The sequence below is a fragment of the Perna viridis genome, chromosome 12 (genome assembly GCF_037379345.1).
Source record: "Perna viridis isolate PV_CMFRI_1.1 ecotype Kerala chromosome 12, ASM3737934v1, whole genome shotgun sequence".
NCBI classification, from domain to species: Eukaryota; Metazoa; Mollusca; class Bivalvia; order Mytilida; family Mytilidae; genus Perna; species Perna viridis.
The window spans coordinates 24,719,015-24,950,347 of NC_142456.1; the positions used below are offsets into that span (position 1 = coordinate 24,719,015).

At 32.3% G+C, this 231,333-nt stretch overlaps 7 protein-coding genes and 2 long non-coding RNA genes across 19 annotated transcripts; 3 read left to right on the forward strand and 6 right to left on the reverse strand.

Annotated features, from left to right (window-relative positions):
* The first annotated feature begins 6,359 nt into the window (after nucleotides 1-6,359).
* Nucleotides 6,360-27,168, forward strand: LOC148601781 (uncharacterized). The gene is made up of 16 exons (XM_088556714.1): nucleotides 6,360-6,500; nucleotides 8,427-8,639; nucleotides 9,322-9,465; nucleotides 10,734-10,888; nucleotides 11,966-12,059; nucleotides 12,553-12,696; nucleotides 14,339-14,415; nucleotides 15,303-15,392; nucleotides 16,799-16,898; nucleotides 17,912-18,081; nucleotides 19,082-19,209; nucleotides 19,817-19,926; nucleotides 21,851-21,955; nucleotides 23,159-23,289; nucleotides 24,558-24,649; nucleotides 25,391-27,168. Exons 1-16 carry the CDS (start codon nucleotides 6,468-6,470, stop codon nucleotides 25,543-25,545), a joined length of 1,941 nt encoding a protein of 646 aa, XP_088412840.1. The 5' UTR covers nucleotides 6,360-6,467; the 3' UTR covers nucleotides 25,546-27,168.
* A 2,600-nt stretch (nucleotides 27,169-29,768) lies between these two features.
* LOC148601782 (protein-S-isoprenylcysteine O-methyltransferase-like) lies at nucleotides 29,769-51,747 on the reverse strand. Of its 4 annotated transcripts, XM_088556715.1 has the most exons (9): nucleotides 51,621-51,746; nucleotides 49,776-49,880; nucleotides 49,289-49,309; nucleotides 45,291-45,317; nucleotides 45,043-45,081; nucleotides 41,939-44,104; nucleotides 35,247-35,502; nucleotides 33,563-33,780; nucleotides 29,769-31,215 (listed from the first exon to the last, which is right to left on the reverse strand). In XM_088556715.1, exons 6-9 carry the CDS (start codon nucleotides 42,137-42,139, stop codon nucleotides 31,030-31,032), a joined length of 861 nt encoding a protein of 286 aa, XP_088412841.1. In that variant the 5' UTR covers nucleotides 42,140-44,104; nucleotides 45,043-45,081; nucleotides 45,291-45,317; nucleotides 49,289-49,309; nucleotides 49,776-49,880; nucleotides 51,621-51,746; the 3' UTR covers nucleotides 29,769-31,029. The 4 variants fall into 4 exon arrangements, with proteins under 4 accessions (XP_088412841.1, XP_088412843.1, XP_088412842.1 ...); XM_088556717.1 differs by lacking the exon at nucleotides 41,939-44,104 and having other exon boundaries at nucleotides 51,621-51,747; XM_088556716.1 differs by lacking the exons at nucleotides 49,776-49,880; nucleotides 51,621-51,746 and adding an exon at nucleotides 50,227-50,744.
* Nucleotides 37,636-40,307, forward strand: LOC148601783 (uncharacterized). Of its 4 annotated transcripts, none has more exons than XR_015917361.1 (4): nucleotides 37,636-38,383; nucleotides 39,505-39,543; nucleotides 39,755-39,876; nucleotides 40,218-40,307. It is a non-coding gene; the product is annotated as an uncharacterized LOC148601783 (long non-coding RNA). The 4 variants fall into 4 exon arrangements; XR_015917360.1 differs by having other exon boundaries at nucleotides 39,755-39,810; XR_015917359.1 differs by lacking the exon at nucleotides 39,505-39,543.
* A 1,379-nt stretch (nucleotides 51,748-53,126) lies between the features above and the next one.
* Nucleotides 53,127-58,550, reverse strand: LOC148601784 (uncharacterized). The gene is made up of 5 exons (XM_088556720.1): nucleotides 58,452-58,550; nucleotides 56,987-57,091; nucleotides 56,695-56,709; nucleotides 54,725-54,826; nucleotides 53,127-53,883 (listed from the first exon to the last, which is right to left on the reverse strand). Exons 1-5 carry the CDS (start codon nucleotides 58,527-58,529, stop codon nucleotides 53,878-53,880), a joined length of 306 nt encoding a protein of 101 aa, XP_088412846.1. The 5' UTR covers nucleotides 58,530-58,550; the 3' UTR covers nucleotides 53,127-53,877.
* A 3,953-nt stretch (nucleotides 58,551-62,503) lies between these two features.
* On the reverse strand, nucleotides 62,504-66,004 carry LOC148601785 (uncharacterized). The gene is made up of 5 exons (XM_088554432.1): nucleotides 65,924-66,004; nucleotides 65,124-65,193; nucleotides 64,536-64,565; nucleotides 63,903-63,998; nucleotides 62,504-62,637 (listed from the first exon to the last, which is right to left on the reverse strand). The coding sequence occupies exons 2-5, from the start codon at nucleotides 65,188-65,190 to the stop codon at nucleotides 62,504-62,506; spliced, it is 327 nt and encodes a 108-aa protein (XP_088410558.1). The 5' UTR covers nucleotides 65,191-65,193; nucleotides 65,924-66,004.
* LOC148601786 (alpha-N-acetylgalactosaminidase-like) lies at nucleotides 64,927-83,768 on the reverse strand. Its single transcript, XM_088555205.1, has 8 exons — nucleotides 83,672-83,768; nucleotides 79,103-79,263; nucleotides 77,631-77,805; nucleotides 76,430-76,604; nucleotides 74,067-74,161; nucleotides 73,742-73,903; nucleotides 72,514-72,711; nucleotides 64,927-70,895 (listed from the first exon to the last, which is right to left on the reverse strand). Exons 1-8 carry the CDS (start codon nucleotides 83,681-83,683, stop codon nucleotides 70,638-70,640), a joined length of 1,236 nt encoding a protein of 411 aa, XP_088411331.1. The 5' UTR covers nucleotides 83,684-83,768; the 3' UTR covers nucleotides 64,927-70,637.
* Nucleotides 83,769-88,677: 4,909 nt separating this feature from the next.
* On the forward strand, nucleotides 88,678-92,030 carry LOC148601787 (uncharacterized). The gene is made up of 3 exons (XR_015917165.1): nucleotides 88,678-88,860; nucleotides 89,382-89,454; nucleotides 90,467-92,030. It is a non-coding gene; the product is annotated as an uncharacterized LOC148601787 (long non-coding RNA).
* A 711-nt stretch (nucleotides 92,031-92,741) lies between these two features.
* LOC148601788 (carbohydrate sulfotransferase 3-like) lies at nucleotides 92,742-98,038 on the reverse strand. Of its 5 annotated transcripts, none has more exons than XM_088555560.1 (5): nucleotides 97,903-98,038; nucleotides 97,172-97,281; nucleotides 96,134-96,277; nucleotides 94,558-94,732; nucleotides 92,742-93,716 (listed from the first exon to the last, which is right to left on the reverse strand). In XM_088555560.1, exons 2-5 carry the CDS (start codon nucleotides 97,248-97,250, stop codon nucleotides 92,861-92,863), a joined length of 1,254 nt encoding a protein of 417 aa, XP_088411686.1. In that variant the 5' UTR covers nucleotides 97,251-97,281; nucleotides 97,903-98,038; the 3' UTR covers nucleotides 92,742-92,860. The 5 variants fall into 5 exon arrangements, with proteins under 5 accessions (XP_088411686.1, XP_088411685.1, XP_088411689.1 ...); XM_088555559.1 differs by having other exon boundaries at nucleotides 97,783-98,006; XM_088555564.1 differs by having other exon boundaries at nucleotides 93,516-93,716; nucleotides 94,566-94,732; nucleotides 97,783-98,006.
* An 8,057-nt stretch (nucleotides 98,039-106,095) lies between these two features.
* LOC148601789 (ski oncogene-like) lies at nucleotides 106,096-149,479 on the reverse strand. Its single transcript, XM_088554254.1, has 7 exons — nucleotides 148,017-149,479; nucleotides 140,572-140,768; nucleotides 138,210-138,299; nucleotides 130,791-130,993; nucleotides 128,896-129,089; nucleotides 125,223-125,408; nucleotides 106,096-108,119 (listed from the first exon to the last, which is right to left on the reverse strand). Exons 1-7 carry the CDS (start codon nucleotides 148,893-148,895, stop codon nucleotides 107,877-107,879), a joined length of 1,992 nt encoding a protein of 663 aa, XP_088410380.1. The 5' UTR covers nucleotides 148,896-149,479; the 3' UTR covers nucleotides 106,096-107,876.
* Between the last annotated feature and the right edge of the window lie 81,854 nt (nucleotides 149,480-231,333).

Genomic DNA, 231,333 nt, shown 5'->3' on the forward strand with positions numbered 1-231,333 from the left:
GAGAAAGTACCAATTACGCAGTAATGCAGCAATTAAAATGTTCCTTTCAAATAGAGAAGATTTCTTTGAATGAAACTATATTGTCAGATCGTCGAGTTTTTTACTTTCATGTTTCAAACTTTTCCCATTTTGTCCGACTTTCTCAAAGACTATTCTTCATTATATGCATCTTTTAAATTATTATTTTTGTTAGGTACATGTAGTTATTTGGGGAAGAGTATATTGTGCCCTTTTCATATGAAAGTATTGTATTTAGTATTACGGTATAAGTGTAGTCGGCCGGTTGTTCGTCCGTTAACAGGGATTCCAGAGGTTTTACGGAAATTTATCTTGATAAACGTTAACTACCATTCTTGCTTTCGACTTTTTTTGCCTTACCAATTGGATTTGAAAAACCGAAAACGGGAGACAGATAGCTGAGGCATTTTCGTAGCATTAATTTTTTCTTATTTAAAAAAAATATCATTTCTCTCGAAAAAGTCATTAATTTAAGTTTACCTTTTTATGTTTAAATCAAATGTAAAATGATAAATTTTATTCGGTTATTTTTTTTTTCTTGCATTTCAGTCCAGCACGCTAGTCGGTAGAAAAATGCCTCGGCTACATGCAATAGACGCCCAAGTAACGAAAAATCCTATGTAAACGGTTTTCTTCCGACCAACAGCTGCAACGGACATACATATACACGACCATGTACGGTCAAAATGGACTATTGATCTTGAAATCGGAAGTCATCGATATCACTACGAAGCAAGCGGAGTGCGCAGCTAAACGTCAGTTCGCGATCGTGATAAACAAACTGGCGAAAGGACTAGCGGAAACCCAACTTAGATTCGCAGAGATGCATTCTGAAGTCAACTTTAATGAAATACTGAACTTTTTCGTTAGTTCTTTTTGGACTAATGGTAATTAGTGGCGTACTGATAAATCGAACAACGGCTTACACTTTCTAAAAACTACTCAGTTTCTTGAATGTTTTGTCTATTGTTTGTCCACCGTTGATTCGTAAAAAAGAATCCACTGTTAAAACAATACGTTGACGTCGCAACAATGGTTTAACTCAAGTGAACATATGCAGGTATTGGCGGGTATCAATTTTCGGTTTCAAAAATGTGTCAAGTATTATATAGTTTAAAAACTAATTTCGCGGATACTGTTTTTGGCGATTTTCTGTCCACCGTAAAAATAGCAAAAAATAACTATAATACCGCTACATTAGTACGTTTACAGTCTCCAAAATGTTCGCATGACTCGGCGACCTTTGATATCAACATATCAATGTTGAAAAACTCTGGAGGTTTGCAGGACAATTAAGAGAAAATTCAGACTAAAAGTCAATGGGTTATTATTAATTTGCGAAATTATCAAACTCCAAGGATCCTGAAAAAATGGTACAATTGCTGTGTATTGTGTTAAGTCATCACATCAGCGTTATTAATTACTCCTACGACAAAACAGGTTGGAATTCGTGCTTTTTGTTCTGTTACAGATATTGAAAACAGAGATAAAAATCTTCCTGATTTTGACGACAGAGAAAGAGAGGTCATCTATGATATAATTTTCGAACTAGATGTTATTAACGTGTTATCAAATTTAAATCCTAACAAAGCAGTTGGCCCAGATTCTATAAGCAACAGAATGCTTATTGCTGTTAAAAATGAAATAGCAAGACCCCTATGCATGCTCTTCAACAAATCATTAAACTTTCATACGTTTCCATCATATTGGAAATTAGCACATGTTATTGCCCTGTATAAAAGGGAGACAAATCAAAGGTATCAAATTATAGACCAGTCGCTTTGTTGAGTTGCACAAGTAAAATTTTAGAAAAGATAGTTTATAAACCTATTTTTAACCATTTATTTTTCAATAATCTTATCTATAAATTTCAGTCGGGATTCTTACCTGGTTTTTCTACAGTACATCAATTGATTGAACTTTATCATGAAATTTTGGTGTCTTTAGATTCTGGTAAAAAAACTTGCATTACGTTTTGCGATGTTAGCAAGGCTTTTGACCGTGTTTGGATTAAGGGATTGATTTTTAAATTAGAACGATATGGTATCAAGGGTAATTTATTATAGTGGCTTTATACTTATTTAGAATCTAGAAGACAAAGGGTTGTTCTCATGGATGGAAAATCAACCATAGGCTCATTGTATGCTGGTGTACCACAAGGATCTGTATTAGGACCTCTTCTTTTTATTGTATATGTCAATGACATATCTGATAGTATGATGGGGCTTTGTAGATTATTTGCAGATGACACTTCTATTGGTCATGTAGCCAATGATGAGGAGACACTTGTCAATATGACTAATATGGACTTAGAAATATGGACTTAGAAAATATTTCTATTTGGTCTAGTGAATGGCTGGTAAAGCTAAATCCGGATAAAACTGACATTATGGTATAACCTGACAATAACCGAAATTATAGCGTCCTTCCAACTAGACTTTCATTGTACCAACAGTCATTTTTGCCAGCTACATTGAGCCTATGGAACAATTTGGATATCTCCTTACGAGAATCACCTTCTTCTGATATATTTAAATTACGTTTAAAATTAAAATATCGTAATAACAATGCTATTAATAGGCCACCACCGTTTGACCTCTTTGGTAAACGATTCATGAATTTGACTCATGCACGAATTAGAAATAAGTATAGTTCTTTGAAAAACAACTTATTTAGAGCACATATTATTTTTGATAAAATCTGTTCTTGTGGAGCTTTGACAGAAGACGCAGAACATTTTTTTCTCGTCTGTCCAAATTTTACTGTGCAACGAAACATGCTTTTTCAAAATTTGACTGGTCTAGGAACAAATATTTGTCTCAACACTCTGCTTTTTGGAGATGATAATTTGTTTGTTTGTTTGCTGGGGTTTAACGTCCGAGCAGCAATATTTCAGCTATATTCAGACGATGAACATGAAATTGAGTATAAAATGAACATGAAAATATGATGAAATGAAAAAGGGATGGGACACAAAGACAATGGGGTCGACAAATTTTGATTGCCACTGGAAATAGGGAGAGGTGGGAAGGGTCGGGCAATTTAGCCTCCCGTGGCGGAGCCCTATGATTCCTACTCCGAGAGAATACCACAGTAGGGTTCTTTAACGTGCGAGGAACATGGCATCTTTCCCAACACGGTGCACCACTATGGTTTGCGGTCAGGTTTTCCGTATTATAGCCTGACAACCCCAGCATGTAACAAGCCAGGGGTACCCCATTCAACCACCTGGGGCACACATCCCAGTTACTCTGTGGGCAGAGCGCCCTAACCCCCGGCTAGGGTTCTGAGCACTATTTAGTCGCCTTTTACGACAAGCTTAGCGCTGCTGCAGGCCTATTCTTTTAACACCCGGACCTGCACGGGTGGAGATGATAATTTGAGTTACAAGTTTAACTCATTGATTCTTAGTTATGTTCAAACGTTCGTTGAAGCTACTAGGCGGTTTTTACGTGAGTAATATAATGTCGTTACATTCAGCTCGTAAGGTATATCGTGAACACTACTTGTGTTTATTTTTATCATGTTTCACTGCAACATTGATGCATGTGTGTCTTGAAAAAATCAATTTTTAACATATTTAAACATAATACAAACAATTTGAGTAAATATTTTTCGATATCCCTGTCTAATTTTATTCATGCTTAATCCCCAGTGCATGCATCTATGTTTATGGGTCACTACATATTTGTTTGTCTCTATAGTAACTTCGTAAATAATACTATTTATTGTAAATGTCATCATAAGTGTATCATTCAAATGTATATATTAGGAGAAGGCATCGATAAGTTGTACAACTTGTGTCTAATCCCATTGTCTTTGACAATAAAATATGTTTAAATTTAAATAAAAAAATTCGTGCTTCCATACTCAAGCGGCACCGAGTCATAACTGACCACCCTGTCGGGTATCGCACGTACGGTCATCCAAGTCAGGAAACAGCTTAAGGTAGAATATGTATACCTATGACAATGCTGGAATAATTAATTTAGTGTAGAAGGTGGGACTAAGGGTGACTAGTATACTTCCAAACTAGAGTTCTATTTTTATTACCAGATGTTAATAAATCTGTAACAACAAATAATACAATTTAGTGAATTATGATCTAACTTCAAATTACAAACATGCGAAGTCAATATCAAATAACATCACAATCTACGCATACATGTTATTTATAATACGAAATATTTCACTAGAGTTTAATAGTACAGCTACATTTTGATCAATTAAATCTAAAAAACAACGCTTCCTTTTAACTTAAAAGTTACAATTTCAACACAGTGTAAATATGCAGTTGGAATATAAAAATAACAGTATTGCAGATATACATTTTATATATATCTGTTTGAAAATAGTCCGTAATATACTTATCTAGTTTCATGTGCTATGTACTCATGACCATATACGTGAATAAATAACGGAGATAACTCCATTATGAAATTTTATATGCGATAATCTATAAACAATATGAAAGAACCTACCAATTGTGTCGAAGGTCAGTGTTTACTGAGAATACACGGAAAACAAAATTACTTAAACTCATGAATACAAAATCAACCGCCAAAAGTATGAACTCACTCATGAACCAATCAAACACTACCAAAACTCTGTGACCCTATAATACATATGCAAATTTACAAGTAAATGTACAAGAATAAAGGAATGAATCCTTTTCACCAAAATTTACGCTACAGGGGAATGTTAATATTTTAATTTTATTTTATGTCAATACATATTTATTTCATAAAACAATACATGTTTATTTAACATTAACAAATAAACACTCTGCTACATTAGTATGACCAAACAATTAAATTTCATTACTAAAATTTCGACGCTTGTTCATTTAACATCATTCAATTATATAAATAAATCATATATACAGATGATTTCAAATAATAATGGGTCAGTTCCTTACAAAACATTGCGTCATCAGTCCGAATATAGAAAATGTTTGTCACCTCCGATGTATCTGTTTCTTCCATAACGATACTACTTTTATAATTCCATGATATTAGTGGAAGGATGTGAACGGAACTGCTGCTACTTTGAAGTTAGATCCAATAGGAACATATAGCAGTCCGTCTTTCTACACAAAATCTAGTGAGGAGGTATCAAGCTCCGAACTAACGTTGTGTAACGTAATAGTCAGCCGAGAACTAGCTTAGCACCGAACTACGTCTGACATTCGAGGTTCAGTCTAGACGCCGCAGACAACCTTAATTCGTGGAAAATGGGAGAAATTTGAAAAAGTGAATGATTTTACTCGATGTAATCCGATTACCAGACTACGTTTTATTTCAATAATGTTTGTGATTTCCTAAAGGCCTGTCTGAACAGGGGGTTACAATTATAGTAAGGGAGGAAAGAGTAATCAAGGGAACAAAAATTCAAGCAAAAACCAGAAGAATATAATCTAAGTACAATAACTAGACACAGAAAATAGAGACACACAATTAACATGAATTAACCAAAATTACACGTAAATAGTAAATGACCAACTCGGACTCCCTGAAAACTGGGAACATAGACCGGGTGCACCGGAAGGCACAGTAAACGTTCTCTGCTTTTTCTAGAAATAAGTACCAACAGAGTTGCTCATAAAATTCAAATCCGGGGTAAATAAAAGAGGAAACTCTTACGCAGCGAACAAATCGGTTCTCATGGGAAACAAAGTATGTCGCTATTTGATGTATGAGTGCGTCAATCGCTATATGTTGCTTGATAAGAACGCAGCATTTTACGTTGATTTGTCTGCGTTTATACTTCCGGAATTAATCTTACACACACACACACACACACACACACCCACACACACACACACATATATATATATATATATATATATATATATATATATATATATATATATATATATATATATATATATATATATATACCGAACTCTTGTTAGTAAACAGTGAACAGTCGATCGCAATTTGTTCTTTAAATTAAATTTATAATTTAATTAGTTTGCACTCAGTGTTCACCGAAAACAGGAGTTTTGAATAGTTATGAAATATGGAAATTTATGGGAAGTTGTTGCAATTATGCATATATAATAAGGTATTCCATTAATATCCAAAATCTTTAATATTTATATAAATGAAGGCAAGAAGTACCACGGTCGTTTCACGCTACTGTCATCTCTCGCCCAACCTCTTCGTGCCCATAAGGTACTCCCACCAAAATGTTTGCCTGACTTCGCTTGGCATTTGGTTATGTTCAAGCCCAAACTTTAAATCACAGAACTGCCTCGGCTGAGAATATAGTATGAACTTGAGACCTTATCCCGAAAATGCATTATTCGTTCCACACGCCATTCTGTTTTTTCTTTTAACGATCGTTTCACCTGCAATTCATAATTTCGTTTGATAACTTCCGCTTCCGATATCCAAGGGCACTTGTAAACAATCTCGACAGATCTGAATTTATGAAATGAAGGAAACATGATTATTTATGTGGAAAATAAGGCATTTCCAGTGAGTATAACCTCTTTATTCATTAATTATTTCCTGTCAAACAAGACAATAGTGGTGCCAAAAATTTAATTTTTGGCTTCATTCCAAACAATCCCAACGCTATACTCCATATATATCGCTTTCATGAGATATGTTTGATTTGGATTAAAATTTCCTTAGAACCCTGAATAATATTTAATTTCATCATCATAATGTGTATCCAAAGTCAAATCGGCTGTGATTCTGTTGTCAAAAAGATTTTCAGTCGTTGATCATTTGAACTAAGCAATAATTTACAGCTTAATCTCAAATTCAAAAATTGTATTGAAAGTTATCATTCCTACAAAATATTAAATATATTTTCAAGTTCTTGAGAAGTTGCATTTTTGTGAACTACATTAGGAAAGAGGCCCTAAAACAATAAAAAAATCATGTTTCAAATTTTGTGAATGAAATCCTTTTTAATTTAATATATATGTGGAATAATTATTCAAATTCTTTCCCTTGAATAAGGAGCAGCTTTATCATCCATTTTATTCAAAAATTTGTACACAGTATTTTTAAAATTGAATTAAAAATGTGTATGGGTAACAGTATTCACAGATAATTGATAGAAAGAAATGATTCTTATTTGTCGTAGAAAATACTCAAAGAATAAATATGAATATTGGCCCACCGGTTGGGACACCAAACATTCATTTTTAGCTTTTATATCACATATATTAGATGCAAAAAAACAAAAAAAAATTGTGGATTTTTAATTAATGCATTTTCTTTGAACTGAAATATCTACAGCTAATTGCAATAAAGTAATATTTTATTTAATTACATAATCATACAATAGATATTTTAAAAAACCTAAAAGCTATAATAAAAAAACAATGAAAAAATTTTCTATTAAAATATTCTCATTTGTCTGTAAATGATCCATCAAGATTTACCCCTCCCCCAAACAAATAATTTGTTTACTCTCAGTACACAGGTCCATACTGTACAGATAAGTATTAATTTACCTGATCATGGTCATTTTGTTAATTGCAACTTCATGCCTGACTGACCAGATATTTGTGTTCAGATCATAAACCTGATCATCGGCCCATGATTTATGACCCGTAATAAAACATCCACAATGAATGCTGAGCCTTCACATTTCTGTATTTCTGATAGAGAACTCTTGTTTTTTAGAGCTAAAATGAATATACATCATAAGTGGATTAGATTTGAGGCTCTTGTGCTTTAATCTAGAATATTGCAATATTTCACAGATTAAATTAAGGAATACAAGCTGGTAGCCCAGACCATATTTTTATTTGATATTTAGTAGCCGAGTATAGTGGCCATGCTAATTTTTATTCCTGTTATTTAATATATTTCTATAACATGAAGAGTAGTAGCAAAATTAAAGAACTAACAAAATCCAGGAAATATTTCAAAGGAAAATCTGTATACTTTAACAAATGGCAATATTAGGGTAAAACTAGGGAAGTTAGAAACCATTACAATGATCCTCTTTTGGTACTTTTTTGTGACATCATTTTGTGGTTTCTGATATAAATCTGCTTTCGCACAGTTTTAAATTAGTGATAGTTCATCAAATTATACTGTAATTTTCTTCGAAGAAAATAATCGTGACAGTTTAATTTTCATGTTACTGATCTTGGCATGAAAATAGCGACCTGCCACCTGCCCTATGGTGTGAGGGTTTTCTCGTCATTCATTGAAGATCAACGGGTGATCTTGGGCTGACATTTTCATCCCGGTGGGGTTGTTGTCTATTACCGTACCTATTTTCTTTATAATATTAAAGCCTTATGTTATCAATATACATGTACCATGATACCAGTATCAGTACTGTACTATTTAAATTTATGGCAGATCATTCCTTTTGATTTCATTGAAACATGTTAAGAATTTAATCTTAGTTCTAATGTGTATTTGTTTGTACAGTGCCGTACCTTTGTTACCTTAGTAGAACCAAATGATAAAATAGCCAGGGTACGAGCCCATCTACTTCATGCTCTCCATGAGATTGGAAGAGAGGACCATCAGTTCAGACTTCGATTCAAAGGACAGTATCTCAGAGATGCTTTCTATCTGGAGGATTACGACATCCATGAAAATGCTGTTGTCAAGATGGTGCCCATGTCAAAAAGGAGTGATGTAAGAAAATACAAATTTTATACTGCTGGCTGTATTTTATACATTCTCACGTTAAGTAGCACTCCAGATAAGAATCATGCAAAATGTGATTCAGGGTTGGAAATCCTACATATTTTCGTTTTTTTTATATTTTGTTTAAAATATTAAAGTAAATAGAGATTTACTTGTAGCTTTTCATATAACCCCTGTTCTGAGGAAATAAAAATTATATATAATGTACTGTAGAATTCATAATTAAGGGAGATAACTCTGTAAGTGACAGTAGAATACAATGGAAACTGTAGGATTTTCAATGTGGATTATCTGCTAAGAGTAGACAGATTGGAATGAACAATTACACATTTCATGATATAGTTCTATTAAGCAACTTAGTAACAAGAATAAAAATATGTACATGTATCTTTTTTGAGGTCTATCACATTTTACAGAATTTGCATGATTCTTACAAAGACTGCTATTTAATACATCTTCATGTTTAAACAAGGTTTTGCTGAACATGAAAGTAATACATGAAGGTGTTTGAAATTTCTTTGCTTGCTATTTGGCCAGTGATTGATTCTTTTTGTGAATTCTGAAATCATTTTGTGTTAGTAAGCCAACACAGAACTTCTGCTTGTAGGAATTGAACCTGGAATTCACAATAATTCATGACTTATATAATTTATTTATGATTTGATTTTAGTCAGTATGTGATATAAAGTCTTTAACAAGTTCAACCACATTAAATCTTGACCTTGGACCAGGTCAGACTGATGATGTCAAGTCAGCACTTTACAAGGAGCTCAAAGTTTTCTGTCTTCGGGAAAAGCTGATCAATGACTTCACGGTAAGAGACTATTCTATTATAATTAGATTCATTGCTTTCGCTAGGGTAAGGAGAATTGTCAAAAACTGTGATTTATGAGTATAACCAAGCTCAGTGGCAAATTAAAAAAAAAGTAGCATCTTTGGACAAGAGCTCGGCAATGAAATGCTGACAAAAATTTTAAACTGCATACACTTAATTAAGACTAAAAATGAAGCAAGAACTCAAATTCTCAATACTGCAAGCTTTATTGGAAATTAACAGTTGGGCATACATTTGTAACTGATAGGTCTTATGTTTTGATATTCATATATATATATAATGTGCATATGCTCAAATCCACAAATGTTACATAAGGTGTAACATTCTTATTTTTTCATGATCATGTAATTCAAAGGATATTCAATGTACATTGTACGTACCTGAAACCTTGTTTCTATTTTTAAGCATATTGACACTATGTTACTATTTATATACATATTGATGCTATACTGCTAAATACAGATCTAGATATTAGTCATTACGATTTCAAATTTCAATTTCAACATTAATGTTCAAAAGTGGCTGTATGAAGAAGGATGTCGAAATATATTAGTTCCATATGAATTCTTATTTGATCAAAACAGAAAATATCCAACATATGTGACTGTGAAAGTGTTTAATTCATGGATACCAATTTTCAAGGATAAGGGAAGAATCACAAATTCATGGAAATTCTTGAATTTTTGGTTTTGAGGTTTTCAGTATACAGATCAATGGAAATCTTTTTGTTGGGAACCCAAATTTCGTTGTTTGACCTACTCACAAAAACCATGAAAATTGGTATCCCACAAACAATAGTACTTTAATAGTATGTTTTTTTACAATAAAACATGTTATTGATTTATCCTTCTTTTCAACGGCATTATTGCCGCATGTAGCAATCTTGCGACATACAAATTTAAATGCCATTCGCATACATAATACACTATTTACATATGTAATATATGAATTAAGGACTTTCACTCATTCAATACATGATATATGGACGTGTTAGATTATATTGACCACTGACTTAGTCCTTGGTCAGTATAATCCGAACAGGTCCATATATCAAGTATTAACTTCATTAAAAATCCATCATTAATAAAATTATAACTGTATTGTCTTTTTACAAGGTCGTCTGAATATAGCTGAAGTATTGCTGCTCGGATGTTAAACCCCAACAATCAATCAATCATTTTCTAAGGAGCTCTAACTTCCCACTTTTTCCATTTTATTAAATTTTAATTCTTGTTTCAATTTTTCAGGGTTTGATGTACATGCACTTCCTGGCGATGTGTTTGACCTTATTGACCTCTTACTGGTACTCATTCATTTGGACCTGTGTATTGTTCATCATTGCTATCATCTTTTGTCCACAGTTTACTAGAATTGGGGGATATGTTGGCAATTATACACACCTGTAAGTTTATTATTGATTTGGTGGAGATTTAAAAGGAATGACATGCTGATGGATAAAATACATTTTGTACTTTTATTCATGGGTCCCAATTTTCATGGTTTAGGGAAAAATTGTCAGTTCATAGATTTTTGTAGTTCTGGATTTGACAACTATATTATACAAATGAATGTGACATTTTATTTTCTTAGGGAACCAAATTTTGTGGTTTACCAAACCCACTAAATGATAAAAATTGGTACCAAATTAACAATAATATTTTCACAGTATTTCTTTGGTTTCAAGATTTTTAGACTGGAATACATTGCTTCTCCTTTGAAAGTTGCATTGTTTCAACCATAACTTATTAGCATTTTGGAGATTGAAATAAAAACAAAATGTAAAATATTGCAACTGAAAACACTCTTTAGCTTAAAATCCCAATTGTCCTTATTTTATCATGTTTATCACAATGTGTATGTAGTGGAAACTTGTGTTAAACAAATCCTGAAAAAAAATAAACCAAACCAAAAACCTGTAGAAACCAGACAGTTATTGAATTCCCTTTCTATCAGATTCAATGCATTTTAAACTTGAATGAAACTTTCCTAAACTGAGTAAAACTTTCAGTCTGAAAATAGGTAGGGGGTGGACACATTTTAATGAAACACGGATATAACTCTTAAACTTTCTGATATTGGGTCTATGACCAATTTTTTTAACATAAATGGATGATTTTGAATAATGAAATGGGCCAATAATATAAATAATTTATTATTTTAACACAAAAAAATGGGCCTTTGGCCCAAACATCTCTCTTTTAGAGTCATTTTGGCATAATTAGGGCCAGTTGCCCATGACCCCCTCCCAAAGTTGTTTCTGAATGTATATGCAGAAGATATGTATTTCTGAAGACTGGCACAATCTCTTCCCCCTTATATTTTCTTGTCTTTTTTCACTTGGCCTATCATTCTATTTATGCCTCCTATTCTGAAAACCTAAATCTTCCATGTATTCTAAAAAAAGAAAAGTATTTGGTAAATTCTACAATGCTGAAGCAGTTGTTATATAATGTGGATATTTCTGTATTTATATTTGTAGGAGATATTTATTTTGTGTAGTGTATGGCGCTGGAGCGTTAGCTATAATGGGAGTGGCTCTCTACTTCACATCTATTAAATGGATGAGTGTTGTGGTAGGAATATTAGAATTTATATAATGACAGTTTTTAATTAAGAAAATATAGCAGAAATCTATCAAATTTTCCTAGAGTAGTGTGAAAATTTTTTTTTTTGTTCTTGTCCATAGACTTAGCTGCATCTAAATGTCGTAATACTGATTTTTTATGATGCAAGTGAAATTTGATATCACTGATGGTCTTAAATATCAATCTAACAAAAAAATCAGATATTTGTTGTAAATTTGAAAATAAATTGCATTTGGCTTTCAATATTGTCTTGATCACAGTTTGTGTTTGTCCATTGTTAAGCTATCAAATGCCAGCGTGATGTATTTGTATTAACTGTGATGAAATCACTGTCAAAAACAATATGAGATTCATTCTTTTTGTTGATAATTTGTCTATGATATGTGCAATAATTTTTTTTGTTTCAAAGTACTGCTATTGCTAATATACTTAGATAAAACAAAAACAAAAAACATAAAACAGTATATCTTATTTCATACAGAACCATGGTTGCAAGGATTGGGAGTTTGTTGATGCCTGTTCCCACAGAGAAGTTTTCACAGCTATATTCTTCAGTTTCCATGCCTTACTTTTGCTTGGAGCAGCAATAATTGTAGCAGTCCTCTTCTTTAACTTTAGGCTAGAGGTTTGTAAAATCTGGAGTTATTTATTTAGTCATAGTTTTGAACATATTTCATTTTATTGGTAATCTGTACTTTTTCCTTTGACCAAATTGACAGATAATTTTCATTTCTTGGACAAGACAAAATATTTGAAAGTATCTGTTGTAACATTTGAAGTGGTTGTTGTGTCATAAGAGTCTTAAGAGTTGAATGGCGTCATATGCACCAACAGTTTGTAGTCACACTACACATACATTAAAATGATCAAAAATACAATTTTGGGATTATTGATAAACAGAATAATAATTACTTTTGATTTTGATACTGACAGTATCATGTAGAGATATTGTCAGCATCAAAACGAAAGTAACTATTATTCTTTAATTACATGTGGTTTATGGCTGTTCCATTTAATTTGAATTTACATGGGGAGGGGGTAGCAACTTGTAAAAGATCACCAATATAAAAAAAAATGTTGCCAACTCCCACCCGCCAACATATTATAGATTCTTTAAATACCCCCAATCACCAGAAAAAAACAAAATAAAAAAAAATGATCAACCTGCTGAAAAACGCACATGTAGTACTAAATTTTGGGAAATCAGAGCATCAAATTCTCTCAACCCCAGATGTATTGAAATTTAGAGATGCAATTTCATCCCTACCAACATAATTCAATTTATCAAACATATCCCTACCATTATATATTAAAAAAAAATTTTTTATCCCCCACCAAGAGAAAAGTAAAAAATCGGCATCCCCTCTTCCCATGTAGATTTAAATGGAAACTTATGGCTCTTTGAATTTAATGTTTGCATTGAAGCCAAATATTATCATGATTATATACATGTAAGTCATATCATATCATAAAACTTGATGCGGTATTTCAGTACAATAGAGATTTACTGCATCTGTGCTAAATGCATGTACTTACAAATCAGGGTTTTTTTTAAAAGATATGTTGATCAAGATAATTTAATTTGATTACTTCGTATTTATTTCTCATCTGTGCAAGATCAGTTATTTTCCATAAACTAACTTAGTACTTTGAAGTCATCGACGTTGATGATCGGTCTGCATTGTGCAATTCAAATAATTCCAAACTATATAAGGCTTTGATGAAGTGATAAATCTTACTTTTGACTTTAATCAATTAGAAATTAATTTATAATGATTGATTTTAATTTTGACTATTAAAGCCATGCTTGCATAACCAATTTTGGGGCAGTTAATGCTTCATAAACCCTGAAGTCGTTTATACTGTATAATCTGGTAAAAAATGGGGATTTCAGCATGTAGGTTCATCGAGAAAACACATTCAAAATTTAAAACATAAACTGACAGGGACAAACATCAGGAAGACAAAAACGAAGAGCTGAGCAGCACAAACCCCACAAAAAAAAGGGCTGTGTTCTTGGATTCCGCTATCCCTTCACCTGGGGCAATTTTGGGGTGGAAAAGTAGTTTATTGTACTCAACTTTTCCTTTTGAAAAGTAGAGAGCATGAATTTTTGATAGGATTGATTAAGTTTGGAAAGTGAACTGCAAGTGTAGAAAAGTTTATTTTCAGAGTTTTCCTGTGGAAACCTATAATTTTGATAAAATTCTAGACCTCTGTAGATGCACAAATCATTATGTATGCTTGTCTGTTCTGAATTTTTACAGACAGGAGACTACATAGAGAAGTTTCTGGTACAAGAAAGGGATATAGAAGATGTAATGAAAGCTGCAAGACATGGGAAGTATGTATTGATTCTAACAAGTTCACAGCTGAAAATTGGTTCAAGGCTCAGAGTATTTGTCAGGTTTAGTGATATACCATCAAATACCGTTTAAAGAGAAGTCCTTGTAGAATCAAGGCAGATCCTATGACATTTGTAGCACAGAGTAAATCTTATCTGACATTTTTTTCCCATTTCAATGTATATTGTTAAACTCATCATGATGTCAGGAAGAACAGGGATTTTTTGTATCAAAAATGGATGACTCAGACTGAGTCAGAGTACATGATCAATGTTCCCTTACAACATGTACAAATCAGTTATATTATAAACAGATCAAAGAGTTAATTCCCTTTCTTTAAGAAAAAAATTGTAGTGCTTTCAATGTTAATTATTTCATTTTTACAATTTTAACTAAATTACATACCAATACTATGGTTTTAGAATAGAAAACATGAGTTGTGATTTCTAATGGATGAATTTTTTTAAATAAAATTTGGCATGTGCCACCTACTGTCTTGGGCTTTCATGAAAGGTACATGCCAATGTAAGAATTGATAAGTGATGATGCACATAAAATCAGAAAATATTACTGCTGAAATTCAACAACCTAGAAAACACTCATACATTATACGTAAAAAAATACTGTTGCGATAGTGTGGTGAAGCTAGATCATTATTGATTGGAATTGGTGGTAAAATTTTGCAGTGCATTTTAACCAATTTACAGATGATAAAAATCTTTATTCACAATGGTAAATCTTCACTATGATACATGAACATGTATATACACAGTTGGTTTTAAGGTAAATTGACATTAACACAACTGAAGTATCTGCTAATCATTTTAATGTATCTGACTTACTACAGGACTTGCCAAAGTCTTACATGGATCTTTTTTTTTCTCAGATTGAAGGAGAAGAGGACAGCAGCCTATGAGCTAGCAGCAATGGCAGCCTCTGGTGATGACAATAAATTTAGGATTGTGGCTGAAGATGGGTATGATAAAAGTATTAGTCTTTATAAAAAAATAGTCAGGAGGTGATTCATGCATGTCAAACACCCACCAAATTCAGTTTTATTTCTTCTTCAGAAACAGTTATACATCACATAACTAGTCTTAGTTTTTCATTTGGTTGTAGCACTTCTAAGAATTACCCAGTATATAAATTGTGTATGAAATTGGCACTTTGCAAGAGTTATCTTGATTTGGTTTGATTTGGTTAATATGGATGTAAGGTTTTCTCAAAAATACAGATCTGAATACAGAAAGGACTATCAATATTTAAATATAGAATATGCAGGGTTCGTCACTAACAGTAGTCCGGTAGTCCTGTGCCACGCTAATTTGAGAGAGGACTACCTTCAAATTTTAATTGGTAGCCCTTTGGGCTACCTAAATTTATTCTTCCAATCTTACTATACCTAAAGATAGGGCTGCAAGATAATTTTAAGGACTACCTAATTTGTTGATTAGAAAGTCCCTTGGGCTACCTAGCTAGAAAAGTGTCGAACCCTGGTATATAGATAAAAAAAGAGCATCATTTATTTGGTTGGTTTTCTTACACATTGAGTCACCTCTACCATTGGAAGTGCCTGCATTTTATATGGACTGGTACATAATAGTTTACCAATCCATTTTCATTGATATATTTTGGTATTCAATTTTTGATTTGCAGTGACTTTATACACTTAGTTTTGCTTTTTAAATAATTTTTTGAAGTGTTGATAAATTTTATTTTGTATAATGTATAATGATGTAAAATTTCAAAATTCAAGAAAGTAAAAAGTGAAATTTAAAAAAAAAATATAAGTTTGCATATAGATCAGAAATGTAAATATCAATATTCCAATACTTTTCAAAAATGTTGAGAGATTTCTTAACACATGGTTTTCATTCTTTTGAAAATAAGTTCTGCTTTACTAAAGCTTTTTGCAGTCTTAACCAAATATATGTACTACAAAAACTCAGTAATGACCCTGTCAAATAAAACCTCATTTGCATCCTATATAAACCAACCAGTTAAATCATTTAAATGATTCAACCTTTACTTTTCCATGGAACAAACAGTAAACCTGTCTAAAGCGAACTATGAAATAAAAACAGAAAACTTGTCTAAACCAGAAAACCTGTCTAAACCAAACCCTGAAATAAAACAGAAAACCTAAATCAAACCTGTCTAAAGTGAACCATGAAATAAAAACAGAAAACTTTTCTAAACCAGAAAACCTGTCTAAATCAAACCCTGAAGTAAAAATAGAGAACCTGTCTATTAAAACAAGACACTTTTTAATGACTTTGTGTCAGTTTAAATGTATTTGAACCTTAGTTAACGTAACACCTATCTAAACATAATGAATTCTACAGAACAAAAGGGCTTTGGTTTTATTGTGTATTTTTATAGCCTTGAAGTATTGCTGTCGTTGGCTTTGAGTTCTGATGAATCTACACAGGAACATGCTGTTGAAGCGATAGAGGAGCTTTTGGTCATTCCCTCTATTCAGGTTTAGTATTCTTAAGTGTCAGTCTCTGTAAGAAGTAAGAATCAGGCAGTGGGTGAAACATGGTATGAAAAAAAAATCCATTTTGAAAGTTTAATTTGACTATTTGTACCATCTGAATCAAGAAAAACACCCAAGATTTTCCATATCAGTTTGGTAAATTGTGTTGTATTTTCATTGAAATGCGCTAAACAATGAACATTTCAAAAGCAATTGACTCAGGCAAAAAAAAAAACCTCATTTTTCTGAGTTATGTTGCTACAAGATTAAAGTCACCACTACAGAAGTTTAATGGTTGGCATCATGAACTCGTGGATCATTATGGTGTATCCATGTGCACCATGAAAACTGGTTTATTCAATGGTTTGTAGTTTTCCTTTCCTCGTTTGTCTACCCCGGACTTGACTTTTTATGAGCAACTCGGCGGATGTTTCTGGAAAAGCAGAGGAAGCTTACCCTACCGGTGCACCTGGTCCATGCTCCCAGTTTTTAGTGGAGTCCGAGTTGCTCATATGCTTTTGTTACTTTGTATGTATGATTTTAGTTACTTTATGTTCTTTGTTGTGTATGTCTGTTTTCTATGTCTGGTCTTTGTCCCTGGATTACATTCTTTTGATTACCGCTATGAACCCTTGTTCTCTTGATTACTCTTTCTAACATTTTATTAAAAATTTTCTGAGCAAATCTATAATGCAAAAGTCAAATAATGGTCTTTTCAAATATAGAATCTATCCTTGAGTGAAATTATATTGTCAATGGTTTTTTGACATGCATATTTCTGATTTTTACAAAAACTTACACTTTTTGAAGTGGATTAATATTGGAATTTATCAAGCAGAGAAATTGTAACTCATGTATTCACTGCATTATTTTCTAATTGTTCTCAATAATGCTATTGTGATTTTTTTCATCCGACTTATACATGCATTGACCAATGATACAAGAAAATGCACCTTATCTTGAGTCCCAATTTAATTACATGAAGCAGTGAAACAATTTTTATAATGTCTTTTTAGGACAACTTTGTAGAAATGGGAGGAGTGAAGACATTGACTGCTTTGTTGAGGTCTGAAAATTCTAAAGTAATGCAGGAAGCAGCTAGTGCTATATATACTATAGTATCTGAGTCTGACGAACATAATGAGCATAAAAGTTCAAATCAAAGTGCTGTTGTTGCTGATCATGGGTATGTTTAATTAGAATTATATATCATCATGATCATATCACCCTGCTAATTGTTTTTAAAAAATATTGAATTTGTTATAATTCTCAATTTGTAGAAGCATTCTTGAGGCTTTGTTTTACAATACACATTCAGCCAGGAAATCGTATAGAAATCATGTAACTTCAAAGTAATGTAAAAAGCTTTGCAACTTGTAGCATGAAGCTTAATTTAACAAATTTTTTTAGACTTACATTACTCATTCAACATTATTTTGTTATGAAATAAAGGGACTAGAATTGTTCTTTACTGTCAATGAGATTTCATATTTGAATTAGGTCTGTTATAGTACATGTATTTTGAAGCTGACTTCAAATGTTTATTGTAGAAAATATATATTGTGCCTGTTACTTTTGATTTGGTTTTTGCAGCCTTCTATTTTAAGTTTAAAAATGACTAAGAATGTCTGTATCTCATTGAATTCAAAGCCATGATACCCCTGTTGCAATAACCGTGTCTGTTCCTCAGTCAGTTTGTCCACTACATTTTTTCTGCTACAGATTTCTCAAATTGTATTGAAGGGAATGCTTAGATATTTGGTATATTGCTTTTACATGATGTCATGTAAAGTGTTCTCTTCTCAAGTTCATTACTTATCACTTCCTGTTTAACATACAACTCAATTTGTCAGAAATGGTTTAGTGAGGTGTTCTAAGCACACTATAGCATGCAACATCTTTTTCATGTAGCTGCTGGCTTGTAATACCTTTCTAAATTTTATAATATAATGAGAATAAGTATGGTGTATATGTCAAAGAGAATCGACGACAATGAACGACTAGGAAACACTCATACCACATGGTAGGCTGCAACTAGCCCAAAGACATCATTATACACAGGTACAGTGAAATAATTACTCCTATATACTCAAGTAACATAAAAATTTCAACTAAAGTTAAAGTCTATATCTGTGATATCAATGGTAGTTACATAATTAAATGTTTGTAATATTTTTATCTTTAAGAATTGATGACCTAGCCTATGCTTCACATCAAGGTACCATCTATTGCCAGAGAACGGTTGCTAGCATATTCTTGGAGTTGGCATTCAACAGGGACATAAGAGCCCAGTTGGCTTCTAGAAATATACCAGGTAGGGCCTAAAAGGAATAGGGACTTGTAAATGCACGTTTCGTCTATGAGCATACTTTATATATTTACAGACCTGATTCTTTGACTTAGATGGGGAATTCTTTTTTTTTAACCTATGTTTACTTCTGATTTCTGCAATTTCCGCTTTTTGGTTGGCTCTTTAAAATCGCATCTGTATTTAGCCTTGTCTGTTTTTGCTTGGTAAATTTTGTCTTGAAATTGACCATTAAATCTTCTCCATATTTATTTGTTTGTATAACATACTTAAACAGACAGTGAAATACCCCTGTAGACTATTTTTATAACCGAGAATGGATAAACTGTTTTTACCCCACCACTCCCCCTTTCTTTTAGTTACAATATTCTCTGCATTGACTTATCACAGCCACTTTATTTTTTGACAAAGTTGATGGTAATAAGCTATAAATAGATATAATATTTCATGTTCTTTGATAAGACAATAAAATGTTATAAAATTAGTATCACGTGGACAGTAATTTTTCCTTAGTAAAAAGTATCACCTATACTTTAACATTATTAGTTTTGTACAGAGCTTAATTTGCAAAATATTAATTGAACTGTAACTTACACATTTTTAATGTTTACAGCACAAGCCATGACCAACTTATGTCGAAGTAATGATCCAGATACACAGAGATATGCCCTTCAGACTCTTGAACTGCTGGCTATTGAAAGCTCTGACATGATTTGTGCCCAGGTAAATACACTCCTTGAGACGTTTAGGTTTTCCAGCACACAAGATAAATCAATGCTTCTATCCTGCATTTAAACATTTAGTGTGTGTTTAAATGCATGATACACAAACGTTCATAGTGTGCATTTAAGCGCACGGTAGATGTACGATGAAAAATATTAACAAATTTTAATAAAGAAAGTAAAAATCAAAAATAGAGTAAATGATATACAAAAATAATAGCAGAAAATATAAAAATAACATTTGAATAAAGAAAATAATAAATGTTAAAAAATAAACGAATGTTTCTATCGTGCGTTTAAAAGCACTGTAAACAAACGCTCTTAGCATTCGTTTAAATCCATGATAGACAAATGATGAAAAAATATTAACAAATATTAATAAAGAAAGTTTAATTCGAAAACAGAATTAATGATATAGAAAAATAATAGCAAACAAAAAATAACAGTTGAATAAAGGAAATAACGAATGTACAAAATAAATGAACACTTCTATCATGCGTTTAAATGAACTCTTCCAGTGTGCATTTAAACAAACGCTGCTGTTGTGCTTTTAAACAAACACTCCAATCATATGTTTAAAGGAATGCATCTATCATGCATTTAAAAAAACACAAAACAATGTGAAAACAAACAATAAACGATACATGAACCCTAAAATGGGAAATGTGAATGTTTCAAGGAGTGTCTCACTGACTTTATACTCGTGTTTAGAAAACTGACTTCGGATGTGTTTAGAAAACTTAGATCAGAAGTGCTTAGATAACTGACATCAAAATTGTTTAGAAAACTGATGTCAAGGTGTTTAGTAAACTGACGTCAGAAGTGTTCAGAAAACTTACACTAGAAGTGTTTACCTTTACCTGTTCCCTGTCTCTGTAGTTTCTATGAGTTTTGACTGTAAATTATGCTCTATGTTCTGTGATACTCTCCATAATGACTATTTTAAAAATCAAAAAATTTAGCATTTTACAGATCATTTCTTAAAATTTGCCCAAAAAACTATAGTCATAAAGTAGCATTTGCAGGTCTTATATACAGACATGATTTTTTTTCTGCTTTTTAGCGGAATTCCGCTGTTTCAAATCCGGATTTTAAGTTCCAATTCTTTTTTTACTGTATATTTACTTTTGATTTTGCCAGATTCAGCTTCGTTTGTAGACATCATAAAATCAACTCTGTATATACTCCAAAAGGAAGTTGACAATTTTTTATAAGATTAAAACACTGTTTTCCCAGAATTGATTAATGTATAAAATCAGTCCATTCACTCACAAAACTAATAATTAATGTCAGGTTGGTGGATGAATGGTTAGATTTTACACATCCATAAATTCTGGAAATATGGTGTTTATAAATTCTTTATAATTCCAAACCCAAACTATTTGAAACATATTTATTTATTTTTTTATTTTTTTTTTCATACAAATTTTCATTAATTGAAATTGACTCCTTAAATTGACATTGTAATTGGTTGCATTGAACAAACAAGATGAAATTGTTGTCAATTTCAACATTCCAAGTACACAGGGGCTACTGATAACCATACTCTTTCAAAATTGTTGTTTTGGAAATATGATGCCCAAAATGAATGGAATAAAGCAGATAATTCACACCTTTAATCTTCTCTATCTTTTGTTTAAATGATGATAACCATGTCTGTTTATGATATGTACTGGTTGTATATGGAATTTTAACAAACAGTTATAAAAACTATCATTGACGTGGTCATAAAAGGTGAACAACCAATCATTATGCATGAAAAAAGGCAAACCAATTAGATATGAATTGTTAGTAAATATTTCAAGGGTTAACTAAATTTTGACAAAACATGAATTATGATTTTTCTGAATGCTTTGCTTTTTATATATACTACATAGTATTGTATTTTATAAGATATTCATTTTGATATCCATGTCTTTCTGTAGGAGGAATTACTTGACATTTTGTTAGAATTACCACTGAAAACAATGGACGAGAAACTTTATTTGATAGCTGGCAAGATTATGCTGTACTATGCCGAAAATCCTGTGGTATGTATCATCTGTGTAGTCATGTCAAAATTTTACTTTTATAGGGGTGTAATTCGAACAGCACTTAAAACATTGACAAGGCTGCAATCACGACAGCATCAAATGTACATTACTTTTAGTTAGTATTACTACATATAGATTAAGCTACTTTATATAAAACATGTTGAATATTGCATTCTTTTAAAACTAATATTTTTTATTCTTGTGTTTTATGTCAACTCAAAACTACTGTTATATAACTATCAAATTTCACATGTTACAAAATTTGTGGTCATATATTGGTCAGGGGCTGTTGTGTCAGTCATCTGTTAACACTTGGTTTTCATGTGATAATTTGAGTATTAGTTGGTTAATCTTAATGAAATTTTTTAACAAGGTTCCAAACCGCCAAAGAAAGATTGGTATTAATTTTGGGGTTATGGCCCCAACCGTTCTAGAATTAAGGGCCAAAAAGGGGCCTAAAACAAGCATTTTATAGAAATTAACTGTATAAATCCAGTAAAAGCATAGGAATGTCTATGATATTGTAATATAATATTCTGTACCTCAGTAGTCAGACTTGGATTTATTTTTTGGGTAATGGATTGAACATTTCAGAAATTAGGGATTATAAAGGAGGCCCAGAAACATACATTTACCTGATGTCCGCACTATCTTGACTTGACTATCGATGAATGAACTCTTTGAAATTGTATTACAAGGTGCTATACTACCAAAGGAAGACTGACTGAGATTGATTTCAGGGATCAAGACTTGAACCTTGTAGGAAGTAGGGGCTGAAAAGGGGCCTGAAACAAGCATTTTCTTTATGTCTCTATAATAACTTGAGTAAAAGTGAATGGAACTCATATCAATTTTTCTACAAAGTGCTATACCACAAAAAGAAGACTGGGATTGATTTTTGGAGTTGTAACTTGAGCCAAGTAAAAATTAGGGGTCACAAAGGGGCCAGAAACAAGAAGATATATATATTTTTTATTTTATCTGGATGATTACTTGAGAGAAAGGGTATGGATTGCTTTGAAATTGTATCACATGGTGTGATATCTCCACAGGAATTTCATGATTGATTTTTCTAAATCGCATCCATACATGTACATGTATATTTTCTTTAGTTCAACTCTGCACACTATTAATATTGTCTTTATATATCTCAGAAGAACTACAAAAATCATAAAATCCTTTTGTTTGTTTTTATTTAAGACTTGTGGACAGTTGGTTACCAACCCTAGTTTGAAGGAATCCCTTCAAATGTTTGCCCGTACCCAGAATGCAGTTCTCCAGAAGGTTGTTGCCAAGGTTATTTTCTGCACCACTGAACATAAAAATAACAGGTAAGTTGAATAGGTATATACTGTGATGAACTTATTTTTCTACCCTATTTATGAAATCTTGCAGTATTCCAAATTTATAAATACGTAAAACACTGAGGCTTCATTCCTTGCATTTCATATGGTACAACCTCTCCGTGATGGATTTGCCTTCCTCTTTCAACATTTTTGGTTTTGAATACTTCTTGTAAACAACTTATATTTTGATTATGCTATTCCTACATATTTAATTTTAATGCTGCTGATGAGAGGTTACTCCTTGAAACGTGTACAGCATATCGAAATTTACAGTATATAAAACTGGTATTTTTTTTTTTGATAAGAAGATAAATATATTCTTAGCCATCTGAAACTTCCATATCCAGTCACATTTGATTCTAAGAAGTCTAATTTGATGCACACATGATTTAAGATCTATGGGGTTACAAATATAAGTATAACCAAAACAGTGACAGGCAGGCTGATTTGAATTGGAGTCTTTATCCAAGAAAAGTTTTAATACTAAGGAAAAGAATCAGACACCATCAGAAAACCCAGAGTTTTGTTACAGCATGAAATCTTACCTGTGAATGTTTCGATATTTCCTTTGTCATGCATGTTGTTTTTTTAAACAGCAAGCTTTCAAGCTTTGATACTGAGAAATCAAATTTAGATATTTTTAACACAATTTGAGTAGACCATTGTCAACTATAACTTTGCAAAACCACTAATTTCGGTTGCATGGTTTGTCATTTAATATGCACTGGCCATTTTTATACTGAAGGGGCCTGGGATTATTTTGAAAAAAAAAATTATTCCAAATTTTAGCAAATTTTTCTTTACTCAGCCATGGACATGAAAAAAAACATTGATTCAATATTTCACCAATTACTTAACAATGTAGATTTTCAAATAAATTTTTGTTAACTGGCGCTACTGCAGAAAAGAATTTATGATTTTTGTGCTCGCTTGAAAAATTTTTTCTAACTAGGCATAAAATCCCAGTCTCAAGAAGAAAACGATCTGTGCCTTATGAGATCTCACCCATGAAAGAGATATATTGTTTTTGTCTATTTTTGCTGTTTCTGTGCATCATTTCTTTACTCATCCTTATACCTCAAATGTTTTTTATTGAATATGAAAAAGATGTGATTCAGTTTTCCTGTGCAAGACATACATTGATTTTTATTGTTAATTTGATTTTCTAAGTTTCCCCTGGGGAAAACACTAGCATGACTTGAAATGTTTTACAAAACAGAACAGTTTACAAGACATAACTACAACCATTTCAGAACCAAGGCTAAGCAAGCAAGATTAGATAAAGTCCTGACTCACATCAGAGACAATGCTGCTGATCGTGAAGCCTGGGATATGGCTGATCAAGGTAGGTTCCTCCTTATAATCATATATGGACATTGTGTTTACCACTTGTCATAATGAAATTCTAGGCAGATTTTGCCATGTTTCTGGCTACATGTCGTACTATGTGAGCTTAATTTAAAACTGATTAGAGTATTTGTACCATCTTAATTATTTGATATTCTTTCTACTCAGAATTATCTTTGGTCATACAGAACTAAAACATTCGATTGAAAGGGCCTATGATTGGTTAATATTCCTATTCTTACAAAACTTTTAAAAAAGTTACTATGTAAAAAGTTAGTGGGATCTGTAAAGGTATTGATTAACCAATAAGGTTATATGGTACCTACACTCATCATGCTCAATGTGTAGGTGGTATATTGGAACTTTTTGTCCATCTGTCCAAATTTCGTTGCTAAAATCTTGGCTCCCAATGGATGGATTTAAAGTTTTGTGTGTGGCATTATACAGATTTGGGCATACTTTGTAAACAATTTTTGTTGCTGTCTGATATCAACTTTCAGTTTCATGAGACTTTTCCGTTTTTCACTGTGTGGAATGATACCTGTAAGTAAAATTTTCATCACAAAAATATTGGCTTTGAATGATGGATTTGTTTTAAACTTGTATGTGGCTTAAGTAAGATGGGGCATATGTTGTAAAGATATTGGTTGCTTTCCGATATAAAATTCATGTACGAGTAGGGGTATGCCTAGCGCGACAACACATGCAATTTAAGTCATATTTATGCTTCCTAATGCAGGACTTCAGGCTATTAACTGTGAAGACGACAATTTATCAACCCTGCCAACTCTTAGTACTCTGGAGAAACTAAATAAGATGGGAGCCAAAAACCAGTTTGGATCCAAGACGTCCCTTGGGTCTGACACCAAACCATCAGGAAGCTCTTCGGACTAATACAATGTATTATTGGGAGAAACATAACTTACTTAACATTTTATTTTTTTGTATTGTTAGATTTTTGTATATCATTTAATTTTTACTTTAATTTTAATGATAGTGAAATTTCCAATCCTTGAACATTTCCTTTGCTTTCCAATTTTGTTATTTAGAATTTAAGGTTCAGTGTTTCTTTGTAAAACCATCAGGAAAAGTTATGTAATGCACTGGGAAATCAAAAGAAGATATTTTCAATTTTGTTTTTTTTAAGGAATCATTTTGTAATTTTTGTAAGGTAAAATTCATTATTTTCTTTGATGAAATGGATAACAAACTAATATTTTCTACTTCATAGTCGAACAAGGTATTAATTGAATTTAGAATTATTTTTGATTTAAGAAAATAAGTGAAAAAAAATATATAAAAGGGGTTCAGTCATGCCATTATGACTACAAGGGGTTAGTTTTTGATATCCAACTAACCATATCCCTTAGTCATGCCGGCATGACTTCTCTCATAGTAGGGGTTAGTTTTACAAATTATGATTGTGTTGTCATTTTATTAATTCCAAAATTCAAATAATACCCTGTTTATTATTAGATTTTATCAATAGGAGTTACGTCAATGTATTTTTTTGTAATTACTGTATTAACTATGAATCCGTCCCTATATTGATAACTGTGAAAAAAATCTAGTATCGCTTTAATCTATGAATCTTAAATATATGCATATTCCCATTCCGCTGTTTTTCACTTTTTTTTTTATCTTTTACGATGGTGTGCAATTATGTTTCTAATATTTATATTTTACTGCTTTCAAGAAAACATTCCTTTATTTTAAAATGTTCATTGTTTTGCAAGTGACTGTTGATCAGTACCTTACTCTATTGATTATTGCAGGCAAATAGTAATTGGTTTGTTATTGATAACATTTCAATATCAATCTCATGCTTCACAGGTAAATTCTCTACATTTTCAAGTGTAAAGCCATATAAAATTTCTTTCTTTCAATAGATCACAATATTCTTTTATTATTATATTAAGGTAGATCATACATAATATTCTAGCACAAATATTTTTGTAATTTTGAACAAAAACTAAAATTCCCATTTACATTTTTATAGAACATTTTCCCACCTAATTATCTCCCCTTGAAAATTATGTTTGTAAATTAACCATACAAATTTTAATGTCAAAAATTCATTTAAAAATACCTTAAACACATACTTTTGCAAGTTGACAAAAGAATGCTGTATGATAGGTATTTGTTTAAAAAAAATGTTTTTATTAAAAAGATCATTGATATTATTCATGAAAATTATTATGAAGAAAATTATATTATTTGGCATGTAGATTGTATTTACATGTATATATATATATATATATTACAATTCCCATCTTTTGGAGATCAGTTTGCATTTTACAAGTTAGAGAGTTATTTTCTTTCGTATTGGAAACTTGCCAAATGAATGAGTCAGTTTTGTTTGGCTTTCCCTGAAATTTCATGTATTTTCATATAAATATATATATATATATAAGTTACTTAACCATTGCAATTGTTAACATAGTTTTTTTTATACACTTTTTAAGACTATTGGATGGCTGGACCTCCAGATTTTGTTAAATAAATCAAAATATTTCATTTGAATTTTTTATCCTTCCATGTACACTTACATAATAAAAAAACAAGATGGTGCATGCTACATGTAGATTGTGTAAAGAAAACCCCATTAAACCATTTACGTCAAACCTGGAAAAGGAAAACACTATACATGTTTTTATGCAAAAGCAATATACCAAATATCTAAGTATTCCCTCCAATAGAGGCTGAGAAATCTGTTATTAAGGAGGTAGACCTAGGGTAAGGGACATAACTCATGAAGTCAGTGATATTGTTGTATCATATTCAATTTCACCAAAGGCTGTCAAGCTTTCATTTGACACAGAATGAAATGAATATAAGTTACTTTGATGCTTACATGACATTGATGTAAAATGCTGAATACAAACATTCCAATGATTTGTAAGGATTGTGTCCCTTACCATAGGTCTACCTCTTTAAGTCGCTGAACACTAAGTGTCGAGGACCTATTGTTTTTGTAGTTTTTTTTTTTACCGGCGAACTTGTCCACACATTTTCTCAGAAACTAAAGGAGGGAATGGAACAAAACTTTCTCAGAAATTGGACCTCACCCAACAGATGTGCATGCCACAAAAAAAAAAAATGAAAGAAGGAATACTTTGGTGGAAAAGGGGGATAGGTCATAATTTAGGACATTGCCATAGCTCGGAAATCTAGGTGACCAGAAATTTTAGAACTAGTGTGGTGGTAGAGTTTGATGAGCTCTACAATATTATACCAAAAAAAAATGAATCAATATTTTTTTGCCTTGCCATGGTAACAAAAAAAAAAAAATTCGCCATTTTTTTTGTGATTTTTCAGATGTCTTTTTCTGCATGTAAGAAAAATGACTTGAGATGTCTTCACCAAATTTAATAGAGATTTTGGATTATTGTAGATAGTCACCATTTTAAAATGGCAACTATCTAAAATAAGGTGCCTCCTTCAAAAATAGTGTAAATGTCATCAGAATTTTATGAAACTTGATATTTAGGCTAAGAATTGTATGCTAAATTCAAAATTAAAGGAATGTTAAACCATAGATAATCACTCCACTAACTAATTATGAAAGGAGGGATTGAAAAGGGGTATAGGTCATAATATAAGACACTGTGATATCTAGTAAATCTTAGTCATCAACTTGAAAATTGGTGTGGCGGTAGTTTGATGATCTCTTTAATACGAAAAAAAAAGCAAATCAATATTTCACGTGTTGCCATGGTAACGATAAAAATGAAAAATGTTGGTCATTTTTTGTGATTTTTCAGATGTTTTTTACTTTATGTAGGAAAAATGACCTGAGATATCTACACCAAACTTAATGGATATATAAAACCATCCAAGTGTAAATTAGATTCACATTTTGGATTATTGTAGATGGCTGCCATCCAAAATAAGGTGCCCTCTTGGAAAACAGTGTAATTGATATCATCAAAACTTGGTATTTAGGCTTAAAATTGTATGCTAATTCAAAACTTCGGGTTCTGTGATCATATGGGGAACATGAGGGACTTGTGTGACTTGCCTGCAAGCACAAGTGAAAAGTTGTTATATTTGTCATTATGCATCACCTAATACAATTATTTTTAAATAACAATCCATATAAAATGCAGGCACTGCCTATAGTAAGCTGATTCATGGTGTAGAAAAACCCACGGAACAAGTGATGCTTCTTTGGTCTACATTGCTATGTTTTTATTTGGCAATGGTCTTTTCTTTATTTAGATCTCTACTTATGAGAAAATCACACTTAAACCTCCCACTTAAATCAACCAAATCAAGAACAATAACTCTTGAAAGGTGCTAATTTCATGTACCATCTACATAAATTTTATTTCAAAAGTGCAACAACCAAACAAAAAACTAAGACTGTGGAACTGATTCTGAATAAGAAATATAAGTAAATTCTATTGGTTTTTTACATGCATCAAATCCTACCTGATTTTTGTAAAGACTGCTATTTAAGAAAGACTGATTGACAAGGTAAATGCATGCAACAGAATGTGATGTAGAAAATTTTTGGTTGTGACAGAGTATTTTTCTATATCCCCACTTAATTATACTTTTAAAGATTTTGTGATATTTAAATGACTAGAAATACTTGAGCTTGCTCACAAAAAGAAAACCCACATCACTTTTGTAAGACTGTTCATGTAAGTAAGGCCAAAATAAAATATACCCTAGATTCTCACACCCCTCCTTACCCAATTTTTCACCCTACACCGAAAAATTTTATTTTGATTTTTTCCCCCGATTTAGGTCGATTTCTTTCAAATTGACAGCAGATTTCACTTAAATTCACAAAAAATCAAAAATGAAACTTGACCACCTGCCCCTAATTTCGAAAAAATTTTGGATGAGAATCTAGGAATTTTTTTATGATGACCTAAAGCTCTCATTAGTGATCCCTCAAAACATTATCCTGCTTGAAGCAGAGTAAATAGACAAAATCATATGCAATATAACAAGAATGGATATAGTAAATATGTAAAAGAGACAAAAACCCCACTAGGATGAAAAGTGGCAGCCCAGCACCACCTATTGGTCTTCAATGAATGACAAGGAAACCCCAGTAACACAGAACAAGCTGCAGCTGGCCCCAAAACATCATTAAACAAAGGTAAAAATACTAAAATGTATTTTATTCTACAACCACCATCACATAGACACATTTACCAAACACAATAACAAATAATTCCTACAAGGAATGACATAAATAAATAAAAATGAACATATCCATACAAATACATGTACATTGTATTTTTGGCATTGAAAACAACAGACAAAATACTGTATGTTAAAAAATTATAAGTGTGCCTTTATCCCTGCAAATTTCAACAAAGGAACCAACCATTTGATTTTTTAGGGGAGATCTAGGATCAAATTTGACATAAAAAGGCAAGATGAAGATGTATGGTTAAAAAAATTCAGGGAGAACAATTGAGTAAAATTAATAGGCAGGAAGCAAGTTGTAGAAAATGTATGTCTAAGTTTACATTGTTCTTGGCAGGTAACTTTGTACCAAGTTGATATAAGTTAACAAAAAAAAAAAAACAAGAAAAATCATTCCAGGACAGACTAGAGAAAAAAGTAAAAAGTCAGGTCAAAATTGATACTGCAAAAAAAAAATCAGGACACAAAATTGCATCCTACCCCACCTTAAAATCAAATGTTTGCTCCCGAATAAGAGAGCAGGAAAAACTACATGTTTATCATTAAAGAAAATCATACATTTGTCCATCAATGATGGAAAAAGCTTCACTTAAAGATTATGTATTGTAAAATTAACAACTAGTTTTGGTGTAAATCATGATAAAAATATCACATTAGTTTCTAAATCCAAAAAATTTCAAGAAAATAATCCCACTTTAAACATATGCAAAAATATATTTGTAATTACCATTATTCAATATTTAAAATGCCATTAAAAACATTCAACCCAGATGAACTGCCAATGATTTTCCATCTGTTTTGGGGAAGGGGTCTAAGGCCCATGCAATTACAGCAAAAGGGTGTGAAAATTGTGAAATAATCTACATACAAAAGGGCAAGAATTATTTTTGCAGTATTTTAAAAATAAGTTCTAATTAAAATCCTTGGTGCCGACCATAAGAGTTTCCATTGTGTTGAAGTCTACGAGGTGACCCCCTGGAAGACCAATTGCATACAGTAGTTCTGTACATCTTACAAATATCTATTTTAATCATGTACAAATTTTGAGACAATGTACATTTTATATATCATGCACAATTTGGAATTTTACTCCTGAAATTGTGAAATTTGGAGCATTTTTCTCTTTGGGAATAGGGTCCAAAATACTGGGTTGGAAAATCATTGGACATCTCATGTTGAATACTGACCATACATACATGTATACGATTTCTAAGCAAATTGACCTTGGTACCCTTTTATAAATGGCAGTCCAGAGCCAACACGTTTTTTGTAGTCTACATAATCTTCCCCAAAAAAGTTCAAAAGATAAACTTCTTCTTCCTGAATTCTTTCATTAAAAAACTTCCATGAGACAAGTGCATAAGCTATCAAACATACTGGATTACACAACACAAGCTGAAAATGTCAAGGAAATTAATTTATTCATTTTGCCAGTAAATATGGTTTAGTGTTTGATATAAGTAAGTAAGTCTAACCCACCTCTAGAAAATGTGTCATTATACATGTATTTGTCAACATTGAACATCACTATTTTTTTTTAAAGTTACAGTTAGATGCAATGTGGTTACATGAAAAAGATTTACTGATTATGATTTAATGCCCTATGGTACGTACTTGATGCATTTTAGGCCAAGAATAATTGAAAAATGAAAGAGACCCTGATTTATACTACATTTGTAGTTGGACACACTGAGCTGGATCTTTAACATGTTTATTGTGCTAGCTCACAGCAGCAAGAATTTACAAGAAGGCATGCCACCCAACTCCATCACATTATTTATCTTTATCATATTTATTGTGCTAGCTCACAGAAGCAACAATCCATAGGTAGGCATGCAACCCACTTGGACACATTATTGATCTTTACCATATTTATTGTGCTAGCTCACAGAAACAACAATCTACAGGTAGGCATGTAACCCCACTTGGACACATTATTCAAACTAAGAGCCAACCAGTCGTTACTCTATCCCCTTAAATACTGCATGCTTTGCGAAGCAGCAGGGACTACCAAATCTTAACATATTCTGTGTAACTTGGGCCTGGCATTAAACCCATGACCTTCCACACACAAGGCAAGCACATATTGCTCAGACCACCATAACAGTTATTACATGTACACATATATAAAGTTAATGCCTTAATACTACTATTTGTACACATTTGTTTAAGCTAGGGTAAGGGACATAACTCATTAAGTCAGTGATATGTTTGTATCATATTCAATTTCACCAAAGCCTATCAAGCTTTCATTTGACACAGAATAAATTCAGTCTAAGTCACTTTGATGCTTACATGACAGTGATGTAAAATCCTGAATACAAAGAGTTGTGTTCCTTACCCTAGGTCTACCTCCTTAAAGCCAATAGCCTGAACAATTGATTTCAAAAACATATTTCATGTAACATGGAAAAGCCTGAATAAAAATGTTCATGTACATGTACTTAACTTTGGCATAAGGCTAGTAACCTCACAGATTAAACTGTTTTTAAAGACATTTTACATGCTTTTATTGATATTTTTGTTTAAGTAAACTAGGTGCACAAAATGTACTTATCAGTTGCTTTGGATTTTGAATTAGCTTAAAGAAACAGTGAGTACACTTTCGAGGTAGGTACAGGTTATTGTTTTTCGTTCCGATTTGTTTGAATTCTATATCGATCGCAAGATTTTTAAATTTGACAGATTTGATAGTTTGTTTTATTGTTATATTTTACCACCACTGGCCCAGATTAGGGAAGGGTTGAGCACTCACAAACATGTTTAATCCTGTCACATTCTTTATATGTATGAGCCTGTCCCGTGCCAGGAACATGCAGTCCAGTGGTTGTAATTTTTTCGTATCAGAGATGATTTTATGAGGTAAAAATATTAGCAAAATTGGACAGACCCATCGAAATTTTTTTAAGCACATCTGACATTCGGTCAGACACAAGGTGATGACTTGTCTGACCGAAAAAACTCTGAACAATTTATCGACACGCTAACATTTTTGATGGAGGATGAGAATCTCCAAGTACATTTTATTATCAAGCTGATTTTAAAACTACTGGGTATGGGCTCTTGAATTTGTTAATTTGTCACCATTATTCATTTTGGCTAGAGTGTATCTGATGAGTCTTCATAAATGAGACAACGGAAGGGACGATATATCAAAGGATGAAATGACGTGTAGCGAATGAACCGGAAGTTACATATTATTGTTTACAATCAAATTGATTGACTATCTCGCTAGACTGTAGACTAATTCACGTAATTATTAAAACGTTCTAGTTTTATTATTCACAAAAACCACTTCAGTTTTGAGAAAATCTTCTTTAACGTAAGAAAAAAACATCGGACACCCGGGCCGACAAGCAACGTGTATTTACCGGACCCGGGACAATTTTAACGGACAGGTCCGACGGTCCGGCAGGTTTTGATGGGTCTGTTGGAAGTAAATAAACAGTAAAAAAAGAATCGTAACGATTAAATTCGAATTTGCAATAGCATAATTCCACTAAAAAGCATAAAAAAATCATGTCTATTGTATTCAATGTTATTTGTTTCACATTTTTTGAATAGTTGCACATCATTTATTTTGGGGGCTTCTGATTTTTGCTTTACAGTATGGGTTTTGCCCATCATTGAAGACAATATGGGAACCTGTAGAAATTTAATTGCTTGTTGCTTGGCATTTGATGGATGACTATCGCATCAGCAATTATACCACATCTCGTATTTTTATATTGTTTATACTAACCTGAGTACCAATACTCCAATAAAACCAGCCTACATAAGAGGGATGTCTGCACCACGAGTACACTCCATGAGTTACTAACTCGTGCCCTGCTTTTTTGACATACTGCACATAATGATTAAAGTTTGTTCTTGCAGTAAACATACTTCCTTTTCTAACAACTTCACCAAAAATGACTAATAAGAGACCTACTGTACTGATTAAATGGAATTGCTTCATACCTGTGTGAAAACAGAAAAATAAAATATAAACTACATGAAGAAATACTGTGAGTAAGCTTACCAATACGCATGAAAGAAAATATACTTTAAACCATTAAGTTCACTTATTTCCCTTTGGAGTCCATGAACAAAAACATAGTTCTGCATTCACATCTAATTGTTCATTTAATGACTGACATTCCTACAAATTTTCAAAGAGTCCTTAAAACACAGTGTTCTAGAATTTTTCAAAAATTGAGGTTTCCTCAGGAAAAATCCATTTAAAATCAACTTTCCCACAGTCAATGACTGCTTTCCTAACAAAACAAATCCTTACAGCATATGAAGTTTTGAACTTGCCAAAGGAAAGTGTGACTAAGTACTTAACTTTCCCTGACCCAAATTTCACTTGCTCCAGGTAACGGGAAATAGGAATCCTAGACCACTGTAACAGTATTTAATGTGAAATAGTTGTAGTTCGGAAGCACAAAGAGTCTGATTTCAGTGTGACAGGAAGTCACATCTTCTACAACTTCCCATACAAAGTTTGGTATTTTCGTATCTTCATCATTAAACAGTGTTTATGATATGGTTGTCAGTAATAATTTGAATTTAGATACTTTTTCGTTTTTTACATGCTACATTAGAGTAGGTCTTCCTGACTTTAGCCAGAAAGTCCGAAGTAAAAGCACTTAGCAATACCGGCCTCATTAATTACTAGTAGCAACAACAAAAATATCAAGAAATGTCTAGAAGTGACAAGAACCACCAAAATGTCTAGAAAAAGCCAGAAGAGGGGGAAAATAGTGATAAGATTTCAAATTAATTTATATACTTAATTTCGTCCTCTTACAGATTATACCTGCCTCATATTAAAAATGCTTCAGGTGGTCAAGGAGGGGATGTGCTTACGCCCCCCCCCCCCCAAAAAAAAGAAAAAAGAAAAAAAAAAACTTAGTTTGGGTGTATAATTACATGAAGTTGTACAAATGCAATATCTTTTAAGCAGAATGGCAGAATGGAGCTGGAAAAACACTAAGCATGGTATGTACTGTATATATCAAAATATAGCGTCTCATATCCGAACTTTCAATAGATGTTTATATTACATGTACATGTACACATGCAAATCTGTGTGAAATTGACTGCAGTATTTTAAGTTGAGCACTTCTTAACAAGTAATCCAAAATATTGGCCTACATTGTGTTGTAAAGGCCAGAAGAAATATGTCTGTTCCCCGCTACCCTACCTACATATATCCCAAACATCTGATGGTGTTTTAGCTCAAGCAGCATAGAAGTCTAGATTATTTTCCTTTTACCTCAAAGTAAAATGTTTTTGAAAAATAAAACAATTTTCATACATGTGCCAACTGCCTTGTTTTTCTTGTAGGTAACAGGAAACAATTTTTTTTTCATTTGGCCCAAGCAGATCAATCAATTTTTGTAACTTGACATGCATGACAATTTATAACTATCAACACTTACCAGGAAATATTAGAATTTCTATAAAATATTCTATCCAGCTGGCAACTGCTGCCATTGTATATTCACGGCTGTGATCCAGTAAAAAGGAAGCTAAAGTCAAGGAACTTGGATTTGTAACTGCTGTTGTGAAGTACTCAGAAAAATGGAAAAATGATAATGCCATAAAATAGTATCCAAAATAAGAAACTGATCCAACAGCAGATACATGGAAACCCAGCCCAAAAGCCAAACCAAGGCATCCACCTCTGATAGCAACCTGAAAATACAAACTGTACCAATAAATATAAGCATACCCGTAGTTCAAAAATGAAATAAATTGAAAAGTATACAAGTAACTTATATTTAAAATCAGGTTAATATGAAAATAAAATATATAACAAATAACATACATTGTCAGCTCTCAGGAGAAATAAATAACAAATATTTTTTTCAACAATAATCTTAGAGTGAAAAATACACTTTCAAATTTTCAAGATTTTTAGGAATTTAAATACAACAATGTACAAGTGTCTTGACTGTTATACATTTGTAAGCCATTCTGGCCAGTGGACATTTTGGACTGGGACAAAACAGCCAGGAAATTTTGAAAAGATGGACATTTTGGCCAAAGTATATTTACTTCCAATGTAATTGGAAAGAATCTACATGTACTAGATTATGAAAAAGTTGTAGAGTGGTTACTTGCATTTATGTAAAAAATTGTTTTTATATGTTTTAATTGAAAAGTTGTATCTGACAGGTTGAAATTGTTAGTGTATTTGTTAGCTATATCAAATGGAGAAGAGTATTTATCTTATGTTTTAATTATTTGACTACTTATAGTTATTTTTGTTTCTTTATAATGATATGCTGTTTTTGTCATACATGTATCTTTATTTTTTTTTTTAAATTTTTGTGATTTCTTTTCTTTGCTTTTTCTGGCAGTTTTACTTGTTTTATTTGAAGAAATTAATATTTTATCTATTTTTTTTTATCAATCATTAAACTGCATAAGAAACAGTTCTTAAACAAATTGTGCAGTTTTTCAGAATGATTTATGATATAAATTTGCTTTGTTCAATAATCTTCATTTTTCAAATTCTCTATTATCTTATCTGCAAAGAATAGCTAGCCTAATGGACATTAAATTCAGTGTGGGGAAACCATTTTTTCTCCAACTTGCCATACTGGCTAGTGCAATATGGATCTTGCTAGCCAAATATAAATTCAACTAGCCACATATTTTGGGTTTTTTTTCTGTACTATTATCTGTTTTCTCTTGGATTTGACTGTCTTCTGCCTTTCTTTTTCCTTCTTCAACTATCTTTTCATTTGTTTCTAAATTTATCAAAAACTTTTCCATATGAATGTTGAATGTTGAATTTTTTCAAGTACTTCAAGTACTCCATTTCTGAACTCATATTTTAAAAATAAAATTATATTTCAACAAATTAATCATTATGAAACAAGAAAATGTTTATCATTTACTTCTTGTTCATTTTTATTTTAACAATAAATAACTAATTTGCAAGGTAATATTTCATAAACTACCTAGATTATTTTATTTGACTACTAATATGAGATTGGGACCGTCGTGTATGTTTTGGTACATCCCGTTTACCGGAAATTAAAATGGCAAATCGTAAACAATGCTTTACAAGTCAATAAAATTGTGCAAAATTCACTTGACTAAACTTCTTAATATGTAGGGAACATATTTTTAATGTATGATGTTAAGGGATGTTTAACTAAATAAGATGTTGGCTGGTTAGCTTTCCTTGGAACTTGCCAATCAAATGACGGTCGCCAAATTGACGAGTGTAAGCTAATGAGAACTCGCCAAATTACACATCTACTTGTATTTGGTGAGCTGGCGAGTGGTGGTTTCCCACATTGTAAATTTATATATTTTCAGCTTAAATGTCCTAATCAGAAACGTCCACTGGATCAAGGACTTATATATATTTAACTCATTGTATGGCTTGAATCTTTTTAAGACAGAAGTCAACAACCCATTTAAATCAATGTACAAAATGTATCTGCAGTTTTCTTTTAAAAATAATGAACTTTTTTCATCCCTCGGAAGTTTTCAAATACTTTTCAATCATTTTTTCAGTACATTACTTGAAATGTTATTTGGCTTTAAGAATCATTTGATATTATACATGTCTAGTGTACGGATATGACGGCAAGGAGTTAACTATACTGTATACATTTTTTTTCACTCACACCCTCTCCCCTGTGGAGATGGAGAATGGTCAGTTGGTGGAAAAATTAAAATTTGTGTTGACAGGGGTGTTAATGCAGGATGTCACCCAACTTAAGCCTTATAAGCTGTGATAAGTGAGGACATACATGTATCTGTTGATAGGGTAGTCCAAATAATTATGCCATCCTTGGAATAGGGAGGTCGGTAGTGCGTTTATCTATATTCTTGCGAGAGCAAAATTCTCAATTTTGAGTCAACTTTAACACGTTAGAAAATGGTTAAAAATCCATTGCATGACAATAAAAAATATATGTAATTGAAGATGAGACATTTCTCTTTCTAAATATACAACTTTCATTGTTATTGGAGTTATTGGTCATTTGGTACAAACGTTTGAAGTGACGATACTTTGAGAAAAATGGCCGCCTGAAAAACTATGTGTCAAAGATCATACCTATTTCAAAATTCATTCCGCAAGCTATTACTGGACCGATTTTCTTCATTTATGGCTTAAATTTTTGGAAATATCTTCAATTTTGATAATCCGGTTGTCAGGCTAATTTTTTGGTTACAAAACATATTTTTTACGTAATTTTAAGGAAAAACATGTTGAAAAAAAATAGTTTTTGCGTACCCGGAATGCACTGACAGTCGGATTCCGAAAATTTAATCCTTTCTGCGTCCATCCGTAACCCTGGTTTCAGAAGAAAAACAATAATAGCTTGCGGAATCGATTGGATATTAGGGTGGTCAGGGCGTGGTTTTCACAAAAATTAAAGCGGGACCGGTTATCGTTCTTGCTAACCGGATGTTACTGATCCGCCATAGCTTCTGTTAAGATTTTCGAACACTCGTGGATAAATGCCTTTTACCGACTGTTTTCTGGACGGATTTTTGACTGGTGGTGCAGACAACGATGGACCTAGGCCATGGAGGCCAATCACTTACGGTAAGTACCTAAATCATGTCTAATATAAGCCTAATCGCCCTGTTTCCGTAAGGTCAAATTCTAGAATGACCTTTTATCATCTGCAAGCTTAAAAACTATATTCACCTTCTTGGAAGGTCTGATTTTCGTTTGATTCTGCATGAGCTGATTCAAAAAAGATTACTCTCATTTAGCATTAGTTGGAATATGTTTCCATAACATTTTTATTAAACGATGAATATGTAATGAGGTAAATTCTCCCAACGTTTGATTGCAATCCATTCAAAATCTTTCGGACTTTATCGACTTTCCTATATTATCGGAAGTCTCTGTATTTTACCTAGCTTTTTTTCTATTGGTTGGGAGAATTTGCACATATTGCATTTAATTTCCTTGATAATTCAATTTTAATTTATATGTAGTGCCCAATTTATATGAAACTCACATGTTTAAACATAAACCTTCTTTATATTTATTTTAACTGTTTTATTTATTCAAAATTATCATATGTAGAAAAAAAAATCAACCTTAAATTGCTTCTTCAAATGATACACAACTTTTTTTTCTGGTTTTCATTTTATCAGTTAATATATATTAATTATGACTTTTATTAGAACAATTATCTGGTAGCCCTGCTTGTACTTTACTTGATAAATAGAACTTATTTGATGAGATGTATATATGTGGCAATTGCATATTTTACATACGACCTGCATCTTCTTAAGTTTACTTTATATATTCATACTGTACAATTTTTAACAGCTAACTTACATATTCATTTTTTAGAGGATTGTAGATGCTCTACTTATTTAATATTCATATACATGTACAATTGCTTGGAAAAGGTTTAAAATCCTAGTAATATACATTATTTATCATTAAATTTTAACTAATTATGGTTTAATATTTTTTTGGCCTTTTTAGGATCACATTGATTGACTCATAATACCAATCTTTTGTTGTATGTATATGAAACATACTTGTACTATGTTTTTTCTTCTAATTATTGATTTATTTCAGAAGAAAGTATTAGTAAACAGGCTGCCTAAATATTTATTTTATTTTGTCATATAAAAAGTAAACACTGATGTAAATTTTATTATGATTTAGTTTTATTTTCTGTTTGTTTTTCATCATTTTAGTTTCATTTTGTTGAGTTCTGGAGATGTTTCGAATTCATGGTAAGTTAGTTTTTATACTTTGATTTAGTTTAGTAGCTTTATTTATTTTAATAATAAAACTTTTGAGTCTTTTAATTATGGTAACAAATAAGCATTTACATTTGAATCATATATTACTTACAAGAACTGTCGATTAGTTTTGTGTTTAGACTCTGCTTTAAAACTGCCTCACAGTACATATTCATTGAATTCCACTACTTGTTTATTTCAGATGGCCTGAGCAGCATAGTGGGCTATGCTATGAGACGAATATGGACCGAGTCTGAGGTAGGACCATGTGGGGTACAGTAAGTAGGGTAGTTCCAGACACACCTGAACCCGATAACCTGATTGGTAAGAGTTCAACACTTGATAGAAGAACCAGACGGATCACGCAGCGAAATTATTCATATTAAGTTATTTAACATAACATTAATATAATCTTATAAAACAATCTTCTTGTTTTGAAATGAAGATAATTATTCTGGAAAAGGAAGTTTGGTGTTTTTAACTCCTCGCCACATCTTTTGTCAACCGCTTTGTGAGCAACCAACATCAAATAAAGTTTTACATTTTTTCAGATTGTTAGCAAACCAGATTATGATTTAATAGAAAGTAAACTAACTGTAAGTAAATTGATAAGGTAAATGATGTTAATAGGTGTAATGTCCTTATGTACATAATCTCTTTTGTAGATTTGGCAGACATAGTAGATCCTGGTGAAGAAACCCTTCTGGCCTGAAATGGAAACTTCGAAAAGTTCATTAAACTTAATCAAATGATGATATTTTGTTTATTATCATTTAATGTACATAATAGTACACATGAGGAAACAGCTAGGGCTTCAAAGTTCCATAGTGAAAGTATGCGCATTGGTTCAAGTCAATGTATTCATAAAAATTTTCTCAATTTCTTGGGAAAACAGCATTTGTTTTTGAAATTTTATTCAATTTTAACATAATAATGAGATTATTATTATATTAAAAGACCCTATTTAAACAAGAAAACATTACAAGACTAATTAGGAATCTTAGAATTGACCAGACCTTGATATAATATTATTTTGCCACTTTTTGTGGCAAAAATGTATGTTTATTTTGATTATCGTCTGGCTTCATTTAAGGTATAGGCCTAACAAATTTTCATCCACATTAAACATTTTATAGCAAAATAAGATGAAAGTATCTTCATGTGATAGCTTAGATTCTAAGCTTTAAAATGGTACCACATAAGTATATGGTAGGTTGATATTTTGATAAATATAAGCATAAATATGCGTTTTTTTTTTTAAATCTGAAATTTTCAAAAATGTTCGATTTACCCCCATTTTTCAACATTTGCTTGTTGGTTTTTAAATATAATTCAATTATTTCTTGATAAAAATGTGTTTTTACATATTTAATCACAATAACAATAACTGTCATGTGCTAAAAACTGCTTTTAAATTCAAAATGTCTTTTTTTGTCTGACCTTTCGCCATTTTTTCCACTGAAAATAGCTCTAAAATTTACCCTAAAATTTAAATTTTCGACCTCAAAAAATTTTTTTGAGCTGAAAAACATGATTTTTCAAGTCAAGCAACTTTATTGCCACACAAAACAAGTGACAGAAAAAATTAAATATTTTTTTTGAATTCTTAGTAAGCAAAAATGTATTTTTTTGTTGAAAAAACGCATTTAAAAAAAAGGGGGTCTGCCGCAGTGTTTCTGATTCCAATGAAAAACAAATCAGAGGTTTTGACATAATATTTGTTTATTTATTTCTGTTTAATGGATTACTCTTGAAAGAACAGCAAAGTATCAGATTTCTACTACCTTCCAATTTCCAAATATGAATATCCAAAAATGGCACTTTAATTCACGATGCTGTTGACACATAGCAAAAAAAAAACTAAGTCCAAAGTGTTTTTTTGCCAATTTTAAAAAAGTGTAATTTTCTTTGTATCTAAGATACAAGTTTCCTGAATGGCTTAAATCAAAGTATGAAATGGCTTTATTTAAATGATTAAGACACAATTTATGAATTTCTTTACCTGTTTGACTTATGTGGGCCACAGAAGTGCCCAAAATGTGACATTTTTGCCCTCGCAAGAAAAATGACCAAAATTTTGAACTTTAAATTGTAATAACTTTTGAACCCCTAGACCGATTTTAAAAATTTTTGCACCAGTAAGTTACATTTCTTGGGCTCTTTCAAACTAATATAAACTTGTACATTTTCTATATACTTCATATTTTGACTGACCTCCCTACTTGGAAGCATTTTTTTTTTACAATGCTTGGTCACCTCTGTTAGCGAAGCATAAATGTCAGATAAAAAATGTGCCAAGTATATGTCATTATTAAAGATTTACTTTCTTGGCTAAAATGCCACACACTGATATGTGCCCGTTCTACCATTGCTAGTATTTTGGTACCTGAAAATCTTTCTCGTTTTTGTATTTTATGAAGATAACGGCGAACAGAACACATACGACAAAGCACGAAATCATCAACCAGAAGAAGAAAGATGTGTAGGAGGTTCCAAAAACGAGATAACTAAAGCATCTCAGAGGTACAGGGCTAGAACCGAGTAAAAATGTTGCTAAGCTAATTGTGGCATTTCTATTCAGCGCCATTTTGCGCTTTCTAATAAAAGAAAGACTGCAGGGTAGAAATAAATTCCGGAAATATAGGGTGTCATGAGAATGTCGTACATTACTATATAAAATAGAAATATTACAAAAACAGTAATTCACTGGGGTGGGGGCTTCATTGGGAATATACCATTTCTTCTAGATCCAATTAATCTGATCAGACTAACAAAGTTTGAAGCTGCAAAACGACATTTGATGTTGATCCTACTCCAGCAGTGCTAGATGTTGTATGACAAGCTTGGTGTTTGGGTATGGACGTACGGAATTCCGACCTCTTACGTACGTTGTAGGAGTATACATCTATTAATTGTTCCGTTAAACAGTTTTTTACCGACAAATGTGTGTGTTTTTTTGCTGTCTTTATTGTGAGCCTTCGACGGGTCTTCAAAACTGTGTTTCGTTTTCTCTATTTTTGGGAAACAAAATTGTTTCATGAAAGACAACAGAACTTTGGTATCTTTCGGATTTTTTAGGCTTATTAAGCCAAAGATTTGATTTTTGTCTTTTTCTGTACATAAGAAGAAAAAGTAAGACTCTTTTAAATATACTAAGAAAAAGCAACAATTTAGATAGGATCTAAAAACTCCGTTGCCCCGAAAAGTCAAGAAGTCGTTCTTTGCCGGAAAACGTATATAGTCGTTGAACACTGTCCACAATGACAACGATCATGGTACAACATGGATACCATTCACCCTACAGTTCACTTCAGTTCAGGTAATTTCCTCCGTTTTCGGAGCACTCCAATTGGATTAAAAGATTTGCCTTGCACACATAACACCTTTGGCATGATAAAAACACGTCGTTTGGCAAACAAATATTTGAGTTCATCAGTTTTTACAAGCTGTTCACATCTTCATTGTGTTGAAAAGTCTGTTTCGTGTTACGAGATATAAGCATTTATATTGGCACATTAGCATAAAAGTCATTTAATTGTTGTGCAGTGCTAGAGGTTGTCTGGCAAGCTACTTTCTTACTTGGTGCCATTGGGTTATGGAGGAGCGGAATTTCAAGCTCTTAACACGTTAGGAGTACATTCACCAGTGCGACCATGAAACCATATCTAAGATCGATGTATATGTAGGATGTTTTTTATGCTAATTATGAATAGTTTCAAGTATTGTTTCAAATTGATATTATTATTTATGCCTTTTTTCATAGCAATTTGCTGATACATTTTTTTGCGTTTACCGACTAATAAAAATAACGAAAGATTCGAGAATTTTAAGCTTTTGTGTCCATTTTCAAGGATTACAAGAGCAATCCTACAACTTCGACCCAAAAGAGACTTTTGAAGGCCTTACCTAAAGGACAATTTTTTTATCAATTGTGGCTAGCTTTCAAGGTATGGAGTGAAAACGGCAAACTAAGGAACAATTAATCAACTAACATAAAAGGACAATAACCCCAAAATGACATAAAACTCACATGAAAAAAAAATTATTTCAGCTAGTTATCTCATCATCCTAAACACTTTTCCACTCTGTCAGAATTAATTTTGCTAAATCTAACGGTTTAATCGGAGAAATATGCATGCGAACAAAACCTTAGAACTGTCTTACCCCCGTATGTTATATTTTTAGTAACGGCGGCCATTATTTTCGACGGATAAAAAATCCCCACTTCAGTTCTATGCAAAATACCATAATGAAAATTCATAGCAAGTTTGGTTCTAATTGATTAAGTAGTGTCAGTGGAGAAGAGTTTTTTTTTAAGAAATTGTTAAAGACGGCGAAGCATGACGACGAGGGACACCAAGTGATACATTTTTGTAGCAATAGCTCATCATACTTGTACATGTGTATCGTTATCATTGAATATACCTATGAAATTTAAATTTCACAAAGTTTTAATGACAAAATCAAACAGTTAATTTTTACTCGTAGGAATCGTATTATGTACAGAGCTCGTGTGTGCTAAGGAAGAACTATCATATGTCAGTGCTATTGTCTGAAAATAAAATAGAAAAGTTCATCGATACATCAAATATATATTCTACAAGGGCAACTATTTACTATTTAGCTGTACCGCTGTATAATGTTTTTTTTTTTGTTTTTGTTTTTGTTTTTGTTTTTTTTTTTTTTGGGGGGGGGGCAGCTGCAACCTGCCCATTGATGCGAGGGTTTCCATGTCGTTCATTGAAGACCCATAATTAGTGGCCGTGAGCTGACATTTTTCATACAGGTGGCGTTAATGTCTCTTTAACATATTTACCATATATTGTAGTATATGTTAATAAATATGTGGTTTCATATTGGCCCTGGTATAGGTTTGAGGTCTGTCATATTGGTCCAGGCGGTCGTATTTATCCCGAGGCATCGCGGAGGGCCAATACGACTGTCGAGGCCAATATGATCGACCGAAACCTATAACAGGGCCAATATGAAATTACATATTTATTGACAATTTTATTAACCAACTCAACTAGATGATTTGTAGAACAGTTGTTTTCGTGTTTTACCAAGAACATGTAGGTTTATTTGCATTAACCAGTCTTAAAAATCCCTTTTGTATAAAATGAAAGATTTTTTGTGTTTCTGCACTTTTAGTCCTGGTGATCAAAGTTCATGAAATCAATTCTAACTCAAAATGGCGATGTCAAACGACCGGAAGTAATGATGCCGTATTGGTCCTGGTTTAATCCATATTGGCCCCGTATAGATGCTGGTTTGAATTCATATCAATTGGTCAGGTTTTGACATAGTTTAACATTTTTTTGGGTAGTTGGTTAATAACAATTTATATAAACCCAGAATATTTAAATGAAGGCTTCACAATGTAGATAGAATTGTTTAATCGACACTGAAGGCATGTGGTTATTTCGATGGATCTGCCAAAAGCTTAATATCCAAATGGAAAATGCACATGTATAAGTTGAAAATACTTACCTTTAAGTTTCCAACTCCGGTGTATATTAGGCACCAAAGCTGTAAACACCAATTTAGCATTTTAAAAACTTATTTAACTTAATTTCGTTTGTGTAATTCCTAGATGAAAAAGTGAGAAAGTTAAGCCGCCGTTGATTATGTGTAAAAACATATCTATAAAAACAGCTATTGTCTATTGTGTGTTGTTACGTTAACTTAGTCGAAGAAATTTCCAAGAACAAATAATAAAACATAATTCAGAGACTTACGTATAGCACCATTATTTTTAGTTGTAGCTACAAAAGATAAATATATACAGAAATGAAAAAAATAAGAAAGAACGACATCATGTCCAATCAAAAAAGGGGTGAATATTGTGAACCGCAACAGGGTAGAACTTGAATAGTAAACTCTCAGAAATGACACCAAAAGCTAGGTTAAACACACCTTTAAATAGACTATACTCGGCGTCACATAAATAACATACTGTTAAAATTTGAATAAAAATATTTTCTACGACTTTATTGACACCAACCGTCGTTTAAATTGTCTTAAATGACTTGCTCATTCGTTTAGCCAAACAGCTTCTCAAAAACAAGTCGCTTATTAGCTTAAATCATGCGTAACAAATCCTTACGGGAAAATCCCATACTAATATCCGCCATGTTGGTTTTTACGGGACGATTTGTTTACAAACGAAGTGCGTAAGTTCCCGTCGAACTCCGGTGACAATCGTCTGCTTGATCAACTTCTCGGTATTATACGTTGTTCGCGTAAAATAAATCCGAGATATCCGAAATGACGCCGAATTGCATTCTGGGTTCTTCGGTTTTTGGACAAACCATTTAAACGTAAACAACATCTCCTAGCAACCCGATCACTGTAAACATGGCCGACTTTTTACAATGTAAATATTGCCACCTAGAATTAAAATCTGACCGGAATTTAACGATTCAATGTTTAGGGAGAAGCCGTTTGGCTAAACGAATGAGCAAGTCATTTAAGACAATTTAAACGACGGTAGGTGTCAATAAAGTCGTAGAAAATATTTTTATTCAAATTTTAACAGTATGTTATTTATGTGACGCCGACTATAAAGGCCCCGATAACCAAAGTAATAAAATCTACGGTAGCAGAACGATGACAATTCTTCAAAATCAAATTGATAAGTAATATAACGACACAAAGACACATTAATGACCAACATATTCTGACTGTGAACAGGCGCATGCATAAAGAGAGGTTTATTTAATTTACCCATTCTAGTGAATGAAAGGTAAGAACTCAACTGAACCAACAGACAAACAAACACACCAATACACCCATTCAAGAACAAATCCAATGCTCTCCTTAGAATACTTCAATATACACAATAAAGACAATTTAAATAACGCTCGCAGTTACTGAAAGCTAGCTCAGAACATTATTGCACATGTAAGTGTCAGTCTCTGTAAGAGTAAGTCAGTGGGTGTAACATGATACGAAAAGCACACCATTTTGAAAGTTAAAGAGTAATCAAGGGAACCAAGGTTATAGCTGTAATCAAAAGAATGTACCAGACATGGAAAACAGACATACACAACAAAGATCATAGAGTAACTAAAATCATACATACAAAGTAACAAAAGCAAATGAGCAACTCGGACTCCACTAAATACTGGTAGCATGGACCAGGTGCACTGGTAGGGTAAGCGTCCTCTGCTTTTCTAGAAAATTTGACTATGTGCATCATCAGAATCAAGGAAAAATAAAGATTTTCTATATCACCTTGGTTATAATTTCATTGAAGTGCACTGAAAAATTAACATTTCAAGGGCAGATAACTCTGTCAATAACCTATTTTTTTCTAACATTCTATTGAAAAAAATATGGGAAAATCGAGCAGTACAGAGATCAAATAATGGTCTTTGCAAATAGAGAAAGCATCCTTGAGTTATATTATCAGGACGCTGGGTTTTTGACATCCATGTTTCTGATTTTTCCTATTTTGCCTGATTCTTACAAAGACTTCGACTTAAATAATGAAAATCCAATTAAAAGTACATTCTGAGTGGACTAGGTTTGGAGTAGCAGTTCATGTCAGGTACTAAATAGGCAAGATATGATGAAATGCAATACTCAAGAATGACTAATTTTTAGGTAGAGATGCAAATAGGGGTCGAGTATCTTTATTTGAGAAAACAGGATTCATAAACAATAACTTGAAAATCGCATCATTTATGAAAGATATAAAGAGGGCAGTTGATAAATTAATCTGATTTCGTTTGAGAGAACGTGCTTTATAGGGTGTACGTCCGTAAAACAAATGGCAAGCTACACAATTTTTAAATAAGAACCTGCAAGTGCTTTCATACTTTTGTATCATTGTTTTGTAACGGTGGAAACGTTTATCAAATACATGTTTGTGATATACCCCTAATACAAAAGCTTTCCTGTGAGTAATCTGTTGGATTCATTAAGATCTGACATTTTATTACAAATACAAACAAAAGAACCACTTTTTTGTAAATACCACATACGTAGGAGATTGCTTCATGAATACCAACATCTAGGAAAGGAAAACTAACAAGAAAATCAAAATCATCAAAATCGTATCCTTTACGAATAAATTTTATAAGGAGAGTGATAAGCCATAGGATGTTGTTTGAAAGAATGTGTCATATCTAAATCATGAAAATGTGTTCGAGTACTATGATTGTTAGACTTGGTCGAATTTAGTTCTTTTGGGTAGATATCTTGAACATCGTTTCGAAGTCAGCATTTACTACAACGATATCTAAACGTGCTATTGAATTCATGAACCAGATCATGGTTTATAGGATCTTTAAAGAGTTTAACCATGAACTGTGGTTCGTAACAAAAGAGAAGCAAAAACCGAATGAGAGAAGCACAATTATTCTCCATTGGAATGCCAACAACCTGTCTATATAGAGTATTACCAAAACGAATATAAATATTGTCAATTCAAAAAGTTCAATGCATTTATTATAACTGAATATGTCCCGTAAGTGTATTTATCCCCGTCTAAAATCACTAAAAAAGGATTGTATTTACAACAGGAAATAAACTGAGAGCCAGATTTATCAAAAGACCATTTAATTAAATATGACAACTTTTTCTAAATAAGTTTATGCGGCAGTGTTGTATGTAGGGAAGAAAAGTCATAACTATCCACAGAATAATACGAATATTGAAATTTATGGAGCCGATCAAATACCTCAAACAAAATTTCTGTATAGAATATTACCAAATCGAATATAAATATTATCATTTAAAAAATCAAAGCATTGATCATATATAAATATATCAGATTGATGTATTTATCCCGCCTTAAATTCTCGAAAAATACAGACAATTTAACTTTTAAAGACACATTCACATTTACTGCATTATCCTTGCAGGAGAGTTTTGATAATCATAAGTGGTATAAACTTTTCAATTAGAAAAATCCTTAGGAAGCCAAAAACACCAGATCGTTATTTTCAATTCTGTTTTAAACATTTTACACCAATACTGAATATTGATGCATAGTAAATTCAGATGAACATATATTACAATAAGATTTTTGGCTCCCCACAACAAAATGGGGCACATAAGTATTGATACAGTTGTTGATAGAACATAACTCAAATTTAGCTTTTTCATTAAATAAACAGCTGTGCAGTGAGCAAATTATATGCCTGTCCTAAATATGGAAGGAGTTACTAGGAGTTTTGTTCTCACGTTACAATGCAACATGTGAAAAAAATCTTGTACAAAATATGAAAAAGTCCCACAACTCTAAGCCTAAATATCAAATTTTCTTAAATAAGTATAGACCGTTGGACCATTATGAAATTATGACAAAAAAAACAACTGTGTTAAAATTAATTGAACGAGGAACTCTCAAATTGGAATTCAACATCTAAAGAAATACTCATAAAATATGAACAATTATGCTGTGACATGTTAACGTAGACGTACGGGCGGATATATATAGACTTAAGTACGACTTCTTTTTTCTTCTCGTTTGAAACTGAGTGTATAAAATCTTATTCCAAAACAGCAAATATCTTTAAGCTGATTAAATTTAATTCACATCTATATAGATGAGGTGTCATATGTACCAATGAACAATCTTTAAGTCAGTGCATCGTTAAATGTATCGCCATCGCATAATTGAAATTAAGCAAAGAACAGACACTATTAAACATGCTGTGACAACCCCTCCATTTAATTCATGAAATGTCGATGTTCGACTAAATTGATAAGGCTTTTGTATACTTACATTGTAGGGTTGTAATTGGATCTGGAAATGGAACAAATTATCATTAGATTAATGCCTTTTTTCCCTGACTGAGTTCTAACATCACCGGGTAATAATTATAACTACTTCTAAGGATGCCTTAAAATTCTGGACTATGACATCTATACTGGCATTAAACACCGATACAAGCGGACAATACAAATCAAACATTGTCAAGTTCATATTCACATGTAAGTAAAAGTACTCGTCCACAAGTAATTAGCAATTGAGTTATGAACGACTTGTAGGCTTTTTCAAATTGTTAACCGTTTACAATCTGCCCATTTACTATATACACGTGTATTGATTCCTCAGTATATATAACTAGGTAACCCATTCAACCAAGGATTGGGTAAATAATGTTTTTTTTTTGGCCATATCAATTAAACGACAAATATAGAATATATGACGTTGTCGTGTTTCGAGTCAACCTTTTCCACTCAGGTCAAATTTCTAAGCAGCTTTTTACCTGGGTAGCAATGTCTTCCACTGTATCCAGCTTTACACTGACAGTAAAATCCTATGTCAGCATTATAACATTTACCGTGGCCATTACAAGGGTCTGGTGAACAGTCTACAATTAAATTCTATGATTCAGATTCTTTAAGTCAAGCTCAAACGAAAAACGAAAAGGATGTATGCCATACGAAGCTAGATATTTTAGATACAAATTGCAGCAATATGTTACGAAGGCGTGTGTACACGTGCTTTTGTCTGTGGTTGACCAGTTTGCACGTCTTTTGAAAATGATACTTAGTAATTCATGTTACACATGCGATTCATATTTCCAAAAACCATTCAGGTAATGCTGATCAGGTGGCTAAACAGGAGTTACAAAATACACTATACTCGGCGTCACATAAATAACATACTGTTAAAATTTGAATAAAAATATTTTCTACGACTTTATTGACACCAACCGTCGTTTAAATTGTCTTAAATGACTTGCTCATTCGTTTAGCCAAACAGCTTCTCAAAAACAAGTCGCTTATTAGCTTAAATCGTGCGTAACAAATCCTTACGGGAAAATCCCATACTAATATCCGCCATGTTGGTTTTTACGGGACGATTTGTTTACAAACGAAGTGCGTAAGTTCCCGTCGAACTCCGGTGACAATCGTCTGCTTGATCAACTTCTCGGTATTATACGTTGTTCGCGTAAAATAAATCCGGAATATCCGAAATAACGCCGAATTGCATTCTGGGTTCTTCGGTTTTTGGACAAACCATTTAAACGTAAACAACATCTCCTAGCAACCCGATCACTGTAAACATGGCCGACTTTTTACAATGTAAATATTGCCACCTAGAATTAAAATCTGACCGGAATTTAACGATTCAATGTTTAGGGAGAAGCCGTTTGGCTAAACGAATGAGCAAGTCATTTAAGACAATTTAAACGACGGTAGGTGTCAATAAAGTCGTAGAAAATATTTTTATTCAAATTTTAACAGTATGTTATTTATGTGACGCCGACTATAAATATTAATAAGCACTGCAAATATTGAGTATCGAGAACTTATTTTTCGTCATATAGTATATACAATTTTTCTTATTTCTTATTTTCGATAAATGTACTCACGGTCTATGGCTGCATGTAAAAACAAAGTTCATTATCATAATCAATTTAAGAAGTGTTTCATACTTAAACATAACTATTTTCAAGGAGAATCAATTCTTGCGTTTTAGATCGTTTGTCGTAGTAGTAATGAAGAAAACTAAGATTCTACGGCGGAAAGCAAACGAATGCAATCAAGGGATAAAGACAACATGAAACTGAAATCCAAATTACGAACGAATGGGAAATTTCCATTGAAATTTTTGGCGCTATAATGAATTCACAAAAATCTATGAAACGAAAGTTAATTTTGATACAATCAAGGGATAAAGACAAGATGAAACTCGAATCCAAATTACGAACGAATGGAAAATTTCCATTGAAATCTTTGGCGCTATAATGAATTCACAAAAATCTATGAAACGAAAGTTAATGTTGATACAAACGATAAAAGTACCTACTCTATATGCACATGCTACTAAAGTGTAATCAAGGGAACCAAGGTTATAGCGGTAATCAAAAGAATGTAATCCAGGGACAAAGACAAGACATGGAAAACAGATACACACAACAAAGAACATAAAGTAACTAAAACCATATATACAAAGTAACAAAAACAAATGAGCAACTCCGACTCCACTGAAAACTGGGAGCATGGACCAGGTGCACCGGTAGGGTAAGCGTCCTATGTTTTTATGGAAACACCCACCGAGTTAAAATCTTCAATTCATGATGTACTAGAATCCTTTTACGTACCTTTAGCTTCAAAACATGTTGTTCCTGTATAGCCTACATAGCAGTGACAAGTGAAACCTGACGCTGTTGAGTAGCATCTGCCGTGTCCGTTGCAAGAATTGGGTAAGCAATCTATAACATTATGTTGTTTTGAAATATGATAAAATCAATATTTTAGAGGAAGTTAATTGTAAGTACTAAAATCAATCATTGATAGTATCATTGTTTTCTAAGAAAACAAACAAAAAAATAAACAAACAAACAAACAAACAAACAAACAAAAAAAAACAACTGACGAAAAGACTTATTGAAAGAAAATTTTTTTTCATAATCGAAATAAAACTCCCATTATTTTTTGTTCTAAATAATCAATACAAAATTGCCCATCTGACTTAAATCTTAAACTTCATGAAATATTAGAAAAAGCCACAGATGAGAAAGCTTTATGCCTGGAAAGCAGAAAAGAAACATTAAAAGGAAAATACAAAACCAACACACAGCATGTTGAAAAAGAAAGAAATGCGTAACAATCAATCAAAAGTTAATAGCTTGTGATCGTGATTTGCGGTACAGGTATAAAAATTAAGTGGGAGGATATGATATCGGATTATATAAGGTAGTGAAGCCTGTTTTAACCGAACTCTGACAAATCTGAAAACCTGTCTAAATCAAACCCTGGAAAAAAAATCCGAAAACCTGTCTAAAACAGACACATTGGAAAACCTTTTTACAATTATTTAAATGTATTTTGAACTTTGGTAAACCTGTGAAAACCGAACACATTTTAAAATCCAAATGGGGTTCGGTTAAGAGAGGTTTCACTGCATCACCATCTAAAATAAACGGTATCTTTAAATGTAAAATGTACTTACGACTTATAGCTAAAAAGTATAATAAAAAGACTTATAGCTAAAACAATACGATAAAATGACAATTATAGTTCATATGTTAATTGCATTGTCTCCTTCATCAATATTCCAGTAGCCTCCCCCTTCAGAAGCTGTTATCATAGATTAAGCTTCACGTTCATATCATACGTTATAGTGCGTTTCAATATCAGTTACATTATGTTTTTGCATTCAAGTGGGATTATTTTTTTTTCATTTCTTGTCGTTTAAAATAGCATTTCGTCATGAAACGTTTTAGGGGTAGACAACGGACAGCTAACATTATTTCATAGTAGTACAAGACAAAATTTTGGCGAAAAAAAATCACTAGTGCTCATTTTATTGTCTTAAATTTTATTTTTAGGATAGGTGAAATTGTACATTTATAAACTTAGGAGACGATAATATCTCTTAAATTAATATAATTTTGATAGACAATTTTTAAGCCTATAAGGAACCTCAACCGAATGTCAGATTTCAAAATACATAAGTGATTCATAAATACATGTATCTACTCTTTAAAATTTTGATTTAGAATGTGAAATCAACTATTTATTTTTTTATTCAGATTTCTCTATAACCTTCGAATAGGGAACTTCAGACTTCTTACTGTTGAGATATCATATGTTACACTTACTATCTGAACAATATTTCCCGGTATATCCAGTATCACAAGAACAGATGATGTCAGACACGTGACTATAGCAAGTACCATGCCCATGGCATGGATCAGGTAAACATGCTGAAAAAAATCTTGATACGGAAGAAATATTACAAGAAAGGCTTGTTAAGTACTCACACGTCCAAGAATCAGGCAAAATGTGTATCAGGTGTGGCACATGAAGAAAAAATACACAGACAGTTTATTGCATCATCCAAGTATTTATACCTCATAACCTCAAGTAATTACTGTCAAAGTGTTTGTAAAGTTTGCGTTTGTAAGATATTGATAGGTCAAAGTTAGTTAAAATGCACTATGAAAAAATGGCGGGAAATTTTTTCCGAAGGTTTTTCTAATCATAAGCAGTAAAAAAATATCTACGTCACCAATGCTTAGGGAGAAATTTAAATAGCTTAATAGTTGTTTTCTAGATGTATTTGAAATGTTCGAGACAAAAAGACCAAACTGAGAAATATGATGTGCCACCCCTTGCCGGGTTCTCACACAGAATTACTTAATACACTGTTTCAACATGTCTTGGTGTTCGTGGGTCAAAATGTACCGAAAGAATCTGCCCTATCATGTCTGTATTTTTTCTTGTGTCTTAAAGTATTCATTGTGTATAATTTTCTCTTATCTGATGCTCATATTAGCATTTTAAAGCAATAATAAGTCGACATGCATGTCATAATATACTACGTTTATCTATCTGAAAAGTATCACTTACGGTCTAGAGCTGAAAAAAGACGGCCATAATAAAACATAAATATCTTTTTTTATATCATCATTTAATAAATAAGTGAAAGACATTACCTAATATATGAAAACAGTTATAATCGTACGTTTTTATCGCAATAAATAGTACAATTAGACGATTTCATACTATCATAATTATATTGATATAGAGTAAAACTGATATGCAAAAACTCAAGGGAATAGTGAAAAGGAAAAAAAAAGCATGTTCATACAACGAAAGGCAACATCAAAGCAAACACCGGAATGTTAGAAACAGACGAAATTATATCAACAGGCATTTCCGTAGGTAATGGTGGGATAACTAGGTTTTATTATTCCGTTAAAATTACAGTTAATTGTTTCCGGTTTGTTGTAAAATGTCTTATAATAAATGCTCTATCCTTACACCGAAAAATGAGTACTAGTTCGTTCATTCGTTCTAATCTTCTTTTCTGTGTTCTTTTTCTTTTGAAAGAGCGAATAAACTCTTCTGAACGGTTTTTATTAATTGCATATTTCTTGCTTCACACATGCCAAAGAACAAATTATGGTACGTCAGAATATCCAACACATGTAATCGTTTCGCTTTTTTTTTTGTTCACTTGTGCTACGAAGGAGACGCATAGAATAGTGGATGTTTTGACCTTTTTTTTTATTCTCGCTGAATACTCAAAATGCATGATTGTAATATGAAGGTTGGAATTGTTCAATTCAGACAACTTTCGATTAGATTCCGTCACATGCACCTTGGTTTCTTATATTTTTGTCAGTATAATACCCGAATGCGTCCTCATGAACGTAAATGTAAAAACTCAACAATTATCACAGATATGTTCTAATACCTGTTTGACAATATCGTCCGGTGTATCCAGTATGACAAGAACAATGATAACCAGTCGACGTCGATGTGCATCTTCCATGTTGACACGGGTTAGATCTACAATCTATAAAAAAATCATTAAAGCAAATCGTTACAAAGGCTTTTGTATATAATAAAAATATGACGTATGGAAAGGCAGGTATTAGTCGGAAGAGAACAAACTTATAAGCAAAAGAGACATAATCGATAGACTTGTCACTAAGCATATGCATAAGTTGAGGGATCTTGTAAACCTTAGTGGACTTATATTGGCATTTATCTTCGGAATGAGTTGTCGGATGTCCGGTTACTTTCCGAATTTGCACAACGTGATTTGCGCAGATCACTAAATGTCGGACCGAAAGTAGACTGTTAGTGGGTGTAATGCAACAGATTAAATTCGTATGGATTAGAAATCTATTAGTCAAGCCGGATGAATAAATATACAAAAATGGCAATAATCCCTTATATGAGGGCATTTTTGCATGTGTCATATATCTTCAAAACAAGTACAATTCGTTTGATATCGTACCAACTAAACATTTTACCTTATCATACATATAGCTCATGCTCATAATCATTAATGAAGTCGGCCTTGTCATTTTCTCTTAGTCTTAACTATTTTTTGACATGTTTTCTATATTTTTTTTCATTTTGTGTATGATCCCATCTGCACCATGAAAACCGATTCGTTCAACGTGTCATAGTTTTTCTCTCCTCTTTCGTCTCCCCCGGACTTAACTTTTTATGAGCAGCTGGACGGTTTATTCAAGAAAAGCAGAGGACGCTTACCTTACCGGTACACCTGGTCCATGCTCCCAGTTTTTAGTGGAGTTCGAGTTGCTTATTTACTTTGGTTGCTTTGTACGAATCATTTTGATTATTTAATGTTCTTTGTTGTGTGTATCTGTTTTTAAAATCTGGTCTTTGTCCCTGGATTACATTCTTTTGATTTCCGCCATAATATTGGTCCTCTTGATTACTCTTCCCCATGCCTGGTCTCTGTCTTGATTATCAATTTTGTTTTAACGTCAATTATTGTCTCCCATAATTGTTTACGGTTATAAGGAAATAGATATCCACATATCCGCAAAAATAGCAACAAGTGAACAATGGGACAATTCAAATACATAAAATTCCAAACACTTGACCAGAACGTGAAAACGGGAAATAAAAACGATCTACATACACAATGTAGTGGAGCTAATATAAGATATAACACATAAAACTGAAGATGAGGAAAACAGGCGTACCAAAAAAGCACAAGTAATATGAACACCAACAAAAAGCCGGTAGTGACATTAGGTGCCCCGGATGGGTAAGAATTCCCAGCAGCACACGTCATATTGCAATAAGTGTAATACAATACAGTCTAGCAACAATAATGCAGCTCCCAGATACGAGACAGAAAGGGGTGCCATCAAAAAACAATTCACATTTGGGCCATATCATTCAATCTAACAAAACACCATGACGTAGATTAAATAATGCAAAAATAGTGGAAAATTATTCAAGACAAATTAATTAATTAATTACAGATAACAGAGATTTCCTATAAACATTGGGCAATATCAACTATAGAACAGCATTTGATCTTGAACTAGATAAACCAGCAATAAACTAATATCGTGTCAGGAATTCAACAAAAGATTTCAAATGAAATATAAATGTATCTTTGTGTAATTTCAACGTAATCACATTATGGTGGTGTAATTACTACATATATTAATCGGAGTGATCCTTTGACTTGCCCCGAAACACCTTTGTCAAAGGATCTACACCACACAACTGTTTTGATCAAACCCTGACGATTTGCTAAATATTTCATCTTTTTTATAAATCATTTTGTTCAATTAATCACCCAGGAAGAAACTAGGCAATGACGTTTTTAACAATACAAACAAAGATCCTAGTTTAAAATATGTCCCATGAATATCAACTAAGATAACTCACGATCAATAGGTATTCCTGTAAGAAAAATAGAAATGTAAAGTCGACAAATGAAAAAAATACAGTATTGTTCCTTTGCCAGTTTTATCATTATTACCATTGAATCTCCCTTTGCATGATCAATTAAAGATAATTTGATGCATTGTTTAAGTTCCCAAAAGATTCTTTAAGAAATGTTTGTTTCAATATATCTTATTATGTATTCAATCAGGAACGAAGGCTGCAAACTGATTTAATATAGATTTTTTTCAAAAAAGAAACCATGTTCCCTACACATAAGAGATTGTTTGCATACTTGTACTACAGTTCGCTCCAGTATATTGGCTCGTGCATGTACACTTTCCATTTTGACAGGTTCCACCGTTTCTGCAGCGTATTGTACCGTCAGTGCAGTGATCCCCTAAAAACAAGAGACATTTTATAGTCAGTTGTCGTAAAAAGGTAATACACAATGTACTTAATTATCTATACTTTTTTGTGGAAATTTAATAGTTTGATATAACCTTCTAGACATCTTATACATTTGTTCAACGCGAGGGCTTTTCATTCAGTATTGTCAACTTTCTTTTCATCTGTAACAACATCCCTTCAGCACATGCGTATATGGAGTTTTTATATCACAACTCATACTTGCCAGAGACTTTTTTGTATCGCGCCAGACTTCTTACAATTAGGCTTATGGAACAGGGTTATGGTGCTACAAGATTGAAGTCATCGCTACAGAAGTTTTATGGTCGTCATCGTGAACTCGCGGATCGTAACGATGTATCCATCTGCACAATGAAAACTGATTTGTTCAACGTGTCATAGTTTTCCTTTCCTCTCTCATCTACTTCGGACTTGACTTTTTAATAGCAACTCGGCAGGTGTTTCTAGAAAAGCAGAGGACGCTTACCCTACCGATGCACCTGGTCCATTCTGAATCTGAGTTGCTTTATCTACTTTTGTTCCTTTATATGTATTATTTTATTTATTATACGTTCTTTGTTGTGTTTTCTGTTTTCCATGACTGGTCATTGTCCATGTTTTGCATTCTTTCGATTTCCGCTGGAATCTTGGTTTCCTTGATTACTATTTCTATATTTGCAATGGAGGAATATAAAACCAATAAACAATTAAAACATTGTCTATCACTATTGATCGCACTTGTAAATTCAGTTTCTGGAGTTCATATAACTTTATGCCTTGTATTATACATGGTAAAACCTCTCGGTAATGGATTTGTATTCTTATTTCGACGGTTTAGAGTGCGTATATACAATACTATTTTTATTTCATTATAATGCAGCTTATTAGAGATTACTCTTTAAAACACATGTACAGCATATCGATATTTGCAATAGTTATGGTTGGTACTTTTGAGTTTAAGTCGCAATCTTTTTTTTAATCAGACAGGAGGTGATTCATGCATGTCAAAAACTCACCGAATTATCTTATATTTCTTATTCAGAATCATTTACAGACCACATAATCAGTCGTAGTTTTTCCTTTTGGTTTTGCGCTTTTGAGATAAAATTTATATAGATTGTGCATGAAATTAGCACTTTGCAAGTGTTAGCGTTCTTGATTTTGTTCGATTTGGTTGATTTTAGTGGGAGATAAGTGTATCTGAATGTGGAATGGACAACTGTTACGTAAAACATAGCATATGTAGACTGAAAAAAACATTGTTTGTTTTGTGAGTTTTTCTTCATCATGAGTCGGTTAATTATGGACAATGTATGAATTTTATATGGGCTGGTACTTAAGTTAATACTTACGATATGAACAATATCTACCAGTGTACCCAGGATTACAAGCACACATGACATCTGATGCATGGCTGTAGCAAGTACCATGACCGTGACATGGGTCTGGAGAGCATGCTGAAAAGACTCAGGCGTCATAAATGTCATAATGTTGGATATGAAGACAAAAATCAATGGGTCTGAACTTATTTTGTTAGTTTATTTGCTCATTATATGGCTTCCACGAATTTTTTATGAGATGGCGATCCATGTGATGGCCCATAATCGATTTGTTGATACTTTAATTTTGATTTAGTAAGTGTGAGGATTGGGCACTGTTTAAAAGAGTAATCAAGGGAACCAAGGCTATAGAGGTAATAAAAAAATGTAATCCTGGGACAAAGACCAGACATGGAAAACAGACATACACAACAAAGAACATAAAGTAACTAAAATCATACATACAAAGTAACAAAAGTAAATGAGCAACTCGGACTCCAGTAAAAACTTTGAATTTAGATCATACAATATCCCTAAAGTTCTATCATGACATATAAAGTACTTACGATCTCGCACTGGAAAATAAAAATTAGAACACATTTATATTGTGTTAATCAAATGTACTTGCTGTATTGGCTAATGGTACAACTCAAGCTGTGATTAGCTTCCTTGCATACTGTAAAGCTATCACATAACTGAATAGAATTTAATGAAACTTTCACAGAATCTTTAATACATATTACCATTATGCAAACTCATTTTATTTTAGATTTGTTTTTCATTTGAAGGACAAAAGTTGCATGTTATCAAATCTGGAGTGATGGTATCGATTTAGAGAGCATTGCTTACAGTTTTTCTATTATTATTCTATTTTAGTATATGAATTACAGAAATGAAAAACTTAACGCATGGTTAACCCACAGACTATGGGGAATCTGGGCCAGTCAATCGCATTTTTTTTTAGGTTTTTCTTCTACGTTTTGCATATTGTTTTGTGTGTTGTTTGTTATCTTTTTTTGTTTTTGCCTTGCTCTTGAATTATATAGACTTCCCACATGGAACATCATATACAATCCCTTATCCCCCCATTATCCCCATCCCCACTCCCCATAGAAAAATCACCATCCCCATTGCATATGTCTCATAAAAATTTACACATTATAAAATTAAATTATATATTTTCAAATTATTCAACATTATTTTTTATTTAGTTTGATATATTTTTTATATATAAACATGTTATTCATAATCCAATTCCCCATCCACCCCATTACAAAATGCCAATAACCCCTCCCCATTCCCAATCCCCCATATATCATAGAATGGGAAATGTTCCCATACAAGTAATGTACTTGACACTTGTCGATATCACAATTAACATCGTTGACCTTAAATTCGAAAGGGGTTGTATACCGCTGCATGAAATAGAGAATATGCTGTTTCTTTGAAGAGTAATATTAGAAAATGATAGCAAAATCCATGTTTATGAAACAAATTGGAAATCAAATCAACTATATAGTAAAAGTAAATATTGACGTGCTTTAATATTTTCAAAGTGTAATCAAGGGAACCAAGGTTATAGCGGCAATCAAAAGAATGCATTCCAGGGACAAAGACCAGACATGGAAAACAGACACACACAACAAAGAACATAAAGCAACCAAAATCATACACACAAAGTAACAAAAGTAAATGAGCAACTCGGACTCAACTAAAAACTAGGAGCATGGACCGGGTGCACCGGTAGGGTAAGCGTCCTCTGCTTTTCTAGAAACACCCGCCGAGTTGCTCATAAAAAGTCAAGTCCGGGGTAGACAAACGAGGAAAGGAAAACTATGACCCGTTGAATAAATCAGTTTTCATGGTGCTGATGGATACACCATAACGGTCCACAAGTTCATGATGACGACCATAAAACTTCTGCAGTGATGACTTCAAACTTGTAGCAACATAAACCTGTTCCAGAAGCCTATTCGTTAGAGTTCTAGCGCGATACAAAAAGTCTGCGTAGTTTGGGCAAGCTCTGGCACAACGTATGTGTTGTGATATGAACACTCCATACGCAGGAGCCGAAAGGATGTTGCCACAGATAAAAGGAAAGTTGACAATTCTGAATGAAAAGTCATCACGTTTGTCGTAAAGTTTGGTCAATAGTTTTCCTTTACCATCGATTTCTAAGTGTAGGTCAAGATATGAGGCTGACTTCACAGTGTCTGTAGTATCCTTTATCTCAAGTACTTTTGGGTAGATGCGATGTATCAAATCCCCGAAATTAGGATTGTTTAAAGATAATACGTCATCTATATAGCGGAAACTGAGATTAAAGGATCTAGCCAAACGATATTCTTTCTTTCTGATTAGATCAGCTATAAAGTCAGCCTCATAAGAGTGAGGGAATAGGTCAGCAAGTAAAGGAGCACAATTTGTACAAACAATTTCTGGTACCTGTGTTGCAAGTTCTTCCAGTATAACCTGAATAGCATGAACACAAAAAAGTCGTCGACGTTGAGGTGCATCTACCATGTTGACACGGGTTTTGTTTACAATCTATGTAGAAATGTTAATGTTTAAAAATAAACACCACAACATATTAAGATCAAACTCTGTAAAATAAACGATCGGTAAAAGAAATAGCCTCATTAATGGGACATCTCAGATACATCTTAAGCCAAGTACACGAATATGCCCGAACATTAAAAACAGTAAATTGTAAATGTTTATTTATATAAATATTGTTTTATTATCTATTTGAATAAAAACGGTTATGAAATGTTTGAACTAGTCATAAAGATATCAAATCTTTCTGTTATGCTAAAGGAGTGTATGATGCACTGAAAGAGTACTAGTCAGATCTCATTTTTTTTATTCAGAGTTAATGTTTGATTCACAATCGGTTGATAAAATGAAAGAGTCTATGGAATATTTTTTCACAAATTAGTTTAAAGATTACGCATCTGACATTTTGAATTATTAAAAGAAAATTGAGGCCCTCCGAACTTCTTTACACGTTATCTAAGATACACCCTAAAATGCCCTAATCATTTCTATAGAACATTACCTACAAATTGTTGAAAGAGGCTTTTTGGAAAAAGATTTGCAACTTTAAACTATTTAGTTTTTTGTCAACAATCTTTTAAACAAATGTTGAATTGTTTTGCAATACATTTCTATATTCATTTTCTAGCATGGAAAACACGAACTATGAAAACTATACTTACGATCTACGATTATTTCTGTTAAAATTAATTTGAAATTGCATATATAGCTGACAGTGTATATGAAGGCAAATGATCCGTATTTAAAGCGAAGATCATTTTTGCGTTGATTGGTCGAACTTTTTTAAATGGAAAATCGCATAAAAGCGTAATATATTAAATTTGAAATTTAAAATTTTACGAGCACAGGAAGATATGTTACTTGTCGTAAAGCAGTTCAAATTTAATGGTGACCATGTATACAAAATGTGATTATCAGCCGATCTCCATATCTAATATTATGATTCATGAAAACTAGTCATTCAGGTCTATTCGGTAGTTTTATTGTGCCTAAAACATGAATGAATCTTAAGGAGGTAGACCTAGGGTAAGTGACACAACTCTTATAAAACATTGGAACGTTTGCATTCAGCATTTTACATCAATCTCATGTAAGCATCAAAGTAATTTGGACTGATTTCATTATGTTCCAAATGAAAGCTTAATAGGCTTTGGTGAAATTGAATTTGATACAAACATTTTGATGATTTCAAAGAGTAATCAAGGGAACCAATGTTATAGGGTAATCAAAAGAATGTAATCCAGGGACAAAGACCAGACATGGAAAACAGACACACACAACAAAGAACATAGAGTGATTAAAATCATACATACAACGTAACAAAAGCAAATGAGCAACTCAGACTCCACTGAAAACTGGGAGCATGGACCAGGTGCACCGGTAGAGTAAGCGTCCTCTGCTTTTCTGGAAACACCCGCCGAGTTGCTCATAAAAAGTCAAGTCCAGGGTAGACGAAAAGAAAACTATGACCCGTTGAATAAATCAGTTTTCTAGAGTCAAGCCTTATTTTTAAATAGACTATGTTTATGTTATTTACTATAGATAAATCTGTACTTACTCGTACTACAGTCTGCTCCTGTATAATGACTTGTACATTCACATTTTCCATTTGAACATGTTCCTCCATTCTTGCAACGCAGAGTGCCGTCAGTGCAGTGGTCCTCTTGAACAAGAATAATTATTATTGCACAATATTGAGATTCCCACAAACATGATACGGTGTTCGGAATATTTTGGTCCCTGTAGCTGATCAACAATTTTTGAATAAATTGTCGGTGTTCTACTACGTTTCTATGTTTTCCATGTCCATGTTTCAATACTTAAGTTTTTAAGAACATTGTAGCTATGCAAGGTGTATTGTGTACATTAGTATAGTTTGTCCTATGCTTTATATGTTGATCTTGACTTGCATGATATATTTCAAAGGTCATTTTAGTATTTTTTGTTTTCAATTTCTACATTTTAACTAAAACATTTTGTATAGTAGTTTTGCATCATATTTTGTTAAGTTACAAGTGAAAGCTCCACGCGTTGAGAATGATTAAAACATTACGTATACAGGAAAAATTGCACATATGTTTTTCATATGTTTCTTTAAACTTCAAATGTTTAGGACTACCAATAAAAACATGTTTTCAATTCAATTATTAGTATATGATAGTCTCTTATATAAATATCAATAGGTATACAAATGTTTCCTAGATGATTTCAATCAATTAAATGAGTATGCTTTCATTTCAACTGGGGCAAAATATGCAGTTTATGAGTTTTAAAGACAAAATATAGATATATTTCCATATGTCCTAAACGTATGTTTTGAAACATATGAAACATGTTACAATTTTTCCTGTGTAGACGAACAGCAATAGTGTTTGGAAGTAATATTTCTTCTTCAAATATTCTCATACACGGCTGCAATATAATCCATTCGTCCCTTTGAGCAACAAGAGCAACTCCAGACATATTTCCCCAAACTGTATAATACAAGTTTACTCATAGCTACATTTCAGTTCACATTTTCCACTGGACAAGAATGAGCATACGGTTACAAAACAAGATGTATTTCCCTACCTGACACCACAAATTATAATCACGGTTACAACACATGCCACGTTTCCCTATCTTACAACACAAAGTATACACACAGCAACAACACATGCCATATGTCTCTATCTTACAACACATTGTATACTCACAGTTACAAACCAAAGTATACTCACAGCTACAACACATGCCATAGTTGCCTATCTTACACCACAAAGAAAGTATACTCACGGTTACAATACATGCCATATTTTCCTACCATACAACACAAAGTATACTCACGGTTACAACACATGCCACATTTTCCTATCTTACAACACAATGTATACTCACGGCAACAACACATGCCATATTTACCTATCTTACAACACATTGTATACTCACGGCTACAACACAAGCCATATTTTCCCACTGGGCAACACATTGTATAGGTTTGATGTGTAAGTATATTATGGCAAAGCTCTACGTGGCGACTTGGACCTATCAATATAAGTTTTGTTTTACATACTATTTAGTATTCTAAATACAGAGCGATCAATTCGTTCCCTATTGTGAGGTTTATACTAACGTGCAGCTCGAATAAGTCTACTTTTCAGTCTTGGATATGACTGGATCATAAACTATCAATGAAACTAACTTTAAGTTTTGTATTTTTTTTTGTAAATGAATGTGGCACCCAATGGGTTTAGGTAGAAACGAAGGAAAATGGTTCTCAATGTACATATTTGTCCATTTGATATGCTTTCCTTCCATTCCACAATTTATGAGCAACTCGACGGGTGTTTATGGAAAAGCAGAGAACGCTTACCCTACCAGAGCACCTATTAAAGTTTTTGGTAGCGTCCGGGTTGCTCATTTTCTTTTCTTTGTACGTGTTATTGTGGTTATGTTATGTCCTTTGTTGTGTGTATCTGTTTTCAATGTCTAATCTTTATCCTTGAAATATATTCTTTTGATTTCCCTCTCGAATCTTGTTTTTCAGCTCATTTTGAAAATCTATAAAGATTAAACACGTACATTGTCCTAAAGTATCCAATATAAGTCGTCCTGAAATGAAAAAGATGCTGCGATTTGTACGAGGGAAAGAGCATATTAATACGACAGGAATCGAAATAAAATACAGGGTGAAGTTGACAACTGTCCTCTCTTCGCCTGCGTTTTGATAGAAGAATGACTCGCACTTACCTTGTCCTTACTTTAGTTTAGTTTGTTGCCGTTAGTGTGTTTTGACTAATGATCAATTTTCTTGTTACCCGTAGTTTTGGTCTTCTATTTTGTTTGTGTTTATATGTATTTGTTATGTTTATACATTTGATATAGTCATAGATTAAAACTTGATTCATCTGTTTTTGTTGTTTTATAAAGAAATGCATTCGACTATCACACTATTTAATCCTGGAGAAAAAAGTTGTTCTTTATAAGTCAGTATTTTTTTTTAATTCGTAAAATATATTTGTTGAATAAACTGTCATTGAATGATAACACTTTCGTTTACATTGGACATTCATTTTAAGGAATTAAATACAATGTTTGTACAATCAAATTCATGATTTTATATGTTAATTTATCTAAAATGTTAAAATGATATAAGAATATAACATTTACGTTCTCCTGCGTATGTAAGTGTTGTGGCAGACGACCAAACTATTGATATGAGTATTAACCAATTCATATCCTGCAAAAAAAAAAAAGTTCGTTCAGATATTAAATTTTCAAAACATTTCAAATTAGAAATGTTTTGAAATGTGCACCAGAGGCCTAGCAGGAAATCAATTTTTAATTCAAAACATTTTTCATGCTAAATATCGGATCTTGTTGATATCTGAAAGTGAACAAATATGTACAAGGGTTCTGGATCATCTGCGAAGATCACTCGTATTTAATAAATAAAAATGCAGTCTTCTATGCCAATAAATCTCAATATCATAATTTTATTATAAATGATAAATCCGCTTTTAAGGATAAGTAGAATCCTCATTATATTTAATGTCAATTAAAAACCTGGGATGAGCTAAAATACCGGTCAGCGGTAGTAATCATTCCTAGTATTCTAGCACGACAATACCCGGTTTAGATCACATCAGTGCCGACCCTTGAGATTGTCCATATATAGGATAAACCAGTTTTGGAATTATTTAAACTCATTATTCTTATCACATTACATACAAATACTCAAAAGAATCATCTGTTCAAGAGATTTGTTGTGAATGGTGAAAAAGTTCTGTTATTTCCGTTTTCACATTGTCCTTCTGTTGGAAACAGCAGTTTTGACGTTTTCAAGCTTCCTGGTGTTTTATAAGGCGTCTGATGCTCCATTGGTCCTTGATTTGGGGTTTTGCAACTTCAGTCTTAGCAGTGGATCATTGAAATGCATGCTTATAAAATCGTCAATTATTATGACTTACCCTGTATATGAACCTGTGACAAATAACTGTTAAGTTATTTAAGGTCAATCGAATAGACCAGGTCTTGATAGTAACGTGTACTTTTGAAAGATAAGCTTAAACATTGTATGGTCTTCGAACTATACAGTGATGTCGTCTGTTTCGTATGCAAATTGACTATGACGCCTTTTTTACACGTCTATCCTGAACAAGTTGTACATAGATATGTCAGTTTGCCTCTACATTCCTTGTATTACAAATGATAGGTACAATATGGTATTAATGCTGCTGACCAGAGATTACTCCTTGAAACACATGTATATCGAAATTTGAAAATGATAATTTTTTATTTGCAATGGTCCATCCTGCTTCACTGTAACTGATATGAACAGACGGAAATGCTTTCCGAAATATAGTTAACCTACATTGTCTATTAGTCAACATTGTCGAATCGAAGAAGGGGAACTTTTGTTGCTGGAAAAGATGAAATTGGCGTTACTTTTTTCTAAAAAAAGGCTGAGTAATAAAACGTTAAAGTTTAGAAAAGATAGGGCATTAAGGATTAAATTTTGGTTAATAGTTGGCTTAGAAAGGATAGCTACTAAAGATATCAACTGGGATCACAAAAGTTGTTAGACCTATCCCCTGCTATCAGTTCTTCTATTGAAGAACTTCCCAGCTTACAAGTTAATATGGAGTACATGATGTCCATCTGTTATTTTTTATTTCTGTTTAATATGAAATTAACTTTATTATATAGATAGCAGTGCTTTATCATGTTCCCAGTGTAATAAATTTCGATAGTTCACAATGTGAAATAAATTCAGTAATTCTCTCACCAAAACGTAACATATTTGATATCAATACACAAATCACAGAATTTTAAATCTATGTTGAAAACATTGATAAATTATGGAGAAAATATATATAATAAACAGGATAATCAATTGATTACTGTGTATAACCAAAATATGATCACTCATGCCAAGAACACTTGAGATTTACATCTTAAGATAACAATATATTGTAATACAATTTAGAAGAAGTTGGAAATTTATGATAAGATGTATTCAACACAATATACCAAAAGAGTATTAAGTAGCACTCAAGCTAAAATTCATGCAATATGTAATTCATGGGTTAAAAGCCTACATACTTTTATTTTTGATGTTTTGTTTGAATTGCCATGGTAAACTGGAATAAACCTTGAATTTTTCATATAACCCCAGTTCTTAGGAGATAAAAATTATATAGAATTGCATTGTAGATTTCAAAATTACGGGAAAAAACTCTGTAAATGACACCCAAATATAATAGAATCTATTGGATTTTCAATGTTGATTATCATCTAAGACCAGGCAGATTTGAATGAATAATTACACATTTCATAGTATAGACCCATAAAACAACTTAATTACAAAAATAAAAATATGTAGTCTTTTTTTTGGGGTGTATCACATATTTCAGATTGTGCATGAGTCTTACAAAGACAGCTACTTAAACATATAAAAAATCTGTTAAAGTACCAAAAGTATTCCTTGCCCATTATGACCCAGATTATTTTCATAATTTTGCTGTTGTAACTTCAACATTTTATGCCTAATATTTTAAATTAAAATGAACAATTTCAGACACATCATAGTTCAAATAAAATGTTTTGCCAAGTGAAGCCATTTGAACTCTGGTCAATTGGGGCAAGTGCAGACACAATATATATTTGGACACATTTTAAAAAATGATTTTGATGGAACATTAAGAGACACCCTGCCACATAATGGTGAAAAAAAGGGGGATGGCAAAATGTTCAAATACAACATTTTTGATTTTGCTGAAAATTGATCATGACCTCCTATATTTTCTTGTACTAAACAAATGACCAAAATTTTAAAAAAATATCATTTATCTATTCTCAAGTTATCATCTAGAAACAGTTTGGGGATGGATATACAACTTTTTGGGAGGAATCACATAATACCTGCCACTTTCTGCGGCTGAGTATAAAAAGGAAAGTTCCATGATTTTCCGGAATAGTAAATAAAGTAGAACGGCTTTATCAAACAGGAATTGAAGTAATACTTTAATTTTTCAGACAGACAGAAAAAAAAATTGGAATGTTCAATTATAAAGAACATAAATAAAAAAGTAGGCATATCATATATCTGTACATGTAAGCTACATGTGTAAATCATGTGAATATCTAGATATCAGAATGTGTAAAAATATATGGTATAAAACTTCAGTACAAAATGTACAAAATATGTAGAAATTAGTAATATAAAACAATACCTATCCGAATGAACTTGACATCATCACTGAGTTACTTAACATTTGATAATTTCACTTACTCATTTACAAATGTACATTTTTTCCACCTATGACATTTGGATAGTGTATTTATGTAGAAAAAATAACAGCTTTCTTAAAACAACAAAATTTACAATTCAGAACCTATATAATAGAATAGATAATCAATTTAATTTTAAGAATAAGTATTTTGGATTTCAAAACTATGAAGACATTTTAAATCACTATATTTTACAACACTTCTAGGTATTTTTTGTTTCAATATTTATGCTATCCCAATAATCAGCCTACAGCTATGGAAACATAATGATTTTCAGGGAGTATTTATTTTCGTTATTTTCCCAAATGGAGCAATAAGCACAAACAAAGTAACTCACAAAATCAATTTTTTTGAAACCTTAAAAATTTATACCCTTGAATATAATCCATTGACAGAATTTGTAAAAAAATATTCTGTTAACAGTAATGCTTGGATTTACTATTACAACTGTTAATTTGACAGGAAAGTTGATTAACCTAGTATAGATTCTCAACTTAAAGTATACAAGTAGTTCAAAAATGGTATTTTCCTGAATAAACGCAAAAAAATCATTTTGATAACAAAATACTGAGAATATTTTTGTTTAATCAGAAACTTGAATACTGAAAAGATTATCATAACTATCTAAAGATAAAAACACAACATAGATAATCACACACAAAAAAGAACTATAAAAAGTCATATAAACTGTAGATTATTACAACAAAACTGAACACACCATACCAAGCTGGCTTCCAAAATCTTAATTTCAGATCATGACAAGAGCTTTATTATGCTTTAAAAAAAAAATTGTTGACTAACTTTCGAATATTAGCCTAAATATAATCAAACCTGCCAATACAATACAAAGTACATAAGGCCGATATGGGATTTAGTTGTCCAATACTGGATTTAGACGTCCAATATGGATTTTACCCATACAATATGTCATATTTTCCAAGTTAAAATCCATATTGGCCTGGTTATATTCCATATTAGCCTGGTTAAATTCCTTAATGACCTTGGCCAATATGATGAATTGGACTAGTTTATCAATAACGATATAATTATGTAAGGTTTTCCTTATTGGCTGAGTTAATGGTCCTTGGCTAGCAAAATTGGGACTTCAGTTACACCTCAGTCCAAAAAGGCGATCCTCAGACCAATAACTAAGCCAATATGGAAAACTTTATGAAATAATACTATATTACAATTTAAAATTATGCCTTTGGTAAATCTCATGAAATACAATTTGAGAATTATAATTTCTAAAGCCATATTTATTGCACTACAATACACATACATGTACATGCACCCAAATATACTAATACAAAAACTTATAGGAACACAATAGAGAGGGAATGTAAAAATACAAAAAAGTAACATAGAGGGACAAAACTGATCACATATAACAACCCTTTTTAATGTGTTCATAAAGTAAACTGAGAGTGACAAACAAAACAAGACATAAAGAGGCCAGAAATTCCTGCCTTGGGACAGATGCAAAAAATGTGATGGGGTTAATGTACTTTGGTGTGATCAAACCCCTCCCCTTTTAAATCTTGCCACTGTGAACAAAAAAAAACATAATTTATACCAATGTTTTACAGACTAGCATAAATTTTCCTATTCAAAAGGTAGATACACAGAGATAATTTTGATCATAATTTTTTTTTAATTTTAAATAAATGAATCACAAATGCCACTTTGAATTGGGACTTTTCTATCCAAAAGGTGGATACACATAAATAATTTTGATTGTAATTATTTTAAATTTTAAAGTAAATGAATCACAAATGCCACTCTGAATTGGGACTTTCCTATCTAAAAGGTAGATACACAGAAATAACTTTGACCAAAATTTTTAAAGATCCTAAAATAAATGAATCACAAATGCCACTTGGAATTGGGACTTCTGTGGGTTGTTTGTATCACAGGTAAAACACAAAATAACAACAAACATGAAATAAATTAATTTGAGAAAAATACTGTAATCTGATTGGTTAAAATAATTTTGTTATATCTCAATGGATACAAAAAATATTGACATGCCCCTATTCAGTTAAATTCAGAGCTTCTTTTCTCATGTTTAAAGATAAAAATATGTTTTAAAATTAATTTATAAGAATTGGCTATGATAAAAATTTTGTCTATTGAAATATAACATAAATTTTCCATGTGCATATTGTTTATTGTACTAAGTGCAACAAACAAAATATACACATGGAAAATTTATGTTCTTTTCCAATAGACAAAATTTTTATCGTAGCCAATTCTTAAATAACAAAATCCCCCTTCATGGGGACTTTTTAGACACTCACTGTCGCCATTTTTGTATGGCTTTTCCACTCTTTCCTTTTCCAGCTTTTTATGGACCCATATATTGTAATCAGTAATATCACACTTTGAAGTTTATGATACTGGTTTTGCTGTGAACATAAAAATTCCTGTTGGATTGACATTAAAGCTAATCACAGATGTCAGGTTATGCTGACCTAGGCTGTACCCATCAAATACTTCTTGTAGGTTATAAGTTCCTTGGCTTAATCCAAATCTTGAAAGGGGATATTTGACCCTAATGTAGTTTCCACCTTGTTCTGTGTAAAGAACTGCTATAGCCATACTTCCCTTTGGTAGAATTGGTTTAGTCCACATCTGCACTGAGTGAGTCTATAAAACAGAGATACAATGTAATTACTGTTTATAGTGAAAGTAATTATTTTTTCATAAATATTAAATAAATGTATATTGTTTACCTTTTTCATCGAAGTTTGTAAAACAAGAAATTGTAAGTGATGGCTCAATAGTGATACCTCTATTTTCAATCACGATATAATCAAATAAACAAAGTCCTTGGTAAACAGGAAGTTTTAGTCGATTTTTCAAAAAAAGGATCCCCCGGTGTGGCACACCTACAGGAAGAGTGCATTAAAATTTCAAGCGACTGTGCTGAATAGTTGCTGAGAAATGTGGAACAAAAATTTCAACTTTCAAAAAAATAAAGTCCTCAGTAAACAGGAATTTTTCTGAAAATAAATCCCATTGTATGGCACACCCACAATAAGAATGCAAATAAATTTCAAGCAGCTGTGATGAGTAGTTGCTGAGAAAATAGTGACAGAAAATAATCGTTACTGAAACATGGACATGGGTAAAACAGTGTACCCCCTTTCCTTATGAGCGGGGGTATAATAAGTACATTTGCAGAGGTTCAAAGGGGTAAATTCACTAACACAAGTTTCAGGCTTCCTTTTTTGCCAAAGTTTCAACTTACTATTTGAAATTTTCTGTTTGCTTACTTTAAAGCTTAAATACTAATATACAGAAAATACAAGCAGTTTTGTCATAATTTAGTCACAAGGAGGGCACAAAACTGTTTCTTCACAGTTTTCAAAGAATTTTCACAAAAATAAAAGGTTAAGGAGTAGTTGAAAAAAAAAATACAGTGCAAGTTATGAACAACAAAATCTTTTATCATGAATTGTGATGGTACAGAAGGCTATTTTTGTATAAATACGCTCTATATTTTCTACATAAAAATGTCTCATGAAATAAGCTATTTTAACACAATTCGGCTAAATTTTCTAATTTTCCTTTATTTTCATCTATAATTTAAGTGAAACACATGAATTAACAGTAGTGAAACTTTGTTTTTTAATGAAGGCACATATTCAACTTCTGAATTATGCAATTTTAAATTCTATTTGAAACACTTTAGTTTTTGAGGCTGATTTTGACATTTTCTGAACATACTCTTTTACTTTCAGGAGTGAAAGGTACTTGACTTTCTAAGTTACAAATCAGTGATCCACTTGAGGGAAATCAAAAGTCCATAATAAAAAGTCAATTAAAGAATATGAGGTCCAAGGTCCAGGTAAATGATATTTCAAATGTCCTAGAACGGAAACTGAGGGTCCTTGACTAGGGATCACCACTTACTGTGAAAGTACTTTTATTCATGGATACCAATTTTTGTAGATCAGGATATAAACACAAGTTTGTGGATTCTTGAATTCGTGGTTTTGAAGTTTTCAGTATACACGTCAATGGGAATCTTCTTTTTGTTGGGACCCAAATATCCTGGTTTGGCCTACCCATGAAAACCACGAAAGCTGGTACCCCACGAAGAATAATACTTTCACAGTATACAAATCCCTACATTTGTATCACTGAATAACACTCTTGTACATATATTTCCTCTTTACCAGAATGGCAGTCTAATTTTTAAGCTTAAAAAAGGCAGATGTCATCCTTGAACTATTACAGATTATCTAATTTAAATTCTTACCATCATAATTTGTTTCCCTTGAATACCCATCGGGTCTTGGTTAATGGCTAGTAGTCTCTTATTCAGAAGAAGACTTTTAGAACTGTTCCTCATGTTCCTCAAGTCATTGGCAAGCAGCAGGGGTGCAGCGAAGATACACCACATACCAAAGTGGACCTTCTCCTGGTCTGGGCTTAGTCCAAAGTTACCAACAATTATCTAAATTATGAAAGAGATATTCAGATCAATTCAATTCGTTTAAATACTTGTTAATCAGATATTTTCCTTTAATTTTGTAAAGCCCAATTGTGCAAAATTACTTTCAAGAATAGAAGGTCCTAGACTTTTTCAAGTTTCAAATCAATGGTTCACTTGAGTAAACTCAAAAGCCCTCAACATGAAGTTGCACCAGTTGTCATGCTATGCATACCCCACCCATATAGGAAGTTCATACTACAGAGTAACCATTCAACATATGGCCTATCTATATAAAGCCACATACCAAATTTGAAATCAATCCATCCATTGGGAGTCAAGATAATTGCAAAGGAAATTTTTTCGAATTGACGGACAGAATGATGGATGGATCAGGTGATTCTAATTTACCATCCAAAATAGCTGAAGGTCCAAGACCTGGGGAAATTTAAGAGATCCTAGGTCAGAAATTGTTAGTCCCAAACCTCAGACTACTGCTAACTTGAACAACTGTTTTCAAGCAATAAGGTAATAAAGTATTAAGCAAGTTCCATAAAACAGATAATTGAAGGTACTTTTCTCCCTTTCCTGGAGCATTTTTAAAAAATTCTGTATAATAATGCCAGAAGTTGCAATTGGTTCAATGACATGTTCAAAGACACATGAACCCACCAAGTGAAAGAAGAGCAAGTAATCTGTTATCACACAATAAAATGCTTGTCATTTCTTAACTTTTAGGCTGGAAACATCCTTGAGTTATCCTTAAATCTTCAATTTCAAGCAATCTGATTGGTTAAAATTTGAGTTGGAAAGGATTTGAGGAAAATCTCAATTTGACATTTCTTTTAATGAAACTGACCCCTGCTCACTAAAAACAGAAGAATAATGCATATTTTTCTGCTACAAGTGCTATCAATGTTAGGTAAGTTTGTGAAAATAGTACTATTAATTATGCATGGGCATCCTGATAATTTTTGTATCACAGTCCATCTTTAAACAAGCTTTATCTTTGTGTAGAAGAGTAAGGATTTGTGAACATTGTGAATAGCCTTACCATATCCGGGTTATTCCAGCCACCAGGCCCATGGTATGCAGACATGTTGTATGGATCTTTAGACCACCAGTTTATGATACTAATAACACTATCCCAGGAATCCTGTATATCATTGTAATTTCTCCACATATTGCAGGTCTTCCTGATAGCAGCATAGTCAGGCTGTCAATATAAAGTAGTATATATGGACATGGCCGTGCAAAAAATCAGGCAAGAGGTTGAAAGTACCAGTATTTTATAAATTCTGAACAAAATTCAGGCAGGTATTAACTTTTCCCAACATTAATCAAATGTCTTTTCCATTTCATTTCAATGCGTTACCTACCTTAATTTTAGCAATGTAATTATCCATAGGCCATGGACAGGCAAATATCATAGGTCTACCAGTCTTGTTTAAGAAAAACTCCATAGTGGGATAACCTACAACAATAAAACAAAATGGAAAATAGCCTTTTAATTGTAGCATTTACAAGCAAATAATGGAATTTGATTGTTGTTTTCTATTTGGGCAAGATTGATTATTTTACATAACCTTCTATTTGGGCAAGATTGATTATTTTACATAACCTAACTCGGTACTGTGAAAGAGTAAAGGGAACCAAAGTTATAGCGGTAATCAAAAGAATGTAATCCAGGGACAAAGACCAGACATGGAAAACAGACATACACAACAAAGAACACAAAGTAACTAAAATCATACATACAAAGTATCAAAAGCAAATGAGCAACTCGGACTCCACTAAAAACGGAGCATTAGCATATGTGAAGTCATAAATCTCGATCAGTCTGGATTCAGCAATACAAATAATTCCAAACAAAATAAGGCTTTAATGAAAGGACAAATCATAATTTTAACTTCAATTGATTAGAAATTTAATAATTAGGATTGTTTTTAATTTTTGACCAAGTTATGCTTGCATAACCAACTCTGGGGTAGTTAATCTTAGTTAATAAACCAGTTTAAGGTTCATGAAGGGTAAACTTCCCCAAATTTGGTTATTTCGCATAAACTGGTCAGAAATTTAAAGCAATCCTTAATTCTAATATGAAATGCTTCAAAGCTCTTAAGACCACAGCAATGGTAAACAAAAGGCTCCCAGGAGCCTGAATCTCTCAAATGGTTAAATTTTTGCCTTTCAAGGTCAATAACTCTAACAAGAAGTTGTCCGGCAAGTTTGACTCCATGAAGACTTTGGTAGGACTTATCGTGAGGATCATTACCTCAATTGGAAGTTTCATTCAATCTATTATAGTTTTCAAGAATTTTTTGCCTTTCAAGGGCAATAACTCTTATATGGAGTTGTCTGACAACTTTGATCCCAGGAGACTTTTGTAGGCCTTATAATAAGAATCATTTCAGCAACTGAAAGTTTCATTCTATCTATCATAGTTTTCAAGATATAGGCTGAAAACTGTAAAAAAAAATGTCATTTTTCACCTCTCAAGGACAATAACCCTTACATAGAGTCATTATTTGAGGTCAATTTGTGCAGGATACTCTAAAGAACAATGATCATTATAAGTTTCATGCAAATCTATTCAGCAGTTTCAGAAGAGAAGATGTTTGAAAAATTGTTAACGACGATGACGACAGATGCCAAGTGATGAATAACACATGACTGACATTTCGTGCAACACATAGGCTGCATCTATTAAAAAATATGAAGAAACTGATCCTATTTGAATCAAAATAAATCGTGGAAAATCCATTTTATCATTATTTTACCGTGGGCTGGCCATTTACGTTGTTATTTAACACCTTGCTTTCACTCGGGATAAAACATGTAAAATAAATGGCCAGCCCTTGGCAAAACAATGAGTTTCTGTGTTTTATTTCTTAATTGTCTTCAATTTTTGAGCAGCTTATGAAAAAAAAAACTTCAAGTCAATTTACAGTTCCAACACCATAATTCATTTTTTGAACAAGTCCTAAAGTTTGTTATGCATGCATAGCTCGATAAAAAAATATTTTAATTTTACAATTTATTTCATGACCGATGCAAGTTCAAATTAGGAATTCATCCTTATTAATCAAGTGTTTGTAAATTACTTGAAACACAGACTACAGACCAATCAAAGTGATGTTGCAATAACAATGATGTTATGAAAATAATGATCCAAAGAGAAATAACCAATCATATTAAAGTTATGTAAACTTTTAGCAAAATTAAGCAAAAAAACTTCCACTGACAACACCAATGACATAAACACCATTACAGACAGACAGACAGACATAAAATATGGTATGTAAGTCTCATCTAATGACTCTGCGGTTTGACAAGAATGGACTCCATGCATGGAAATTTGCCATTTACAGAGGATTGAGTTAAGTATTAAAAGCAAAATATATTTCAGTGTAAAAAAATACTGATAAAAAAATAACAAATATCTACTAAACAACACTTCACATAATACCTTGCCACTTCATGGTCACATGCACTAGGAAAATTGTCTAATAATAATAATCTAGTATACAGTTTAATTTGCAATACACGAAAAAATTGTGCAAACATCTATTTCTACATGATAAAAGTGTTATGAAAAGACATAAATCGAATATTTTGCTTTGTAAAGCAGCATATAGATCTCAATAGTTTACAACAAAATGCAGACCAGTCTTCCAGTTTCAATTCCAGTAAGGAAAATGAAAAAAAGACTTGTGAACCCTATCATAACAACTCAATTTACCATATTTCATATCATCATGAGCTGCATTACAGTGATCAAAGAAAACAAAGTCAGCTCCCCAGTCAGCAAAGGTCAGTGCGTCTGTTTGCATGTGGAACTCACTTCCGATATACTTTGCACAAGTCTCTATTCCAAAATCTTCATATATACCAAATTTCAACCCTTTTGAATGAATCTGAAAAAAAAAACTGACCTTGTCAGACAATATAGCAGCTATACAGCAAAACATATTTTAAAGTAACTTTCTCCCAACAAAATTTGAATGTGTCATAACATAAAAACCACTGTATTCTAAACTAAAAATAGGGCATCAAATGGGCATTAAATGATACTTGCTACATCGCAAAAGATTTTTGGGGCTAAAAACATCTTAAAATGGCCATAACTTTGGTATAAATAATTTGATCAAACTGAAATTCAGCTTTGATCTGTATGTTATGCTACTCAATAACCAAACAAAGTCTGAAAAAGATCCTTCAATATCATCCAAAGTTATCATCTGGGAGTGGACTGAGGGACAGATGGACAGATAAGCAACTTTTTTTAGGGTATTATAAAATACCACCCCACTTTGTGTGGCAGGAAATGAAAATAAAACAAAACTTCTAGCTCTCTACTCAATGAAATAAATTCATCTTTGTATGCACTGGGAATATTGTATAATAATGATATATTATTATATTGTTTAATGTACAATACACAAAAATATCACGTACAAAATCATACTATCCTGGAAACCCATATTTGTTGAGCCGCACACATGGCAAGTCCATGCAGTACAGGTTTTTAAGTACAATATTACTAATTAATACATGTACAATGAATATCTCAAGGATAAGTTCTTCCAGAATTGTGAAAAGTTCTGACATTTCCATGACTGTAGTGTAGCATAACAAGAATTTGATTGAAATGTATCATTAGCAGTATCCTGTATGTAGGGGTCTGAAACATGAATGCCTCAAAATTGTAATTCAAAATGACTTTTTAACTCTAAAGATAGCCATAGAGCGGATGTTCTATAGGAAAAAGAACAGATATGGTGAAATACAACAAATGCACCATGGTATTGGATGTCTATGATGTTCCCGTTGGTCAAGATATCTTCCTTTTATCAACATGGTTGTGCCATTAATACAAATCAATGTAGCTCTATCCCTAAGATGCAAAGCCTAAAATCATATTATAAAGGATAAAAACTCACATAGTCTGCCAAAGCTTTGATACCACTTGGGAACCTTTTAGGATCAGGTTGTAGCCTTCCTCGGGAGTCTCTCTCTGGAGATGGCCAGCAATCATCCAACAACACATACTCATACCCAGCATCCTTATAGCCTCCAGACACCATAGCATCGGCCATTTGTTTGAACAGATTTTCACTGAAATAACATCAAATAATTTTTCCACCATTTAAATTACTAAATCAGGAACACATTTAAAACTTTGCAAAAATGATAAATGATAATTTTTACACAAATTTCCCATTTTGAAGTGGTAATTTATTTGCTGAAAGTGCAATCCAATTAAAAACTAATAACACAAAATTCTTAGTTATTTGTTATGTTTTCTTCAAAACCAAGAGTGTTCCAAGATTCACATTTTTTAAATTCATGTAGATTGGCAGAACACTGGTAGCCAGTTGGTGAGCATTTTGGAGTGGATAAAAACTACAAAAATCATACTTTTTCAAGCCTTTGAAAAGAGGAACAATTTTAGAAAAAAAATCATCAGATGAAGAACTTTAAATATACATTACAATCTTTCAAACAATGACTTTTCAGCCTCTTTGACCCCTTGTGACTCAAAAAGAATGAGAAATGTTCCATAACTGGTTGAAAAACGCAGAAAGGATTTCCAAATGGATCCAATGAATTATTTTTAAATGGATCAGAAATTAAAAATTGGATTCTTAGGGTATGGCCTCACGTTTAAAAGAAGTTACATGAAACTAATCAAATAAAAAGAATCTCAAAATTGAATGGAAACATAAACCTTCTACATGTATATCAATTTTAAATAAACACCCATTTTTTCCCCTTTTTTCCAGAATGATAGGAGTCAGTAAATCTAATTTGAATACCAAGGAGCCAGTGACCCTAATTTGAATACCATGCTTTATCTAAGATAAGTAACAATATATCAAAGTTTCATGACATTTGGTTACCTATAACTTAAGTTATCACACTAAGACAAACAAATTAACGATTTTTTATGGTTGTATAAAAATACAATTACATGTATTTTAAAGTACCAGTCCATATTAAATTCAGACACAGCACATAGCGAAGTGATTCATAGTTAAAAAAAAAAACACCAAAAACAACGATATGATATATTTTTGAATAGCAATTGTCCTCTCCAAATTCACTTCTATACTTCTAAGAAAATCATACATTTATCTATCACTATATTCAACTAAATCAAACCAAATCAAGAACAATAACTCTTGCAGGGTGTACAAACCATATTTTTTTCTCAAAAGTGCAATGACCAAATAAAAAAACTAAGACTGGCAACGTAATCAGTAACTAATTCAGAACAAGAAATAAAAGTGAGTTCAGTGGGTTTTTGACATGAATGAATCACCTTCTGTCTGATTTTTACAAAGACTGCTACTTAATACTTATAAAATATTGTGTGGTTACTTTGAAGTTCTATAGACAGAATGATACATACTTAATACAATCATTGGGGTACTTTTCACAGTCCACTTCACATCTAAACCTCTCCCAGTTCCTCCAACCCATCGTGGGTGTGAGAGAAAGTCCATTATCTAACCCTGAACTATAGGGACTGATCAACAAGATACATGTCCATACCAATATAAACCACATTATCTGTAAGCAAATACATTTAACCCTAAATTGCTATGTTGACTTCTCTACTTTTAAGTTGCTTGAGTAAGTGAGGCTACTATTTCACTGTACCTGCGTTTAATGTTGTTTCAGGGCCAGTTGCAGCCTGCCCTGTGGTGTGATTCATAGAAGATGCATGGGTGGTCTTCAGCTGACATTTTTCATCCTTTTGACATGGTTGAGATTGTTTTTGCTTTGGTATATTCACCGTATCCATTCTCATCATATTCTATCATTTCTTGAAATGAAATAGGATCTACTAATAGTTATAAGTTTTCAAAGTATATGCATGAAATATCCTTTTAAGGAGGTAGACCTAGGGTAAGGGACATAACTCTTGAAATCAGTGATATGCTTGTATCATATTCAACTTCTCCATAGCCTATCAAGCTTTCATTTGTAACAGAATGAAATCAGTATAAGTTACTTAGATGCTTGCATGAGACTGATGTAAAATGCTGAATACAAACATTCCAATGATTTGAAGGAGTCATGTCCTTTACCCTAGGTCTACCTCCTTAATTTAATATTATCTAATAATGAACATAAATTCAAATATAATAATAGCTTGGCCTACACTAATGTCAACCAACATTTTAATTTCTCTACTCTTCACAGTGGAGTCTATCAAGTTCACCATTCTGACACCACTGTGACAGAATAACTGAATTTTGGTAAACTTCAAGCAATTCTATTTTTTAGAATACAAGAATTATCCGAAGTTTTTACATTTTCCCATTTGTGATGGATACAAACTTTTCAGATTCACAATTAAATCTTTCAACACTTTATGATTAATTTTCAGTTGTAATTTTTGCCAATGAGACCCTTTATTGCCCCTTCTCTATTTTCTAGTTAAGGTTCAGCATTACCTTATGACAAATATGACCTCAGTTTCACCACTTATTTCCCTCTGACTTAACAGACTGTGTATCTAGAATATTTTTAAGGCATAGCATCCCCTAGATATGAAAAAGATACATCAACTATGTAAAACTAAATCAATACCTGACCTGACCCTTCTGCTAAAATCTTGGTTCCTTAATTACTCTTTGATATTGTCCCTTCATTTACACAGTATTCCAGTATTGTATAACAGTATTGTACCAGTATTGTGATTTTAAAAAAAATATACTAATTGTGCATAGTATTGTGAATATTCTAGTATTGTGATTTTATTGGAACTTTGCACAATAATTTTAAGAGTAATATAATTATTTTACACCTAAAGTACAACTATAAAATGGAAATGCTGATGTAGACGAAATAAATAATTGCAAAAATGAAATAAAATGAATAAAAATATTAACTTATTATCTTCCATTTGAAATTTTCAGATAAAAAAAGATTCTAGATAAGAACATCTATGTCAAATATGCAACAAAAATGATGAAGAAAAAACTATCTTTATATTGTAATAAAAACATTTTATGGGTATGTCTGCAAAATAAAGTTATTATTTTGTTATTGTTAAAATTACTATTACAATGATTAAATGGTCATAATAATAAACAGTCATTTATTTTACTTTCTGTTTTAATTAATGATTTAGTCTTATTAGAACTATTTTAATTCATTTAATTTCAAAGTACTTTGATGATCTAAATAACCCAATCATCTAGATAATTAAGTTATCAGTATCTAATTAAAGCTTTTTGATGTCTTTGATCTTCATTAGTTTTTCTTTGAAGTTCTTCATGATGTCTTTGATATTAATTTAAAAGAAAAAAAGTTTCAGAAAAATAGAAGCTAAATGGCCATCAAATCTGCCATGTCCATGGAGTACCAGATTGCCAAATCCCAAATAGCTGATCCCCAGATTGCCCATTATTTCTGATTTCGGTAATTTTAACCAAATCACAGTTAACCAAACCCATATTGCCAATTCACAGATTGCCACCTCCTTCTTGTTTTGGCTTTTACAACAATACTCATTACAATTTGCTATGGAAAAGGACATTTCAAACGGCATAAATTCTAACAAGAAAGGAACAGTGACAAATACATCTGAATACCAAAATTGTAAATATGGTAGCTTCCATGTCTGGCTCATGGTCATGGTCAGTGGTTCTGAGTAGTTTAAGTCCATCTGCATCTGTTGTACGGGCTCGTCCAGATTAGTCCCAAAAAGTACATTTCCAGTATTACACATCCGCTGCATTTCTTTTGTCTTTTCGAGTAACGGTGACCATTACATCTGTCTTTCTTAACTAGAGTTGGTACATCCATGATTGTTTTTGTTGTTCTGATCATATGGACTTGTATTTGTACATTGTACCTCCTTGTCAAAGTTAATTAAAAGTAAATTCATTTGTATTTGCTTTCATTAATTATCATTTTATCTTTTCTTTGAACCACAATATTAGCATGCTCATTGTTGTTAAAAAAGTCCTTGTTGATACAAAATTTTTCAATAGGCTTTTGGGAATGAGATTCAGACAGATAAAGTGATATTCGTTTTTAAAAACCAAAATAGAAAAAGTCAGCAATTTGGACTCAACAAACTGAGATTTGGTTTTAGGAACCAAATTAGGAAAAGTCGACAATTTGGGTATCAGCAATTTGGACTCGGCAAACTGGGAGTTGGCAATACAGGATTTGGCAATTCAGGATGTTGCCTGTCCATTATTCAGCTAACATAGCAAGCTTCTACACACAATCTTGCCCATACTGCAGATCAGTATCATGTTTAATTGATTTTGTGTGAGAATAATTCTGCGATTTCAATGATGGAACTGTTGAAATACATGTATTATAATTTGTTATTCATACTTTATGATGTAATATGTTTCACAATAAAAAACAGAAAATATTTCATTTGTAATTGTCTTTTATGCGTTCAAGTGTCTATACTATGCAGAAACTTTCAGTATATTAGTATCATACAAATCCACATCACAACTGCAACATGGCATGCAAATAAGCAAATTTAAACAACTGGTCAAAACACACAACAAACTCAGAAAAATCTACAAATTCACAGCCTGTGTTTACACAAGGAGTTATATATAGAAGGATTCGCATCTAGTGAACTATCACAATATCTTGTGTGGCAAGATTTCAGTATACTAGCCACAGCTACTTGCCGCCGATACAGTCAAAATTAGATCATCTAAAACATTGATATCACAAAAGCAGGGGAAGCTACAGCTATAAACATCCTTATATACACTGTCAGACCATTTTTATCAATTTAAAACAAATTTTATGATAATTGCGATTTGAAGGAGTTAGAGCTTTAATTTAGGAGGGACTCCGACCGCCATTTTTTTTATATTAACAGTTGGTCAAATAAAAATCGTTAATATCAAGCAAGAACGGGAGGCTGCAGCTACAAAATTTCTTATATGAACATCCTTGGACCATTTCTGATCAATTTGAAATAAATTTATGAGGATAGATTGGGTTTTGAAGAAGGAGATTAAATTTTAAAAGAATAGCGCAACCTCCCTCGAAGGCGGGGCTACGCAGTCAGGAGTGAAAACAAAGGCTTGTTTTAAAGTTGATATCACAAATGCAGGGAAAGTTAGGAAAAAGGAGTTTGAATTTTTGATGAGGAGGGAAGTACACCTTCAAAGGTGGGACCAGGTTGAAAATTTGATAAGAGATTAAGGTCTCAAATATCGAGGTATTGATCAAAACAAAACACTGAAAAAGTCTGGAGGCAACTTGAGGTGAGATATTTTAATTTTTTTTTCAAACCATATGGGTCAGAATACCAACATCTAATGTGTTGAAATGTTGAAGCAATGGAAATCATTCGCCATTAACATGGCACGCTCAGCATCAACGAAATGCATCTGGGGTATTCTCGCTGTATATCACCCCAAGCAACATATTTATTATTGTACTATGTCAAATTGCACTAGATTCCAATCCTTGCTATATATAAATCCTTGGTTTACATAACAATTAAATACACAATTACAATACCAGTAAGTACAATACTGATATACCAGTATTGCACAAAATTAAAAAAAATCACAATACTGGAACATTTTTTATTAAACAAGTATTGTGCACAATACTGGTATAGCAGTATTGTGATTGCCAAGTACAGGATATCCTTTACCTTTAATACATGTACATTGGGAACATTTCAAAATACGTGTATTATTAAAACAGCCGGCAGTTTTTTGTAATAATTTTACATAAAATGTATGCAACTTTCTAATATCTAAGGGATGCTATTCCTTAAAATCATTCTAGATACACACTTTTGCCTGTAGTCTCAGACAAATTAATGGAGAAATTGAGGCCATACGAATGAAAATGAATGTCTTGAAGAACCTTAACCAGGATGCTATTTATTTTTCTGAATATTGTACTGTAGTGTCCATTCCTTTGTTAACTGTCGTATCATTTCTGTATTGGTTAACAACGAACATACATAGCATGTCATCTTTAGAAACCATTTAATGAAGAAAATGCACAATTCTGCAAGTTTCTTCGTTTTTCTGTGTCGGGGTGTTTGTAGAATGGGGACCGAAACGAATTCGTCAACAGAAAAAGAGTTGTCACCTCGCCCTATTTGGCAGACGTCCATGAAATCTCTAAGTGGCGGGTTGAAGACCTACAAGAGTGTAAACTTCATGTAGGCAAATCCTCCCTTCTGTAGCAGTATACAAACTTTTGAGATTTCTACCTTGTACACCAAACTGCGATATGACATGCTAAAGTCAATTCTTCGATATATCATATTGTTTTTACATGTACAGGGAACTAAAAGATAATATTACTCTAGCACTAGGTAGAGAAATGATTTAGTAAAAACAAAACAAAACAAAACAAAACAAAACAAAACAAAAACAAAAACAAATAAAAATAAATAAATAAAAAAAACATACTGATATCTTATTTAATCTGTGTAAGACAGAAACTTCATATGGGTCAATCATTGTGATGAATTGTATTGATGATATAGAAGGCTGGACAAACTCCTGATTACAAAGTTTATTTGACGATATTTGCGCTCCATAGAGAGATTCCGTGAACAAATTACAGATTCAACAGAGACGGATCAACTATGAAATGTATACACTATAGGCTCTACGTGTATGTTCTGGTAAATGGGTAATTAAAATTATGACGTCAAAATCATCCATTTATCATGAAGTTTCGATTTCAAACATTCAGAAGTTTTCTTTACTGTTAGTAGATTTCAAAGCTTAACAAAAAATGTTTTACTAGGTAAGTGAAATCGGAATAAAAACGTTTGAAATCAATGCAATTCATCACAATGATTGACCGATATGAATTAAGTTTCTATGCTACACAGATGAAACAAAATATCTTCAGTTAGATTCAACGTTTTACATGATGGACTAACTACTCCAGCAGTGCTATCTAGAGGTTGTCTGGCAAGCTATTTTCTGACTTGGTGCCATCCTAAGGTTGGGTATGGAGGAACGGAATCCCACCCTCTTACGTTGTAGGAGTAATGGACTACTTACCAAAACTTGACAGTTTTTAGCTGCAATGACATCATAGCACTTTTGACACAATTAAGTTCAAATAACTACTTTTGAAGGTTATATGGTTTACAGTTGATCCGTTACTGTCGAGTTTGTAATCTGTCCGCGGAATTTAAAATTCTCATTAAAAATCACAATACGGTCATGTGACAGAGGGAGAATTAAGGGAACCAAGGTTATAGCAGTAATCAAAAGAATGTAATCCAGGGACAAAGACCAGACATAGAACACAGACATACACAACAAAAAACAAAAAGTAACTAAAATCATACATACAAAGTAACAAAAGTAAATGAGCAACTCGGACTCCACTAAAAACTGGGAGCATGCACCAGGTACACCGGTATGGTAAGCGTCCTCTGAAAGTTGAAATAACACCGAGATACATTTCATTTTCTTTGAAACCTTCAAGTGAAATTTATTCATACAGACCAATAAAGCAACTAAATAAAAATAATGAAATGTGTAGCTTTTTAGGGGGTGTATCACCTATTACAGAATTTCCATGATTCTTATTAAGACTACTTCTTAAAAGCTGTCTTAGTATAAGAAGTGACATCCAAAATTGATTAACCCAATTATTAACTTACAAAGCTTTTCAATATAATCACACGTACGTCAGATACAGTGTATAACACAAATATGGTAATATTGGTATGAAGGAAATTCTCATGTCCAGATTTTGAATAGTAAACACGTACACACTTCTACCTTGATTTTCCAACTAATTTATTGGTAAAACATTTTCACATTCACAGTGCACTTGTTATGGTGATGGCATCTCCTACTGTACATCATTATAATATCCATGATAATACTTAGGCTAGTGTCAGTACCAGATATACCTTACATGTAATCAGAATAATGCAAAATTATTCAAAAAATAATTATCCCTTAATAAAGATTTTTTGATAAATGGACGCAAATTTGCCCATGATTCCCAACGATGCTAAAACCGCAAGACTCGAACTCGCATCGCTATGTAACACACACACACACACACACACACACACACACACACACATTGATTTTCCATTGGTAAAATTGTAATCTCAATCACTGTACATGATGGTGATTGGGGTTTTAACTGTCTTGACTAAGAAGTATCCAGCTGTATTGGAGCAACGGTCTACTTCCAGACCCCATGTGTGCCTGAGATATCATAACAACTCTTACCGTCTTGAAGAGTACCTACCATACAAGTGAAAACTGTTTTAATTTTAAGACTTAGATTACTATGAAGTGTTGTTATGATAGACAGTGTGGTATTATGTCTGTGAATATAATATGAATATAAAAAAAAAACTTTTCAGGTTTATGATTTTTCGAAAAAATATTCTATATCAACGACCTAGAGTATACTTGTACTTTTAAGCCTCTCCAATCCCAAACAAAGAAGAGTACCTACTATACAAGTGAAAACTGCTTTTTATTTTAAGACTTCGATTACCATAATGTATAACGCGTTGTTATGATAGACAGTGTGGTATTATGTCTGTGAATATAATATGAATATAAAAAAACTTTTCAAGTTTATGATTTTTCGAAAAATTATTCTATATGAACGACCTAGAGTATACTTGTACTTTTAAGCCTCTCCAATCCCAAAAAACGTGGTCTCACACCTCCGCATTTACCAGGAGTAAATCAGCCCATTAGAGTTACAAAATAATTTTAAACTTATGCAAACATATAACAGATACTATTTTGGAAAACCGATCAACACCCTAGTGTATGGAAATGTAAGAATTTAAGGTAAGGTTTTTGCTTAATATATTTCTTTATGCATTTCGGTTGTCATTTTAATTCAGTTCTAATTTTTCTGACGGAAAAAAATAAAATAGTCTTGTTTCCTGCTACCAGCAAGAAAAAAATAGGATAGGTTATTAGGAAAATTATTCTAATTAAAAAAAAAATACATTTGGTTGATGGGAAACAATCTAGACTTTAACGATGCTTGAGCTTAAATGGTCATCAATCTTAGAGTAGGCACACCAAAACTAAGGTGGGTAAGGTAGCAGGAAACAGACATCATTATTTTTATTGGCCTAATGGACTATATATTCAGTATCTTCGATGATTTGACTACGGCTACAAACAAAAGTAATTATAAAACTTTTTGGACAGGGTTAGTAGTTCCGTTGGAGTGATTTCCAAATTTCGACTGGGAGATTTCTTCTTATCCATCTTTTATTTAGTATTTGATTGTTCATGCATTAAAAGGGTACAGGGTTAGAGTGTTCATACATGTTCTGTTGCTGATTAAAAAAATAATACAATAAACATAGAAATGATTTTTTAAGAATGATTGATATACAATGAAAAGTCTGCCTGTTTGTTTTGCAATATTCCAGAAACAATTTACCACTATGGTAGCGGGAGGTTAAGTGCCCTCTAAAACATGGTTGTATCCACCACTTCCATTGAAAATGTACTTATATCAAGTCAGAACTATTGCCATTGTTTCCAACTTTCCAGTTTTTGACTGGATAATTGTCATTTGTTGTAATATAGACTTTCCATCTTTTCGCTATTCCTTTTTACTGTTGCCTTGAGTTTATGCATACCAGTTTGGAAATGTTGTTATTGCCCTTCATTTTCCCATTTATCATGGTAGGTGTATGTTATTCAAATACAAACAAACCGCGCCGCAAGATTTGCAATTTCGGCATCGGTATGGCACTTTCAATGTAACTGATTACACAATGGTCTTCTAGGTCAATATGACAAAATTGAATATTTATCGTTCAAATTATTACCTATTAATATGTTTGGCGACAGGTTCAAAAATAATATTGATTTGAGAACTCAGATAAGATAGTTTTATATCCAGTATACTAAATATTAAAACTTTCAAATTTGGTATCTTTGCTCATTTATTTAAATAATGCAATGCATTGGATTTTGGTCGCCATTTTGAATATGTCCATATTGGCAGCTAAATAAGGCGAAACAAATTAATTGTTCTGCTGTTATGTTTGAAATATGAACTTTCTCAAAAAAAGTAAGAAATGGATATCACAAAAAGCAAGATATTATTATTATTATTACTTTTAATAATAATAATAATAATAATAACGAAAAAAAAACAAGAAAGAAAACAACCTCAAATTAAAACAAACAAGTACAAAACAAATCATAACATAAACCAACAAAAAAAACAAGCCAGACGTGTTGGGAAAGTAGATTTTGCGCAGTACTTTTGCACTTTTATATTCCATTCACTGTAGCGACGAAATTAAACCTTAAAACTACTTGGAACAGACGGTGGCAGAGTAAAAGCTTTGAAATAGGAGATTTGATCATAATTTGCGATGAATATTGATATATACTGCAAGCACAAATGCAAGAAATCTTGTTTACAAAACAATTGGTTTCTTCAAAAAACAGTAATTTAACCGATAATCACTAGAGTGTTCAAGCACACACTTTGAACAATGCTTAATATAGGATATCCCAACCCAGAAATCACATGTTCAAAATTAATATAAACGGAATCATCCCACAGAAAGTTGATGTCGCTTAAGTCTAAAAACGAATCCTCTCTTTTTATTCAAAACATCAAGTGATTATCGGAAAAGGTTCTGATTAAGGGTCCCAATTGCAAAAAAAAAAAAATAATAATAATAAAAACGAGTACACGTGAATTCGTTTTTGTTTGGCGGTCTCATTTCGATCGGCCATTTCACTATAGTTTTGTTGGCCACGTTCACCGTGATATTCCCTAGAAGCCCATGTATGACGTTTCTACCGATAATGAAGTGATTGTTCTTTTGTAGGAGAAATTCCTTTAAATTGAACAATCTTTTACATGTTCAGTGATAACCTAATCCATGAGAGGTATCATTCTGTTTACACTTTAGGCTTGCCAAAAACTGTGATAAAGAACTATTGTCGTAAAAGTACTAATAATATTGCGTTTAAATTTGTGATAATTTATCTTTGGAAGCAAACACATTATTTCTTTTTATACTCTTGTTTCTTTATTGAGAGATTTATAACGTACGCCAAAAGAAAATTATATTAGAAATTGTATGTGAAATAAAATGAATAAAGATTTCAGAAAAGGGATTTATTTGTCAAAATGATATCTTTTCATTGAATGGTAAGAAGTAATTGGATATAACAGTATTTGTTCTAAAACAAAAGCCTCTCACATAAGCATGTAGTCTTGCTTATTTGCATGTTTAGAACTCACATCAAGTGAAGTAGTAAATGCAAATTGCACATTAGTATATATATATACAAAGTCTCAGAATGTGACGACTCTATTCTCTACACTGCTCCATCGGATCAAATTGATACAGGGAAGATAACGTAAACTTATAGAAGGGTCTGAAAAATTCCCAACGATGTTAGAATGTGTTATGAATTCCTATTTGAATTTAAAAGGACAACATTTAAGGCGAATGTAAAAAAAAAATGTTTGAAGTATATGTACCATTAAACAGAAAATTTGTAATTCTAAAAAACATACGTGATAACGTGGAATTTCATTGGTGTCAATTCTAATAATGGTTACACTTAATTGTTTTCAAATTTTTACTCTTAAAAATGCTTGTGTGATTGTTATAATTATTTTCAGGCTATTTCCCGGTAACTATTTTTTTTGTCTTTTCATTACAGATGCATGTCTCTTTCATAAATGCGCTGGTGACACTAAGTGCAATTTTAATCTTTTCGCCCAAGCGATTTGCAGGTAGGTTGCTAACTAAATTATTTTAATTAACAGAAAGGTTTTACGACTCCGATCCACGATAAAACACAATTTTTTCTCTATTTTCTAAATTGTGATAAAAATGTTTCAAGTCAGCATAATTTAAAAAAGGTTTTCAAATTGTTTCTTTTCTTTAAAATTGGTTGATTAAGTCTGCACATGTAGAATCTACCATGAACCAATACTAAATTTTGTACAGATTACCTTTCCTGAATCCTCGTTCTTTTTTCGTCTTGTTTATTCATTACACACTACTTTCAATTTCATGAAAGCTAAAATCTAATTGGCTCATCAGAAAAAAATAAATTTAAACAAAAAGTACCTTATAGAAAACCAACCAGTTGAGTTGCTTTGTGACGCTACATATGAACAATAAGTAGATATAATTGGAATAAGATTCGTAGCGGCAACGTGTTACAAATAATATTTGTGATATTTATTATTATAACTCCCGCTATGAAAGCAGGTGGTACACAATGATTAAGATGTTGGTATGTCTATACCTTATTCCGATACTGATCGTTCTGCAACAACTGAACACAAACACTTGATATAATAAAACAAATGCTTTTTATTGATATACCAGAATATGGGGTATTATTCCTGACAAATGTACCGGACAATCGGGTTTCATTACAGACTATGGGGTTTTATTCTAGACTGACTCAAGCTACAGATACACCACCTTCCTGTTTGATGCCATTGTTTATATTTTGACCATATGTTAGCTTGGATTTGGAATACCCTCTAGCGAGATTTTCTCAAATTTTTTTAGAGTTTCAATATGGTTCCTAATGCAATTAATCTTGGAATCAATAACACTAATCACTAATATTGAGTAAATTAAAAATAAAGCAAAAAACAAAAAACAAAAAAAACTTACTGAGACAAAAGCAGTGACTTTCATAATATAGCACAATCTAATTAAAATTAGAACTATCAGTTGTTTCATTTGAACGTAACATTGCATTATACTAAACAATTTTTTTTTCAGTTAATGCAAAACCACAACCAACTTTGCCATGTGGCAGTAAACCACGAATTAAGATTCAAATAGTACCGAATCATAACCAGCCTATGGCCAAGGAAATTTCATCCATACCCCCATCTTTAACAAAAGAAGTTCTTATTGTGTCGCCCGTTTCAAAGGAAATACCGATTAATAGGCGAGGATCAGTTGGGAGTTCATCTGTGTGTTTTACATCGAACATTACTGTTATTGCAACCCTTCAGACAATCCTAATTACATATTTTATGTTTGGTGAAAATTTGTTGTAATAATGAAAACAACGACGCACCTAAATTAGTTTTAAATGCATAACATATTAATGATATTCGATGTTTCCCATGATAGTAATTTGAATGAAAATAGGATCGGATCTCTTTATACTCCGAACCCTGTATATTTGGATCATTGTTAAATTCCCTTTTCATGTTTTGCCAAGTGTCTACTAATGCATGCAGATATTGAAACGATTTTGCAATGATAACTTTTACACGAACTGGAATGGTTCGTATGAATCAGGGTTTCTTTTCAAGTGTTGTACAACTCCTTTCTACCAGCTAGGTATCATAAACCCATATTTACTGGATTGAGACAACTATAATTATGTAACTGTGTATATAGCATACAATTGTATTTACAATGTTATAATCGTTATCCGAAATCACAGCAGTTTTAAAATTGATACTGTTACTTAGAATTTTTCGAGCAAACAAGAATACCTAATTTTCTAACCATTTCTTTTGGAGATACAAATACCAAATTATTTTGGAGGTTTTCCGTCTCTGATCATGTTATGATTAATTAATTTGTGTCTTAAAAGAATGTGTATAAACTATAAACTAGAGATTGAAACGGTTAACTGGTTAACCGTCTGAAGTACCTAATATCGAATATCAAAATCCGCTACTCGGTTACCTGTACATGTTATGAATTCTTAGATATGCGAAGGTTATTGATGCAGGGGCTACGTTGTTTTAATAGTAATTAAAGATCGATTATACGAAGTTAAAAATTAATGAAAAACGCTTTAAATACACAATAAGTGACTTTGAATCGGCGTAAACAGACTCTCTTTGTAAAAAGTAACATTGCACATCTTTGAAAATGAGCATTAAGAAGAATATAAAAATGCCTAATGCAGTTTCGGTTGTAAATGTACTACTGCTAATTTCTTGTCTTCTTAATTCTTTGTTATGTGTTTCTTCCCTTTTTATAAAATTTACCATTGTTCCTTTAAAAAAATAATCTATTTTAATCTTGAGAAAAAAAATATGGGTTTTGTATAACTTTGTAACAACATTTTATTTACTAACTGCGATCTCTGACTGTTGACACATTTAATTGATCAACTATTTAGATATCTTGTTATCTAGGAAGATACATAATAAACAAAAATACTGACAGAAGACAAGATGAGACAAGACATATACTTAATTTAACCTTCGATACATGCGTGTACCGATGAAAAATAAGATAGCAATTATTGAGAGGTTAAATGTACTCCTTAAACCATGTGTACATCATATCAAAATTGTAAAATTTCTGATTTGTATTCTTTTGTTATCTTTTTTCACTTCGTTACACAAAAAAGGTAATCGTACTGGTCCAACAATACACCATTACACATTTAAAAAAAATTCTTTATATTTTTCTCAGAAAAGTGGATTAGTTTCTATACATTCTCACATTAAAATATAAGCAGTTCTTTCAGTCTATACAGTTTATATTCTCTCGAGTTTTGTAAGAAAATGTTGTTTGTAACTGAGTTTATATGTGCACGAGTGTTTGAATCAATAATTCATAATTCAAGCCCTAATATGTAAGGATTTGTATACGATGAAAGCGTCATTGTTCATTGCGTAAACATTTTCCGTAATTTTGTTCCTAACATTAAGAAATTGAATTTCTTTATATGAAGATGTATAATCCATGGATTAAAATATCTACACCATGTACGAAAGAGTAATCAAGGGAACTAAGGTTATAGAGGTAATCAAAAGAATGTAATCCAAGGACAAAGACCAGACATGGAAAGCAGACATACACAACAAAGAACATAAAGTAACTAAAATCATACATACAAATAACAAAAGCAAATGAGCACCTCGAACAAATGTTTTCCCCAAACCACGAACTATGGTACCCACGAATAAAAATACCATTCCAGATATTCACATCTGTATATAGTGTCGAATTTATTTGTATTTTATCACACATATGATAAGAATATGTGAATTCATTACTTTCAATATACACAGTTTAGTTACCGTTTTTAGCATGTCATATTTTTTCGGATTCTTATTAGGACAAGGTCATGTAAAACTAATTAAATATTTTTTTATAATAGATGGAACGAACGAAATACAATATATTTCTTTAAAATTAGATATGTTTATTTCTTATATGATCGTGATTACACACTGAAAAGTACAAATCTGCTACTTGGCTTTGAGTTAAATTAAATTTAATTGATTTATCCAGGCCAAGCCGTCTTATAACGTATTGACATTCTTCATTTATAACTTGTAGAGCGTGTATTGGATAAGCAGATGCCCATTTGGAAGAAATCATTGCAGAATTTCCCTTTTTAACGCTATATATATCTTTAGTTATGTTTTCCGATCCATTTGTAAAGCGTTGTAACCAGTTTTTAACTCTTTCTGTATATTGAAACCCTAGGTACTTGAACAAATTGTTCACCACATATTTTGGTTCGAACGCCAAACATTCATATTTCAAAGAATAAATTGAACTCTTTTGATCGCTGGTGTTACTGTGTGTTGTAACATCGAGGTCAATATCAATACGCTTGCACAATGCCCGCGCATAAGGTCTCACGTTATCATACGAGATGTCTTTGATTGATTCCCAAGAGTGTAAAATGGCCCTTGGATCTCTAAGCAAGTGGACAACTTCTACTTCCGGCATCAACTCAGTAAACATGGAAACCATTTCTAACGTCAATCGAATTGTTTTAATAATAACAGTACTGGAAGACTTGCAGTATTCCTCAAGTTTGAAAATGCACTTTGGTTTCTGGAAGATTTTGTTCTTGGTGTATTTGTTGTGATTTGGTTTTAAGTTATGACACTTGCGTAGCATTTGGTTCCCACTACCCTGATGAAAGTACCAAAATGACAATAGAACTGCGGCCGGTAGTTTCGAAAGTTGGCAATTAAATAAGTTCTGCATGGCTTGTATTACTGTTTGTAAGCTCTGTATTCCTTTTCCTGGTGTTCTTAAAGATATAACATTCATGGAACGATTACAAACCTAATATACTTATTATTAACACAATAAAACTAGTTTACACAGGGAAAATTATTTCAGATGTTTTGAGGAGGTAGACCTAGGGTAATTGACACAACTCTAACAAATCATTGGAATGTTTGTATTCAGCATTTTACATCAATCTCGTGTAAGCAACTTGGACTGATTTCATTCAGCACCATGAAAACTGATTTATTCAACGGGTCATAGTTTTCCTTTCCTCGTTTGTCTACCCCGGACTTGACTTTTTATGAGCAACTCGGCGGGTGTTTCTAGAAAAGCAGAGGACGCTTACCCTACCGGTGCACCTGGTCCATGCCCCCAGTTTTTAGTTGAGTCCGAGTTGCTCATTTACTTTTATTACTTTGTATGTATGATTTTAGTTACTTTATGTTCTTTGTTGTGTATGTCTGTTTTCCATGTCTGGTCTTTGTCCCTGGATTACATTCTTTTGATTACCGCTATAACCTTGGTTCCCTTGATTACTCATTCATTCTGTTTCAAACGAAAGTTTGATAGGATTTGGTGAAATTGAGTATGATACAAATATATCACCAATTTTAAGAATTATGTCCCTTAACTAGGTCTACCTTCTTAAACACAATTTTAAAATTACGTGAATCGAGTTACAAATGTGTGAGACTTTACGGGAATTCATGTGAATCGAACCTTCATGTGCATTTCATTTGATTTTTTTTACTATGACCTGTAAATTCATCTGTCGTCCACTTGTTTTGAAACTTAACATGTAAGACGGAGAGAAAGTAAGAGAGAAAGAATAAATAATAAAAAATATCTTTATAAGTAACCTGCATACACCATTTCTTGAGCATACAGATTTGGGCTGCAAGTACGATTCCTTGATGACTGCCCAGAATGGTTCAAAACTGAGGAAAACTCCGCCACTTTGTTTCAGAATTTCAGCCGTGAATGTTGACCCACTCCGTTTATAGGCGACCAGTAAAACTTTTTTCTGTTTATTATCTAAAATGGCAAAACATTACATATCGTATAACATACATGCACACACGCGCGCATACACACAAAACGTTTTACGTGATTTTTTCCAACATTTCCTAAAAAATAATAATAATAATAATAAATAAATCATCTAACAGGTGTCATTAGAAATTTAAGTGGTCTACTTTGCTAATAATCGCTTGTTCGATGTCCCTATGGGTGGACCAAACGTCCCAGAAGGTATTGACCCACCGAAAAAGTATTCACTTACGTAGAAGGTATTCATCTACCTAGAAGGTATTCACCTATTCACCAGATTTTTTTTACCCTGAATTATATCATACTTAATTTATCAAAATAAGAAAAAATTCAAATACTTAAAACATCCAGCTTCATTCCTTGTATTACACATGATAGAACTTTTTGGTGATGGATTTGGTTTCCTATTTCGATAATCTTGGTTTTGAGTACTTTTTGAAAACTAAAAACTATGAAATATCTTTTTTATTTAGATCTGATGAGAAGTTACTCGTTGAAACTCGTGTAACAGGATATTGATATTTGCAATATATATAATTGGTATTTTTGCTTTGGTAAATTTATAATTGTCATTTTTTGATATCAAGGTAATATCTAATAACTTTTCAAAATAAAAAATAAATCATGAATTATAAATTGTTATAATTTCTTTTCCAACTCCTTGTATTTCTGTTTAGCATTATCCAACTTGCGTTTATGTATTATTTTCGGTATTTACAATAACATCTGTTTGAAAAATAAGTTTTTTTTCTCTGATTTAGGTCTTTCTCTGCTGATGAGAGGTTACTCGTTGAAACACGTGTAACAGCATATTGATATCTGCTATATATATAATTGGTATTTTTGTTTTGGTAAATTTATGATTGCCATTATTTGATATCAAGGTAATATTCAATAACTTTAAAAAAACAAACAAACAAACAAACAAAACAAAGCAAAACACAAAATCATGAATTATAAATTTTGATAATTTACTTTTCAACTTGTATTTTTGTTTAGCTCCCTTCATCTTGCGTTTATAAATTATTTTTGGTATCTTATGAAGGGAGTATTTACAACACCATCGGTTAGACCGTCAATGTAGAGGAATTAAAAGAATATCATAAAGATAGAATATTTACAAAACATTTTTGTCAGAGGTGGAAGACTTCAGTTCATGCAGCTCATTTATCGATATAGGAAGTATTGTATCTATGATGGGAAATTTGTTGGATTTTTTTTTCAGAAAAAAAGTTCCTGTGTGTTTGTTGTTGTTTTCTTTATTTTTTATTCGTTTTTTATCTGCTTTTTTCTGACATTTGTTAAATAAAATAGAACTTCAATGACGATGTTTTGACAATGTTTTTCAAGACATGGTGGAGTTTCAAAAATGGAAAGAATACTTACCACTCGATGTGTTGCTTAGTATTGTATGAGGTGTATTGTCCATAACCCCTGTTGATAAACATTTGTTCAAATTGTCTTCTGTCTCTTGTGAAACTTGAGTTCTTAATTGACCATTCTTCTTAGTTTTGGCCAGCCGGTAATAACCTTAGAAACAGAGAAAGGTTTACGTTAATTTCATGCAGAAATAAAGCATCGTCATTTTGGTGTTAGCGCTTGGACATTACTGAACAAAATGCCTATATGATTCAGAAATATTCTTTGTCTCATCAAAGAGCTGACAACCATCACATTATCCTATATTCATTAATTAATATGCCAAATTCGTTTGTCGTTTGGGGTAAAAAAATCAATTGCAAAGTCTCAAATGTAAACCAAACAGAATCATAAATGATTATTGCATCGACCACAAGAGGTTGTTCTGCTCCCACAAAATCATTGCAGGGAAAAGCATTCGATATATTTGTCTATTCTAATATTTAGCAAAAAGGCCAAATTGAAACGACAATGAACTTTTACAAGTAACATACGCATATATCAAATTGTTGCAATAAATATATGCTGGATTTTATGTGTTTTCCAATCACAGAAATACATTTGTTCTCTCGCAAAATACACTGATTAGGAGGAAAGGTATGGCAGGGATTGTGAAATAAATATATGCTGGGTTTTATGCTTTGTCAAGTTGGAGACAATATTCGTTCTCTCGAAAAACAAACTGATAAGGAGGAAGGATAGGTAGGAATTGTGCAATAAATATATGCCAAGTTTGATGCATTGTACAGTTAAAGAAAAAAAAATTCGTTCACTCGAAAACCAGGCGATGAGGAAGAGTAATCAAGGGAACCAAGGTTATAGTGATAATCAAAAGAATGCAATCCAGGGACAAAGAGCAGACATGGAAAACAGAATACACAACAAAGAACATAAAGTAATTAAAACCATACATACAAAGTAACAAAAGCAAATGAGCAACTCGGACTCGGAGAAAGGATAGAACAGGGATTTATTACAATACATGTATATAAAAAATGTGTATACCTGCTAAATAAAATATACTAAAAATGCTTGTGCTTAAAACAACAGCATAACCGAGACACCTATTTGCACCATAATTCATATCTGTTTTCGTCTTTCGTTCTATCAGGCACCTGTTAACAAGTGAAGTACTAAACTTAACGTAGAGAAGTTGTTACTTAGCACTTACCCAGTTTTTGTTTGTTTTATTCTTTTTGTGAACAGAAAATGGAAAATATAAGAAGATCAGAAACTTGCTTTACATATAACTTCAATCATTACCTTATTTAATTAATCTGATTTGGAAGTGTAATATGGTTTCTTATAAACACGTATAGGGTTGTGCATACATTGCTTGGATAGTTTGTGCTAAAAGTATCTAGATTCAATATCTTTATGTGTGTTACTTGAATTATGCCTTAAATGTAGAAACTATAAGTGAGATTAGCGTGTACATGGTTTTATTTTTAATGTAATAGACTTGTTAAAAGTATTGTCACTTTTTAAAACTTATTATGTTAAATGATAAAACAGTTATTCTTTTTAAAAAAAAGTCTGAGTGAAATTATTTACAGATAGATAGATGGAAACATTGAATAATGTAATCCGTACTTGAGTTACTCAGCTTTACTTACGTGCAATAACTAAACTGGTCTGCTCTGCTGTGTACTTGTTAATGACACTACTGTATAAAACATGCAGACACCAACTGATTTAATGTTTTGAATATGCACAAGGCTCCTTCTTGTACTGACCTGTTTTTTGTTACATCTATGCCATGTTGAAATAAATTTTGATCGCCAACAATATACAAACGAGGGTAACACGTTATGTGACTGTCACAGATAAGATACACAGGCGTATTTCAAGAGTATTGATAAGAGAATTTCTAGCTTGACTTTGCGTTATTGTAGACATAAGATAAACGTTCCAAAGACCGAATGTTACGTAATTACCAAAAACAAATAAAGAAATTTGAAGAAATAGAAAAAGTTTCAGAATACTGATATTTTCAATTTAGTATAGTATTAAAGTATTATACATTTCAAATTAATATAACAGTCATTTTTGTATTATTTCAACAACTTTTGGTGTTTTTTTTTTTAAATAGGGTTATAAGACTAGGTATTTTTTACAACTGAACGCTGCAGGATTGGCCATTCCTCTGACATCGTATGTCTGACAGACATTACGAAAACAAGCGAAACAAACAAACTAAATAAAGAAACCTTAACCATTTTTAGCATTTGTATGACAGAATTATTCTCCGACTTGCAGTTTGGTTTGATGAAGTATTTTTTCCGAGAATAATGTATTTGGTGCCATGTTTGCTCGCCTGTAAGGAAACTTTATTCAATCAATTTAACGATCCAAAACCAGATCTTCATAGACGCTACATGGACAATGTTTCTGAGTCGGTGCCATCAATAAGAGAGTATATTGATAAAAAAACACTATTACTATTATTCCGCTATACCAATAGAACTATCATTACCATTAGTTCCAAACGGTAAGGTAAAGCTTCACGGAGCGTAGTTTGACATGCGCGCAGATGTCGAACGCTAAATAGATGTACGTACCAAAATTCAAGCTTGATACATCTCATAATTTCGATTGAGATTAACAGATTATAATATTTTGATTCTGATTAACACATGATACTTTTTGTCCAGAATGTCAAATGACTTAAATAAAAAAAACCTATTAACTATAAAGAACCAAAAAAAAAAAAAAGACCCGAAGAAAAAAGGACTAAAAAATATAATTACAGACACTCCATTTTATCATTTATCAGAAAAAACAAAACAAAGAATATAAAGTAACTAAACTATTACATTCGAAGTAACAAAAGTAAATGAGAACTCGGACTACATTACACACTGGGTGCATTGACCACGTACACCATTGGGGTAAACGTCTTTAGCGTTCCTAGAAACACCCACCGAGTTACAATAAAAAGTCCGAGGTAGACGAAAGAGAAAAAGGAAAGCTATGACACGTTGGATACACCGTAACGATCCAACAGTTCATGATGATAACCATAAAACATCTGTAGTGATGACGTCAGTATTGTAGCAACATAACCCTATTCCATTTTTGTAACTGTAAGACGTCTAGCGCGAGAAAAACTCCATACGGAGGTGCTGAAGATGTTGCCACAGATGAAAGGAAAGTAGACAATACGGAATGAAAAGCCATCGTGTTTGTCGTATTGTTTGGTCAATAGTTTTCCTTTACCATCGATCTCTAATGTAGGTCAAGATAAGAAGCTGAATTTAAAGTTTATCTCAAATTTTTTGGTGTAGATGCGATGTATCAAATCCCCGAAACTAGGATTGTATAACGATAATACTTCATCTATATAACGGAAACTGAGATTAAAGCATGTAAGTAAACGATGTTCCTTCTTTTGGATCAGATCAGTTATAACATTTGCCTCATAAGAGGGACGGAATAGGTCGGCAAGTGGAGGAGCACAATTTGTTCCCATTTGTTACCACTGGAATGTTGACCGTTCGTTAAAAAAAAAACCTTTTCACCACACTGGACGATTATGTTGTCAATCAAAAATCCATGCATTTTGAAAACTTCTTCGTTATATTTGGAAGATGATTTTGAATTATTTTATACAAAGTACGAAGAATATATACCAATAACTATATATATTTGCATCTAGGTGTACCGTCTTTTTTATGTTTACATATAATGTTTTTGAGTCGAGATTTGAAATAAGTATGGGGAATAGAAGTATAATGATTTGAAAAAAATCTTAATTTTTAATGCTATTTTATTTTAATAATAATCTTGATTTGAGGGTTTCCAGAAGGTCTTACGGTAGGTAACAAGTGTCGTGGTAGTACTGGAGACCCTCTTTGACAGCTGTGAGTAAAGAAGTTAGAAGTTTGGAAAGCGGTTTGGTGGTACACTTTGCAGGTTCACCAATAATTCATCAAAGTTTCACAATTGATGGCAGCATTTTTGAGATATTGTTCCAATTGTAAACGTACGGTCGGGTAAAAAAAAACCACACATATGACGTTCCGTCTGTGTTTTTCGAATGCATTAATGCACAGTGATATTAATCATCCTTTCACCGTCATACAAAAACACGCTCTTTACCAATTTTTAAAATAGTTGTTGGTCATTGTGGATGTGTCAGTCTAATTAACCTGACCATGGTTGGCTATGAAATAGAACAACAAATAATTAAAAAAAATAAAATAATGAAACCCTCTAAAACTGTAAATGAGTTTTACTTTCGCCCATTTAAGGAAGAAGAAAATCTTCTCTCCAATGATAAACACGTCAACATTGTACTAAAATTGCGATGAATTCATGTGTATATTAATATATCACAAACAAATGAAATTTCCGTCATAAGCGATACGATGGCGGAGATGTGTTCTCTTGTTAATTTTTATCGAGGATTTTCTTGAACAGTGCAGACTTGTATTGGATTTGTTTTAGTCTCCTGTTGGCGAGTTTTTAGACTTACTCGTCAGATTTCACCAGTGATCATAGCTTTTGAGGAGGTGGTTTGGTTATTCTAACTTTCCTTGCAATTTGCAACTATATCAGTTGCGATTACATTACAAAATGTTCGTTTGTCTTGTTTTATGTTGTTTGATGTATTGACTTGAAATTTGGGTAAACATTTTATCTGAGTTGAAGTATTATAACCTTTAAACCAGGTTGTTTCACGCTAGCATTGGCCTATTGATATTTTTTGCATGGAAATTTCAGTGAGCCGGGTATTTTCGTGTGGTTTGACTTTGAAAATGTTTTCAAACTCCACACAGCAGCAGACGTTCGTTTCCGCTCTTACTGACCGCTCCAGAGCAGGCCTTTCTAAGACATTATGGAAATCAAGCGTTTGACAATCGGATAAGGTTGCTAAAAATCATCCCCCTTTTCCCCCGACATTTGCAGGTTTCTTGCATTTTCTGATGGCAGGCTGCAGCGTCCAGAGTGAATTTCGAACGTCAGACGATGGTCGGAGCTTGAAATGTTTTAGTAGGAGTTAGGCCGTCATAAAATCTGATTAAAAGCTACCGGTTTTGCACTTTGAAAAAGAAATCGACATACTATTTGTTTCTCATTTCCGTAAGATCTGGCGGAGTTAACATTCATGTTGATCAAAATAACGTATTTCCCTTTTTTGAAGTTATTTTACCTACAAGATGCGTGAATGTAATTGAAGCTGGAAATAATTTAAGGCTTTTATTTCAATTATTGTTCCGGACTTGATATTTTATAAGAACCTCGGGTACTTCTAGACAAGCAGGGGATGATTACCCTACCTGAGCACCTGGTCCAAGCTCCCAGTTTTACTAGAGTTGTTTATTTACTTTTGTTTCTTTGTACGCATGGTCTTTATCCTTGACATTTCCGCTGGAATCTTGGTCAATGCTTTGATTACTGTTTCATGCGCCCTTTTGTCATTGCTTCATTATACTCCAGTTTTGTTTATCAGGAAATTAACTAAACCAATATCGAAAATGATATACCGTACATTACAAAAATCCAAAGGCAATCAGATAGACAAACGATTGAACATAAGTCTCAACAGACGATTTATTTCAAAACAATCTTCATACAATAAACAAACATGGCTCTATCAACATAACGTGATACTATAACTGAAGCAAGCAACACTGTTGAAAGGGAAACAAGAGATTTTAAACATGTATCGAACATGTTACTAATACACAATATTTTAACTTTACAATAGAAAGTTCTGATTTACTTAAGTTAGTATCATAAACAATGTTTTGTTTGCAAAATTGTGACTCATAAATATCACTTCTGGAGTTTCTTAAGAGCTTTTAATGTCGTTTTTTAGTTCGATAAAATATGGGGCATTAAAGTCATCAAAACTGGTTTAAAATTGTATAGCATTAGTATCAATTTATCTATTAACAAACGTGTACATATCCCAAGATTAAGGATTTTCAGTTATTTGTTTTACCTTTACTTTTGTCTTCCTTAAACATTATCATGACTTAAAGTTAAGTTTATATCATTGAACTGATTTTATTCACAAAACAATTTTAGAGGATCAATGCATTAGATTATTTTCATGTATCAATAGTTTGAAGAGGGTTACTATAATGTAATTAATACATAATACGAGTTTTGAAAAATGATAGAAAACTAAAACCATCTATACTATAATTCAATGTGGAATTAATGTCAAAAATTATAAAAATCAAATCAATTTAGCTTCAACAAAACTCCTGAATGAATAACAGCAAGTCTGTATGTACGATTCTTTACAGTATAATATGGTCTGTTTAAAGCAGTTTTACACAATGAATACACAGAAAGTATTAATGCCCTATTTAATGCAAGTCACCGGAATGCCCTAATATTCATACAGAATATAAATTGTAGTAGTTTTAGGAAAAACACACCAATAACACTGAGGATAGTGTTTGCACTTGCTCAACTGTTATTATAGACACTGTAGCAGTTTTTTTCTTCATTTGAATAAGAAATAATAGTATCAAATAAATGTTAACCTGTTTATCAAACTGGTTCCTTCGAATGTTAAGTTATTTTTTTTTTGGTCAGATGTAAATTATCATTATTGCTCTGTCATTAAACTTCAATAGATTTACAGAAATACAAATTAGATGTAGAACTGAAACTTTGTTAATAATCAATCCTTTAGTAAGCATTCTAAACCCCTAGTCTGTGACATACATATATTAAATTTTAGACCATTTACAGGCACAAAAATTACATTGCTCACTACTGAAAAAAAAATATGCAGGGATATATATATATATATAACCACAAAGAGGGAGCCTCGGCTAAGTTCCTGATTTTTATTTTTGAAGATTTGCCATTAATACTGAAAATATTCACATTAAAACATTAAGAAACATGCACAACACAGATTTTAATTGTATTGATCAGGTTTTTCAAATATAGTTAAAATATGAATGTAGGAGGAAATTAGATTGGAACGTCAGCTTGATTCAACAAAGGTCAATTGGAACAGACATTATTTTAAATATACAAGACGAGAGTAAAGGTTTTGAAACATTAACCACTGAATCTTTCGAAAAAAAATATAACCTTGTGACAATTTACACATGTAACAATATTTACATAAATATCATCTAATAATTACATATTATAATACATATGCCTACTTACATATGAGTAATTAAAGTTTGTAACAAGATTTTATCTTTTTTTAACACTTGCGTTGTAGGTACATGTATATTGCTTAATTAGTATCTGAAATAGCTTTGTTAGTTTAGAAGGGTAAGGTTGAAGTGGGCTTGTCTATTGACTTTCGACCATTGGCGATATTTCAGATGATAAACTGGACTGGATAGGATTTTTTTTCCTTATTGATAAGATATGAAAAGTTCTTTCTCTATACCTATTCTTAATAAGCCTGTTTACGTTTACACAGATATTCAAACACAGCATTTAGCAGATACCATTTACACCAAACAAAACAATAACTACTTAGACAATGTGAACAACAATACTTCTATGTTAGACATGTAATTAAATGGTGTTATTCATCTCCTGTGACAAAGGTGCACTCACTATTTTTGTTTTTCTGGTCCATCTTTAATCCAACCGAGAAGTCTGGCTGAATGGAAGAAGATTTGGCATACTGTAAAACCTAGGTTTAACTCATCATTTCATTTGAAATGCCTGTACTAAGTAAGGACCATTGTGGTACCAGCTGTTCTGGTGTTGTAATATCTATTTTGTCAGGTTTATCTTGGACTTGACTAGATTACGGATAGGATTAGTGTTCAGTGATTTTGTTGTTACCTTTATTAAATGTGTATTAACAGATTCCGTTTAAAATGGTCTTTAAAATAAAATTTAGTCTCAAAGCCATAAAAATTAAAGGGCATAAAAAGTAATTCTACAACTTTTCTCTTGTTAAATTAAATCAATTGTGTAGATAAAAATAAGGCATTTTCTTTATTTTGAAAATATTGATTCCATTAAATATCAAAGCTTAAATACTATAAGGATTTTGCACAATTTCAGACCCACCTTTAAAAGGGAGCATCTGTTCATTACAGATTACAAAATAATGACTGCACCTTGTCAATGCATATGAAAACAATATATCACATAGACTCCGATGTAATTTCTCATTGCATTAGAACATTAGTTAATAATCTAATTTCTCATTGCATTAGAACTGTAGGTAAGTAAAACAACCTCCAGATTTGAAGCAATTTTTCATCATGGTGTAATTTTCAACTCCATCTTCATACAAATTTACAAGTACAGATACAATTTCAGTTTAAGCAGCTAGGCTGTTCTTGAAAAAAAGTCTGTTACGACTTTAAAAGTATCAACATGATGTTGTTTTAATGTTACAAGGTGAACTACAAGTAAAAAGTTACTGTGACAGTACTTCTGTTCAGGATGATCAAATTTCCCTGGGTTTTGTGAAGGTCAGGGGTCAATAAATACACTTTCTTTGTTTTCAATAATAATAATTTTACATTCCTATTAAGAATGGTGGAGTCTCCATGAGTCAATGAAATACTGCTACTTGGCATTTTTTATCAAAATTTTACAGTGGCAGGTATTTTGTGATAAACAAACATCAGATAAAAAAAGTACCAAGAAATCTACATTTTTCACAAAACTGGAAAAAATAATACCCTGAAATACATTTAAAGTGTTCCTTGGATTAGAACCCTTTTTTTTTTGGTTGAAAGTTTTGGTTAATTTTATACGCTGGAATACATTTAGAGAGTGTTCCTTGGATAAGAACCCTTTTTTGTTGACAGTTTTGGTTAATTTTATGTATTACATGGGCAAAAAAGGACCAATTAGAGCCTGGAAAGCCCCACTTCTGAATGCTAGCCTGCATATACACCATCATTACTTAAGTTTGACATCCATGAACAGAAGTACTCTAACAAAACAAAAAGCAGTTTCCAAATCTTAAAATAGCAAAATGGTCAGTGTAAAAAAAGACTAAATATTTACCAGCATATCAGTCAGCTAATGATGTTTTGACATCTTTGATCCACATAAAAATAATCATTGGCCTCCAAATTTCTTAATTACATGAAATAATTATTGATATCAGTTAAGAACTAAAGAAAAGCATGCTTGTTTGATTGATTACTGTTTAATACCCCTTGGCAGTTATTTCATACATATTAGGACAATGGAAAAGCATGTGTATGTAGTCTAGCTGGCTCAGTTTTCACAAATTCTTATTTCGTTATAAATATCAATCATTTGATATAAAATGTTTATGAATTGAGCTTAAGTAGAAGACATTTTTTGCCACAGACTAATATTGAAGACAAAAAACAATGTTGAACATAATAAATTGCAACTGTGCTGAACGTCTTGATAAATCTTTTCCATTTCTTTAATCTAAGACATGAAATATCTAGCTTGGACTTTCACCCTAATTAAATAAAAACAAAGTAAATAAAGGGAGACCATAAGCATGTGTTAGTGCCATCTTCTACTAAAACTCATATGTGTAAACTTTAAATGTAGCCCAAGTTATTCAACAAAGAAACTAAGGAACTAGAAATTAATTTACCATTCTATAGAACATTGCAAATAGTGGACTTCAAAGTTCTTCACAAGTGTTTGCAATTATTGTACCAAAATGTTCAATGATTATTGAAATATAATCCCAGACATCAATCTATTTCGTATATTTAAGAAATTGTGAGCCATGAAACATGCTGCCATAAAGGGAGGCAACTCCTGCAACCTCGTGTATTGTTCTATAGAAGGATGATAATTACAAGATGACATATACATATATAACATAGCACCTGCAAAACTGATGATTTCTATGGTAATAATTATTACACAAAAATGTTGTGACACCCGTAACTACTTAACGCCATTTAATACCTTTACAACATGTGATTTTGATAAATTCATCTATGAAAATCAAAAACATTTTTTTTTCAATATTACATAAAATAGTTTTGAAACAGAATCAAGTGATGAAAAAACAGTTATTTAAAACCAAGGAAAGTTTAGTAATTAAGAGCTACTGGCCTAGAGCTATAATGAGTAAACTTATTTACAGCTGTCAATTAAAATCATCTTTGATTAGTTGTTAGTTGTTTGTTGTAATGGTTACAGTACCACTTGAACCAACAGAAGACTTTGTAAATATTGGTCTAATTAAAGTAGAGTAAAGCTTCTTGGAAAACAAATACTGTACATCCTTTCTTCTAATAAAGAAAAGTAGAATATTTCACAACCATATCATAAAAGAAAAACAGACATTAAGAGGAAGAAATGATTTAAAGGTCCTATACATCACCAAATAAATTAAATAATCTAAAATAGGCTATTATAAACCCACAGGAGAGCACCCTCACTAGTCTACCTCCGTAAATAGTTAACAAGCATGCACAACTGCCAATGGGTTTCCAATAACAGAAGTAAGAGCTGCACTGCCTTCAGATAAATAATTATTTTATTACAGTTGGAGGTAAGTATAGACTTGAGGGTGAAGAAAAAGAAAGAGAAAAACAAACCACGGAAAAAATGAGAAAAGGAGGGATATGTTTTGAAACAATAAAGCTCTCTATATTCAAAGATCAAAGAAATAAATAATGCCCACTTGGAATTCTTATCTCTTTATAAATAAATCTTCAAAGAACTGATTTTTTCATCGGGTTGTTTTTTTCAACATCAGACAAACAAGCAATAGTCAAAGTTTTGTAACAGAGAGCTTGAAAACATTTACAGACAAATTGTACACAGAATAGAATCTTGAAGTAAATAATAGCTGACACTTTCTAAAAGGTTCTAAAAGTTTACCACTGTTCTACAATAACATCCTATACACATAGGCTTCAAAGGGGCACAAATGGGGAAATTTGTTTGAAAATAAGAAAAATAAAACTTTAACAAGTTTCAGGGTCAACAGATCACTGGTATGTATACTGGCCAAGCTGAATTCATTCCCTGGTGTGACCAATAAAAAAATGAAGAAGAAAATAATATAAAAAAATCTAAACTTACCCCTTTTGTGCCCCATAAACTAACATCACAACATGAATTATCATAATAATAATAATAGTTATAATAACAATATTTAGCACAACATTATTAACAACACTATTTACATTAACTTCACAGCACTTTCATCACAGTAGAAGCACTTCACTAAGCACTGATCAAGGCATATTAAATTATACCAAGTCTCCTTTTTTTTCTTCTCAGAAACATTCCACAAAACACGTATGTTTTAGTGTGACCACTTATCAAAGCTCCAACCTTGCCTTAGGATGTGGTTTCATGACATGGGGTCTGATCTTGATGAAACTGCCCTGATTTAACATATAAAAATTAAACAAGTTGAACTGAAAAAACAATCATGATTTACAAGATAAATTGTTTTTGATTGTCAACTATCTTATTTTATAAAACACGCTATAACTTAAAATCAGAACATTAAAAAAAGGAGACTTTTATGTTTTCAATTTAAGTAATTTGAAAATTATACGAAAAACAACACTAAGTTTGTCAGCAGCATAAAATGCCTGCCATATAATTATTTTAGCTACTATTGCAGTCTGCTGGTACACGACTAAATGGAACCATAAAAACTATGGCGGAAATGTGGACAGCACAGCATTTTTATACCGGGATATAATAAATGATGGCACAATTTCATGTTTAACAACATAAACTACCGTGCAGTCAGTAAAACTTAATAAAAATAGCCAAAACTCTATCATGTGTCCCTCTCCTTCTTGATAGGATCATAGTTGGGAGGTGACAGTTTCCGTGGTGACACCTGCGGAGAACCTGGTACTGAGAAACGTCGCTGCTTTGTCAAAAGTTCTGTCACAATAACACCAGATCGCTGCAATTCTTCCTGTAGAATGATGTTATCACGTCGAATTTGTTCATACAGAAGTTCAAAATGATGGAGTCTTGTCTGTAACTCAGCATTGATGTGAACATACTTGGATGCCTGAAATAAAGAGGAAAAAATTCTTAATTAAAAATTGATGAAATGTACTATGATTCCTCTCGGATCAATCCAAGCCACCTGAAGAAAGTCACAAATTTGGAATGTCCCTTTAAGCAGAGTTCATATCTTATGATTTCATGATCAAATAATAACCTTTTTTTTTTAATGAAACTGAATTATCTCCCTTTGCCCATACCAACTGGAAATACAACAACTGAGACATAAGCAGAAATGGACCAACCGTTCAATTTTTATAAGAGGCTTGGATCAAAGGCTGGATAACAAACTTGTGGTGAAAATTAAACAATCATGGATAAGCAATTTGATCATTAACGAAAAGATTACACAGGTAATGGAAATTATAAAGGAGAAAAAGTTCAACTTGAAAAAAAAAAATCAACAAAAAATTTGATATGATACCCAAGAAATCAAATTATTGCTCCCTAAGCAGAGTACTCTCAAGCATAGCGTAATATGACTGATGATTGCAACACCATACTGATTTTACTTTGAGTGAAATGTACAATTTTTGGTGATAAGACAGCAAGACTGATCAACCTTTTATAACATTGTCACAACCATAATAGTAATATATCTTGTAACAAGAAAGAAAAATATAGTGCAGATCTAATGGGATATTGAATGATACCCAGCCACATTGCAAATTTTTTTTTTAAACTACAAATGGCCATTTGTTGTAAATAGTCTGATCATGTTAAAATTTGAATTTTATGTGTATTTTTTTTTTATAGTACTAAATATCTTACTTAAGTTTGAAAAAGATCCTTTTATACCTTCTAAAGAATCATCTAAAAACGGTCAGGGTTCTAAGGGTATCACATAAAACCTCAACACTTTCGTGCAATGGGATAAAATAAAGTGCTTAGCAGAGTGCAGCAAGATATGCCCACAGATGTTCAACCCTGTATAGACTAGGCAAATATGGACACAAATTTCAAGCTTGATAAAGCTCCAAATTTAATTGTCATAAAATATTTGACACAAAATATGAATCAGAATTCATTAAATTTCCATGAAAATTACTTAAGTGTTTTGAAGTTATCATGTATTTATGGTAAATCCCCTCCTTTTTTATGAATTAATTAAAAAAAAATGAATATGGAAAACCATAAATTCATAACAGTGGAAGACATCAATAGTAATAGACTTTATTCCCAATGTTCAACCACTACTGACTTACAGTTCGAAAACTGTAAATTCCCCTCTTTTCCATAAACAAAGTCCTATTGTAAAATCAGAAATTTATATAAATTGGAAAGGATCTAACCTTGATATAAATATATTTACTGTAAACAATTCATGAAATTTTCATTGATAGGGTTTTCGAGCTATGGTCCAGAAACATAATATCACCCTATTTTTGAACGAATGAAGTCCCATAACTATTACACAAAACAGTGAATTAACCAAAGTTTCACAAACAATTGGTGGCAGCCTGTTTGAAATACTGCTTGAAGTGTGAATGATGGACAGACACCTCATCATATAAAATTTTTTTTTGTACAGCAGTATTTATTAAATTTGGATCCCAACGAAAAGGAGATTTCCACTGATGTGTAAACTGAAAATCTCAAACCCACGAATTCATGAATCCACAAACTTGTGTTTCTTCCCAAATCCACGAAAATTGGTATCCACGAATTAAAGAACTATCACATTATTTCAACTGAATGTACCTGTACATGCAAAAGTGATAATGTTAATATTTGGGATTTTGTCAAATCAGTTCCAAATTTAAGATGATTGAGGGTTTTCCTATGTAAAACTAAAGAGAAGCTATCTGGTGAACCCTTAAATTTTAATTTCTTGATTTTTTTTCCATAATTGATCTGAAGCACCCAAGTAAAAAAAAAAATCTTTTTTTTTCAATTTTATTATGGTAAAATATATCAATCGAATAGTGGTTTGATGAGCTTAGATGGAAGATAACTAATGAAATTCATTTCTGTTTTAAATTGTATGAAACATCACCAAATATACCATCCTTATATTTGAAAGTTTTTGACATACACCATATAATGATTCAAAGTCAAATCTTCTAAGAAAAGAGAGAAAGTTCTGTAAAACTAAAACGAAATAAATGTCATCAACTAGGAGAATAATTGTTTTCCAGTGGTTCTTTACTGCATTAAGATGTCTGGGTTTTCCCGATATGTTGCAAAATGGTGGGATTTTTCAATAGCATTGAGAAATGTCAGACACCGAAAATCAATAACTGCACAGTTAAAAAGTCTGGATTTTCCAAATTTCCACAAAATTAATGAAACTAGTGCTGATCAAATTCAATAGTGTGCGTGGAAGATGTCAATCTTGAAGCCCTGGGCCAAATTAATGTTTAACAACTGAACCTAAGAGATATTTGAATTTATGTTTGATGCGACTGGTGGTTCCTTAATTGTCTATGTGTCACTTTTAATATAATTTAAATGTACATACTAATTAGGTTTTCAACAGAATGAAGTCTCCAATTATAAATTATATTTAAGACAGCTTAAGCTGCAGACAAGAATTTCATTTGACAAAGAGTGAGTTATCTCAGCTGCATTTTATAAACTGCAGAATCAGCAGAATAAACTAAACATTAATTATTAAAATCTATTTTAATTGAAAAATCCCACAAAACTTAATTATTACAACTTCATTTTTAAGTGTGTTGGTTTTGTTATACATTGTTTTCCAATGTTTTTCTGTCTGAATTACATAATCTGCACACTTAAGGCATCAATTAAATGTCTGTAAAATACCTTGTTCTTTTTTTTTTATTATTTTATGACATTAATTAATGTAACTGCAGCTAAAATAAGACACTAAGAGCTGTAGTGTTGAGAGTCCAGCACTTAGAAAGCAAAGTTGTCTGTTAATTGTCTTATCTTTGAATTTATGGTCTTGGTTGACTCAATGAACCTATATACATTTATATACATACCACATACATATAAATTCTGGACAGATAAGAAAGAGTGAATGCCAGCACTCCACAGTTTAGTTTAGTTTCACACTTTTGGCTAAGGATGAAAAATGACATAAATGGAAACCTGTGGTTGCAATAGTGATTAAAAATGAAGAATCTATTGTTGATAAAACATTTTCTGAAAAAAAAGGGACTTTTAAAAATATTTTGCAATGTTTTATATATTTTCAATGTTGAAGGGGCTTTTTTTCAATGACAATTTGACTCCATTGTGAAAGTAAAAGTAAGTCAATTTTTCACCATGCTAAAATTAATAAGTGGATTACAAAGTGAAATAGCTCAAAATCTAACCAGCGATGCCCATATGAGGAAGGGGTTTTCGAAGGAAAAAGTTTGAACAGTTTCAGGGGATAAAATAAAAATTTCAGATATTTTGCAGGAAATTTTATATTTTTAAACCTGATTATATAAATTTTTTTGCAAATTTCCGCATACTTTTGCATGGTTTCTATGGTAACCCTATATGCTGTGGGTAATTTTTTTTCCAGAAAAAATTTTTTACTGCATCCTGAAAGCCTTGGTTTGAGCTATTTCTAGATATATAGATTTACAGATGCTTGACAATTTTTTTAAAGTGATAAATGTTAAAAAGCATCAGATTACAAGACCAAAATTAGGCAGTTCTACAATACTGTGGAGTGCAGGCAATGCTCTACTACCACCACAAAATCCAAAAGCAACTATGCAATATGCCTACACAAATAAAAATCAATAATGTTCCCTGTAGAGAAGATAAAGTATTCGAAACATGTGGAAGACTTAACAATTCAATTAGAAGTTCAAAACTGTACAATTAGTCATAATAGATAAGTCTGGAGTAAACCAGCCAGAGAATATCTTAATAATAGAACTGCTTAATATACATAATAAATCATGGTCAGCAGTTGTGGATACAAAAATTCCAAAAAGGGGGAGGCAGGTGGGGATAGGGGGCTGACTGGCCAAAGTAGGAAAGGACTGCCACTCCTGAGATTTCCAGTTTTTTTTTTCTTTCAATAAAATCAACTTAACTTTTCAAGCATAGAGGGCACCCAAAGTGCTTCTCCATTTTCCCCAAAATCTTATATGGCCTGGTCTGTAAAACTAGTCCAGCATTTATTTATAGATTTATATTAACTGTACGTACAGAAGACTAGTATCGAAAGCACTTATAATTTGAGGGCATGTTCAATATGTCAAAAGGATCTTTGTCTTCCACTTTCATTCAGGAAATAATCCTACATTAAATTCCTATAACTGACATGAATAAGTGTTTAAAACACAAAAGCTTTCTGTAAAGGAGATGATCATGCTATTATAGATTGCAGCTTTCTTCTTTACATCAAAAGCTAGGGTTAAGATATGACTTTGATTCTGATCTTTGGTTGTTAAGATATTTTGTTATTCATACAGGAGTTCTTACTATAACAGACAGAATAGTTAAATTATTACTTCCTGGTAGCTTAATAAGAGGTTCTGCATATAATGTCAAAGTCTTTTCTCCAACAAGAAGAACGCATGTTATTGTAGTTAAATAGAAATGCTCATTTTTGTTTTATTTGGTCTTAATTGCTTAACATACATAAATACGTAAATAATTCAATCCCACTCTCCTTTTTTGAAAGTGAACATTCTGTTAAAATTTTGTAGAGATCCATTCAATAAAACTGCTGCAATAGCAAAAACGGAATGAATAAGGATCCTAGAGAAGTGGTAAATGACATTTTCATAACATGAAATATTCAACTGCAAATTGTTTCCAATGGTAAAAAAAACCTAATAGATCAACATTACTCAGCTGAGTTGACCATCAATAGAGCTAAAACCTGATTTTGATCTCTCATCAATACCCTCATGTATGAATGATGTACGAAGTTAAACTGCACTTAAAAGCCAAAACTTCTGACTAATCTAGCTAGTACAGAAAAAGCATCAGAACCAAGACAAAGTAACCCATTATTGAAGGGAATTTCAAAATCTCTCACTTCTACCAGAGCCTTGATTACCCAAAGGATTATCTTTGAAGACTAAACATCAAAATGAACAAATTGATATGGAGAGCCAGAGGCACCTAGAGCATGACCTAATGTCTAGATACTTTAAGCTAATCAATGGAACTTAGAAAAGGTTAACGGTGTTGCATCTTTTTATTTTAATGGCAGTGGCTCCACTGGTCTGCCATATCAATAATTCATATTTTTATTATTCAATACAGATCTGACTCACTCCCATGTAGCTTAAATAGATTAAGTAACTACAGATACTTAAGAGAATTGATGGATGTTAGACATTGGTGGACAAAGTCTGCATATTGTCTGCTTCTTCATCAAAATTTGCAATATACATGATTGGAATTTTTGTATTTCCGTATGCTTTGAGATTAAAAATGACTAAGTACTCTAAAATATTTTAAGTACATTGTGTATATATTATAGGAGTATAGAATTTTCATTTCCTATTACCCTACAAAATGTTGTACTTTGGCAGTTTAGCAGGTCAATTTCTGTGCTTGAACGTTACACTTTCCCTTGGAGAGAGAAAAAAGATTCAGACTGCATGTACACACAGCAGAAAACAAAATGCTCTGCACAGCTTAATTTTAACACAACCATTTCTACATCACTTCCCACTTGAGTCAACAGAAGCTAACAAATAGATAATAAGAGCAAACACAATCAAGCAACTGGATGCCCAAACTTCCATCTAATTAGCCAAAAGACCTGGTACAAACATCCCCATAACAAATAAGCAAATGTACTGAATACCGTATAACCTTTCTTTTCGAGGGTGTGGTATGCAATCCAGAAGTACATGAAAGGTTCAAGGTTGAATGGCTGATAAAAATCTAAACACTACAAGTACATGTAAGGTCAATGACAAAGGATAACCTAATGTATAATTTAAACATCCCATGCATCTGTTTCATGTAAGATAAATGAACTTTCTGTACTTGCAGAATTTAAGTACCTGCATGTTCTTATTTTATGAGTTAAGCTGAGTGATTTAAAACCACATATCCTCTCTAATGAAACTGATACTACTTTAAACAAAACAATTTCTACAGAAATTGTAATTATTTGTCTTAGCATTTCACAATAACATAAGATAATTAGTGTAGTTTATGCCTTCAGCCACTAGCTATACATCAGAAACAAGTGAAAATTGATGATGGCTATTAGAAATTAGGTAAACTTGAGTTTAAAAATAACTGAAAAAGCAAGATATGGCTAGCAGAAGACTTGCTACAAGTCTCTCTGTAATATACGTCTTCTGTTGTTTCAATTTCATTACATGTACTATCAAATATTCTTTAACCATCCCGCAGTAAAGATTAAGTGTCCCTTTTAAAGGTGACCAGAATATGGTCACTGGATCTGATGTTGGATAGTGAGGAAATATTTGATAGTTATGATAATTTCAAAGAATACATATATTACAGAGAGACTTGTACCATGTCTAGGTTATTAACTGTATAAACATATTTTATGACATATTGTTATAATGATGTTCCAGCTAATGTAAATTGATCTAGCTACAAGAATCACACTTTAATGTCAAGCAAATCTTCTTCCAGAGTCCTAATAGTGTTTTCAGACATTAATTGATTCATCAAAGGGATTGATAGGGGTTATTAATAGTTTACAATCACTAAGCTGAAAGTACTTTTGTTCTTAGGTCTTTACTAAGACTAAAAGTCATGTTTGTTATTTTCTATTTATAATGGTATTAATAACTGTACTTCCTTAAACACAGTCCCTTATTACCTCTTGCAGATTAACAACTGAAATAGTGTCAACAGGATATCTTTCAATATTGATCATTTTATACAGGCTCCTCTAATGTTTAATATTACTCTGCTTCCATGAGTTCACAGTCTGACAAAGTACACTGTCATAATTGATAGATTGAATGTTGGGGTTTAATGTCCGAGCAGCAATATTTCAGCTATATTCAGGTGACACGGTCATGAGAATGATCATTTGATGTCGTTCGTTTCAATGATAAAATTGTGCGCAATAGTACCAAAAAAGACCCTCATATTGTGGGTCTTAAATTGCCTTTATACATGTACATGTATTCATGCATTTAATCAAAATACAGTGCTTTCATTAAGAGCCGGTACCCAGTACTTTTACCCGGCTACGGTAGCGTCTGGTACCGGCAGAATAAAATAAAAGCCAAAAAAAATCATGAGGAAAAATCTTGTAAATAGATATCCAAGATTTTTCCATCTGTAGGATATGTCTCCAAAATCTACTACTAAGGGGGTTTGTAACGTCCTTGACATCCCTGTCAGGTCTCGCACGGATGGTCTCCAAAATCATGATCTCTAGTGTTTATTATTGTTTTTATGGGTGTCTTCATCGAGGTCCGCATCGGAATCTAATTGGTAAAGCACTGTTTAATGTACAGTGTCCATTTATAGAAAACGTGGTGACTTAACAATGTCAAAGCAATCACTGATTATTTAGTGCTGAACAAAGCTAAACACAGGTGAAGTTTTTATGAAAATGCAGTTTGTATTTGGAATGCCCATACCGGTCATTTTTTCTGATATTTGTTGTGATTTATGTAGACAAGTGCAGGAATTTTTAGTGTTGAGAACGAGTCACCACATGAAACAAACTTTTACAGAATATGATATAAGGGACCATTCGATTTGGCCAGGAGGTGGAGTTTAGGTAAAAATATTCTAGCAACCCTAAGTCTGAAAACAGCATGTCTGGCCCTTGTTCAAAAGAATATAAACAAATATTGGATCAGAGGTTCAATACTGCCACAGATAATAATAGAAAATAAAAAAAAAATTCTGTCTGTCTAAAAGTCAACCAGACTAAAACTGCCAGCCTTGTTCTTTTTCAGAAGCAAAGAATTTCTTATCAGACTATCATTTTTACACCAACATTTCACAATAAGACACATGCAATTGCACTACATGTCACAGTAATAATTACGCAATAAACAACAACAAAGTTTTATTATGAAAATTACTTAATCAGCACTAGGAACCACCGCATGTTATAGAATTTCATTTAATGAATGTTTAGTTTTGTTCCTATGCTTTTATATGCATGTGTTAGTGTTCAAATTTAGTAACAAGTAAATAAAAGCCTAAGAACAAAATATGACATTTATCAAAATTTCAAATAAAATGGCAAAGTATTAAACAGTCAACTAAGTTTATCAGCATTAGTCTAGAAATGGATCTGGTGGGAATCATGGGGAGCTCCTGGATTTCAGGGTTTTGAGACTAAATCAGTTATGATTCATCATATATCTTGATTTCAAATTCATATATTTTAAACAAAACTGAAGCAAATATTGCAGACTTAATTCCATATTTTCAAGTCAAAATTTAAATCTCAGAAAGGCTAACATCCAGGACACAGACTCATTGAAAAAAAAATGAAATAGCGGGATCTGGCTAGTAGAAGAGTTATTACAAGTCTCTCTGTAATATATGTGTTCTTTTAAATTAATTTCATTGCATCATCTTAAAATGTGTACATGATTAAATTGGATATATGTAAGGTGTACAGAACTTCTCTCCACTATACTGTTTTAAACACTTAGTCATCCAGTAGGTCACCTCATGGACTTCAATACAATGGGAACTGTAATGGTCCGCATCAATACTGCAAAAATACTTCTTGCCCTCATGTATATAGATTATTTCCCAAATTCACAATTTTCACACTCTATTTCCCAACTGCAGGGACCCCTGGGCCCTTCCTAAAACAGTAGGTTAATCAATGTTCAATATAAAATGTGTTTTAGAACAGAATATTCACATTAATCAGCAATGCATTTATATGTATTTGTTTATGTGTATCATAATGAAAATTGTGATCAGGAACCAGTCTATATTCAAACTTGTTGAGGATGATGAGTCCCTCAATTGAAAGTTTAATGATGAATAACAATGTTTATCATTCCAAATGTCAATCTGTGCAAAATGAGAGTATGAATTCCTGTTTTGTTGAAATCAAATGCACCAGCCAAGGTTTGACAAGTAGAAAAAAGAAAAAATTATGTTCAGTAAATCTCTGGACTCTAAACATCAGTAAAATGCAAATATTGAGTGCAGAAGAAAGGAGTTTAATGTTCCAGTTAAAAATGGCTCATTAAAGAAAAGTTGACACTATTCCAAGTTGACCTAGATTGAAGCTTATCACAAAAATAAGCAACAACATAGAAGACTGATTAATGACATTGTCAAAATGTTTGACATAAGGTTATGTAATCCACCCACTGCATCTTCACTGGAATCAATACAAGCTTGAGGAGGAAATAGTCAATTGGTGGCAGTTATCAACCAGCATGTGATTAAATTTGAAATATAGTAGAGCTGCAAACATACTACACTGTAAATCTTTCTGACAGTTTACAGTAATTGGAAGTGAAATACTGAGAGTGAAATATTTAACTGCGCTTATTTTTCCATATAAAAAGTAAATTGCTATTTGCATATTCATGTGACCTTAATTTACAAAGCCTGATAAAAAAAAAAAAAAAAAAAAAAAAAGAGAAAATTGACCACAAAAAATAAATAAATAACAGTTTTATAAAATCTTCATTAAAATCATAATCTTAACATTTAAACCTCAACTAAATGAGCAGAAGAAAATCAGATCTGATATAAGGACTGGAGCACCTGATTTTAAGACTGCATAAAAGTGGACTTATTGGAAAGCTGCAAATTTTGAGGACATGAAATAATCCTAATTACAGTAATACTGTACAAAAATCTGAGAATTTGAACATCCAAATCATGATGCAATCAGGACAAACAATGTTCAAATCATGAACTCAAATATCAATTTAAGAACAAAGGCCAAGAGGGAGAGACACTGACTCATCCAATTAAAAAATGCAAGAAAAATGCATACATTTTTAAGCAAATTGCACTCCTATAAATACAGAAAGCATAGACAATGTGCACTTGATCTGTTTCGAAACTGATAAATATTAACCTCAGGTTTATGGTTTTAGTGCTACACAGTTAACCAGACAACATAATTTTTTGTTTTAAAAGCCGCAAGCAAAATTGTCCAAGATACAGAATGCATTTCATTCTATCCACAGTTAATAATATAATGACCATACTAAACCTATTTTTCAATGCCCTGAAGGTCAAAAGAGACATTGTTAGATTATGTCAAAAGAGACATGTTAGATTATCCTATCTAACCAGGAAGTAATATACATCCTAAGACTAAATTAATCCTTTAATGCCCTTATTTGGCACAATCACACATTACACAGATATTATGTAGGGATTGTTAATCTAAAGAGTTGAAATACAGTGCAACCTGTCTAAACTGAACCCCATTGGAATTTCAAAATTTGGTCAGTTAAAACAGGAGTCTGGTTTCCCAAGGTCCAAAATATATCACAATTAATGTAAAAAGACTTTAAGAAGTGTCTGGTTCAGACAAGTTTTCAGATTTTTAGTGTACGATTAAGGCAGGCTCAACAGTACCATAATCTGACTAATCTATTGCAGATTCGTGTACTGATTCTGTCAAATTTCCTGATTATGTCACTGCAACTAATCCGTTTGTAGTATCCTGACCAGCTAATTGTCAACATGACAATGCCAGTCATAAAGACCCCACTCAATTATTAAACCTCTGAACAGGTAATAGGATCATAAGCTTTTACAATATCCACCATAACAAAGAACATGTAGACACAGCACTTTCATGTAACTGGGGATAATACTTAATATCCGCTAAAGTGGTCTGTTTATTTTAAGTGTAATCGTACTTAAAAATTATATGAAAAGACATTGATGTGTTTACTTCTATATGATCAGGTCATCAATATGGTGGATATTCAGGTCTTTTATTGTAAATGGGTTGCTAATTTTGATGAAGTAGTTCAAAGTTACAAATAAAAGAAATTATTTAGTTCCCATGATTACTTTTTTTTTAACTAAGCAACAAAATGTTTAAATCCCTCAGTGCCAAAGGTAAAGGTAAAAATGTGTGATCTTGTCAATTGAAGTCAGACATAAAAATATTTCTACATGAGACAAAGTTATTTTGAGGGTTTACAGGTAGTTAGACTAAATTTCTGTAGATTTAGATTAATATCTGAAAACTGTGAATGTATTTTAACTCATGGATATTAATTTTTGTGGTTTATCACAATTTAATATAAATCTTTCTGAATTTGAAAATTTTCAACTAGTTTGACTATGCCACAAAAAAACAAAAACAAAAACAAAAAAAATCGATATCCCTGTAATTGGTTATTTTGGTTACGGGAAAGGTTGTGCATTTAGTATTGTGGTAACGTTGTGTCCCGAGTTAATATCTTAGGTGAAAATATGAATCGTCCATTAATTCTAGGTTAAATTTGAAAAATGTTTTAATCATAACCCTGGCAAAAAACAATACTAAGGATAAATCAAATGAATCTGTTTTGTCAAAAACCACAAAAATAAAAATTACAAAAATTTTTACTGCTTTGTCATGAATAAGTCCAACTTATATATCATGCCGATATAAAACATAAGGTAAAACCCGGAGGCAAGCATGTTCTTAGAAAATTAATATTCTGCTTTCAACAAGGGCAAAAATCTTATAATTTATGTTTGTTTTCAAAGCCCCTTAATATACATGAAATGGAAGTCTTCCTTCATTGATATCATTTGCTTTTAATCTCCAAAATATTATTTCTATCCAACAATACAATGATCAGAATTATTTGAAAGTTTGTTCACAAAAATGACCTAAAATATAACCTCTAATCTATTGAACTCAAGAAGGGGTGTGTCCAAGTTTAAAAATAGAAAAAAAAATCAATTCTAAATACATTTTTTTATTCTCTTAAATTCTACCAATAAAGAAAGGGGAATGTTCACTCTTTCAAAGAACAGAATAAATATAGATTTATATGAAAAATTCTCTTCTTGTCAGTGGTTATTATAAACAAGTGAATATGTGTACCCCCACAATGAACTTGATGACCTCATACATCTTTTTATTTGAGAACAATACCTTTTAGAACACAAATACCTTCATCTGGCAGTTCAGTATTTGAGATAATTCTCTTAATTAGTGTCTTCAAACTTTTCCCAGTTTGACAATCAATGAGGTCAAAACACTATATAAAGCTTTTTTTCAATGAACTCAGGTGGCTGCTAGGTTTTCAAGCCTAACAATGGGTGAATGAGTGTTTTCATAAGACATGGATTGTTTTACTAAAATAATTGACTGTAAGTTGTTTCAGATTCATGAAATCTTCCAAATATGTTACAATTCAATTTACCACATACATGTAGCAGGTTTTTTTTGGCAGGTGTGAAGTTAGTAATTATTAAATGTTCAATCAGTCTATATGTACTTTGCAAATTAGCATGTATTGTTTTTGACCAATTTTTGGAAGGGGTGCTAGGGTCCAGAAGAAAATTTGCTCATTTTTTCCAACAAACTTTTAGAACATAATGTGGAGGGGGGAGGGTATTTCCATCTGTTGAACCCAACCCCCCTTCCCCCTAAGACTTCTGATCATAATTCAATATATACAAATTGCCTGTACAAGATTCTGACTAAAAACAATGAATGTTCTTCCAGGTTTTGACAATGACAAATAAAAGATGTGTAAAGCAGTATGGTGAGGATCCAGAGATTTACCCCCCAAAAAAATTAGGGGGGAAAGCACCTAACCCAGAGCACCATAACTCCTTTCAGATAGGCCTATGGCAGGCTAATCTTAATCTACTCTTTCTATTTTTTTTAGTAAACTGATAACTAATGACAAAAACCAAGTTTGTTTATTACTCTGATAACCACACCTGGAAAGCAGGTGCACTGAGCCAGGTAAATAATAGGTACATGCTAACACCTGGCTATATAAGAAATGTCTTCATTGTACAATAGTCATGATATAATTTATTAGCAACTAATACTGAAAACAAAAATACCTTGAAATTGAACAGACACTGATCTTAGGTGCACAACATGCAAGTATTGTCTATCCATTAATTACTTTTTTTCCTGTTTTGAACAGTTAAAAGTCTTTCCTATTTTCAAAATTTTAGAATTCACTGAAATTCTTTTGGACGAAGTCCAATTTTTCAGTTTTATTCCTGATTTGAAGGTTAATTTATTTCAAAAGGTACTGAGTCATACATGAATGTCTAAATTTTATGAAATTCTTTGTGTAAATTGTTTTTTTTTACATAACTGCAGGGTGAAAGGTTAGAACTTGTGCAACAAGGACCAAGGCAGTGCTATTGGAATGTCAAACTTTGACAGCTGCTAGTTTGTGTTATGAGAATGAGAGAGAGCAAGGAGTTATATCCTGGACATAAGCCATGGCCTTCAAAAAGGAAAGGAGGAGGTATGAAAGGAGCTAAACCCGTGGCAGAACATAGTTGTCAAGGGGAATAAAATCAGACAGACAATGCATCTCCCTAAAAGAAGATAATGTGGTAAATATCAGCTTACGAAAATGCAGTTTTAAAGTTTAATTTGTTCCATAAGGTATTTCTTTTGTAGAAAACTGCTAAATAAAAGGGTAAGAATTTGTGCAAGAAGTACACACTAGCGCCATTTGAATGTCAACTTTGACAGCTGATAGTTTGTGTAATGAGAAAGAGAAATGAGTTAACCATAGACAAAAGCTATTACTGCAAAATAAGGGAAAGACAAGGGAGTATGAAAGGAGTTTCATCCTGGACAGAACATACCTTCTGTCAGGGGGGAATAAAATTGGGCCCAAATTACCTTAAAAGACTAAAAGCCACAAACAGGAAAATTTGCAAAAAACTCAAAGTTTGACTTCGATTCAATATAAAAAAAAAATTCAGAATGGTTTCAACATATTTGCTGAGAATGTTCTCATACTGATCTACATGTAATAAACAGCAAAGGGGAAATAGAAAACAGACAGGCGATGCATCTCCCTAAGAGAGAATAATAATTTGGTAATTATCAGCTTAAGATAATTAATGTCTATCACATATAACCAAACACAAAGAAGTAAAAACCAAGTGACAGTTAAAATGAGGTCAGGACAACAGCTAACATTTTTTTTTTCTAATGTGACACAGAAAACTATATAGAAGATGTACATGACATTTTAACATAAGAAAGTGACTAACCTTCTCAATTTTACGATTTATCATTATAGGTCACTGAACGATTAAATTAGTGGTTTGACACAACAATGCATCAAGAAGCCTATCATCTTCACAGTACATACACTTAAAATTCTTTTGTACCCATATTAAGCCTAAAAAAATTACTTGTGTTTCCTTAACCCTACTACCCCTAATGTTTTTAACATACCCTAAAGTTTCTTGACATTTTTTTGACAAGCACTATTTAAGGAGGTAGACCTTGGGTAAGGGACATAACTCTTTAAATCAGTGATGTGTTTGTATCGTGTTAAATTTTGCCAAAGCTTTTCAAGCTTTCCACTGAAACAGAATGAAATCAGTCCAAGTTACTTTAATGCTTACATGAGATTGATGTAAAATGGTAAATATAAACATTCCAATGATTTGTACGAGTTGTGTCCCTTACCCTAGGTCTACCTCCTTTAGTCTGAACAAGTCTCCAAAACAAATGAGTTTTGTGAGGATGAACGTTTTGCCTACCTACCAATCCTAGTTTTTTGGGGTTTTTTTTCGGGCATGTTAGCTGAAACACAGGTATTTTTTTTCTCTGCCATATACAACAAAAAGAATAGACAAAAACAATTGGGAGACAAAAACAGGGAAAATTCTTACTGTTTGACCTATTTCATAGGCTATACGAAAATATCTCAAACTAGGTCAGGTTATAGGTACATATTGTAAGTATCCAATACTCTTCATTAATAGTGTGAAATTCTACCAGAATACTACAAATGAGGGCTTTAACAGTGGCAAACAATCATGCTGACTCATTCTGTTAACCACAGACTTTACATTCAAATATTTTAATCTACTTTGAAAATAATATAGCTGAAGAAAATTCTAATTTAGAAATTCATAGAACAACTACCTGAAACTAAATAATCTGTTGACACCAAATAGGAAGTGACTGACAAAAGGCACAAGACTAAAACAACAAGAAATTGTCTATATTGTCAAAACGTTTTTTTTTTCTTTACTGAGAATGAAATATGTGTAGTTCTGCATTCAAAATTTCTGAAGATGAAAAAATTCCAAAATAAGCAGCCTTGAAAATGAATACATTAGTGCTGTATGCTTTTTGCAATTTTAAAATTAAAAAAGAGTATATATGAATCTTCATTATTAAATGAAATGCGTTTAAAACCATTTCGATCAAGACAGGTCTTTAGTTAATAAAGATTCAAAATAATCCCTCATAAATCATTCTTTTAACCTACAAATGTACTAAAGTCCATGAAAAAAAATCAGGCAGTTTCTATGATATATGTGGCACAGAATAAATTTTATCCCACTGATCTATTTGTTTCTATGAAATGTATAAACCATATGTTTATAAAAATGTACAAAGTTTGTTTTGAATCAACAATGAATGATTTAGAAAATGACTTAAAAATGTCATAACAAAGCAACCAAATTTGCTCAAATTAAAGAGTTATCTCCTTTTTTTCCAATGAATTTCAATTTTGTATGTATGTAATTAATTTCCTTTTTATCATTGTAGTTAATCCAAAACCATCATTCAACTTTGAAAAAGGATGCCTTTGTGATATGAAATGAATGAAAACTTTCTGAAAACAAAATTTGTCATGCGCCTGGTATTTGCCTGAACACCATTTAACTACTGTAGACTGGAAATTATCATGCCCTTTTTTTTGTGGCTTCTGCAATCAATTGTATTAAATTTGAGATTCTTCCACAGACTGTATAATTCTTCAGAGAAAACATTTTTTGTTTTTCAGGTCTTACCATGAAATTAAAACTGTCAGGAAAGTTTACAGTAAAGGCCTTAAGTGTAATATGGCAAACATTCAAGAATAATTTGGACTGGAGCTCTAGGACCAGCTTCTCTGCAAATTCAATGTTTGCAGCTTTCAATTCCATCAGAACCTCCCTCACAAACCAATTATTAAGGAAACTTAACAATAAATAATGGGAAAAAAAACATTATCACCTTCATGTATAGCTCCAAAATGTAATTAAACTTTTCACATTCACTTTTAGCTTTTGTTTTGATAGAAATTTTAAAATATACCTTTGAAAATCAGTCAGAAGTTAATATGTTATCGTTGAAGTAAAGGAACCAAATAGCTACTGATGATAAAATATTGTTTAATAACATTAAATATCACTCAATTTAAACTATTCAATCAGATTATGATCAGGATTGTACTCACAACATCTAATTATCTCACTTAATAACATGTACATGCAATTTGTACTTTATATTTTGTCCTAGCCTTTAATAATCAAAATCAAGGCAAGAAATGCATCATTAGATTTCTTTTACCTCTGTTGTTTTGATTAATGGTGATAATAGATTATTAGAAGGACTGGGATAAAATATAAAAGTACATGTAAAAAAATATAAAGTACATGTACATGTATTATCTACACATTGTGTAAAGTTCACTGATTATCACTAAATAATCCCCATTTGCTTTTAAGCAGTACTCTAGCTAAGAACCATGCAAAATAAGATTCATGGTTCGAAAGCCTATGCATTTTTATTTTTGTTATTTTGTTTAAAATTTTATAGTATACAGAAATTAACATGTGGCTTTCCTTATAACCCCTGTTCATAGGAGATACAAATTATAAGCAAAAAAAAATAAGAAAGATAACTCTACAAATGAAGCTGATAAACAATATAAAGTATTGAATTTCTCTTAAGAACAGGTAGATTGGAATTACTGATTATACATATCATCAAATAAGCCCATAAAACAACTTGATAACAAAAATGAAAATGTCAAAATGTTTAACCTTTTTTTTTTTTTTTTTTTTTTTTTTTTGGGGGGGGGTTGTATGTAAGAGAAACATCTAATAATCTCTCAACATAAGTGGGAAAAATTTCCATGCATTTTCCAGCCTATACATGAACCAAAAGGTATTCAGAAAAGGACAACTGCCACACAATATATGAGAAACTTCAGAATCATTATCACCAGCTATTTCACATTTCTAGTGATTTTCCTTCATATTAAAACATTTAACTCACCCCAACTTCTTCATGACCTTGAAGTCGTTTGATCTCTTTCATCAGTTTGTCCTTGTCCTCAGCTGCTTCTTCAAGTCGACATTCAGACTCTATTCTTGTTCGTTCTAATTTCTTCTGTATTTCATCATTTTTCTCTGTAAGTTTGTCCATTTTTTCTTTCATTACTTTCTTCAAATTCTCTACTTCCTACAAGAAGAATATGAATTTCTTTAAAACATTCTGGTTATGGTCACCACTCCATTTATTGATAATCATATTGTTTTTAACTTTAATTCTGGCTGAAATGTATTTGGGATCAAACAATCTAATTAAAATTACACCTACTACTTTTAGAATCCTTTGGTTTTTACCTTACAATTAAACTTCAACAAAAATGAAAGCAGAATTTCATAAGAGGTTACAAGGTTTGTGTGGGGTGTTGTTACATAAACTTGCAGAGGTTACAAGGTTTGTGCGGGGTGTTGTTACATAACTTTGCAGATCCTACATGTAGTGACTGAATGGAAAATTAATAGGTTTAACTTTAATTACAATTAGTTGAGATATAAGGTTGGTATTTTAGTCTTAAAGAATTTACACATAGAGAGTGTACTACTTTCTACATGTAGGCCTTGTGATTGTGATGATTTCTAGAGGCAATCCTGCAGTAGATATTGTGTTGACACAAAGAGTGATCCCAGTTTTTTTATGATTGCCATGGGTTTCTATTGGCAAAGATTCATAAGACTGAAGAAACTGCTGCTTGATCAAATTTTCTTATTTCAAATCGCCAGCACCATATTCAGATGTCCACCCACCTACATGTATGTACCTACCAATCACCAATCACACAATCAGTTTCTGGATATTTTTTTCATAATACAGGTACTTCACAAAATATGAAATGAGCAAGTCTTTTCATACTTTAAAAATAATTTTGTTAACCATTTAAAAAATAAAAATCAATTTCATTTGGTGAATACAAGATTAACTGTTCAAAAATTATGGGCCTTTATCATCTTATAAAAGTAACTGTAATCACTAGATCAACTCAAGTATAGATGACAATGAAACCCGTCTAAACCAAACATCTTTGGTACCGAGATCTGATTAGTTATGGCAAGTGGTCAGTTTAAACAGGTTCAAAAAGTATTGAAAATAAAACAAATAGACTTCAAAAGATACATGGTTTATACAAGTTATCCAGAGTTCAAAATAGACAGGCTTCACTGTAAATGTACATGTACAATACTTCTATGATGCCAGGTGCATCTTGAAGTTTAATAAGTATGTCAAACACTTAAACAGAACAAGTACATCAATTATAATATAAATTGTTACTTAAAAGAGACAATTAAATCTAAATTTCCCCACAAGAACAAAATCCTAGACTAACAACTTTCCCTATTATACAGAATTCTAGACATTAAATTAAAGGACATGAAGTCATCTGAACTCAATGATAAGAAATATAATTTTCAAGGAAGTGATTTTTGTTTGTAACAAGTCACTCAACTTTGAAATTGAAGTTTTCAGACATAATGATGACATTAATAATACAACATAAATCTCTTTTAAGACAATATTTCCTTCTTACTAGTATGTCCTGGGTCAACATGCTTTCATGGTTTAACTAGTTTCAAACTCATTTAAAAAGTCATTGTCTCCCCCTTTCACCACAGAAAAAGAATGGAAAGTTTATTTGTAACAAAATTTCAATCTAGTGAGTTTCTTATGTTATGTTTAGAACTCATAATGACATTTTAATGAGCTTCTTACACAACTCTTAACTCTTCAAATAACAAAATTTAATAAACTGTCTTCAGAATGAGATTATTCAACCTTCAAATATATGTGACTGGTATTTTCAATCACTCTGGGTACATTCACCTTCTGTACACCCCATATTTTTGTACCAGCACCCTTTAATTCATGCAGGCTCTGTAGGTGTTTCTAGAAAAGCAGAGGACGCTTACCCCACCGGTGCATCTGGTCCATGCTCCCAGTTTTTAGTGGAGTCCGAGTTGTTCATTTGCTTTTGTTACTTGGTATGTATGATTTTAGTTACTTTATGTTCTTTGTTGTGTATGTCTGTTTTCCATGTCTGGTCTTTGTCCCTGGATTACATTCTTTTGATTACCGCTATAACCTTGGCTCCCCTGATTACTCTTTCAACCTGGTGGTATGAAAGTGGGGAAAAAGAATATGTCTACAGCTCACTGAAGACTGAGAGCAGAGCTTGCATGAATTAAAGGGAGCTGGTACAAAAATATGGGGTGTACAGAAGGTGAATGTACCCAAAGTGATTTAATGTTAGTTATGTTTTCAGGATTGGACTGAAAAGTGGGGATAGAAAGACATTTATTTTTTTTTTAATGCTGTTGTATTGTTTTGTAAAAAATTAGTAATTAATTTTTCAACATACATTTTCTTTAATTTACTTGAACTTTTATGTATGGTAAATTTCAAAATAAACCTTACATATAAACTCAATTTAGAGAAAAAAAGTTGTTAGATAACACACCTTGTTCACGTTTTCAATCATGTGTCAGATGATACATGCACATGAAAAAAAAATTATATAAAGTATATTCACCTTTAAGAATCTTTATTCAGAGAGTCTGGTATAATTAAAGTATATTGCAACAAACAATCCTTTATTGAAGTGATAATTGTGACATTTCATATTCTATTTGATAAATCAACCCAAGGTTCTATTACATGTATGTATCTACATGTGCTTCAATGACTTAACAAAACTAACATTTAAGACTCAGATTTACAGACATGTAGGCTAAAACCAATCCTCTCAAAGCATAAAGCAGTTTTCTTCCAGACTTTTGTTAAATTCTCAGCGTGTGATTTATTGACCAATATTAACAGAGAACTTAAAACTCACAAGAGCTTATAACAACTAAATGTACATGAAGGCAAGATTTACACAGATACGTGGGATAAAACCTTTACCTATAAATGTAATAGAAAAACACACACCAATTTAAGTTACATGTATATAATGTTCAATATTGATAAGATGTTCTAAGATGGGACATTTATGTGTATGTAGATTACAACCAATTCTTCGAATTAAAAAAAAACAAACAACAACATCCTTGAGGAAACCAAGGACATTATTGCAATATCTGAAAGCATTATTGAGAATGAAAGGACACTTGAAGGCAGGACAGAAGAAAAACAAAAAATATTAACATACACCCTGGTCAGTTAATGGAATGGAAATACTATACAGCTTGTAACTTTCAAACAGTTCTTATTATGGCATATTTTAATGGTTTGTCTACATACACCCAAATTCTGAGAAATATTTCTTGTAAGCTAAAGTATGTGGTGCACTACTTACCATCTGCCGAACTTTTTTTGCATACTATTGGGCTCAAAGAGGTAGATCTAGGGTAAGGGACACAAATCTTACAAATCATTGGAACATTTGTATTCAGCAATTTACATCAATCTCATGAAAGCATCAAAGTAACTTGGACTGATTTTGTTCTGTTTCAAGTGAAAGCTTGATAGGCTTTGGCGAAATTGAATATGATACAAACATATCACTGATTTCAAGAGTTATGTCCCTTACCCTAGGTTTACCTCCTTAAATCATCAAATTTTACACTCCAAAAATAGCTCCCCCCCCACCCCCAACAATACAGTACATAAAAAGTACAATCATGTATACCTTTCTGAGAGTGCTATTAAACCTGACCATCTGGTTGAATTGTTCATCTCTTTTGGAATGAACTTTGCCAAGTTTAACAAGGAAAGTATCTTTCTCATCTTGACTAAGTGATGTTTTATCCAGCATACTCTGTACAAGTTGCAGTTCTTCCTCTAATGAAGCTTTCAGATCTGGTGATGGTGCACTTTCCTCAGCTGTAAACATTACAATAACTTTTGTTTTAACCCTTTTACATGCTAAATGATCCCAAACAACAGAAACTGAACAAAGCTCTCAAGGCAATACCCCTACTCCCCAAAAACCTCATTCATCTGGGAAAAGCATCATGCCATAGCCATGTGGAAATCTCACAGAAGTTTCCAGAAGGTTGTGAATGAGAAAATGATCCTTCATTGGCCAATGAATGATCAAGTTCATGTTTTGCATTAGAAAACGTATCAAGAGGGTGTCATAGCAAAAACCATGCAGTGGGTGGCACATGACAAATTTTGTTTTAAAAAAAAATTATCTCTAATTCATATTACAAATGTATTCTTTCTCAAAGTTAAATGTTGGTTTTTGTTTAACTTGATTGAAGAGAAATAAATTACCTAAAAGCATTGAAATTCATACAAAAAGGGAGATAACTCTTCAATATGAGCGAACTTTGGTTGTTATAGTACGGAATTTAAAAACCATTTTCTGAGTCATCCATTGATGATTCAAAACCAACTTTATTCTATTTGACACACATACAAATATACATGTATAATGAATACCTTACATTGGAACAAACAAAATTCAGTGGGATAAAATTTACCCTGTGCCACTTAAGTCATTCAGATGGAAAAACAAAATAGAAGAACAGCATCATGTAACTAAGTATGTTTCCTTCTAAGTACCAGGCAGGGGTGATTCATCATATTGCAAGATAATGAAAATACATTTGTTACATCCTAAAAACAACTTTTCCTTAGTCACTAACTCTGATATGCTATACATTTTACCACTGGTTATGGTGTAAAAATTCTGACAGGAAATTTTCCCATACTTTTCTGTAGAAGAATGTAACTAAAATAATAAGTATCAATATTTCCAGTGGACAACTTCCATTTGCACTTTTATTTTTTAATGCAGTTTCTATGAGATCTACAGAAGTATTTCCAATTAAAAAATATTTGGGATTAAGAAATGCATGAATCACTTATCATAAGCTTAAGCATGATTCTAATGCAGAGCTATACTTAAAAAAAAAATTGTCAAATAATATTCAGTTGCTTTAAAGGAACTTATGAACAATGGCATGATCACTGTGTACCTTGGAAAAGGGGGGATATAATAAGTGGTCTTAAAAGATTCGTTCAGTTTATTAAGTGTGAGTGTTTGTAAGAATCAGGCAAAATGGGACAAGTCAGAAACATGCATGTCAAAACCCAACTGATCTAACAGTAATATATCACTCAAAGATGCTTTGCATTTGCTCAGGAATTTTTCAATAGAATCTGGGAAAAATTAGGTTTTTGACAAAGTTATCTGCCCTTGAAATGTTCATTTTCAGTGCATTTCATGATAACTCAATGAACCAAAACGAAATGGAAAATCTTGTCTGTTTTCCTTGATTCTGATGATGCAAATAGTCAAATTGCACTATCAAAATGATGGGTTTTTTCATACCATGTTTCACCCCCTGCCTGATTCTTACAGAGACTGACACTTAAATGTATCTACCAATTTGTATTACCAATTCATACTTGCTTTCAAGTGTTATTCAACCATTTGAGTGAATAAATAATAAAACGTCCTTGTTATTCGAAAATTTCAAGGAATCCAAATTTTGCATTTTAGTTACATCTGAATATCAACATTCTAGTTTCCACATATACTTTTACCTATTAAATGTGAACATGCAAACTTACTGTCTGAGAGATGAAGAGAATCATCTGATTCACTGGGGAGGTCCCATTCTCTAGCTGCTGGTGACTTGGGTGACCTTTCACCTTGGTTCTTGGCTGGCTCTTTCTCTTCCTCATCATCACTTATATCATGCACAGCATCTTTACTATTTGTATGTTTACTGGCTGGTGCCAAAGAAACATTAGGAGCAAACCCTCTCTCATACCTGCAAAACAGACAAATACTTAAATTTAGTTGTTTGACATTGAACAATTATTTATAAGTTTGATTTGGCAGGGTTTACAATTTACAGTTGGCCATATTGCTTACAAGCAAACCATCAGAGTTAGCATTGAATCAGCAAATCAGACTGGCTGATAAAAGGGAGCGTGCAATTGTGCATACTCTGTACATGTTCTACCCATGAAAAGGTACAATACCTGTGGCCATACACCAATCTTACAAACAGATGTCAACCTAGAATGGATTTTATCAGGTCAGAACAGAAATTGATTAGTCTACTAAGCCTACAGTATGGACATAGTGCATGGACATACCACATTTACTAGACGAGTTTAATCGTAACAGTTCCTGTACGTTGGCCTGTGTTTAAAAAGGGCCACACTATTTCACAGACATCTGTAAAATGTGCACTACAGTAAATACAACAAAGTATTTGTAATTTGTCACAAGTACTTTTGTGATTATAAAGGCAGACCAAAGGCTTAAGTACAGCATGGGAAAATCTCTTATTCTTTACAAATGTTTTGTGGTTATATGGCTTTCTTTGATGTGGTTTTTAAACTGTTGTCTTGACACATTTATTTCAAGAAATATCTTCACAAAATATTCTTTTTCTATCTTTCAAGGAAAAAAAAAGAGCTTTAACTATGCTTTTTCTGTCATTAACATAAATGTACTTCCTTCAACCTTATGGCCATAAAATAACTATAAAAAACTTCTTCAAAATATTATGGGAATAAAAATGTACATCAAAACCCTGCTAGCAATAAATTCTTGATATCAGTACATGCGTCCCGATAACATGTGTCTTTGATTGCCAATATAAATTTTAAAATATGGGAAACATAACAAAACAGCATTAAATCTCCTGGATCATAAAAATGCATTGTTATAAACACGACCATATATGGAAAAAATGGATTTAGATTTAAAGATTATAACATCCCAAACATACCATGAAAATATCTTCAGACCAAATCATGCAAGGTCTTTAGAACTGGGGTGAACTGTTCTTGACACATAATAATAAATACAGGTAAAAAATAACCTCTGACCCATTTAGCAATAGCTTGTAACTAAATCATATAAGAATTGAAAGTAAGTGAATTGCCACACAGCCATGATAGCTCAGAAATGTGGTACTGAAAAGTAATCCGAAAAATGGATATTTAGGGTTCTTTTAAAATAGTAAAAGATCTCTGGATTCTGCAACTTAGAACACTCAGACCATAAGGTATTAATAGCCTGGTGTGTTTGTACTACAGTCAAACTTCACTCGCTCGAACTCGGATGGCTCGAACACCCGGGATTTTTCGAACACAATTCAAAGTACCAAAATTTTCTCCTATATAATCAATATAAATAACCTTGGATTTCTCGAACTTCGATTTCCCAAAAACTCGAACTGACTAGTCGGTCCATTCGGTAATAAATCTTTGAGGACAACCCTCAGCAACTCGAACTCGTCAGCCATTTTGTCAGCTTGGGTAATAAAAGGTGGGAAAAACTGAAACCCTATCATTAATCAGCGTCATTTTAGTTAATTACAGGTAATACAAGTCATCACTAATTCGGTAGTTTTGATCTTAACATAAAACTGATTGAAGTTCGGGAAAGTTCGGGAATGTTCCGAAGTCGGTATGATGAAACCATGAAAGAAAATCGGATGAAAACAAATTACTGACCAATGAACCCGCACTCTGGATGTTTTTAAAAGAAAACACAGCATTTTTAATGTCCACAAATCAACATAATCTTCCGAAAAAGATCCACGAACTAACACAACTTCGGAGGAAGTAAGCAATTTCTAACGATAAAGTCGAACCCGGACCAGAAACAAAAGAAATCCGGAAATATACAAACTTCAATTTCTCGAACTCTTTTCAAATATTATTTCTCATTCATAAAATTTGTTTTGTCACTGAAGACAATAAAGAATGAAAAATAGTACCCAAAATGATTTCCTGAATTTTAGGAGTAGTTGTATTTTAACATCGCCAAACAAAACTTTCAGATATTCTTCCTTTAGCCGTTGTGGCATATTAAATAATACACTGCCAAAATTAAAATATATGTGTATAAGCAGAGGTATCATTAAGAATCGGCTACTGTCAAAATGTAGACAGTTCAAAATGGACGGTTCAAAATCACAATGGGCCCCATTCCCCCTTTGATACATTTTGAATGTGTAGATGGTCCATTTTCTCTAATAAGCCTGTTCCTTGAAAAGATATTGAAAGCCCTGGTACAAGTATTCACTACTGTTCAAACAAATATGTACATATTCAAATATCTACAATTTTGAAGTAGTAAAGCAAACATCTGTTAACTAATTCAAATAGTAATACTTAAGACCAAGAAAATATAAATCTGTTTAAAGTAACATTGAATGGATAGGTATGTAAAATCATTTTATATAGACAGTTAAAGGAGTAATTCTTGGCTGTAATAGTGCTTAAAAAATGATAATATAAAAAAAATACCAATAAAATGTGTTAGGGTAAGCAGAAAAAAGAAGGTAGGTAGGGTAACCTTAAAGAGGCATATTTTTGTCTTGGCCTAAGTATTCTTGTCTGGACTAATCACCTTATCAATAATTCATAGTAGTCGCCCTTGTTTGTGTCCATTTAATGTCCTGAGACTTGGCCAGACTATGTAATCAATGTATGGTACAAAGTCCATACAGTATTGGGTTTTTAAGTTATGCAATTCCTTAAGTATACAGGCGAGGGACAAACTGACCAGGCTTTTATAATACCTAAAGATCAATCTATCCATTAGCAACGTCATTGATCACAACAACAAATTCCATTGACCACTCCAATTTATTGCGGTCTTATCAGAGCGTGGTCAAATAAATTCTCCATACATATTGACCTTGTTTGGTCAAGTTGATCCTTTTAAATGATCTATCAATGATTTATACTGGTCATTTCATCAGTGCTTTTATAAAGTACATCAATCTTAATTCATATGTATTTCCGATTTCATATTTTTTACACTTTTTTGCATAAATCTCCTTAAACCTTTTATTTGGGCTCAAGTGCAACATTTAGGCCAAAAAAGTATGTGTTTCCTATTACATGTACATGAAATGGCAAAATTTCCTTCAACAGGAGGTAGATGTCCAACATCCCATGATATGGGACCCATACCTGATACTACATGTAGATATTAAATACCAAGAGGCTGTAGATGAGAAAAGTGTTGCGAAAAAATAATTTACCCGCCCACCTGAGCAACATTCACCTTTTTTTATTTTTTGCATTTTGAAGCAGCAGTATTAAAGGAGGTACATGTAGACCTAAATACTGCTGCTTCGAAATCCAAAAAATAAAAAAAATTACTTTAGTATGTCCTTCATACAAAAATTACCAAAAAGGAACAGATTAATAAGTTGAAGAATGATTTCAATCTTAATTTGAAATGAATATGTTTGTTTTTTTTCAATTACAACTGTTACATAAATGTAAATGGTCTAAGTTGTTTGGAAAATGCACAGATATAAAGTTTTGGAAAGGACAATATATTTTCATAGGTAATCGGGAGGGAAAACAAACAATATTGAACTACTAACCATACATGTGATTCAAACTTACATGTACATTATGTATACAATGTACATGAACATGTAAATTTTTTTTTTTACATATAACACGCCATGGGTCTAACCCCTGGGTCTGACCTTGCTGGGTAAAGCAAATAATTTCACAAGTAGGATTAAGAAAATCAGGTTTAGTTTAAATATATCCCATTTTTGGTTAAATGATTGATCGCATTATGAATGAAAAACTTATAAAATCAGAACACAGCCAAGGGCTTTACATTGTATGCATAAATGTTTTCTTTAAATCTCCACTTGATTAGGACCACACATTTAGCCATGCCAACGTCTAGCCTCGAGCATGTCAAGACCCATCTGTTTTTATCAAACACTTTCTACTCAACTTAAAAACTAAACATTCAAATTTAAGAAGCAAGTTAACTTGCAACTACGAGATTTATCTAGCAATGAGCATACTAGATTGTAAACAATTAACTGAATTTCACATCTCTTTCTTCAAAACTCATTTGAATATTTTACATCTAAAACAACAAGCATTCTGACAGTATTGCTGATGCAATAGTGTCGCCTTTCGGCCTTTGAACTCATTGCCTTTATGAGATTTTTTTATATATGTGAACTAACAATGGATGGTGTTATTTTTAAGAAAATAACTCTTGAACAGCAAAAGCAAATTCCATCAATATCAAACCTGAGCTTCATTTTACAGTAGATAGTAACATGTTTGCATTACAGAAAGCTGCATAAAGACATTCTCTTTCTATCACCTGGACAGTTGAAAAAAACTTCGTTATTGTGAATTAAAGGGCAAATAACTCTAGAATGACAACAACAATTTGCATCAAAATGATGAAACATCAAATTTTCAGTAATTTTCTATGTCAAAGGGCCATAAGTTCCATATAAACCATTTTGCCACAATAATATTTAAATTTAATTTGTAACTTGTCATGATAAGACTATATACCAAATATGAAATCAATTGGATGAGGCATTACAAAAAAAAGTCTGGAAAACCAAGTGTGACTGAGAGTGTGCAAACCTAAGTCCCCCTCAGCATTTGCCGATAGGGGACAAAAAAAAATTGTTCAACAAGTCTGAACTGGCCTTGAGTGACACTTACTTGTCTATATTAGACATTGTATTATAGAACAAAAAGATAGACAATGAACCCCAGCACAGAACTTATTCCTGTTATGTAAGGTTAAATTTAACTTTAAACAAACAACACAACAGTCCCCTCTAATAACCTCATGTCATATTAGAGAAAAACGTTAAAAGAATATGCAAGTCACATTCCCTTTTTGTCCTCATTTTAGTGTGAATGGGGCAGATATATAATTAATCTTTTCAACAGTCTCATTATCAATTCTATATTCAAGACGAAAACTTTAAAAAGTATTATGCATTATCCAAAATTATTACTGCTATGCCCAAATGCAGATAATTCTTCAGTCACCAGAAAAATTCACATGCAATGTTTATGTATATATATATCTTGCCAAACCAAAAATCAAAACAAAGAACAACAACTGTTTCGGCTGATACTGCATATAATTTGTAATGAAAGTTTCCCCTTTAGTCAATGAAGTTCAATAAATGTAGTTTCAAAAAAATTCAGGGATTCAAGTTAGTGTTGATCCAAGGTCCAGTGGTCCTTTTCACAAATTAAGTATGAAATTAGTCGTAAGTTAAGTTAACAAAGTAGATTGAAGTAATGTGATGTCATAACTTATGACTAATTTTACTTTTAGAATTTTGGAGAAAAGGACAACTGGAACCTCAATATCTGACCCACATGCACAATGAAGGACATTTGAAATTTCTTTCATCCTTTTTCATAGAACTTTTATTAAAGACTTTTGATTTTCTTCAAGTGGACCATTGATTTTGATGTAAATTTGAACCCCTGAATTTAAACATTGTTTGCTGCCTAAGTGAAGTTACTTGTCCTTACAAAATGTAGGTGTTTCTGGGTACATAATAATTAATATGTACATGTACATGCATGGGCATAGTCAGTATCAAATGGTACAACATCATCGACTGTGTTCTTGGATTCCTATTTCCAAGCGTGAATAAGTGAATTTTTCATGAGGAAAAGTTATTTATAATGTCCAACCCTGCTTAATTGAACTCTCTCGACAACCTATCTAGTGTACTACCCAAAAATATTGCAAAAATGAAGTGAATCTGTAAATAGCTCGTTCTGACATGTTCATTACAAGGTTCGCAATGAATCAGGACACATCTGACCTAGCTGAACTTTGTAAAATATCTTTTTAACCCACCTGAATGACCATTCATAAAGGATATGTGAAGGGTTTAAAACCTTAGGTTCATATGTCTTCTAACAGACAGTATGTCAATTAAAATTTTTTAAAAGGTTTGTGGATACAATAAACTCATGTCTGCTTAGTTTGACAAGCTAAAGTAGCACTCCAGCTAAGATTCATGCACAATGTGATACATGGTTGGAAAGCCTACATATTTTTTTTTATTTTGTATCAAATGTTATAGAAAGCAGATATTAACATGTGGTTTTTCATACACTTACATACATGCTCTTAGGAGATAAAAATTAAAAAATTATATAGAATGTACTGTAGAATTCAAAATTAAGAGCGATAACTGTAAATGACAGTAAAATACAATAGAAACTGTTGTATTTTCAATGTAGATTACCTACCAAAAACAGACAGAATATCTATTCACTTCATCATGTAGACCTACATGTATAAAGCAACTTAATTGCAAAAATAAAAATGAGTAGCCTTTTTTTTGGGTGTATCACATTTTACAGAATTTGCATGATTCTTACAAAGACTGCTACTTAATATGTCATTCTAAATTAAAATTCACTGAAATACTGTATAAATGTATAATCTAGTACAAGGTTATGAAAATGGGTGTCAGACAAAGAGTCTATACTTTTAAATAGGCAAAAAATTTTATTTTTGTGCGCTGTCATCATACGAAGGAAGGCTTTACTTATAAAGCTTTGCATTCCTCATTCAAGTCAACAGTTGCAGTATTTATAAAAGGTAAATAGCTATTTGGAGTTTGAAAAGAAGGGACTTCATTTAGAGCTGTAGAATAGTCTGAAAGTACTTGTTACACAGTTATTGAAAGTAGTATATATAAGTATCAGTCTTCCTAAAAATCAGACAGAAGGTGATTCATGCATGTCAAAAACCCACCAAATTCAGCTTCATTTCTTGTTCAGAAACATTTACTGATCAAATAACCATTGATTTTTCATTTGGTTGTTGCGCTTTTGAGATAAAAATTATATACATTGTACATGTAGTTTGCACTTTGCAAGAGTTATCGTTCTTAACATGGTTTCATTTGGTTAATTTAAGTGGGAGATGAATGTACAATTTGTGCAGATCTGAATGCAGATATGATTATCGTTATGTGAAAGTTAGCAGATGTAGATTGTAGACTGAAAAAGCATCGTTTGTTTGGTGGGCTTTTCTTGGCCATGAATCACTTCACCACTGTCAGTTTTTGAATTTTACGTGGAGTGGTACTTAATTTAGCAGTTAAGCCAAGACACTACTAGGTGCCCCATGTTTTAAACTGCTGAAATAGATCACTAGAAAAGAACTATACAAATATAAACACAAACCTTGATGATTCTGATGAAGGAACAACTCGGTCTGGATTTAGCAGCACAGGAGGCCCTGACTGTAGGTATGCAGGAATAATACCAGGAAAACTATAAATACAAAGTAAACTATCAATACACATTCATGTACAAGTACTTCAACAATTTATTCAGTGATTTAATCCAGGCAAATATAGAACTGTGTTTTATAATACCTATTTTCGCAGTTGCTGCCTAAAACACATTTTTTGTTACATTCAGATTGCCTTGAAGAATGAATACACCATTTTTAAGAGTGTCTAATAAATTGTCCTATATTTTTAAAATACATGAGAACATGTCTAAGTGGGAGAAACCATTTTTTCCCCAACTTGCCATTCTAGCTAGTGGAATATTGATCTTGCTAGCCAAATATAAATTCAACTAGCCACATTTTTGGGGTTTTTTTTTCTGTACTATCATCTGTTTTCTCTTGGATTTGACTATCTTCTGCTTTTCTTTTTCTTTCTTCAACTATCTTTTCATTTGCTTTTAAATTTATCAAAAACTTATCCATTTTCGAATATTCCCTCCCATTTAAGTTTTTCATGTACTTTACAGTAACAAAATAAGTACTCCATTTCTGAACTTATATTTTAAAAATAAAATTATATTTCAACAGGTTCATCATAAGGAAACAAGAAAGTTCATTTTTATTTTGAAAATAAACAACTAATTTGCAAGGTAATAAATCTGAAATTACAGAAATAATTTCATTTGAATACTAATACAAGATCGGGACCGTCGTCTAGGTTTTGGCACATCCCATTTACCGGAAATTAAAATGGCAGATCGTAAACAATGCTTTACAAGTCAATAAAATTGTGCATATCATGCCAAAATTTACTTGATATATTCAAGCTAAACTTCTTAAAATGTAGGGCACATATTTTTAATGTATGATGTTAAGGGATGTTTTACTAAATAATCTGTTGGCTGGTTAACTTTCCTTGGAACTTGCCAATCAAATAACAGTCGCCAAATTGACGAGTGTAAGCAAATGAGAACTTGCCAAAATACAGATCTACTTGTATTTGGCGAGCTGGCGAGCAGTGGTTTCCCACACTGTGCCTTAAATATATGAGCATGCACATTTTACTTCTTTCCTAGGGTTCTGTTTCTTCAAAAAAAAAAAAAACTCAAATTAAATCTTTCCTGAATTCTCAAAGTTTTTTTTCTCAAACCTAGAGGTCCATGAGATTTGAGCTGAAGAAAGATTTTTTTATGTGCCTCTTTTGCCATCTCTGCCCTAAATCAATAGCCCTTATATGCACAGGACTATATAAAAATTGTCATTAGATAGAAAAATTGGCTTGAATATTCATGTAGGTAGTATTGACAGGGTGAATTGAACACATTCTTCATAACCTAGCTTACAAAGATATGAACACTGTTACTTTAATATAAAAAAATGAAATTCCAAAACCAAAAAACTGAAGTACAATAAAGATGCAGATTTATCTATTTTCAGATTCCTAATTGCTAATTGAAAATGAACAAAATTGTAGCTTGAAATATAAGTACTTAAATGTTTCAGACATTAAAATAGAATTTTGAGCTAATTGACTGTAACCTGTTCACTGAACAACATTATTACAACTTTCTTTTGCTGTTAAAGAAGTTCAGTGTAAGTTCATATGCATCATTAACTTAACATTCTTTGCATAGAGCTATTGGCAAGTTTGAGTTGCAGCCAAAATAAGTCATGAGAATTTCATTCCCAAGTATTCATAAAATCTAATGGATTATCATTTGTAAAATGTTTCCACATTCTCCAACATTCTTTACATTTAACACCTGATAAAAAAATCAAGTAATGTTTATGTAACAGTACATTCTTACATTCACATAGCAAATATTCTAAGCTCTTGAAAAGTCTGAGCCACTTATATCACCAACACTAACAAATCACCAACATGCCATACTAGTAAATGAATTTCAAGGCTCAGAACTTATATTCATGTATATATATTAATCAAGTTTTTTGCCCCAACAAATAAAGGGTTGCAGCTTTTATCAATACCTATGAGGCATTCCTCAAATACTGCAAAGTACTAATTTTCACTATTTTCGGGATGGACATAAAATCACAAAAAATAGTACAAGCAAAATTGATTTTAAACAAAAAATAATGCCAAACAATTTTCTAAAATTGTGAAAAATTGATAACCGCCACTCTGTTCACTTGACAGAATCCACAAAAATTAGCACCCGCAACAATTAATATGTTCACAGTATTTTGAAAAAAAAAATAAAATGCAATGAAGTCAATGTAGACAAATCACACTTAAATTCAATACACACATTTTTTTTATTTACAGAGATTGTGAAATTTTATTATTACCTGTCTCGCAATACAGAATTTGGAAGCAGCTTGCCATCTTTACTAGTGAATGCTGAGGGCCATGGAGTAAAAGCAGAGAGCCCTCTAACACCAGATGATTCAGACCATGAGCTGCTACTACTAGATCCCGTAGGACTACTACCATTTTCATCACTTTTGGACCTTTTAAGGTCTGAAGGATCTCCTGATTCTGCCCTCTGAAATTAAAAATAATGAAAATGTAATCATACCATATACAAATGTGCATGTATACACATACATGTATATATATGTAAAGCACAAGTACATGTACATGTATCAAGTTTACCCCCAGGAAACAAATCTCCATCAATTTGTCCCTAAATTCAAATATACAGAATGTGCATGAACAGTGTTCATTAACATGTACATGTACATTGTGCATATGAAATGTACAGATATGATAGGAACATAAAATGATGTACATATACAAAATGTACCTATATATTCCAGTAAATAACATATAAATAGTTATATTTTTCCACTACATTGCATCCTAATATTGATTTTGACATTGTTTAGATACAACTGCAAATTTGACATTTAAAAGAGAATGCTACATGAAACTTTTTGTACTTTTGTGTTGCCCTATGTTACAAACAAATCGATGAACACCTTAATCTCTCCATAGTGTTACAAGTATGTCGCACATACACATGTACATGTGCAACTTTGCTGTAGTCTAAAACATTTCTCTCTATTTTTTTCAGTTAAAATAATAGACACTTCCTAAGCAGTATATTTCCTCATTTTTTTAAACAAATATGTATGATTTATCATTTTACTACAAAAGATGAATTAAGATTTTCAACATTTGTACTTTGAAAAAAAGGTTTACCTTAATTGTTCAAAAATATGAAAGATTTGATAAATCCTCTTTCAAATGTGAGGAATGTTAAATGCATCAATTAAATTTTTTGTTATCTGTTTGTCATTTTTCTCAATGAATGAGTAAAAAAAATGTTCTTTTTCCAAAATCCCAGCCCCATCCCACTACCCCTCGCTTTAAAAAAATGGTGATAACTTTATAGAACTTACCCATACTTTACAATTTTTAACCCTTAAAAGCATCTCTAGCAACATCCCTTTCAGAATTAGCAGGTCAGATTAACTTATACAGATACCAGAAATAAAAAAATTCAGAGGCAACTGACAGCTGTAAATCCCATAAAGACACAACTGCCTTTCCTATCTTAGAGAAGCTATACTTCAATTTGGATATTACAATCAGAGTAGATTCCGAGGCAGATTAGGTTCTTGACAACAGCAACAATGAAATAGTGGAGATACACATACATGTACATACATCAACGTTTTTCCCAAACTTTTTAAAAACATATTCACTTCTTTTAATACTGTAAGTAAAGAAAAATTGAAAATACTTGTAAGTAAAGAAAAATTGAAAATACTTGTAAGTAAAGAAAAATTGAAAATACTCAAAAACTATCAGAAATATGAAGTTACTTTTGCTGATACTTAATCTTAACCTATATATTTTTACTTGTTTGATTTGAGGAAAAGATAAACTTTCCCCTTGTGGACAGTCATTTTTTGTTACTTAGTAAACATAACTTTTTTTTTGTTAGTATATTGGGGAATCTTAAGGGAAATAAAGATAGTACATGTAATAACGTAAGAGCTCACACTGCTTTGCGTGGCTCACTATTACTATATGTAGGTTTAGTAGACAAGATTGGGATATTGATTTGGTAGCTACAATATGTACATAAATTTCTACATCAAATTCCAGCATTAGATTTTATACTGGAACTGGCACATGTCACATTGTTTTGTAGTAATCCTTGTGATTTTCATTGACCCTTTATAGTATGTCTTCTAACAAATTTTGAACAACTTATTTATTCAGATAGTGGCATATTACAAAAACACCAACTGAATTCCAACACCCCAGAAAACAAGAGCTGGTCTGAGTAATATTTAAAATCTTTATTGAAGAATGAATAAAAAAAGTTCATGGTCTGTCAGGTTACTGGAAACACATAATTTGTTTATGGCCTAAAGGAAATATCTATTTTGACCTAGTTAATATGATGTACATCAAATCAACAAGGCAGTCCCTCCTTTTCCAGAAATAGGATATTGTATAACCCATCACTGATATGGACTCATTAATGAATGTCCTGGTCATTAAACTGATGCCCCAGGGGATACATACAGGTATATGTATTGGACTGACTCTGGTCTAGTCGACCTGATCAAAATCATTAGCCCAAAGGTTATAATTTATTACCTGTGTCAGAGGTCAACTAGGTCATTATACAGGCATTATGTAACTTTAAATATACACTTTGTAACATACATCAATGGTTAGACTTATAACCTCATGTATTTTACATATCTACATGTATGTATATGTTCATGGATTTTCTTTATTCATGATGTAGCAGCTGTGGATTTCAGTCAACAGTAATTAATTTTATACAAATATCTTTACAAAATGACTTTTATTATTTAAACCCTTCAATACAGTACCAACATGATACATTTGAGTGAAATTTAGGAAAAGGGTAAACTCTTTATGGCACAAGTTTTACAATGTACATGTAAATTTAAGATGTATAAAACATGTACACATACAAAAACATACATGTATATGTAATACATTAATGACTAGCTCTACAAAATGTACATATGTAAATGTAACAAGGTCCAGTTTTCTTTCCAGGAAAAGACAGCCCTGTGCTTCACAGTTTAAGCAGTGTTATTATCCACTGTATGTACACTGTATATGTGTACCTACATGTACATGTAGTTCATGAACATTTTAACATTTTGTATACTATAGAAATTAAAAATTGTAAAATGTTAGTGAATTCTTCTCTAATCTACATCTTTCATACAAATATATATTTTTTTTATATATGTGCATGTAACTAAACTGTTTCCACAATTACAAAATTTCAAATAATACAAATCTTAATGAAATTCTTATCTTTATTTAACAGCCTCTATTAGCAATAGCATAATGCATGAACAGTACATTATAAACAATAATTCTCGAACAAAAAACAATCCTTTCTACATTGTAAATGTACATATTGGTCTTTCAGTGAACAACAACCTAAATTCTGGATGAAAAAGTGTTAAAAAGCAAAAACTCAAACAAATTATGTAAATAGTGGATATGCATATGTGCAGTTACAACTGTAGATCAAGCACTTGACCATTTACACAAATGATATTTTTTTTTACTATTTGAGATTTATACAACATGGTGTAAGTAACAATAAATTCTAGCAATTTTATCAGACCACAATGAACAAGAGGAAACATGGAGATTTTAACTTAATGAGTTTCTGTCTCATGTTTATTTTGTCGAGACAAGAATAGAACAAAAGATCAAAAACAAATCCACTGTAAATGGTACAGGTATAGAACACCAACCATGTCTCAGGTAAATACATGGCAGTCTGCCAATTCTTCAAATAAATTGACCGATTTCTTGAAACACAATGGTTACCAAGTATGTATACCAATCAATACAAGAACTGTACATAATCTGAACTGTTCAGTCTTATCAATAAAAAAAAAAACATGAACAAGACGGATTCAATTCAAATTGTATATTGAATGTAAATGTACATTGTTCATGTATGCATACATTGTATTTGTACATGTAAATGAACATGCATAACAAATATCAATGTAATAAAGTTGAACATGTCCAAAATATATATACAATGCATACTGAACATGTACAATTTACAACTGTACTGAACTGAACAATTTCTACACACATGTACATCTGTACACCATACATGATGTACAGTACAATCTTTAAATATGTATTTTTTAACATTAAACATGTACATGTATAACTTATTTCTTTTTCCATTTGCAAAGAAGTAAACAATATTATTCCATTGACAAACAATTTTCCAAATTTGTAATGTGCAATATGTCATGATTATCGTGTGCACTCCAGTCAGTGATACTGTGTACAAAATGTGTTCATCTTCAAATTTCCATTTCCAAATTCTTAAACAGACAGTAACCATACTACATGTAAAACACACTATAATATTTCAGTTTGTAAGAACTAGCTGAGTGGTTAAAATATACATAAACAAATGTATGTCATTGACTGAAGAGATGTCTGTCACTGTGACAGTTAAATACACTGTATCCATGTCTATCTTATTGTTCTTTATGTATGAAAGGGCAATACACATAAAAGCAAAACATGTTGTGTATTCAATATGTCACATTCTGTGGTTTTGGGCAAATTGCCTTACCTACTTGGAATGCATAAATAAAGTTGTTCATCAGACAGTAAAATGGGAGAACTGAACATGTACAGAAATCTGAATGTTAAAAAACTACATACATTGTACATGTACAAGTACACTATGATTTTTCAAAATTTAAGGTTTCTATGGGGAAATTCTAAATGAAGATTAACTTTTCAACAGGGAAAACAGCTTCTCACACTTTATAACAAATCCTTTCCTTAAATGATATCAAACGTAACTTGATTATTTTGCTATGGGAATCACCCTGAATATCTGAATACACATTTACTGTACAATGTTAATGGCTAAATCTACAAAAGGTATAACATTACACAGGCATGCAATGATATATTGTTCCACAATGCATATTGCAATATTACAATACTGGACCATATCTTTTTTTGAGAATGTACAAAAATGTACAAATGTACAAAAATTATATATTTACATTGTAAAAAAAAGTATGCCACAATGTATAATAAAAATACATGTACACTGTACATTTTGTATATTGTACAAGGTTCTCGTTAAGGCGCGCACACGCGTCCTGGATGCAAGAAAAACCTGCCGAACGTGCCTAGTTAAAACATTATGTGTCCACATGACGAGTCTTCACAATATCAGCTGCATCCTAACATCAGTAATTTATTTTAAAATCATTATAACTATCCTAAAAATCGTGAAAAAAATCTCTTTTTTTGACAACCTGGACAATCGGAAGTTTACATAGTTAATTACTCATGATGTTTATCATAGGATTTTTTTACCAAACAAAGTTACGTTATGAAGTATATGATAAAAAATTGTGACAAATAATTTCAATCTCATTTCTTTAATTAGAAGAGTCATACATCTGTCAAAAGGTGTTAACTGCTGTCTAAACAGGTAAGGGTATGTCTTATGACAGGTAAATAATCTCCAAGGAGCAATCATTGACAATTGGAAAATGAATCCGGATTGGATATACCACTATTTTGTGAACAACCAATCTTTTCTAAAGATTGATTTCTACTCCACAATTAATTTGAAAATACTGTAATTTTAACAGGTCTCAATTTTGTGGAATCACGTGTGTAAACAAATTTTAAAATTATCACTGTTGATATAAAATGAGGTACCTCCCCTGGAGTCTTCACATTTCCTATAATTTCAACAGTGCATTAATTTTCCCACAAGTTTTGTTTGCAATAATTAAAAAAAATACTATTCCTACAAAATTGTGATGATTTTGGAAATTCAGTATCAACATGTTTGAATATTTGTTAACTTTCCTCATACACTGTACCTCATAGTATGCATTTAATTAAAAGAGTTGCTCAAGTTTCCATTTAATTATTCTCTGGAAACTACAATGTATACAGCATCAAAGTCACATAATCCTAATAAGGCTTTCATTGATGTTTATAAACTTGCTGAACTGTAACTCTTCAATTTCAAAACTTGAATCCAAACCCCCTTATACTAACATCAATGGGAAGAAGGAAATTTTGCTCAATGTACATGTATTCTTAAATAGTTGAAATGAATTTGAATGTAAATATAAGTTTTCTCATTTATTTTATTTTTTAATTTGATAAAACTTAGGAATTTAAATTAGGTTTGGGAGAATCCAACACAAAAAAGGGGCTTACAAACTTCAGTGCATGCACATGTTGTTCAACTGAAAAAGGCACTATAATGCTATAGTGATTATTTCATTCATACACTCATACAGAATAACCTATGGAATTTGCAAGATATGTCTTGAAGATATCGGTTCATACATTGTCCTGCATAAAAACCTCCATGGGGATTTTCAAAAGTTTGCAGGTATGTTAGTATTATAAATGTAGTTACATGTACATGCACATGGAACTAAATACACATTATCTATTGAGTTAGGTGGCAATGCCAGCAAACAGAATAAGTTTGTTTTCAAATAAAAAAAAAGATGCTGAGTTTACTCTTCACAAGTTGATATGGATGACATGCATAATTGCAATGAGATATGGTTTTGTATGATTGTAAATACATGTATGTAGTACTATGAACGCACTAAAATAATGAATGTAGCACTCTAACTGGTTTTAAATAGGGAAAAGTGTGGGACCCACCAAGTTCATCTGTAAGATTCCTAGTGAGAACCCTGTTGTACATGTACAACATGTAAATTCAAATTTAGGAAGTAAAATTGTCATGATTTATGTACATTATATGTACAGTGTAAATACGGCACTTTTTGGCATGAATATGTACATTCTGTCCATTACATATTCTTGATTTTTACTTTTTTCAAAATTTTGCTGTCTAGTTGAACATAAAATTGCTTCTTGACACTGAAGTGTTCCTGAATTATCTTGGTGATAGATAACTGTTAGATAATTAAATCCCTTGAAAGAAATTATTAATTATCCCCTTAACTTGATTAAAATAGCCATGGTAGTAAACCGTAAAATGCCAAATCATAAGCTAATTGCCAAAAACCACCATAAATATTGAGTGATAGAATATGCAGACATTTTTGTTGTTAATTAAGGTAGATCTGAATAATTCTGTAAAAATATACTGAACATTAAACATATCATTCATTATTATAATTGTATCAACAATAAGGAAAAAATATGTTTTTTATATTGAAGCCAAAAAACAAAAGTTGGCACATGGTTGTATGGTCCACAGATGTTATACAAAAATGTTAATTGTTTTAACATCAGGTTAACTGCAAAGAGCTATACATTTAATTAAAATTCATTACACAGTAACATTTAATTGATAAGGTCATAAAATAAACCAAAATACCAATTTTTAAATTACAGTGTCAATTTTAATGACACTGCTGAAAACATGAAGATATAATTCAAATGACCACTAAATCAGACTTTGACATTTTCATCCCACTGGGGTTGTTGTCTCTGACATATTTACCATATCCATTCTCATTATATTGTAAATAATATTCAATAATTAAAAAAAAAATACATACAAGTACATTTGTACATGCATAATGGAATCAATGTGAAAGGGCTTTTAATTTTAAGCCCCATCATAACAAGAAAGTTTCATTGTTAAACTTGCATAATACCAAGACAAAACAACACCAAGGTTTATTATGTCCTACTGAATTCGGAACACACAATCAGTCCCTGGCACATAAAAAAATAGAAGAAAACTAACAACTTTTTTATTGATTCTCACCTGTTTTCTCTTGTATTTCTTTGAAGTATCAAATCTGGACTTCATGCAGTGTAATACTTCTTTTACTCTGTCACGGTTGTCTTGGTCTTTAGCCAACAGTAAGTAAGATCTCCAGTTTCCCGAATCAAACCCCCAATGACAAGTTCTGTTTTCCAAAGACTTGTGAGAATGTCGAACAAATTCACCTGTTGAAAATAATCCCAAACAATCAGCACACTGAATGCATTTGGCTTCTGGTTCAATGTACATTTCTGGATTAAATATTCCTTTACATTTTCCAAAACACTCATGATACACTTTAAAACTATCCCTAGTTGGAGGTTCTGAACATTTCGCAGGTGCCCTATGAAGCAGTGCATTGCACAGTCTTTCCGCATCAGTTTTGGTAAGAAGTCCACAACTTGGAGCTCCTAAAGGTAATATCCCAGTCACTTTTAAAGTATGAAGCTGCTCGGGGTTACAACGTGAACAAAAAATATGAAGTTCGTCACAAACACTGTTAATCTGTTGCAAACTAAAATCCCTCAATACGGTATTTAAAATCTGTGGTAAACACAACCTTTTTTCACCTCCAACTTCAAAACATGCGATTGTTTCTCTTTCCAACAACGTGTCGGCTTTTTCACTTTTAGTCGTATCCAAAGGAGCGAAAACGGGAAACTGTTGAACAGGAAAGGGTGGCGGCCCTCTGAGGGGGTCATAGTCCAACCCCTTTTCAGTTGGTAGTTTCTTCAACGCTTTCCTGTACTCCTCAATATCAGATGGTGAGAGAAAACCTGAGGGACCAGGCCCTTGTAAACTCCGCATGGCCGATGTTTGAAAGTTTTTAATTACCCTCTCCACGTGAGGGTTTATAACTTGTGATCGAAGATGTTCCATCAAATATAAGTCACATTCGAAAAAAATTTCTAATTCCTGACTCCGTCACAAAATATAAACATGGAATACACACTATGTCTGCAGTCTACCCAAACCGTCGGCTGTTGATAACACACTGAAATACTTGGCTGTTACAACAATTGTTCCCACTACTACGACTACGCACAGCGAATTAATTTAAGTTATTTACCCATAAAACTTGACGAACTTATACAAACTACAACAAAAGTTGATATATTTTATGAAAATTGTCAAACAATATAGGAAATTAATAATAAAGTGCCTCATTTTGAGTTTTGTATGCGTTGATTGAACAAAACAAGCAAGCTGTTCCATTGACTCCCCACGTTTTTATTGTGTATGCATATTTATTGCATACTTTGCGTTCTAATCCATGCGTTGAAAGTTAATTGAATTGACAAAGGTTTATTTTTGATGGTTCAAATCTATATTCAAAAGTTCTAAAATATTTGGAATATAGGATTTTTGGCAATTGCTCGTTTACGTTCTGGTCATTGATCGTTCGACCGTCTGGCGGCTTCTCCAAATTGACATCAAATTCGTCTCGACTGTATGTCCGCAGTGACGTCATTCGTCTGGAGATAACATATAGTCTGTTTCTTAAAAGTAAGTTCATGGAAATTCCACAAATGCCGAATAATCGATGTAGCTAATCATTTGCCGCAATTGCAAAATTGATATATAGCATTTAAATCTGTAACACACATACAGTTATTAGTGTATATTATATGATAGAAAATAATTATAGAATCTAAATTTAGAAGTCAAGCCCGTGTACACAGCTTGTATCGTGTACATTTTTTTTTATAACTGCGCTGATCTGGTTTATGAAAGTGACTGAAAATTTCCGTTTTTGTTTTTGACAGTGTACACAAGCACATTTAAATTAAATTGCATGAATATGGCAAGCCAAAGTGGACAAAAATTAGTGTTTTTTTTTAATACTACAAAATGAATTTCTAATATTAATTTTTTTTCTAATATTAAAAAAATGATATTGTAATATTAAAAAAACATTTTCCAATATTACAAAATATTGATTTATGTCCACTTTTGCTTGCCATACATGAATTTAATATATTGACAAATAAAAAAAAACAGAAGCCGAACTTAAATATTTATTATTATTATTATTATTATTATTATTACTACTACTTTTTTTTTCAATTTGAAAAAAATGCTTGCATTGTTTGTGGAATGAATTGATACACGGTTACACTCACCCCACCGCCCTTAGAAAGGAAAAGAAAGTGAACTACAACCCCCAAGAACCCACATAATCCACAGATGTAAATCGAAAATTGTGAGGAAATGAAACACTTAAGCTGTATGTTCTACATTAAAATATCAAATTCAAATTAACTTTAAAGGTGTTTATTGGAGCCAATCATGTATTGGCAAATATCTAGAAAAAAAGAAATGTATCAAAAAATGATATGCTGGATGGTTTTTAAGGTGCACGGGTGAGGGAAGAAGCATGATCATACATTGTTACAAAATGGACGATGTAAAACACTTGTATGAAGATGCAAGATAGATGTCAGTGGCGGATCCAGAAATTAGAATCCCTGTCCCTTTGTTTGATAAATTTGTCAATTTCGCGCAAATATGAGGAGAAAAATAGCCTAGAACCCCTTGAAAACCACCCTTTTCAAAATCTCTGGATCCATCCGCCACTATAGGATTTCAAACTTGTCATTATTTGATTAGCCAATTAAGATTAACATTATCACCATGATTACCAAGTTGTTGAAAGATTTGGAATGCCCGATATGTTCCCCAGTCCGTGATACGATACTATATCCGGTTCATTTCCTACGTAACTGAACTGTATCCAATCCGTGCCCTCTATATGATTTACTTGTCCGGTCAATGCCTACATCATATGCTAATATACACTCTATAGATGTACTTATGGAGTATCATCCGGTTAATATCAGCTATATTCTTTTGTATAGCCTATATATAGTTGACCTTTGGACTTAGTGTAGGCATAATTGTAGTAGCTGTAAGAAAAGAAGAGAATGGGTTCGAATTCCGTTGAGGGAGCGAACAATTTTGTGATGCAAATTAATTTGTGGCAGCCTCAGTCGCATCGATTATAGAGTTTGGGCTGACCATTATATACTTGATTTGACTATGCACATTCCTCGTTCCATTAACATTTAATGCTGATCCTAGCTGTATTTAATATAGAGACACCTTATGCCCGCCCCTTTCAGGCGCGGATCCAAGGACGGGCGTGCCTGGCGTGCGCCCTTTAAATTATGGAGAAATGAAATTTTGCATTAATTTTACCCACACCAAATCTATTTATTTTCCCCTAACCTGAATTCACGGATGCGCCCATGCCTTTGGATCCACCTGTATACGGTACTACATGAATATCCAATTCATTCCCTATATGATGCAAATATTACTGTACTACATAATTTATAATATTTGGTCTATTCAAAATATTAACGTAATTCAAAAAAGAAAATTAAAACATGTTGTGTTACACAGTCAACAACGTAATCAAAGCCAGTCTAAGGACCATCAACGAACGACGAAAACTTTTCTCCAACCGGATTCACCCTGTGACGGACCCCTTGGCAAATGTATACCATCTCATTAAAATTGGTATATTCGTATTAGACTACACCGTAACTACCGAACATATAAAATTCGAAATCAGTATCATACTAGATCAGCATAGTCTAGAGGTACCTGACTTTGGAAAAGTAAAAGACAAAGCGACGATAATGAAGACCATGCTGTATAATTTCTATAATCCGGGGACTAAGACTAGACCAAGAAAACGGACGTAATATTATAAACAACACGAAGTGAACTAAAGTATGCAAACAGAATAAATGAAAAACTCGGGCCCTACCAAAAACGGAGAGTATGGAACAGTGCAATATTTGGGTAAACGTTTTCTGCCTTTCTTGAAGCACATTTCGAGTTGATCATTATGATTTCCAAACCGGGTTAAAACGAGAGAGGGGAACTGTGAACTAATATTAGAAATGCGGACTGACCATAGGTAGTAACATTCGTATATTGACCAAGAAATCTGTTCTTGCCACAGCTTTATGCGGGATATAATTTATATTTAGATGTTTTATTTTTGTGTAGCAATAGTCTTTTCTGTATTCAGTTCTGAACTTTTCTGAAGAAAACCTTATATAACTCATCTCACACTAAAATCAACCTAATCAAACCAAATCACGAACGATAACTCTTGCAAAGTGCTAATTCCATGTACAATCGATATTATTTTTATTTCATAAGTGCAATAATCGAATGAAAAATCCAAGACTGGTCATTTGGTCTTTAACTGTTTCCGGATAAGAGATGAAATTGAATTGATGGGTTTTTGACATGCATGCATCACCTCTTGCCTGATTTTTTATGAAGAGTGTTTCCATTGAAGTCATACAACAATTAAGTGAGACATTCATTGGAAAGACAAAACTCATACAACTTGCAATGTTTAAAAATACTGTTTCGTTAAAACAGATAAGCTAAACAAAATATACTTTATTTACAGGATTTTCACCAAGAATTAAAAAATATATATATAAATATTGATATTGATGTAATAAAGAATTCAATAATTTTTTTTTTTTTTTTTGATAATCCACCAAATTATTATTTGAGACTTTTTCCCTAACTTTCACTGAAATCAAGAATTTTTTTCAATTATTTTTTATTTGTCCAATATTTGCAATTTTGTACAGCCCGTTTGTATTGCTATATACCGGAAATAATTCACTGTAGTGGAAGTGGGAGGATTAGCGCTGTAAAACCTGGTACATTGTATTTTTCGGTTTTTACCTTGATAGTTCAATTTGACTATATTCCATTTGACGATTGCCTAGTGTTCATCATTAATTTTATTATTACCTTTATTGACATTATATATGATGTTTCATGGGTCGATGAAACACATCTTTAAGCTATCTGTATAGGTCACGCCCGCAATTACAAGTATACTTTATATCCAGGTGCACCGGCGTAATAAACTTTCTCTGTTTTTTTTTCCTAGAAACTCCCACCGTGTTGCTCTTTTGGCAGCCGAAGGAGGAAAGGAAAACTGAGGCACGATTCTCAAGATGCGAATGGATATATCATTCATGACGACGACATGCCAATTTAATTTTTCATTTTGGATGTTTCGCCGTCGTGTAAAATATATTACAGGAATTGATATGGTGAATATATCAAAGAGACAACTACTCCACTGAGATGAAAATTTTCACCTCAAGGCCGCCCATGGGTCTTCAATGAATGACGAAGAGACCCTCACACCACAGGGCAGGCCACAGCTATTGACCGGTCAACACTTCAACACCATCTGCGATATGAAAACTGATTTGTTCAACGTGTCATAGTTTCCCTTTCTTCTTTCGACTACCGCGGACTTGACTTTTTATGAGCGACTCGGCGAGTGTTTCTAGGGAAGCAGAGGACGCTTACTCTACCGGTGCACCTGGTCCATGCTCCCAGTTTTTAGTGGAGTCCGAGTTGCTCATTTGCTTTTGTTACTTTGTATGTATGATTTTAGTTACTTTATGTTCGTTGTTGTTAATGTCTGCTTTCAATGTCTGGCCTTTTCCCTGGATTACATTCTTTTGATTACCGCTATAACCTTGGTTCCGTTGATTACTCTTTAACACGCCGATGAAAAATAAACAAAAAATAAAACACTAAATTCATAAATACGTATCACATGTATGTGATCACTCGAGTGGTTTAGTACTGAATGCATTTCTGGTCCATGTCTAGGCACCAATCATTTTATATGCGATAAGAAGGGAGGTGCTACGATTAATAAAATACTCCAAAACATAGCTATTTGCTGATCTTGAATTAAAAAAAAAACTACATTTATATGGTCTTTTCTCTCATTTTAAATCCGTCCTAGACACCCTACATGTAGGACATTATGTTAAAAGAATAACCGACTTTCTCTTTGATTAGAAAAGTCCAAAAAGGCATCTTCTTCAACAAGGGTTAACAGATTTACAGGTTTAAAAAACTGTTGTCCAACCCATATATTCTATTTTTTAAAACGAAAAACGGCGGCCATGTTTGTCTACGGATAAAAATCCTCCTCTTAATTTCTATGCAAAACGGGGGCGGATTCAGGATTTTAGATTGGGGGGCGCACAGTGAAAATTTTTTAGATTATTTTTTTGAAATATTCTTCTAGAGTGGGTGCAATGTAGTTATCTTTTGTGGACAAATTAGCGAGAAATTAAATTTTTAACCTAAAACCGCCTAAATCTATCCCTGACAATCCACGCTTGCATTTTTTTTTGAGGGGGGTGGGCACGTCCGCCACGCCCCCACATGAATTCGCCCGTGCAACATACTCTAAGGAACATTCATATAACGTTTGGTTCTTATTGGTCCAGACGTTTGAGAAGAGAAAAAACAATAACATTAAAAATAGCAAACATACGTCAAAAAAGGACAGTAGCTCCAACATGAATTGACAGATTTTCGCTAAAATTTGTCCACAGATATATCTAATTATGCTTCACTCTTTTATATCCTCAGAAGTCGAAAAAAAATGAATGGTTTTAGAGATTATGCACAAACTGCGCTCTGACCACTTTGTGTTTAGTAAAAAGGCGGCCATGTTTGTCTACGGGTTCAAAATCTCCACATCAATTCACATATGCAGAATGCCCCAAAAATATTTGTACGCCAAGTGGTTACAATACAATATTTTCTTTGCGGTTAATTATTTCCGGAATATTTTAACGCAAACGGACAGCATAAAATTGCCACGAGCTTCAAAATAATATAATAGACCCTTTTGTGCTAACTGTGGGATAGTCGATGAGCATGCATAGAGCATACTCATTATACACTTCCGCGAGGAAATCTCTTTAGTTCTACCCAAGCTCTACCTCGCGGAAGTGTATATTGAGCATGCTTACCACAAAAGGGTCTATTACATAAACGCATAAGATTAAAAACACGATTCATATGATTTTCATTATAAATGAGACCAAATGGACAACAAAACAAAACACTTTTTCATCATTTCCGGTTTTTCACATGTTCTAATATATGAAAAATGTTACAAAAGATGTGTTTATGTGCTGCCCATTTATCTACACCGGACCGTCGTTTGTCCATTTTTGCCCGAATTCAAGAAAAGGGGATGCAACTTTTGGCACTGCAATTGAACATATTTCATAAGTGGCGAGGTACAATGCGATACCCTCCGAGAAGTTGCACGCCCCCCTCGGTCTCAAGATGATAAGTTAAGGAAGTATTGACGGATTTAAAACTTTGTATAAATATTGAGTACCATAAAATTCAGGTCATGTTGGAAATTCAAGTAGATTTTATCATTTACATAAAAGTTATGATCATTTTAAGTGTTTTTTACCCCAAACTTTTTTAGTAACGTGGTGGAGTTTCATTTAAATTTACTGACCACCAATTCAACCAATGAGTATTTGGAACGTACGCAAAAATAGTCCCATGCAAAATTTACCTCCTGTTCATTATAGCCCTGTGAAAAAAGTTATCATTTTATTTCAAAAATTTAAACTGTTTCTGAAAGGAAAACATTTCTGTACATTTTATAAGTCCATTTTGCTTCATTTGTTGTAAAGTATAATCTCCATCATGATTTTTAAATATACCCCTATCTTGTGAAAACACTGGGATTTTCCATGCTTTTTATAGACCCTTCGCTACCGGTGACCACTGCTGCACTGCATGTCTGCTAACCCTACATGCCATTTTGAGAATTGTGAGCTGACCTGTGAAGGTAAAGTCCAGAGAAGCCATTGAATGTTGTGAAATTATCATTGAAGCTTCTGGGAAATGGAATTAGTGGTTTCTAGCCTTTATGTCCCATTGGATGCCAATTTTTGCATTTGCATTGCAGTACTAAAACGATGCAGATTCAATTTGCAGTACTTATGAATGGACACAGCTTGCATTGTGTATATGACATAAGATCAAAAGTTCATCGACCGCAAGGTAAATCTATACAGACACCACATCTGCCCCGGCAAATGCCATTGTAAGACGAAATCGATTAATGGGCAGGCCACCAAGTACATGGTCGATTTTTATTATATCACATTCACATGGAACTAATGAATTATTGATCTCATCAATCATCGCATAATGCCATTGGCGTTAATTAGGTCGTCTCTTAATCTTATAGAATGAAGCTTAAGGATTGTTTTATGAACTATTGAATCAAGCAGATTAGCGGGTACTAACAATACCACATTTCTCTGAAGGATAAACAACATGGGTGTTTTGTTATGCAAATCCATAATGACTTGATTCCCTAAATTTCTGTATAATTCTCAGAAGTTTTCTACCTCAATATCACAATTCGTCTTATTTCTTTTAAATGATCTTATACATTTCTACACTCGCAAGTATTGACTTGTTCCCTATCCGCTTCTAGATTGGCAATTTTGCGCAACATTTGTGAAACAAAATGTTGCTTTTTAATTGAAACGAAGAAGCATGCATGATCATGTACACGAAAATAAATAAATAAAAACAACATAAATTTAAAAACGCAATGCATGCAGGGTTCGGATGCAAATATTGTTTATTTTTATACTTCTATAAAGCAGTCATTTCATAAGGGGAAAATGAATATTTAAGATGAAAACATAGTATTAAAATAATGAAATATTACAAATTTCAAAATACATAAAAACACCGAGGCTTTATTCTTTATTTTACTCATAATGGAAACTCTCGGTGATGGATTGGCTTCCTATTTCGATAGTTTTGGTTTTGGGAAAATCTTGTATACAATTACTAGTAATTTTTGGATTTAGATCTTCCTTTGTAATTCTTAATTCTGATTCCACTGATGTGACAACACTCATTGAAACACGCGTACAGAATATAGAAATTTGCAATAAATATGATTGGTATTTCAAGAATTGTTTAGATTAATAGAATTAGATTAGTGAAACTAGCCATGAATAAGGTATATATAAAGAAGAATATCTGAGTATTCATTTGCTGAACTGGCGTGCATTCAAATGGATTGTAAGTCTCATTGTTTATTTTTCTTTAAAGGAATTTTCAATGTAGAATGTAATTGAAATCAGAAGACCGATATGCATTTTACTATCTACTTTCGGATCGATCTTGAAACGCCGCATTACAATGCAGAATCTTCTATTCATAGATTTGTTTTACACTTTCATCATGTAAAAATATAATATTCGTCATTTTTATTTGTATTTTTAAACAAAAAGATATTTTTCTTTTAACATCGATCTCAACGCTCTGTAAACGACGAAGTTTCAGTGCACTGTAATGGTCCAGATAAGAATCCATTCTCGTGAAACTATGGAGTAACGTGACGAGACTACCCTACCTGTTCCCAGGCACAGACACGATAAAAGTCATGCAGACATATTTTGTCAAAAAAAGTTTTATTCGATATTTCGTGCCGCTGTGTTTCTCTTTAGAATTCTTCGCTGTATGGTTAAATTTAACCACAATAAAATGTTACTGGTTTTTCATAAAAAAGATAATAAACATTTTTTAAAGCTGTTGAAAGGGTATTCAAGGGAACCAAGATTCTAGCGGTAGTCAAAAGAATGTAATCCAGGGACAAAGACCAAACATGGAAGAGTAATCAAGGGAACCAAGCTTATAGCGGTAATCAAAAGAATGTAATCCAGGGACAAAGACCAAACATGGATGAGTAATCAAGGGAACCACGATTCTAGCGGTAGTCAAAAGAATGTAATCCAGGGACAAAGACCAAACATGGAAGAGTAATCAAGGGAACCAAGGTTATAGCGGTAATCAAAAGAATGCAATGCAGCGACAAAGTCCAGGCATGGAAAACAGACACACACAACAAATAACATAATGTAACCAAAATTATACATACAAAGTAACAAAAGCAAATGAGCAACTCGGACTCCATTGAAAACTCGGAACATGGACCAGGTGCACCGGTAGGGTCAGCATCCTCTGCTTTTCTAGAAACACCCGCCGATTTGCTCATAAAAAGTCAAAACGGAAGAGAAAAGGAAAACTATGACACGTTGAACAAATCAGTTCATAGGGCAGATGGATACACCGCAACGATCCACGAGTTCATGATGATGACCATAAAACTTCTATAGTGATGATTTCAATCTTGTATCAACATATTAACCCAGAAGCCTACTTGTTGGAAGTCTAGCGTAGTTTCGGCAAGTTCGGGCATAAGTATGAATTGTGATATGAACATTCCATACGCAGGTGCTGAAGGGATGTTGCCACAGATGAAAGGAAAGTTGACAATTCTGAATGAAAAGCGTAAAGTTTGATTAATAGTTCTTCCTGACCATCGATTTCTAAGTGTAGGTCAAGATATGAGGCTGACTTCACAGGGTCTGTAGTATCATAGAATACGCGCTTTTCATTGTTTAAATTGATGCAAATTGACCAGTTATGAATGGAACTTTTAAAAATGTTTTACTGGTGCATGGTTTCATTCACGCGGTTGCAAATAAGGTTGCTTTACTCCTACAGCGAAATAAGTCGAAACATCCCTCTATATTCCAATCTCTGACTTGCACGTTCATCCATTCCTTGGACATAGGAATAATTATATTAAAAATATTCATAGCTTCGAGCATTTTTTTCACCGTCACACTTGAGAAAGTGGTAAAATTATGCCAGATTAGCTACAACAATTAGCATTTGTTCGCACGTTAGATCTACGTAAAATATCATAATTTGACTAACTTCGCATCTTTAAATCTTTAGACTTAAACAATTATTCAAGAAACAGGACTTGTAAGACACAACAATTTTATTATTAAATTCGGCTATATATCATAATTACACCAATTCTAGAAAACATTAAATGGTTAAATGAAGAAATAAAAAAAATCAAATAAATAAAAAATTACATTAAAAAACCAAATCAAACCAAACAAAACAAAACAAACGAAAAACTGACATAAAAAAATGAATAAAAAATCAAACAAACAAACTAACTAACTAACACAAAAACAATAAAATGAACCGGTTCTGACAGGGGAGAAAGTAACAGAAAATGTTACTTTAAAGAATGATTGCCTACAGACAGATTGAAAGAGAAAAATACAGTACATTCTAAGTATTGGTCCGTTTAAAAGTTTCATCATATCTCAGACTAATCTAAGAAAGTGATCAAATACATTTGTTATGTCCTAAATACAACTCTTACTGTGTTCATTTTCTGGGTTATATAACATGAAATACTTTTTGGCTGGTTACAGTGTAAAAATTCTGGCGGGAAAATTTCCCGTACTTTTCTGAAGCAGAATGCAACCACATTTTAAGTGTTCATACCTCCAGGTACCAACTTTCATTTGCATTCTTATTGTCGAATAAAGTTTTTATGAGGCCTATAGAAGAATTTCCAATTAACAAAATTTGGAGATTAAGAAATGCATGTATCATTATTCATAAGCTTCAGTCTGCTTGGTATTTAGGCAGAACTGTACTTAACATGAAACAGCGATTAAATATTCATAAAAACTCAAATTACAAGTCATCTTATTGCTTGGGGTTTCATTACCTGTATTGCACTTGCAGGAATTTTGCGGTACCTGGATTCGGCTTCCTATTTCGATATTTTGGGTTTCAAGTACTTTTTAAATACAATATATTTTTAGATTTAGATTTTCATATAATCATATTTACTTCTAATACTGCTGTTGAGAAGTTACTCTTTTGAAACACACGAACACAATTTTACAATGAGTAATAATTTAGTAATTACAAATTTGAATGTTAAAACAAAAACATCTGTCTCAAATTTTGTAGAAAGTATTTTTATGCTTGTTTACTAAAGAATGTAGTCAGTATGGTCAGCTATTACTTCATACTTAATCGGCTCTTAATCATATTCTAAATATATTCATCTGCTGTATTTATTGTTTTTAGTGATGAGAAAAAAATAACTTTGTCATTTAGAATTACACTCTTTGTTCTCACAACTTTTTTATTTTGTTATTTGGTAAAAATAAAAAAAAACATAAATGTGTAGCTACATGTATATATTGAAATCAAAACGAGATTATATTATAGATGACTTATTAACACATCGTTAGTATGAACTCAACTTTTCCAATGACTCAAAAAAAAAAGCTACAAAATGTATAAAGGGCACCAAAAATGGATGAAACGAAACTATTCATTATAGAAAACGACAATCGACCTGATCCATATCTGAAAATCATCAATTGATCTAATTCAAATAAACGATTTTTATCTTAAAATTATTTCTTCTCAGATGTTGCATGTTAGAAATTTAAAAAAAATCCTAAAATTCAAATACTGAAGTCTTCAAAGTCGCTGACCGTCAAATATTCTATACCACTGCTTTTGGCTTGGCTTCAATATCCGAAATGGCACAAATGTGATATGATCTAAAATCGAGTGACTTCCGCTAGAATCTTGGTTCCCTCAATATGATTGCTCTTTCGTAACCGTTATGAACCGAAAGTTTTTTTCAATCAAAATTACTGCATGGTTACAAGGAAGTGCGGGTAATGTCTTCGTTACACGAAGTCACGATGACTTAAGTTGCAAATCAACAAACCTAATATATGGATTACCATGAAACTTATGCGGTCTAATATATGTCTGTGAAACACAAGAAAGATTAAACAAAAGAATGTGCGGTCATCGTTCTGGAATAAATACCACCAAATTCCCGACAATTTATCAACAGTTTAATCAACAAGATCATTCAATCCTCTCTATGAAAGTTCGTATTTTAGAACAAAAAATGACCATCCTATCAACAGTCCCGTTCTAAGTAAAAACTATCGTAGGGAAAGAGAGGAGTATTGGATACGCAGACTAGGTACTGCAATACGGATGCAATGACAACCTCAAAAGTATAGGAAACCTTTCAAGCCAATATAACTATAGCATAAATGTGATGAATCTATTTGACAAAACTCCAAGACGGGAAAGGAGTCATGGCCATCGCCGCTATACGTCACCTAAGTTACATAATGTCTCAATAGATGGTCTCCTTCCTTTCATACAAAAACCTCTTGGACTTCATCACATTAGAACCAAACTCTATTCTATACCTCTCACCCTTCTACACTTCCTTGACAAAATAAGTCTTGACACTCCTGTTTTTGACACTACCTGATCATTATACAGACTTGTTGCCATCATTTTAGATATTGGTTTCCATAGACTTTAAACCAGTTTATGTGAAAAGTCAAGATGAAGAAAAACGATTATTTCTTCCACTACCGTTTGTCAACAAAGGTATAGATGCAATTAATTTGGCTAAAATCATCTATCACAAAAACGTTACCAACAGAATTCCCCCCATATTTCAAAGACAAATCCATACCAATTATTTCATATTCCTATACTTCACCCATTGCATCCAAAATTTTCAATTATAAAAGGCTATTGCAGAAACTCGAGATTGAGGACCTCAAGGCTAAACCAACTGACTGTTCTTGCAAAAACTCTCCATTTAAATATGGTCCTTGCGGTCATGTCATTACTGGAGATTTACCAATCATGGAAAACGAATCTCTGCGTGATATCCTTTCTAAAGGTCCCAAGTACCAAGTATGGATGTTTATTATCAGACGTAGAAAATAATAGCTGTGATAAGACCTATACTGCTACCACACTCTCCAAAGAAGAAATTGTGGAAAACTATAAATCTGCGCAATCCTCTTTTGGTCTCTCTACCAAAGGACGAAGACTGTGATTAACCGTCTATGTACTGGGTTCCTAAACTTCACAAGAATCCATACAAACAACGTTACATAACTGGATCTGCACAATGTACCACCAAACCTCTTTCAAAACTTTTAACTTCTATACTCACAGCTGTCAAAGAGAGTTTGCAGTCCGACCACAACACTTGTTACTCCCGTAGTGGTATTAATTCAATGTGGATCCTGAAAAATTCGAAAGATCTTTTGGAGACAATCAGTTCAAGACTATTATCTGAATATAATAGCATTAAAACCTATGATTTTTCAACACTGTATACTTCTATTCCCCATACGCAGTTAAAATCCCAACATAAAAAATATTATACATCGTTGTTTTTCCAAAAAAGATGGTACACCTAAATACAAATATGTAGAGATTCCTCATACTTTGTAAGAAATAATTCCAAATCATCTTCCGAATATACAGAGGAAGATGATTACAAAATGTTGGAATTTTTAATCGACAACATATTTGTCCAGTGTGGTGGACGCGTTTTTCAACAAACGATAGTCATTCCAATGGGAACAAATTATACATCTATTCCTTCACTCTTATGAGGCTGACTTTATAGCTGATCTGACCCAAAACAAAGAATATCGTTTAGCTAGATCCTTTAATCTCAGTTTCCGCTATATAGATGACGTCTTATCTTTAAACAATCCTAATTTTGGGGATTTGATACATCGCATCTACCCCACAAAGAACTTGAGATAAAGGATACTACAGACACTGTGAGGTCAGCCTCATATCATGACCTACACTTACAAATCGATGGTAAAGGAAAACTATTGACCAAACTTTACGACAAACGTGATGACTTTTCATTTAAAATGTTCAACTTTCCTTTCATCTGTGGCAACATCCCTTCAGCACCTACGTATAGAGTGTTCATATCACAACCCAAACGTTATGCCAGAGCTTGCCGAGACTACGCAGATTTTTTGTATCGGCTAGAATTTTAACAAATAGGCTTCTGGAGCAGGGATTGAAGTCATCACTACAAATGTTTTATGGTCGTCATCATGAACTCGTGGATCGTTGCGGTGTATCCATCTGCGCCATGAAAACTGATTTGTTCAACGTGTCATAGTTTTCTTTCCCTCTTTCGTCAACCCCGGACTTGACTTGACACTCGGCGGATGTTTCTAGAAAATCAGAGGACTCTTACCCTACCGGTGCACCTGGTCCATGTTTCCAGTTTTTAGTGTATGATTTTAGTTACTTTATGTTCTTTGTTATTAATGTCTGTTTTCCATGTCTGGTATTTATCCCTGGATTACATTCTTTTGATTACTGCTATAACCTTGGTTCCCTTGATTACTGTTCCATAAGTTTCTCTCAAATTTTTAGCGATCTTTAAGTCGCTTATGACCAGGGAACCAGATTAGGAACCAGACTTAACAATTGGCAACGGCTATATATATATATATACCTTGTATATCGGGCTCTGATAATGTATATGACCTATATAGTGAATTGTAACGAGCCCTTGTGTCTGAATCTGAAACTGGGTAAATGAGTAATGTTCAATCTATCATCTTTTAATGTAAAGTTCCCGCTCTCATACAAGCAAAAACAAAATCACACGTGGAACACAGGTATATGATCAGAGGTACATTTTGACCTGTATAACTAGAACTATACAGATATGACGGTAAACACGGTACCGATCACCAGCAGCTCAATGTAGAGTAGTAATACATAATTGATATGCAAGTCATATGCGAATGTAAAGTACTGAAATTACGAGTTCAAGATATAGCAAACAATATTAACGACTTAAAAAAAATTTATTGAGTTTCTCGAATCTAAAAAAAAAATCAAAGACTAAAGTCTTCAAAGTCGCTAATCGTCAAATATTCTATGTCACTTATTTTTGCGTGCTTTCAACATCCAAGCGAATTCAATGTTCTTTTAAACTTAACTCCCAATCAATCCTGGCGTGGATATACAATGTATGTATTGACCCTGCTACAGAATAAAAAAATAGTGAGCTTGAAGACTATGTAAATTGAATGTTCTTTTTCCATTTTATATCTTTCGACATCGTACATTAATTTGTAGATATTACTAGCAAAATAAGAATATTCCTTTTTCGAAATTATACTTGACATTTTTATTGTGTCGGTTTTAAAAGCTCATAACAGTTTTACATGAATCGACTGTAAATATAGCTTTTGAACTTTGAAATGGTGTGAAGCAATAGTTCATCAATCGGCTATGATCGGCAAACTTCTAGTGAGTCCGAAATGGTACGAATTCAAGTGAAGTTGTGATATGCTCTAAAATTGGGTGACTTCGTAACCGTGATGACCCGAAAACAACTGGGGAGACTATTGCGTTTCTCAGCTATATTACAGAAATTCAATGCAAACTATTTATTTCTTCTTTTCATGCACACTTCCCGCTCTCAAGTGAAAAAAAAACAAACAAACGGAGACCGCATATTTATTATTTTTGAGGGGTACATTTTTATCTCGTATGAAGCTAAAAATGTCGGTTCTATGTCAACCATGTGCAAGATAACGTAGTGTAGTAATGTAGAATATGAATGTACGGTACTTAAATTACTGGTGCAAGAAGTTGCTAACAATATTAGCGACTTAAAAAGTATTAGTTTTCAAAACAATTTTTCATACTGATATAACATATATTTAAGGTAGATCATACCTAATACTCATTTTGCTCATTGAAAATTCAAACTTCTGTATGATTTTGCAAGATGACAAAAATAATGCTCCGTGTAATAGATTTGATCGACCTAAATTACCCTTTTTATGTAAATATAAGCAAGTTGAGTGGTTAGAACGTAATTGTAACTGCATATATTTCACGTATATGTACAAGAAATCAATCCATATTAAAAGTCATCGTAACGCGAGCAATTTCCAATATAAATGGTACAGAAATAATAATCAAGTTTAAATGTCAAACACGTGTGGAAGTACTATAATGACTGCTTTCATAAGTATCTCTAAAGGCATTTCAAAATACCAATTAGGAAAGAAAATATTTATCTATTTGAACTCGAATACAAATATGGTTATACATGCAAATGAAGAAGTAAAACAATACTTTAAACTAAATACACTAACGAAATTGTATTCAGATATGGCAGAAGAAACCATCTAAGTGTAATTCCAGTAAATTGCCAGTGCAACGGCAGGTACGAGAGTACAAACATTTTTGTTGGTTCGGTTTATGTCATACTTCAATGCTTTCCATAAATAAATAAATAGATAAAATTAAAAAAAGGCAGTGTATATTATTCATTAACTAACTACAACAATTTTAAACATATATGCTTCCCTCCGTGCCCATCGAGGTTAAATGTTTAGCAAAAAATATATCGATAAACGTATCGTGTTTACATTATAGTGAGTTTTTAATGGATATACTTTTGTTGACGGATTTTCTCTCACCATTAAATATTCTTTTTTATGGATTACATAGTGACGGAGGATAAGGAAATTTCATGTGTGCCACAGATGTCTGCAGTATTATAATACGTGTTCATAATATTAAAACATCATGCTATAACCTTACGCATTGTGTATTGTTGCTAGATTGAATTAATAAGTAATATATATATTTCAATAGACAAAAAATGTTTCCTATCAAACTGATATAAAATAAATTATCTAACCTGGTTTTGAAAAAAACACATACCAACAAACAAAAACAATAAACAAAACAAAAACAAAATAAAACAAACAAAACAAAACAAAATTTTATTTGAAATCTGAAGATCACAAAACGAATAACTAGCTACTTTTATAAATTTATTTAAAATTAACGATTTGATGTGTAAAAGGCAATACCTTAATAATAGAGTAGTAGAGTTAGGTCTAAATGACCTGAAAGAAATTCCACGCATTCAATTCTATCCTGTTTTATGAGGTATCTGCTCATAAAAACGACATACGTTATAGACATGTAATGTTTTATGTCTGATAGTATCCAATCCTACTGCTTGATGAGCTATGATATAATCCGATACTAAAATTATTGATGGGGAGAATGACAGTTCTATTTAGCATCATTATTGTGATCGTTTTGTTGTGAACAACTGACTGGTATAAAAAAATTTGAACAACAACTAAGTCATACAAGTTCAACAGCCGGAGACAAAGGTGACCTTGACTAGCATCATCAGGATGATGTAGGCGTTCGATACCACTGTGACCTCTCTGTAATTCCTGCTACAACAAATACAAGAATAATCTTTATAATAAAAAAAGCCAGCTCATTTCGGACCTATGTCGCTTTTTAATGAATTTCTGTAGTAATAGGTATAAGCGGAGACAAAAATCGATAATTTTTTTTCTGAATTACATGTACAGTACTTTTCTTTAGTAGGAACGGAAAATTGAATTTTCGAAAGCAGAAATTACCTACTCGATTCCTTTTATATATCCTATATCAATATTACAAAATATTAAGTATCAGTCTTTCTAAAAATCAGACAGATGGTGGTTCATGAATGTCAAAAACCCATCAAATTCAGTTTTATTTCGTGCTCAGAAACATTTATTGATCACATAACCAGTTTTAGTTTTTTTTATTTTGCTGTTGCGCTTTTGAGATAAATTTTATATAGATTGTACATGAAATTTTGCACTTTGCAAGATTTATCATTCTTGATTTGGCTTGATTTTGGTTGATTTTAGTGAGAGATGAATGAATGATTTACTAAAAAGTGCAGATCCAAATGCAGAAAAGATTGTTGTTATGTGAAAGTATAGCATATGTAAACTTAAAAGCATCGTTTGTATGTTTGTTTTTTCTTTACTATCTCTTTACAATTGGTAGTGTCTGAAATTTATATGGACAGATACTCAGTCACTTTGAACTATTATGATTTACAAAGAACACTTTTCTAAAATGAAAATTGAGAATTTTTCATGCTCATTGAAATCTATACATTTTAACCAGTCAGATCAATAATGTAACTAGTAGTCGATGGCACCAAGAAATCGTTGTCGCCTTTTATGTCATAAGTTTAAAAATAAAACGAAATTCGACTGTGTCGATAAAAAAAATAGCAGCGAAAAAAAGATCCTTCGAAATGTGACATCTGAGACACTCGCACCGCTCTTATAAATATTATAAATTGATAGCTAGGTGTTTTTGATTTATATTTTTTTGTATAAATTTGTGAAAATCCATAATATTTGAAAGGGTGAACAATCAAGATCTCTTCTGTGTTTAGTAATTGAGAAATCCCCAGCTTGCGAGGTTGTTGGTATGTCGATATGGATTTTTATATGATATTTTTAGTTATTAATATTCATCATCTCTTACACAGCTTCAACTTTGCTCTCATCACCTCACCTATCCTCTCCGTGCCAGCTGCAACGTAAGGTCCAGATTCATTGTCTTCATATGTATATATCCTTGGCTGTCTTCGCTGACGCCTAACGTTGGTTTGCTTTTGTTTTCCTGCACATCTAATTTTAGATAGTGCATCGCTATACCGCAAATATTCTCAAGATTTAAATATCGGTCTTTATAAAAATCAGACAGGGGTGAATCATGCATGTCAAAAACACACCGAATTCAGTTTTATTTATTGTTCAGAAACAGTTATAGATCACATAACCAATCTTAGTTTTTCATTTGACGGTTGCGCGTTTGAGATAAAATGTATATACATTGCAATAAGTACTTTACAAGAGTGATCGTTCTTAATTTGGTTTTAGGGGTAGATAAATATATGATTTTCTAAAAAGTGCAGATCTGAATGCAGAAATTATTATCGTTATTTGAAGGTATAGCATATATAATAGACTGAAAAGCATCGTTTCTCAGAAGAGCTTTACATCGAGATTTCCCAGAAGAAAATGACTAGTTTCATAGTTTAAGGGCACAAATTGAGCCCATTATAGGCATGGCCCAAAATCATTTTACGGTACCATTTGGACGATTGTGTGAAATTCAATATCATTGGTATTGTTATGGCTTAATGAATATAGCCTGCGTATTTATCAGGGTTTTTACTTCATAAACATCAGAATCGTAGATTTGTAAGGGTTCCAATATGATAGACATTTACAGTACAAACTTAGAAGATTGTTCATTCTTAAGGTTCCACAACAAGTCAAGATAAAAAAAAACAATATTTCAAACCTGGGAAATTTGTGCATGATATGCCGCTAGGGCGGCCTCATTAACAGCTTACAGTTGTCATGATTTTGTTCTTTAAGTATGTCAAAGGCATTCTTATGATTTTTTCACTGATTGGAATTCACCGACCATTGGTAAAGCTATGTATATTCATAATGGGGCCACCAGTTATCGTTGTCGTTATTTACCAACTTTTTGTTTTCCGTTATAGGGGCTATTAAGTCATATATGGAAGCCAAACTAACGCTAAATTCAATTAAAATAAATAAAATGCGACAAACACGACTTAAAAATGTTTTTTTTTAACCTAGACCCTAGTGCAAAATTCAGTTCAAATAAAAAAAAATACAATAAAATAAGACAAAAAATACGAAACAAATAAAACAAACCAAAACCGAACCAAAATGACAAGTTTAAACACGTTTATGAATTGCAGCTTATAAATGTATGCTAAAAATATTTATTTTTTAATCCAGTACCATTTTTTTATCCTTAAATGATTAAATGAAAGGAACGAAATTTTCGGATTTAATGTTCATCATTACATTTCGACAAATATGGTCTCAATTTCACCATTAATTTCACTCTGACCTCAGACAATCCTGTGTATCTAGAAGTGTTTTAGGCATAGCATCCTCTATATATGAGAAAGTTGCATTCATTTTATGTAAAACTACATGTACATAAAAAATGGTCTGACTTTTGTTTTAATTAATTCTTCAGAGAGGGCGAATATGAACTAAGTCTGGATAATGTTTTGAGATGTTCCCTATGTTTTAAAGGTAAACTCTATTCACATTGAAATGCTGGTCAATAGAAGGACAATAGCCATAGTATGTGATTTAAGCTGTGCAAATGAGCGGACCATACAAAGTAACAAAAGTGAATAAGCCATTCGGACTCCACCTAAAATTTGAACATGGACCAGGTGCACCAGTAGAGTAAGTGTCCTCTGCTTTTCTAGAACCAACAGCCGCGTTGCCCATAACCAGTCAAGCCCATGGAAGACGAAAGAGGAAATGAAAACTATGACACTTTAAACAGATCAGTTTTCATGTTGCAGATGGATACACCGTAACGATTCAGGAGTTCATGAAAAGTTTCGGCATTTCAATTGTCCTCTGTCCTTACGCAATCGAAATCAACCTGATTGTCCATGATAATCGTAGGATGATTACTAAATACTCATTTAAGCTGCATCCAAGTTGTTGATATCCTCTATACATCATCTCTAAGATTCTTAAAAGATTACAACTTAAGCTGAGTTTAATTTATTAAATTATTTAATAGCTAGGGTTGTATCATGATCTCACGGAAGTTCTCGGATATCCGATCCTGCAGGAATACGATGTCTCTGAACAAACAATGTAGAGAAATATTTTAATCAATGACAAATCATCTCATTTTTAACAAAAAATGGACATTTTATCAGGAAAGTATTTAACCTAAGACGTAACACGCTTTATGGTTATATAAAACGTGTCTGTCATCTCAATAACTGAATTTGTGATGTGCATTTGACATCTTCAACTTTTTTGATAATCTACTAGCAACTTTTTAAACTGGAGGAGTAACTGTTATACGTGTATGATTGAATATTTTTCTGTATTAAAGGTGGTTCCCATATTCAGCGGAATTTCAAAACTTTTTTTCATTTCAGGGAGTCTGAAACTATTTCATACGAATTCATCATGGTAATTAAGCGTATTGTTAACAACTTCTATTTTTTTTTTTTATTTTGGGGTTCTAAAGGTCAAGAAAAAGCAACTTAAAGAGGTGATAGCTCCATTACAAGAAAAAAGTTCAAAAGTTTCACAAATATGGCTATATATATATATATATATATATATATATTTTCAAATTTAGAAGAAAAGGAGAGTAGTCCATATATCTCTATAAATAGCCTGGTGACACCATATATTTTTCAAAATGCTTCAATTTTCTTTCTGGAAAACAAGTAATGAAAAGATTCATTTTACCTTTAAAAAATAGTTTATGCTAAACAGATAACAAAATTAAAGGCGTTTGAGTGAAAATTTGTATATATTTCTGAATATATACTACACAATTTCCAGAAAATGGGAATTCATTTCTAGTGATAAAATTCCTTATTTGAGTCCCCATTTAAGAGAAAATGAGTCTAGTGACCCCCTAGATTTTTTTTTCATTTTTTGGAATAATAATAAAAATTATACAACATATATCAAATAGAAAAGTAAAATTTAGGCTTCTTAAATGACTGAACCACCATAACAAAAACCCAAAGCCCTTGTTACACACAGGAAAACAATCTGCATCAAACCGTTTCGTTATCGCTCGTAGTAAAACTAAGCGACATAAATGGCCAGCTCGTGGTAAAATAATGACAAATATATACATTTTGTTTTTTTTTTTTTTTCAGTTTGTGAACGAACTCGGCTTTAACTGTAATACATACACCATGATAAACAGCTTAATTATAGCAAGAAACAAACCAGAAACAATGAGAACACATCAGAAAACCATCACCAAGAACTATACGGAACATGAAAATTTAGAAACATTGCTAAGTCGAATTAGTAGTTCAAGTTTCCTCGTGTGATCAGAAACGTCATATCTAGAAGAATAGCACTGATCAATGTCTAATATATCATGGCCAATGTCGAATCGAAAAGAACCATTACATGATTGTAACGTGATCAAGCGAATTTCCTGGGCATCCAATACTTTGTAAGTGCCAGGTCTATTTATGTTCACTCGTAGTCATTATAAGGAAAAAAATCTGAAATAATTATCGACAGGTTTAAAAAACTAATTGGAACCATTTTCATTCAAAGCCAAATTAGTGGATTTTTTCTCTATTCGTTTGGTCAAAATCAATCGTCAAACTAACAACATTTGTCTTCCTACACTACTTCATGTAATTAACATGAATGAATTGATTAGGTTTGCAATTAGAAATAATGGAAATATGATAAAAAGAACAAATTACGCACAGATGCTGGACTGGTTAAACAAATAAACTAATAGGAAATACATTAACTTTAACTTATATGCACTTATTTAGAAAAAAAAATGAAGCTGAATCCTGCATTTTGGTTCAGCTGAATGTCAACTTCTTAAGACAACATAAAATAAGGCTTTCTTTAAGATGAAATTTAACCCTTTGTTTTGGTTTGAAAATGCAATTTTAAAGAACCATTTTGCACACAAAAGATCTAAAAAAAAACAGAGTTCACGGAGCAAACGCTTTATATACGGAAAAAGAATGATTTTGGGGCGATGAAAACTTGAGATCAACAGTCAAAATATAACTATATGTGAAATATCGAAACTGTAGAAATAGTCTAATGATCGTCTCTTCCTAAATGTGTATGTTGATGAACAATATGAGTAGAAAGAATAATTCATATTTTAAAGAAAGAACAAAAAAAAAATAATAATAGTAAATAGAAAATCAACGTATTGATATACTTCATGGTCCATGATTTTTTTAACCAATTAAACATGCACGTTATATCAGGTTAACATGGAACAAAATTATGTAACAACACTTTTTGTAAACCACATCAGCGTCAAATTGTGTCAGTGTTTCGTGTCTTACTGCATATCAAAGTGCACAAAATCGTGCATGTTGACATATGATGATTAAATAACCGATATAATGCAGCTCTGAAGGTTACTATATAAAATTAATGATGAAATGAAAGAATTGCTTTCATAGTATTTGATTATAAATTCTTACTTAAAATCAAATTATCTTCACATTATTGCTCATATATGGGAAAGAACGCTAAAAAGATAAGCTATTTTCTACGATTATTTCAAATTTCGTAATTTTTGTTAATTGCTTCAAGCTTTATCTGTAAGTTAATTGTGTTTAATAAACATTCAGGTCTCTAAAACTATATGATTTCGCAATAACGTGTAGGAAGAAGATTTTGCTCAAATACAACCAGTGTACTTTAGAGAAGTAATTTATATGTAGGGCAAAATTGCCATTATTCATTCACTCTGCTAATATGTATGTAGCTTTAGTCTCTCATCGAATACATAACGCTAAGGGTAGTTCATGTTAAACGGAATATCTGTACCACGCCACCCCTCTTACAGAAACAAAAAAAAACCATTTAATCAAGAGTTTGTTACTCCGATATAAAAGTCCTCATCCCAAAAAATGTTTTCGCTACCATTATAATCGTGTCCATATATATGTTTATTGTATTTCTGAACACAAATTAATTCCATTATTTCATCAGTTCGTTGTTCCATGGTGTCCAAATTGGCATGGACAGACTAACTCAAATTCTCTGCTCCGAGTATTTTTGTATCGTCTGCAGGTATGTATGTTAAAGTTTTGTGTGGTAAAATGCATTCGGCTTCTATAACTTGTACCTTATTTCGATATGATCCAACTCGTTTTATTGGCTTTCGTTTTTTTTTTTCAGGGTAATGAACTTTGAACTCGAGCTGTCAGTCATTACCGTTGTTTTCAATTTTAACACTAATTATTTGCATTTTTTTCTTAAAAGACATACCCTGGAGATGATCGCAACTTGGAACCATGTCTCACTTACGTCAAAACATTTCAATTATTACCACAATTATAACGACACAGTAAAGCATACAATCTTTTAACGAGAGTATACGTATTATTTTTACATAACGAACGAGTTGAATGTCCCTTGTTCTTTTACCTAACATGGGTTTCAATTTCTAATTAAGAAAAATAACTAGTAGCGGTGTAGGTAAATACCCTTAATACTCATTCATAAATAAATACATGTCCTTATTTAAGATTATAAAAATGAATATTGTGCCTTGAGGTTTCCATGTTAAAATGCTTGCCCATTTTTCCTTGAAATCTTGTAATGAAAGATTCTTATTTTGCTTTAAATTGCAACACTATATAAAAATTTCTATTTTTTTTCTTTTAAATTCTTTCTTTTTATCCCATTACAGAAGGAATACTCACTATCGAAATTGTTTTTCTTCGCAAATTATCGTTGACTTTTAATGTGTTTAAGATTGTAAGAGTAAATCAAGGGAACCAAGTTTCTAGTGGAAATCAAAAGAATTTAATCCAGGGACAATGACCAGACATGGGAAACAGACAAAAACGACAAAACATACACTAAAATAATACATACAAACTAAAAAAAGTCAATGAGCAACTCGGACTCCACTAAAAACTTACATCATGGACCAGGTGCACCGGTAGGGTAAGCGTCTTCTGATTTTGTAGAAATACCCGTCGTCACAAGAAATAAGTATATATATTAATATTTGTTTTTGTAAATGTCAGTGAGATTAATTCGTTTTCTTTCAGCTTAAAGAATGTTGTCAAGATCGACGAGTTTAATGTCATAGAAGTTGCATTTCAAAGATAAATCGTAAGATATTTAACATTGCCTGCTGGTTGCACCAATTGTCAATCCTTTTTTCTAATTGAATTAGCCTATACAGTTTATTATTCCTATAATCTTCCACAAGGACGAGAAAGAATGAATTTTTGCTTTTTACTGGTATTAAAAACGACTAAAATATGAGAAGCGAATGGTTCACTGCGTTCAAAGACAATATTAGTTTTTATCAATAAACGAATTACGGAGAGGATTAACAAACACATATTACAGTAAAACCTGCTTAACCGAACCATGAATTATTCGAAAATCTTTAAATGTTGCTTATATATATCGAGTCCCTCGGAGGGAACGATTCGCAAATTTGATAGTTCTAACATCGTTGGGAATTTTTCATACCCTTCTATGCTTACATTATCTTCTCTGTATCAATTTGATCCGATGGAGCAGTGTAGCGAATGTAGTTGTCACATTCTGAGACGTGTGAGTAATATTGATTTGTTGTGACATCTATTGTTAATTTGATCCTCTATCCTCCTACCCAACAACACCTAGATGAGCTCTCCCGTACTACCATACAACTTGTACTAAGTTACAACCCTAGATTAATACTACGAGGAGGAATGACCCGGCCAGCTAAAGCAATATTTATAGATAGCCTAGCTGCCCGAGTGGTCTAGGGCGCTGGACTTTGTGCAGGCGGTGTTGCCATAGATGTCAGAGCGGTACGAGTTCGAAACCCGCGGACAGAACGACCAACAATTTGAGTTCTGACATCTTTGGGAATTTTTCAGAACCTTCTATCTGTATATCAGAAGTGGGATGATTAAAATTAATAATAATAAACATGGCCTGAACGTGAACACATGAAACAAAGGCAGTCGACATACAAAATGTAACGAGTCGAATAAAATATTATACACATAAAAACTGAAGATAAGGGAAACAAGACGTCATGCAAAATAAAACTAAAGCACTAGAAAATGAACTCCCACGACGAAAAACCGGGAGTTACAACAGGTGCTCCGAAATGGTAAGCATAACCTGCTCCACCAGCGAAATCTGTCATATTGCCAGTGAGTATAATCCGATAATAATCTAGCAACAATAATGAAGTTCAATTGTAAATTATCATTAAGAGGGTGTCATCCAAAAACTAGGCAGTGGGTGGCAAATTTTGTAACTTTAAAATCATTTTCTTAGCAATCCATATTCGATTCTAAACGAACTATAATTTTTGACATACATATGGTATATATACATTACGTTGGAACAAATAAACTCAGTAAAATAAAATTTATCCTGTGCCCCTCGTATCATATGATATGCTTTTATTTTACATGGACAGCCTGCCTCTTAAACAATGATAAAGTCGTGTAAAATATCAATGTTTATATATTCTGTATACATGTAAATGTATTTTGAACATTATTCAACCGACCATCTGTCTAAATCGAACCAATTATAAAGGTCAAAAGGGTTTCGGTTTAGATTCATTTGATCAATGACATTTAAAACGTTTTGGTAAAAAATATCTAGTATTCTTACTCTGTTCTTAAATAATATGATAAACTGTTTGTTGTGGAACAAATAATGGACTTAGAAGTAGAAGGAATATCAAAGGTTCAAAACAGATGGAAATCAATGTTTAAAATAAAACCTGAAACACTTGTTGACAAATCTCTGGTTTTGTATATCAAATAAAAGATGATATAGATTATTGCACAAATTTTGATGTTTTCTTGCTTGTGAAACTAGCGAAAATAATCGCATTTGGAGATAAGTTGGTTTCAAGTATTTTTTTAAGATATGGCCAATGAATGTTGTCCAAATAGGCTCCATCAAAGTATCTTTCATCCCAATCAGTAATAATCAACATTGTTGTATATTGAACCTACATGCAAAAGGAAGGATGACAAGATATTTTATTTAAGATGTTCCTACAGTTCTGTCAATAAGTGATTACCAAGGAAGCTTTATAGAATATATTGTGAGATACATGGTATGCGTCAATGGCTATCACAATTGCATTACTACACTCTTAATGTATAAGAAATCATACCAGTGCAGATATGTACCCAATCCTTGCTATCGATTCACTGCAAACCATAAGGTCATTACTCGTTTCAACTTGGAAATCCCAGAATTTAATACAAATGGCAAAAGGATAAATTACAACCATTTCGCCTACTATCCGTTAACATGAAGACAGAATGCAGCAACGACATTATGAGACGTCTTAACATGAAAAACATGATACTTTAAGCCTTATTAAGATTTGAAAATTCCTCAGGGAGAACATCCAGAGAGGAAATTAAGCATGTCGTCTCCAATCTATAAAGTTTCTATTCATAAGTTTTTTTTTCGTTATACAGTCTTCTCTGAGCAACAATTTCCAAACAGAATCATTACTAAATATAAGAGTTGCGACATTGTCATTATTCTTTCTTATACGTAAATTATAATTACTTTAAATTTTATTTTTGTGTTTTCGGTCCTGTCATGTTATATGTATAATTAAATTTGCAACATGAAATTGTTACTTGTTCCATTTCTAAATTTTTCGACGCTTTGTGATTACATAAGTAAATAGTTTGTTACCTGTTAAAATAAAGTTAAAAAGTAAATAATGATAAATAAATCAAATCGAACCCTGTCTAAGAAACAGATATATGATGAAATTTAAGGGTTCTCCTTGTAACAGAAACGCTAGATAATTGACAATAAAAAAATTAAAATGGCATTCGTTATTAAAGAGTAATCAAGGTAACCAAGGTTACAGCGGTAATCAAAAGAATGTAATCCAGGGACAAAGACCAGACATGGAAAACAGACATACACAACAACGAACATAAAGTAACTAAAATCATACATACAAAGTAACGAAAGCAAATGAGCAACTCGGACTCCCCCATAAACTGGGAGCATGGACCAGGTGCACAGGTAGGGTAAGCGTCCTCTGTTTTTTCTGGAAACACCCGCCGAGTTGCTCATAAAAAGTCAAGTCCGTGGTAGACAAACGAGGAAAGGAAAACTATGACCCGTTGAATAAATCAGTTTTCATGGTGCAGATGGATATACCATGATAACGACCATAAAACTTCTGTAGTGATGACTTCAATCTTGTAGTAATATAACCTTGTTCCTGTAAAAATGTTTTACATTGTTACTTCAAACACAAATTAACGATGTTCAAAACTTAAATATCCTTGTATAAGTAATCATCATTATTACGTAATAAATAAAGTGAAGATGTTTTCTGCATGAAATGTATTGTATTTAAATGCTTTTCAATCAAATTATCTGTAGTGCAAATTTAATGCTTGAAGAAAAGAAGAGCTTCATCAGCATATATTTATGTGGGTGTTTTTGTGGTGTATAGAAACAACAGAAAGTGTAAAAAAACTGTCTCCCTAATTCCAACGTTAGGAATTAATGAAACTAGGGACAAGGTAAAAACTAATTAGTACAGATCGAGAGACTTAATTGTTAACCCACAAAATCTTCTTTTTCAATGCAAATTTTTGAATTAATTGCATTTTATTTAAAAGGCTTGTGTTAAAACAATGCTTGAATGCGCTAAATTTGGTTTTGTCCAACTGCCATGAACGCATGACTCCTCAATACAAAGAGATGGAACGGAGAAAGTCCGAAAATAATGTTCGTCCTCTGAATATGACGAAAAAACAAAGAATAGTTGGATCATGTATTTCTTTTTGATTTCGAAAAAAAATGCTCTCGATATTTGTGGTTAGTTGTTGCTTATGGTGAAGCAGACGGGTAATTTATTAAGTGTCAAATAACAAGTATACAATATAGCAGAATACGTTATCATCCTAATTCTGGTAGAACAAACACATTTAAAAAAGACACAGCAATAAAGAAATATGCAACCGTTGGAGAATCCATGAACAGAAAAAAACTTTGGGACTCCAAAAGGTCAAAATAAAAAGGCGAAATCCATAAATTATACTACAAAATATATATATAAAAGAACTCATTAGAATCCGAACGAACCTGGTTATTTCACCAGGCAAATATCTTACGTAAAAGAAATTTGATTAGTAAATTAATCATTTTTGCGGACGAAATAGAACAAGCAATATCATAAAAGTTACGAAATCTTGGATATATGAAATTCATATTAGCCATATAAAAACATCGTTAGTTGTTTTATTTCCCCTTTTCTGCAAATAATTCTCTTTATTTTTTTAGATTAAACTTCTGGAATCCGAAACAGTATTTTGATTATATTAAATTTTACGCTGGAAGAGTAATCAAGGAAACCAAGATTCTAGCGGAAGTCAAAATATTGTAATCCAGGGCATAAGGACCAGATATGGAAAACAGACACACACAACAAAGAACACAAAATAACCAAAAATAATACATACAATGTAACAAAAGTAGATAAGCAACTGGGACCCCACTAAAAACTTGCATCATGGACCAGGTGCACCGGTAGGGTAAGCGCCCTCTGTTTTCCTAGAAATACCCGCTGAGTTGAAAAAAAAATCACGACAAAAAGTATTGCCCAAGTAAAATGTTCTTACATGTAACTCAATAATGCTGTATTGCAGTCTTAAGATAAAAAAAAATATTTAATCAGTCTTATTGAAATGATATACTAAAAACTTGACATTACTCTATTAAAATACCAGTCATGTCTTTAACCTTCCTGGGAAAGAATCAGGCCAAATTCAGGTCGCGGAATTAAAGACAAATTCCACAGTCTTAAAACTTTCAATTAGACTATGCATAAATACTTCACCATGATGTAAGACTGCGACAAAGATCGATTGAAGTTCATCAAAATGACAAGAGTAGGGAACCATTATTGCATGATGGTGCCGAACCTTCAAATCGATCGGCGACAAAACTGCATTATTTAAGCCGTCTTTAACCCACTACAGATTCTAAATTACTTGGAAATTCCAGAATTTTAATAGTAAATCATTAAAACCAAACAACTTTTTCCGACAGATTGCCTTTTAGAAAGATTTGGTTATAGTTTTTCGTAAAGTAATTTATTTTCTTGCCAAGTGCAATGTCGCATCGCTCAATAAAACACAAATTGTTATGCAATGCAAGCGTTTTGCATAACAAAGGTATGGGTTGCCTTACCAGTAAACATATAATCGATAGGCGATATCGGTACATGTGGTATTTATTGTGTCTTCATATGTATTAAAGTGATAAAACAGTTTTTTCCTGTTTATCGCTCTATAAAATATCATGATGTACTTTTGAAACTGGTTACAATTCTACGGTAGTCTCCATGACCCGATTGAAATATTTTCAATTGTGAAATAACGACACCGGTCAACCTTCAAAATTCTTTCTCTTCATTGACCTTGAAACCAAGCAACAGAGCGGGTGTGCCTACAAGTACCAGACATTGCTCACCCTGCCGGATCACTTGATATTTTATACCTGCTTTTTTTTTATGTTCGCTTTGTTCATTTGGTAAGTGTACTTGTCCTTTTAGTTGTTTTATTGCACGATTTTTTCTTCGCCTTTTTGTCCTTTTTATGTCCTTGTATCGTTTTTTTTTTTGCCGTTTCGCTACTTTGTATTTATTTTGTAAGACTATTAAAATCAGGATTATATTTTTAATGGATATTAATATTTATCTACATGTCAGAGTGAAATAAAGTCACTTTGTCACTGAGTGAATTGTCTATTAACGCGAATGAAAACATTTTAAAACTGTTTAAAAACATATGAAATTAATTACGCATTGATATTCGGTGTGTCACTCGTGTCACATAGAGAACCCTCACGTTCACAGCTTTAGAACAGAGTACAAGAAAAAAAAATTCCTTAAGATATTGTATAAAATAGGTACTGAAAAACAAATTCTCACACCAAAACATTCCACAATGAGCAATGTAAGGAAGAAACCTCAGTTACAGTAATGGGGCATCAGCAACGTCCTATACGTGTAGATACCCTGAAACATCAAAATCTTTCTGGCGGAAGTGACGTATTTCGAAAATGACGCATGTAATTAAGAAGTTACGGTCTGAACTTTTAATGGAGACACATATCGTGTATCATAAATTGTCTCGCATATTCTTGTTGGCAGAGACATCATCTAAGAGAAGTACAAATAGGCTCATTATTTAATAAGCCTTGATTCATAAGATTTTCATGTGAAAGATTTTTTTTAAATACGGAGTCTTCGAAATGTCTAATTGGAATATGCTTCATAACTACTGACAATTTGTGAAAAATGTACATAAACTTTGATAATTACATTTGATGACGAATGACTTCCATTACTTCATTGGCAAAAAATTCCAAACAAGCAAGTGAAAATAAATTCCCTTAGGGCAAACTCGGTGAAAATGATTCCTAAATAAAGGAGTAATAAATTTAGCCGATAGTTTAGGTACTTAAAAACTGGTTTCCTGAACTCAATACATGCTATGGAATCTTCAATAAACCTAGTCGAAGCATCTGCTACAAATCACAATTATTCTTTTCTATAAGTGACCCACATTTATAAAATGGTAAACATTTTGTATAATGCTTAAAATTTGACTTTTGTGTGTTAAGGATCAGCTTTTTTATTCTTTTGTCAAATATGAGGAAATCTCATATATTCAAAAGAGTTATTAAGGGAACAAAGACTTTTTTCCAAGGATAAAGAATAGACAGGGAAAATGGACACAAATAACAAAGAACATGAAATTACCAAAATAACACGTATGAAGAGAAAAAAGTAAATGAGCAACCCGTATTCCACTAACAAATGTGAGCATCAATGTATTTGAGTTTGGCTTAAATAAACAATAATATTCATTAACTATCCTTTGAAGAGCAAGCTAAAAGAACAGGCAAAATGAAAATACCGAGTGTATCTTGAGGGAATCACTTTTAAAGAAAAGCGAATGTAACCATCAAAATTTTAATATTGAGTGTATTGTGAGAAAGTCACTTTAAAGGAAAAGCCAAAATTAACGGCAAAATTTTAATACCGAGTGTATCGTGGGAAAGTTAAAAGTTACTGGCAAATTTTACCACGAGAGCCGTGAGAAAGAAACCAACTCTTGCACAAATGATGTTATGTCTTCTCAATACATTGTTGTTATATATCAACATTGCCAGATAGACATGATTGACGGTGCATCAATGCAATCAAATATTTTCTGGTTTGGTGCCAGAACTTTACCTAAGATTTAATATATCACAGACTGATCTAGATATTTAAAGATTTTCTATGTTTTGTCTATAAGCCCGTGTCGATTATGATATACACGTTCCTACACAGAGAGAAATAGCGCTAATTTCTTGCACGAATAGCAATGTTAATGGCCGAGGCCTCATCAAGGGGTTACTAATATTCTAAAAGATATGTTCTGTATTTTTGTTATAATGATGTGACTTTTTTATCGCATGTTTTGTCTTTTGCCAAGTAAACATTGCAAATATTGAACAGCTATCTGCAAAGAGGCTGTTTAATGAAAAGTGACTTTTTAATTTAATCCCAGAGTATCAGAAAAAAATAAAGTAACTATAAGTCTACAATGAATTTTGCGGTCATGCCAATGCAATTTAGACACATTGCAAACAGTTCATATTATACCCTTGTACCCAATTATATCGATAGAACGTAAAGACATAAAATTTAACGCTTCAGTAAAATTGAAATTCTCACTCCTACTAATTGTTTCAGGTGATCTATATGTTGGTTAATAAACAGTTTACACTATAAAATTACAGGGCTAGGATCAGTCTTTCATTGATACGTTTATTTTTCAGTTCTTGGTTTTCATGTTTTACTGGAAGCATTTTGATATCCTGTTGTTCATTTTGATGTGTTCTCAGGCATTCATGTCAAATACTTGGCAACCTTAGGGAAGAAATGTATAATCGTTGACAAGACGTTAACGTTATTACATGAAAAATCGTTCATGTGGTTTTGAGGAGGTAGAACTTAGGTTAAGGGACATAACTCTTTTGATATTAGGTTTTTAGACGTTTTTTTACCAAATCCATTAGACATGTTGTGGAGAGTAATAGCATATATGAAAAAAAAACAAAAACAAAAACAAAAGCAAAAACCATAAACAAAACAAAAACAAAAGAAAACGGTCATTCGGTAATTATTTCCATTTCAGATATTGAGATTTCTACTTCTCCCGTTTGAAAGTATTTGGAGTTTACAGATGTACACGGATAGGAACAAAAGGATAAAATGTGACCGAAAAGTCTTTTCAAGCTTTTTTGAATGACAGAGTAGGCTTCTATAGTCTCAATATTCGCCACCAGATTTACTGATTTAGTAAATAGTCATTGTGTGTGTGTGTGTATGTGTGTGTGTGTGTGTGTGTGTGTGTGTGTGTGTGTGTGTGTGTGTGTGTGTGTTTTCTGTGATTTTGTCTTAGTCTTTTGAATATGGTGAGAAGGTTCTAGCATCAACAATAAAAAATAGAAAAAAGGGAACAAACTAGAACCAAATGTTATGATTTTGTTTGTTTTGTTTGTTTTTGTTTTTGTTTTTGTTTTTTTTTTGTAAATATAAAATTGAAAAATATAGCTGCAACTGTTTGTGGGTTTAATTGTTCCACACATTTGTATACAGTCTCAACACAAAAAGGTATCGATGATTATCATGACACAATAAAAACATTTACGCATAATTGAGAAAAATGAGGTTCGTGCTGTTTTGCTTAAAATATATATTTCATGTGAAAAATAGATAGCACGAAGTCATTTGTAGTTTATTTTCGTAAGAGCCTTGTATTTATTTCTAAAATTATTCTTTTGATCTTTATCATTTTCTTATCATCTTGACTCGTGTATGCAGTGACCTCAATTAGCTTATTTTTGTCTTCTGCACCTTTATCTCAAGGTTCATTGGTTTTCTAGTAAATACCTAATCATCCACCGCACGTGCTCAGACAGTCACTCAGTGCATTTAGGTCAAAGCGGATTAGTTGAGTAAACTTATGTACAAAGGAGGCAAGTCAATGGCTACAAAAAACAACATTGAATGTGGCGAGAAAAAATGTTTGGTATCTGAAACAATTATGACGAAAATATAGCGAAAAGACAGGCAAGCGTAAACAAAAACGTCGACTCACTAAAACCAATTAACGATTTTGTAGCATAGTTGTCTTTATTTTCAAAAGTGTCCTTCTGTGATTAACGACGTGTCATCCCATCGACTCTTACAACTTCTGATATAAAAATTTTCTGTCTTCTACAGGTTACCTTCAACTTATCTAGTCGCTGGCCTTCAGTTAAAATTTTGTGTCCTTCAGGTATGCTTTCATTTATTTATTTATCGGTCATGATGAAAATAGTTTATTTCCACTACAATGTTGTTTTTTTTCTTCGAAGGGACAACAAAACTCCTATTCACTAAATATCTATAGTCAATATAACACCATCAAACAGACACACCATTGGCCTTATTTAAAGTTAGAATCACATAACATGCGGACCAACCAAGATGTCAGGATAAGATATGTAAAAAGAACTGATTTGAGATGTTGTGAGATAAAATTTGTGGAAAATCAAGATTTACAAAAAAATGAAACACATTTTAGTGTATTCATCTTCTAAATTTGTATTAAGACAAATACAGTTCAGGAGTGTTTTAGCGCGCTGTAAAAGCTAGATTGAACCCATCATATCGTTTAAAGTGCCTGTACTAAATCAGGACCATTGCACTACCAGCTGCTCAGGTGGTGTAATGTATTCTTTAATTTGCCAAATTTATTTTGGACTTGATTTGATTATGAAACGGACCAGTGTTCGGTAATTTTGTTGTTTCCCTATTTAAAACATTTTCCCCCTGTGTATCATATTGACACCATAGTGAATGTAACTCATTTACAAACAATGTAGAAGCATTAAAAAAAATATAAAAAAAATACAGCAACATTCATTCATTATTTATGCTCTTGTGAAAATGTTAAATTTCACAACAAATTATACATTGGAGTTCAGATTACGTATACATTCCATTTGTTCTAAGTCAGATTAACATTAAAATTGTGGTTTCAAATCGGAAATCATGCTTAGTTACCTGTATTGGTCAATTAATAATTAAAAAAAAAGTGATCATTAGAATACAAATAACAAATGCATTTATAAATGTTACTCTGAACACGTGTATTTGTTAATCATGGTATTTTAATGTAGAGGTGCATGTAAATGAGCCTCGTTATATAGGATTTAAGGCATGGGCTTTAAATGATATTTAAATAGTTGTAACGGTCAACAGTTGAAGTAGTACTAAGTATTCGACGGTTACCTACCTAACAGTAAAGTTTTTCTTAATTTTTAAATTGTCAGTAAATTTTTAAGGTTCATTTGTAACAAACAGTTTTCTTTTGTAGATTGTTTGGTTTTCTGTCCTGATTTGTTATTTGTATGCAGCCTAGACAGACAGTTTCATAGACTACATCTTTATTCTTGCTATAAATTAATGTTTTACTGTACTGTAAGGCGAGCTGATATCCAAACACTGTGTTTGTGTTTTATTTATAAATAGTTTATGTTCGTATAAGCTTGCGAATAAAAACATAAAAGCAAAATCTACGTTTTGTTATACATATGCTCTCTGACTTCATTCATACCAAATGGAATCTGTATAACGCAATCACTATCTGGTGATTGTATCATCAAGAATAATTCAGTTTTAGCTTTGTAATTGGTTTTGTAAAGTTATTGTTTCGTTTTATTATACCGTTGAGATAATATGAGAAGATAAAACTTGTCTGTCTTATTCCAAGAACGTCAAGTTTCAATTTTAGAATTTATTATTTAGTGTCTCAACGGATATACTTATTGACCAGCGCAGACAACGTAGGAATTAATCAGATCTTTATCCTAGGCTCCTTCCTCAATCAATTTTTTGATAAAACAGTTTTCAGTCTAGCCGAAACACTTACGCAAATTGACTGATTTCTCATGTTGAAAGACTATAAAACATGACCTGGAATTATGGACATGGTTGCCTTAAATTATAGAATTAAGGTTATTTGAAGCGTACATAACAACCAAAATCTCGAATCATATTTAGTTAATAAGGTTATGACATTTGAGTAATAAACAAGTACGGCAATAACAGGCAATTTCATAGGAGTTATAATCATTATTGATTGTAGTTCTGTTTAAGTTCCTATGGCAAATACTTCATGCATTTAGGGCGGATCAGCCCAACAGATCCTACTTTTACCGATTCGGTTTTTTAAAAGCACCAACTTGAAGAAAGGCTTACGCAACTAAGACACATTAATTTGATACCAAACCAAATAGTTGTTTTTTTTTTTTCGTCTCCTATATGCTGCATGACTATCATTTTATTTGTCTTTGGTATAATTGGACCGGGGATCGAAGTCAAGTCCTTCCGCACTTGTTGCGAGCCAAGCTCCAAACAGTGCCTGAAGATCGAAATTCACTCTAGACGCTGCAGCCAGCCCTTTCAGAAAATGCAAGAATCTTGCAAAGCCGAGAAAAAGCGAACGATTTTACGCAATGTTATCCGATTGTCAAACATTTGATTTGAATAATCTCCAAGAATTTCGAACGGCCTGTCTGCAGTGGATAGTTAGAGAGGAAACGAACGTCTGCCGCTGTATGAAGCTTGGTTGCAAGCATGCTATAAGGAAAAGACCAAAGCGGATGAGTTTTACTTGAAGAATTACTTTCAACGTGCATAATATCGTTCGAATGTGAAATGAATAATGTATTTATTCAATGCATTTTAACGTATGGGAATATTCCAGACTCCTTATAACACACGCAGTGCTTCTGTGTTAAAAGTGCAAACTATCCATCCCTTACTGCATATTTCATTTTCAAAATACGTCCCTATAACTGGCTGTTGCCACATCTTTTCAGTGCGATAAAACTAGTGGTTTTAAAGTTAAGCGTTAGTTTTATCAATGACCCTTAGTCAAGTCAATGCACGCTTTACGCTGCGATAATGGACAAAATATTGAGTAATAACTGTTTTGATGAATTTTATAGATGTTGGACCAAATATTGGTTTGGATTAAACAGGTGATCGGTTTACCAATACTATACACAACAACTAGATGACCCTTAATAGTGCCAAAAGCATTGAATTTAAGTTTGCCTACTGGCTAGATTTCTTTTGCATTTAGTGCCAGCTGCATGCATGTTTTTTCTGTATTTGCTTTTCTGAAATAATTTTCATCATTATTTTGCAGTTGTTTATAATATTAAACGAATTTGATTTGTTTACTTTTCCTATATTGAATTTCAACATCATTTAGTTTTCAAAATGAAAGCGATGTGTAAAATATTTACTACTATTGATTTAAATAATTTGCTGGTGAATTTGTTGCTTACACCATACCAATTCTTTTTCCAGATCAGTTGATATGTCCAGTAAACACGTCCATCCCGTGGTTAAATATTTGCCGTTTTTTATATAGGTTTTGCATTGCGTGATGTTATTCTTTGTGGTTAATGCATTGTTGACAACCGAGAACTCTATCGTGTCTATAGACCATTTAGAAAATTGAGTTTTCTGATATTTCCTTTGATTCAACAATATAAATCAGTTCAACAGTTCATTCCAACGATAGAAACACCTTTTAAAGAATGAAGGACTGTTGATTTTTTAAGGAATAGTATTAATTTGCATGATAATTCATAAAAGGATGGTTTTATTATAGGTGAGTGAATCATCGGACCAGAACGTTAAACGAAGTCAGATGTGAAAAGTGACATTCAATGAGTAACCACGGTGGGGATGATGAAATATGATAAAACGAAACCTTTGACACAGAAATAACGTATAGAAAAAATACGACGGAAGCACAAAAGAGACTTCTAGAATAACCATTATAAGGACAAAATTATCATATGGACTTTTTCTTAAAAACATTTATGTTTTTGATTTAAATGCACTTTTCTCTGGAACGAACATCTTAACACATTTGACATAGATATTTTCACACTATGATACGCCTTTCGTAAATTATAGTAGAAAAAATAAGAAGATTTGGCACTTGAGTACTTTTTTCGCAGTTTACATCAATACAAACTTTATAGTCAATTTTCATCAATGAAATATATAAATATATGTCAGGCCTAGTGTTGATAATATCTATTTCACAGCAAAATGCATTTCCATGCGTCCTGATACGGAAGTATGCAGTGAACGAGTTTAAAGTTCGATTTGAATTGCATGCACTATCGGCGCGAGTGATTATACGTTTTATTTTCAAAGTTCTTCAGTTAATTAGATAAATGGTCATATAGGTTCATAATAAATTATTAATTTATTATTTAATCACTTAAACAACTTTACAATACCAGTTGTAAACATCATAGATGGGACAATGTGGGATACGTTAGTTAACATGTGTTTTTTCTGAAAGATTTACACAAAAAATGTACACTTTAATAGGGCATGTCTGTCTCTTTTAAGGTTTATTTTCATTACCGGAATTTCCGATGCAGAACGAAATCCGAACACCGATCTAAATTTTATTGTTTACTTCAGGGATCTTATATAGGTAGAACGATATCATTTATTTCCCATAGGCGACAATTTTGAAAAATTCACCCCAATCAAAACAATGACGGAGCTACAAATTGTTTTTTTTTTTTTTTAATTATCTCATATCTTTATTTCCTTAACTAAAGCTGTGAGCAAAGTCATAGCATAACCGTTTCGTTTCTTTGGTATTTTAAGCAGATTATGCTTGGGATCAAAGTTCCCCCCTTTTCTGCGAAAGGCACATTAAACATTTTCTGTATCAGCACGATTTGTCCAGTCACAGTGTCCGGAAGTATTTACTTAAGTAGGGTACGCAGAAGGTCAACCTAAAATAATGAGAAATAGTACTGTTCTACCTATAATGATGTATTACAATGAAAACCTTCTATTTATTGGTTTTCCTAACATTTTTTATGCAGAAATATATATATTTGTCATTTAAATCGTAATTTTTACATAAAGAGATGTATTACTTTTGATTCTGAACTCATCGCTATGTAAACGACATAGTTTTCATGCATTTGAATGGTAGATTAGGACACATTATCGTGAAATCCCGAAGTCCCGTGGCGAGACTCACATACCCTATTCTGAATTATAGAATACCTTCTATTGAATAAGAACATGGGTACTATTGATTCCGAATGATATCTCTGATAACGAAACATTGTAAAACTTGCAAAACCTGTAAAAAGAGAGTTACGATAATAAAAGCTTTTTAATATGTATCCCATAGATGTAACGTTAACTTAGCTACAAGGAAGTCTTTTAGATTTGCAAGACCTACCGAGTAGTAAATATACCCGAAAAAAGAGTATGGTGTCCACAGTCAGTGATTAATATCTTAATCATATGATTAAAAAATGACCAAAAAAATCGTATGCGTTATACATATTAAGATATATTCATTTGTTAAACGAAACGTGAGAACGAATGTATTTTACATCGATACCGATACTTTACGTGCTCTCAGAAAACTCGATACCGATATTGTACAACTTCTTTCATCTATATCAAGATTTTATGATTTAAAGACTTTAAGCCAGAATATATCATAATAAATATTTTTTGGTCCGATATCATTTTGGTATTTATAGCAGGACATCTGTTTCTAATAACAATAGATGTTATTGGAACGACACGAGAGCTGGGAACTAATGTATAACAGCAGTATTAAATGTTGTTCCAATCAATCAGAAGAACAAACACTTATTATCATGTAAATTCGTTCCCGAAATCATTTCCTCGAGCATTTTGGAAAATTTCTTATGTTGATCGGCATCTGCAGTGGTGGACTTTAAGCTTAAAAATTATAAGTCACATTTGAGATATACATATTTAAATTTACTCCCACGATTATATGATTACCTCTGAAAGAATCCACATTCTTTAGTATTATAATACTTCGTGCCTTCATAAGTACATACTTATGTAGTTGTAACCCGTATTGTTGTTTCTTTAGTAATTGTCGGTTTCTGACAGTGGATGAAACATTGTATAAAACCCACCCTTTTTAATGTTTAATTTGATTATTTCCACCAACAGAATCAAGGATAAGAGACCAGATTTCCCACGTCATTTTGGTGAATCGAGGTTGTAGTGTTATTGAAATGCACTAAAAATAAACATTTCAATGCAGATAACTCTGTCAAAAACCTATTTTTTTAACACTCTATAGAAAAATTCCTTAGCAAATCCAGTGTTGCAGAGATTAAAACATTATCTTTTCAAACACAGAAAGCATTCAAAAGTGAAAATATATTGTTAGATCTGTGAATGTTTTATTTGCCTGTTTTTTTATTTTTCCCATTTTGCCTGATTTCTACAAAAACTTACACTTAACTTGCTAACATACATGTTGACGAAATTTACAAACCAAAAAAAATGGATATGGCCCAATTTCGTATCAATTTAACTCCAAACAGTTTAATATAAACCTATCCTGTAACAGTTTTTTCTTTCGATAGTTTTTGTCATGAGTACTTCTTGTATACAACTAATATTTTGATTATGGTCTTCCTACACAATTAATTTTAATGCTGCTGATGAGAGGTCACTCCATGAAACACGTGGACAGCATAACGAAATTTACATTATATAAAACTGTTATTTTTTTGTATTTTTGAAACAAATTGACATCTAAACCTCAAATATTGGTTCAAGAATAAACTCCTATCTCGTATAATGATTACACCCATTTACCCTCTTATATACCGTCTTCCTTCGTTTCGCACCTCATCTGATGTATATAAATGTAACGTTTACTTGTCAATTGTTACTTGTGCCACATTTCTAAGGCTTATGCTCAGGGTCGCGACAAGAGTAAGGTTTAGTTTTAAGGTTAGGGTTAAGATTATGGTTAGGATCAGAATCAGGGTTAGAGTTGTACTCATTTAGAAGGAACAGCCAAGGTAAATGTAAACAAAAAATATGCCTTAGGTGTATGTTTAGCTTGGCATCTGTGCAATCCAATGAGGATCTTTTGATATCTAAAATAGGTTATTCTTAAAATAAACTAAAAGCTCATGAGTTTTGTTTTACTTATATTCAAAAGGCTTTTACCTTTACTTTTTTAACTATAGATGAATGTTTTTGTTAAATCCTTCATGAGGTTGGATGATGTTGAAAATGAGTTAGCAAAATTACTTTGTATTTTGACAAACATCTGATTTTTAAAGAATATTTTTTTATTATCCTTTAGAAATCAAATAGACAATAAGATTTTTTTTTCAAACTAGGAAGATGACATCCTAGTAATTGTTTTCATCCTCTACATTATTTTGTCTTATTTGAATACCTGTCATGCAACGGTTAAAATTTAATTTACTGCCATATAACGGACTAACCTGAATAAATGAATAGAATTGAGACAACAGCCCGTCTGTCTCCGAACAAATTAACCTTTGACGATAGACAAAATGTCTCAAAAGGTAGTGTGACGAAAACCACTCTGCAATAAAAGTAAATAAGTAGTCTTATTTGTGGGTTTACCTCCTTTTTTCTAATGATTGATTATTTTCTTTAAGAATTTCAAGTAAAGAATACAATGAAACCTGAACCCTGAATATATATTCCAAACACATTTTCTACGAGTCAATTTAATGTTTCACACTTCCTCGGTTGACTTTACATCCTAGAATTATATCATATAATTAAACCCAATTATTAGATTCATTCGGATGTATTGTTAATGGTGACAATCTAGATGTTTGGATTTTAACATATATTTTGAACCCGGATCATCGGAACACCTGCCCTAACCGAACACATTTTAGAGAACCGGATTAGACAGGTTACAGTGTATACTATTTCAATGAAGACATGGTATATTACTGTCCTTTTAAAACATGTTCAGTGGAAATACAATGAATGCGTATCATCAGCTAGGGACTGTCCATCCACTTGAAATGAATGTCAAAACCCGCATTATTTAATCGTCAAAACCCGCATTATTTAATCATTATAACCCGGTTTTCAGCTGGTTTTCGTTCCATAAATTTTCATTAAAGGATCTTGTCAAATGATGTTCTGTCTTTTAGACAACAACCCCTTCGGAATGAAATATATGAGGTCAAGGCCATCTTTGCTTCTTCAATGAATGCCAGGAAAACTATCACACTACAGGGCAGGCTGATGCTGCTACCCCTCAAAACGTAATACATGAGTACAGTAAAATTGTTGTCCCATATACTCCAGCAACATTAAAGTAAAATAGAAGTGTAAAACGAAACAATACATGCGGCGGGGTTAATGTACGTCGGCGTGATCACAACCCATTCCCAAAATTATACACAATTAAACACAACTAGACATCACTTCAAAAATATTAGTTCAGAACCACAGTACATCTTAAGTCATACAATGTGGACACATCCCGTGTCATGCCAAAAACTGCTTTAAAATATAGTGTTAGTTTTGTATGCATAGACCCTATCATTGAGTCAATTTTAATACCAACAGATGACATTTTATACGATTTGACAACAATATCATGACTATATCCATTGCCAATTAGCCCATTCAACGATTTAGTCAATTTCCGTACTTTGTGAAAAAATATCACAGTAGAATATAATATTGGAGATAGCCACATGTACCAATCGTTTAACAGCACATCTGTATTTGAGAATGGGATCCTTGAATCGGTTGAAAAAAATTGTGAATATTTTTACGAACCTGTGGTATCAAACATGTTAATGAAGTGATTGCCCAGTTAAAGAAAGATTTTTTACGCTAAAATCTGAAATATTGTTATAAATATGAGCAAATCGAACCAATAGTGATATGCATGCACCATTTGATGAATACAAGGGACGTCACCATCTAATAAAAACGGATAGTCTACAATAGGGATTAAAAAAAATATCTATTTTATCGTAAATTTTAGTGTTAAGTTTACCATTATTGATATAAATACTTAGATCAAAACATTCTTTATTATCAATATTTTCTTTATTCAAAGAAACTTCTGCAAATATATATATCTTTAGTTTTAATATTGAATACGTCGTTGTTTAGAGCCAAATATTTGAAGGTGTTATTAAATTCATCTACCAAATGTTGTTTTCAAGGGTCGCTATTCCTTCTAGCCATAAATTGCAATATGTAACAATACATAAAAAAAGTCCATAATAAGTGGTCACAATTTGTCCCCATGGGACTTCCAAAAATATACGATAAACGGTATCCCCAAAGCTAGCAAAAATGTTATCTAACAGGAATTTGAGTGCTGTTTGCATATCAAAAGTAGTCCAATGAAAATAGTTTTTTTTTTCGTTGCTAAAATGATATAAATTCGAACAAATATATTCACATCACAATTTATCAAAGGACCATTTCATAAAATATGCAAATTTTTGTTTTCTGACATTATGTGGAAGTGTTATGTATAGGGTAAAAACAAAATCAAAACTTATAATAGATTTGAAAGATCCCACATGGCCATGTAATTTATCAGGCATTTCAAGCAAGTTTTTAACATTCCAAAATAGTAAATTCCAATATTTTCATTAGTTTTGTCACAAAAAATTATAGTTAGATATTTATGGCACTAGTAAGTAAAATAGAATGTCTGTTTGTTGAGCAATGCCTTGAAGAGGAAAAAACAACCTTTATCTATAAAGTGATTTGCTTGGAAAGCCAGCACATAGTAGGAACGTTCATGCTACTATCTTCCAGTTGTGAAGAGGTAGCTACGAGTTTGCGCTGTTTAAGAATTTCACTTTTTGAAAATTTAGTCAGTAGGAACGTAAGTGAATTCGTAATTTCTTTTTGTATAGAATATAGAATTATATATAGAATTTACGTCAAATAACGGCAATATGATTAGCAGCTTTATCAGCAGCAATAAAAGCAAATTCTTTTCAGTTGTCGAGTTCATTAAATAGACGTTAATTGCCATGATTGCTTTATTTAAGCATTGTTCGAATATTATCCATAGCTGCTATTCCGAGGAAAATTTAAGGTTCAGTTACAAATATAAAATATTGACTGAAATTCAGGTTTTTTGTTAAAATCATCTTCAATGTGCCAACGAAGACGTTGTTTCATCAACTACGTATTTGTTCCGCTTTGTGTACACTTTTAGCAAACGTCAGTTGGGATACAAATAGGAACTGATTGTGCCTCTGCTTGTCGATCGTTTTCTTCACTATATTGTAGCCGATCTTTTAATCTTACTATGTTCCTACTTTTATATTCAGCGAAATTATTTGTTTTTGTCTACCTATTCCTTGCTAACCTCTTTTCGTTTAACTATTTCTCAAAGTAGATTTCATTCTAATACCTTCTTTTGTAAATCGATTTGTTAAATTTTAGTACCCAAAAATATATACTTTTTGTTCAACAATAGAAAATAAACAGGGTTGATGTGATATGCACTTTTAAAGACATCAAACAAATAAACAAACTAAAAATGCATCTAAAAACCATCTTATCCTAATTTAAATGTTAAAAACTTGTTTCAAGAACTTGTCTTTCTTAATTGATAACAACAAGAATTCTTGTGTAAATTAAATTTTCTTTACATTTACGGCGTCGTAAAATTAATTTTTAGAATATAACTCAAACACGGTGTCTAGGCATATGTTATTTTCCTGGGCGATAGACTTCTTGCCGTCATTATATGAAAATAAACACAATTTTATGGTATTATTCTTGTCAGTTACTGCATTTTGATGTCTTCCAAAATTAACATGATAATATTACAGAAATGTTGATTTATATTTAAATTTAAAATGAACAGCCTAACATAGTGTCTGTATCTGTGTAATAGCCTGACATAGTGTCTGTATCTCTGTAATAGGCTAAAACAGTGTTTGTATCTCTGTAATAGGCTAACATAGTGTCTGTATCTATGTAATAGCCTAACATAGTGTCTGTATCTCTGTAATAGTTCTACTGATTACATGTTAGATATAAACAAGCCACAGTTTAATGAATACAACAACGTCTTTACAAATACAAGAAAAGAACATATCATCACGTTTGATATTCTTTCCATATTCATTGAAATTCCAGAGCACACATATTAGATATTTCAGTACATCTATGACTGATCTTCTGTGCACACGTATTTGATTTTCAGGTGTACAATTTTAGCTTTAAATATAACGAGGTAGTTAATTAAACATACAGACAAAAGTATTTTTAATGGATAATAGATATCGCTACACCCCTACCGGTGTCGGGTCAAATCTTTTCTTGCTCATAAGTGATCGACATAGTCTTGCAAATATCTCTTAAGGAAGTAGATCTAGGATAAGGGACGCAACTCTTACAAATCATTGGAACGTTTTTAGTCAGCATTTTACATCAATTTCGTGTAAGCATCAAAGTAACTTGGACTGATTTTATTCTGTTCCGAATGAAAGCTTGATAGGCTTTGGGGGAAATTGAATAAGATACAAACATATCACTAATTTCAAGAGTTATGTCCCTTACCTTAGATCTACTTCCTTAAACAGGCACGGTTTCATTGTATTCTTAAAATCACCTTAATACTACGTGAAGCTCATTTCAATATCATGAATGAACAATATATACCTGTCTATCCTCTTTCGCAAGTAAATGCTATCAGCCTAAACCAAAGGAACTGATGAGTAGAATTATATAATAATTCATTTTCAGATAGCCTGATCAGATATAAAGTTTATTTTATTTTAACTGTGAAATCTATACAGTTCATATACTGAAATACCGATTACTTAAGTACCATTTTGTATAAGAATCAGGCAATCGGTGGGACAATATTTTCCCGAATTCAGTCATTTTTTGCCTAAAATATATTCAGTACATCCAAAAAACAACCAAAAATCTGTTTACGTTTATCTTGAAGCATCTGTGACGTAGATATTTTTTGACTGCTTATGAAGGGAAAAAGTGCGGGAAACTTTTCCCGCCATTTTTTAATATTGCATTTCAACTAAATTTGACCTATCAATATTTTAAAAGGGCAAATTTTACTTACACTTTGATGGTTACATCGGATGGTTATCAGGTATAATTAATTGGTCATGTGACACACCTTAAATACATTTTGCCCGATTCTTAGAAGGAGAAGTACTTAAATTGTAAATTTAAATACGTTGTTCACTTGTGTCATTGAGTAACCTCGCATCTGCAGCATTAGAATAAGAAAGAATTAAATTTTGATTAAAATGGATGATAACCGACGTCGAAGAGTAATCAAGGGAACCAAGATTATAGCGGTAATCAAAAGAATGCAATCCAGGGACAAGACAAGACATGGAAAACAGACATACACAACAAAGAACATAAAGTAACTAAAATCATATATACAAAGTAACAAAAGCAAATGAGAAACTCATGAAGCAACCCCTGTACAGGATGAGAACGTACGTTCATCATATTTATTTTTTCATTGTAATTACGTAACCTACGAGAAATGTAACAGAATTCGCAATAATAAGATTTTACATCTAGGTCCTAAAAGTGTCTATCACCTAACTTTCATTTAACTAGATATTGGTGAAATGATACATCAAAGTAAATAGCATAAGACTGCTCGACATCATTTTTATATTTTCAAAACGGATTATAAGATCTCCATGGAACGATTCGCTTTAAAATGTTTAAGAGTAAACAAGGGAGCCAAGGTTATAGCGGTAATCAAAAGAATGTAATCCAGGGACAAAGACCAGAAATGGAAAACAGACATACACAACAAAGAACATAAAGTAATTGAAATCATACATACAAAGTAACAAAAGCAAATGAGCAACTGGGATTCCACTAAAAACTGGGAGCATGGACCAGGTGCATCGGTAAGGTAAGCGTCCTCAGCATTTCTAGAAACACCCGCCGCGTTGCTCATAAAAAGTCATGTCCGGGGTAGAAAAACGAGGAAAGGAAAACTATGACCCGTTGAATAAATCAGTTTTCATGGCGCAGATGGATACACCATAACGATCCACGAGTTCATGATGACGACCATAAAACGCCTGTAGTGATGACTTCAATCTTGTAGCAACATAACCCTGTTCCAGAAGCCTATTTGTTAGAGTTCTAGCGCGATACAAAAAGTCTGCGTAGTTTCGGCAAGCTCTGGCAAAACGTAATTCATGATGTCAAGCAAATACTGCAGAAAAATTGTAACAGACATGTATGGCTATATACAACAAGTTCTTTCTATAATTTAATAACATTCTGATAGTTTAGTAAGCCGATATAGATGTTTTCCAACCTTGAAGCGAGTTCACAGAAAATAGGGTGATTTTGTATTCATTTATCTTTTTTGCCTTTAAGGTATTCGGCGACGACATAACCAAAGCTTTGAGGATGATATATTTGATATCTTCGGTATGTTTTATGTTAAGAAAAAATATCTTCATACAAAAATGGGATGATACCAGAGTGGCAGTATTTACAGTATATAAGGGGTATCAAAGTCGCCTTACACAAACCAGAATAAACGGAAATGTTCCGGAATGATGTAAATGTACTGTTCCTTGCAAAATACCCGCCGTGCAGTTTTATGAAGGTCATGTTTGTTATAAAGAGAGAGAAACTACAGAATTGACATCTGTATTTCAAATTTCCAATCATAAATGTTTTATTATATCGAATATTGAAGTGCCGTTTTTTTTTAAATTAACTTTGTTAGATACAAGACAAAATAATGATAATGTAAAACCAATTTTGTATTCCTTTTCTAATCTTTTGCATCAATATAGTAGTCTATCTTAAGCACTTTTGCATCAATAGTCATGTTATAGCAGTTTGAATTAAAATGATATTTTAATAATAATTCCAATGTGACCTTAGATAAATCAACTACTGCTTCTTCGTCACGTGGTCCTTCACAGAAAGACATTTTGCATTGTATTTCATGGTATATAAATTTTCAATCGTTTTTCACATAGACTTTCAAAAGATTGTTCTATCATCCGGTGTATTTCATATACCATAACAATCAGAGGTAATATGGTGTAGGAATATACGTTGCCTAAAGAAGCGAGCACAGATAGATTAAACATGTTTGTACCCTCACTTTCAACTTTACGAGGAGCTTTAAGATTAAGGGGGGTCAAATTCAGAATATATTAAAGTCCGGATTAATAACAGTCCTTCACGGGTTGTGGGAATATTTTACACATAACCTGTGACGTAAACATAACTAACATTTTAACAGAAATTCCAAATATGATGGCCTTCCCTATCTTAGAAAGGCTGCGCTTCGCTTTGAACAATAGAGTCGAGGCTATATTTTTTCCAAGGCGTGCAATATTCCTGAATTGCAAGTGGAACATCGAAGAGAAGACGCATAAAAATACATTTGTCAGTGCAAGTAACCTTTCCCAGACTTTTCCATGATTATTTCATGGAACAAGAAAACAAAAAGAAATACATTGAAAACAACAGCATATTTTAACTGTTAAAAGATTAATTCTAGGCTATTTATATTTATTGATCCAGATGAGAGTAAATTTCTGATTTTCTTACTGCGGAACTTCTGCTTTATGGCTGTTTCTGCTGATTGTCGACCCTATCCCGGTTAGGCTGATAGCTATTACTGACTGGGACCTTCTCAAGAATTCAATTTTCACGTACACACACGTTCCGGGGATCGCTATAATAAGTAATTATCAAAACAATATAAATTTAGGCTTTTACTACGAAGGACAATGGCACAAGCTTTCATGTTTGTTCTGTAATATCGACTTTGTTAATGAGGAACCGCTGTGTTGCTACAGTTTACATATCTACAAATGGGAAGATACTTCATAGAACACCAAAGTACAACATTTTCAACAGAAATATTTCGGTCATTCATGTTTCAGACCCCTTTCTTATACTTCTTTTCAATTATTGCCTAGAATTCATCAGTAAAAGTACAAGTCCACATAAAATTCAGACACTACCAATGGTAAAGTGATTCATGGTGAAAAAAAAACCACCAAACAAACGATGCTTTTTCATCTACATATGCTATACTTTCACAAAACAACAATATGCTCTGCATTCAGATCTGCACTTTTAAGAAAATCATTAATTCATCTCCCACTTAAATCAACGAAATGAAGCCAAATCAAGAACGATAACTCTTCCAAAGTGCAAATTTCATCAACAATCTACATGATTTTTATCTCAAAACTGCAACAACCTAATGAAAAATTAAGACTGGTGATGTGATCAGTAACTGTTTCTGAACAGGAAATAAGATTGAATTTGGTGGGTTTTTAACATGCATGAATCACCTTCTGTCTGATTTTTAGAAAGACCGGTACTTAATTATTTTGTTATTACGTTTTATACAAGACGTCGTTCCAAAAACAATCTATATCCTGTCAATATTAGAGGTGGTATTTGGTGCAGAAAACTCACCAAGCTAACGATGGTTGTTCGGTCCTACTACGCCATACTCCAAGTACTTATAGTTCTGTCCATATTTATATCTGTAATTTGGAGAGAAAACAAACCAACCAACAAAAAAGGTCACAACAATAACAGAATGTACAGGGAAAGTATGCAAAAAAGGAAAAGTGTAGCCAATATAAAGTAACATAAAAATATTATAAGTAATAGTTTTACTACACTACATCCTTGAGGAGTATGACATGAATAAGTTAAAATTTTGATTTCTCACAACGATATAGAATGGCATAAACTTTTCTCTAGGATACGATATATAATGGAAAACTGTCAAATTAGATGCCATATCAGACTACATTTGTCAACCGTTACGTCTTTCTGGAAGTCATTATAACATTGGTCTTTTAATGTCCAACGTCATTGATGTCAGTAAACAAAGAAAAAGTCCAATAATTATCTTAATATGATTATGCTCCTCTTTTACCTTCCCCGTTCACGAGTACTTTGATATCAAATTTGGTTTAAGCGGATATACGTAGATTGTTATTTTTGACAAATCTACATTTTTTAATTTCTGATTATTGAAAAGAATAACAAGATCATATCCTTCCGGGTTTTCTTTTATTCATGGTTTTATATATATGCAGTTTATTTTTGTTATCAATTTTATTAAACTGCCCTAAAATGCCTTTCGTTATATGGACATTTCCTTGAGACTATTTCATTTGACAACTGCCTAAATTTTATCAGTTCGGTAATTTTGTTATTACTCTTTAATTTAAACGGCTGCATAAAGGTTTGGCACGTTTTGAATTTTTTCCCCATAATGCAGCTTTATGTTTAATTTCCGCATTTTACCCGCAATTTACGTTTCATTTAATTGTTTAATATTTAGATCTTCTAAAATATTTTTAAAATGCGATTATTATCTTTTGAGATAAAAAAGTGATAATATAAAATTACGGCCCTCTGAGGAGATGAATATCCAAAATTGTCAACCCGAACTAGGGTTATTTCCCTGAGTGCTTTAGCCCGAGGGAAAGTGAGGTTGGCAATTTTGGATATTCACCAAATTAGAGTGCCATAATTATTTTAATATACCGAACAAACAAAGGACTGACAAAAAATGCATGGTTTCAAATGTGCTAGGCGATCCTTAAAAATGTTTTGTTTGCTGTTTATTAACTAAAAATTTTGAATGTGGGTAAGTACATTTTTGCACATATTGTGAATATTTATTTTTCCTTTTTTTTTTTAAAGAAGTGAGATAAAATTATGACGAATTTCTGGGAAAGACTTTGAATATTACATTTTGTGATGATTCTGTTGTTGTTACATAGCACACAATCATTTTTTTATGGTTTAATAAAGTCTATAATTTTAATTCTGAAGAAAAAATAGGAAAAAATGGCCGCGCTACACCTGCTTTTGTATTGTGATGGGTTATTCATCGGTCAATTATAGGGTTATTCAATGATGGCATGAATTTTGGGGGTTATTCATCCTTTCTTGCGATTAAAACAAAAAATGTCCAAATTAATCTATGTCACGTGATTTCATCCAAGAGAATTAATCCTTTATTATGTAAGGAATAATAATGATTAAATAAATAATATACTTTTAACTTCAATTGATAGTAGCCTGACATTTGACCATACAGTTGAAAGAATCAGCCAACGCTTGCGTTTTTATATAGTGTGTTAATGGTGACTTTAAAAGCATGCTTATAGCGCTTTTATTGTCAAAATAACCTTAAAAAAATAAATAATGAATTGTAATATAAATAAACTTATTTTAACAAATCTGAATCAGCATGGTATAAATATGCAGAAACGAATTTTTGTTTTGCGGAAATGTAACAAAGTTTGAATAAAAAATGACAAGAATGCAGAAATATGCGTGAATACCTCTTGTAGACACTGAGACCCATTAAATGGTAAAGTAGTAACGTAACAAAAAGGTATCATTTAGTGCTTTGTGACAATATATCCTCTGCAGATCTTACAATCACTTCCTGTTTTTTTTTATAACTCTGAGATTTATGCCTTATCCATTACAGACACTATTAAATCGGCGTTTATCATGGTTCTTTGCATCAATTCAAGTTATGATTTAATATTGACGGCTCGCTAGAGAGAAATAACCTTTAAAGGAGCAAGAACACCTCAAGGAAGCGTAACACATTAATGATGTCCTATTTTTAAAAAAAGAGTAAACAAGGAAATTAAGTTTATCTACATTGAAAAGCGCAGATGAAGAGTATAATAAATTGCCGTACAAAGTGAGATTTAAAATTTATTTTTGCAGTTAAAGTTTGAGAAAATCACAATTTCAAGCACAACATGCACATTTTTCCCAAATGTTGACATTTTATGAATGCAATACTTTTTTTCATAGTTTTCTTTTCCTCGTTTGTCTACCCTGGACGTGACTTTTTATGAGCAACTCGGCGGGTGTTTCTAGAAAAGCAGAGGACGCTTACCCTACCGGTGCAGCTGGTCCATACTCCCAGTATTTAGTGGAGTCCGAGTTGCTCATTTGCTTTTGTTACTTTGTATGTATGATTTCAGTTACTTTATGTTCTTTGTTGTGTATGTCTGTTTTCCATGTCTGGTCTTTGTCACTGGATTACATTCTTTTGATTACCGCTATAACCTTGGCTCCCTTGATTACTCTTTCAACATTCCGCAGTTTCAACTGACAACAATACATCAAATCTACTGTGACGTCGCCGGTAAACAGGATAACGTTTTGAATAATTGTGCGGAATTGACGTCAGTAAAGCTCACGTGAGGCCAGATGTTGCCCACATGAAATGTTATTGCACTTGGAGAACATAACATACAGAAAAACAATTCCTTTATTACATATGCAAGATCGGTGTTATTTAAATGAAATGTTTGATAATTTAGTTTCATTAACAGATACCAATCTTTCCAATAATTCAACAGTTCTGGTTTTCTTGCATTGAATAAACCCGCTTATTCATATGCTGCATACCATGCAACATCTTTTCCAAAATAAAAGATGAGACATATCACCCAAGTCATTAAGTTTTTTAAAACTCATAATTGATGTTAAGATATGGCCCAATGTGACTGACGTGCATAATTTACATTTTGCTTTGACTGGACGTTAAATTCCATCTTGAAGTTTAGTTTTAGTATAACAACTCATACGTTATGCCAGAGCTTGCTGTAATTACGCAGATTTTGTACCTCGCTAGACTTCATACAGTTAGGCTTCCGGAACAGAATAATGTTGCTACAAGATTGAAATCATCACTACAGAAGTTTTATTGGCGTCATCATGAATTCGTGACTCCGCACCACGAGAAGCGATTTGTTCAATGTGTCATAATTTTCCTTTCCTTTTTCGTCTACACGAAATTTTATGAGCAGCTCGGCGGGTGTTTCAAGAAAAGCAGAGAAAGCTTACACTGCCGGTGCAGCTGGTCCATACTCCTAGTTTTTAGTGGAGTCCGAGTTGTTTATTAACTTTGTTGCCTTGTACGTAATATTTCGGTTTTTTTATGTTCTTTGTTGTGTGTGACTGATGTTCATGTCAGGTCTTTGTCCCTCGATTACATTAAGATTTCAGGTAGAATCTTGGTTCCCTTGATTACTCTTTGACCTGTGTTTAAATTCTGAATATCAAATTAAAATAGGAACATGCAAAAACCAATGCACTACATTTATTACCTTCATAAGTGGTAATATAATGCTATGAAATATATGTTCATTTCAAAATAGCAAGTACAAGTATCAAGTTAGCAAACATCAACTTCTTTATATTAAAAAATTGACGGTGAAAATGCGTTTACGTTCTATCACACTACTTAAGTAAGTTTAAACTTTAATATTGAAATTGTAGAGGTGTAAATTTTCATGATAATCAGTTGCATGTCTAGATAAGGATATTTTGATTTAGTCATTGTACTGTTAGTCTTATATCCAGAAGTTTATCTTAATTATGATTTTAAGTGATTTACTACAGAAAAGGTGATGAAGTACAGTATCATGTTACCGATGTAGGATGTTGTTTTAAGTAGTTGTCAACGTTTTTGATTTATTGGAAATTGGTGCTAAGTTGGTGTTGAATTGGTGCTTAATTTAGGTCAGTTATGTAAGATATGATAATTAAAATAGTTGGTGCATAGTTGGTGTTAAAATTGGCGTTGAACTGTATATAAGGGCTTTGATTTTCAGTTTTAAAAAAGATTGAAATTTAGTAGTGAAATAATATGGGATAGGTGGCCAAAAAGAGGGGAAAAGGAGAGAAGAAAAGGAGCGAACGGGCGATGTGCCATTGGAGATTTGATGTTTAGGAATATACTGTTGCAGACTGAATGTAAGATTGGATTTATTTTATGTGGCTAAGGGATGTGTTTTTGGAGACAAATGATGCAAGAGGAATATTGTTTTTGAGAGTTGCAACTTGCCGTAACTAGAAGTTTACTCGTTATTGTTGATGATGCTTGTTTGACGTTTTGACGTATATTTGCCTTAACAGGAAGTATTTGTATTCCGGACAATATGTTCCGAGGTTCCGGACAAAGGTCCGAGGTTCCGGCCAGTGGTCCGAGGTCGTAGATTGTATATTGTTGACGATAGTGTAACTTGCCTTAACAGGAAGTTATCGCTATATAGAGAATTCCTCGATTGTTGATGTCTGTTGTGTTGTTCCCCTGTGCCATATGGATCCCATCCGTATTAAGGAATTTGAGAACTTTTAGATAGTAATTTGATTCAGCGCATCGTATATGTGAGTTTTCGTAATTTTCTGATGTCGAAATAACTTTTCATCCTGTAACATGTATTTTATGTAAAATCGTAATAAAGTGTAGATTGGTGACTATTCTCTTTATTTTTTGGGACCCGCCTGGAATTGTGAGTCACTTGGCTTCTGTTGCTACGATATACCAGCCAAGAGCTTTGCACATACTCAGCCGCCATGGCAAAAGGAACTTAACGTTTAACAAAACTAATTAAAAGCAGACATGATTCGAATATAGTTATTTGTTCTGTTCTTCGACAGCAAGAATCGTTTTAATGAAGTATTGAACTGTACACATGATTTTATTAAAAGTAAATTATCCATTCTCATTACAATTTTTTATTGAATCTATGACATTCCTTTTAACATTCGGTAAATGAGTAGTCGCGGTGTAATAAACGAGAGTACAAAAGGCAATAGTTTACGAATTTTACTGGTACGGGATGAACTTCCTATTCTATGATGCAAGTGTAATAGGGAGGAGGGTTTGGGAAAGGGCATTTCAATTTGGGTGTGTAGATTCTGGATGGAGAGTTCAAAATTGATTTTGGTATTAGATTTTATTTGATTTTGTTAATAACAATAGTTTAAAATTTGACTTGAAAATGTAATAATACAATACAGAAAAGATCCAATGTGTATAATGTAATGAATGGGAAACATCTATTGACAAATGGAAAATTACTATGTGTAAGGGTTATGTGGACAAAGGAGAAAGGGGAATGCTATATGGTTTTACCATTCAAAGCTGTATTGTTCAATAAACAGAACAAAACACCTCCAGATACTAAAAAAGAAAAAATATTGTAACGGATGAAATTTCTAAAGTCTTGTAATTAAGTTCCCTTCTAGTCATAGCTTCAAATTTCTAATGATTACGTAACGTAGCATCCATAAAAGTTATTTAATAGAAAATTTATACCTATTATCGCTCCCAGTATGAAGTTTAAAAATTTTCAATTTCCTATTTTAATTGAATTTTTCCCTTAAAAAGGCAACACAGGAAAGAGAGTTCCATAATAATTTTTGATGTCGATATCTGAAAATGCATTTACATAAAATAACACAATGGGTTGAATATTTCATCATCATAAGTTTTGTTTCTAACTCTAATCCAGTGGGTTTTTTAAACATTAATCAAACAATGAAGAGATATATACTTATATGTATTATATACTTGTTGTGGCTGTGTTTGTATACTGTTACAGATCCTCTATTGTCTTACTCGATACCATCAGAGGTTGTCCTGTACAGTTACATCATGTGCTAATGTTCGCGCCGAGATTTAATTACGAGGAATTATCACTCGGTTAACGAAAGCTATATTTTTATACAGCCAAGTCGGCAGAGTGGTTCAAAGCGTTGGACTTAGTGCAGGCGGTGTTGACATAGATGTCAGAGAAGAGAAGGGGTTCGAATCCCGCTGAGGGAGCGACCAAATTCGCATCGCAAATTTGCAACCTCGCATCGATTCTAGAGTTTAAACTTGATTATATATATATAATATATATAAATATATTTCTGTTTGATATATATAAATCAATATTATACAACGTCTCAGAATGTGACGACTCTATTCACTACACTGCTCCATGCGGGACTCGAACTCGTAACGCTGTGACATCTATGGAAACACCGCCTGCACTAAGTCCAGCGCCCTAGACCACTCAGCCAGCTAGGCTATATAAAAAATATAGCTTTATATATTTATATATATATAAATATATATATATATATATATATATCTTGTTCTCACTACTAAAACTTCATTATATATTCAAACCAAACACAAAGTATATGTAGACCTCCTGAAAACATAAATTTTGGTCTATGAGACAAAATAAATCGCGATCCAAATCAATAAAAGTACATTAACCCTTTTATCATATAGATAACAGTGTTTTATCGAATGTTCACGGTGAAATAAATATCGATAAATCACTATGTGAAATTAATTGGGACATTTCACTCACGGACTTTCTCTCCCAAAACGTCACAACTTTGAAATCAATCCGCCGTTCACAAAATTTGAAATTTATGTTGAAAATAGCATTGAATAATCGAGGAACTCTATATAATAAATAGGATAATGAATGGGTTATCCACTCATGCCTAGAACGCAGTGAGATTGTTCTCGTGCGCGGAACAAGTTCCGCAGACGCGTTAAATCTATACGTTCTTCTGCACCCGTGATGATATTTTGGTTATTCACTCCTTCCAATTAATTATCCTATTATTCTCTTCCTGTAGTTGTTTTTAAGGAATCAAATGTGAACAATTTAACTAATTACAACTCTTTCCGGTTTTTTCAGAATTTTGCTAAAACGTTATTAATTGAAATCCAAATAAAACTAATTATTTATAATGTGTTTAGACAAACTCAATAATTATGTTTCGAAGACTTCAATTAGAGACCAATTGTTGCGGGAAAAGATAAGGAATCTAAATAGTTTTCTGAATTAAATATAGTGATAATTAGGGAACGAAATAACAACGTATCCATTAACGACTTAAAACATTTCCGTCAACGTCGGTTCCAAAACAGAAATGTTCATATTCTGAAGAGTTCAAGACACGACGATATTGGTAGACATATGACGTCGGCTTACTTTACAAATCATGTTGATCAATCATCATATTTTGTATTTTGGTATTCTGTGTGTGTGTGTGTGTGTGTGTGTGTCCTACCTGGTCTTCAATTTTTATGAACATAATAAGATGGCCTTGGCTTTATCAATATGAAATGGATTATACTGAGCCATAGTTAAAAGGTAGAAATTTGCCTGAGATTTTTTAAAATCCAAACTTCAAACCATTATCAATAAAGGTTCCCAAGATTCCCGAAATATTACTACTATCAGTAAGATGATAGATAAAGAGGCCGGAAAACTTACATTCTGTACATCTCATGAAGCTGATTCGTTCAACAAAAATAAGCTTATGATAGGCAGAAAAAAAAGAAGACATACATATCCGATCCGAAAATCTTACGCATTTCATCAAAATTATAAATAATAAATAATAAATCAAATTTGTCCGATGAATAATTTCTAAGGTTTATACGATAATATAGGGATGTGGCGTCAGCGACAGGCTTTACATGTAAACTTCTGACAAATAATAAATAACACAACACTTTATGTCTGAAGTGATAAATACAGTTAGGATGCCATTGTATAAACTTTGTCTCAGTTGCACCTCCGTCAAAACCAAAACGTCAGTGGTGGGGGGGGGGGGGTCAATCTAATGGGAGAAAAAACCATCGTGGTACGCCACGAACAATAATACTTTCACAGTATGCAAATTCATATTTGGCATGTTCTCGATAGAAAAGAACACAGTCCTAATCAAATTATACTGTGGTTAAAAATACTTCATTTTGTCAATATCAATTATGTATTTTGAAATGACACAGTGCGTGCATTTATACTTAAAAAGAAAAAGCATGAAGAACATTCATTGGAAGATTATTAAATTATGAAACGACCAAGGCCTTTTTCAGAGTTAGTTACATAATCAAACCCGTCCATATGTTAAGATTGAACCTTTAGATGTTCATACAAATAAATGGTATGCCTTTTAAACATTTATTAACTCCCTATTTAAATATCTTTGTTCTTAATGTTAGATTAAAGATTAGCATTTGTTCTCATCATTCTGTAACAACTTTATAAGCATATAATCAAACGCGGATTTTCCAGAAATAATGCGTGGTTGTATCTTGTGATGACGAGCTTTTACCACGATATTCTGTAAAGCATAGATTTAAATTCTTAATTGTCTGTAGATGATATTGAAAAGGAAGGCTTGTGGAATGTAATTTATCCAATGTATCCACGTAATCGATATGTGTTTTCTTGATAGGAATTATAAAACAGGTAAAGCTCAAAATACCTCTGTGAAAAAACAAGCAATTTGTTTCCAATGGAAAACGTCTTAACATATTTTTCAATGGATCATGAAACTCTGAATGACACCCAAATGTAAAACGAATCCAAACACACTAAATTCACCTACTGCCTATTACAAAGAAACAAATATGACTTCATATATTTATGAATGACACGAATCTAGACAACAACCACTGTTGAATGATGCATAAGCAAAACAAATTCCGGGAATGTCTCTAAATAAAACTGAACTGAAATAATAATGATTTGCAGCACCGTTGCTTAGAATAAATATCTACTTAGAACACTCTTCATCTCTTCATGTCATTCTTTGAATGAGAACAATAGGGTATGTAAGTCTCGTCATGTGACTCCATGATTTCTCGAAAATGGGTCTTAGTCTACAATTCAAAGAGTAATCAAGGGAACCAAGGTTTTAGCGGTAATCAAAAGAATGTAATCCAGGGACAAAGACCAGACATGGAAAACAGACATACACAACAAAGAACATAAAGTAACTAAAATCATACATACAAGGTAACAAAAGTAAATGAGTAACTCGGACTCCACTAAAAACTGGGAGCATGGACCAGGTGCACCGGTAGGGTAAGCGTCCTCTGCTTTTCTAGAAACACCCACCGAGTTTTCATTTAGAGAGCGTTGAGTTCAGTATTAAAAGTAAAACATCTTTTTTGTGTACAACACACCGATAAAAATGACAAAGATCTATTTCTACATGATAAAAATGTTAAGAAAAAAAACTTGAAATAGGAGATTTTTGCATTGTTATACAGCGTTTCGAGATCCCGGAAGTAAACGATAACATGCAGATCGGTCTTCGGTTTCCAATACGTTCTACATCGGAAATTCCGGTAAAGAAAATGAACCTAGAACGAAACTTACATACCCTGTATCTTTTGAGTTACCCGTAAAGTTTGTATTGTGAGGAATAGAAATATACAACATGCAAATAATTTTGAATCATTCTGACAAAAACAAAAACCAAAAAAAAAAACCTATGGCTTATTAGTAAATGTATTTTATTCAAACAAGATTTTCTTAAAAATCTAGTTTTTTTAATTGACAGATATAAGTTTGCTAAACACGGGCACTTTTAACAAAAGATGTTTTCCATTAAATGGTTCGTTCCACATAAACCAGAGATTCCTGTTCCATTATTGGTCGATGATCCAAACGAACCGGAAGTAGAATAAGAGAAAGTTGGTTCGTAATTGTTAATGGAAAAAAGCCAGGTATCCAACACATGATAATACGATAAGTTAAAACGACCTTCAATTTTATTCATTTTTTTTTATTTTGAATGAATTACTTTAATTAGCTTTTGTTATCAATGTTACATATCAAAACCATCATACAACAACGTTTCAACATGAACGACACCCTGATGGAAATTGTGTCTGTTTATTTTTAGGGTTACACAACACTTTGGGGTTTCAGGTATTCTTGTATGTATCATATGTTTCGTCACTGTATAATCAAGCACTGTAGGATTTGTTAAAGTTGTTGTGTGTGTCGTTTGACCTTGGGTCGAAGGCACTGCTGGTGGACCTAAGATTCCGGGGGTTTTCGCCAACCCTGTAGTCAGACATGTCCGACCCCGAATTAAATCGATTCTATATATCATATTCATCAAATTTTGCAATATTACAAATTTCAAAATACCTAAAATACGGAGGCTTCATGTGTGGTATTGCACGTGTGGAAGAACCTCCAAGTTATGACTTTGATTTTCTATTTCGATAGTTTTGATTTTGAGTACTTCTTGTGTACTTACAATTATTGTTTGGATTGAGATCTAACTTTCTATTTGATTCAGAGATTATTTCTTGAAACATGTATACAGTATATCGAAATTTGCAATATATATCATTGGTATTTTTTAATTTAACTTTGTACCTTGATCAGAATTAAATTGAATAAAAGATAGATTTTTAAGTATAGAGATGGTCAGGACGGTTTCAAGGAGAAGCAGGTTATTTGAAAGAAGATGAAGCATTCTATTGCTACTTTTTAGAAAATCAGAATGAGAAAATTTACCCGGAAATATCGCAGTCCAGCATTCTATTGCAAATATTTATAAAGTATTTTTATTTACATCCAATACAATTGTCCAGAATGCTAAATTTCACGCTTTAAGGAAACAAAACGTATTTAATTTAATTGGGCCCGATACACCTTTTTAGAATTAAGACAGACTACTAATAGATTCATATCTATGGAAGATATCCCACACAAGGAAAGAATAACCAATCAAAGAATATTTGATCAAAGGTATAACGAGGATTCCGGAAGTATTCGGTGTGATTTCTCTATAGGCTGTATCGGAAAATATCCGTAGTGACCTTGAGAGTTCATGGAGCGGTCAGGCTAAGATAAATGATGTCATGTTGTACTTTAAACATAAGTCTGATGAACATCAGTTTTGGTTAAAAGTTCAAATGTTAAATGTACTTTTTCATGAATAACAACATATCTTAATAGAATTTAGAAATACATTGGCTATAATGATAAATGGTGCTCACTCAAACGCTATTGAGACTATGGAGAAACTCCATTAAATGACAAAAAATGCAAATTCTGTGTTGACAAAGTACAGGAAGAATTTCACTTCTTGTTTAATTGGGCTAATTAAAGTACTTCACGAAATAAATATGAAATCCACGATAATACCACAGATGATTTATCAGCAAATGTATTGAATCCCCTTTATTTGAAAAAAAGTTATGAAACCTATGTGAATTTATAAAAGTATTTGTTTAGGAGTAATCAAGGGAACCAAGGTTATAGCGGTAATTAGAAGTAATTCAGGGACAAAGACCAAACATGGAAAAACAGACACACACAACAAAGAACATAAAGTAACTAAAATCATACATACAAAGTAACAAAAGTAAATGAGCAACTCAGACACCACTAAAAACTGGGAGCATGGACCAGGTGCACCGATAGGGGAAGCGTCCTCAGCTTTTCTAGAAATACCCGCCGAGTTGCTCATAAAAAGTCAAGTCCGGGGTAGACAAACGAGGAAAAGTAAACTATGACCCGTTGAATAAATCAGTTTTCATGGTGCAGATGGATACACCATAACGATCCACGAGTTCATGATGACGACCATAAAACTTCTGTAGTGATGACTTCAATCTTGTAGCAACATAATCTTGTTCCAGAAGCCTATTTGTTAGAGTTCTAGCGCGATACAAAAAGTCTGCGTAGTTTCGGTAAGCTCTGGCATAACGTATGAGTTGTGATATGAACACTCCATACGCAGGAGCCGAAGGGATGTTGCCACAGATGAAAGGGAAGTTGACAATTCTGAATGAAAAGCGTAAAGTTTGATTAATAGTTCTTCCTGACCATCGATTTCTAAGTGTAGGTCAAGATATGAGGCTGACTTCACAGGGTCTGTAGTATCATAGAATACGCGCTTTTCATTGTTTAAATTGACCAGTTATGAATGGAACTTTTAAAAATGTTTTACTGGTGCATGGTTTCATTCACGCGATTCTGAATGAAAAGTCATCATGTTTGTCTTAAAGTTTTGTCAATAGTTTTCCTCTACCATCGATTTTTAAGTGTAGGTCAAGATATGAGGTGGACTTCACAGTGTCTGTATTATCCTTTATCTCAAGTTCTTTTGGGTAGATGCAATGTATCAATCCCCGAAATTAGGATTGTTTAAAGATAATACGTCATTTATATAGCGGACACTGAGATTGAATGATCTAACCAGACGATATTAAAGACGGGATCCACCCTAAACAAAGGTCATTTAATTATTGAGATATGAATTATCAAGACTGATTGTAAGACTAGAGCAACACATTTTTTTTTTGGTATATAACTATGCACATTCAGATAACATTTGTGTTAAATGTTAACAGGTAATAGGTTATGTCTCTGTAGGTGTCGCGTTATCATGCCTCGTATGCACTCTTTCAAATAAACTATTGAATGAAAATTAACTTGTTACAAACATTTTCGTCATAAGCTCCGGAGAATGCCTGGGACAAATTTCTTATATATTATATAGTTTGTTTATATATTAGACATAATTTCATTTTAAAAATCAGAACAAACAAAGAAGCATGTAAAACATATAAAAACGGAAACAAACATAAAACAATTGATCAAGAGGATTAAATAGTGCAGACAGTCTAACCTCTCTACACCAAACCCTTTTTGGACGTTTAAATTTGTTATGATTAGACAGGTGTTCGAATTGAAAAGGCTAAAAAAATATTTTAAAGTCTATAAAGAATTTTAAAAGTCGTTAATTACACGAAAAAGCGTTTCATGAAGATAAATCAAGTCCGTCTCAAAACGATAAGGTCCACATAGTTTCCGATGTCAACAATGTCATAAAGATCGGGATTGAATGATTTTTTTTTATTTACTGGTAAAGTTCATCGAGCAGCTAAGTCTCGAAAATGTACTTAAAAAATTATGAGCGGCTATTCGCGTCAATCAGTGCAAAAGTATGTTACTTGCAATCAATAAACAGTGTATCCAATCTTATCCAAACTCATTCGACCAAATATCGTTACAATGTGTTTGGTGTAGGCAGATGTTAAGAAAAAGGCTAAAAATACTTTTAAATGTGTATAAAGGGTTTTAAAGTATCTGGTTAAGAGAGGATGTGATATTTTTTAAGGATTCAGTTTAGACAGGTTTCACTCTGTTCTGTATTATAGAAACAGTTACAAATCTGCCAGAATAGGTACTTTTTTAAAATAAAAATTCAAAAATTAAATAAATTGTATTGACATTTCAGAAAAATCGCTCTAGTTCCTATAAATTAAGTGATTAATGTATTTGTATGGTAAGATTTATTTCTTATACTTTTGTGGGCAACACCTAATATAAAGGGAGAAATTAGCGAAAACATCTCCTTGTTTGCGCTCACATCTCCAATTTGGCTTTGACAGGTTCATGTAATAGATTTCATAGACAAACATTTTACAAATATAATTTATTGAAAGCTCTCCTTGTCAGCGATATCTAGATTAAGCCCTATTTTTGTTATATATTTTTTAAACAAAAAAGATACAGAAACAAAACGCATTGCGGAAAAACATGTGATATGCCCTTGTACATATATGTATATCCTTCCTTACTTGAATAAAGTTTATACATAAAAAAATATTTTGAGTTTGTACGATTATTAGCAGCTATATAGATTAATAAGTTGCTTGATAGAAGTATAAAACATTTTAAAATTGCTAAATAAAACTTTTCTGTCATTTTTATACCATTGAAACCAGTAAACATGTTCAATAACGACATTCAATGATCAAATGAAATGTTTACTATATTTTACGTCAGTAACTTTATATCAATTAAAAGCATTACAAATCGTGTCTACAATTACAAGAAAAGGCGTTTAATATAGTCCGTTACAAAATGTTAAGGTCTTCAAAGCTTCCGGTTTAAGCGTGTCATTACGGTCGGGATGGAATGGCTTATTATTTACTGGTAATGTTCATCGAACGGCTAAGTCTCGAAACCGTACTTTAAGACATTACAAACGGCTATTCGTGTCCATTAATAAAAAGAGTAATTCCTGTGTTACTTGCGATAAATAAACAGTAAAACATATCTTATCCGAACACATTCGACCGATTTAAATTAACAATGTTGTGTTTGGAATGAAATTCTCTGACTTCTATTTTTATTTTGGTTTTTGTTCATTTTTAGATTTATTAAAGTTTTAATTATGATGATGTATAGACCACCTTAGATATGAGAGACTCCTAGTTTGCCCCTGCACAATAAGGTAAACCGTCACTTTCAAATTACGTTATATTCGATAGAACGACCTCGCAGCATTTGCGTGTCAGAAATCTACATAAAAATTGATATTGCTCCGGTCAAACTTCATTCCTAGAAGCAATGTCTTATATATTTGACTCGAGGCAATAAAAATTCGATACACCGCTTGAGATTTTTTCCTTATAAGAAAAATAAGAGAAAGTCTTTTATGGCTGGTCCAGAATTTATTCCTAGTTTGATTCAATTTTTCTGTGATCCTACATAGGTGCAAGAAGTCAAAAAGGGGTTCGGTTTAGACAGGTTTCAGTGTGTAAAGTTTTTTTGTTCTACTTTTGTTGTCAACATTTTTTGTATTACTGGGATTGCATCACAGTCAAGTTAATGGTGCATTGATAATACACATAGATATTAAAAATGATAATTATAATAATTTCATGTTTTTTCGTATATAATGATTGCTTGTTCATTTTTTACAGTCTGGTACAACTGTGTATATTCTTCGTTCATATCGTATACAACATGGCTATCATCGCCACGACAAATGCTATAGCCGATTAAAGGCGTGAACTGCATTCTCTGCTCTATTACATTTATTTCCGACACCGTACGTTTATTCAAAATAACAATTTTGAAAGAATATGGTTATCAGTAGCCCTATTTACTTCGAATATTGAAATCGATGACCCTGCCACTGTGTCAGACGAAAAACGCCATTTAAAATATCAATTCCGGGTATTATTTTCATTGATTGTGATTAAGCAAAAATGATTACTGCACTTAAGTTTTTTTTCAGGATATATTGAAAGCATAAGCTTTCCAAGGGCTATTACAGAATTATACTCACTTGCAATATAGCAGGTAACTCTGATGAAGCAGGACACGCTTACCCTTCTTGGGCACCTGTTGTAACCCTGGCTTTTTGTGTTCATATTGCCAGTGCTGTAGTGTTTGTGTGACGTCTTGTGCTCCTTATTTCATTTTTATTTGTTATTTTTTTTTATTATTCGGTTTGCTACATTGTATATGTAGATCTTCTCTCTTTCATATGTTCACCTTTAGCCCATGTTGTTAGAATTTTACCTATACAACTCACCCCATTGTTGGCACCCCGGTATTTGTTTGCGGATATCTAAAATGCTATTCGTCAATTAACGGTGATATTTTATTGTATACATAAGAAGTTCCGAATAATATAACATTGATTTCATAAACATGTAGCGGGTTTTTCTAGAAAATCAGAGAACGTTGCACCTGCTACATGCTCCCTGTTTTAGTGGAGTCCGAGTTGCTCATTTACTATTTTTACTTTGTATGTATTGTTTTAACTACTTTATTCTCTTTGTTGTGTGTGTCTGTTTTCCATGTCTGTTCTTTGTCCCAGAATTACATTCTTTTGATTTCTGCGAGGATCTTGGTTCCCTTTATTACTCTCCATATAATCACAGTAATCACATAGATTTAACGGCCCGAATAAGAACATTGTTGGTAATGCATTGCTGCATATTACGTTGAATGTAGACACAATTTTAGAAAACATAAAATCAACAACAGGTAACAGTGTAAGTTGAACAACATTTTGTACATACATATAATTGGGATGTTTCCATAGTACTGTTAAATTCCTTTATCTGACACATACACCTGATCATTTGAAATGGTAGAATTAAATGTTAATTTGTTATGCCAGGATCATATTTATTTCTTGGATTATGTGCAGAAGATGTATTCTGACTTGTCAATGTTTGTCTCTTCACTTGAATCATTCGGCCCGCGTTGTCAACGAATTCGAAAGTTTTTTTTTTTTTAAACTGAGGATATTTTAACAGAAATTCATATACACAATGTAGACAATTGAATCAAATGCATTTTCACATTAAAAATGAATATAAGAAAAATATGACAGCGTGCAAAAGAATTAAGTCAAGTGCAACGTAAAGAAATCAGATGCTGTGGAAGAGCAAACATGTAATTACGTTCAAAAGGTATATTTATTTTTCGAAAAAAAATTACACTAAGTTTCATTGCTTGTTAGTAATCGTGTTTTGACACTTTGTATTCTTTGCGTAATATTTTTGCATAATAACTCGAATCACCATTAACTGATCAATTTCCATAAATTCATAATTTTAGCATTTACTAAACATACAACCCTAAACGATACAAATACATATTAGTACTTCATGAACTATGAAGAAGATCCATCCACATCAATGAGTTTTATTCTATATGTTTAACAGTATACCTTTTTGTTACATTTTGTGATTTTACTATTCTGTTGTATGAATGTATACAAGTAACTGGTAGAAATTCAACTCTGACATAACTATCATTGCTCCTTACATTTATTCATCGTCATAAAATTCATTATAATTGGTAATATTGGAATTTGATATGAAATCAAAATGAACAACGTGATGATAGTCATTTTAAATGATTATTCAAAATTGAACGTAATTGTTTAAATCATAAAAATATACTTAAGGTATTGTAGATCAAAAGAAATAAAAAGCTGCAGTCGATAAACATCAGTCATTATGAATGTACTGTGCAATTCGCTAACAGCTGACGAATTTGACCGCCAAATGAACTACTCTACAACAACAAAAAACAAATTGAGGCAGCTTTTGACATAACCTTGAATCATAAACTCTATACTTGCATTATGCTGTTATAAAAAATAATAGATCATGTATAAACATACAGATGAAAGCGGAATGATGAATCTATCATGTTTTGATATAGTATGGAGCAATATTTGGGAAGCCTTACAATCCCACTGTGCCTTCACATTGTCATATAGAATTAAAAACCATTAATGTGAATGCAAATGGGTAAACTTGGGTAATAGATGACACATGCCAAATATTGTTTTTAACAACAAGTACCAGTCTATATGAAATTCAGACACTGCCTATGGTGAGGTCATGGAATAAACTATGCATTTTGGTCTACATATAGTATATTTTTGTGTGACAATATTCCTTTCTGTTATAAGATCTGTACTTTTGAGAAAACCACAATTAAACCTTTCACAAAAAATCAACCAAATCAAACAAAATCAAGAACGGTAACTCTTGCAAAGTGTTAATTTCATACGCAATCTATATGATTTTTATCTTAAAAGTACAAGAACCAAATGAACTAAGATTGGTCATGTGTATCAGAAACTGCTTCTGAACAAGAAATAAAAGAGAGTTTAGTGGGTTTTTGACATGCATGAATCACCTCCTGTCTGATTTTGATAAAGCCTGATAAGGATCACAAGAAATGAATGTTAGTTTATTATTTATCTAAATGGTAAGACTGAATCTAATAACGAAGAAATCACTGGAAAATATCAAATAAAATGAAAAAAAAACTGTTCATATTTATTTTGATTTGTTTTGGAACTTTTACATGTACATTCATTTTCGGTACAGAAACAAAATAGTGCGTGTTTTGTCTGACATCATAATGTGTTAAACAACCAATTAGAACGAACAAAAATTGATGGGAACAAAATTCACCGTGTGTCCCCTACACCTGAGAATCTGTTTTTGTATGGACTTTGTCTTTAAAACGGTTGAAGCAAATTAACCATTTTCGAGTTTTGGTCTGTCATGTAGGGAGTTCTCATATAATCTCATTCGAATCAGTCCAGGTCTCAGCTTCAGAAAATAATGTTTAGTTTTTTGTTTCTTTCTTTGTTTCATTTTTTTTTGTTTTTAGTTGTTTGCTTGGTTTTTTATGCTTGTTTTGGTGTTGGTTTTGTTTTGTGTTGTATTACTTACTGTTTTTTTTAACATATTGCTTCATTAAGTTTTTCCTTTACTTCATTCTAGAGTTTCAAAGCACGCCTACCAAACCAGGGCACCAGTTTCATGTGCTAAGTTGCTGTTTGAATCTGAGATGCAATAACCTTAAGTGACCTGTCTAACCTCTTCTGTGCTATATTCTGTTATTATAGTATATATCCACTTACAAAAAAAGATAGTAGTGATGACGTGTCCACCTGTTTTCCGTTCCACAGATGGGCACCAATTTTTGTCCTTTCTCCCACTACACCACTGCATGGTATTGAATGACACTTTCACCGAATTCATATAAGATATTCCCATTGTGCACCTTCCGTTTAAGAGTTTGTTCCAAAACAATTGAAGGTTTCATATTGGAAAAACACTGGATTTTTCATTTATGAATTTGGAGACACATGTGTAATCTTCTCTTATTCGCTAATTCTCTTACACATCTGAATGGAATTAAATAAAAGTTTCATAGAATTTTAACTACGTATTCTAATTATTAACCTCCAATTTGAGATTTGGATCCGTTAGGTCTTCATTCTATTAAATATTGAGGTATTACATTAGCAAACCAAGGTGTTATCGAAAGGGGAAGTGAAGTATCAACTAAGTGAGCACTTTTTATATATTTTTGTGTATAGTTTTACAATGTTTCCTTTACAGACTTTTTTGTATCGCGCTAGATTTCTTACAGTTAGGTTTCTGGAACAGGGCTATGTTGCTACAAGACTGAAGTCATCACTACAGAAGTTTTATGGTCGCCATCATGAATTCGTGGATCGTTACGATGTATCCATCTGCACCACGAAAATTGATTCGTTTATCGTATCATAATTTTCCTTTCCTCTTTCGTCTATCCCGGACTTGACTTTTTATGAGCAACTCGGCGGGTGTTTCTAGAAAAGCAGAGGACGCTTACACTATCGGTGCACTAGGTTCATGCTCCCAGTTTTTAGTGGAGTTCGAGTTGTTCATTGGCTTTTGTTACTTTGTATGTATTAGTTTAGTTACTTAATGTTCTTTGTTGTGTATGTCTGTTTTCCATGTCTAGTCTTTGTCCATTTGTTACATTCTTTTGATTTGCACTAGAACCTTGGTTCTCTTGATTATTCCTTCCTTTTATTGTTTTTCAATACCTCGATCAACTTTAAAAAAGAAGGTTCACTCAATTCTACTCAAATGATATAATCAGTTAGTTAAAAAACACTTGAAAATTGACCATTACAAAAATGTCCGGAACATACTTCATGCAAATAATGCACGGTTATCGTTTGTACAACAGCACCAATTTGTTTTATTAACAAACTCCCTTTTGGTTAGTGTCAAATATCTAACTGCAACAACACCGACTTTGTATGAGCAATATGAGCATAACATCTATGTGTCTTTGCCAAACGGTGATATGTGATAAAATTTCATCTACTTTTTAATGATTAAGTTTCCGTTTTTTATTGTGATCAATCAATAAACACTTACAGAGTAAAAGCCAACAAGAGCTGCAACCATTATTTTTATCAAATTACTGCATCCGCAAATCAAGTAACAAACCTCTATTTTCCTATTTGACCGCCGAATGAACCCGTCAATAAGAAACGCCGATTGACGTAACGATAATGATTTTATAATTTAATAATTATTTAATTAGGAAAAAACTAAAATCCTTGTTCTTTTCTAGTATCGACCGTTCGAACAATAATGATACTATCTTTTTTTGTGTCCCATGAAATTTATAACTGGTTTTATTGGCAAAAAAAGTGTCATTCATACTTTGCCTGTAAGTATCTATGATGCATATCAAACCAGGAGGGTATAAAGTTAGTATTAAGGCTGTTTTCAAAACTTTTGTTTATTTCATGATATATTTATCTAGGCATAAATGAACCTTTTCCCGAATTGATTACAATGAATGGTCTTCGTTTATATATCGTCGTGCTTTATAGAGGACAGGTATTTATTTTGCCAAACATAATAGTCATTCTGTGACACTTTCCGGTAACGGACTATTCAGAATCTTAGAAACTGATATGTGTATGTATATTTTGTATTATACAAATAGGATGTTCGCTGCTCGTGTTCAGCCATTATTTTTTCCAGATTTTTTAATTCCTTTTGTTTTATCTATTTCATTTTTTTATAATTTCATTAAACACAACTTAAAATATTTTTTGATAATTTTTGTATGAAATTCTATTCCTTCAGGTTTTTGATGAATAAAACTTACTTAGACAAAATCTATGGAAAATCCAGAGAAATCCATTTCCCGCAAAAATGTCAAATGCTTATATCTTAAAAACGAGAACAATGACCCAGCATTATATTTTTATATATTAGAAGATTTTATAACCCCTTGAAATTCTTGTAATTTTTAAACAGAGCAGCAAACATCCTCAAAGACTTGTCCGTGTGAAAAATTACTGAACAGTCAGTAATAGAGATAGTCAGAGCATTTGTTCTCACTCGGAGAAATGCAACAAATTAAGTCTTTATATACAGAACAAAAGTAATTACATAAGGCAACTACGGATAACTTGATAGGAGACATTTAGTGATTTAACCGGTACGAGATACCAATATCCACATAATCTCTTTGATATTGACGGCAAAGTCCTTATCGCCAAAATCCAGGATGCAAACAAAACTTTTAAAAAATCAGATTTAATGCATAGTTCCGTTTTTCATCAGGATGCTGCCATTCAAAACAGTCATTAAAATTGAAATGCTGAGAAATTCTGCATGTTTGCATGCGAGTTTTTATTTCTTTGACATTAATTTCCTCCTGCTACATGAGATGCAATTGCATCACATTGAATGATGAGAAAATCGTCTCCGATTTAAAAAAAATCTAATTTGGTATTTGATTATCATTTGTCATGATAACAACAGATGCATGTGGGATAGACTAGTTTATGTAATGCTTGAGAATGTTATTATCAAAGGCAATTAGCATGAACAGGGCATTCTAACGTATAAGGTTCAAGACACTCGATCCATCCATGTATATTAAATAAAATGTTCTTTATCATTTTCATCAATGCAAGGAATGGCAAAGTTAACAGGTTATATTAAAGATCTACGTTTGGCTTTTGTGTGACCCAATCATAACTTCAGCAATTCCATTTTTTTTTTATGAAACTAAGTATGCATTAAGCATAAAGTATATATAATTTGTCAAAAAACACTTTCGAAAACGATTAGCTACGGGACATGGTAATTTCTTTTTCGAGTGCTTACCTGCAAATACATTAAGGATATGTCCGAAATCCTTCGGTTGCGCATACCAGGTAGGTAGGTAAAAACGTAAAGACGGAAAAAAAAGTCTGGCCACAGTTTTTAATCATATGGAAGGTTAATGGTGGGAAAATGTGCATGAGTAAAGGGGTCGAAATATTTAGGATGAGTTTTTCCTAGGTTTGGAATTAGTTAAAGACCGTATAGGTAAATTCCATTTAGTTCATAATTAATAAATGATGATCAAATTATAGACTGCATCTTAAAAAATAAACGATTGTTTAAAGCTTCCGGTAAACATTAGTATCAAACATATTAGTGATTTAACTAAATTATCCTAAAGGTAAGTTGAAACGTTTCATAGATAAGCTTTAATTTCGGGGTAATGTTACCTCAACCATTATATCATCATTTCAAATCTACAATCACATTCATAAATTTATTCGCCAATATGAAGGGTGCACCTTATAATAAGAACAATACGTTAATTTTTAGTCTATGATATATTCCTGGATATAACATATGAGTTTCCCGCTTGGTAACTCTGCAACAAAGGGAGATAGTTATCGGGAAATGTATAGGAAAGTTAAGTTTTTTTTAATGTTGCAAAGTAAAGAGTTCAGTAACTCCCATTATTTAAAATATGAAAGAATGTCAGTTAAAAGTTACAAGAAAATTTACTACCATTTTTTCAGAAGTTTGCGAGTATTGAAGGTTCCCTACAGAATTCATTTAACATGTAGTAAAATAAGGCTCAAAATTAAGTAAATTTAAATGTAAAGTATGTTTTTCAAGGCAAAACTAGCAAATAATATCTACTAGAAATATCAGGTATGATATACCTTAAATGCTGTTGATGTTTCCTTTTGTTATGATGTGTATTTCCTACTTCGTCTTTTATGGCTCACTTTTTTCTTTTTCGTCAAAATGTGTTTCTTCTGAATTCCATTTTAGCGAATAGTTGTCTTAATGAGTGAAGTTTGACGTCTATTTTCCTTTAATAAATTTCAAACCTGTAGGTGCCGTGTCGTTTTATTGTGTCACGCAAAAAGAATTGAATTACCATGAATCAATTAACTAAGCATATTACTGACGCATATTGTTAACAAAGTCTTTTGAGAAACATAGATTGCCCTTGGCATTTCTCTGAAATGTCGACTTTTCATAGTGTCACAGTACCATTTTCATTTTAAAGGAAAGTTTACTGTACAACTTCGTCATCTTTTTTTTTTTAAATTTCAAATGCTTTTGTTTTAGTTTTTGTTTTTATTCAATTTATACAGGTTGCTAGTAGTTTGGTAACACATTGGGGCATACTAGATCAGTCATTTTAAAAGAAGTCATATCATTCACAGCTTCCTGCGAGATTTTGGTATGCTTTAATTAATTCACGTCTTAGTTTCTTTGTTTTGATGTTCATGTATTGCTCAATTTCGTTTGCCTACATGCATTGGTTTAAGTAGCAGTGTTGACAAAAATTATCAGGCATGGAGTGATTTATGTCGTAAACTACAAAATGCATGATTATTTCTCATTCAGAAACACGTATAGACCAGATAACCACTTTCAGTTTGTCATTGCACTTTAGAAATAAAATACATATACATCGATTGTACATGAAATTGCCCATTTGCAAGAGTTTTTGTTCTTGATTTGATTTACATAAGCAGGAGATAAATATATGGTTTTCTCCACAATACAGATCTGAATACAAGGAGAACTGTCTCTATGCAAAAAAAAAACATAAATATAAAGACCGAATAAGTTATGTTCATTATTGTTCGACCGGTCTTTCATTATCATGAACCACCAAATCTACCAAAGGCAGCCTGAATTTTATATGGATTGGTTCTTGAAAGGAGTGGTTTCTTCGTATTAGATCAAATAGAAACGAATCAATCACTCATGAAGTTGGCAAGTTTTAAGTGTCAGTCTGTAAAAATCAGGCAGTGGGTGAAACATGGTATTAACAAACCAATCATTTTGATAGTTTAATTTGGCTACTTTCACCACCGAAATCAGGGGAACAGACAATATTTTCCATATCATGCTGGACCATTGAGTTAAAATTTCATTAAAATGCACTGAAAATGACAATTTCAAAGGCAGATAACTCTGTAAAAAAACTCATTTTTCTAAAATTCTATTGAAAGATTTCTGATCAAATCCATTGATGCAGAGATCATATAACGGTCTTTCCAAATAGAGAAAGCATCCTTGAGTGATATTTTATTGTCAGACAGGTGGGGTTTTGACATGCATGTTTCTAATTTTTCCCTTTTTGCCTGATTTTTACGAACACTAACACTTAAGTATGTTATTTGGTCTTAGTTGTGTATACAGTCAAACCTGTAGAAACCAAACACATATTGGGTATACAGTTTATTTGGTTTAGACAAGTGGTTGATGGTTGGTTCACAAAGGTTGAAAATGCATTTACATTCTTGAAAATACATAAGTACCAATCACATATTATTGAAAATTCGATATGATCTACATGTGTTTCAAGGAGTAACCTTTCATCAGTAGCAGTAAAATTAAATACATATGAAGATCTCAATCCAAAATTCATTGTATACAAGTTCTCACTTCCAAAAGCATCGAAATTGAAATCCAAATCCAACACCAAGAAGTGTGTACAATACATTTAGATAAGCTTTGAAGTTTTGTGAATTTTGAAATTTGTTTTACTGCAAATAAAAGGACTTTACTAATATCTGGTAAGTACAGGTTTTCTGATTATTCAAGGTGTTTTTGAGCAATGTTTCACTGTAAATTTGTATAAGTTTTTAGATTGATGTTTATGCTTGTACTTCAATTAATAAATCTTTGTGTAAATTTTTTATTAAATACAATTGAATTTGGCAATAAATATATTTTCATAGGTATGTGGAAATGTAATATTTTATTCAATGCAAAAAATAAGGATCCATTGTCGGTTGAGAAAGATGAGCTTGATATTTTGTTTCTCTGGCGATAAACAAAAATATTTCTTTTGAAATTGAAAAGCATAGATAATAAACTCCAAATGAACTATTTATGTTTAAATTCTTTGTAACATGTTGATTAAATAAAATAGTATCATAAAATGTCGCGTTTTATGAGAACATTTATATAACGTAATAATTTTATATTCCTTCATGCACATCTATTTACGGTGCCTAAACTTCTCACAAAATTTCATTTAAAAAAAAAAGAACTGTTTAAAAGTTGCACTTACCAGAAACCAATCCAACTCAATTTCTTTACTTGTTTTGAAATAAAGCCTGGTACAACTTGTATAGGGATTCCATCCAATTCTGACACATCACAAACACAAAATATTTTGAACATTCAAGATATTGGTTTAAAGATTTACAAGTGTTGAAACAAGAATTTCCCCTCCCTTACTGAACAACATGAAAAATCAATGTTAGAATAAGAATAAGTACTATAAACGTATTTTAATCTACACTTGTGATTTTTTACGGATTTCTGTTCAGTGAACATATTCCAGGACATATACTTTCGCGGATTCAAACAATAATCAAGGGAACCAAGGTTATAGCGGTAATCAAAAGAATGTAATCCAGGGACAAAGACCAGACATGGAAAACAGACATACACAACAAAGAACATAAAGTAACTGAAATCATACATACAAAGTAACAAAAGTAAATGAGCAACTCGGACTCCACTAAAAACTGGGAGCAAGGACCAGTGTTATATAGTGATACAAAGCAATTTCTTGGATACTTTTTTGTTCACATTACTTACGAAAATAGCGAAAATATCAAACATCAGTCTGTTTACAGTATTCCACTTCACCTTTGGAATCAATAATTCAGTTACCCCTTAAAACACGTCTACAGCATTTATAGTTTTGCAATGTTAACACGAATGGCATATTTGTATTTTGCTTACAATGGATCAATGCCACGGCTTGCGGACCAAATTGACCCTATTTTAAAACTAGTAGTAGATTATTCATTTACCGATATTTTCAGTACTACTATATTCGAAGGCGCTAAACCTTGAGCCTTTATTTCGTAGAACTGCTCGGTTGTTCTTATTTCTATATTGTTTTCTATTTTTAGCACTTCGTGTATACAACTTATGAATTTGAATCAGGGATATGAGGAAATGCATCTTCAAAGGTCTCTTAAATATCATGCACATATACCACTGTTATATTCATGCCGCAATGGAGAGGGGCGGGAGTGAGCGCGCTGTAAAACCTAGTTCTAACCCACCGCTTCATTTGAAATGCCTGTAGAAAGTCAGGTCCATTGCGGTATCAACTGCTCCGGTGGTGTAATATCTATTTTGCCAAATTTGTTTTGAACTTGACTTGATAATGGGCCGGTTTAGTGTTTGGTAATTTGTTTGAGTTTCTAATTTTCAACGTTGCTCTCTGTGTAATTTGTATAACACTCTACTGAGGTAATAGATCACTGAATCATTGACTCGTAATCTTTCCCTATTTACATTGCTTAATTAAAAATTAAACAGCAAACACATTTTCCTTTGTTAACATTTGATTGTCATGTTTCCACATTTAAGTTAGCACCCATTCCAATTTCGAAGCCCTTTTACAGTATTACTGCAAATACTGAACTTTCGAGCATAATTACGAATAATAACAAAAGTCGATTTAATAATAAATTGTAAGGACTTAGGATGTTTACGAGTCGCATTCAACAGGATGTTTGATTATGCAGGTGTTTGATTTGACCGGTTCAAATTCCAGTAATATAGCATAAGACGTAGTAGGCTGTCGTTTTAAATATCTGACCCGTCTATAGCATGATGAAGTTGTTTTGTACCATTCATGCCGGAAGTCGTGATACGAAGAAAAAAACATTATTCATTCTTATCCTAATTAACGTCCACCAGACGAACTAACCCCAGGCCAAGGTTGACAAAGGTCAAGCCAATCCACAATAACCTTAATGGAGTGTATTTTACAGACCAATAAGATAAAATGATGTCTGGACGGTGTAATAAACTTTTAATCAATACACATCGAGATTGGACGCAAATTGCTTTGTGGTCGTCTGCTTATGGATTACCTCTGTGAAGAGACAATAGAAGATTGTTTCGCAGACGACAGAAAATTGTCTGTAGAAAAGTTGTCCTTTTACAGGTCGTATGCCTCATTTCTAAGAACTTGGTGCCGTTTAGTCGGCACAAACTCTAATTGGTAAGACTTTAAACTAGTGTAGGTGTAGAAAACGTCAGCTGTAATATATGAACATGAATACTAATTGTATTGTTATGCTATTGAGTAAGCAAGTTAGGCGGTCAATACTGACCGAGATTTCACTTCCTTTTTTTTACTCAGACTACATTTGAAACTGATTTTTTTTGGCTTGATATTCATGAGTCAATTAAGATATACAGAGATTAAATCGTAATATTAAGTACCAGTCCACATCAAATTCAGACACTGCCAATGGTAAAGTGATTTATGGCGTAGAAAAAACCTACCAAACAAACACTGATTGTTCATTCTACATATGTTATATTTTCACAAAACCATTATTATTTCTGTATAGAGACCTGCACTTTTGAGAAAATCATACATTTATCTCCCACTAAAACCAACTAAATTAAACAAATTTAAGAACGGTAACTCTTCTAAAATGCCAATTTCATGTACAATCTATTGAAATTTTCTCTCAAAAGCGCAACAACCAAAATGAAAAACTGAGACTTGTTATGTGATAAGCAACTGTTTCTGAACAAGAAATAAAATTGAAATTATTGGGTATTTGACATTCATGAATCACTTCCTGTCTGATTTTTATGAGGACTGCTACTTAAAACACAGTAGCCATTTTCAGCACCTTTAGGAGTTGCATTTTTTATCATACAATTGAACGGCTGTTTCACGTAATATCATAAGTTTAATTTTCACTTTACTGTTCATTGTTGTTTTTTTTTTCTTTATTTCTTTTTCTTTTTTGCAGGCATAGATTTTAGATAATCGAGTGTAATTTGATAAGTATATTGTATTTTTTAAGATCAATAAACCAATATATTTCTATGTTAAGATCTAGATGTAGTCAGAAATGGATTATTGTATATGCAGTTTTGCTTTAAAAATGTTGTTGTGTTTTAATGGTTACATATATTAACGGTATGCCATTTTAAATGATTAAGCAAAGCAGTAAGGCTACATTTACAAATTCATAAATTAATACTGCACAATATGATTGCCAGGCAGGTAAATGTTGAGCCACCCAGTATTACTGTATCGGGATTTACCGATTGCTTGGAGGAAAACAATGCACAGTAAAACAGAAATATAAAATACCGAAATGAAGTAATGGAAGTGATGGTCTTATATCGCAGTGAACGTTTAATATACTCGTTCATATTACTTAAAGTTGACCCTTATGTAATTGTATTATTTTAGATTAAAATATAACTTTATAAGTGTTTGCATAAACCATATATCGTCTACCCTATATCGCATACCATATAGCGCACCTCTAGAGCTATATTGCATACCGATATCGCATATCTTATATCACACACCTTCACAAACCATACCATGGTTAAGATATATGATAAATGACATGCGGTATCAACCTATATTATCCTAAGGGCCACCGGCCTGTGGGGTGATCTAGGAATCACGGGTTGATACAGCATGTTATACAGATTTTGGTTTATACATATTTATTTCAAATAATACGTCAATATTATACATGATATGGCAGTGTAGTAAATAAACGCAAGGGTTCGGAAACAAGCCATACGGCTTATACTAATCCGTTTCCAAATAAAGAACAAAATACATCTCAATACATTCAGAAGCATGCTCTTGAATTTTTACAAATACATGTACTATATGTGTGATGAAATTGGAAAGGGATAACTTATTGGGGAAATATTAATTACAGAAAAAAATATAAGGAGAAAGAAAAGTGATTATAAAGAAGATAAATTATATAAAGAGAATTAAAATAAATAATAAAAAAAAATTTAAAATAATAAAAAAAGTTTTATAAAAAATAAAAAAATAAAAACAATAAATAAAAAAAAAATAAAATATAAAAAAAAAATTATAAAAAGTAGATGAAATGCACTCAAAAAAGCATGTATACAAATTATATTTTTAAACGTTTACAAATCGTTTACTCTTTATAATATAGGATTGCACCTTCAGAATAAGTTCAGTATTTTGATCTGTTGATAGAGCGTCAGACCAATTTAGGAGAATATCAATGTCAAACTGGAAATTCAGTGTGAATAGTGGTACGTCGTAAATCAGAATAAATATTACATTCAAGTAAGAAATGGCTGTTTGATTCAATTTGTCCGCAAACTCAGTTTGGGCTACCCACGAGGTTACGCCTGAACAGGTTTTCGTTGAGTGAACTACTCTTCATTTGAAACCTTGTGTGCAATTCCTGACCTAGCCTACTTCCAATATTATGATATAATGGCCGTCGGCGTTCGTTCAAAACATATTAACGCGCTGTGAAGACATGAAATGATCTGATATTATGCGTTTCGATCGGAAGGTTATTCCACAATCGAATAGTGGACAGCAGGAAATAGGTCGACTACCAGGATGTCCTTGTTTTTATCTCTGATTTGTCATTAGATTGACGGGTAAAATGGTTATGGATGTTAACCCGCGCGTCTGGTACAAGGGTACTCAAATATTCGGGTGTGTCACCATTTATCATCTTATAAAACATCACAAGCTTGTCCTTTCGCCTTCCATTCGCGAACTTTTCCCATCCGATTTCTCGATATAGGCTGTCTAACGATGTTAATTTTGTACCACCAGTTACAATACGCATAGCTTCTATCTGAACATCTTCGATCTTGTTAATCAAAATCTGTAACCCGTTGTCCCAAACTACATCTCCGTAATCTATAGTGGGTCTGATAAATGACATGTACATCTTTTCCAAAGTAAAACGGTCAAGAACCAAACGTACACACCGAAGTACATTTATCCTCGAATACGCCATTTTAACAATATAACCATGCCATGAACCATCGTCCGTCCGGAAACCCCTAAATGATTGTGATTAAAGACCTCTTGAAGATCGAAAGTATTCATCTGTAGAACAGGATGTACCTGTCTGACATGTTTACGTGATACTAACATCGCTTCCGTCTTTTTGAAGATTAAATCGTATAAGCCATCGTGAAACCTACTGGTGGATTTTTTCAATATCTCTATTCAATGCAAGTGCCGCGTCGTCAGGAGTCTGCACTATAACGTAAATACTAGTGTCATCGGCAAGCAAATAATTTAATATAAGCACCAATGTCATCAACGATATCGTTTATGAAAATGATAAATAATAACGGGCAAGTCAAGTACAGATCCTTGCGGAACCCCAGCTCTCACCGGTTTCAACCAAAAAAACCGCCGTTTAAAACGACGCGTTGTAGTCGATCCGATTAGTAACTACGACACCATAGTAACAGGCGTCCGTTTAGTCCATACAGTTGTAGCTTAAATACTAATTCGTTATGCCAACGATCAAATGCCTTAGATATGTCACAAAAGACGACACGAACCTTCTTATCGTGATCCAAGGCTTGCCCGAACGAATTAGAAATGTCAATTAACTGATTCACAGCCGCATCGCCATGCGTAAACCCAAATTGGTGCTGAGTGATGATTCGATTGTCTCTCAGGTAAAAATTTACATGCTTGTATACGCAACGTTCCATACATTTTGATATGATATTGAGTAAAGAAATGGCCGATAATTTCTAACCTCTCGCACGTTCCCGTTTTTTGAAACTAGCGTTACGTTAGCTCTCTTCCACATGGTGGGAAAGACCGACTTCGAGAGCGATAAGTTGAAAAGTCTACATAATGGACCTTTCAATTCGGAAAACGCGGTCTTTAAAAGTCTCAGACTGAAAAGATCAGGGCCAGGTGCCTTACCAGTATTAAGGTTTTTTAGTACCTCTGCTACCTCGGATTCAATAATAGCGATTTCAGTAAGCTCGTTATCACATATGATAGGATTCGGGTAATGAGTGTTAGAGTCATCCAGTTCGGTTTGAAGAACAACAATTTGTTAAATTCGTCCGCTTTGGCTGTCTCATCGGTAATGAGGCTACCATTTTTCAGTAATGGTGGAATGCCAACTTGTCGTTTCTTCATACCAGATATTTGGTTGCATATATGCCACCATGACTTCGTAGATGGATAGTTTTGTTTCAACTTGTTTACAAGTTGATTTTGATAGCTATGTTTGGCCTTCCGCACTTGTAAGGTTACTAAATTCCGTACACGTCTGAATTTTGCCCAGTCGCTTGCGTTATCGGTACGTCGCGCTTTAGAGTGCAAGCGTCTCTTTTCACGGATAAGTCTCCTTAAATCGTTCGTCAGCCATCCTGGGTCCGACTTCCGAATCGTCGCCAGTTTTTTTGGAATCGACTCGCCAGCCGAACCCAAAATGACATTTGAAAACTCGGAAATTATTTGGTCGATATCGTTCGACAGGAACATGCGGTTCCATTTAGTATCTGATAATAATTGCCTGTATTTAGCATAATCATCTCTGTCATACAACCAAATTCTACGCCTGAATGAACAATGGGTTGGTTTTGGCGAATTTAGTATACCAATAATTGGACAGTACTAATGACAATTAAATCAATAACAGACGATGAATTTTCAGTAAAATTTGTGGGATCATTAATCATTTGCTCTAAATTTTCGGATTGGGATTTTCCTGGTATCATTAAAATCACCAGTTAATATGACATACTCACAAGAGACATCATTGACGGCTGATTGTTTTATTTTACACCATATCTCGTTACTACTATGAAGCGGAACGTAAAAAGTCCCATATAAAACGTTTTTGTTACGGATCTTTAACTGGATCCATATAACCTCAAGGTCTGGTAAATCTAAATCAGGGCGCCTGACGGCGTTAATGTTGTCCTTGACATACACTATAACCCCACCACCCTCCCTGTCCCTACGAAAAGGTTTTTGATAATTAATAAGTTTATACAGATTTTGATTTGTAATGTTCAGTATATACCAATTCTAACTTTAATTTGATTCGAATGATTTTTTTTTAAATCCACATTTCCACTGACTTTGATTTTGGTTTGTTGGTTTGTTTGTTTGTTTTGTTTTGTTTTTTGTTTTGTTTTGTTTTTTGTTTTGTTTGTTTTTGTTTCTTTGTTTTTTTTTTTTTTTTTTTGCTTTCTTTTTTTTTTTTTTTGTTTTTGTTTTTGGTTTTGTTTTTTTTGGTAAGAAATCATCCTTTATTGCAACTCGTTTAGTGTTAATGTTTAGTGTTAAAGACATTCTAAGGTGTTAATTTTGATTTAACCTAATGGTTAGATATTATCATTAATGATAAGGTATGGAGTATATAATTAGTTGTGTATTAGGTACGTTTTTTTTTTGTCGTGTGTTATCATAGCATGCAGTTAAAGTAAAAACAAAACACACAAAAAACAAAAAAACAAAAATATCAAAAACTTAAGAAGAATCAATCAACATATGCATGTCGAAAGAGCTATGTTACATTTTCTACACATTTCCAGAATTTCCACATTTAAACATTTCACATGCTATAATAAGATTTTCTTTAAACCAATTTTTTCTTCTCACGCTAAGGAGATATTTTATCAAGTTTGTATCTGATAAATCTTTTAAATGGTTTCTTGTTACCAATAAAGCGAAGACTTATATTCGTTCGTCTATCTTATTAGAACATTTGCTATGACCTCCAGACATGTTATTTTGCAAGCAAAACACTTCTTAGAAAAAAAATTGCTATCCGTCTAGACTGTTTATCCAATTATTATCAATATCAATTTGTTTATAACTCTTTAAGGAGGGTCTCGTTTCATTTTTACTTGCTTAATTTTAGTTCAATCAGACTGTAATTTAAAGACGTAAATGTCTTCTAGACACATGTATATAATTTTCACCATATAAGTCACGAAATATCGATTTCATACAAATTAGATAAACAAAATAACTTTGTTGTTCCATATACGGTTTCATCTTGTCATTTTCTACTTGTCTACAAGTAGAAATATGAATTATTCCTAAATATATGTTCAAAACGATTAATAGACATATTGTCAAACGACTGCTAGTGATATGGCCAAAAGGACAGCGGGGGCTATGGCCAAAATGTTTGATTTTACCAATAAGATGTGTAACCGAGTTAAACAATACCAGTTATAGCTATGACAAATATCCCTTTTAATGAACAGATGAAAGAATTAAAACCAGTTGAAAAGCTAAACAAAATATAGAAAAAAAACTTGCTTGTTCAATTGAAATCTGGCGACCGCTGTGTCGTTTTCGATTCACGATCTAAAGTGACAGAAAAAAGCTAAACAAACTTTATCGATGTTATTGCAGTTTTATTTATTTTAGTTGTTTTCAAAGTGAACAATTCCATAAAAATCTGACGATCTGTCTAGACGGTGCGTTAATCTATCTCAATGTCATCTTGTTTATATGTCAATAGGGAGCGCCTCTCCTATTTTGTTTAACTCAATAAAGGTGATATAGACTTACAGAAATATCATTTGTGTAGGCACTATGTTAACTTTAAATGTTGATTAGTCTGTTTAAGTATATGTGTACTTGATATTACATGCAAGTAATGTGGTCACGACGACTGCCAAAAGGACGGTTGCGTATATAACCAGAACGACTGCAAGAAGTATATACTAAACAAAGTTCTATAAGAATGTTTACATAGATCCCTTAGGTATATCAACACTTTCTAAAAATTGTCGTTTGTTTAGAACTTATAAAAAATACACGTATTACAATGTATAGGATTTCTGGATACTGTTGGTATGGAGTCTGGGTTTAGAAGTGTTATTATAATCTTGATGGTAACGCTCTGGTGTAGGTTTGTTTTTACTAAAGAATATAATTAAATGAAATAGCTTACATAACCTATTTATTGTTATTTAAAAAGAAACTATATGAACAATTACTGATACACATTTTAATATTTAATATTTAATAAACCATTTCCATTTAGTTGTAAGCTCCAATCAATTGACTATTCTGTTAAAGTATCGTTTTGTGTAAGAATTACGCTATAAGAGGCACATAATTTTTTTTCTCGATTTGGTCTTTTTTACCTCAAATATATCCAATTCGTTTATAAAATCAACCGAAAAGCTATTAAAATTATCCTCTAGCAAGTTTTCGACTGTTTCATATTGAACAAAAGTAAATTTGCATACACCTTAATGGTTATTTCTGTAGATTATGAATAATGTATAAATATTTGGAAAACACAATAAAATCTCTGCGGTTTTTGTTTCTTCTGCCACATCTTTTACACAGTTTGCCTGATTTGTAGACAGGGGGGTACTTTATAAGCACTACTCTTCATCCAAAGCCGTCTTTGTCCCATACATACGTTTAAACTGAAA

Excerpts from the sequence above, each read along its gene's own strand:
- LOC148601781 (XM_088556714.1), top strand. The coding sequence starts at position 6,468 with ATGATTATTTATGTGGAAAATAAGGCATTTCCA. Across the intron at positions 18,082-19,081 it reads GCTGTTGTTGCTGATCATGG|AATTGATGACCTAGCCTATG; the intron begins GTATGTTTAATT and ends TTTATCTTTAAG. Across the intron at positions 21,956-23,158 it reads ACTATGCCGAAAATCCTGTG|ACTTGTGGACAGTTGGTTAC; the intron begins GTATGTATCATC and ends TTTTTATTTAAG.
- LOC148601782 (XM_088556715.1), bottom strand. The coding sequence starts at position 42,139 with ATGGCGCTGAATAGAAATGCCACAATTAGCTTAGCAACATTTTTACTC. Across the intron at positions 35,503-41,938 it reads AAAACGAGAAAGATTTTCAG|GTTGCTATCAGAGGTGGATG; the intron begins GTACCAAAATAC and ends TTGTATTTTCAG. Across the intron at positions 31,216-33,562 it reads ATTGGAGTATTGGTACTCAG|CTTGTGTTGTGTAATCCAGT; the intron begins GTTAGTATAAAC and ends TGACATTTTCAG.
- LOC148601784 (XM_088556720.1), bottom strand. The coding sequence starts at position 58,529 with ATGGTACTTGCTACAGCCATGCATCAGATGTCATGTGTGCTTGTAATC. Across the intron at positions 57,092-58,451 it reads TGGTAGATATTGTTCATATC|GGGATCACTGCACTGACGGT; the intron begins GTAAGTATTAAC and ends TCTTGTTTTTAG.
- LOC148601785 (XM_088554432.1), bottom strand. The coding sequence starts at position 65,190 with ATGAATTGGTTAATACTCATATCAATAGTTTGGTCGTCTGCCACAACA. Across the intron at positions 64,566-65,123 it reads ACTTACATACGCAGGAGAAC|GACGACTTATATTGGATACT; the intron begins GTAAATGTTATA and ends TTTTCATTTCAG. Across the intron at positions 62,638-63,902 it reads ATATGGCTTGTGTTGTAGCC|AGGACCACTGCACTGACGGC; the intron begins GTGAGTATACAA and ends TTCTTGTTCAAG.
- LOC148601786 (XM_088555205.1), bottom strand. Across the intron at positions 77,806-79,102 it reads TACCCCAATGATTGTATTAA|TGAAAATCTGTTCAAACAAA; the intron begins GTATGTATCATT and ends ATGTTATTTCAG. Across the intron at positions 73,904-74,066 it reads ATTACATTGCTAAAATTAAG|CCTGACTATGCTGCTATCAG; the intron begins GTAGGTAACGCA and ends TTATATTGACAG.
- LOC148601788 (XM_088555560.1), bottom strand. The coding sequence starts at position 97,250 with ATGAATTATGGTGCAAATAGGTGTCTCGGTTATGCTGTTGTTTTAAGC. Across the intron at positions 96,278-97,171 it reads TAGTATATTTTATTTAGCAG|GTTATTACCGGCTGGCCAAA; the intron begins GTATACACATTT and ends TCTGTTTCTAAG. Across the intron at positions 94,733-96,133 it reads ACTAAGCAACACATCGAGTG|ATAATAAACAGAAAAAAGTT; the intron begins GTAAGTATTCTT and ends TTGCCATTTTAG.
- LOC148601789 (XM_088554254.1), bottom strand. The coding sequence starts at position 148,895 with ATGGAACATCTTCGATCACAAGTTATAAACCCTCACGTGGAGAGGGTA. Across the intron at positions 129,090-130,790 it reads TTCTCTTCATCTCTCAGACA|CTGAGGAAAGTGCACCATCA; the intron begins GTAAGTTTGCAT and ends TAATGTTTACAG. Across the intron at positions 108,120-125,222 it reads AAGGTCATGAAGAAGTTGGG|GCATCCAAGTATGTTCACAT; the intron begins GTGAGTTAAATG and ends TCTTTATTTCAG.